We start from the raw sequence: 261879 nt of genomic DNA, 5'->3' as shown, positions 1-261879 counted from the left end.
ATTACACACTGCACCTTTAATAACATAAAAATATATGTTGATATGATATCATTTTTACATATTTGTCATGTTCAGCTTGACTTCCTCTCAAATCTTAATATAGTCTGTTTCTATCTTCAAATGCTTGCACCTTTTGTAAGCGTGAAAAACTGAATCTCACATCACGCAGCCACTGTTTGGAAAAGCTCAAATGTGCAGAAGATGCCGGAAAACCGGAGAATGTGGAGCACCTAGAGGATTTTCCTTAAGCTTCACTGCTCTGGGTACAGCAGGGACTGGTATGGTATCACAAAACATACAGTCACTGAACAATGAGAAAGCAAACATAATAGGAAGCAAGGGGATGGAAACTTAAATGCAGTTATTGTTATTTTGTGAATTATATCCGTTATGTGAAATACAACTCTGACCTCAACTGTGAACTCTTTACTGAGCTCTTATTTGTATCATCATTATTTTGTTGCATACAATATTCTGTTACTGTTTACAGGTCAGAGACATAATAACATTGTTATAAACATTTGTACCCTTAATATTTTTATTATCTAACAGCAGAAAACGCAAGGCACTTGAGGCTGTGCCATATTGTGAATATAATTTAGCCTTCGACAATGGGCTTCAGCCATGTCTATATTTACAATATAGCAAAGCCTCGAATAATGCATCTAATGCTAGTTCCTAGCACCTAACTTCTGTTCATTTACTTTAAATTATGTTTAAAATGTATAATACAAAGGGTCGCCATTACATTGACGACCTGAAAATTGACTCCTCTTAAAACTCTCCAATAAATATTTGCACTTTAGGTCCTGCCTGGTTTACAAGTGTCCTTTTATACACAACAATCTGAGCGCATGCAGCTGGTGGCCATAGTAGTAAATGAACAATGTTTACTGAATCATAGCACTGCCAAGCAAACAGATTGCCAGTTTTAAGACTCTAATGCAATTCGCCAATGTCATAAAATCTGTAATAAAATGACAAACTCTTTTAAATTGTGGTCTCACTTCTGCTTGCTATTCTATTAACATCCTAAAAAATCACATTCTTTATATAATCGTAACACTGTCTTGTTTTCCATTGAAAATACATTTTTTTTTTTTTTGTATTTTAAATATACAGCGAGTTTGTTGTGTCTCGTGAAACAGGCAGATGTTTCACTTATTACTTGTTTATGCATAAAAGAAATGAAACAATCTGTCAACAGCACAGACTAGACTAGAACACTATTCAAGATAGATTCAGTTCAACAGTTCATTAAGAAGATATTTAATATTCCATATGACATGCACAGTTTGCATGTCATAAGATATTTGCATAACATTACTCAAATGAAAATATTACTGCTTATTATCACTGAGAAAACACCGTGAACAAGCCGAATTGGGAGACTGTACTGTTATAGCTTGAGAATATATTGGTAAACAGACAAATGCATTAATTTAAAACATGACCTTAGTGTAATATATCATACGCAGAATAATACAATTAAGAAAAATAAGAACACAAAGCATAATAAAGTAGGTTATAAACATGTGTGATTCTGTCATTGTTCACTATCTTATGCATCCTCGCTCATCTGTAAGGAGTAAAAAGGTGATGTTTTCCCATGGTGTTAACCGGTGGTGCATATGCAAATAGGCAGGAAGTGAAAAGCTTGATTTAAAGGTGTTGTTAGCTAATTGCGGAAATGCAAATACAGTGACTAATCATGTACGCTTATATCTCTACAAAAAAAAAATGAAATCAATCTTTACAAGATTTACCTTTTCAGATGTACTATTGCCTTTTACAATTAATGGAATACTTCAGCCAAATATCAAAATTACCCTATGATTTACTCACCCTCAATAATCTGTGGGGGCAATTTTAGTACTGTGAGTGTGAACTCATTGTCATGTTCAAGAAACCAATTTGAAATGATTCGAGCTTTGTGACATGGTGCATTATCCTGCTGGAAATAGCCATCAGAGGATGGGTATTTGGTGGTCATAAAGGGATGGAGATGCGAAACAATGCTCAGGTAGACCATGGCATTTAAATGATGCCTAATTGGCACTAAGGGGCCAAAAGTGTGCCAAGAAAACATCCCCCACACCATTACACCACCACCACCAGCCTGCACAGCGGTAACAAGGCATGATGGATCCATGTTCTCATTCAGTTAAGACAAATTCTGACTCTACCATCTGAATGTCTCAACAGAAATCAAGACCCAGGCAACATTTTTCCAGTCTTCAACTGTCCATTTTTGGTGAGCTCGTGCAAATTGTAGCCTCTTTTTCCAATTTGTAGTGGAGAAGAGTTGTACCCAGTGGGGTCTTATGCTGTTGTAGCCCATCTGCCTCAAGGTTGTGCGGTTGTGGCTTCACAAATGCTTTGCTGCATACCTCGGTTGTAACGGGTGGTTATTTCAGTCAAAGTTGCTCTTCTATCAGCTTGAATCAGTCGGCCCGTTCTCCTCTGACCTCTAGCATCAACAAAGCATTGTCGCCCACAGGACTGGATGTTTTTCCCCCTTTCTCACCATTCTTTGTAAATCCTAGAAATGGTTGTGCGTGAAAATCCCAGTTACTGAGCAGATTTTGAAATACTCAGACCGGCCTGTCTGGCACCAACAACCATGCCACGGTGAAAATTGCTAGCTTTCTTTCCCATTCTGACATTCAGTTTGGAGTTCAGGAGATTGTCTTGACCAGGACCACACCCCTAAATCCATTGAAGCAACTGCCATGTGATTGGTTGATTAGATAATTTTATTAATGAGAAATTGAACAGGTGTTTCTAATAATCCTTTAGGTAAATGTATACATTTGGTACCAATACCTTTGAGATGAGAATGTATGGAATGGTCATTTCAATAAGTCAAAACTTTATACATACTTGTGTAAGTTGGATATCAGACTTTTCTGTTCTTCTTAGTTCCATTAGACTGGGTCTTCAGACGTTGCCATGTAATCCTGTTTAAAGTACATTTAATAATATTATAGTAAAGATTATGTCTATGAATAATAAAATATCATAATATTTCGGTCTTACCAGAGAAGGCTCAGACATCAAAAACCTGATTTGCATACAGTGACCCAGACTCATTTTAGAATCGAGAATTTTTTTTAATTGCATGGCCAAAATCTGACAACTGGACATCGTACGTACTGTATATCCTCTCCATTACATTTTCTCACTTATAATTTTACAGTTGGCACCATTATGCAGGCTGTGAAAAGTAGATATTAGCATGCGTCGTCTCGAAGGCTGTAATCATGTGTAACTGACTTTAAATATATTTGAAACCTGAGTAATGAATACTTGATTGCATTTCCGAGAATTGTGTTGCACTTAAAAGGCTTTTCGTTTTGTTTTATTTTTGCTCCAGTGGCTCAGAAAATCAAAAAACTTGCAGACAACAACTATACATAAACCTTTATTTCAAAGCAAAGTGTTACACATACAGTGCTTGTGGCTTTAGAAAGCAATTGCTTTTCTAGTTAGTCCTTGTCTTGGATGGGGAGCTCAGATGAGTTATAAGCAACGGTTGAGGTGACGTCACTTCCAAAGCCTTTTAAATGAGAAAAGGTCAACCGTTCAAGCCCTAACATGGGATTCCTGATTTACAGCACCTTCAGAGCAGCTATTTCAAAACAGCAAGCGGCGGAGCGCAACTCCAGACAGCATGTAAATCTGGGGTTATTTTTAGTGAAGACCTCATTAAATGACTGGCTGTGGAGAGGTTACTGGAAGGTGGGAAAGTCTGCCACATACAGTACATGTTGCCTCAAAGTAATCTGAATATATTGACACCCACATGCGCTGTCGGTGTAGTCCAATTTTTAGCGTTGCATTCCTACTATGAAAGTCAGTGGTTACAATCAGCTGTGTGCTTACCATTATCATTTATAAAAATATCTTATTTTGTGTTCATCAGAAAAAAAGAAATTTAGAACAACAGATTTAGAAAAAACTGATTTAGAACAACATAAGGATGATAAAATTATGACATAAATTTAATTTTTGGGCAAACTATCCCTTTAAAACTGCTACTTTTAAATGGTGTAATTAACTTTTTCACCTATGTTAATAGCATATCGCTAAGAAAATGCTGCTATTCTCAGTGTAAATTGAATATATCATATTTTGTCCTCCAAAAATAACGACCTCGTTTGTGCAACTACCTTATTATGACGTAAAGTTACGTATTAAGCGATTAGTGTCCTCTAGCGGCAGTACCTGTTGTTACGTTTTAAGGTTTTTGCCTTATACATCAGATTAGACACATTTAATCTTATGAATTTGTAAATGTAGAAACGGTTTCTTAAACATTTATGGTTTTAAGGATATTTTAGAGCATCTAACCCTATCCTTACCCTAAACCCAACCACTTCTCAACCATATAAAACACAACACACAAGCTAAAGTACAGTCAGATATTTATTGCATAAAACAGTATAAAAGTATTACAAACCATTCGTGTTGCAAACCTTGCGAACTGAAGCCATACGATTACTTTATATGAAAAAACTCTGTGATCAAAACGCACAGTCAGATCTCATTCAAACATAAACCAACATGACGTAGTCGGTCACAAGAGCCAATAGCGCTTCACATTCTTAGCTAACGTAATGATGCAATCGGTCACGAGACACGCGAAAGCCAATGCCTTTTCACAATCATAGATGACATATCATTGCTTCTTCTGGCGGCAATTTTTGAATCGGTGTACACCGGATCTGATATTTACAGCAGATTGTCATCACTTTTGCATATTTTCTTCAAATAAATCGATTGTTTCACCTTGGTACACTTGGAATATTTTAATTACATTTTTCAAAAGTTGTGACTGTTTTGTATGCTGTGTTAAGTAAGGGATAATGTAGAGGCAGCCGGTAGTTCAGCTATATAGTTCAGGAAATAAGCCCCGACAGTGTGATCAGGACCCGACGCGAAATTACATGGCTACTTGCCACATAAGAAGAAAAACTGGACATGAATATGAATTTGAAACATTTTATTGGCATATTTGTTTTAAATTAAAATTTTTATCCTTCCGCGAAACTTTGCACAGATGCATAAAATGATCGTAATAGCTTATTAAGATCCTCTGCTTCATACTTGTTTGTCTCCATTTTTTCTCTTTTAGCCAGTCTTTGAGAAGTTTTAATGCCCATTCTGTATTTTTTGTGTGTTGGCTTCGTAGCTGTCATGCTCTATTTTGTCAAGTTCAGTCTCAGTAAGCTGTCTGTGTCTTGTCGTTGTTCGTTCTTCTATCCACTGTTTAAATGTTTTGTTTTTTCCGTACATGTCAAATTAATGTCAAAATTTTCCATTCTTCATTGTGGTTGTCCAGTGTTTGTCACAAGATGGCGCCAAACAGTAATCTTTATTGGCGTGGAGCGATTTTAATCGTACAAGTAGTACCGGCTATGCGTTATTACTTTGGAGCGGTTATTATTTGAAAAGAACGAACCTGCAAATGTCTCAACTGACCAATCAGAATCAAGCATTCCAGAGAGCTGTGTAATAATATCAAATAATAAATAAATTGGTATGTTATTTGCCCTAAATGCCTAAATAGTGTAATGTGTATTAAAACACAATTAATTCTGGCAGTTTAAATTAAAATTTTTATCTCAGTACATGTCATCATAGCAAAATTATACCCCAAAATATATTTTAATACCCTAATATATTCAGTTTCCCCTGCTGCCGTTAGAGGCGCTTATTTAGTAAATGCATCTATTGGTCGTATTTGGTGAAATGGACAAACGACCAAAGCAATCGTATGGGTCGAAGAATAGGTTTCTCTAACTTTTTGTCACCTTTCTGTTCTGTTTTATTTTCTTCTATATGGCACATCTGTGATAAAAATTATTATACTTAAAGAAACATCATCCTGGTACTCTATTAGGTGTCTTGAGCTACAAAAAGCTATCCGAGTAATACAAATATTTCTCTAGGGGTCCCTCCAAATTGTTTCTTTTTTGTTGTTGTTTATGCCTCACTAACTAAGAACTTTTTGGTATAAATTGCCCATTTAACATGGAACAGGATTAGTATCTATTACCTCAACCATCTCAGATATGGCCATGAAAAGGACTGGGAATATTTTCTAATAAACCTTCTTGTAGTCATTTTAAAAGACACAGCTGTGTTGTAAATGCATACAGCGTGGCATTTTTGGGGAGAAAATAGCATATGTGCGTGATGAAATGTCAACAGCTTATCTGTGATTTTCAGCGAGCGAGGATATGCTAGAGCCGTGCCAAAAGTAAATCAGTTGGAACTGCTGTATCGTGCAGTAATAAATATATCACATCACACATGCAAATATTTCCAAATAAGACATGATGTATTATGATCACTTTTAAACACCAGTGCTATCTATTAATAATGGTTTATCTGATTAGCTTACTACAGTAGCATAATAAACCGGCAATGACTCTGATCATAAACTATACAGAATGCATGCTCTTAAAAATAATGGGTGCTTAAAGGGGCATGCCACAGTTTTCTTTCTTACATTTTTAAATAAAATGTACCTTTTGTGCTACAGAAATATGTTTGTTGGAACCATACAGCCTGACAAAGACCTTGAAATACTAATTTTCTTTAGCAATACATTTTAATACCTGAAATCTTCATACTGGATTAATTGCTTACTCATTTGATCAAAGTACTGCGTGCTAAATTTATTGCAAGCTGCAATTCTACGCTATATTACAGAAGACATTTTGTTTTTGGTTTTGCTTTCAGAACTGTCTTAGCTTCTCAGTGGTATGTTTATGTTGGAAATCAAGTTCAAGAGTCTATTAACCAGGTCTCCCATGGCTAAATGATAACCAGTGCGAAAGTATTAGAAGGCCTCCAGCAGGCCACAGCCTGATTCATTTGAAGCTACAACGTGTGTGGAAATGAACGGTGCAAGTGTTCCAAAAATCTATCATTTGGTTACAAACTGTTTCACATTCTTCCACATTCACACATTTTGCAAATGGAAGGTGCTTTACTGCTGTTTAATAATGTCGGGTACACACCAAAAGATTTTTTATATCTTATTAGATTTTCAAAATATTTTGCTCCTATAGTGTGTGGTGTGCCATGATGTGTGAAAGACAGGACACCACACACACAGATTTTCAAACAGAGTCTCGACTGTGAACACAGGAAATCGGGCAAAATCTCGTGAGTCTTCAGAATAAGCATAGCAGACGATATGCACAAAGAAATTTTAAGAGAGGGAATTCTGGAGCTACAAAAATGTACGGTATGTGGAAAATAATGTGTTTTTTAACCACGCGGACACATTGTATTATACCAAATACACAAAACCACGTTGTTTTAGCAATGAAATAGGTGCTCTTTTATCCGTAATGCCGTGCTGATATAACATCGACCAAATCAGTATAAGACAGCAGGGTTATACATTTCATCTGATAATTATGCTCACATACACAGGTGAACTCTCTCTGATATCCTAAAATAGTCCGACCACCAACCCAACGCCTGTCAATATAATGAACGAGTGGAAGACATCACGCCGTGCTATACACAGACTTACAACTAATGTAAACAAGAAATAAATTAACGGAGAATCACATTTTGCCTAACATCCACTCACCTGTGTTACAGTAAACTCCACTTGTTGCTCCATCCCAAAGAGTGTGTCGTAAGCCTTTCTTTTGTGTCAGGACTCTTCAAGACTTCAGATCCATTTTAAATTCTCTTTTCAGCTGTAGATGAAAGCAATCAGCCACACTGCATTGAAGGCCAGTGACTTATTTTTCGTGGGTGCACGATGCGAAGCTCGTCATAATTTGTATTTAGCCTGTCATATGTGTGGCTTGTCATGTCAAAATATGTGTTCGCCACGTCATGTGAATCTATGTGCATCATGTGTCATGTCAAAATACGTGCTTGCTGCAGACGCTTCAAAGGGGTTTATGATAAAAAAGACGCTCACGTTTGCTTTATCTCATGTGTAATCAGAGTTTACTGTTTAGGGAGTGTCTTGCAAGTATTTTGTGAATGTGAGCAATGATCTTTTATCATAAACCCTTTTGATGCATGTGCAGCAGGCACGTATTTTGACATGATCCATGATGCACATATGTTCTTCTTCTTCCTTTATTTCTTCACGCCATGCAGCATCTATGGCTATTTTCATGGCGAGAACCAATTAATCTATACACAAGTTTTATTTAGACAAGTTGATCCACACATAGGTTGGGGGAGGGATAATTTGGCATACGTTTCCAGAAACTTTCCATGGGAATTTAATCTGGGAAATTTTGGAAATATCCCAAATTGGATACTTAACTGGAATTTATGGGAATTTACAAGAATTTATGGCAATTTAAGGGAACTATGGAACTTTGGAAATAGAGAGAAATTTATATAAACTCTTAAAAGTTTTCCAGCCTTGAAAATTTCTGGAATTTTGCAACCCTACGAGCCACACACAGAAGTCACCGTCTACCACTGCTACAGTACACTGTAAACAAATTGGCACTTAAATTTTTAAGTACAATTGACTTAGATTTAGTGAGGAGTTGCTGTAACTTATACAATAAAGTTGAATTATCTTATTTAAATTTTATTTAATAAGTAACCGCAACTCATCACTTGTTATGGCAACTCATAACTTAAAAAGTAGAAATTACTTACATACTTAAAATACTTGTGTCAGAATAAATAATTAAATTAAGTAAAGAAAAAAGTTTATATTTTTAGTTTAATAAGAGCATTTAAATATTATTAACATTTTTCAGTGCTTGGCAAAGGTTAATCGCCATTAATTGATACAAATTTTTTTTTTTAAATAAATTTGATTTTTAGCATAATATACAAGTTTGTGCTGTGTAATAATATGTAGGCTATATATATATATATATATATATATATATATATATATATATATATATATATATATTAATACACACACATTCATGTATGTATTTAAGAAATATTTACATATGTATATATGTTTATTTATATTTTTATATATTCCATATGATATATACATAATATATATATATATATATAGAGAGAGATTCTGAAATGAATATGTGCATGTGGTTAAATATGCATAATAATTACACACAGTACACATAAATATATTATACAAAAAAATCCCTTTTATTTTATATACAATTAACTGCGATTAATCTTTGCCCTAAATATTTTATATTACAACTAAAAATTAATATGGTATTGTGGCAAACTGAAATTGCCCTTAAGACAAGGTGTTTAAGGTATTTAAGCCAAGGTGATATTGTATGATATATTTATTTCTTAATGGTTAATGGCCTGGTTTCACAGACAAGGCTTACAGTATGTAAAGCCAGGACTCGGCCTTAGTTAAATTAAGATGTTTAAGCATGTTTTATAAACATGACTTAGAAAAAAATGTTACTGGTGTGCATCTTAAGACAAATCAAAGTCACTGGCTTATTTTAAGATCTGTAGTGTGAGTTATTTTTTTTTTTTAGTTGAGAGTCTAGGACTAGCCTTAAACCTTGTTCTGTGAATCTGGGGGTATGAGTCAATGAAGAGTTATTTAAATGTTAATGAACAAAATGCAAACTATTTTTTTTATAATTATTTTTGTTTAGACTTCCAGTTAAGTTCATTTTGAATACATTTTGTTACTCTGCCTCTCCTCACTGATGGATTAACATTAACTTATGCATTGATTCAGGTAACACTAAGATGATGTTAAGTGTCATATTACGAGTGCTGTCGAAACACTGGGAACATCGCACTTACTGTAATGTTATCTGTTAAAATTACCATTAAATGAGACCTGTCTCTGTAATTGTATGCTCTCCTTAAATAAAAACAGCTGATAAAATGAGACACTTAATTACAGCACGTATGAATAACATCCATACATGCTGTCATGAAAATATGTCGGGAGGGGTTTAGTGATAGGACAGTTGTATAATCGTGATATTGTGTGACAAGCTTACACCAGAACAATTCCCGCCATGAATACAGCCAAACAAACCTTGTCACATTCCTAATAGGGCTGACATATCACGTGTATTATATAAACCACCGTGCACATGCATTAAGTATCTAAATATATTAAGCTCCGAGTACTTCAGTCATTAATCACTCCAAATTTTACCCACCTGAAAGTATGATCAACAGAGTCACATGTGGGAGGAGTATGTGAATCCGTGGGCAGGGGATGATGGCCTGCATGCTATGTTCTGTACATCACGTGGTCTGTAAGGGCATGTGGAGAAACATAGGGGGGAGGGTGCTGATAAGTGAGATGTGTCTATTTCAGGCTGCAGTCGATAAGTTTCATTTTTCATCCCTGGATATTGCAACTGAAGTTAATTGATATGCTTCTTGCCTCACCACAACGTGATTTTCCAACATCTGTATGCTACCCTTACTATTAGACATTCAATCTCATTTGTGTCATCTCTTTTGGGAGTTTCGGGGATTAAGTCTTTTTCTGGACCTTTCTTTGACCCCACAATTGGCCCGGCTGGTGGCTGCAAAATCTCCAGGTCCGTAGACCGAATCCCGCAAACATGGTAACTATGTTGAATTGGAGCCAAACTGGTGCATGGGTGACGTGTTCGAGTAATGCCACTGGATCCCGTGTTAAGACTTGAATGCATGTCTTTTAAAGGGTGAAAGATCATCAGGACATGAGTCTGTGTGAGAGGGGAATCAACACAGACTTGTGGCGATAAAGTAAACAGCCGGATATTATTACACAACAGGTATGCATGTGATAGAAACCCACTGGACAACCCCAAGGGCTTTTATACAGGACTATACTTTGATGTGTGTGTGTGTGTGTGTGTGTGTGTGTGTGTGTGTGTGTGTGTGTACCTGGTAATTATCACGTTGTGGGGACCAATTGTCCCCACAAAGATAGGAATACCAGTGTTTTTGTGACCTTGTGGGGACATTTTGATGTCCCCATGAGGAAACAAGCTTATAAATCAAACAAGATGATGTTTATTAAAAATGTAAGGTACAAGAAAGGTTTTTGTGATGGTTGGGGTTAGGGAATGGGGCAGGTAAGGGGAATAGAATATACAGTTTTTATGGTATAAAATGCATTACGCCTATGGAATGTCCCCACAAAACATGGAAACCAGAATGTGTGTGTGTGTGTGTGTGTGTGTGTGTGTGTGTGTGTGTGTGTGTGTGTGTGTGTGTGTGTGTGTGTGTGTTCACTGTTCAGCATAACAAGGTGACAAACAGGCATCTAATGATATAGAAACTGTGATGAATTAACTGTTCATAGTGGCAACCAGATGGTTATTTGATGCATTAGCTGTATGAAATACATATACGTATATTACTTTTTCAGCAACACTTAAAGATTAAGTTTAATAGTAGTAATAACAACTAATTTTTCAGCAACAATCTATATAACATTATATAAAATGTATTTAAATTTATTATTTTTTGTGATACGACTTCAATAACCAATGTTGTACTAACGTCAGACTGACATCAAGTTGATATGTCAAGTTCACTTTAATAACCAACGTTGTACTGACATCAAGTTGTAATGTCGGGTTGGCGTCAAAAAACAACGTTGGACTGACGTCAGGCTGTAACGTCGGGTTGACATCAAAAAACGAAAATCGGACTGACATCAGGCTGTAATGTTAGGTTGAAGTCAAAACCAAATGTCAGACTGACGTCAAGATGTTATGTCGGGTTGACGTCAAAACCAATGCCGGACTGTTGTCAAGCTCTAACGTCAGGTTGACATCAAAAACGAATGTCGGACTGACATCAGGCTGTAATGTTAGGTTGATATCAAAAACGAATGTCGGACTGACATCAGGCTGTAATGTTAGGTTGACATCAAAACCAAACGTCAGACTGACATCAAGTTGATACGTCAAGTTCACTTTAATAACCAACGTTGTACTGACATCATCAAGTTGTAATGTCGGGTTGGCGTCAAAAAAAAAACGTTAGACTGACGTCAGGCTGTAACGTCGGGTTGACATCAAAAAACGAAAGTCGGACTGACATCAGGCTGTAATGTTAGGTTGAAGTCAAAACCAAATGTCAGACTGACGTCAAGATGTTATGTCGGGTTGACGTCAAAACCAACGCCGGACTGTTGTCAAGCTCTAACGTCAGGTTGACATCAAAAACGAATGTCGGACTGACATCAGGCTGTAATGTTAGGTTGACGTCAAAACCAAATGTCAGACTGACATTAAGTTGATACGTCAAGTTCACTTTAATAACCAACGTTGTACTGACATCAAGTTGTAACGTCGGGTTGGCATCAAAAACCAACATTGGACTGACTTCAAGCTGTAACATCGGGTTGACATCAAAAAACGAAGGTCGGACTGACATAAGGCTGTAATGTTAGGTTGAAGTCAAAATCAAATGTCGGCTGACATCAAGCTGATACGTCGGGTTGACTTCAATAACCAATGTTGTACTAAAGTCAAGTTGTAACGTCGGGTTGATGTCAAAAACCAACGTCGGACTGAACTCAAGATGTTATGTCGGGGTTGAAGTCAAAACCAACATCGGACTGTTGTCAAGCTCTAACGTCAGGTTGACATAAAAAACGAACATCGGACTGACATCAGGCTGTAATGTTAGGTTGACGTCAAAACCAAACGTCAGACTGACATCAAGTTGATACGTCAAGTTCACTTTAATAACCAAGGTTGTACTGACATCAAGTTGTAACGTCGGGTTGGCGTCAAAAAACAACGTTGGACTGACGTCAGGCTGTAACGTCGGGTTGACATAAAAAATAGGGATGTGCATTGATGCATCGCGTTCCCATTAAACAGACCTGTCTAAAATCGATTCTGAATCGTAAGGTTCCGATTCAGTGCTTCATGCACAGCTTGTGCATGTACTACGACTCTGTGATCAGTAGGAAGTCCTTATCAATCTAAAATCACTATGAGTTTGACTCGTTTATAACGTTCATTTAAAAAAGCAACACTCGTCAAACACAATCATTCAAAATATTCTCTATTATCATGAAAATACCTGAAACAATCTGAAGAACAGCGATATAAATATTCCTGTAGACATTTCCTGGAATACTGTTTGTAATGCTACTTCTTCTGTGGCTCCAATGGAGTTTCTACATGAAAGCGCCCCCTGGCTTTTGAATGTGGCGACATTTCACCGTAATTCATTCAAATTCATTCATTGAGAAAACGCGCATTTGCCCAATTAATTGTCACAACCCTAATAAAAAAGAACGTCGGACTGACATAAGGCTGTAATGTTAGGTTGAAGTCAAAACCAAACGTCGGCTGACGTCAAGCTGTAACGTCGGTTTGACGTCAAAAAGTAACGTCGGACTGACATCAGGCTGTAATGCTAGGTTGACGTCAAAACCAAACGTCAGACTGACATCAAGTTGATACGTCAATTTCACTTTAATAACCAACGTTGTACTGACATCAAGTTGTAACATGGGGTTGGCGTCAAAAAACAACGTTGGACTGACTTCAGGCTGTAACGTCGGGTTGACATCAAAAAACGAACATAGGACTGACATCAGGCTGTAATGTTACTGTAGGTTGAAGTCAAAACCAAATGTCGGCATCATGTCAAGCTGTAACATTGGATTGATGTCAAAACCCACCGTTGGACTGACGTCAAGCTGTAAAGACAGTTTAATGTCAAAAACCAATGTCAGACTGTCGTCAGGCTGTAATGTCGGATTGACATCAAAAACTACAGTAACGTCGGACTGACATCAGGCTGTAATGTTAGGTTGACGTCAAAACCAAATGTCAGACTGACGTCAAGTTGATACGTCGAGTTGACTTCAATAACCAACGTTGTACTGATGTCAAGCTGTAACTTCAGTTTGACATCAAAAACCAATGTCGGACTGACGTCAAGCTGTAACGTTGGGTTGACATCAAAACTAACATCGGACTGACATCAGGCTGAACCTTAGGTTGACGTTAAAACCAATGTCAGACTGATGTTAAGCTGATACGTCGGGTTGACTTCAATACCAACGTTGTACTAACGTCAAGTTGACTTCAATAACCAACGTTGTACTGACGTCAAGCTGTAACTTCGGTTTGACATCAAAAACCAATGTCGGACTGATGTCAAGCTGTAACGTTGGGTTGACATCAAAAACTAACATCGGACTGACATCAGGCTGTAACCTCAGGTTGACTTCAAAACCAATGTCAGACTGATGTTAAGCTGATACGTCGGGTTGACTTCAATACCAACGTTGTACTGACATCAAGTTGTAACATTGGGTTGGTGTCAAAAACCGACGTCAGACTGATGTCAAGATGTTATATATGGTTGGTGTCAAAACCAACGTCGGACTGACTTCAGACTGTAATGTCGGGTTGGCATCAAAAATGATCATCGGACTGACATCAGGCTCTAACATTGGGTTGACGTCAAAACCAACGTCAGACTGATGTCAAGCTGATACATCGGGTTGACTTCAATACCAACGTTGTACTGATGTCAAGTTGTAACATTGGGTTGGTGTCAAAAACCAATGTCGGACTGATGTCAAGACGTTATGTCGGGTTGACGTCAAAAACAATGTCGGACTGACTTGAGACTGTAACGTCGGGTTGACATCAAAAACAAACATTGAACTGACATCAGGCCAGAGACGGATTGGCAATCTGTGCATTCTGGAAAAGTCCAGAACGGCCGTTCAACTGAAGGCCGTCGCCCGGCCGATGGCAAAAAAAGTCTAATAACGCAATATGAACAGCCAACAGCAGAGGCACTAATACGATCACTTATATGCTGCTACGTGTAAAAAAACAAGGAAGAAGAGTCGGCCTACTAGCCGTGATTGGTCCACGGATTCCCGGAATTCGCGAGCGTCTATGTTTGCGAGCCTGAGCATCCACAGCCTGGTCATGATGAGGGACAGACCGAGTTAACTTCACATCAGCAAGAGCTAAGTGCCAGTAGTAGCAGGACACGTGACATTATAATATAATATACACGATATAAAAATAAATAAAACTCGCGTGAAAATTAACGTAATGCGCAACTAGTGTTAGAGAAAGACGTGATGTGAGTGTGTGCGCACGCACGTGTGTGTGTGAGAGAGAGAGGCGCGGGCGCGATTGAACAGTGGAAACATAAAAACAATACATACTCTGTCATTTTGTTCATATGGGACATAATTCAAACGGCAAAGTGTTTGCTTATATTTGTTTACAGTCGCAATAAAACGAAAACATTTTGCTTTTGTTAAACTGTAAACTCTTGTCAAACTGTAACCTACAACTGTCATCTAACCAAAATCACACACATCAAAGCAAAAAATATTTATCCAACCCCGTTTAAAAACAGTCTGTGGGTGGACATTCATCGTATTGCATTGGTTTTCATTTCTTTCATTGACTTTATTGTATATGAGAGGTTGTAGTGAGCTCACATTTTCTGCTACAATGAAGACTAAGGTATTGAATTAAACGGGTAAATATCAGGCATGCATTGCAACCACTCTAAACGTGCTAATAAGAAAGGGGGCTAAATAATTGACCAAATATTAGTTTAACCAAAAAATCCTAGCTTGCACTTTCTGTCTGTCTTCCATCAGAGTGCAGTTTTTCCTTGTCTTTCATATTTGTGTTTAGTATTGTGGAATTGGCAAAGACCTGGTGGTTGTTTGTGAAAGCTGTACAGACAAAATTAATAGGCCTAGCTATTTTCATTATTTCACAGCCTTATTATACATCAAAGTTTAATATGACATGGACAAAATATTAAATATCCTTGTCTAATAGTCTGACAGTATTGTGGCATAGTATCAGGACATCCTTGTGTCTGTTGCGCACGGCTAGGGGCGAATGGCCGGATGATGGGCCTATTTGGGAAAAAGTCCAGGGCTGTTTTTTAGCCCCAGTCCGTCCCTGCATCAGGCTGTAAGGTTGAGTTGACGTCAAAACCAACGTCAGACTGACATCAACTTGTAACACCAGATTAACTTAAAAAAAAACAGCGTCGGACTGATGTCATGCTGTGATGTCAGGTTAACTTCAAAAACCAATGTCAGCCTGACGTCAACCCAAAACCAACGTCGGCCTTACATTTCTTCATGACAAAAACTTCTTGAGTTTTTTCCCTCTCTGGCCAACCAAATCTCAGCCAAATATTTTTTCTGGCGAACCAACATCAGGGAAGGAATTCTTCGAGTGATTTTTCTTCATAAAAGTTGCGTTCATACATATTGCTTTAATATTTTTTAATATTTTGGGGTAAGCAGTAAGGTACTCGAGGCTAGTGCTGTATTGTGAATAAATCACAGCTAAAGGTTGAATTGAATTCGCTTCGTGTCGTGCCTTACACAACCCCCTTCAGCCGTGACTTATACCACGCAATAAAAGAGCAAGATTGCTTTCATACCTTATTACTTACATATTTTTGGTTCATTTCTTAATTTATTGATATTAATTAATTGGCAGCTACTAAATGCATTAGCAATGCTTGAGTAATTTCCTGATGACTTCTATTGATGACTTACAAAACCAATTCATTAAGGTGCTATTAAAATTTATACGACCTTTCGGAATACAATTTAAAAGCCTTTTAAATTTTTGACATTTTTCAAAAACTGCACGACACCACTGGTCTATGAATACAAATATGCTTTAATTACACTACTAATTTAGGAGATTGCTGGCCTGTATCCTCTATCTGGCACATTATGGGAACATCTTCTTATTTCCATCTTTCAACATGTGTAAATTAACACTGTCACAACACCAACATGAAGTAATTTGCAGCGTGCAGCCCCCTAATCGAGATGTGATTACGGCTTATATCCCCCGGGCGACTGGTGACAAGTGCACTGGTCAAAATTACCCACTCCCCAATCTGCTGACAAGAAAAAAAGCAAGAAATTACACCAGATACTTCAGTGACAAGCTGGGTGCTGGCTGTTAATCAAAACAACCGTGGTTTGCTGGTAATCGATCAAACAGCTGTGTTGCACGTTTACCCAGGAGCACTGAGTTGAGAACACGTCGGCCTCCCATAGCTTTGACGCAGCGGTCTGCACTACATTCTCTATGGGGCAAAACGAGTAGGCTGCCTCTTATATTCCAACTCAACTCTTTTGTTGTGTGATGCCAAATATAATAATGTTAAATACTTTACTAAAATTCAATCATTAATACTCAGTTTGGGGTTTTGACCCAATGCTATGTTGAAAACCCAACGCAAGGTATCAAAGCTTACTATATCAATCCCTCAAGTCTGTACAGTATGTTGCTTGCCAACCGTACACTTCAAAAAACTACATTACTGGGAAAACTCTTCATTTCGGCATTCATGAAAGCAATAACACCACTTCACTTTATGTTGTGCTTTCTGGAAAATATCACTGCTGTTCATGGCTTATTGCTTTAATGTACCATCACTATAGTACTTCTTGGAAAAGTACAATCTTGAAAACAATTGAACTATTGTTAGTCTGCTGGGAAATCTGTGTAGAGGCATAATGTAGTTAGTAACTAACATTAAGTTAGTTACTCCTCAACACTTTTAATAAGTACATACTTCTGCCCAAAATGATGTGCCGAGTGACTTTAGGGAAATTACAATAGCTTGTTACCGTAAGAGACTTCCTTTGGCGTACAGGGATGCTAATGCAGAAGTATGAGATGACACTCATAGTCATAGCACTGGGATTCAGATCAGCGGTATTCCAAGTGATGGTCAAATAGTCTTCAACTATAAGACCACGCTTTAATATGCATAACTAGGGGAAGATTATAAGTAAATTTATGCTTTTGGAGAAAGGAAGAGTCCCCCAAACTACACTTGACCTAATTTAGTTTTTAATATCCTATTAAATCTTATTCATTGTCCAGTATGTTTTTATATTGGATTTATTCAGAGACATAAATAAAAAAATTCTAATCGTCTACATTTTACTGAAATTTTGCAACAGATTATCATTTTATTAAGGAGAATATTATTATTATTATTTTGAAATTGTTGGTGAAAGCAAGGCAAAGTTCAATTCCCAAGTGCAAAGCTGCTGCTGATGTGATTTTATTTTTGACATTTTAATCATAGGACGTGTTAAACTAAATAAAGAGCAAAAAATGAAGTATACTTCAAGGAAGAGTCTCTGAGGACCTCCTGCACAAGCTGCCATTTTGATAGATGGAGACCTGGTGCGAATTGCTTGGCCCGACTATATCTTGACACCTCTGAAACAGTAAACAACGGCGCTTTTCATCACATCAGGTTCCAAATGCTGAACACAGTCAAATTTTCTATACACAACCTAATCCATTATCCTAAAGTGTATGTGAATCCCTCTTAAAGCAAAGTTAGGTATGCAACATTAGTCAGGGAATCACGGGAATTTAAAAAGGTTTACTGTCTGTTTTGTGAGATGATAAGCTACAGGGACGTTCTTACAGTTCAGTTTATGCAGCACTTCTGGATGTGATTCATGAGACCAAAACACCAACATGATAAACAAATCACTTACCACCACGAGGTGCTGTTTCACTGAAATCAACTTCAGTAGAGCTGAATGCAGTTTATTTTAAATAAAATCTGACAGAAAGTTGCTTTAAATAAAGCTGAGTGTACATATATTACATATTGCTAATGATAATCCCAAAAAAATGTGGTAACACTTCACAATAAGGTGGGATCTGTTAACATTAATTGATCCATTAGCTAACATGAACTAAAAATAAACACTACTTTTACATCATTTATTAATTTTAGTTTATGTTTATTTCAATTTTTAATTGGTAATCAAAAGTTGCACTGTTTTGGCATTAACTAACATCTCAAGCATTTCATGGTATAGTCCAACATTATCTTAAAAGCAAATTTGTATGTATTTTATGTGGTGGCTTATTCATATTAATTCGTACCACCACATTTATATATTTTTTAACGATTTGCATTTACCCCTGTGATGTTTGGCTTGGGGGTGGGGTTTCGTTGTTGTATTTTAATCAGAAGACTAACTTTGAACAAAATCATTCAAATTAGCTTACTAGTAAAATATGTAGGTAATATCGTGAGATCAGGCTATAAAGTCACTAGGCAAAATATTACATTTATTTATTCGTGTTCATGAACATGATTTTCTTTTTTTTGTGTGTCAAGAAGAACAAATTTCTATATATAGGTTTTTGTGTCCCCGAGCACGCCTTTTCTCGTGTCATTTAAGGTGATGGTTTATTTTTTATTTATTTTTTATTAGATTATGAGACTGGATTTCATAGATATTGGGCCCTATCTTGCACACAGCGCAATTGACTTTGTCAGTGACGCATGTATCAATCGTATTTTGCACTGGCGCACAGCGGGTTTTTCCCTCCACAGATGCATGTCGGCAAACTAGGGAAAGAACTTGTGCTCCCTGGGCGGTTCAGCGCAAAAAAAGAGGCGTGTTCCATCCCTGATGCTATTTTGCAGTTTCAAAAAACATTTGCGCCACTGACCAAAAAAAAAACTAGTCTAAAGTCAGTGGCGCGTTTCGCGTGGTTCATTATGCTATTTTAAGGGCGCATGCTTGACCATAATTTATAGCGTGCACAACGCGCACACACTTTGCTTATCTAATCTACACAGATGCAACAGTTATTTTTGCAAATCATAAATTGTTACAATAAAAAATATTAACACATGAGATAAGGGAAATCATAGTGGTGAGCATTGTGGTGATAGTTTTTATTTATTGTGTGGCGGCGTTAAAAAATTATCATGCAAATAACGATTGAAATATTTTGTTTCAAATAAAAAGTTTGTTGTGTGATTATGTTTATTTTATGTAAATAATAATTAAAATGTTTTCATAAGAAACCTTAATGTATATGAACTTGATTTGTAAGAGTACTTTGGGGTTGGACCTTGCTTGCGTTTGGGTCAGATTTCAAAGCCCCCAAACCGCCTTCAACACTTTCAGCGGTGAGGGTGGACGCAGCGATGTCCTCTGCTGGCGTCAGGTCATGTGTAGAGGCAGATTCACCTCCCGTTACACAGCGTGGCCGATTTATGCTGGCAAGCTTGGGATTCCCCCGTCTCCTGACATCATTGTAGCACTTGGCGCAACCTCTCATGCCTGTTTAACCGACGGTGATTTGGACGGGTTTCTCCTATCCCCATACAAAACAACTTCTCTGTCTTTGACTGCTCTTACAAGAACGTCGGTCTCCTCGGCTGTGAACTGCTCCTGGCGTGCGCCTGGTAAATCCGTCATAATAATAGCAACCCGCCATGGAACTTGCGCCCTTGCGTTTAAAGGGAATGTTGGATAGCGTTCTGATTGGTTTATTTGACGTTACGCCCAAACCACACCTATGAATAATGAACCTACTTCAGGAAGGAAAATAGCAAAAGCGCCCAAGATCCGCCCACGAAGTCACTTGCGCTTTGCGCTTCGCACTTGCATTTCAGATCGTTAAAATAGGGCCCATGGTCACATTTCATAAAGCTAATTGTATTTTACAATTCAATTTACAATTTTCAGTGCTATAAATATTCTAAAACTTTTAGTTTGAGTCTTTGATTCTGATTGGTCAATGGGTGTTTTATCTATGATAAAACAAAGCTAAGATGCACATAACCATTAGCGTCAGCCTGACTTTAAGCTCTAACGCCAGGTTGACATCAAAACCAAATGTCGGCATGACGTCAAGCTGTAATGTTGGGTTGACGTCAAAACCCAACGTTGGGCTGACGTCAAACCCCAATCTCGGACGGACGTCAAACCCCAATCTCGGTCAGACGTCAAACCCCAACGTTGGACTGACGTCAAGATGTTACGTCGGTTTGACGTCAAAAACCAATGTCGGACTGACGTCAAAAACCAATGTCGGACTGACGTCAGGCTGTAACGTCGGGATGACATCAAAAACGAACGTCGGACTGACATCAGGCTGTAACATTGGGTTCACGTCAAAACCAACATCAGACTGACATCAAGCTGATACGTCGGGTTGACTTCAATAACCAACGTTGTACTGAGGCAAGTTGGCATCAAAAACCAACATCATACGAATTAAAACCTGTAAAATTTGTAGGTATTCTCGTGAGATCTCGTGTTTTTCGTGTCCCCGAGCACGGCTTTTTTTGTGTCATTTTATGTATTCGTTTCTCTGTTTTTCTTTTTAAACTTTTGTCGCTTAGGGTTTGGGTTAGAATTACTTTCTAATATTTCAGACATCCTAAACCAAAACCAAAACCCCAAATCTAACCCCAACCCCAAGCGGCAATGATTTAAAAATAGAAAAACTTGAGAAACCAACACATAAAATGACATGCTAACTCAAACCCCAAATCTAGCCATAACCCCAAAGTGACAACAGTTAAAAAAATAATAATAAAAATGAGAAACGGAAACATAAAATGACATCTAAACCATAAATCTAACCCAAAGTGACAATGATTTAAAAATAGAAAAAGAATTCCAACAAACCAACAAATAAAATGACATCCTAACCCAAACCCCAAGACAATGATTTAAAAATAAAAAAATTGAAAACCAATACATAAAATGACATAAAAAAAGACAGAAAGAAGAAAATCATGTTCATGAACACTAAAAAATAATTAAATAATGACTATAAATGCCTTGAGATAGGATAGAACATTAACAATAATAAAATACTATTTTACTTATAGTTAGCTAATGCCTTTACCAATGTTAACAAACACAACCTTATTGTATAGTATTACAGAAACATTCATAGTTATTAGTTAACCCATATGTACTGGGTTAAAACAGCTTATCTTACATAAATATAAATATCACAATTTTCTTCTCTGATGTATATGCAATATTTAGATAACATGTATATACATATTTATTAAGAATGTTTATGAATATTTTATATTTATAAAATGAAGAATTGTTTAACCACCCTCTATGAAATCCCATTATACTATAACACCTCCATGAGCAAACAAGCCACAATGTTGTACACAGACACAAAATCTATTGATCTCAGACTACACAACCTCCTTTTCACAGCATCCTGAGATCCACCCTTCACCATATCGGTTCTTTTTCATCAGTTTCTAAGTACTGTCAGCTTTTGACAGAGAGATGGAGTAGCATTCCAATCAAGAGCCTGTTTCATGTCCTGTATTCTAGACAGACCTAAACAAGCCTAACATGGGCTATAATTTATGTCTGGAAGCTATGCTGTTATACATCAGAGTCAAAGCATCTGCGCTTTTCTTTATAGCACCTGTCTTTCCCAGCGCCGCTTCCGCTGATGGCAGATACATCTCACACTTAATAATGGGCCTTCTGTAAAGCACATTATAACAGACGACTGGCTCTTTTTAAAAATATACCTGCTATATCACTGCTATTGTGTTGGGTTGTCTCCTAATCTAATGAACTAGATTAAGAAAAAGCATTACCAGGAGGAAATATAAGCATGAGAATACTTTATAAGGATATAAGCACATTGTTAAAAGAGCTGTTGCGCAATAATTGACCTATCAAATCTTATTAATGCTTTTGAATGTTGTTACAACAATAAATGCATTTTTATAATAATAAAAAAACTGTATGTTTCAGATCAGCTTGCATTTTTGATATGAAAAGAAGCTTTATTATGTCAAATAAACATTACACTTACTGTAGATTTACTAATTTGAAGGTTGGGACACTTATAGTGGTTACAGTGATGCTAACATCAATATTATCCCTTGTCATGTTATTATTTTCTGTAACACGTCTCGCACCGTTTCTGCCACAAACGTTAATAATACCTCCAATTGTGTTTATAGAAGAGGTGTGGCATTACGTTCCCAACCGGCAGACAGAAAATTGATCGGATCTATGGATGAGAATATCACAGAAATTTGGGGGTGGGTTCTTTTGACGGAGACCAACAAGCAACAACACCCTAGCAATCATATCATAAAATCCCACCAATATCTCAGGTCCAGAGTATCATAAAGACATGTTGGGTGCATCCCAATTCAGGGTCTGGGTCCTTTTAAGGCCGCGGCTCGATATTTGAAGGCGGCACCCTCTAAACACCACGAAGCGAACTGAAATGAGACGGTCTAGCCTATGGGGGGAGTTGTATCATTTGCTGTTCCTTCCCAATACGCTTGTCAGCGGGACACAACAGCTAAGACCTATCAGACTTTTAAAAATAAATATGAAGCCAGATAATTTTTTTTTTGGAAAATATAACACATTAATGCAGATTAAACTATGAAACAGTTTGTACAATTCACACATTTTAAAAATATACAAAAGCAAAACGCAACACGCACAATATTGCAGAAATATTATTAATTCACATTATTTATAACAATAAAACTTTAATTTGCAAAATATACACTTTTATTTTACTACAGTTTTGAATGTTTGTTTCAAAATACCAAGACGTCACAGGCTCGCATTGAATCGTGGAAAAGCCAAGACTATGGAGTATACATCTATAGATTCTTGGTTTCAGGGGAAAAAAGGCTACATTTGGAGGCTTCGAATTGGGACAGCTTTGGTAGCGGACCGGTGTTGTCGATGTTTTGCCTTCAAATACGGCCTTGGAATTGGGATGCACCCGTAGTTTAATCTGTCTGAAAAATAGCAAAAAAAAAAGGTCCCTAGCTGTACATAAATAGTTAGGACATTTTTAAAGAGTACTGCCGAATTATAGCACAGGACCATTTTTCGGACAGTGTAGCTCTTTCAGTGTGGACGGGTATACTGGGTCCGACCTTATCTTAGCATAAGAACATCACAAATATCACAAATTTCAACATTTTGGCTACAAGTTTTACATTCATATCGAAAATGCACTGCAAAAAATTATTTTCAAGAAAAAAAATTCTTAGTTGTCTTGTTTTCAGTAAAAATATTTAAATATTCTTAAATTAAGTTGCTTTTTCTTGACAGGCAAAACGACCCAAGAAAATAAGTCTAGTTTTTAGACCACAAATATCAAATTCAAGTGATTTTGTGCATAAAACAAGCAAAAAAATCTGCCAATGGGGTAAGCAGAAAAATCTTGAAAATGTTTCTTAAACACTAAATTCAAGAAAAATTCAAGAAAAATTTGCTTACCCCATTGGCAGATTTGTTTTGCTTGTTTTATGCAAAAATCACTTAAATTTGATATTTGTGGTCTAAAAACTAGACTTATTTTCTTGGGTCATTTTGCTCATCAAGAAAAAGCATCTTGATTTAAGAATTTTTAGATATTTTTACTGAAAACAAGACAAAAATACTAAGATTTTGTTTTCTTTAAAATAATTTTTTGCAGTGTACTTACTTAGTATTTTTGTCTTGTTTTTAGTACAAACATCTTAAAATTCTTGATGAGCAAAATTACCTAAGAAAATAATAGTTTTTAGGCAAACATATCAAATTTAAGTGAATTTGTGCTTAAAACAAGCAAAAAAAACCTGTCAATTGGGTAGGAAAAAAATTCTTGAATATTTCTTGAATTGAGTGTTTAAGAAAAAAGTTCAAGATTTTTTTTCTTACCCCATGGGCAGATTGTTTTGCTTGTTTTATGCACAAATTTACTAAAATGTATTTTCTTAGGTTATTTTGCTCATCAAGAAAATACATCTTTATTTAAGAATTTTGAGATATTTGTACTTAATACAAGACAAAAAAAAAATGAAGTAAGAAAGTCCTCTTTTGCAATGTAAACATTTTGTGCACCCAGAGATGATTTTCAGAAAACACGATGAGTTTCGAAAAATTTCTTTATTAGAAATTATTTATGTATAAAAATCAACATGCTTCACATACCTCATATGTCTTCTTTTACAAATACTTTAATTCAGGCACTGTTTCTGACTTTTTTTTAGGATGAAAAGCAAACATTAGCAATCAGGAACGCACATTAAGTTGCCATTTATCACGGTCAACATAGACATTTTATTCCGCAGCACAAACAGTGCAAAAAACAAAGAATATAGGAGAAATCATAAGAACTGAATCTTAAATTCACAAACATCTAAAGAGACAAATAGCACGTCTCTCTCTACCGCCTGACACACGTCTGGATACGAAAACTCCCTTCGAGCTTCCTGGAACAATCTGGATCTTGATTGGTGATGCTTCGAATTTCTTCAAAGCAAATTTGCTTTAACAGAATTGTTATGTATGTGACTTACTCGATCTTTCCCGGTTCAGTGGACGTAGATTCCAGTCGAGCGTTCCCAGGAAGTCGGTCACGCGTTTTTAAATTGTGATTTTGCCGATGCGCAGGCGACTGTGACAGCTACAGAACATTTGGACGACAGGGCAGTTTTGAGTTCCTCAAAAGGTGTGTACTTATGCACAAGCAAACATTACTCCAGAGAGCACTTCATACATCTTCAACGGTTTCACAAGGCCCATGGTGAGGTAACAATACAGCGACATAGTTCAACAGCATTCCAGAAGGTTCTTTTTTAAAAAAAGAAAACAAAAAAGAAAAGAAAAAACAACACAGCACAGGATGTCAAAACCAGCATGCTCAATATCGGTAAACAATGATCACTGTCTTCGCTGTTGTCATCACCGAGGCGAAAACAAGAGGGGGAAAAGCTCCATGTGATTATTTTTTTATGCTTTTTCATATTTTTTAGTCACCACATAGTGTTAGCATCAATGAAACAGCGGACACTGACACGTGGTCCTCAATTAGTGAGCATCACTTCAACAATGACATTTGGAATAGATATAGCAAGCTGTAATGGAATTGTCTTGGTGACAAACCGTCTTTCCGAAACATCACTGTCTCAACAGTCACGGCCTCCCGAGATGCTCCCTATGTGACTTCACATAAGCTTCATTAATGGAAACGTGTCTGTGGGGTCTTCAAACCATCCGCCATCTCACTCCTGTCTGGTTAGCGTGAGAGTGATTTATCTTGAAATGCTGTCTTCCAGGGGGCACTTCTGGGATTTAGTAGTGGCCTTTTATCACTTACCTAGATTGCATGGTTGCTGTAGCTGATGTATGTTTGTTTAGTGGCGAGTCCTGGGAAGGAAAAAGAGAGTATGACGTCAATATATCATTTACGGTGAAAATGATGCATAAGTAGAAATTTGTCATTGTAATTTGCCATTGTCATAATCGGAAGACTAGAATGTTAACGATTATAAAACCAAGCTTGGTTTGACAGATGCACCAGCTTGATTTTAATATTTGTGGCATTTTTTCCTTTTATTCAGTATACAAAACTTTTAAAATATTATTATTTGCCAAAAGAATGCTTGCAATTTATACTGTATTATAAACAGTATGAGTTATTTAAAAAAAAAAAAAACATATTTTGGGAGTAGAGGGGTATAAAATCGATGCTATAAGGAATATGTGCCGACGATAAGACTGTGACTTTAACACAGCTACTCAAAGACAAGTGCATCTAAAATAAACGACATAAAAATAAATAGGTTATTACAAAATAACAACCAAATTTTTGGGAGTGGGGGTGTAAAATGGTTGCTATAAAGAATATGTGCCAAAGATAAGACTGTAACTTTAACACAGACAAGTAGACAAGTGCATCTAAAATATACTATAAAAAATTGGTTATTAAAAAAGTCTTGGGAGTGTAAAAAGGTTGCTTTACAGGATTTGTTTCAGTGGTAAGACTGTAACTTTAACACAGCTTCCCATAGACAAGGTCATCTAAAATAATACTGTATTACAAATTAGTTATTTAAAAATCGAGGTGTCGGGGTGTAAAATTGTTGCTATAAAGAATACACTGCAAGAAATTATTTTCAAGAAAAAATCTTAGTCTTGTCTTGTTTTCAGTAAAAATATCAAAAAATTCTTAAATTAATATGCTTTTTCTTAATGAGCAAAACGAAAAGTCTAGTTTTTAGACCAAAAATATCAAATTTAAGTGATTTTGTGCATAAAACAAGCAAAAAATCTGCCAATGGGGTAAGCAAATTTTTCTTGATTTTTTCTTAAATTTAGTGTTTAAGTAAAATGTTCAAAATTGTTTTGCTTACCCCATTGGCAGATTTTTTTTTGCTTCTTTTATGCACAAAATCACTTAAATTTGATATTTTTGGTCTAACAAGTTTACTTATTTTCTTGGGTCGTTTTGCTCATCAAGATAAAGCATCTTAATTTAAGAATTTTTTGATATTTTTTACTGAAAACAAAACAAAAATACTAAGAATTTTTTTCTTGAAAATAATTTTTTGCAGTGTATGTGCCGACGTTAAGACTGTAACTTTAACACAGCTTCCCATAGACAAGTGCATGTAAAATAATGCTTTATTATAAAAATATGTATATAAAAGTTTTGGGAGCGGGGTGTAAAATGGTTGCTATACAGGATTTGTTTCAGTGATAAGACTGTGAATTTAACACAGCTACCCATAGACAAGTGCATCTAAAATAACATAAAAAATTAAATGATTTTTAAAAAATAACAACCAACATTTTGGGAGTGGGGGTGTAAAATGATTGCTATAAAGAATATGTGCCGACCATAAGACTGTAACTTTAACACAGCTTATCACAGACAAGTGTATTTAAAATAACACAACATTAAAAATAAATTGTGTATTAACATTTTTGAAAGAAGGGGTGTAAAATGGTTGCTACACAGGATTTGTTCCAGTAATAAGACTGCAACTTTAACAGCTCATTGTATGAAAGGCGAAGCAGTTTCGACTTATTTATTGTCACATCAAATGCAGGCTGTAAGTGACATCATCGTCTTTGATATCCGTGTAAATTTGCCAGAAGTCAAGTGAGCTGCTTGCAGTGCTTGAGCTTGTCTGATAGTGCAGCGGGTCTATCTTGAAATCAAAGTATGGATTATTTGACTGAGACTGTTGTCAACTTAGCACAGCAGGACACTTAAATGCCTTAAATACATGCAAACCTTGTGTCTGTGCAAGGAATCTAATTGGTTGGCTGGTTTTATACTCAGTTTAATATGACTTCAATGCATCAAATAAAAATAGTTATTTTTTATATATAACAACTTATGAAAAGTATCTATTGTCACATACAACTGGTTATTACTGTACATACAACATATGGTTTTATCATGTCATTTGTTATGCATCATTCAAAACACCCAATAGCTGTGATTAAACAGGATCACAAGTATCATTGACATTGCCTTTAACCATCCACAACCTTGCCAAAAAGAGAGTAAATAGAAAAAAATTGAGCTCATTGCATTGTCATATGGAGATCAAAAGGTGCTTCATGCAATCATGCAGGGCTGTAGGAGTAAATGGGGGGTTGCATTTGATCCATCAGTTTTCAAACTGCTGGTGCAAATCTGCAGCTCTTCTTTTCATTTATTTTCCATTTTGGATTCTCTCGAAGCACGTGAAACATAGAAACATATGCATGGTCAAAGACCAATCAAAAGCTCAGTTTTAGCCAGGGGAGGGATTAAGAAACCTTTAATTGGAGGTCTTGTAACCTATGTGATATCATACATCACACAGTAGTTAAATCAATCAAGTAGTTTAAATGTATTAAGTTTTGGTTTATTGTGTTACTTATTTTTATTGTAGAATTGTTACATTGAATCAAATACTTTTGGTTTTAATTATTGAAAAATGAATGCTGTTATATTAGAAAGGCTATGGACTAACAATGCATTGAGAGCAAGTAATTAGTAAATAAAAACTAGGACAGTACCCTTTCAAAACGTACACCTTTGAACCTAAAGAGGTCATACTAGTATTTCTGATGTACTTATTGGTCCCAAATAGTGCATAGTAGGTACATATTAGTACCAAATGTATAGCCTGCAAATCTATACCTAAATAGCACATACTGCAGACCTGTTTAAAGGGCACTGGCGCAGTGACAGCTTGGGGCAATTTTTGGACCATTGTTTTGACAGTGTAGCCCAATTAGTAGAGCGTTACCACAGCAAAGGTCATGGGTTCAAACACACTCACTGGTAAAATGTATAGATTAGATGCACTTTGCTTAGAATAAAAGCATAAATCTAAATATAATGTTTCTTATTTGCTAAATATGCCGGTCATACAAGGTGCATTATTATGAGGGAATGTCTGTGTTCGCAGGTTTGGGTTTTGTAGGTGCGAGATTTATTCAGGAGAGACCTAAAGATAGCAGCAGATTTGTTTTCATGCATATTTAAAATCAGGTAGAAAAACTTTCAGACCGCCTCATGACCCAGATCAAACCAGCACAAACTGCAGTGCAAATTATTGTAGGATTGCAAATATTATTTATATTATATTTATTAACCAATATTGGTTGGTCTTCACCATGTAGTTATTAATGAAATTTGTACATTTTTGTTTTACAGACATAGAAAGAACAGAGAAAATGATATATGAGAGATATCTAAACATGATATATGTATGAACAAAAGTTTAAGATAATAATGTTTATATGATTTAAAAGAAGTCCATCAAGATTACCATTATCAATATTACTATTAATTAATTTACTTATTTATTTAATTAATATTATTATTGCTATTACTACTACTATTACTTATTATTTATATGATTTTTTTATCTTCTTCCTGATCCTTCACTCTCCCCCTAAGTCCGGATGAAATTTGAATTTTTGTTTATTTGTCTATCATTACTATTATTGCTATCTGTCACTTCATGTTAATATAATTTTTCATTATTATTATTGTTAATAACATTCCTATTATTATTATGATTATTATTGTTATTATCACCCTCCTTATCCATTTTGTTGATTTATTTACATCTAATTATGTCTGTTGTACTTATTCTCCTTTATTCAAAATTTTTCCACTCTTAAATACAATTACATTTACAGTTATATACACATACACACACACACCACACACTCACATTTCTTGCTGGTTGTTATGTTTGTTTTGTGGATCTATGTATTTGTATTTTGCATTTAATTTCTAATCTGTAAATATTGTAATTGTCTGTTTGCAAAATAATAAAAAAAAAAATATCCATATCCTAAAAAAAAAAAAAGAAGTCCATCAAATGTTTTGTGTCAGTACTTAAATGATCAAAATACTTATATCCAGTTAGAAAAAGGAAGAAAAATTAAAATGCTCTTTTCAGTCCGTTAGTCTGTAAGCATTTTGTGTGTAAAAATATGACATCATATTACTGTAGGCAGCAAACATAAATTATCTAAATCCCCATGTGATATCTATAATCTAAAGAAAGGTATTTCTGCAGCATGAAGTTTTGATGTATTGCACAATGCATAGCTAGCAAAATGTTGCCATGTTACCAAATCCCAAGGGTTTAAGACACCTTATATTTTCAAATATGCTCTCTAAAAGAAATGCAAGAAGCTGTTTTGGACCTACAGTACGGTATTGTTAATATCAAGATTTTGGTTTTCTGTTGTGTATGGGTAGTTGACAGACTTTTGAGAAGTTGACATCCTGTGGTGTGGCGTGCAATACTTTTACAACAACTTTAAACAGCAGTTCTCTAATTAATTTATAATTATTACACTTGCAGTAATCATAACCATATTAATTGAGAAACTACATGGCATATTTGTACTTTCAAAAATGCATTTGTCGCACCACAGGACCATTCAAAATGAAATAAACATTCGAGATGACTATAAACTGTTAAAAACTTGCAAACTTTCAAGAAAAACGCAGACGAGTTACATTATAACACTTTACAATCCAGTGTGCGTAATACACAAAAAAAAAATTTGCTTTACACAACAGTTTGTCTGTTTAGGGCTACTGTAGCAACATGACAGCGGTGTATGTAGATATAAACGGCCCATTCCAAGGTAATAAAAATAATACATTTTATATTGTTATAATATAGGCCTATATTATATTGCATTTCTGTCAAGAGATCCTTCTAAAAGTAACACAATGCGCCTTTAAATCCTAAAAAAAACGTTCACAGACATGTTATGCATCAACGACCTGTATTTCATCTGTTAAAGCATTTTATTCCTCAAATACAACCTGTTCTTTATGGGTTTGATCATAATCAAGCACATTGTAGATGTACTTTATATTCACAAACTGAATAATGATGCTTAACTGTATGATTCACCAATAGAGTGAGGTAATTGTGTCCTCATCACAGCAATCGCTTTCATTTGTGTAAATTTAGATATTCTGCATTGTGCGGACTGAATAATTGTGTAAAAAGCATTTCAGCATTTTATATCTTCCTATCATTACAGATGCTCCGTCATATTAAAACGAAAGCAAGTTTTAGTGTTTTAAAATATTATTGAGAATGAAGGGGTATTACAGTCAAATAAATATAGGAGCATAATAGATGTAAAAAGTATTTAGATCTAATGATAGAAGTTTAGATTAGATGGTCACGTAAGACTGGATTTCATTTAAATCGCAACTGCATTATAATAAAGTTAAGTCAGTTAAGTTATATAACTAGGCAATTCAATATTAATTAACCAGAATTCAATAGCATTTGGATTTATGATGCTATTAAAAATATATGTGTAAACTTCATAACAAGGGGAGTGTATCAAATTATGCAAAAATGTGAATAATTTACAATAGGTCAAGCCAAGCCAACATACTGTGCAAAATCTGTGTGTGCGTGTATGTATTGATCATCTCTATAGTTTTAGCAACCACTGTGAATGGCGTAGGTTTATATAATTACTTTTCTGCCATATGAACCAATGAGAATGTATTTGGTCATTAGAGCCACTGAACTTCAATGCACGAATGAGATATTTCTCAACTGACCTTTAATCAGACACAGACATTGCCAGCAGGCTAATGTATTTTTCATTAAATGGTAGCCTATAAGGAAACAGTTGCATACATTACCTAAATCTACACAAACACTTAAAAACAAAGTTTTCTTGGACCAGTGCAAAATTATGAATATGTTGGGAAGGAGAACAACCTACTGGAAAGCAAATATCAAAAAGAAACACTAACGGCAAAGTCTGTGAGGCTGAAAAGGAGGGAAATATTCACAAAAATAAGAATTTGAAAGAGTGGTATAATCCAATTATAAAAATAAATATAGCTGCAAGCAGCGATTAGCGGGGTTCAAGCGATCTGGGACCTTAAAGGGGTCATAGCGTGAAAATCTGACTTTTTCCAAGTGTAAGTGCTATAATTGGGTCCCCAGTGCTTATATCAACCTAGAAAACATGAAAAAGATAAAAAATAAAATAATCGAGAGCACAATTGAATTTCAATTACAACAAACCACCATCATTGTGATCAGTGTTTGCATTTCATCCACTCATTTGCATTTTAAAGGAAACACCCAAAAACTGCACAATTTTGCTCAGGCCTACAAAGTGTCAATTTTAACATGCTATAATAAATGATCTGTGGAGTATTTTGAGATAACACTTCACATACACACTCTGGGTACACAAACAATTTATTTTACATCTTTAAAAAATCTCATTATATGAACCTTTAAGACCTTTAAGGGCATGCCTGTTTAGATTTGCTGCATTGTTATCAAATATACTTAGAATATGAAATACTAACATGTTACCAATTAGGTAAATTTTCTGAAGAGAAAATTATGTGGTGCATGCTGTTGCAAGATTTGTCACACAAAATGTTTCAAAAATTGTTAACATGAGACAAAACAGCCCACCACAATTTCTCTACGATGTTCTGATATAGAGATATAGGTCTCATATGGCTAATCTATAACACAGCAATGATGAAGAATAAGCTAAAACACATACATGCATTTACACACAGAAGCAGAAATGGCAGGGTTAGGAAATAAGACTTTGAAATAAATGACCAATCTCCATATGCTTGGTGTCCTTTAAGAGTTCATCAACCTATTTAAATGTTTATCCTATGTTCGAATGTCACATGACTGTTAAAACGGATACCGTCAGAATGATTGACGAAATGTTATTTTAACATAATAATACTGACTTCATAAAGTTAAATCATGCATCCATTGATGAAACCTGTGAACACAATTTCATTGAGTATACATTTTAAATAATAAATAATAATTTTAGCCAGCAGATGGCAGAAGATGACATTCTGCCATCTGTTGGCTAAAATTATTGTTTTCCTTTTACAATTAATTTAACATAAAATTAGTATTGAATATTTAAAAGTAAATAAAGGTAGACACATTTTTAACTCAAATCCTGATAAGCATGCTCTTAAGTATATTAATGAGGGTCTGTGTTTCACACAGAGAGTATATATTTTTCATATAATCCTTTTATTGTGTTATTGTAAGAGAATACTAATTTATGGATTTGGAAACAATAAAGCAAAGTTACATATTTTAATATAAACATTTTTAGGCTCTGTCATGTTAAATTGTCAAATAGTGGTATAGCTCTGCAATTATTTTCATGTGATTTTAGGCTGAGCCAATAAATAACTGATCCAGATATGTTTTCAATATCAAATTATGTCAATAACAAATGTCATGTTATTTAGTAGATTTGCAGCAGATTTGCTGGTGAGCATTTGTCTGTGTTACTTTCATAAAGTGCTGCTTTTTAGTCGGGTTCTAGCAGGTCATTTATGTGAATAATAACCAATTGCATTATCACATGAAGTTTTTGGTGCAATATTTGAAAAATAACATATAAAAATGTAACAACTTTGTATTATACATCATGTCAGGACACGTTTATGTCATGGAAGGTAGAATAGAATCCTAATGCTACTGATGTAAATAAATGGAGATAATGAAAAACTTTAATCCATATCTTTATGAGTTCCTTTAAACACACATGCTGCAATTCAGTCGTACAAATGGCACCTACACCAATGTGTGACATCACATGAAATCTATGCTTACAAAAGCAGGTATTCAAATTCATTACATTTTGTATTTGATATACCTTTACACACAGAGGACAGAAAAATGTACTGCGCTGATTTTATTGTTGTTGACTGAAAAAATTCTAGTAGTTTTGAAAAGTTGTTTTTGTAATTCAAAGCTAAACAACTATAGGAATAAGACGTACAATTGGTGATAACAATTTGGCATTCATATTTGCTCACAGACTACAGGAAATTGTATTGCATTGGCTTTAGTGGTGTTGAGTGAAAAACCAAGTATTAGTTCACAAAATAGTTTTTTCATATAATCATAAACATATAGAGCAGTGGTTCTCTACTCCGTTTCTGGAGAACCACTGCTCTGCACATTTTGTATGTTTCTCTCATCTGACACAATCAGTTTAGTTAATAGAGATCTCTACTATTGTGCTGATTATGTGAAGCAGGTGTGTTGAGAACCACTGATCTAGAGAACTGTTTACTTTGCACACATTGTGTTAGATGCAAAGATTTTCAGAAAGATGAACTAAAAATCCTCACAGACACTTGGAAACATAAGACCAACAGTCCCATGAGTTTAGTTGTAATCACACACCATTAGGCTTGACTCGTACATGGTTAATACTGGTTGGCTGTTGAGTGGCATGTTTTCAAAGATAAATAATTATCCTCATAGACCATTATAAGAACCTGAAAGTAGATGTAATGTGCAAAATAACAAGTAGGTCAGACAAATATTTATGTGTCATATACATATGCTATAGTTATGGTTATTTGTTCTTAAGTTATAGCGCCACCTAATGGACAATCTCTGCAATTTTTTGCATGTGACCTCAGCTTGGGTCTATACATATGTGTACCAAGTTTCATGTTGATATCTCATTCCTATCATAAATGATAGCAATTTAAGTATTTGTGGCCCCGCCTCTTCGTACTTTTGACCGTAGTGTTGCGACGACGAGTGCAAAGTTCAACTTTTTTTTTATAATTATTGATATTCAGTGTCTAAGGAATATTCCAGCACTGGATTGGTTCAGATCGGTCAAAAAACCTAGGACTAGTTCGCAAAAGTAGGTTTAAGAGAAAATTATGAATATCTAACAAACGATTCGACTGAGACAAGTGCTTCTTGAGGAAAAGTTGTTCATTAAATGTAGCTCTATTAAATGATATAAAGATCTTGTTGATATCTGAAACACTGCATAATACACAATCACTTAAACATTGAAAAAACGTGATAGCGCCTCCCGGAGGCCGAATTTTTTCTTACTCTGCACAGACCTTCATGGCCAAGAGACAAACAGGTCCACCACGTTTCGTTTCGATCGGCCTCCGTTAACCCTGCCCAATAGCTGCTTTTTCTTGATTGGCCGATGGCGGCCATGTTTTTTGAGCTACGCGAAATTCCTTTCCCACACAGATAGTACCCTAGACCAAGAGCACCCGTGCCAAATCTCAAGTTGATCGGTCCCATATTTCTCTAGTTACAGCTCTTCAAAGTTGAAGTAGTGTTATAGCGCCAACTAGTGGTCAAGCGATGCAATTTTTTGCACGTGACCCCAGAATAGTCCGCTGTATATGTGTACCAAATTTGGTTTCGATACCTCTTTCCAATCCCAAGTTACAGCCATTGAAGTCCAAGAGGCTCCGCCCATTGGGGGCGTTTGGGCGTGGCTTGACGACGACGAGTATAAAGTTCAACTTTTTTTTGATAACTTTTCATATTCACACTCCAAGGAATATTACAGCACTGGAACGGTTCCGATCGGACAAAAAACCTAGGACTAGTTCGTTTTTATTTTTTTCGACAAAATCGAAAATAGCGAAAAAATTTTCATGACGGAAATGAAATCGGAGATATACGTTTTGTTCGTCTTGACGCAAGGAATCCAGGGATATAAGACACTTGACATTTGGACAAGAATTCTGGGAGTTATGAGCACCAACGCGTTTGTTATCGCTATAGCGCCACCTATAGGCCAATCGGGTTGATACTCTATCAACCTCTCCCCAAATTGGGTCCTACCATTTGGCCAAGTCTCAAGTCTCTAGGCCTTACGGTTTGGTCTGCACGATCCGTTCTACGGCAGAAGAAAAATAATAACTAGAATAATAAAAATCCATACAAATACAATAGGGTTTCAGCCCTACGGGCTTGAACCCCTAACTATTTGTTAAGAAACGTATGTTTCCAATTGGCCAAAAGACTGCTAAGGTCCTACCATGCATATCAAACATATGTGATCTACACTCACCTAAAGGATCATTAGGAACACCTGTTCAATTTCTCATTAATGCAATTATCTAATCAATCAATCACATGGCAGTTGTTTCAATGCATTTAGTGGTGTGGTCCTGGTCAAGACAATATCCTGATCTCCAAACTGAATGTCAGACTGGGAAAGAAAGATGATTTAAGCAATTTTGAGTGTGGCATGGTTGTTGGTGCCAGAGTATTTCCCAATCTGCTCCGTTACTGGGATTTTCACGCACAACCATTTCTAGGGTTTACAAATAATGGTGTGAAAAGGGAAAAACATCCAGTATGCGGCAATCCTGTGGGCAAAAATGCCTTGTTGATACTAGAGATCAGATGAGAATGGGCCGACTGATTCAAGCTGATAGAAGAGCAACTTTGACTGAAATAACCACTCGTTACAACCAAGGTATGCAGCAAAGCATTTGTGAAGCCACAACACGCACAACCTTGAGGCGGATGGGCTACAACAGCAGAAGCCCCACGGGTACCACTCACCTCCACTACAAATAGGAAAAAGAGGCTACAATTTGCACAAGCTCACCAAAATTGGACAGTTGATGACTGGAAAAATGTTGCCTGGTCTGATGAGTCTCGATTTCGGTTGAGACATTCAGATGGTAGAGTCAGAATTTGGCGTAAACAGAATGAGAACATTGATCCATCATGCCTTGTTACCACTGTGCAGGCTGGTGGTGTAATGGTGTGGGCAGTGTTGTATAAAGTACTAGAAAGCAATACTTGAGTAAAAGTACAAGTATTGTACTAGAAAAAGACTTTGGTAGAAGTGAAAGTTATCTTTTAAAATATTACTTAAGTACAAGTCTTAAAGTATCTGATATATACTGTACTTAAGTATCAAAAGTAATTTTCTGATATTTAATGTACTTAAGTATTTGAAGTAAAAGTAAAAAGTTTTTTTTAAAGCAAGCGGTTAGAACTTTAATTGTGAACTTTATTGTGGCTTTCTTATAGTAAAGCATATTCAGGGTTCCCATTATCTTCTTAATCTCAATCATCAAATAAAAATCAGTTTTTTCGAAGACTTTTCAGGCACAATTGTCTTAAATTCAAAGAGCAAACAGCATATTTTTAGAGCTGACATCAAATAAAAAAGCAGAAATTTCACTTTTGTATGAACTTCAGGTAAAAATGAAAAAAATAAATAACTTACACTGTAAAAAAAATTCCGTAGAAATTGCAGCTGGGTTGCCGGTAATTTACCGTAGATTTAAATTTATGTTTTTTACTGGCAATATTTTGTTCAAAGTTAAATGAACATTAAACATTTACAAGTCTTTGTCTTTACAGAGTAAAACTAAAATAACAGCATCAAGCAAAACATTCTGGGAAACAAAATCTGAAGCAAAAAACTGAAAAAGGTTGATGATGATTTCTGGTTCCCAGAATGCTTTGCATGAGGCTGTTATTGTATAGTTTTATTCTGTAAAGATAAAGACTTGTTAATATTTAAAATTTATTTAACTTTGAACAAACTCTTGCCAGTAAATAACATAAATGTAAATCTACGGTAAATTACCGGCAACCCAGCTGCAATAACATTGTAATTTCTACGGATTTTTTTACAGTGTATTTCTTTCAAAACATGAGCATATTTTTGAAAAAAGTGGAGTGTCCCTTTAAGTTAGCTGCTCTGCTAAGAAAAAATGCCAACTTGTTGTGTGGCAATGAAAGCACTGTGACTTTGATCAACTATGCAAGCGTACATTCACAATGTATAACATTAGCACAACATTATCCTATAACCACTGAGTTTTGAGTTAATTAACATAAAAGGAAATCTCAAGTTTGACAAAACGTATGATGCTTTTGAATACGTAAATACAGTCCATAATACTTTCTTTCTAACCTGCCACTGATTAACTTAGCAGTTTTTAATAAATATTTCTCAATCTAACATTAGCCTACCGGAGGGAATATTCGGCCGGCAGTTATGCTATAAATGAATTAAATAAAATCAGCGGTGTAACGTTAACGTTGACGTTTATTAAACCATCACATTAGACAGATAATTATCTGATACGGCTTATGATAACTAATGTTGAATCACATTGACATTGTGGCTTTACTTAATAACTATTATTTTAACGTACCTTGATGTGATTCTTCAGGTTGGACGGGGAGTTTTTAAATGACAAAATGTAAGTGATTTTCGGTAGGCATAAGACGCGCTTTATTCGGTAATCGGGAATCTTTAATTCCAATGTACACAAACATTTCTTACAAATACGGCCATGGGTGTATAACGTTAGCTTTCTCACCCTGTTCATCGTCGGGGTGGTCGATTACGATAACGGGAGGTCCTCCAGTAGGTGCTTTCATTGCAGTTACAGTTGTGCTTTCTCATCCTTTGGCAACACTACGCTAAAATAGAGTGCGAAATGCAATCTAGAAGCACTGATTCGCCAAAACCTCCCTTATTGAGGTCGCACACATTTCTTCTGAGTTATTTTGTAGTAACGAGTAACGAATATGCTTAGTGGAAATATATATCGGAGTAAAAGTACACATTTTATCTAGAAAATGTAGTGGAGTAAAAGTGAAAGTTGACATAAATTTAAATAGCGAAGTAAAGTACAGATACGTGAAATTTCTACTTAAGTACAGTAACGAAGTATTTTTACTTCATTACATTACAACACTGGGTGTGGGGGATGTTTTCTTGGCACACTTTAGGCACCTTAGTGCCAATGGGGCATCGTTTAAATGCCACGGCCTACTTGAGCATTGTTTCTGACCATGTCCATCCCTTTATGGCCACCATGTAGCCATCCTCTGATGGCTACTTCCAGCAGGATAATGCACACTGTCACAAAGCTCGAATTATTTCAAATTTGTTTCTTGAACATGACAATGAGTTCACTGTACTAAAATGGCCCCCACAGTCACCAAGGTATAGTGAACAAACATTATCTTTTTGAGATCCTGTTTACCTGCATCCCAAAAACATCCACAATGCATATTTCACAATGGCATGCAAATGGTACCTTACAGCTATTAATATTCAAATGTCTGCTCAACAACTGTTGTATTATTTCCTGAAGTGTTGGTGGTTCTTTTAAAAAACACAAGACAAGACAAATTGAACAGGAAACAAAATAGTCGGAAAAAAACAGAACGCCAGACTGTGACAAAGCGGCTTGCCCGGCTGTTATCTGGTGTTCTCATTTATACACATGACTGTTTGCAGAATTGCCAGCTGTCTTGTAATAACCACATGTGCAATGGCTTACAACACTAAAAACCCGTCTCGGCTTCTAGCAAATGAATAACAGTATCAGAGGAGGTGTCAATGCATCGCAACCAGAGATGAGAATCGTACGGCATTTAATGATTTTGGTCCCAACTCCAATTTTGCTTAATGATTCCTGCTACTTAATGATCCCATTAACGACTTTTGTAGTACTTTTGAGAAGGAACCCTAATTGCCATTAGTAACATCGATCTACAGATGTTTGTCCTCAATATCATGAGATATATGAATGTTTGCCATACGTTTTGTCTTTTACAGACACACTAATGGACTTTATTAACCTATGGAGTGGTAACTGTGAATAATACCCAGGGTATACGTGCCAACGCTATAAATGTGTTTCAAACTCATCATAATTATTCCCCATTAATACCTCCAGAATGTAAGATAGGGGTGTTACTTTACGCACAAGGACATGTGCTAGTTGACAACGTCACAAATGTGGCAAATTTACTAAATTTATAAAGAGAGAAAAAAGCGTCATGCTGCTGTTGTCTAGGACTGAAAATAAAACTTTATTGCTAGTTGCACAGTGTTTCCTTATGCATTTGTGTTTCACGGTAATTCGCTATGATAGCAAATAATGGGAATTCCTTCACATATCGCTTACATAGAGATGGTCCTTGCTTAGAAACACAATAGCATTATAATTTAATGCGCACATTTCACTTACAACCAGTTTTAACACATTAAAGCGATGTTGCTATCGTGCAAACAGTACATTAAGACACTTAACAGACACTTTCGCTTAATGCAATTTACAACTTCGTCTAAAAACAAGATCATGTATCAATTAGAATCGAGATCCGATTTTCCAACTTAGTGCATTTATGGAATTGCTAAGCATCCGTGAGAAGAGGATGGATTTTTGTGAGTTTACATTTGGTTTCAGCATGCAAAGAAACGGCCTGTGTTCGAAAGGACCCAAGCTAGTGTACATAACATTAATACCTCAATTACAAAAGCTCATATTTCCATTGCAGTGAAGTACAGCGTGCAAACAAAAACAGGCAAACTAAGCACATCCGATTCAAGCTGATGATGTCGACAGTCTGGCATGGCAATGCAACAAGCTTTACTGTACTGTGAACTATTTATGAAATTTAAACTATTTTAGCTGGGATGCTTTTATTTCTAAAACCCTCAATATGATTGACAAGGTATGGCTTATGTCATGAAATAAATGAAAAATACAACGTAATGATACAGAATTAATGCATGTGAATTAGAAATTTAACGTAATGGAAATGGCTAATTTGTGTCTAGTCTTACAGTACAGGACAGTGTGAATAATCTGCTGATGTCACTTTATTGTATAACTGCTCATTAATAACTTCAGAGTGCAATTACTGTATTAAATATCTTTGAGCAAGTCAAATTAAACTCACATCATTATGCTTTAAAAACATCCTTTGGGCATAAATGCCACCTTGGCTGCACTTGAATTTGCACACTATCCATTTTAAAGGGATAGTTCATCCAGAAATGAAAATTCTGTCATGTTGTTACAAACCTGTATACATTTCTTTGTTTTGATTAACACAAAGGAAGATATTTTGAGGAATGTTAGTAACAAACAAATCATGAACCCCATTCACTTCCATTGTAGGACAAAATAATACTATGGAAGTGAATGGGGCTTGTGAATGGTTTGGTTACAGACATTCCTCAAAATATCTTCCTTTGTGTTCATCAGAACCAAGAAATGTATAAAGGTTTGTAACAACATGAGAATGAGTAAATAATGACAGAATTTGTATTTTTAAGTGAACTATCCCTTTAAATACTATGCAAGATTCCAAAGCAGCAAGATGAAAAGGTGCAATTTATTTTATACATCATAGGTCTATATTCATTATAGAACAAGATACATTTAAAACAACTCAATTTTTTATTCATGTAGCAGACTTTTGATCGACCTACGAATGAGAAAGCGTTCAACAGTTTTGCCTTAAAGGGATACTCCAGGCAAATATCAAAATTACTCCATGATTTACTCACCCTCAAGCAATCCCAGAAACATATGTCCATTATCTTTCAGACGAACACATTTGGAGTTATTTTAGTAAATGTCCTTGCTCTTCCAAGCTTTGTAGTGGTAAAAACAGGGATCACAGAACAACTTTTGACTTTAAACCCCCCAAAAAGTGCATCCATCCTCCAAAGAAGTAATCCACATAGCTCCAATGGGTTACAAAATGTATTTTAAGGGTAATCGATGCAATATTGTTAGACAAACATCTATATATCAAATTTTATAAACTTTAAAAACTAGCTTAACTCTTTCCCTGCCATTGACGAGCTATCTCGTCAGTTAAGAGAAAACACTTACCTGCCAATGACAAGTTTTTACGGCAACCCATATTTCTGCTATTATCCTTTAGGTGGCGGTCTTCCTCACCTCAACTTATAAAACCCAGAAGGATTGCCCTAGGGCAGTGTTGCTCAAACTTTTTCTGCGTGCGGCCCCCCTTGTGTACGGTGCATTCCATCGTGCCCCCCCCAAAGAAAATTTATGACAAACAACTGTTGTAAAATGTAAATTAAACAAAAAATATTAAATTATACAAAGTAGTGCTGTTGGTTAGTAGCCTTATTTTTTTAGGTTTAATTACACAGAATTCATGATAAATAAATGTTTTTTATAAAATGTCATAAAACTGGGGCCCCCCTGGCACTATCTCGCGGCCCCCCTGGTGGCCCCGGCCCCCAGTTTGAGAACCACTGCCCTAGGGCAATTGCCCCAGTCCGTGTAAGTTTTGATGATCACTCTGCATCCGATCTCTATCAAAAGTCCTTCACAAAAATGGAAATTTCTCAGCTTTTTCCTCAAAATTTTGTGTTTTTGAAGAAACTTAACCATATTTGAGAGGTGATCAAAAGAGAAATAATGCAGGTAGGATGAAACTTTTTTGTAATGCAGAGGGTCTATTCTTTCATTTGATATATTGTATGTTTATATATTTTAAAAATAAAATTTTCCGGAAGGCATTAAACTTTTGTTAAAATCATGAAAAATGCTGGCGCTGGCTGGCAACTTAAAAAAAAAAACTCTGGTGGCAAAAGAGTTAAGGGAGCAATCCCAGACTCAATTATGGGACGTGTTTGGGTTCACACAAAAGGCACACTGACAGTTTTATGAGACTTTTCCGGGATCAACGTGCTGTGTAAATGAGGTTTTTAAAAGTTAAGGCACCAAAAAATTTAGTGCAGTACACACTTCAACGTAAGGGCCTGGGACTGTTCGCATACAGTACTTTTGGTGCCTACAGTACTTTTCAGCATCATTTCCCTGAGGCTCCAGAGAAATCAACTTCCCTTTGTGTCCCAGGTATTATAGATCTGTTTGGTCTCACCTATTCAGGTGTCTATTTTTGCGATCATTCTTAGTAAATCACCCGCAATATGCTTAAAAAAGACGTGCGCCCACAAATTTGCTCAATTGCTCAAGCCAATTAGTTTCCTTTATTCTGCATCTTAGTAAATCACAGTCTTAGTACATAGTATAATTATGAGAACTGAGACGCAGCCTTTCTCTTTATGTCTCAGGGGTGCATTTGTGCTTTACAATGCAAGTTATTTCTGCTGAGGCAGCTGGATTTCTTTTCTGTTGTTCTTTTCTAAAGCATGTTTGTCAGCTCCTGTGTTTTATAGATATTTAAATTACCTGGAGAGGAGCGCTCTACCTATTCATCCATTTAAAGCATCTGAACCTTTCTTAAGGTAAAGTGTAGAGATTATCTTGTTATGACGGTCACATATGAGTCTATTAAACATTTTCACTGTATTCAACATTAAAACAAACAGCCATCTCAAGTTTCTGCATTTAGACTTTGTTCTTATAAATGGATCTGACTTGATTTTATTCCTTAAATATGCCATCATAAATTAGCACCCCTCCTATTGTTACAGACAAGTATAAACTGTGTGAATGTTTTTAACATAAAAAAGGATCTACAGATGGGTTTGTATCTAGACTGCAGTGAAGCCCAAACATTCCTTCCAGGATAACAATAACAAGTTTTAACATCTGTGTCAATGGCAATCAAGCATTTACCCACAACCCATCTTACCCTGAGATTCCAGGCTCTCGCACAGCTCAGATTTGGCTTCTCCGTTGGGTCGCAGGCTTGCTTTGGGGTTGAACTTGTTGGACATGGTGGCAGCAGTGACCACAGCCTTCAGGCTGCGAGTGCTGCGCTTGGCCACGTTCTGCTCCGGGTGGAAAAGCACCACGTAGACCTTCGGCATATAGAGCATCCCCAGAGACACAGATGCGCTCAGACTCACCGAGATGGTCAGTGTGGTTGTTTGTATGTACATCTGCAGAAGAGAACAAAATAGAGTATTAAAAAGAGTATGAAATTCTGTTATTATGGCTTTTTAACAATGATAAAATAACAGTATCACATATAACCTAAAACAGCATACAGTAACGTAACATGCTCAACAAACCTGATATTAAACCTAAACCTAATTTTAGGGGTGGTCCGAATACCAGGTTATGAGCTTCGAATCAACACTGAATCAACATTGAATATTCAAAGCTTTGTTTGGAGAGGGCTAAACATATTTTTCTCTAATAAATGCAGGAATCTCTGTTTCTGTCTGTTTGCATTTTTATTGTGTTAAGAACCGTTCATCCTATCAATTTCAGGCATTGCGTGTGTTGCTGCTGAGCAAAGAGAGTGCAATTTCGCATTTTGGTGCAATATGGACACACGACACGTTCAAAATAAACAAATAACATATAACACCAAACAAAATAAATAACGTAACACGAAACAAATTACATATAACACCAAACAAAATAAAAATAACGTAACACGAAAAGATTAAAATAACCCCAAACAAAATAAAAACAACGTAACACGAAACAAATTACAGATAACACAAAACAAAACAAAAATAACGGAACAAATAACATAACACCAAACAAAATAAAAATTGCACAAAACGAAAACACCAAACAAAATAAAAATAACGTAACACGAAAAGATTAACATAACACCAAACAAAACAAAAATAACGTAACACAAAACAACATATAACACAAAACAAAATAAAAATAACGAAACGAAAAACATATAACACCAAACAAAATAAAAATAACGTAACACGAAACAAATTACATATAACACCAAACAAAATAAAAATAACGTAACACGAAAAGAAAAACATATAACACCAAACAAAATAAAAATAACGTTTACATGAAACAAATTACATATAACACCAAGCAAAATAAAAATAACGTAACACGAAACAAAAAACATATAACACCAAACCAAATAAAAATAACGTAACACGAAAAGATTAACATAACACCAAACAAAACAAAAATAACGTAACACGAAACAACATATAACACCAAACAAAATAAAAATAACCTAACACAAAACAACATAAAGTGTAACACAAAACAACATAAAAATAGTATAAAACAAAACACCGTTATACAACATATAAATAACGTAACAAAAAACAAATAACGTATCACAAAATAACCTAAAAGAACATAACACAAAACGACATAAAGTGTAAAAACATAAAAATAGTATAAAACAAAACACTGTTACTAGGGATGTCCCGATCTCCACTAATAATACGTGGCCGATCACATTTCTGAATCAGACAGCCGATCTTATTAGCTATTTCATGTACAACGGCTTTTGATCAGTAAGTCCTTATCGATCTAAAATCACTGTTAGTTTGAGTCGTTTATAACATGCATTTGAAAAAGCAACACTCGTCAAACATAATTATTAAACATATTCTTTATTATCATGAAAATACCTGAAAAGATATGAAGAACAGCAATATAAATATATCCTTCAGCCATTTCATGGAGCTGCGTGTCATCACAGCTGCGTGTGTATTGTTCTTCGTCTACAGCGCATTTTGAGTTTTTGCACAAGAGCGCCCCCTGGCTTTTGGATGCAGTGGCATTTCACCGTAATTCATTGAGAAACATAGCAAGCATTATCGGCCGATCGATCGGAGCATCTCTAACTGTTACATAACTAGAAAACAAAACAACATATAAAAAATGTTACACAAAACAAATAACGTAACACAAAATAACCTAAAATAACATAACACAAAACAACATAAAGTGTAACACAAAAAACATAAAAATAGTATAAAACAAAACACTGTTGCATAACTAGAGCACAAAACAACATAACATCTAACACCAAAAAATATATTAACATAACACAAAACAAATAACGTAACACAAAATAACCTAAAAGAACATAACACAAAACGACATAAAGTGTAAAAACATAAAAATAGTATAAAACAAAACACTGTAACATAAACAAAACAACATAACACAAAACAACATATAAATAATGTAACACAAAACAAATAACGTAACACAAAATAACCTAAAATAACATAACACAAAACAACATGAAGTGTAACACAAAAAAGCATAAAAATAGTATAAAACAAAACACTGTTACATAACTAGAGCACAAAACAACATAACATCTAACACCAAAAAATATATCAATAACGTAACACAAAACAAATAACGTAACACTAAATAATTTAAAATAACATAACATAACACGAAACGACATAAAGTGTAACACAAAACAACATAAAAATAGTATAAAACAAAACACTGTTACATAACTAGAACACAAAACAAATAACATGTAACACAAAACAACCTAAAATAACATAACACGAAATGACAAGAAGTGTAACATACAGTATAACAACATAAAAATAGGATAACTCAAAACCTACATACAAATAATATGACACAAAACAACATAAAATAACATACTATATAACACAAAACTACATAAAAATAATAAAACCCAAAACAACATAAAAACATAATACATAACAACATAACATGTAACACAAAATAATATAAAATAACATGGGAAGAGCAAAATAATGATACAACTCATTTTTTTGAGGACTTCTTTAACTGATAACAGGGTCATAACTGTCTTCATCATTTTACAAGACTTGTTTACTGACCTGGGACCTTCATTTAATGAGTGCTTGATGACTTAATATAGTCCTGATCCTACTGACACAGTCAATATGTCAAATCTCCACACAGAACTGAACCATAACCCTGTGACTCATCGCGCCCAAAGTGTCTGAGGCATTGCTGCTTAATAATGTGAAGGTTTTCACATCTATTTTTAACCAACTACTTTGGGCGACACTGTTTATGTTGTGTTTTTGCAGACACACATACTCCAGCACTAATGGCTCCGGCCACTTGGTAGCAGTGAGTGAACCCCCCGCTGTGGCTTGAGAATGCTGCTGTGTGTTTTGGCTCGGGCAGACGTGACCTCTGCCATGGTTCCACTGTGTGCTGTGATTAAATGTGACTCACTGCTGTGATCTCCATCCAGAGGGATCCGCTAGGAAGCGGCCTCAGCGCAGGCACAGGGGAAGGGTTTGCACCACATCCTCTGTGCTGGGGACCTTCTTGGAAGAAGACGCAGATGGCCAACACCCAGCACTGGCCATCCAGATGACTGTGTTATTGGGATATGATAGCTAATTTTTACAAAGGTCAATAACGAATTATTTTCCAAATGGTCAAAAATGGGCCCAAGCTGTCACTGGGGCAGTTCCCTTTAAAAAGTTCCTAATATGTACCATTTAGGTAAAGATCTGTATACATTTGGTACCAATATGCAAATTTTCTCTACTACTATGCACTCTTTGGTACCAATATGTACTCCTAAGGTACAAACATGGCCTCTTTAGGTGCAAAGGTGTATTGTTCATAGGGTTCTGCCCTAGTGACAGCAATTTTTTTACTCTAGCTGCATTTCCATTACTCTTCAAATTGCGCAAATTGATATTGCGAAATGCGTCAATTTTGCATATCTCGCAAAAAAAGTTTTTAGGCTCACATGAGATGTTTTTTTTAGGAAATTCGGAAGAGGTCTATTTAGCAAAATTGCAATGGAAACAGCTTATTCGCATTTCCAGGTCACCTGATGTAAGTAAGTCATTATTTAATGATGACGCAGTAATCTTTTTGGGTACATTACTGTAGCTTTTCTACCCCGGTACAAAACTGTTCCTCAAGGTACACAATAGGTCCTTGGGGTATAATATTGTACACCAAAAGGTACAGCATTTCAAAGTACAGTATTGTATAGTATTGTATACCCATAAAGGCACAAAAATGAACTTTTAAGGGTACATCCCTCAAAATGTTGTACCGTTTTTATACTTTTTTATTGCTGTAAATGATTTTGAATACTGAAATGATGATCATATATGGGTCAATGACGTGACGTTAATTATTTTGTGTCCATATGGTTCAATTAAATGTGAAAGGTTTAAAATTTCAAAATAAATTTTCTGATTACTTGCATACATTCTCTTTTTTGAGGACCAAGTCTAACATTTCTGGTTTAATTTCATTTTGAAAGAATATTTGGGGGATAATTGCAAAAATGTCAATGTGGTGTCAACACAACTAGTATTTTTTTAATGAAAATATAAATATATTCATAAAAAATGTGAAATAAAATATAATCATCTAGTTTAGTGTAAAGTTATTTTCTACATATATTTTTACATCATTTGTCAAAGATTATTAGAGAACAGAGATGTTTAAGCATATGTCAGGAGAAATATTACAAAAACGCATACAAATTTGCATTTAGAAATAACTAATAAAATTATTAGGGATGCACCGATAGGATTTTTTGGGCCGATACCGATACCGATTTAAACAGACAACTTCTGGCCGATACCGATGCCGATATTAAACACTTGTATACAATACTATACAGTTGGTCTATTTGCTAGTTTATTTCTGCATCAAATTATTTTTACTGAACATGGATTGGATCTAAGTAACATTCAACTGACCAACATAATAAGAGAGACACAAATTAAGCTAAAACAAATATAATAAGACAGCATGACAACCTTCAAAGGTGGTTTTTGCTGTTCAGCATTTATTTTATTAACAACATTAACTCGTTTTTTTTTTTTTTACATATAATGGATTTCTTTATGCAGTTAATTAATAGGCCGATACCGATTGTTTTTCTCGTGCTATTGCCGATATGCCGATGGTTTCAAATTCATCAAAAATCGGCCGATAAATATCGACGGCCGATACATCGGTGCATCACTAAAAATTATATTTTAAAATGTTTTGTTTTTTTGATGATTACGTTTACATGCCATCAAGGTGGATACAATATTTAATATTTCTCATTCTTTTGCGCAATTGGCGGTTATACCATTTGACATGTTCAGGTCTATTCAGTCTTAACTTTGAAAAAAATGGTGCAAATGTAATTTTACTGCAAAAAAAAAAAAAAAAAAAACAAGATATAAAAAAAGACTTTTTGCCAAACCGTTTTTGTCACTGACCCACATATATGTACATTTTAAATGCACTACAAGTCAATTTTAGAAAGCAAGTCTGCCAAAGTAAAATATTAATATACGTAAATATTAACACAAATTAAATTAATGGCATGTACATTTTTTTATCTTTCTCCATTAAGTAAATATTAAAACAACTTTTAAAGTGAACAGTCAGTAACAAAGGTCAAATAAATAATTTAACAGCGTAAGTAGTCCTGTTAATGTTGTTTGATTAATATTAATTGCACAATATAACCAGCAGGAAAAATATTTGGCTGCATTTACACTGCACAGCCAATGTGCACATCTAATATTTTAACACAAGACATATTCTTGTCCTGCACCTTCACACACCAACTGTTTACTTTAAATCCTCCCAAAAAAAGGGCATCTTGACATATGCTGACCGCTCATGCGTTTTAGCTGCAAGGCACAAATGCTGATCACACAGCATGCAAGCACACAAGCATGCAAGCATCGCAGTAGCCCCATCAGTCAAGAACACCTCCTATTACTACTGCTCATACTAAGCAAAATTTCAACAAACCCCTCGGGCCAGAAGTTGCCATCTAGTAGAGCACCACAGCAACCAATTACAACACCTTAGCAACACCCTGGCAACCAGCCACACTACCATTCTCACATCAAGTTTTGCATGGGGAAGCACAAACCACCGGAGAAGGAGAGAAGACAGATTTGAACTTATGTCGAACTTATGTATCATATATGCAATAAACCCCTAGGCTATGGCTTAGAAAAACCTAAAAGTTAAATATGGCCCCTGGTCGACAGAGCGATGACTACGCTTACAAATATAACCAGAAAATCCATAGCAGCGGTCTAAACCAATCTCCACAAAAAAAGGGATGGTCACGCACTGATTAAACCGGACACAAATTATCAGCTTTAGTATATACGTCGCAAAGTCGTACTAATCTTGTCGAACCTGAAGTTGCAATTACAGTCACAAATGAGGATTTAATGGTGCACAGGACACACAATTCATGTGTATCTCATCAGTGCATCTGCCTCGGGCTCTGTATGTATCAACACCACACCTGCAATCTAATGAGGCTTGGGAAAACCACTGAGACAGGAACTAGACAGTGCATCAAGATCCTCGGAGAGTTTCTCTGTTGTCTCAACACGTATAGTATGGAGCGTTCTACTTTCTGCCCTGGAATTGGAACTACAAGTTAAAAAAAGGACGGTGTTATTGCACTCCTACATAGAAATGCATGGTTTGATGAAACACAAAAACACTGCATCATCTTTAATAATACAACAGTTCCCGCAGGAATATTTTGTTTTTCCCTTTTTCAGCTTAGGTTTTTTCACTTGTTGTGCTTAGGTTGTTCTTTCATAGCTTCAAGTTCTTGTTTCATTGACAGAAAACATGAGATGTTCCTCATTCAAGCTGAGAAATTTGCTAAGAAAAGCTTAGTACGAGACCTGGTTGAGATTTCTTTTAAAATCATATTTGGAAACATGAGATTACTAGGGATGGGGAAAAATGTTGATTCTCAGATTTTAATCGATTACTATCTGTACTTCGCCACTCTCATCCCGAAGACGTCAACGTCTTTCGAGTTCCCCCAAAACGGCAGAAGGTCAATTGAAGCCACTGCTGGCAAAATTAAGGTTTGATGTCTGATATTTTATGTTAAAATGCAATGACAATAATGATGAGGTCAAGATTTTATGCCTAGGTGAAGGCTTCATGGGCCTATTTTTAACATGTTATGTTAATGGACTTCACTTTTGCATATTTACAATGTTTTTTTTTTTCTTTCAGTATTGTGCATTGTTCAGTTTGCGTCATAAGGATCAATTTTTTGAAATTGGAATTAATACATCATCTGAAAGCTGAATAAATAAGTGTCACGGTAGGAAATCCACTGTTTCCTCCGTGTCATGTTTGTGTGTGTGTTTGTTACTCACTGCTCTGCCATGTGCTCGTTAGGCTGATGCCGCTCACCTGTGTGTTGAGTGCCTCGCTCCAGCTGCTCATCATTACATCTCCTCCATAAATACTCACATGACTCTCTGTTCCCTGCCAGATGATCACTTTCTGTTTGGTCCTCGTGTTGTGTGGTTCTTCGTCTCTGTCTTGGATTACGAGTCGCATTGTGGATTGTTTATTGTCGTCGTCGTCTCCGTGTGGATGTTCCGTGCACAGTCTGGATTTACCACTGCTCACCACTCCACCAACGCCGCACTCAATAATCATCTACCACCGTAGTCCTCGTCACCATTGCCAACAACACCGGACATTTCCTGCTTGTGTCTTTTCTCTCTCTGTGTTTATAAATAAACATTGTGCTTTCACCTGCAATTGCTTCCGCTCAGTTCGTGTCATTACAGAATCATCTGGCCATACATGGAAGCAGCAGGAGACCAACCCACGGCCACGCTGGAGGAATTTCTCCAGCGAACTCTGGCTCGTATGGATCTTCAGGACCAGTCGATCAACGAAATGCGAAAGGCCGTCCATGCAATGGTGACGAAGGTGTCCGAGCTCTCTCAGCGTTCATCTCATCCTTCGCCTCCCACTGCGCCACCCACACCGCCCGCACCATCTTCTCCTCCAGGGGGTGGTTTTCATCCGGAGCCCCGATTACCGATCCCTGAGAAATACTCCGGTGAGCCAAATTTTTGCCGTACATTTCTGTCTCACTGTTCTCTGCACTTCGCTCAACAGCCCCGATCGTTTTTCCTTGAGGAAACCAAGGTGGCGTTTACTCTCTCCCTACTGAAGGGCAAGGCTGCCCTCTGGGGGACGGCGGTGTGGGAGAACAACGACGCCTGCTGTTCTTCGTTCACCCTCTTATCTGAGGAAATGAAGAGGGTGTTCGATCGCTCCGTCGCCGGGAGAGAAGCTGCTCGCCTCCTTACCGAGCTCAGACAGGAGAACCGAACGGTATCCGACTACGCTATCGAGTTCCGGACCCTGGCGGCGGAGTGTAAGTGGAACGAGGAGGCGCAGTGGGATCATTTCCTGCATGGGCTTGCGGATCGCATCCAGCGGGAGATCGTCACTTCTGAACTACCCACATCTCTCAACGGGCTGGTGGATCTGGCTATCCGGGTCGATGCTAGACTGACCGTAGCGGACCGTGGTAAGAGATCTACCAGCATACAGCGCCGACCTGAGCCGTCCAGCCCCCCCAGCGAGACACCCAGCAACGTTCTCCCCGATCCTGAGCCCATGCAGGTGGGTAGAGCTCGGCTTTCCCGGGAGGAGAGGAACCGGCGGAGATCCCTTGGTCTTTGCATGTACTGTGGCGTGACGGGTCATAACTGCCAGAGATGTCCGGTAAAAGACCAAGCCCGATAGTAAGACGGAGGCTACTATCGGGCGGGATCTCTGCACGCAAGACCTCGACGACATCTACTCTCCTTCCGGTGAAACTACGGTGGTCCACCAAGTCACACACCGACCACGCACTACTGGACTCCGGGGCAGAGGGGAATTTCATTGACTCTTCACTTGCACGTAAACTACAAATCCCCGTCATCCCACTCACTCACCAGATCGCACCCTTCGCTCTCAATGGACATGAATTACCCACCATCAGTCACACCACTGCCCCCATCACTCTTATCACCTCAGGCAACCATACCGAGAAGATCTCCTTTTTTGTTACAGACATCTCACTCTCTCCCATCGTCCTTGGTCATCCCTGGCTCCATACCCATAACCCTAAGGTCGACTGGAGACTGGGCTCAGTCACCAGCTGGAGCGAGGAGTGTCATAAGTCTTGTCTTGTCTCTGCGTGTCTTACTGTTTCTGAGTCTGTGTTTCAGGGGGAAGCAGTGGATTTGGCTAACGTGCCCGCGGAGTACCACGACCTGAAGGAGGTGTTCAGTAAGTCTCGGGCTGATTCTCTCCCTCCTCATCGTCCCTATGACTGTGCCATAGATTTATTGCCAGGTACGTTTCCGCCTAAAGGCAAGTTATACTCTCTATCCGTTCCTGAGATGGAGGCCATGGAGAAATACATTTCTGATTCTCTGGCAACGGGGTTCATTCGTCCTTCCTCTTCTCCAGCGGGGGCGGGGTTCTTTTTTGTGGGGAAGAAGGACGGATCCTTGCGACCTTGTATTGATTACCGAGGGCTGAATAACATAACGGTAAAGAATACTTATCCTTTGCCGTTGATGTCTTCAGCCTTCGAGAGGTTGCAGGGAGCGTCTCTCTTCACTAAATTGGACTTACGTAATGCATATCATTTGGTTCGCATCAGGAAGGGGGATGAATGGAAGACTGCTTTTAACACCCCTCGTGGCCATTTTGAGTACTGCGTGATGCCTTTCGGTCTCACGAACTCGCCAGCAGTCTTCCAAGCACTCGTTAATGACGTGTTGCGAGACATGGTAGATCAGTTTATATATGTTTACCTGGATGACATACTGATTTTTTCTTCGTCTCTCCAGGAACATTTGCAACACGTACGACGAGTGCTTCTGCGGTTGCTAGAGAATGGGCTTTTTGTCAAGGCGGAAAAATGCGTTTTTCATGCACAGTCTGTTTCTTTTCTAGGACACATCATTTCGACTGAGGGTGTTCGCATGGATCCTGAGAAGGTTAAGGCTGTGGTTGATTGGCCATCCCCAGAGTCTCGCAAGGCCCTGCAGAGATTTCTGGGGTTCGCCAATTTTTACCGGCGTTTCATTCGCAATTTCAGCCAACTAGCCGCACCTCTGACCGCCTTGACCTCCCCTAGTTTGACGTTCAGGTGGTCAGACGCAGCCGAGGCTGCGTTTGCCAAACTGAAAAGCTGCTTTGTTTCAGCTCCCATTCTCGTCTCACCTGATCGCACACGTCAATTCATAGTGGAGGTCGATGCGTCAGAGGTGGGGGTAGGAGCAGTGCTTTCCCAGCGCGCATCCTCAGACGGAAAGGTTCATCCTTGCGCGTATTTTTCTCATCGCTTATCTCCTGCGGAAGTTAATTATGACATTGGCAATCGAGAGTTGTTGGCAGTCAAGTTAGCACTGGAAGAATGGCGTCACTGGCTTGAAGGGTCAGGGGTACCCTTTATTGTATGGACGGACCATAAGAATCTCGAATACATTAGAACCGCCAAAAGACTTAACTCCAGGCAGGCTCGGTGGGCTTTGTTTTTCGGTCGTTTCGATTTTACTCTTTCTTACCGACCGGGTTCCAAGAACATCAAACCCGATGCTTTATCCCGCCTTTTTGAGCGTTCCGATCGTACTGCCACTCCCGAGCGGATTTTACCGGAGACCATCATTATCTCCGCGCTCAGATGGGAGGTCGAATCGAAGGTGTTGACAGCCTTAGAAGGGGTAACGCCCCCGGCCCGTTGCCCACCGAACCGCTTATTTGTGCCGGAGGAGTTACGGTCAGACGTCCTTCAGTGGGGTCATGGTTCCAGTGTTGCCTGTCATCCAGGGGTTAGTAGGACTAGATTCCTAGTTAAGCAACGATTCTGGTGGCCAGGTATGGCTCGTGACACTCACGATTTCGTCTTGGCTTGCTCGGTTTGCGCCACTGGTAAGACTTCCAATCGTCCTCCAGATGGGTTACTTTTACCGCTGTCAGTCCCTTCGAGACCCTGGTCCCACATCTCGCTAGACTTTATTACCGCCCTCCCGCCCTCCCAGGGTAATACGGTGATTTTAACCGTAGTGGACCGGTTCTCGAAGGCGACTCACTTTATTCCCTTGCCCAAATTACCTTCAGCCAAGGAAACAGCGGTAACTGTCATTGACCACGTCTTCCGTATACATGGCCTCCCGACAGACGTGGTCTCTGACAGAGGTCCCCAATTCGTATCCAAATTTTGGCGTGAGTTTTGCAAATTGCTAGGAGCGACTGTTAGTCTTTCGTCAGGGTTCCATCCCCAGAGCAATGGCCAAACCGAGCGAGCCAATCAGGATGTCGAGAGGGTGTTACGATGTTTGGTTTCCAAGAATCCTTCGTCCTGGAGTCAACAACTCTCAGTTGTGGAGTACGCACACAACTCTCTGCCAGTGTCATCCACGGGCATGTCTCCTTTTAAGTGTAGTCTAGGTTACCAACCACCAAATTTTTCTAGTCTGGAATCCGAGGTTTCGGTCCCCTCCGCACACGCATTAGTCCAGAGGTGTCACCGCACCTGGACCAGAGCTCGTAGAGCGCTGCTCCAGGTGAGGTCGCGCACCAAGGCTAAGGCCGATCGCCACCGGTCGAAGCCTCCCCGTTACGTCGTCGGTCAAAGAGTGTGGCTTTCTACCCAGAACATTCCGATGCGTTCCGTCTCGAATAAACTTGCTCCCAAATTTATTGGCCCGTTTTCTGTTACCAAAATCATTAATCCGGTAACAGTGCGTCTGAGCCTTCCTCCGGCGTACAGGAGGGTTCACCCAGTGTTCCACGTCTCCAAAATTAAACCGGTGATTTTTTCCCGTCTTAATCCGCCTGCCCCGGTTCCCCCCCCGCCTCGTCTCGTTAATGGGGAACCGACTTATTCGGTTAATCGTATTCTGGACTCCAGACGGAGGGGACGCGGATTTCAGTACTTGGTGGATTGGGAAGGTTACGGTCCGGAGGAGAGAAGGTGGGTTCCTGCTCGGGACATACTGGATCACCGCCTTATTGATGTTTACAATCAACAGGTAAAGCAGGCTGGGAACGTCAAGGGGCGTTCCTAGGGGAGGGGGTACTGTCACGGTAGGAAATCCACTGTTTCCTCCGTGTCATGTTTGTGTGTGTGTTTGTTACTCACTGCTCTGCCATGTGCTCGTTAGGCTGATGCCGCTCACCTGTGTGTTGAGTGCCTCGCTCCAGCTGCTCATCATTACATCTCCTCCATAAATACTCACATGACTCTCTGTTCCCTGCCAGATGATCACTTTCTGTTTGGTCCTCGTGTTGTGTGGTTCTTCGTCTCTGTCTTGGATTACGAGTCGCATTGTGGATTGTTTATTGTCGTCGTCGTCTCCGTGTGGATGTTCCGTGCACAGTCTGGATTTACCACTGCTCACCACTCCACCAACGCCGCACTCAATAATCATCTACCACCGTAGTCCTCGTCACCATTGCCAACAACACCGGACATTTCCTGCTTGTGTCTTTTCTCTCTCTGTGTTTATAAATAAACATTGTGCTTTCACCTGCAATTGCTTCCGCTCAGTTCGTGTCATTACAATAAGCTTTCCATTGAAGTATGTTAGTATTGGACAATATTTGGTTGAGATACAACTATTTGAAAATCTGGAAACTGAGGGTGCAAAAAAAAGTAAATATTGAGAAAACTGCCTTTAAAGTTGTCAAAATTAACAACACATATTACTAATGATAAATACATTTTTATATTTACGGAGTTATCTCGTCAATTAAGGGAAAACGCTTCCCTGCCAATGAAGAGTTTTTACGGCAATCCCAACTTATAAAACACTAAAGCATCCACTGATCCAAAAACAGTAAAACGCTGTGTATTTTTTCATCACAATTCTGATCTCTAACAAAGTCCTTTACAAAAATGCATAAAAAATCTTAGCTTTTTGCCCAGAATTTTGTATTTTTGAAGAAACCTACTACCCATTTTTAAAAAGTGATAACAAGATAACAAATTAGGATAGGATGAAATAGCTATTTATTTATTTTTTTTCTGAAAGCAAAGGGTTTCATTTGATATATTGTATGTGTATATATTTGAATTAAACTTTTGTAAAAATCAATACAAAAAAATGCTGCACTGCCTGGCAACTTTAAAAAAAGCTGTCAGGGAAAGAGTTAATATCCTTACGATTTTTTGCCATTAAAAAATCTATAGCTTTGACCCATACATGTATGTTGACTATTGCTACAAATGTATCCGTGCGTCTTATAACTGATATAACTGTGATCCAGTGTAACATTTATGAATTCGTATTACTTTGTTTTTTTACTCAAAGTTTTATTTAAACAATTGTGGACCTACTGTTAATGTAAATGTGTATTTCAGTGATGTAGCATGACGTGTGTAATTTAAATATAGATTCCATAACCTAAACTATTTTTTTTATAAATTAATGATAACTAATCGATATTGAATTGAATCAAAACCATTTTAATAAGAGTCAAATCGAATTTCTAAATTGATTACGATACCCAGCCCTATTACTAGAAACTTACAGAAAAGTCTCAAATTGCTATCGATTTATTTTCTTTAAAGGGACAATAAGTAGGATTTACCCCCATCTAGTGGTGAAATTTTATTCTGCATTCAAACGAACAGTGCTCTCCAGCGCCTCGCTTTTTCCAAATGCGTGTTGCAACTACTGTAGCCGTTATGTACTCACTGATCTACTTGTCCGTTTCAGCTGGTTCACGTGTTCTGAATGAAAACGCGTTGTGGAAAGAATTCCCCTTTTAAAGCAACACTAAAGAGTTATTGCTCTTTGCTCCCCCTACAGGTTAGAAGCGTAATTGTTCATTAGCACTGTCGTAAATACTGCAGCATAGCTGGCTCTGATTGGATTGTAGGTCTGCCGTAAAGCAAGTTTTTGTAGTTTTCACTCGAACTACAGGACTACTACCCGACGGTTGGAAACTTCTTTAGTGCGGTTTTGGCCAATAGAGGGCTGCAAAGCGAATGTGAAAGTGCCATTCACCCTGTTTTGAGTGGATGAACCACTGAAACTTTTTTGGAAACGTTATTTTAAGGTAAAAAAAACTCTTTGGTGTTGCTTTAAAGCCTACAGCGTAGTTCCTGTTTGGACTACAGCCCTCTACTTCCCGACTGAATTACGTCAATAAACAGTTTTTGACTAAACTCCGCCCACAGGAATACGTCAGTCGACAGCTAAGCTTAAACGGCTCTGGCTAAGCTAAGCTGCTGTCGAATCACAACACACAAAACAAACGACACAATCAGAACTTCTTACGTATTTCTGAAGGAGGGACTTCATAGAACAAGGAAAACATCAGCCCGTTTTGAGGACAGTGAAAACAGCAGTATAGAGATAAGTAAATTGTGTGAAAAATACTGTTTTTACACATAGCTTCAAAAACACGGGACCTTCAAAGCTCATCCTTTTTCTTTCCTAAGGGGAAAAGTAGGTCTTATGTTAACATCAGACGTTGTTTTAAAAAGTAGGTCTTATGTTATTAGCAGTTCTCCAGAAAATAGCACTCAGAAAGAATGTTTGCCATTCAAATGAGCTACTGGTTATGCACATTTCAAATCATTTAATATAATTTGCACACCATGAAAGGTCCCTGTTAAATACTGTACACCGTGTATAAAAATGATGGCCATGTGTTTCATTTTTACAGTATCTTATCTAAAGCATGGTTTGATGGAATACAAATTGTTATCCACCACATAAAACCGGGACTTAATTGACGGTGAAAGATTTTATGCATCCAGGTCATCCCACTATATTGTACATTATGTGACTACAGTCTTGGTTACTTTATTATCCCAATGGTAAAAATCTTTTCCCCATCCAACTTTAATGGGCAGAAACAACTACAGTATAGGATCATCCATGTAATCAGACTTTGATATTGCCAAAAATGTAAATGACAAAATTTAAACAAAAACCATGCTTTCCATTGACAGGAAAAGCGATGTTTATTGCACCAAGCAAATATACAGAATGCAAGTGCAGAGTTTTGTGAATAAGATTCAATTTTACACAATGATACAGTGCTTTTTTTCAACGTCTTTGTGAAGTGAATGAGATGCAATGGTATGAAAATCCACACTAAAGTGACAAAACTGTTTAGTAAAATGTTTAACTTACAGTGTACTGGAGACAATGTCCTATGCATCTGAGAGAAATATCAATATTGCTATTGATGCTATTTGTGTTGTCACAAATGAATAAAAGAGAAACTCCAACTCCTTACTTTTTATCAGTATCCAGGTGACATTTAGTTTTAGCATCTTAAAAGTCGTCCATTCCAAAAAGCTTTCCAGTCCAACAGCCTACAGTTTATATTTCTTGGCATATTTTTTGCTTGTAATCTACCATCAAGCTAGAAACATGTAGTTAAGTCAGTAGCATCGCTACTTGTTACTACTCCCCAACACTGTTAAATAGAGTACTTGGTGCAGCTCCTGGTTTGCAAGAAAGCATACCAACATTAAACTGCTTTCAAATAACAAAAAAATCGTATACGCGTCTGCTACCAAGGTACTCATTTAAGCAACAAAAGTTCAAGTTCAACAACGTGATTTTCAAAGATGACGACGACATATAAGAGGTTGGAACCTCCCACCAGCGCACCTGTCACATCACTGGCACACACCTGTATGTATATAAGAGATGTTGAACTCTTTTAGAGAGGGGCAGCGATTACTCTGTCAACAACACAAAGAAGGGAAAGCTTGCATGTGAACCCGAACGACATGATGGCGCCGTAATGATAGCTTCCAGTTTTGGAGGGCGGTAAAGCATACAAATAGCCGTCGGTGTAAGCTGCGAGCCAGGGGGCAGAGATATTATCAGGCTTCCTTCAAAGCAGCATATTCTGAAAGGGTTTTTCCATAATGTCCAGCATTACATGGAAGCGTTTAGATTTGTTTGCAAAGATCTCCTTCCTTACATTACACAAATCATAGACCAAACGTCAAAAATTGTGCAAACAAAAACTGCAGGGGTGACGGTTTGAAATTGCTTCGTTCTGTACCCACATGTCAAAATAACAGTATGATATATGTATTTTATGTTTATGCAAATTGACTTCAAAGTTTAACCAGTTTGCATGTGTCCAGGGAATCAAACGCGGGTCAATGATGTGACATTAATTATTTTGTATCCGTATGGTTCAATTAAATGTAAAAGGGTTAAAATTTCAAAATAAATTTGCAGATTACTTGCATACATTTTGTTTTTTGAGGACCAAGTCTAAAATTTCTGGTTTTATTTCATTTTGAAAGAATATTTTGGGGATAACTGCAAAAATGTCAGTGTGGTGTAACCGGTCTGTGTCAGTTGGTGTAACTAGTATTTTTTTAATAAAAATATAAATATATTCATAAAAAATTTGGAATAAATTAAAGTCATTTAGTCTAGTGTAACATGATTTTTTTACATACATGTACATTTTTACTTACATTTGTCAAAGATTATTTAGAACTTTTTTCAGCATATGTCAGGACAAATATAAAAAAATAAAAAAATAAAATAAAAATGCATTACAATTTACATTTAGAAATAACTAATAAAATTATATTTTAATATATATTTATATGATTATTATGCTTACCATCAAGGTGGATCAAATAGTTTTTTGAGGACCAAGTCTTAAATTTCTGGTTTTATTTCATTTTGAAAGAATATTTTGGGGATAACTGCAAAAATGTCAGTGTGGTGTAACCAGTCTGTGTCAGTTGGTGTAACTAGTATTTTTTAATAAAAATATAAATATATTCATAAAAAATTTGGAATAAATTAAAGTCATTTAGTCTAGTGTAAAATGATTTTTTTTTACATACATGTACATTTTTACACCATTTGTCAAAGATTATTTAGAGCTTTTTTCAGCATATGTCAGGACAAATATAAAAAAAAAATGCATTCAAATTTACATTTAGAAATAACTAATAAATTATATTTTAATATATATTTAGATGATTATTATGCTTACCATCAAGGTGGATAAAATATTAAATATTTGATGTTCTTTTGCGCAATTAGCGGTTACACCATTTGACATTTTCTATTCAGTCTTATATGACTGGTGCAAATATTATTTTTTATAGCATAAAATCAACATTAATACACAATGTGCATTAAAATAAACCTGATGCATGCTTTAAAGCAAGCTTTTTAAAAATATATTTGATTTTTTTAATTCAAAAATGATGACATTGATCCTGCGCTGTTGTTTCTGTAGGTTGTGAAAAAAGCCATGGGATCAATCCCAGGGAACCCACATACTGATGAAATGTATACCTTGTAAGTCACTTTGCATTAATGCATCTGGCTATTGCATAAAGATAATTTAAATGCATTGAAAAACAACATAGTGAAAATAAATGACATACAGTACACTCCCAAAATAAAAGGTACAAGAAGGTGCAAAAGTTGTCATTGGGCCGATACCTTTTCAAAAATACACTTTGTATCTAAAAGGTGCATACTGCTACATCGAAGGTACACAATGGTACCTTAGAGGTATACAAAGGTACTTCAAAAGTACATATCTGTACCATAATGACACATATTAGGACCAATAGTTATGCTTTTGATGTGCATGTATTAAAATACACAGTCCCAAAAAAATCAATTTGACACTGTTAGCTACATATAGAAAGACGAATTTGGTCGATGTGGTCAATTCTGCTGTTTTATTCAGCAATCAAAACCTCATTCAGATCTTTGTAAGATGCTGTAGGGATGCGCAATGATTTCTTTAGACCACATTGAGACCAACCTGACAGAAAAGCACATTTAAAACCCCGTTGGTTAAACCACAATAAGATGACCTCCCGTTTAATCATCTGACAGGCCGATCATACTCTGCGGGGACAGGACCAGCTGCCCACATTCAAATCATCCAAAAAGCCTCCGAAGACGTCCATTATTCACTTTGACATAAGATGACAAACAACTGATGGAAGCCGCATGCTGATGAGGTGTCTGTGACGGGCGCGAGGTAGAAAGATAAGGTAAATCACAGGCCGGGAGGAAGTGATGCATTTAATTGCTCTAAAAAGACATGTCGGCTCAGATTCGTCAGGTTCGTTGTGCTCACCGGACCGGATGATCGTGAGATGCCCTTGTTTTGATATGTTAATTTCTTTCTAAAAGCGCCGATTGTCGTGCACGCACTGGTGGGAATTTATCATATGATTCACGCTTTATTTTCAGCACAAAACTAAACAACCAGGTCTGTCAATTGTTTCAAAATGTTACTGTAATGATACTGTTAATTCATTAAACAAATTGCATAGTTTTTTGTTGATAAAAGCCTCCAAATAAAGGTCAACGCACATTATTGACAATAGATGAAAATAAGCCCTAGTAGTCAAAACATTGTTAGCGCTGATTAGCGCGGATAGTTTCATAATTAATTGCGCTAAACAAACAGGTTTAATTGACAGCCGAACTGTGCTAAAAAGCACTTCAGATCCACAGAGAACAATAAACAGATGCGTCTGTTAGGTTATAAGTGTGGAGCAAATAAAAAACAGGTGTCTGCAGTAAAGAAAAGAAAACCGTTTGATATGATTCCTCCGACCAGAATATAGTTATTTGTTTCTTTGTGATTGGTGTGGGCAGAACGTAGTTTAGCGCAACATGCAATTACCCAAGTCGTCTGAATGAGTCTTTCAAACGCCGGTTAAAAAAGCACAGCGGGAAACTGACTTTAAAGCAATAATGACTTCCCACCAACAAGTATAACAATGCTCAAATTGCTGAAATTGCGCTTTCAAGGCCTTGCTAATTAAATAAAGCTCAAATTGAGAAAGGAGAAAGCCCTTATCTCAATCCTTAGAAACAGAGGGTCCCAGGTCTTCTCATTGAAATGAGCAGTACAGTCAACAAAAAGGTAGGTGCATACATAATTTAGCCGCGGTACCTAAAAGCGAAGCTTTTTTATGAGTTTGGTATTCGGAGTCTGAGCTTGTCAATTGATTACATCATCTACAAAAAGCTAACGCTCAATCTCTTTTCTATTTTCAAAGTCTCTTTTATCTTTCCGAGCACACTGCTGGATGGGCAAAAGAGAGAGCCTTTGTTTTCCCCAATCGTACACGTCCTTTTCAATATTCTAGGGAAACCACGTGAATTCTTCCCAGCGCCGCACCAGACATCATGATTCTCAATTTCTCTTTGAAATAAACTGTTTTACCGCTCTGTTTGATCTGAAATCCAAATGAACATTGTCGATTTGTTTCCTGCTGCTCGGTTGCTGGCTGAAAATGGGCCGCCATGAACGGCACGTTTTGCGGAAAGCTGTAAACGGCGCCATTACTTTACAACATTTGATACGTCAGACATCCGTCTCTTACCTTTTCTGTCGACTGCGACGTTCCGAAGAAAATAGGGATGAAAGCGAGCCAAATGATGCATGTGGTGTACATGGTGAAGCCGATGGGCTTGGCCTCGTTGAAGGTCTCGGGCACCCCTCGCGTCTTTATGGCGTACACCGTGCACGTGACCATCAGTAGCATGCTGTATCCGAGAAGGCAGATGAGCGATAAGTCCGATATGTCACATTTTAGTACCCCGCGTGCCATCTCGGGATCCGCCGTGCGCTGGTCCTCGTAGTCGATTATAGCTTGGGATGGGTCCACTGCGAACCAGATGCACACACCCAAGAGCTGAACTGAGATCAGACTAAAGGTGATAACCAACTGTGAGGCCGGACTGATGAATCGCGGAGCGCTGATGGTCATTTTCCCCTGCTCGAAAATGCGATAAATCCGGTTGGTTTTGGTAAGCAACGCCGCGTAGCTGATGCTCATTCCGAGCCCTAGGAAAATTCGCCGCATTGAACAAATCCCCACATCCGGGGTTGAGATCATCAGGAACGTGGTGGCGTAACAAAGAAAGATGCCTGTGAGCAAGACGTAGCTGAGTTCCCGTCCCGACGCCTTGACGATCGGTGTGTCGTTGTAGCGGATAAAAGTGACCACCACGAACAGAGTGGCTATGATGCCCAGAATGGCAATCAGGACGGGTATGATGGCCCACGGAGAGCTCCACTCCAGCTTTACGATGGGAATGGGCTGACAGCTTGTGTGATTCATGTTAGGCCTCAAATTGTAGCGGCACATCTTGCAAGTGTAGAGGTCGGCTTGATACTGGTAACCATCGCAACGTTCGCAGTGCCAGCAACAAAAAATGCCCTTGACTATTTTTTTGCGCCACCCTGGTAGGCAAGGCTGACTGCATATGGACAGCGGCACCTGTTTTTCTCCACCAGGCCATTGCATTGTTTGCGTCTGAAACCCAAAATAAACACGACTTAGTCCACTATACATTGCCTACTATCTCTAAGCAGCCATACTTTTTAAGGAATATTGATGTTTGTTTTGTGTAAAAAAAAACATACTTACATTTAGGTAAAGTTGGTCAGTCCATTGGCCAATGATTTTGTATTCAGCTGTTTTGTTCTTTATCTGGTACTGGTAGATGTCGTAGCGGCCCGGGGCATCTCCATTCTCATTGAAATGCACTGGATTGCCGGCTATGCCTGTGGATGCAAGCAGAAATCAGATTAAAGGGATATAAAATAAAATTATTCATTATAGGATATTATAACCAGTGAATGCTTTGTTTCTAGGACCCTTCCTTGTGTTTAAAGTGTTATCAGTCACATGACATTTACAGCTCAGGTGATTTGCTCAAAAAAATAGTGTCTTTTGAACTGTTTGCCCATAAATCAATAAGGCAGCATCCAGGTCATGCAGTTCGAGTGGCGCTCACCAGCCAAGCATCGGCCAATAGGGTGTATGGGAATACTAATGGAAAGCGCTCTCCAGGTATTTCAGACCTTTTTGCTACCGACACTGCAAACCTTCACGTAATAAATAATTTCCAATGTGTGGGCACATTCAGGTCAGTATGCAAAATCTGTAAACAAACCTCGAAAAACAATATATTGCTGCACTAAGTGTGGAAACTGAATTTAATACACAGTGGATGCTCATAAATTTGGTTTGATTAAATATATTTCTTTGGGGTTATTTAATCCTGTATCTATACCATACTGAATAGCAATAAGCTTTTTAATACCACTTATTTGTAGTATAGCAATAAGCGTTGTATCCGGAGGAGATAAAAACACTCTGATTTATATCCGAAATTGAAAATATCACTGCTTAGAATAGAAGGCATGGCCATATTTATTTAGCTCCATGCTGAAATTCCCTTCTGCTGATATCTAACCTCAAGTACATTGAGTGCAATTTCTATTTTGTGAGAGCAATAGCTTATGGAGGGATGCAGAGGCACCGGACAGGATAACAATGTTGTGGCACCCCATGATGCATTTCAGATTAGTTGCCTTATTCTGTGGAAACCCTGCTGTCTCAAGCTTTAAAGGTTTTGCTAAGCTATCTGAATTCTAAGCACCTGACCATGTCCAACTAAATTCCCCAGACCCGACATAGCCAAGTCTACTGAACAATAGCACAAGAAATCGTTTTTCTTTTACTCCTGTTCCAAGATGCAATCCGCCCAAAAATTCCAAAGCTTATTTTATTGGCAATGGTGGGTTGATGAATATCCGTGTTTCTTTGTGCTGTTTTGGAAGCTGAAAGAGGATTATTTCAAACTATGATGAGTCAACCGCTCTGGATTAAGGAATTATGTTTTTACAGCCACTCTAAAGCGACACACCATGTATTGTGCAGAGAGATGTAAAGGATTATGTACATAAAGTATATATATATTTATATATAAACAAGAGGTTGTGCATAAAAATATATATTTCAACAGTTTTAAAATCACTCACAACCATGTTAGAGTGTACTGGAACCATTAGAAAAGAAAATTCAGTATTACAGGTTGTCATTTGTCATTTATCAATTTATATTAGTCCCCAAATAAAGATAATTCAATTAATTATGAATAAATAATAATAATAATAAATGGCAATATTAATAATAAATAATTAAATAATACATTATTATTATTATTATTATTATTACTACTACTATTATTATTGTTATTGTAATGATTATTATTATTATTATATTATTATTGTTATTATTATTATGATTATTAGACATACACAGCAAAATGATGTCAACAAATATAATTGTTATGCATTGTGTTTATCATTCATCATAAAGCCAGGCCATGCAGGACCGATGCCACAGTGAACTGTCCCCAGACATATATCCTTATTAGAGCCGTGAGTGTACTTCACTGCATCAAAGGCTTTGGAGTTTTCTTCTGAAGTTTATTTGATGAGACATTCTGCTGCATTTCAAACAATGGGATCAAGAGGGGAACACAGGTAGACCTCCACCTCCAGAGAGGAGCTTACCGCTCAGTGCAGCGATCCTTCTCCAGCCATCAAATTCAGTGAAAAGACACGCGCTCACTTTTAACATTACAATGTTGGGTTTAGATACGTTCAATATGTACTGGTTCTGTATGTTCTAATTGAATAAAACTATAAATGAAGGTGTGACTGTTTTTTCCGCTGAAGATGTAAAACTGCAATACTGCTATGCTTAAAGGGACACACCACTTTTTTAAATATGCTAATTTTCATTTGATTCGATTTCTACCATTTTGGAATCCATTCAGTTGATCTCCGGGTCTGGCGGTTCCACTTTTAGCATAGCTTAGCATAATCCATTGAATCTGATTAGACCATTAGCATCGCACTCAAAACAATCAAAGAGTTTTGATATTTTTTTTATTTAAAACTTGACACTTCTATTGTTACATCATGTAAGACAGACGGAAAATTTGGTAATTTTTTAGCGGGATGCTAATGGTCTAATCAGATTCAATGGATTGTGCTAAGCTATGCTAACAGTGGTACCGCCAGACCTGGAGATCAGCTGAATGTATTCCAAAACGATAAAAATCAAATGTTTAACTCTAGCGGAGCTGGAAAATGAGAATATTTAAAAAAATTGGAGTGTCCCTTTAACACTACATTAAAATGCCTGACTTCACATTGTTGTATATAGGCGGTTTCATCCGACACAAGCCCATTGCCACAGTTACGCTCCTGGCCCGAAGTTACGTTCGGATTTTTGTTTGTTTACCGTTGTGGCAAGTTGCTAAACTTAGCAAATACCTTGCCGAAAATAAAAATTTTCTAGTTTCAGGGAGATGGCTAACATGGATACCCGCTGTGCGAAGAGTGGTTTGGCGGCCAATTAACTCTTTCGCCGCCATTGACGAGATATCTCGTCAATCAAGAGAAAACGCTTCCCTGCCAATGAAGAGATTTTCCGTCTTTCCGCAATACCGCTATTATCCACCAGGTGGCTATTATCCACCCTTCCGCAACTTTTTAAACCCGGAAGTATTGCCCTATGGCAAGCGGCTGCAAGTCCGTGTCTGTTTTAAAGATCGCTCTGAATGGGATCTCTATGAAAAGTCCGTCACAAAAATGGAATTATCTCTGCTTTTTGCTCAAAATGTGGTGTTTTTGCAGAAACCTACCCATATTCAAAAGCTGATTACAAAAGAACCACTGAAGGATGAAACTGTTTTTTTTTTTTTGAAAGCAGAGGGTCTGTTCTTTCATTTGGTATATTGTTTGTATGTTTATATATTTAAAGAATAACATTTTCTGGAAGGTATTAAACTTTGGTGAAAATCATGAAAAACGCTGGCGCTGGCTGTCAACTTTTTTAAAATACGCTGGCGTTGAAAGAGTTAATTCAAGGATCTGTAGCTAACATTGTGTACATTTTATTTGAACTAAGGTAATGTATTTGTTATTTATTTTGCTTGTTATCTGTAATTATCTACCTAGAAGTTGTTTTTGTTAATTTTTTGTGCAAGTCCTGCGAAAGTTGGGCCACAAAAGGCGTTTGTTTATGTTGTTGCCGCTGAAACGTCTATATTTAACGTGGGTCTGTTATATAATGTATCCTGATTATGTTTAATTTAATTTTAACTAAATATGCAATGGACAGAAATGTATGCAACTTTAAAACTGATGTTCCCTTTCAGTCGGTCACTACGACGTCACGTCGTGACCGACGAATTGGGAACCGCTTCGCGGGTGACCTATCTGCTTCGAGAAACCTTTAAAACGCCAATGAACTTGGCATGCAGATAACTGCATCTGCCGGCGCCGCCCCGCCGCACAGGTATTTAATGAGCGGCAGGTGCAGTTATCAAATCAGCTTTTTAGCTTCGAAAGCTGGCAGACTGACTGCTCACGAGAAGCTACTCTCTGCTCTTTGGAGAACTCTGCGTGTTTGATTTGGTTGGGCAAAGGCATTTCAGCGGAGGCTCGCGGGTGTTCCACCTTTCTTTTTAAATTTTTTTCTCACTCTTAGTTGAGTGTGTGCGTAGCCGTTCCCCTGTGTGCTTCATCAACATCAGCACATTAAAAGAGTGTTTCCTCTAAAAGAGTATTGCGGTGTTCTGCGTCTTTTTAAAGACAGCATTTCACTTGCACTGAGGCAGGAGCGTCTTTTTAAAGATGTCTTTCTGTCCGTGTTTCTGGATGCGGCAAATGTATGGGTCCCCGGGTGGCCACGATCGTCCTCTCTCGTGCGCAAGAGTGCATGCTGAGGCGGCGTTCGTGGAGGGTTCATACTCCTAAGAGAGCGTGAACCTCTTGGATGGCGGAGACGGGTTTCGTACCTCCGGGAACGTCACCCCCTTTTTTCCGTTGCGGAGCCCCGTTAAAGGTGCGGTGGCAAAACTCCGGAAATCTTATCTCCGTATAAACGGTGCTGAATCAGTTAGCTGGTTCGTCCAGTGACTCTCAGCACCCCCATCCACAGCCAGAGGTGCCGTAAGAGACGGGTGGCGCGTGTTCTACGTGCTCTCGTCCTCTTTCAGTCCTCACGAGGATTCTATGTCTGTCACAGCATCGGAGAGGGGGTCGTCTATTCGGTCGCCGACTCGGACCCACTCCCGCCTTCGGGTTGGGTAGGGGCTCCCGTGCTCGACCCCGAGTGGCGGCCATGTACGCTCGGGAGCGCGGAGACGGTCTGTGTGGAGCGGAGAGCTCCTCCCCCACCCGCACCGTCCCGCCTAGATGATTGGCACTTCAGGACTGCAAGAACAGCCCCAACCTTCTGTGCCTTTCTTCCCGGGGTGCATGTTGGTTGACACGGTCGTGGAAAACTCGTTTTCCTCCCGGAACCGACCGTTCAGCCATCACCTCTCACCTCTCCTGACGGCGGGGCCGCTAAGGGTTATGCTGCTCCAAGAGACCAGCCTCCCTCCCCTCACAGACCCACGGGCTTGTGAGAGGCGGCCTCTGCCGTGCGCGCCATGGCGCGATGCAGGTCCGCCAGGCTACGGCACTGAAGGATCTGCACAGGTGAGGTCACGGTCCGGCAACTAAAGAATCCTGTGTGGCTCTGACCTGGCGCTACGAGCGACTGGGTTCACCCCACAGGCCGCCGGACGTGCTATGCCCACCCCCCGGTGGTCCAGGGACGCCATCTCTGGTTGTGTCTTGCGGGCATTAAGTAGGTCATTAATAATCGCCCTAATGTTCCTTTTTAGACCAGCCATTTCGGCGACACGGCTGAGAGTGTCCAACAATGATCGGCCGCTTCAGAGCAGACTGAGGCTTCATGCCACGTCGGAGCCTAGCTGCCCCCTCCGTTACGTCAGTATATTGGTCTGCTTTTCGCCGAGGGTGTCCTGCTACGGCTTTTTCGTTCCTTCATCCCGGCAGCTCTGAGGAACCTGTCGTAAGCTGTTCACCCGCCCACTCAGCCCGCTACAAAGGTGGAAAATGAAACTTAGCGGCTCTGAGTCGGGCGACCTGAAGATGGAGAGGATCGCTCGTCAGGAGATGGTGAAAATATCACTCTCCCCCCCCCCCCACCCCGTAGGAGGGCCGGGTGGGGAATCCTTGGTTTCGTTTTGTGTTCCGCCGACTTCAATCGGCACCCACTAACCTCAAAGAGCGAATTCCTCTTCTTTCTCCAGGTCCCCGGAGGCACATAGGAGCTTCGGACGGGCTCAAAACCCTACGTTCTCCTCTTCCTCATTCGCCAGCGGATGTATCGAGCGGGACATCTACAAGGGAGCCCCTTTGCTCAGCATCCATCAGCGGTTTCGGGTGAGTGTTTCATTACACACAACATCTCACAATGCGGCCAAAGAGCACGCGTCGTTGAGTTCCCCGTCTCTGCTCGCCACGGGTACACATCGTGCCGTTAATTTCCTCTCGCTCGGTATCTGGGGGCCTGGAAAGAGCTTCCCAGCCCGTCGCGTTGGCTTTTACGCACGATCCGTCTCGGTTATACATTCAATGTGCCCGGCTACCTCTCAAATATTCAGGCTTCACCACGGTGAAGGCTGCCGATGCGCACGTACTGCGTGCGGAAGATTGCTGTCCTATTGGCGAAGGACGCGATCGAGCCGGTCCCTCCAGCCGAGATAAAGTCGGGGCTTTACAGCCCTTACTTCATTGTACCCAAGAAGAGTGGCGGGTTGCGTCCGATCCTAGATCTGCGTACTGAGTCGAGAATTCACAGAATTCACATTCACAGAATGCTGTTCAAAATGTTTACGCAGAGGAGCATATTTTAATGCATCCGCCCACAGGATTGGTTTGCAGCCTTCAACCTGAAGGACGCGTACTTTCATATCTCCATACTTCCCCGACACAGGCCATTTCTCCGCTTTGTGTTCGAGGGGTGGCCATATCAGTACAAAGTCTCACCGTTCGGGCTTTCTCTCTCTCTCCCTGTGTCTTCACGAAAGTTGCGGAGGGCGCACTGCAGCCCCTGAGAGAGAGAGAGCGGTGTTGGCGTTTTGGCGTATTGGCTCATAATAGCTCAGTTTCGTCAGATGCTGTGCACACACATAAATCGTGTACTTAAACACCTCGCTCGTCTCGGTCTTCAGGTCAACTGGGAAAAGAGTAAACTTTGCCCCGTGCAGAGGATCTCTTTTCTCGGAATATAACGGGATTTGGTCGATTTAACAACACGTCTCATAGAAGCGCGTGTTCAGTCAATTCTGACTTGCCTAAACATTTAAAGGCAGGGTTGCGGTTCCACTAAAATAATTTAAAAAACTTCTGGGGCATATGGCAGTAGCTGCGGCTGTGACACCGCTCGGGCTGCTCCATATGAGACCGCTTCAGTGTTGGCTTTATGACCGAGTCCCGAGGAGAGCGTGGCTCACCGGCTTTCACAGTATTATAATTACATCGAGATGCCGTCACACTTTCCCCCGTGGTCAGACCCAGCGTTTCTCAGGGTGTGGATGCCACTGAGATAGGTCTCCAGGCATGCTATTGTTGGCAAAAATGTCTCTACAACGGGGTGGGGAGCTACGTACGGCGGGCTCGTCGCTTCGGGGGTCTGGTCGACATTCCAGCGACATTGGCATAAATTGCCTCGAGCTGTGCACTGTATATCTTGCGCTCGTCCGTTTCATCAACGTGATTCGATGCTTAAGATGTATTAGTGCGCACCGACAAAACTGCGGCTGTAGCGTATATCTATCGCCAAGGCGGTCTGCGCTCTCGTCACCTGTCGCATCTCGCCCGTCTCTCCTCTTCTGGAGTCAGAAGTATCTGAGGTCTCTTCGTGCCATTCACATATCGGGGTCGCTGAACACAGCGGCAGACGCGCTCTCATGAGCAGCGCGCCCCGGCGAGTGGCGGCTCCACCCCCGGTCGGTTCAGCTGATTTGGAAATGTTTCGGCAGAGCAGTTAGATCTGTTTGCTTCTTCAGAGACAACCCATTGTCGCCTGTTTTATTCATTATCCGAGGGAACACTCGGCGTGAATGCACTGGCACACAGCTGGCCGCGGGGTTTTCCCCCAGTAAGCTTTATTAGCGCAGACACTGTGCAAGTCAGGGAGGACGAGGAGCGCATTCTATTAGTTGCGCCGTACCGGACAACTAGGAATTGGTTTTACAGAATTCACTCTCCTCGCGACAGTCCCTCCCTGGCTGATTCCCTGGCACATTATGGCACCCTCGCCCCGATCTGTGGAACCTCCATGTGTGGTCTCTGGACAGGGCGCGGAGGTTTTAGGTGATTTACCCCAGGCGGTATCTAACACCATCACTGTAGCGCGAGCGCCGTCTACGAGGCAGGCGTATACGCTGAAATGGAACCTGTTTGTTGTATGGTGTACTTCTCAACGAGAGGACCCCCGGGAATGCTCGATCAGTATTGTGCTTTTATATCTCCAGCACCGCTTGGAGAAGACACTTATCATTAAAGTAGATATCGCGGCAATATCCGCGCATCACGTACCCATAGACGGTAGATCTGTGGGTCAGCACGATCTGGTCATTAGGTTTTTAAGAGGTGCACGGAGGCTGAATCCTTCGCGCCCTCCCTCTATTCCTCCTTGGGACTTGTCCATGGTGCTGAAAGCCCTTCAGCACTGCCCTTTCGAGCCTCTGCGGACTGTGAGCGTCAGGTTTCTCACTATGAAAACTTTGACGCTCCTCGCATTGGCTTCTATTAAAAGGATAGGGGATCTTCATGCATTTTCGGTCAACGATTCGTGCCTTCAGTTCGGGCCGGTTGAATCCAGCGTTACACTGAGACCCCGGCCGGGCTACGTGCCTAAAGTTCCCACCACTCCCTTTAGAGATCACGTGGTGAATTTACAAGCGCTGCCTTTGGAGGAGGCAGACCCAGCCATGGCTTTGTTATGTCCTGTGCGTGCATTACGTGTGTATGTGGATCGCATTCAAAGCTTTCGGACCTCAGAGCAGCTCTCTGTCTGTTACGGTGGTCAGCAGAAAGGGAAAGCTGTCACTAAACAGAGGATGTCTCATTAAATTGTAGACACAATCGCCCTGGCTTATGAAAAACAGGGCATTCCTTGCCCTTTTGGGTTGAGAGCCCATTCAACCAGAAGCGTGGCTTCATCTTGGGCTTTGGCTCGTGGTTCCTCACTTTCAGATATTTGTAGAGCTGTTGGCTGGGCGACACCTAATACGTTCACTAGATTTTACAGTGTTCGTGTTGAGCCGGTATCCTCTCGAGTTCTCTCGTCAGATCAGTGAGAACATCGAGGAACGGCTCCTGTGTCGGCTTGGTGCCTTTCTTTTCGGTGCTGCACGACCGCACCATTATGGAAGGCAGTTAAGGCAAAAACGTTACAAAAAGCTGTTTTTTGTCTCCTCCACCGCTTGGTGGCCGATGTTGCGGAGCATCGGCTGCCAGCCTCTCACTAGATGTATCCTTGACTATCTGGGTGAGGCTAGCGCCCACATTGCGCCCCCTAGTGGTTTCTTTGTGAGTATTTCCGTGGAAAGTTTCTGATTTACCATGTTTCCCTTAGCGGAGTTCGTTCCGCGCCTCTCTAGTGTTGCTAAGAGAGTGTATTTTTTATAGACCTCGTGTCTTTTTATCCATCACCTTAGTGGTAGACCCCTAGAGGGTTTTCTTTCCGCAGCGATCTTAGTCCCGCCTGACGAGTTCGCTTCCCAGTTCGCCTAGTCACTATCGTGGGTTAAGGAACAAGTAGTGACCGGCCTCTGCTTCAACCCCATTTCCGTTCCCTTAAAGAGGAGAGTCGGAGGGTTTATGCAGGCACTGGAAGGGTCAGCTTCAGTGGCGCTTTGGTAGGGATTCCCAATTCGTCGGTCACGACGTGACGTCGTAGTGACCGACTGAAAGGGAACGTCTCGGTTACATATGTAACCCTCGTTCCCTGAAGGAAGGGAACGGAGACGTCACGTCCCGTCGCCACAGTTTGCTGTTCCACTGCTGATATCGGCCGGACCCTTTCCTTCTGTCCAGCTTTCTCAGCAAAAAATAGCTGATTTGATAACTGCACCTGCCGCTCATTAAATACCTGTGCGGCGGGGCGGCGCCGGCAGATGCAGTTATCTGCATGCCAAGTTCATTGGCGTTTTAAAGGTTTCTCGAAGCAGATAGGTCACCCGCGAAGCGGTTCCCAATTCGTCGGTCACGACGTGACGTCTCCGTTCCCTTCCTTCAGGGAACGAGGGTTACATATGTAACCGAGACGTTTTCTATTATAAATACATTAAATTCAACTAGACAAATTAATATACAATATATAAAAAAATCTTTAGGCAGACGTTTCAGTACTTCAAGGAAAAGCTTGCAAATTGGTCTTAATTACACTGTTAATGTAATCAAGTAAAACATTAAAGCGTTCAGTAGGTATATATAGCACAGTACAGTACCGCATCACAGCAAAACCCTTCAGGTCAAATGTAAATGTAAGATGTGGTTAAAGCCTGCAGTTTAAGCTTTGGGAAGCAAACCTAGTAGTTTAAAGGCCATCACCTGCTGTAGGCTTACAAAAAAGAAACCACTCTGGACAAGTGTGATAGTTTCAGACAGAGAAGCGATGGGTCGCTTCCTTCATTCCTTCAAGGCTATTGAAGTCTCTAACTAACCTTACATTAGAAAGGGTGAACAGGGTTACGTGCGAAAAGCTCTGCTGGAAACAGGCGATTTGAGACCAAAGCTGTTTTCGAACCCGTCCCTCTCATCGCAGCCTGTGGTTATGTAGCGGAGCAGAACGCTGGTAGTAAATCACTGCCAGACTGTAGATCACAGCTCATCTGCTACTAACGTCTGCCATGGCCACTTCTAAACTGGCAGCGCATGTTGCAAACTGATTGCGTTTTGAATACCATAATGATTATCAAAATATCCGTTCATTAAACGGAGTAATGGTGGCGTTTCGTACTGTGAAATCAGTGGATTTGCTGTAAACAGGACTGTGGATGCAATGATACTTACAAGAATGATTTCTAATGATGCAAGAGTGTAAGACTTGAATGTAAGATGTGCTTGTAAATTTGTACTTTTCGGTATAATCAATGTTAGACATAAAAAAAATAATAATAGTGGAGTCCAAATTCTGAGACCACTAGTGAATATGGTCTGTTTTGAAATTTGCTAATTTTGCTAATTTATTTGTACTTTTCTCACAACAAGTTACGCCATCAGCATAAAAACTGAGCAGTAATTAAACATAATTGTTTTTAAATTATCTTTGTTTGAGTTACTTTTTCTTTAAATGAGGAACTACATGCATTCAGATTAAATATGCTCCGTTTTGAACTGTAAAAAAAGCCTTTATATAAAGCACATTAAAATATGAAAAAGAAATGTTAGTTGACATTTTAACAAAAACCTTTCTGCAAAAAAATTGCTCTTAAGGGATCAAACAAAATACTGCTACCACTTTTTAGTTTAAGCCTCAAAAACAAAATTTGTGAAATCTTTAAAACTGTGAAAGCTGCACTTTTTTCTTTAAAAATGAAATCAATTATTGAGCAAATGCATAAAGTATCAGCATTCAAAACTGTGTCCTTATCTTTCACGGATTAACAACAGTAAGCCTTTAATAATGATTTATAAAGTAAGCTGTCAGGTCAGATTTTGCAGGAAATGTCAGTTGCTTTTCTCATAAACATAAAAATAAGTACATACCTGTAATTTTATGTTTTAAACAGAGTTGGCGATATAGAGACAAACTTACATATTGCAGCTTTAAACAAGATATAGCCTCTATACAGTATTATACCGCAATGAAATTAAAATGAAAAACTGTCATTTGTTTTGGAATATTGTGGATTTAAAAAAAAAAAACACTTATCTGTGAGCTTCAATATTTTTTAGAAAATAAATGTGCCCTCATAATCTTTAATCAAAAATGCAAATCTCCTCCCCTCCTCAAAACGATTTCTCTTTACTTCCAGTCATATGGTATGGCAGGTGGGTGGGGTCCGGAAAAAGATTGCAGCGATTAGCAATTAGCAACACAACCCAACTTCAAGTCTTTATTTTATTTGCCGGGCGACCCACATCGCCTGGAATTCATTTTGGTGAATTGGCTCATACAAGAAAATACGACATAACATATACAATAAAAACATAAAATCTATAAAGAAAACTGATTCAAATGATCCAATCAGTATTCAATAGACGAATTCAAGTCCCGCCCTGGCTTATTTCATTTCTGAAGCTTGTTTCACTCGGATATACGTCACCACGGGAAACGTAAGACAATCGCTACTTCCGTTTCATGGCGACTTTAAATTTATACTGTGGCTTGTTAAATGCTTTATTCTGATTGGTTGAGATCAAATGTTCCACTGGTTTGGTTTATTTTGCTTTAAAACGCACATCTAACTTGTCAAATGTCTTAAATTAATCACCAGAGCAATGTCTGTGGTAACCATGGTATAAGCAGAATAATTGACTCCGGTCCTTTGAATAAAAAAAAAACGCAAACCCGCTGTGTAATTTAAAAAAACTTGTTTTAAATTACAAAACAACAAAGATAGAGACACAAGTAACAGGTTGTGCCCCATTACCACCTTGTATGTGCATTATTTTTAAATAACTCAACAGCCTGCTGTCTATTATTCCTTACATAAATACTAGAGATGCACCGATATGAAATTTTCCACCGATAGCCGATTATTCAGACTGATACCGATACTGATATGGTGGTTAAATTAAGTAAATTAACAAAATTCTGAAGATTAATATGAATGGTAAACGTTGTATAAGCGGAAAAATTGATGACCGGCCATCGGAGTGCATTATTTTTGAATAATTCAACAGCCCGGAGTCAATTATTCCGCTTTTACCATGGTTACCACAAACATTGCTCCGGTGGTTATTTTAAGACATTTGACAGGTAAGGTGTGCGTTTTACCAAAAAATAATCAACAGGAAAATTTCTCAACCAATCAGAATAAAGCATTCAACAGGCCATAAGGTTTAAAATAGTGATGTTTCTTTATATTTTCTATACACAGAGCTCAAATTCATTGCATTGTCATGTTCTCTATTGATTGACAGGATATGCCATGACAATCGGCTGTTTTTAAACTATCAGTCGATAGCTGAAATATTGCTTTTATCGGCCAAATCCCAATCATTGGCTACACTGTAAAAAATACTTTGCTGCCTTAAAATTTTTGGTTAAATCAACTCAGATTTACAAGTCATGTCAACAGAAATGAGCTGTCACAACTTATAAAATATAGTTGAGAAAAGTCAACTTATTTTTTACAGTGTAATATATCGGTGAATCTCTAATAAATACTCTACAATATGCACCATACCTAATGGTCTAAACCAGTGCTTCCCAATCCTGGTCCTTGATGCCCCCCTCCAAAACAGTTTAAGATGTCTCCTTTTTTAACTCTTTCCCCGCCATTGACGAGATCTCTATGAAAAGTCCGTCACAAAAATGAAATTATCTCTGCTTTTTGCTCAAAATGTGGTGTTTTTGCAGAAACCTACCCATATTCAAAAGCTGATCACAAAAGAACTACTGAAGGTAGGATGAAACAGTTTTTTTTTGTTTGAAAGCAGAGGGTCTGTTCTTTCATTTGGTATTTTGTATGTTTATATATTTGAAGAAGAACATTTTCTGGAAGACATTAAACTTTTGTGAAAATCATGAAAAACGCTGGCGCTGGCTGGCAACTTTTTTTAAAAACGCTGGCGGTGAAAGAGTTAACACACCTGATTTAACTCATAAGCTTGTTACGGAGACATGTTTACCATATTTAAAAGTAAGCTGATAAGTTGAATCAGGTGTTTTAAATAAGGAGACATCTAAAACTTTCTGTCAGGGGGGCCTCGAGGACCAGGATTGGGAAGCACTGGTCTAAACCATGCTCAAATTTCCAGATCAGTGCCGAGTTCTGGTACTGTGTTCAGCACTTAATATAATTCATTAAAACATAAGTCCCCGAAGACTCCCATCAAACACTTTACATTAAAAACCAACATTCAGCTGCTACTAATCACCAGGTCCTTCATTAATTCAATTAGTCCTGTATGCTGGCCGCTAGAAAACCTACATAAACTGAGATTCATGGTCAGTTGAATTGGTACAGAAGAGAAGCATTTGATCAAATAAATGACAGAACAATGTGACTGATCAATTTTCCATATTTCCTAAAGTCACATAAGCCTCTTCCACTAGAGGACAGAGGGCCACATCATCCACATCCTCTGAGTAAATGTGAATTAATTAGTCATGAAGCCATTGATAGTTCACAAAGAACATCTCCGAAGGGTGTTATGAGCCCAATGCAAACTACTTTAATTAAGCATACGTGGCTCAGGAGGAAACCTAAGCACACATCTACATACTTTTCTTGGAACTAGGCTTTAGCTCCTCAGAGGCTTTTAGTTGTTTCTCTAATCCATTTCTGCGGTTAATCTTTGTAAAACCCTCTGTCGACAATTTATGGCCGGGGCGGGGCTATAAAATAGGATTTTGGACAACTTTCCAAAGTGCCTCCGGTGAGTCTTGTTTGTTAAATTGTTATGCCGTAATGACGAAACCTAAATTCATCGTCAGAAGGCTAATTATGCAAAAATCCCTTTTCTTAAGCACCCATAAAAAGCTGTTTGCTGGTAGCTCTTGTAAAGGACAAACCACAAAGCTTTAAATCAGAAGGTAAATGGTTTACCTGCTATCTTGACGTTGCGGATGTACTTCAGCAGTAGGGTTCCGTCCACAGGGTCCATTTTTGAACAGAGTCCCACCTTGCCAGGGCAGAGGTCTTTGTGCATGTTATGGAGGGCGTGGGCCATCGCGTACACGGCATCAATCACAAACATCACTTTGCCCTCCTGTTCGTAAGCAGAGTCTTTTCCGATCCTCTCTTGATCTAATGGACAATGGGAAAGATGGCATGACCATCAATTAAAAAACGTATTCAATTTTATTTATGTACTGTAGCACTTTTGTACAATATTGCATTGCTTGAAAGCCACTTTATATAAAAAGGTAAAACACCAGCCTGAGCTCACGAGAATTTGTACATGACGTGACATGATTTTGTGTCTCTATGGATAAATTAATTGTAAAAGGGTTAAAATTTCAAAAATAAATTTTCAGATGATTGCATACATTCTCTTTTAAGTCTAAAATTTCTGGTTTTATTTCATTTTAAAAGAATATTTGGGGGATAATTGCAAAAATGTCAATGTGGCGTAACCGGTCTGTGTCAATTGGTGTAGGTAGTTTTTTTAATTAAAATATAAGTATATTCATAAAAAATGTGGAATAAAAAATAATCATCTAGTTTAGTGTCGTCATGATTTTTTTTACATACAGTACATTTTTACATCATTTGTCAAATATTATATAGAAAACAGAGCTGTTTTCAGCATATGTCATGACAAATATTACAAAAACGTTTTAAAATGTACATTTAGAAATAACTAATTATTTTATTTTATTTTTTATGATTATGCTTACATGCCATCAAGGTGGATATAATATTTAATATTTCTTATTTTTTGGCGCAATTGGGGGTTACACCATTTTACATTTTCAGATCTATTCAGTCTTAACTTTCATAAAAATGGTGCAAATATAATATTTTATTGCATAAAATTAACATAAATACACTGTGCATTGAAATAAACCTGATGCATGCTTTTGAAACAATATATTTTACGAGTTGGCAAAATCGTATGAATTCATATCAAGTTAATCATGCAAAAACGTATGATTATCATAAAAACAATAATGTAACCCTACCCCTAACCCCAACGTCACAACGGGTAAAAGTAAATTGTACAAAAATTTACCAATCTGGTCATACAAATAAAAAAAAATCAATTAGCCACCTTGTAAAATATGTACAAGTAGCCAAAAGATAGGGTTGACAACACAGACAAATATAAGATACAAGATATAATTGAAATCTAAAATAGTAAGAAAAGATTATTTAAATTAGTAGGTCAAAGTCTTTATAGTACTTACAGTAAATATTTAATTATTACAATGTATTACAAAATCAAGTCTCCTGACATATTATTTTACACCCTTATAACAAATATTTATATTTTACACAGACATGTAAATAAATATTTCCAAAAATCATTGGTGTATACAGGAGTTTCCTAGTACATATTAAGGGGGTGATGCAGATTTGGCAGTCAACATAGGCACAGTTTTCAATCACGTTACATCATTGACCCCCAAAATGGTATCAAGACTACCCAGAAAGTGAAACGTGTACCAACACAGCAAACAGCAATACTTGTTGATGATGAAACCAGTGAGTTTGTAGTAGGTGTAAATACAGTTCAATATTTGATGTAAACAAACAGCTTTAACCATTTTTGCCCCCAAGCTGCAATTAACCTCTACGTCAAACACAAATGTGGTTTTCTGAGATAAAATATGCTCGGTTTAAGTGTCTTATTTGTACATCTTTAGAATTTAATTGGAGCGAAATTGAGCAAAACAGCTGTTTCTGTAATTTACCACGAAGGTTGTTCAGAATAGAGTACGGCACGAGTGCTTCTCAACTGTCGGCTCGTGACCCAAAAAGTCACTGCAGGTGTACTCTGATAGTGAAGAAGCATTACTAAATGAAATAAATTATGAGCTACTTACCATATAAACATGCATACTTAGAAGAGAAAATAAACAGGTGTCTCAACCTTTAAAATCGAAGACATTGTCTAAATCTTTTGCTGTTTACATTTTGTTTGATCATAAACCAATCAGGAATTTGGGGTAAATTCATGAACCCAAACTATTAACAAAACCGTCCAAAGCAGTAATAAAAATTACCCAACTAAACTAAATTACAGGTTTACTTGCAATGAAAATACATGGTTTGTCCTCACCACATGTTTGCGAACTGACTGCAAAAAAATATATTTTTTTAAATTGTGCAGTGTTGGGGAAAGTTACTTTTTAAAAAGTAATGCATTACAATATTAAGTTACTCCCCAAAAAAGTAACTAATTGCTTACTTTGCTGAGGCTTGATCTCTTTCAGGCCTTGCAGGTGTTTTTTATGATTGCAAAAATATCAAGCTGTCTACTGTTCCCGCTCAGGCGTAATTCTACGATAACATGTTCAGTTTAATTCAGTACCTTATTTTATTTTTTAATTGAATTAATTAAACTGAAAAGTAACTCACATTACTTTTTTAAAAAGTAACTCAAATGTTAATGTGTACATTTATAAAGTAATGTGTTACTTTACTCGTTACTTCATAAAAGTAATATTATTACGTAATGCGCGTTACTTGTAATCCGTTACCCCCAACACTGAAATTGTGTAAATTATTGGGTATGTGCAGTTAATGTTAAATATTAATACAATTTAGTGTTTGATATAATGTTTGTAGTGTATAATATAAATTAATCTGATATAATATAAACTGTACTGTAAAAAGTTTGCCATGTGATGCCCAAAGTGAAATATGGTTTTGTAGGCAAAAATGCATTTTCAACAACGCAGTGTTGTTGTAATTTCACAAGAAGAGAAGAATGCATTACAGTCAAGCTTGGTTTAAGCTGCTAGAAAGCTAAAAAGAAAAGGTACATTTTAAGCCTAAAGAAAAAATATCTGAATTAAAAGTAGATATAGAAACAGATTAGGCTAATGCAGATGACAAACAAAAGCAAAAAGTATTATTTCACACAAAAGCAATTTCCTGAACACTGATTAAACTTTCAAATTAGCTTAAAAGTGGCAAAGAATATAAATAAGGGAAACGCTACTTGTTGATGTTTTACTTCACTTTCAGTTAAAGGATTGGTCCATTTTCTTAAAAGAAAAATCCAGATAATTTACTCACCACCATGTAATCCAAAATGTTGATGTTTTTCTTTGTTCAGTCAAGAAGAAATTATGTTTTTTGAGGAAAACATTGCAGGATTTTTCTCATTTTAATGGACTTTAATAGAGCCCAACATTTAATACTTAACTCAACACTTAACAGTTTTTTTTAACGGAGTTTCAAAGGACTCTAAACGATCCCAAACGAGGCATAAGGGTCTTATCTAGCGAAACGATTGTCATTTTTGACAAGAAAAATAACAAATATGCTCTTTTAAACCACAAATTCTCGTCTAGATCCGGTCGTGATGCGCCAGCGTGACCCCACGCAATACGTCATGACGTCAAGAGGTCACAGAGGACCAACGCGAAACTCCGCCCCAGTGTTAACAAGTGTGTTGAAAGAGGATCGTTCCTACGTTGTTGTATGTCAACCGATACTAATTAATGTCTTTGTGTCAGTTTATTGTTTACAATGGTCCGCAAATGTGCGTTTTATATATGTAACACGTGACCTCCCTACGTCACTCCGCATTTACGTTAGGACACGCTGGACAGGACCTAGACGAAAAGTTGTGCTTTAAAAGAGCATATTTTTTATTTTTCTAGTCAAAACTGACAATCGTTTCGCTAGATAAGACCCTTATGCCTCGTTTGGGATCGTTTAGAGTCCTTTGAAGCTCCGTTGAAAAAAACTGTTAAGTGTTGAAGTAAGTATTAAATGTTGGGCTCTATTAAAGTCCATTAAAATGAGAAAAATCCTGCAATGTTTTCCTCAAAAAACACAATTTCTTCTCGACTGAACAAAGAAAGACATCAACATTTTGGATGACATGGTGGTGAGTAAATTATCTGGATTTTTCTTTTAAGAAAATGGACTAATTACTTTAAGTATTACTTCTATTGTCTGTCAACATTTAAGATATTGGCAGTGAAAAATAAAATTCTCTGAAAGGCATTTAATCTCAGTTTCAAAAAACTGTTACTTGTAGGTATGTGAGAATGATCTAAACAGTGTGTGTGTGCATGCGTGTGTGCGTGCGTGTGTATGTGCACGCGTGTGTGTAGCACATTATGAACCTCATCATCCTTAACTCACAAGTTTGTGATACGCTTTTGTGGGTTACCACTTGAGACCTAAAATCCTAACATTCCTAGCATTCTAGCATTTTTCTCATAAATATGAATTGCACACAAAATATTGTGAAAACTATGAACATAAAAAGCATATTTTGATCCAGTGTGCCAGATGCTGCCTGGTTCATGAATATTAATCATGAACACTGTACAGCTAATTAGAATACTTCACCATCATTGGTCAACCTCACCATCAAGCAGAGTAATAATAGTAAACGGAGGCACAAATGACTTACAGTACAAATTTTAGTATGTAAATAAATTGCAAACACCCCGAGTTATTTTCAACCAGTTGTAGCCTAGAGGTTAGAGTTGCCGGTTCAAGGCTCACGACTGTTGGGTTGCAACTGTGGTGCCCCTGACCCCCAGTTGCTTCCCTGGCGCTGCAGTGATAGATGCCCACTACTCCGTGTGTGTGTTCATTATTCACGGGATGGGTTAAATGCAGAGGTCACATTCCAAGTATGGTTTAATATACATTGGCATCACTTCAACCAATTTTGGTATAAACCAAAACCGTTGTGTTGTAATCTCAAATGCTGAGTTGCTTAACCCATAGTTGGGTCAAATATAAACATTTTCTGGGTTAATTTAATCCAACGTCTGTGCTCGCCCCTAAAAATAACCTAGCATTTTCAGACCGCTTGCACACTCTATATTTATCCAGAAAGTTTAGTGGAAAAAAAATCATCAAATCTCTGCAATATGCCACGAGTTGTCATCTCACATGTTCAGCCGTATCTTGCTCTTCATGTCATGGATAAATGAAAGGGGTCTGGTAACATGCGAAGATAGAATAATAGACAGCGAGACAGCAAGCAAGATTAATTATCTCTCAGCGCTCATATAATCATGCCAGACAGCTGTATATTCATTAGAGCTGGAGTTGCTCAGCTTGGGTTATTTTGTAAGGTCTTAATTGCAAAGGAGCTGTTTCAATTATGACCCTGCCAGAACAAACTGGGGAGATGCTGTCAGATGTCAGGTTGGCAGATTGCAGGGTACACTTTTCAGAATAATGCCTGTGCCATTGTCATCTTGCGTTATTGCCAGCATTTACAGTACAGTTCTACAGTAATTCAAATAATGACAAAAGCTCTACTTTCCCTGAATTGGGTACAAAATAGAGATGAAACTTTTCAAAAAGTATTTTTTGAGTAAAGTCTACTTTCAGAGAAGACTGCTCAAAATACGTTTTAAAATTAAAAGAAATAAACGCACAAAAGCTGTCACTTGGGCGGTACTCTTTAAAAAAGTACACCGTTGTACCTAAAGAGTGCATATTAGTACCTCAAAGGTTCATACTGGTATATTAAATGGTACATATTAGGAGCTTTTTAAAGAGTACCGTCCCAGTGAGAGCTATTTTTCTAAGAGTGTACTGTAGATACAGTGTTCCTGTAATGTGTAGCTCAACACGTAAAGCATTAGTCATGTGTTTGATCCCCAAGGAACACATATCGATAAAAAGTCATATAGCTTAAAATGCACTAAAAATGACAATTTAAAAGGGATACTCCGGCCAAATATCAAAATTACCCCATGATTTACTCACCCTCAAGCAAGGACATTTACTAAAATAACTCCAAATGTGTTCATCTGAAAGATGATGGACATGTCTATCTCGGATTGCTTGAGGGTGAGTACATCATTAGGTCATTTTAATATTTGGCAGGAGTATCGATTTTAACCAAGTGCAAAATCAAAATCATTAAAAAATTTGTTTTTATAATGAATTTAATATTTTAACAGACTATGGGCCAGATTTACTAAACGGGGCAAATAATCGTGAGATTGCAATTTCAAAAACGCACAGATGGGAGTGGTAATATCCGCGGGTTATTTACTAAAAAGGCCAAATGAAATAACACAGGCGCAACAACTAATCTCAATAATGACCAAAGCAATGACTAAGAACTTACTTACGCATTCCTGTTAAACATTGTAGATTGCTTCCGGTTATAAATGCTCTACGCTGACATGGTGCTGTTTTCATATGTGACGCCTTTAACGTGGAGCTATCAAAGAAGACAATAACCGATGTCCAGTGGATATGCTCTTTAACATCTTAACCTAAGTAAATGAAAATGTACTAACTTTTTTTACTTTATAGCTTTTGGCAAAGGCATTTTCTTCTCACAGTTATTTAGATGTTAAAAATAAAAAAGAACATAACACAAATAATAATAATTCTACGAATAACAATAACACGCTACGATGGCACTAGGGCTGGGTACCGAACGTCGATACTTTTATGGAATCGAATGAAAAACTTTGATACTTTGAGTATCGAAAAATGATTTATCTTTCGATGCCAAATTTCGATTCCAAAAGCGGCTGTGTCTGTGAGCCTGTACTTGCGTGTAAGGACCTAAATCGCCACGATTGGCTGTCCACCACCACGTGACGGGGAGGATTTCTGAAAATACTCGCAGTCCACCTAAATTCCATTTAACTGGTTTGCTAATTTGAATGAAATGCCATTGAAGGCATTTTCTACTCATTTTAAAAATCCCAAATGTATTTAATATTTTGATAATTATGAAGTTGAGTATTGTTTATAAAAAACAAACATGCATACAAATCTTCCCAGTAAAACTCAGTCACCCATTTAAATATTATAACTTTTTGTCAAAGTTGCAGCTATAATGAACCCACAAATACTGTTAGTCCAAGCTAAATACCATTTTACATTTCATAAAAATAAAGCAGTGTTAATTATATTCTTAATTTCTTTATTTTTGTTTCTTTATTTTCATAAAAAAAAACTGATAAGTGTGTCTGCTGGCACACCCCTATCCAAAAAGCACAACCATTTTTAATATTGTTACCCTGAGTGAGAAGTGTTACCAGAATTTGTTTTAATTAAGGTGAAAAATAAAAGTTGTGTGTTTAGTGTATTTTTGTTAATGTTTCAATGGATTTTAAAACATGGTATCGAAAAAAGTATCGTTAGGAACCGGCATCGAAACGGAGGTATCGAAATTGGCACCGGATCGAAAGATTTTAAACAATACCCAGCCCTAGATAGCACATAACGGCAACTGGAATCGATCAAACCCGGTTTGTCACGTGACGTTCGACATATACCGTATTAGTCCAGGGTCATAAATAAACAGAGCGAATGATCCTCAGGTGAGGGTGATCTACCAACACCTGATGAGCTTGAGTTCAGCACCACTGACATTCGCAGATAAAAATGCAGGGTGTGAAATCCCATTTAACGAAGCCATAGTATTGGTATTCTTTTAGTGACATCTCTTTAATTTCCTCCAGCAAATACAAAACATGGCTTGGCATATTTTTGAATAATATGTTCTTCTGGCAATCCAAATAAACTGTTATTTGTTTAAAAATCCTCTGCTTTGTACCACACGCTCTCTGATCTCTGTGATGCCTCCTCTTATCGGCAACAATTGCAGCCATGTCAAGCGCAAAATGATGTTAAACACACTTTTTTCGGCATTACATAATGGCGCAAATACCAGTATTAACACATGCACAGACATGTTAAATGAATCATTTAAATACTATAAAGTTGTGTCTGAAAGGGAAACTTCTAGAAATGCATATGCAATAAGGTCAGTCACAAAAATAACTAGACCACACATTTTCAGTGCTAATTATCCACTGCGTGTCTGTAGTAAATACTGACAGTAATTAGTTAACGCCAAAATAATGGTTTGTGTTGGTGCAAGCTGTTAGTAAATCTTGCCCCATATATCACAAAAATTGCATTGTTGTTTTCTTGAAACTCAATTGGTTAGTGCGTTAACTTAGCACATAAAAGGTCATGTGTTCAACTCCCAGGGAGCACACTGTAAGTCACTGTACATCTCTGTATTATTATTGCGTTTATTTAATTTGATAAATGTAATGTTTTGATATGGATCAAAAGTTATTTGACAATATAAAAGATCGACTGATCTCTTTTTCCAAAAAATATTATGGCACACCAAAGTACACCCTATTCACGAGTGCCCAAACCCAAAATAGCAATCGTTGCTAAGTTAATGTTGCTTAGTGCAGTATTTTTCTTTTTGCTATTATGTTGCTTCACATTATGTTGCCCATTCATTCAATACTCTTGGCTGGTTGTCCAAGATGAACCCATCCATATTCCTTTGCATTCCTAAATTTACAAATCCTTTCTTATCGAAACAAAGCCACTGCAATTTGTCCTAAATGCTGCTGTTACCAAAGAAATGTCTGTTGTATTCTCCAAAGGTTTCTAATCACCAGTTCTACAGGCCTGCTTTAAACAGCAAACCAAAGGCAATTTAACATCCTCGACAGACCCGTGCATCTTGAAAACCCTAAATTAAAGAGGAAGGTTATGCTTGTGTAATCGTTCGCCACAAGCACAACTGTTGGGGGAAAACAGTTGTTGAAAAAGAGCCATTGTGATGCTTTCAGAATGAGGGAGGCTGGTCGGCCCACGCGCTTTCGATGCTCTGCATACAGAAACCCACTTAAACGCATCACCGCACTTATTGGTGGATGAACACTTGCATCCCTTTTGTCTTATTCATGCACACACAATCCTACAGTACAGAGGTACGCACAAACTCCTCAGCGACGAATCTTGGCACATTTTCACATGCATTACACCGCCAGGCTTGGCACCCCTTTGAAGGATCTTTTCCAATTAGGTAAGGCGTCTTTGAGATGGCAGAGATGAGGGCCGTGACAAAGTACCATACTCCAAACCTGCAACACCTTCAGCCGCTGTGGGCTGCAAAGACACTAACCGCCTCACACTGCGGGCGCAGCTCACCCTGGGAGTAATGGCTCCGACTCCCCCTATTTGCCAGAAAAACCTCCAGAGCCTTTTGTCTCACTTAAGTCTCTTGTTTGTGGTTTCGGACGAGTGATTTTCCCCTCGGAAGGTTTTGTGGAAGTGTGCCGCACCCTTAACCTCGAGAACAGTAAAAAATCTTTGATACAAAGCGCCTTTGATTCGCACACAATGCCAGCTGTTAGCAGAAACGGTCAGCGCATGCAAGCTACTAATGGAGTGGCAGTCGCCGAATGCACTTTTGCACTTACTGTATAAAAGCAATCCATTAACTTCCGGCGAAGGAATTAAAATATTCAGCTGTTATAATTGATTCAAAGGAGCGAAAAACTGCTTTGGATGTTGCATACATTAGTTTTGGATCTCGGACTTCAAAATCCCCCGAGCAATCATAGAAGAGCAATTATTTCCGATCTTTCAGAAATAATTCAGGTAATAATGTTTGGAAAGCTTTAGGCTTTCTGTCTGAGGTCCAGGTAATTTTGATGTAGCTGTCATAGATGAGCAGATCAAGAATAATATGCAAGAATATCCAGACCCATCTACTGTATAAAAACCTTAATTGTACACGTTTATAAAATAATTGTACATACAATATATCATTTTTTCAGATCCTCAGGATCGAACTCATGACTTTTGAATTGCTAATTCAATGCAGTTGAGCTACAGGAACAGATATAACTAACTAAAAACAGTGGTAACCAACCCACCAGTGGGTAACAAGTGATTTATTATGTTTATCTGCAGTGACTTGCAGTGCACTTATCGTCCAATAGCACAATGTTAATGATTTATAGTTCAGTCCTTGTGTAGATCGAACTGGCAATCTTTCAGTTACAAGCCCATAAGTCTTCAACATCGACGCTGCATCACCCCAAAAAGTTTTGCTTCGGAGAACTGGTGATAATAGATGAAATCTGCATCACCTTTGCATTTATCAGACATCTCTTCTAGATAAAAGATGAGTCCTGCTTTTTGATCAAAGCTCACACGCAAAACATTTAAGACATATGATGTCTCCTCTGCGTATCCTCTATGAACAATACAAGCCTGAGGGTTTCAGAGGGAACCAAAGTTTCTCTTTCAATTTTAGCAGTCTGGCTTGGCACTAGAAATCCTAAGAATTGCCCTCGAGGACATCATTACATACTGAATCTTTTTAAATACAAACCAGAGACACTTATGTGTGTTTCTGCAATATATATTGTATATTTAGTAGTAATAATATAATTGTGTGAATTGGAAAATTCTAGGAGAATTTGTTTTAATTGACAGACAAACTTGCCCTGGCACTGCCTTTTTGGTCTGTAAATTTGGCTAAAATGATGATCTCTGATGACAGGAAACTGGTTTGGAAGAACTAATGGAGAACATTTGTATCTTTTGAAATTGAAAGGGTTTCCTGTTGCTATAGACTGTAAAAAAAGGTGGACGACGCCTGTTCGCTCTCTTCCATTGGTGAAAAGTGAAGCCGCCAGTGTCCCGATATGGCGCTGACATATTGTGTCTTGAGTCTGCGCAATATCGATTTCGGGACCAGTCATGCGCAGTAGTGAGCAGGAAGGGAAGCCGCGAAGTCAAAACCCCGCCCTCGCTCTCGTAGAATGCGTATATCACACGATATCACAGCTGTCAATCATGACGTGACACCACCGTTTTTATATCATTAAATAACTAACTAAACACAAACCTATTTTAAAAACAAACATTTGAATTTACATCAGCGTGATAAAAAATACAGTAAATGACAGAAACCAGCTTCGGAAAAAAGATAATTGAAGTGTAATTAATTTTTTTAGTTGGTCTCAAGTCCCATTGAATAACATGGGGAGGCAGGGTTTATGACCTATACTGGGACCAGTCACTGGGGGGCGATCGAGACGTTTTGGCTTCACTTTTCAGGGCTTGTGCGGCACGCTTGGTTGCTACAGTAAATTGGTAGAGCATAGTGCCTAGCAACAAGGCTGTAGGTTCGATTCCCAGGGAATGCCAGCCTGATCTCACGTGAATTTGTACGCATTTTCTGAGTTGGCTAATTGGTTTGCATTCTTACGAAGTGAATCGTATAAAAACATTCAATTATCATAAAAAGCTATAAACAACCCCAGCCCTAACTAAATTGTCAAAGGGGCCAAAGCAAACCATACAAAACTGTACGAATGTGGTCATACAAATTAATATGAATTAGCCACCTGGTAAAATGCGTAAGTATTTTCTAAGTTGGCTAAATTGATTAATACGTAGGAAGTGAATCATACAAAAACATACGATAATCATTAAAAACTATAAACAACCCCAACCCAGCCCACAATGTCGCGGGGCAAAAGATAGAAAATTGTACGAAATGTGGTTGTACAAATTAATTATAATTAATAAGAATTAGCCACCTGGTAAAATCTGTACGTATTTTTTGTGTTGGCTAATTTGTATGAATTTGTACAAAGTGAAGCATACAAAAACATACAAAGTTATAAAAAACTATAAACAACCCCACCCTTAACCAAAATGTCACGGGAAAAAGCAAATCATACAAAATTGTATGAATGTTGTTTCACAAATTAATACAAATTAGCTAACTGGTAAAATTCAAATGTATTTTCTGATATGGTTAATTTGTATGAATTTGTACAAAGTGAATCGTACAAAAACGATTACGATTATGATTATCATTAAAAAAACTATAAATAACCCTACCCCTTACCACAATGCCACAGGGGAAAAAGCAAACCATACAAAATTGTACGAATGTGGTCATACAAATAAATAAGGATTAGCCAACTGGTAAAATTCATACGTATTTTCTGTGTTGGCTAATTTGTAAGAATGCATACGAAGTGAACAAAAGCATACGATTATCATTAAAAAAACTATAAATAACCCCATTCCTTACCACAATGTCACAAGGGCAATAGCAAATCATCCAAAATTGTACAAATGTGTTTGTACGAATTAATACGAATTTGCCACCTGGTAAAATCTGTACATATTTTTTGAGTTGGCTAGTTTGCATGGATTCATACAAAGTGAATCGTACAAAAACATACGATTATCATAAAAAAACTATAAACAATCCCACCCCAAGCACAATGTTACGGGACAAAAGCAAATCATACAAAATTGTATGAATGTTGTCGTACAAATTAATACAAATAAGCCACCTTGTAAAATTCGTACGTATTTTCTGAGTTGGCTAATTTGTAAGAATTTGTACGAAGTCAATCGTATAAAAACATATGATTATCATAAAAAAATATAAATAACCCTCACCCTTTACCACATAGTCATAGAGGCAAAAGCAAATCATACAAAATTATACAAATGTTTGTACGAATTAATACGAAATAGCCACCTGGTAGAATTCGTACATATTTTCTGAGTTGGCTAATTTGTATGAATTGGTACAAAGTGAATTGTACAAAAACAAACGATAATCATAAAAAACTATAAGCCACCACACCCCTAATCACACTGTCACAGGCACAAAAACAAATCATACAAAAATGTCCTGATGTGGTTGTACGAATTAATACGAATTAGACACCTGGTAAAATTCCAACTTATTTTCTGAGTTGGCTAATTTTTATGAATTCATTTGTATGAACAGTTAAAACATACGATTATCATTAAAAACTAGTTTATACTTTGAATTGACAAAGGTTTCCCTGTATAGTCAGACATGGGCCAACACTGCTGCGATACTAAGAAACTCACAGGTGGAATAAACTGCAACTGGACCAGACTTCATACTGATAGTCAAAAGCCTAGCTACTTGAAACCACTGTCACCCCATACGGTACACAAGAGCAGTGAAACCATGTAGCTACCGCAAACAGTTGTCAACAAGCTAAACTTTGTCCTCCCATCCTCCGATATCACAAGGATCCATCTCGACATGTGCAATCCATAATCACAAGCCGCTCACCGGGTGGAGAATTTCCTGCATGCTCGACCCTGATAAAAGCAAAACAGAGCGGCGAAAACCGAGAAAGACAGAGAGCGAGAGGACAGGAAAGAGGCAGAGATGAGGAGAGCCGAATGTGGAGATATCCAACCTTTTAATCCGACAGTAACCACAGGGCTTTTGTGAGGGCTGGAAAATCACAGCATTGATGTAGCTCTCTCTGAGATCTGTGGCTGCTGGATCTTCGATAAGCGCAGGGGTCGACTCGGTCTTCTCATTTAAACAGTTCATTCATGATCAACGTGCAAAACTGAACCCCTCTCTACTCTTTATAACAAATTGTACAACTTCAAATATACCGGATATGTAATGCTATTCTCTTGTATTTTTAATTACAGGTAAATTTTAGCATCATTAAGCATTATTTAGTTATTTAGTGTCCATTGAGTATGCTTAAAGTACATTTTCATGTAGTTCAGTTGGAACAGCATTGAATTAGCATCTCAAATGTCATGGGTTCGATCTATAAGTTGATGAACTGTATAAAAGTGTCTGCCAAATGCATTGTAAATGTACATGTAAAACAAAATAATAAGGCTCTAAAATGTAATAAAAGTTTACACATTTTACATGTTAGATACAAATTAATAGACGGTTTCATCGGAAGCATGCGTGTGGTCATGGTTACGTGCCTGGCCCGTGGTTAACATCCGGTCTGTGTTTGTTTAACGGTTCCCTTGTTATCAGAAATAATCTGCTCTGTTTTCATTGATTATTTGCTGAAGTTGATCGGAAGTTAAGTTTGTGCCACAAAAGCCGTTTTTTGTTGTTGCCACTGAAACCCTATACAAAAGTGCAACAGTGACGCCTTATAATTATAATTATTTTTAACACCATGTAGCAAACAAACTAACGTATTTGAATATCAGAGAAAGCCCAAATAGACATGACTTTACAAAAAAAGTATTTTAATAAAACAAACTATGCTGCTTAAGTGTTGATGCGGACATGATTGGATTATGAATAGCGATATAATATAAAATTACCTATAAATAAACTAAATTGTTTAACTTTACATTATTTTAACCTCCTAAGGGGCCAGTCACACCGAAAGCGTATATGGCAGTTGCAGGCGCCTATTTTTGAATGATATTCTATGGGCGGGGAGCGTTTGCGCGCTGTTTATGCACACTTCAATATTTGATTGACAAGACAGCTGACTCGGTGGTTGCTAAGCAATATAAAAAGCTGCGTCGCAATGCTCTTTTTTAGAAAAGGCAGTGCGTCGCGCCTTGCGTTTCGAAGCGTTTAAAGCGCGGTTGGTGTGATTAGCCCCTAACTGTGCATTCACACAAACCGCGGTAGAGGTGGCAAAAACACACTATTCGCGGATAGTTGGATGCTTGAATATTTTGAGTTTACTCACTTTATTTGAGCCTGAAGCCTGTGCGTGAATTTCTAGTCATTAGAGACATTCACGTGGAAAATCGCGTCATGGGAGGGGCTTCTGCGACTCCGATTGCTCCCTGTAATCACGTCACTGCTAGAGTAAGCTCCTGATTGGTTAACGTGGCGCGAATATCCACCAAAGTTCAGATTTTTTAACTGCCGCGTTTCCCGCAGCAACATTCAATTCGCACAGAACGTGCCATCGGAAAAATATTTGGTTATTATATTTATTGGTTCTTTCTAACCCCAAATAGCTGAAAGAAATCTGAAAAAAAGACAAACCAAAGCTCGGGTCTTAGAAGGTTAAATTAAAATACTAGGTTGTTTCAACATATGATTCAGAAAATATACAAGGTCAACGGCTGGATTAAATTAACCTAGAAAATGTCCATGTTTGAGGTTTAAACAACCTAGCAAAGGTTATTTTAAAGGGCACCAATGATCCGATTCATGATTTAACTTTTCCTTTGGTGGGTAAGTGTGTATTAGTAAGGGTGCGCGGGCAAACACTAACGCAGGGTTAGATGTAACACGGACTGTTTACATTGTTGCACAAGGTTGAGCATTTTGTTTTTCCGGTATTTTTTTCACGCTGCCAAAAGATCTCCCGCAAATTATTGGACATTAGCGCAATTCTTGCCGTTGTTTTAAATAAGCTACACACAAATGATTGCTGGCTGCCAACAAAATAAATCTGTGCGTCATATCAAAAATTGTGTGTGCAATTTATTTTTGTTCATAACTTTAATATTGATTGAATAAGGTCACGTCAACAATTGAAATCATAATGAAATGAATGGCTAAAATCAGACTTTAATGCTCATCATCTCAGAATTTGATTTTGAAACTGTAGTATGGTTTTACAGACTGGGTCACATATAAAAAAAATTGTCATAATTTAATTGTGCTGCTTTTTCTCACATATTAAGATATTTGTATTCATTTATAATTGAACTATTGTTAGAAAAGGGCTGGATTAATAAATACAGTGTGGATACCTGTCTATTATAGACAGATTGATATATAAACAATATCCACTTCAAGTATATAGACAAAATAGTATTAAAATATTTGCCTGCAAACTTAATTTAAGTGTTACAACTAGCCCCCTGCCTGTTACAGTTAACCCCACCTATGGGGTAAGTTGTAACGTTTGCACATCTGTCACTTTTGGTGTAATTGTCCAAGAATGGTAAGTACTAGAAACAAACTTCAAATGTTCATTTGTAGCAGAGATGTGTGTGTTGCTTGTGTAAAAATATAATTAATCAAACTCAAATATTTTTTTGAATGATTGAGCCAAAACCAAAAAGCGTTTGGTTGTTCCCCCACTCTCCCTTACATGTAAACGATATGAAAAAGGTACAAATCATAAAGTAAACGATGATGCGAGTTATCGTCTCCAATCTAAATCTCTTTTCTTGGACTACAACAAACACACTGGAGCAACAAAAATTTACGATATGTGGAAAATGTGTTTTTAACCATAAACCACGCTTACAATTATACCAAATACACAAAATAACATTGTTTTTAGCAACAAAATAGGTGCTCTTTAAACCCAATAATTGGGTTTGTTCATATTTTACCCAACCATGGGTTCAAACAACCAAGCATGTTTTTTTAAAAACATAAGTAGAACACAATGTTACTTAAAGGTGGGCAGTCACTGCAGAGCTTTTCTGACATGATTCCCGTTTCCACGGTAACAGTAACTTCTCTTATCAAAATAAATAAATAAATAAGAATAAAGCATATGTCCCAGTATGTCTGCTTATATACTTATATATATATATATATATATATACGGAAATCTCAACCTGAATCACAATCAACCTAAGAACACCTGCAATGCATTATGACTGTGTGGCCCAGTTTGTCATAAAACCCATCCATTTTTGTGATTTGCCGTTTCCAACATAAAATCCTCCCAACATTACATAAAGAAGAGTCTGTGAAAACCTAACCTCAATATCTTTATTACTGACTGAGTAAGGCCAATTGAATCAAGTCTAATCTTGTATGTAGTCCATATTTTTACGTTCCCCCCACCCCGTGTAATTTCTTTCAGAATGCATGCAAAAATCACACATCATCTTACTAAAAGGATGAAAGGCAGTGATGTTACATGCAGAATCAGCTTTGATTCACACCTCGAATACGTCTCACGGATCCTCCATCATATTCGTCATTACTGAAAATGTCAGCGGGAATTTGGGACAATCTGTGGGTGCCTGTTGACTCACGCATTAGCGCTGTCCCTCCAAGGCTATATTTACACCGTAGTCTGTCTGAATGACTGTGAAAACAAACCCTCACTGTGCCAATGACAATGCTCAGATTTTTCTCAGAAAGAGGTCTCGAACCAACAACGGTTTTCCGCCACGAGCTCAGGTACGCTGGAGATTCGCAACATGATATCATCAGACACAAATAATTACACTGCGCTTGTTTGAAAACACCTTGTCTAATCCTTACAATCGAAGTATACAAGCTAAATCTTAATGGAAAATACATGCAGGCCTCGATTGTTAATCTCTGTTTGCAGTTATTACACAAACGCAAACACTCAGACTCGGGAGAGCGATGCCACGCTTTAAATTCCACAGTGAACCGAAAAGGTTTAGCAGACTGCCGTGAGAGTGGCCTTTGGTTCTGAATCACTGCTTTCAGACAAACATTACATCTTCCCTTGGAGACGAAACTGTTCAAGGATGCTATCCAGTTAAGGTTGCATTGTATTTCAACGTGCAGTCGTTTCCTTGAACTAATATAGCCGTGCAAACAGTCTAACGCCATTCTCATTTCCCATGTGGCGTTATGAATCAGCCTGAATGTGCGTGGCAAATGTCAAATTCTTCTTTTTTAAATGAATAATCAAGCCTAACGTCAGCATTTGTGCGATTTTTCTCTTTTATTCAGATCTGAACTCATAAGTATGTAAAGCAAGCTGTGCCATCTTTAATCTACTGTATAAAGAAAGGCTTTGTTAAGTGGCGTCTTCCACAATAAAATCTACCCTACCATATTTTTTAATCAAGTGAATAGAGCCACCGCATTTAATCACTATTGGCTATTGAAGAAAGTTCTGTGAAGTAACAATGATAAATTTTCTCCTGGCATAGCAATTAGCATAAAGAAAAAAAATGATTTATTATGCTGCAACTGAGCGATAGATTTTGCTTCGGGCGGCATGCTTTTGGCAGTCCGCTAAAGGCCAGCAGTTACAAGTGAGCTCGTTGACAAAGACTTTGCGTGAGATGTTATAAAGTTATGCCGCGGTGACATTTAGTGAAGTCGGTGAGCCGCAGTCATACATAATCGGACTTCCGCCGTGTATGTGAGGTCAGTGCGCCGATTCTGAACCGGGAGGTTAATATCCAGCCGTTTACTGATGCAGTAAGCACTGAAATGCTTGGTGGGCTGCATGCTAAGAATTCGACTCCCTACCCCAGTCCCCCTCGAGAAGGTCTGCGGGCATAAACCCCTCCTTAAAAGATCACACCCTGCACTGATTGGATCTGAAATCTGTGTTGCTAGGAGTCAAGCCACACTTTTTTTTTCTTTCATGCCTTATGGGCAGGGATTTAACCGGGCATATTTGTTAACCTTGAATCAATTAAACATCATCAACTTTTCTTCAATACTCTGGATTGGTTTTCTGTGGTTAGTGCAAATATAATATTGGTCTGCAGTGGAAAAGCTTTGCTGTAAGACTCGGGTGTGAATAAAGGAGATGAAAGAACATCAGGCCAGGTCTTTTTTACGACCGACCTGGCATCTCCCATCGCTCGCGTTCTCGTTTTATGAAGCGCTAGATGGAGTCTAGCTGGAGGGAGGATCTCTTACTTGTGCATTTCTTAATGCCGGATCCCTTCTTCAAGGCATGGCGACTGAGCTTGCAGGCGAAATTGTTCTCCCAGAATTCGGCGAACCAGATATTCCTCCGGTTGTTTTCCAGCGTCCGGCTGATGAAGTAGCGATCAAAGCCTGCGGGCAGATCGATGAGATCAGTGTCGATTTAATGCGCTCTGTCAGGATGTCTGTGAACTTCATAAGGCAGGATGATTTGATTGAACATGATTGAATGTGAATCATTTTTTCTTCTATATTTGGCTTAAAAAATGCATTTGTAGTCATTATTTACCCTAATGTTGGTTCAAACCTCTGTGTTGTTGTTTTGTGTGAGGAACATACACTTTTTTCCTTTCAAACAATCTTCTGCTTTTTATACACAGACTGTGGGCATTTCTTTGTAAAAACATCATCATAACATCACAGTCAGTCCAGATGACTTTTGAAGCCAAATAAATTATTGATGTTTGATGATGTCATCGACATCCAACCTCACATGATTCGTCTAAAGGCACCAAATGAGCAGAGGGTGATGTCTTTCAAATCTTTTGTGTTGATTCATACGGATTTCTTTTGTAAACTGTTTAGGAACTTTTTTGGAACAAAATCAGTTTTAATTTTTTGTACAGTCAAATTGGCTCTTCAAGTCATTCCAACTTACTATTTTCAATGCTTTAAAGGGGACATTTTTTAAGATTTAAAACAAATATTTGGTGTCCCCAAAGTACGTATGTGAAGTTCTAGCTCAAAATACCATATAGGTTATTAATTATAACATCTTAAAGTCGCAATGAAATTGAAATGAAAAACTATATATGTATTTTTAATAGTGTGGTATTATTAACAAATGACTTATCTGTGAGCTTCATTATTTTTTAAAAATTCGTGTGTGCTCATAATCTTTAATCAAAAATGCAAATCTCCTCCCCTCCTCAAAACGATCTCTCTTCACTTCCGGTCAAAAGTATGGCAGGTGGGTGGGGTCCGGGAGAAGATCGCAGTGATTAGCAATTAGCAACACGACCCAACTTCAAACGATCCAATCAGATCTCGATGGACAAATTCAAATCCAGCCCTGCCTTATTTCATCTCAAAAGCCGTTTCATTCGGATATACGTCACCACGGGGAAAATAAGGCAATCGCTACTTCCGTTTCATGGCGACTTTAAAATTGCCACTTTGTAGGTGTAAGCAAAAATGTGGCGTTTTGGGTGTGTCCTTTAAAATGCAAATGAGCTGATCTCTGCACTAAATGGCAGTGGAGTGGTTGGACAGTGCAGGTTAAGGGGCGGTACTATCCCCTTCTGACATCACAAGGGGAGCCAAATTTCAATGACCTACTTTTTCACATGCTTGCAGAGAATGGTTTACCAAAACTAAGTTACTGGGTTGATCTTTTTTACATTTTCTAGGTTGATAGAAGCACTGGGGACCAAATTATAGCACTTAAACATGAAAAAAGTTTAACATTATTTCAACAAGTGTTGTTGTCGATTCCAACTTGCCTGAGTCAACCCTACTGAAAATCCAGCTAAAATATGCATAAGCTGGTGAGCTGGTTTTAGCTGGTCTCCCAGCTTCATTTTAGCTAGTATTGCTGGTGTAGCAAGCTGGTCTAGCAGTGTTTTGGTCACTTTTTAAGCTGGTCTAGCTGGACTTAGCTGGTCAGGCTAGGAGACCAGCTGACCCATCAGCTTGACCAGCTTTGCCAGGCTGGGAGGACCAGCTACTGCCACCTTAAACCAGCTAAAACCAGCTACCAGCTTATGCTGGTCTTTGCTGGATTTTTCAGTAGGGAAGACTGAGTCCGGATAAAGCTGTCTTTACCCAGACTCAACACTCGATCTCTGGTCTTGGTCTTGACTGGGACTCTGGTTGAACTCGACCACAACACTGATTTCAACTCATTAAAACAAGTTTTTTAAAGCAAGTTACAGCAACTCACCACTGGTCAATTGATTTGCCAAGCCAGTAGAGACCTGCAGGAACTTTTGGTGGGAAAACCCAAGAAGCTATTTAGCATGTTAGCACTTCCGGTTTTCTCGTCCTAAATTCAATTGCTTTTTGAATGGGGTTTTGGTTAAACGCCTTAAATAAGCTCTTGGGTTAACACAAGCTTAATATATTTTCACATTTATTATAAAACACACTAGCAATTCCACTGTTAATGATTTTTACAGCTTCTATATTTTATAAAACAGCTAACAAGGTGTTGCATAGGACTACCCTGCTGAAAAAACAGCATTAAACCAGCACGGACCAGCATGGAAATTATGCTGGTCTATGCTGGTTTGGCTGGTGCTGATTCTGGTTTAGCTGGTGTTCATTAGCAAACCAGCACCAAAACACAACAAATGGTGGTCTTTCTGGTATGCTGGTTTTTTCAGCAGGGTACATACGTTGTCGTAGGCTGATCTCAGGAGAGTTTGTGCGTATTTTATGATTTGGCTAATTTGTACATAGTGAATAGTAGAAAAACATATGATTACCATAAAAACATGGGCAAATCGTACAAAATGTAAAATTGTGGCCGTACGAACTAATACTAGAATAAGTCACCTCGTAAAATACGTACAAATTGCCATGAGATAGCATATCTTGCCAGGGACTTAAAACGTCATTACATGAAAATCTCAAAAACTATGCCACATGGGCACAATCCCCCCCAAAAAACGTGAAAGATCAACCCAGTAACTATGTTTTGGTAAACCATTTTCTGCAAAAATGTAAAAAAAAAACATAGGTCATTCAGATTTTGCCTGTTTTGTGACATAGATCTCATAATAATAATACCGCCCCTTAATCTTCACTTTACACCACTGCCATTTGGTGCAGAGAGTAAAAATAATTGACAGCACAGCTGACTTTTAATTTTAATAAACAACAATCGTTGCGATCAATGTTTGCATTTTATCAGCTCATTTGCATTTTAGAGGACACAGCAAAAAAGAGCAAATCTTTTTGCTCGGACTTAAAAAGTGGCAATTTTAACATGTTATAATAAATTATATGTGGGGTATTTTGAGCTAAAACTTCACATATGCACTCTGGGGACACCAAAGATTTATTTTTATTTTATCTTAAAAAAAAAAACTTGATGATATCGTAACCTTTTGTTGATCAGGGAGGTTTTTGTGATAATCCAAACGCCTATGGAAAAATGTGAAGCTAACTCCTGGGTTGCTTACAAAAATATGTCATCCGTGCAGGTCTCTATTTGACTGTACTGTACTTAAATTGTTTTGCATTTTTTATTGTAGTTTCTGATTTTGTAAAAAAAACAACAGCAAATGAAACAATATGAGATTAAATAAAGTAAATAATGACCATTTCTCTAATACTGTGCATGCTTTGATATTTATCTCTTTTTGTTGTGCTTTTTAATGCATTTCCACTAATGTTTATTTAACTCATGTTCTCTAAACACTCTGGTTTATAATCGGTCTTTAATGGATAACAGCAATCACTGACAAGTGGAGGATTTAATTTGTCACTTACCTTTGATGGACTGACGTTTGGGTAGGATGGTGACAGCTCCTTCTGCCATTTCCTCTTGGTTAAGGACGGGTGATATCTTGGATCCCCAGCTATCGGACCCCACCCACAGGAAGTGACCCGTCTGATTGGCTCTCTTTGCCGCCTGCAGCAGCCGCCTGTAGAGAAAGTGAAGCTGGAGATGAGTGACACGTTACGCAAAGCCTTGAATACACGCTCGACTCCCGGGCTCTGAGTCGCATCAACGCTAATGTCTTGTTTGCAATTATTGTCTGCTTTCTGTTCGCTTTGGTGATTCTCTGTCTACAGTAACTGCAAATCAATGCGTTATTGAAAGGTCAGTATTGACATTGTTTAGCTCTGAAATTTCAAAGGATTCTCCGTCAGGCACGGCAGCAATTGATGTCAAAATTAGTCATGCACAACTGACAGCGAAAACACTTCCCCAAGATAACAATGGCTCAATAAAGCATGTTTGAGACTGGGCGCACAAAATCATTTTCCTCTGAAAAGACACAGACTCCAGGGTGAATTCACAAACTGCAGTGTTTATCGGAGCAAAAACTAAACCACTGAAAGTAAAGCGTTTTTGTTTGCTAAATCCGCCGTCTTTTTATCTACAGTAAACTGTTGTAATTATTAATATTGTGCCTTCATCATAAAATTAAATGCTAGACACTGCATTTGGCACACATGACACTACGGTATTATGGTAGCAAGCAATTAAACCAATTTTAAGTAAACATGATGTTGGTGTACATTTTCTATCGCTCATCGAGTGTCGATTAAGCACGTTACAGATGAACACACTAACAGCATTTTAAACAGCCAATTGAATTGCAAGGTGGGGTATGGCGTAATGCAAATTTTGTTTAGCACACATTTTGTGAGCACGTTTGGACCGTCATCCGATTTGCATAATTCCTTTAGTGAAATGGGTGCTTAAACAATGCAGGCAGCAAATTCAGAAAAACGCTGCAATCATCAGGCGCGATTTGTTCCCAGTGAGTTCCTCCCAAAGTGGTTTTATATGCATTTAATTTCTATAAGCTCTTTAATCCATTTAACAGGCTCACCTGACGGTAACATTTCAATATTTTTAACGAGACGCTGCGCCTCCCTTGCCATATCACCTGCGTTACGCCCATTTTTGCATATTTCAGCTAGCGAGGGCATTTCAGGTCTTTTTATACTTCCTGGCTCCGGTGTCACCCTGCTGGTGATGTTACGCCACACCATTGGTTAAATTCGACATACACATTCAGACGCATGGAGGTGTTCCCATATTCCACCGCCAATTCCTATGGTGGGGAACTACATTTACAATTTTACTTCCATTATATGACAGTTTTCAGAATGCTTTTATCACATGCAAACTTGCATTAGATGAATGCAGTTACTCTAAGAAAGGCTATTTGGATAGTCTACACTATCTGGGGCACCATTGACTTCCATAGTAGAAGAAAATAATAATACTATAGAAGTAAATGGTGCCCCTGAAAATATCTTAATTTGTGTTCAGCAGAAAAAGGACATTTATACATGTTTGGAAAAACTTTTTCCGGTGAACTATTCCTTTAAGAATTCTGCAGAATAGCACTGGTGGTACATATAAATAAAGGAAACAGGGTGCATTATCACATCAGGTTGACTTAATGAAACAAAGTTAGAATAGCGGTGCTATTAGCAGGGCTTTCACACACTTTCTAAATTAGAAATGCATGGATGTAAACACACATAAACAAATCATTATGAACTCAAGGACAATGTCTGACAAACAATAATTAGAAAAGCATGATTAAACAGCCATCACGGACACTCCGCGAGCAACAAATTGAAAAAGTTTGACCATAATTATTCCTTCAAATGAAAATGATTATTATTCAATGAAAGTCTAATAGCAGATTTAAGTGACGGCTTTTTGTCAATTTCCACAAGAACAGCTGGGCTCTAATGGTTACGATTAGATACTCCAGGTGCTACACTCAATGCAGGAGCGTTCAGACATTCCCATGTGATACATTTATAGTCCTACAATAGAGGTCAGGAAAACCTCTAATACAAATAGTTCATCTGCTTATTTCTTCATAACAAAGATCTTTAAGATTAATTAGATTAGATAAAAAAAAATAGTACTCACTTAATATCGTCTTCATTTGCGAAAATAATAACAACTCTTGCATTCGGATTTTCCCCTAGTCTGTGAATAATCTTGTCGTACTCTCCCGGTTTGGGCTCACGAGGGATCTTCACAGACTGTGAGATACAGACACTCCCTGTAGAAAAAAAGCCTTTATTACTTAGCTGTTAAAGATCAATGTTGAACATTTTTACACCAATTGTAAAACCAAACACAAGTTGTTTGTTTCCAAACAGGTATGCCAATAAACACTTATTGATAGGATAAGGTTAACATATTGTAGTTTAGCTTTAAGTTGACTCACAATTTAACATGATGGGTTGAAAATAACACAAAAGTGTTCGCACTCCACAAAAAGTCAACCTAAAAATGGGTTTAGTAATTGTATCTTGTATGCGATCAATAAGTCATAATATGTTTTTACACTACTTTTATTGATCAAATTAAGCAATTTCAACTAATTCAAGTCGTAGTAACTCATCACAAGTCAAAATTTAAAATGCAAATGTTAACCCTTATAAGTCCCTTGGGGTCAATATTACCCCAAGCCACTTTTCTTTAGTTTAAAAACATGGTTCCCTTCATCTCAGTGGAATAAGATTTTGTAACTTTTAGACTATCTGTCACTACTCATATTAAAAATCTGTGCTTGATTCGATCGTTCTAAAGATGTGTAAAAAAAAACGAGGCCCTTTGGGGGTAAAAATGACACCAATTGAAAATGAATGGGAAATGTAAAAAAATATTTTTTTCTTTTTTTGTCAAAATAAAATCAATGCATCTAGAATAAATCTGAAAATTTCAACACAGAAAAGTAGGCCTGGTACTAGAGCACAAATGCAATATAGAAAAAACATGCTCAATCACACACACACAAAGCTATGACTGCCACAGAGAGCATTTTTTACAGAATTTGGCAAAAAAACAGCCACAGATGCAAAACAAAGATGTAAATTGGTGGGTTCTAATGCTCACACAGGTGCGTGCACACACACACACACACACACACACACACACACACACACACACACACACACACACACACACACACACACACACACACACACACATGTGCACACATAAACCCCATTCACACAGACCTTTGGTCCCAGAAAATACCCGTAAAATTGCCAGACAAGCTTCTGTGTGAACGCAAACATGTCGCGTAAATCTTCTGGGATCATTGCCGGAAAGAGGACCTAGTAAGATGGAAACCCCTCTGTGTGAACAAGAAGCCAAAACAATGCCGTAATGGGCGTTTCGTAGTGAGGACGCACGTGTCATCACAATAAAAGTTATGGTTCAGCTATTTAAAACAAGAGATTTACATGCATATCAACATTCACTACGAGAAATGTCGCAAACTAGATTAAAGCAGTTATCAGGAAATTATGAATGAGACGAAACAATGATGCGCGTGTCGTAGTGAGGACGCGCGTGTCATGGCAACATGAAGTTGGTTCAACTCTTTAAAATTAGGGATTTACAACATTCACGACGAGAAATGTCACAAACACATACTCAGGCTCACACACAAAGTCACAGTAAAACGTACACATACATAAAGACACAAACACACATGCACACGCACACACCTACACATAAACACATGCACACACACCACACACACAAACACTTACATTCAGTCAAATTTCTGTGACATTTTGTAAAAACAGATATTTCAAAATGCATCAAAAACTACAAAAAATTCTACTATTTGAAATAATAATTATTTTTTATGTCCTTTCTAATGTTTATTTAAACATAAATTCACAAAATGTATCACTAAAGTACTGATTTTGAGCAGTTGTCCACATCCAGTAAAATGAATGGGTCTCCATGGGCATCTGTTGGTCGAAATTATTTATTTCTTAAACTGTGATTTTTTTATGTTTTTTTTTTTCTAAACACCCGATGGCTAAATTTAACACACACCATCTAGATCAATATCTAAAAACAATCGAAATCAAATTTAGATCATAATTTATGTGAATTATTTTACAAAAGTACTTCATGTCTCCCAAAACACAGCATTAATGTATAGATAGGAAGTAAACAACAAAAACATATTTTATATATAGATATTATTTGTATCATTAAAAATTTATATATTTTTTTGTAATCACTCTTTTAATTTCTGGGGTCATTTTTACCCCCACAGAACTCTAACGTATACAAGAAAATAGCTAATTATAAGGGTTAAAATGACTTGCATAGCCAATTTGATTTAACTACAAACTACTGTACAGTAGTGACATTTTTAAATCAGTCAAATACATACTTCATTAGTGTTACAGTTAAGACACAGACCAATAGTAGACTGCCTAGATCCAGAATGGGCCCAGATGGCCCAGATTCCAGAAATACATCCCTAGACCTATATCCAGACTTGATGGTCAAGGAAGCAGGTGGTCAACTTTAATCAGCTGATAAATGGAAAATGCTGAATTTAATACACCACTATACAGCAGCTATAGGCAGCCACAGGCCATAGAGACCATAAGCTGAGAGCACAGTCCAGACTTAAAGTTATAAATCAAACATAAATTAACTTTTTTTCATTATTTACTCACCCACATGTTGTCTCATACTACATATAGTATGGCTTTCTTAAATTAGATGTATTGAGAAATCGTCACACAGGTCTCAAGCTATACTGCACTGTAAAAAATTCCTAGCTGCTTTTATTTTTTGTTTTGTTGTATCAACTCAGATTTACAAGTCATTTCAAATAACTATTATTTATCTTGACTTGCGAGAGGACTTGCTATGAGAGATGACTTGCTACAACTTATAAAATGAAGTTGACATATTTCAACTAGATTTTATACGTTATAGCAACTCATCTTTATTTAAGATAAATAATAGTAAGTTAAAATGACTTGTAAATCTTAGTTGATTAAAAAAAAATTTAAGGCAGCAAAGAAATGCTATTTCACCAGACTATCACAGCAAGCAATTTTGTGTGTGAAAGACGTCTTATAGCCAACGAAAAACAGGACCAGACATCTACACTGTAAAAAAGTTTAAACAACTTAATTATGCAAGTCAATTCAACCTACTTTTTAAAGTGATAAGTTGACATAACTTAAAAAAACAAGTTGAAATTGTTTAACTTGATTTTTTGCGTTAAAGTAACATAAAATTGTATGTTGATATGATTTTTTTACAGAAACAAGGCAACATTTGTTTCAGTGAAACTTAAATAGACGTCTAACCATAGATCAAAAATAAATTAAATAAATAAATGAAACCAAAGACCCACTATTGGCTGTTGAATTTGTAAGGAATAATTGACAACGGGCCATTGAATTATAAGAAAATAATGCATACCCAAGGTGCAATGCGGCACGACGCGAAGCGGAGTTATTTTCAAATCATTCAAAGGATCGGAGTCAATTATTCCTCTTATACCACGCTTACCACAAACATTGCTGTGGTGCCTATTTTTAAGACATTTGACAAGTTAGGTGTGCGGTTATCAGAAATTAATGCATACCCACGGAACATTTCTCAGCCAATCAGAATACAGCATTCAACAGACCCGTGGTATAAGCTTGCATAACAGACTCTCTTACAGTACATCTAGCAAGTTATTTTTGACAAAAACAACATGTACTGTAACCAAATTCAACTTTATTTTGGTTATTAATAGGTTACTCATTGCTCATATATATCGTGCCTAGTTGACCTAGACGGTGAAATGACGGCTATTGCTTGATGGGTACCAAGACTGAAATAAACTAGTTCACACTCAATAAAAGATTCACAAAATGTATTTTTGTTCTCATTTTTTGGATCTTAACCAGCATGGTCACTATGATTTTTCGCTATTTTTTTATATTAATGTGCTACACATGCCACAGAAGAACCAATTTTGGATGTAATTGGATCCATAAAGTACCTTTAACATCTTAAGAACTAAAAAAAACCTAAATAGGCAAGAAAGAAATGATCCTTTCAAGAATTGACTGAATGGTTCTTCAGGGAACCAAAACTGGTTCTTCTATTGTAACCGTTTGTACCACCTTTATTTTATTTGAAAAGAGATCAAACGAGTTTTGCATCGATTTTACCAAACCACTCAATGGTTAAAGGAATTATTCAACTTCGGGAGGCCGGAGGGAACAATCTGGCTTGTGTATAGAGAATTCATGCTCTGTTGAAAACTTAATTGTTTAGTCTGAACCCCAATCTGTAAATGATCTGCTCGATTGGGTCCCTAAGTTGCATCAGTTTCTCATTGTGTTCTGTTATCATGTACGTTACTGTAACGTTTAACGAACACGCAAACTCATTTGAGTATTTTGCTGCAATCTCAACGTCTCATCTTTCCAATCTTCTCACCCTGTATCTGTTTCTCTTTGTAACAAATACATCTTATCTTGTCAGCAAGCAGACATATGCAGATTAATTGCAAAAAAAACCTGCAAAATAATAAGCTCATCAGACTTTCTCATCAGAGAAACACCCTTCGCACGTACTGATTGTTACCTTCCCAAGGAGAGGGCGCTTGAAAGTGTTTGACCCGTCCTCGCCTAGAGTGGACCAGTGATTTGCATCAAAGGTGTTAATTAGACAGAATAGAGAAGCCTTCGAGATGCCATATGGGGAGGTTTCCTGACGTCTGGCAGTCTTGCAGTCACTTACAGCCCTCTGCTGTGTGCATATGCTACTTTAAATCGAGATTTTCTGAATGAGTAGATGCCTCAAGGTAAAACTGAATGAGACAAGGATTTGAGGAGAGTTGTAGCCTAGTGGTTGGAGTCGGGATATAACCCAAGAGTTGCCGGTTCAAGTCTCACGGCTGGTGGGTTGCGACTATGGTAAGACTTAAGCAAGGCACCTTACCCTAATTACTCCCTGGGTGCTGGGATAGCTGCCCACTGTTCAACTCATGTGTGTGTGTGTGTGTTCATGAATTGCAGTGTGTGTGTTCACTACTCACTGGGATGGGTTAAATGCCAACCTGATCTCACGAATTTCCGTGGCATAGTCACGGAATTTTTTGCTCATTTTTCCGTGGCATTCTCACGGATCTCCTCATATTTCCGTGGCCCTGCCACGGACTTTCTTTTCCGTGGCATTCTCACGGATTGGTTACTCAACTGTTTTGTCCTATTTTCTTACCATTGTCGCTTCGGTTTAGGGTTCAACATAATATTGACCTTCTAGTTGAAAAAGGAGCCTCATATAAGATTCATTAATATGCATTCGGAAATCGATTCTTTATGTCTGGCAAAGATGACGAGCGGACACTATAACAACCAAAGTCAGTTGTTCAAAACCTTTCTTTTTAGTAAACTCTGTGTACACAAACAATGTTCTCAATGCTCGCGTTCATGTGTAGAGATCCAGGTGATACTTCGAGCAAAGTTTCACGTTGTGTCGTGCCTTCTAAAAATAGTGGTAGTTCGGTAGCAGCGGACAGCGGCTGGAAGAACGCATCAGAGATCGAGTAGGCATCACATCATAACCAAGATATATTTTTTTAAGTAGCGTTTCTTTTCATGAAAATCGAGGTGCAAAATGTTGCCTTTCGTAGCCATTTTCCGTATCCGAAAGAATCATAGACAGTAAAAGATAAGAAATCCGTAAATCGTAGCAAGCTAGCCAATGCTTTTCAGTAGCCAACTGGTACTCGGTAGGTACTCAAGTTGGCAGCAGGCAACTGGAATGACGTAAAGGTCACATGACTGATATTCATGAATAGTACGTTTAGTCATTCAAAAAGCCGAAATCCGACAAAAGCTATACTATTGTATCTCTTCTCATGTCTGCAAAAACTGTAAATGTAACATGAACTTTTCTTTTGTCACACTGTAAAAATACTTTGCTGCCTTAATTTTTTTGTTAAATCAACTCAGATTTACAAGTCATGTCAACAGAGATGAGTTGTCACAACTTATAAAATATAGTTGAGAAAAGTCAACTTAATTTTATAAGTTATAACAACCCAGCTGTAGTTATAACAACTCATCTCTAGTCAAGATAAATAATAGTAAGTTGAAATGACTTGTAAATCCGAGTTGATTCAACAAAGAATTTTAAGGCAGCAAAGTATTTTCTGTTTCTCTGTCAACTGCATGAGTCGAGTGCAGATGCATTACTTTACGCTTACTTCCATTTGGGACGTTTATCTTTTGCAAAGCAGAGACATGAACAAAACTGTGAAAAAGCCAGTTTAGGTGTTTTCATGCAATGCAAAATCCAGGGCAATGAGTAAAAAATGTCTCGGGTTACGTATGTAACCCTTGTTCCCTGTGAAGGGAACGAGACGTTGCGTCTCCCTTGCCATACTTCCGCCGTGCCTGTAGACCCGCTTCGGCATATGCCAGATAAAGTGGGCATTCCTTTCCACCGTATATATGCTCTCTGGCTTACACCTTTGACATCACGCCCAACAATTGGTTGAATTTGATATAGATACTCAGAAGCCATCACGCTATAGGCGTTCCCCATAGCGTTGGCTCTCTGACGCAGCGTGAAGTTCTCTCATGCTGATCAGTCTTTGCTTAAGCCGTTTACGGTGAAAACTGTGCATGTAAATACACGTATTGTTGAGATTTATTCTGAAACTCTAACAGAGACATTTATGAGATTTCTGGTGCTTTTTAGAGAAACATCTGAGAAGCAGGAAACTTAAAAGTCGCATTGATGTCTAAAAAAGATCTCATCTTTGACCTTTGCTCACAAAATGTTCTAAAAACACGTTTTCACGTGATCAAGTGTTTTTGCACATCTGAAATGCATGTGGTTTTTTGTAAGGTTGTCCGTGGTGTAATTCAATCTTTTCTGAAAATGTCATAAATTGTTTGCATTTTCAGCAAAAGTAAATTATGCATTTATAACCATTCACCTTGTACTGTATTTGCTAGAATGCATTATGCATTGCTACAAATTATTCAAACACTTCCCCTACAGAATAGTCATTTTGGCAGCAGGAAAAGTGATTTTTTTTTTTGTCAAAATAGACTGACATTTTATTTCCTTTGACGATGCATCTCATTTGAGACAAGATTTATAAAAGCTACACAGCCCACCAATAACATAAGGGCAATAGCGGTAGGACCGCCCACTAGCGACAAACAGTATGAGCTCCAGAGATGAATCACTTAAACCACCCATCCAGACATTTCTATCTTGCTCTTTTCAGCACATTTGTAAAATAATTTTTACCATTATAATATCTAATATACCCAATATAATATTACACAATATTCTCAAACTACTCGATATCATTAACCGTTGGTCCATTTAAGAAGCAAACAGTGAAACATAGTTTCTACTCTAGTTTAAACAAACCACTTACTTTAACCAGTATCGGTTTGTGTGTCTCTCTCTTTGTCTAAAGCCACACACTTCAGCTGTACTCTGGTGGCGTGTTGAAAAGCTGGTCATATTTGATTCTTAATCAAAAGCAGTGAACAGCAGGAGGGTTTATATGAGGACAGATGGGAAGGGAAAAACAAGATGGATGAGTTGACACAGTTGCTGTTTGCAGCTTTTTGTGTGAGTACTCCTGCTTTCTAGTTCTTTACCTTTCTTAAAACCAACAAACAGCCTGAAAAGAGCTCTCTCTGTCTGCTGTGTACTAATAAAAAACAAACAAAAATGTACAGACAAATAAAGAAACTGATGTAAAATGCATAACCGCCATTAAAGGGACACGCCACTTTTTAAAAATAGGCTCATTTTCCAGCTCTCCTAGAGTGAAACATTAGATTTTTACTGATTTGGAATCCATTCAGCCGATCTCTGGATCTGGTGGTACCACTTTTAGCATAGCTTAGCATAATCCATTGAATCTGATTAGACCATTAGCATCATGCTCAAAAATGACCAAAGAGTTTCGATATTTCTTCGCAATGATATTATGCAGTGCCCAAAAATAGTTGCCTTGGTTACTTTCAATAGCAGGGGACTGTTTTGAATGAGAGTATAGAGTATAGTTCCTAGCCATATTGGAAAATCGCAACTTTTAATTTTCAGTTGGTCTTAGTACACAATAGGAAATATATCCAAACTCTGGTTATTTTTGAGCGCGATGCTAATGGTCTAATCAGATTCAATGGATTATGCTAAGCTATGCTAAAAGTGCTAGCGCCAGACCCGGAGATCAGCTGAATGGATTCCAAAACGGTAAAAATCAAATGTTTAACTCTAGGGGAGCTGAGCTTTTTCATTTTCAAAAAAAAGTAGAGTGTCCCTTTAAATCATAGTAAGAAATATTCTGATCATAAAAAAAAAGAGTTTTAGTTTCGGTTTAGAGACACAGTTCACCCAACACAGAATTTCATACGGAATACCCTCATTTCCTCGGTTAACACAAACAAATAATTTTATATTAAATGACAATTTTATCTACTTAGATGGATTCATAATTCTAAGCTTTAAAGAGCATATATCCATTATTAAAGTTACCCAAATGGTTAAAAAAATGTATACCATGGTCTGTTCAAATACTCGATTTTAATTGGCTGGAAGGTGTGCATTAAAACGTTTAATGCACAGGTAGTTCCAGTCAGTTTGATTACAGTTAGAAATTAATCCGCTACTATAAACATTGGTAACCATAGTAACACAGTTATACTTGCAGAGAGACCGAGCGAGAGAGACGTGCGTGCATCTCTCTTTAAAGTCTGTCTCTTTAAAGTATCTCTCTCTCGCTCTCTCTCTCTCTCTCTCTCTCTCTCTCTCTCTCTCTCTCTCTGTTCTTTGTCTCCCTATGCGTCGGGTGGTTCTTCGCCTCTACGTCGTGCATTAAAACCCTTTAATGCATGGCTAGTCATGGATTATCCCTTAAGAGGCGTTCATGTGCGTGTGCATCTTCTTGTTAAGGATGATTTTATTAGGCTCTTATGTTTAGGTTCAGTAATTTTACTTTAAAAGCAATGATAAGGTTATTAATCATTAATTTGAAATGCCTTATTTTCACCAATTTTCACCTTATTTTTACCAATTTGACTTTCTTTCACGACAAAACCCTCTAAGTGCATTTTTGTGGCACGTTTTTTTGACATAGTGATCCATGTGACTGCCACATCTGGGTTTATATTCAAGTCCAAGAAGTCACAAGGGACACAATGATCCATGGTTGTTTCGTACTCTGTCGTTTATCCAAATCTTTTGTGAACTTTAATGTGGCGTTTAGTGGATTCTGCTAACAAATCTGTATTTCTGAATGGGCTGAAGCCGGGATTTGTAGCAAAGGTATTCGATGAACATATAATACATATAATAGCAATATCTCAGTTGGCATTAAGCAGCTTTTGCATCTGAGCTCCGCATATGTCTGCTGAAGTGAATCCTCAGGTTTGTGAGAGAAAACAATTCATATTTTAAAGTGCCCATCTTATGACTGCTTTTCCACAAGTTATATAGGTGTATGAGTTCCATAAAGCATGTTTCAAAAGTTGTTTGCTCGAAATAGCTTGTAGGAAAAGATTGTTACCCATCTCTAGTAGCCTCTGTTTCAGGGCAGTTCAGATTGTGCCGTTTTAAGCTAGTCATTACATATTTATGAGCTGCTGCTCCTTTGATCACGCCCCACTACTAACGTCATGTGATCGTGCGCATGCTCAGTGTTATCGTGAGCAGCACAGACCATACTGTGTTATTATTTTATATATTATTATTATTAACGGTTTATGTTGCCAACAGACAAATCATGCAGAAAAGTATCACTAATAAGTACACTACAGGAGAAGAAACTCATGACACACAATGATTCCAGAGTAAATTGTGATGTTACGTTAGCAGTCACAACAATAAACTCGTTTTCCCTGGACAATGCTAACATATTCCAGTTATAAAACATTTTAGAACGCATTATTTTCGCAAATTACAGAAATTAAGACCCGGCGGGGGATGTATACTGCTTGTGGACCGCGTGCTAATTGCTAGAAGCTAGCGGAAGGTCCGGACCATAAAGTTATAAGAGGCTCGGGGGTTAGCCTCGTCAGAAAAGCCGGGGCGGTAAGGCCCGGTCTCGGTGTGTCAAACACATCATGACACACAAAGATTCCAGCGTAAATTGTGATGTAGCAGTCTGAACAATACACTCGTTTTCCCAGGACAATGCTAACATATTCCCGTTATAAACATTTTCAAACGCATTCTTTTCGCAAATTACAGAAATTAAGACCCGGCGGGGGATGTATACTGCTTGTGGACCGCGTGCTAATTTCTAGAAGCTAGCGGGAGGTCCGGACCGTGTATATATCTATGCGGACCGTAAAGTTATTAGAGGCTCGCCTCGTCAGAAAAGCCGGGGCGTACGGTCTCGGTTAGTTTGGTTCTTACCTTTTGTGATGAAACAACGCGATCGCGAATCGAATCCAGTCTGTTTCAGATGTGTGAATGATCCATGAAAGTCCAATAAAATACATCCAATGACCATTTTTGTCCACAAATGCTTGTAATCCGTGAAATATAGATAAATAGTCTGTTGTTTACATCAGATTTTGCATGAAGGTCTTATCGCCTACAATCTGAGGACTGTTTGCATCATAACACACTGTATATAAGATTACTCCGGGTTCCAATAACCACGCGTTAAAACTTTGTTTTTAAAAGTAGGTGGGAGTATAATCCATAATATCCAAATAGCGCTGTTATTTCCGTGAGAGATGATAACAGCACAGAGGGTCTCATTCAAGTGACTGCTCTATGCTCTCTAGCTACCTGGTGGGTCGAGACCTGCGAGTGGGGTGGTGGGCGGGAAAATTCAAACTGAATGTGACGAAACGGTTTGTTACGTCACAACGGAGCTGAGTTTTAACTGGTGCAATCTGAGACTCAAGGCAGAGGACATTCAGAAACCTGTATCTCACTCAAAACAGCATGGATGGATTTTTTCCAAGTTTGTATGCGTGTGGGAGCATCAGAGACACAAAATAACACCCCAAAACCCAGAAAAAGTGAGTTTTTCATAATATGGGCACTTTAAGCTTTTTGTGAAAAAAAAATGCATATCAGTGCTAAATGCAAATATGGACACATATCGGTAACTTCTACCCTGCATCCCAATCTGCATACTATCCATACTACCCACTGTGTGCATACTGTTTCGTTTTTTACTTAAAAGTGGGTACTTTTCCAACACAAATGCAGTACTATTAGGGCATCATATAAGTAGGCGAATTGAAACAGAGCTCTATAGTGTCACTCAATTTTGGATTGTTCATTTCTGTTCATTTGAAAATGAGCTGTCACTCAACATCAATCAGCTTTACCACTGACTAGACGCTTCTAAATTAATCCTTAATTCAAAAAAGTTTGTTTTAGATCCAATATTAAAAGGAACAAGCCATTTGATATGTGCAGTATATCCAAACAGGAAGGAATATCGCATCAGTCAAACAATTTCATTAGGATTCTTTTTAAAGTAGACAGATTAACATTTGAAAAAAGGCAGCGACTTGATTGCTCAGCCTAATGTTGTGAGAAAGCTCCAATAATAGGCATGACACATTCAGAGTCGAGACCTGAGTCAAAGTGACAGAGTGTCAGAACCTGATCCTCTGATCTGTGGCAGAGTCAATTACCCTTTCAGAGAAGACACTAACAAAGCATCCATAGATTTTTGTTGACTTCATTCCCACTAGTTAGTGTCTCATAAGAATTCTTATGAGAAAGTTTCTTCCTGATTTTCACTTTAAACAGATGCATTATTCCAAAGCAGCACACAATAAAAACATTTTGTGTGTTCTTTCTCAGTGGCAGCTTACAGCTTGAGACTTCATGGCTCTTTCTGGGTTTCTGTGTTCCATTTAAAGAGAAACAGCGTCGCATTTTCACGAGTGACTGGATATCTGTCATGTTTCCTCAAGAACTCCCACACACTTTGGCACAATAAAGAAATCCAGCAATCCAAAGGGTCGACTGAGACCCATCGAACTAGATATATGCTTTAGATCTTCCTTTTAGCATGGCACTTTCATCGACAGAACACACGCAGCTTTTTCAGAGAAGAAAACGGATGCACCTTCTTAAAAACTTTGGATGGAAAAATAATCGCTTGAGAAGTAAAAGCGAAAAACACACTTTTAACTTTCTGTGCTTGTTCACCATGTGTATTTGAGCAATAATGAGAGAGCATTTTCAATTAATTCCTATAGAAAGTCCCACATTCAGCTTGAAAGAGTTTCATAACATTGGCGTTATTATGCTGCCAATGCGATAATGCTCGTCTAACTAAAAAAATAATAATTTTAAAAAATTTTCCTATGCATATTCTATAACAGCTTTGTGCAGAGATGTATTCCTGAGATGGCAGGTTGTTTCTAATTTTAGGGATGTCACTTGATTAAAACAATAAATTATGTTTCTAGCATCACTATAATGGATCTCCAGTTAAATTAAACTTGCCCTTTATGTGTGTGTGTGTGTGTGTGCGTGCGTGTGTGTGTGTGTGTGTGCGTGTTTGTGCGTGTGTGCGTGTGTGGGTGTGTGCCATACTGTAGGTAGCACAGTTATATTTGTAGCAAAAGCCAAAAATACATTGTATGGATCATTAATTATTTTTTCTTTTCTGCCAAAAATCATTAAGATCGTAAAGATCCATGAAGATATTTTGCAAATGTTCCAAAAATATATCAAAACTTTTATCTTTGTGAGTGAATGCAGTTGCTAAGGACTTCATTTGGACAACTTTGAAGGCCATTTTCCCAGTATTTGGATTTTTGCACAATCACATTCCAGAATTTTCAACAGTTGTATTTTGACCAAATATTGTCCTATCCTAACAAACAATACATCAATGGAGAGCTTGTTTATATAGTTTTCTGATCATGTATACATCCCAATAAAAAAAATATTAATACATGTATATGTATATTTGTGGTCTAGGGTATACAGTACTGTGCAGAAGTCTTATGGGCCATTCACATTATAACGATAACTATAAAAATAGTTTTAAAAATCGTTTTATATTAAATTAATATTAATATCATTAACTATAACGATAAAGATGCAATGAACGATAGCGATGGGATCACTTTCTAAATGTTCTTTTCCCTAACAGATAAACGATAAAACATTGACAGCCAATCACATCTATTTGAACTTGAAATGTGGAGAAGTTGAGGTCCATAACATAAAACAACCTCAGGTATCCAGCACTGATGCGGCTGCTGTGAAATTGACTACTTAATGCTTTTATTCTACTACATTGACTAACGTTATGCCAAAAGGATTACATATTAAATTACACAAACTATTCACTGTTTAGAGTTAAGCAAACACAGCATGTTAAGGACATCTGCTGGTTATACCCATTGTGTTAAATGCAACAAGAAAAGCATATTTATACGTTTAATGACATGTGAACACTTACAAGCGTTTTTATTAAAGGAAATATGCAATATTTGTTAATGCCATTGAAGGTAAATAATTTGCGCGATCGAATTAGCATAAAGTTATCGTTATCATTATGTGGTGTGGACACTAAAAGGCTGTTTACACTTGGCATTAACATGCGTTTTCGTCGATCGGATCACAAGTGGACGACGTTAATGCCAGGTGTAAACGGTGTTCAAAACGTTTTGAGCTCGTCCACTTTCGACCACTTTCAACCACATCCAGAGGTAGTCGAAACCACTTTCGATCGGATCGCTTTGGAGTTGCGATACGGATATGTGGTTGAATGTGTTCGAACAGCCACACGCGACCGCCTTCTCTCCGCCCATTTATCTAATCTGAGGTATTAAACACAAGTTTTACGTCTTTTTTTTTACTTCTGGCTTGAACATACGGTGAACAGTGCCATTTTTAGCCTTTCATTGATAAAACTAAAGCGGAGGATCTCCGTAGTTTCGTTTTGAAGGCATGTGAAAGTTGCGCGACCCTATTTCATCAATTGCGCTGAAAATTCAGAGAAAGCTCTTACATACACACGTACAAAACTCTGTGCAGCATGTTTACTTGCTAAACAAGCAGTGGACTCCGACATAATATTAGTTTGCGTCCATATAAACTCATAATTACTCCCGCTCGCGTTTGAATGACAGCAGAAAGACTCGCCCACTGTCTCACAGACCACCCCCTCACAGTATTCAGGACAGATGCGGTCGAAAGTGGACAAAAGAGACGGATTTAAATACCAGGTATAAACGTAACGTGTCTCTCTCGTCCACTTGTGATCCGATCGATGAAAACACATCTTAATACCAAGTGTAAACAGCCCCTAATATAGTTATCGTTAACGTTAAAGCTGGGATATTTTTCTCCTAGGAGTTTTTTTTCAACCCATGGGGGGTCAGCTGACATTGGCTTAACTTAGCACTCTCGTCTACACGTTACATTATTACTACGCTCGCTAGTATGGTTTAATCTTAAGCCACTGTACCCTGCTTCTTATGTTGTACACTGATTTTTCTGTTTTCTCCTGCATTTAATGTAAAGCTTCTTTGAAACAATTAAACAATTGGGAAAAGCGCTATATAAATCAAATTAAATTGAATAGTTACAGCTATAATGTGAACGGCCCTTTAGGCCACCAATCCACCATTAGATTTGTTGTTTTTGCAATGGTTTAGTGATCATATATAATCATTTCTCAGTATCTTTATTAGAATGCAACTAGAAAATACAGGACATTTGTATGTAGTATGTATGTAGTATTATAAAAGTACAAAATAAGCTGAAGTGTCAAGTATTTAGGGTAAACTCCCCTTCCACTTGAGCAATAGCAGGCAACTGCAGGATCTCTTAAACCTAAATTAAATTAAATCCTAATTTCTAATTCTATTCGAATGACTTCAGGACTTCAGTCTCCTCAAAAAAGCTCAAGATGTGTTAAGTGCCAAGAGAGGTCACACTAAATACTGACTGATGCCTGAAGAAGAAGTTCTTGTTTTTAATTTTGCAACATATTTCCTGTAATAAAAAATAAAAAAATCTAAATGGAAACTTTGCCAAGACAACAATGCTGGTGGTGGTGTCAAAAAATGACTTATATATTTGTTTAAACAACTTATATATTTGTCTAAATGCACCAAGGGTTTTCTTGTTATTTTGACTTAAAAAGTTGAATTTTCCTATAAAGTATGATGCAAAAACGGTACAATGCATTTTTAAAATAAACCCATCATGTCAATTTTTCAGTGCAGATATCCACCACAGTAAACCGCACTCCTCGTCTCATCTGGAATATGACATGGCTCTCAGAAAAGACGCAGAATTGTGAGCTACAGAGTATGTGTTATATTCCCCAGTAATTATGATGGTTATAATTGCTGATCCATTATTACAAAGCCTTAGGTAACCCACCACATGACTAACCTCCTTCCTGATTCGATTTACCAGACCCTCCGAGGTTTTTATTTGGATCTCCACATGGAATCAATTATGGCAGGCAAATCTTATTTATCAAATATTTGAGATTTATGTATGCTGAGAGCAGCGTAGGCTGTTTACTTTGTTATTGTGGCGTGCTGGGGCTGAAAATTGCTCATCACTCAGCGGTGGCCCAAGTCAACTCCACGGTGCACTGGGCGACCATTTTCCACAGTGATGTATGCTGGTGGCAGTCACCTTTCAAAACTCACCAAATCTATTCAAAATTCGACCCTTTAAGGTCCCCGGTGGTAGTCGCATTATAAATTCGGCCCATTATTGGATCCCAGAAGATATTGAAAACCGTTTAGCAAAGTCAACAGTATGTTTGCCTCTACAGCTTCAATGATCTTTTCCAGTAGACTACTTATCGTATGTATACTTCTGCAGTCGATTACCGTAAAGCTAGATAACACACTCCGTTACGCACATTTTGAGCGAGTAAGTGATGCCGGTACAGGGTTGAGGGGCCATAAAGCCATCCTTTGAAAGCAGCAAGAAAAACAGTGAGGCGTTTCACAAACATAGTGTTTTCAGCTCAGTCCCTGTAGGCAAGACTGAATTGAATCATGTGTCGGTCAGGGAAGGAACAAAAAATTATTCTGTCAGGGGTGCCCCGTGGTCTGGAATTGAAGAGATGTGTCTTACACTCCGTATAGGTTTGCTCGAGTCTTAAGGGAATGTTGAACAAATCATAAGACTATCCAACACTACACACATACAGATATTCAAGTCTGTGGTTTAAAATCTACATGCAATTAACAGATTTATGATATTTTTAGGATACTGCAGAAGATCTTTTTTTAAAAATGCTGGGTTTGGTAATTAGTGTGCATAATATTTGTAGCTGGACATGTGTTTGTACTGTATGTTAATACTCCTAAAAGAGGTTAGTTGTATATACACACATTAGGTAAACAACATTTATCAGCCTACCATGCATAAGCAGATATTGTATTAGTAGAGAGTCGCTTTCTGTGGTACACCACTGCTTTGTCTCATCTGCGTTATTTATTCATTTGTTGCCATGAATTATGAAGGAATTACTCCAAGCAACCAATTCTAGACAAATAGACTTTCACTCATAAGCATCTAATGGCATCCAAAAATCTGAGACTACATTAATATTCACGATTGATGTTTTTATGATGCAAACCTAACAAAGTTTATCCATTTTGAAACAAAGAATATGATGAATGAGAAATAACGGTATAAAGTTACAAATCAAATGTACAAATAGCAAATTTATGACAATGACCATGTTAACTTTACTGTACAGTGCTGTATTTGGTACAATATTGAGTCTGTGCCTTAATGCATGCTGTCATGAAAAGAAATTGGTGAAATAACAAATACTATGCCATTGCAAAATCAATTTAAAAACTACAATCTGTTATTTTTTTAGAAATGAATAGAAATAAGTTATTGGACAAGTACATAAAATATCAAAATTAAAGCTCACATACTGTAACTCATGCTGTTTCCTCTTATCTGATGTTAATCTTGAGTACCTAGAGTAGTTTTATATCCTTCATCCTTCAAGAGTCTTTAGTTTTATCAGATTTCTAAAAAACAGATCAGCTCTTGCGATTCATTCTGAATAAACCCAACCCATTTGAGGCGTACCGCGAGTTTCGAGCAAGCAACACACACAAAGCATTATCCCACTATCTCTCGGTACAACACAGTCTCACGGCAAGTCGTGTTATAGTAACGGAAATTTTGATTAATTTACTTCTGTTTGATGACACGAATTTCCGCTGTTTTTCGTGTCTCTGGAGACGAATGTATTTTTCGTCCTTCCCAGCACGAATTTCTATCAATGGATGTTCGTGTCTGTGACACGACTTTCTTTATCGTGTCATTTTATATTTTGTTTTCTCATCGTTCTTTTCTATTTTTTTACCATTGTCGCTTGGGGTTAGGGTTAGAATCACTTTTTGCGACTTCCTAACCCAAATCCCAACTCTAACCCCAACTCCAGGCGAGAATAGTTTTAAAAGCGGACGAAAAACATGAAGAAATCAATGCAAAAAATTACATCCTAATGCAAACCCCGTATCTAACCCTAACCCCAAGCGACAATGATTTAAAAATTGAAAAGAACGATGAGAAAACAAAATATAAAATGACACGATAAAGAAAGTCGTGTCACAGACACGAACAGCCATTGATAGAAATTAGTGCTGGGAAGGACGAAAAAGACATTCGTCTCCAGAGACACGAAAAACAGCGGAAATTCGTGTCATCAAACACGAATAAATTAATCAAAAATTTTCGTTACTATAACACGACTTGCCGTGAGACTGTGTTGCTCGGTAACTTAAGGTACATTCACATTATAACCGAAAGTCGCTCATAATTTGCATAAAGTTAAACATTTCTCAACTTTGTTGCACGACTGGACACGCCCCATCCATTCGCCAACGGTCACAGTCGCTTGTGTCGCCAGAAGTTGCCAAGTTTCCTTTGATCGCATCGTTCTGCAGCTGAATGTATTTTTATGATTCACTACATTTTCATGCTATTTTCATCATATGCACTTACGTGCTGATTGCCAACAAAACACAGACATTTGATGAGTTTTACTTACTGCCTGCAGCCATTGACCTGGTTAGGACTGCCCCATTTTAACAAAATCTAGTGTTTAACAAACACACATGCACAACTCCACTGCAACCCCGGATAAACAAACTTTCCATTGTTTCCATAAGGCTAGGTTCTTTGGAAAGCTGATCAAACATAATTTCCCTCACAAGCAACAACACACTTCTTTGGTGACCAGTCGCAGTCTGTGATTTCTCTTCCGAGGGGCTCAAATTAAAAATATGTCTTCGGAGTGTCATGTGTGTTGTTCGTCATTCCAAAATGTGTGTTCAATGCGTCATGTGAACCATATGGGCCTTGTCAAAGTGCCTGCTGCACACGCGTTGGAGCGGTTTATGATAAAAGAGATGCTCACGTTCACAAAATACTTGCAAGACATTAACTTAAGACTAAACACGTGCGATTATGTGAGTATCTAGCAAATGTGAGCGTCTCTTTTATCATAAACCCTTTAGACGCGTCTGCAGCAGGCACTTATTTTGACAAGATGCATGATGCACATAGTTCACATGACGTGCCAAACACATCTTTTGAAATGACGAACCACACACATGAGGGGCTAAATACATGACAATGACGAGCTTCGCATCATGTGCCCTCGAAAAAGAAGTCACCAGCCGCCACTGTTGGTGACGTTCATTTCGTGTCAGCTGTTGGTTGGTGTTTGCGCTATTCCGGTTAAAGTGCCCATATAAGGACTTCCACTGTACTTCCTGTACTGAAATTGCCCATAAAAGAAATAAAGCAAGATTAGTATGTATGATTGTCTCATGTTAAAAAAAACTGTCTGAAACGTGTACAAAACTTGGCCAGGTGCATTTGGCACATAAATACTCTGTCACACGTTCAACTGGTTTTTTCATAAGGAATCCAACTCTTAAACAGTGTTAAAGGACAAGATCGGTATTTTACACTTGAAGCCCTGTTTTCAGATTGTTTATGATGAAATAGAATGGTTTTGACTGAAATTTGGACATATGATGCTGGCCCGGGAATTTTCGGGTGTTTCTTGTATCACCTCCCACCTCTAGAATGGGTTTATAGGCGCACTGGAACAATCCTTCGTAAAATGCATTAAACTTTCATTTACAAAGACGTGAAACTCACCGAGTGGTCAGGGGTGTTCACCGATATGCTCACACAAAAATCGCAGCAAAAAACGCATTCCAACAGGTTTTATCGTAGTTTTGTCCAACTGTTGAGTTGTATTACTGTAGATGTGCTGAGAGGTACGGTATTACTCCGCGCCGGGAACTTTGTTTCTACTCTTGCAATTGGCAAAGGTGGATTATCGCCACCAACTGGGCTGGAGTGTCTATTATTCAAGCTCTCAACGGAAGAATATACGGGTGTGAGGCGTTTGGAAAAATAGGTCCACAAGTTTACAACGAATGGTAAAACACCTGTTGGAAAGCATCTTTTGCAGCGATTTTTGTGTGAGCATATCATTGAACACCCCTGATCACTCGGTGAGTTTCACGTCTTTGTAAACGAAAGTTTAATGCATCTTAGGAAGGATTGTTCCAGTGCACCATTAAACCCATTGTAGAGGTGGGAGGTGAAACAACAAACACTCGAAAATTCTCGGGGCAGAATGTCGAAATTTCAATCAAAACCGTTCTATTTCATCATAAACAATCTGAAAACAGGGCTTTAAGTGTAAAATACCGAACTTGTCCTTTAAAGGAACTTTTAGGGACCGTATCCCCCAGAGTTAGATAAGTGCATACATACCCTTTTCATCTCTGTGCGTGCAATAACTCTGTCTGAAGCACCCACCGCTAGCCTAGCTTAGCACAAAGACTTGAGGTAAATGGCTCCAGCTAGCATACTCCAGTATAGGGACAACACATTAAATGTGTTGTCCCTAAACTAACACACCTTCTGTGTTATTATTCATTATGCAGTCTTTCGACGTTAGATCAGAAATGTCTTGACTGCAAGTGTTAATTTTTCACAAAATAGAGTAACGCGAGTAACGAACTCATTTAAATTTCAGTAATTGTAACTGCGTTAATTGATAAAAAAAATACTTCATTACATGCTCGTTACTGCTAAAAGTAGTGAAATTAAAGTAACGGAATTACTTTGTAACGTGTTACTCCCATCAATGTTTTTAACACAACTTGTGTTATCCCTTTCATTTATTTTAACATGAAATAACGCGTTAAATGGCATGACACACACAATGTGTAAAAAATTAACGCATCATTTTTACAGTGTGGCAATAGAGAGGCACACGTTACAGATTGCAGCTTTACCTTCTTAAAAAGTTATGCTCTTGATGTAATTTGTAAAGTAAAATTCCGTATTCAGTAACAAAAATGCAGGAAATCATTTCAGTAGTGATCTTAGACTTGAATATCACTCAAGACCACTTACAGAATGCATCAATCGTTGGAACAATAGCAACTAATATGATTAAAAATGCTTTAAAAAACAAGACAATTAAGTTAGACATCCCCCTCATCTATTTCTAAGGTCCAAAGCCAGAATGGAGATGTATGTGAGGAAAGCTCTACGGGAGACGTCCTATCGACCGCCACGGCCCAGACTCCAGCTATTAATTATTTTTCGTTTGTTTCTGCTTTTCTTTTCTTCTCTTCTCTCTCATTCTCTGATTCCTTTGTTTTGGCTCTCGCTCTTTCTCTACATTCCTGACAGATGTGCAAACACTCCATAAGGACACAACATGGGTCTGCAGCCAGGCCCATGATTATTCATATCACGGCTCCCATGTCTCACACCAGCCGTCTAACATCCTCCAAGTACAGCTGTGAGAGAGATCTGGACAACCGCTGTTACATAAGCGAACATTTTATATGTATAGGAATAAAAATATAAAGTATGAATAAATGCATGTAGCTGTCACCCTTCATTCTGTCCTTAGAATAAATTTTGTAGGGATCCTCTGTTGAATTATTCTTTTTTACACTACAAAACTACTTCCCAGAGTAAAATGTTATACTCAGGGTTGTCACAATGCTGAAATTTCAGTAGCTGTATGGATACCAGTAAAAATACATGAATCTCAATGTCAACTAGTATACAGTACCAAAGTAAAAAAGGGTTTTGGTATTGAGCACTGGTTAAATGTAAATTTATGTTAAATTAATTGTTAATATAACAATGGCATGGAGTTTTGAAGTGTTTATTTATTTATTTTACTGCCACTAGTACTACTGAATTCACATAAGCATTCAGAAATTGTCAAAATGGAATGACATTAGAGATTGTCTTATTTTCATGGTGATATATATACGAGTGAAATGGCTTAGAAAAAGTAGGGCTGGACTTGAATTCGTCCATCGAGAATTGATTGGATCGTTGGGTCATGTTGCTATTCGCTAATCGCTGGAATCTTTATTCAGGCCCCGCCCACCCGCCATACCCCGTGACGGGAAGTAAAGAAAGATCATTTCAAGTACAATTCATTGAATTTAATAAATTTTTTAAGGTAAGTGGTTGCAATCAATTTATTTAAGCTACATTTCAACAAAAAAAGATTAGTAAAGTAAAATAAAATATAAAACTTTTTTTTAAATGTAGCTTAAATAAATTGATTGCAACCACTTACCTTAAAAAAATTGATTAAATTCAATTAATCCTTTTTTTTCAGTGTAGGGGAAGAAATTAGCGTTTTTGATAAAATATTATGAGGGCACATGATTTTTTTTTTTTTAAATAATAAAACTCACAGATAAGCCATTTGTAAAATAATTCAAATTTAATTGTGACTTAAAAAAGACATATCATGAAAATCTGACTTGTTTAAGTGCTATAATTAAGTCCCCAACACTTCTATCAACCTATAAAATGTGAAAAAGATCAACCCAGTAACTTAGTTTTGGTAAACCATTCTTTGGTCACTGAAATTTGTCTCCCCCTGTGATGTCAGAAGGGGATAATACCTCCCCTTAATCTGCACTATCCAACCACGACACTGCCATTTAGTGCAGAGATCAGCTCATTTGCATTTTAAGGTACACACCTACAAAGAGGCAATTTTAACATAATAAAAATAAATTTTCTACATGGTATTTTGAGCTAGAACTTCACATATGTACTCTGGAGACACCAAAGATTTATTTGACATCTTAAAAAGTCTTGTGAAATGTCCCCTTTAAAAAAAAACATTATGAAATGCCAGGTTAAATCTACTGGGGTCATTGGCACAGTTTTCAATGCATGACTATTAGATATAATCCATAAAATTGGTAATATGAAAACTAAAAGTTTATACAGCAAGTAGCGGTTAATGATTTTCTTTTCTCGCTAAAGTTGTGTGATTAATATTAACCACATAACAGACAGTGTCAGTCGTGTGTTTACACAGCAAGGCCTAATGCACAAATATTTGAAACACATTTGATTTTATTGTCCCGTCTGTTTGCCCTCACTCAAGACATAGCCGACTGTTTACATTAATATCTTGCCAAGACAGACACTTTGACCAATAAGTGCTTTTGACAAGTATTCACTCAAACAGCCGCATTACCGCGAGGCGAGAGCTCGAAGCCTGCATGCGTTCCAAAGCAGTCGTCTGTCAGTCCCACAACACTTGTTTACACATTAACACCACAGTTAGGCATTTTTGTGTTTTATAGCATTACTACTTATTACATCTCTAGCTGGATTGTAGTGTAATTTTTGTCTATAGCCAGACATTTTATAGGCACAGTAAAGCAGGGGAGAGAGAGCGCAGTATGAGATTGAAATGAGACGGGCCAGGCTCCAACTTGTATCTTCAATATGAGGATGAGTGTACTAGAGCCTGCAATATGAAATAAATGCCATGCAACAGCTCTGATTCATTGTCCATTTATAGTTTAATCAAGCGTGCGAGCAACGTGGGGTTCAGTTACACAGTTTAATACGGTTTTCCTTTAGCTCCTGTAGTTGGTACAGCATTGCACTGGCAACACACAGTAATGGTTGTGGGTTCAATACCCAGTAAAAAGATTGTAATGGCGAAATAAAGAAATATGATGCATGAATGTGTAGATACCAAGTAGCAGAGGTAGAGAGGTAAAACTGCTAAGCTCCCCTATGCAATATCCAGGTCCCTTATCACCCCCCACCAAAAATTAGCTAAATATCTTTACTGATTATATGCTGATTACCAGTTTAATCAGACTTATTATTAATAATAATAATAATAACAATAATAAGTCCTTCTTTTTTATATAATATTATTTCATGATTAAAAAGCATGTCACTTAAAGGGACACTCCACTTTTTTGAAAATGTGCTCATTTTCCAGCTCTCTTGGAGTTAAACATTTGACTTTTACACTTTTGGAATCCATTCAGCGATTTGAAAATGAGACTTCTTCATATCATTTCTCGAGATGCTTTCGCTGTATATTGACATCATCCACCGGTCGGTTCATGCGGTGCCGCGGAAAGTCAAACACACCTATTTCTTCATACACTTACTTGTACCACCCCAGGGGGCGTTCAGAGGGCATTGGCGGGCACTGGAAGCAAGATTTTGGAAACAGGTGTTCTTGGTGGGCATTTGGAAATTTACAACAAAAATCAAGTCAATTTTAAATGTTTAAAGGGGGGGTTCAATGGTATTTTAAGCATTCTGACTTATTAACACAGTTATAGAGTTGTTTCCTCATGCTTAACGTAGGCAAAGTGTCAAAAAAGCAGTTGGACATGTTACAGAGTATTTCTGTGCCGAATGCACTTCGCCATTGTTCGTACAAGTTTCGGAAAGTTTTTTTCGATTACAGGTCCAACTGACGTTTCAGGGGTTTTCTATGCGTATCACTTCTTTATATGGGCACTTCCCCCGTAAAACCCCGCCCACGCGTCAATCAGCTGGAGATGCTAGAGCTTGCAAACTTCTTATAACGCCACTCACCTTTGTTTAATTTCAAAAGTCAACAATGGCACGAAAGATGAAGTGTGTTTTTGGATGTAAGGAGAAGACATCCAGCCTTATGAAAACGATGGATAGCAGCGGAGTTTTGCGTGTGTGTTTGATGCGGTGGATTTTCCCAACCGGGTCACAAGTTGCACGCGGTAAGTAAGACTTCTGTCTTATGTTGAAAATAGTCGCGTGCATATTATATAAATGACACGAACATGTAGTGAATCATAAGTTATAAGTGTTGTATAGTGTTGCATGACTCGTACTCGCTCCTCCTGCGGTAGTAACTCGTCCTTCTTCATTTTTTCATACGTTGTCTCAAAGATTCGGTAAAGATTCTTTCTTTTATAAATCTGATTAAACTAAAGTCTCTTCGGAGATATAAAGGATGTCATACTACTCTATAGGTACTCCAGATTAACATCAGAAATGCAGAAACAGCATGTGTTACGTGAGCTTAAAAAACCAAGGCAACTTTTGGCTGAATGTTATTTCACTCAAATCTAAGTAACAAATCAGAGAATATAGATGAAAATGTTGACAGCGTGTTGAAAAAGTGGACTGGGACATATAATGCGGTTGCTACACAGATGGTTGCAGACAGTATTGTTCAAAGTTAAATATAGTCCTGCCTTGATTTTTGTTGTAAACTTGCAAAAACTTCCCTTAAGAACACTTGAACACGCCCCCCTTTAAAAAAATCTGGCTTGCAGTGCCCCCCATTGCCCTCCCAAAGGGGTACCGCCCTCGTTGAGAAACACTGCTTTAGACAAACAATAAACTGGTGGAGCCAATGTTGCAATATTTAGAACCAAAGGAGCAATTTTGGAGTTGTGTTTACTCTTTGGGGCAATCATCTAATGAATGGCTTACTTGTATTTCTGTCTGCTTTATAAACTAGGATGGTAGAAAATATCTGCATGCATCAGCTCGAAACAATATGCAGTTTTTGAAAGCCACGATATGAATTATATTTGACTTTTCTACAAGCAAAAGTAAATATGACCTTTGGAAAATGAACTTTTGACTATTTTTCTGCTCTTTTGACGAATGCGGCTTTCACAATTACATTCCAAACAGAGCAATTTCTTATTAATTCGACTTTCTAAAACTGCAAGTCCATTTTTCATTTCATGGTTTTCAAATGTTTCCTCTCTTCTAAATTGATTGTCTTTCATGTTGGTGAATTTAATTTGATACATCCGAATCCAAGTTTGCCCAATCCTCTCTTGAGCTGCACACAGCAGTATTAAAAATAAAGATGTTTTGGATCAATACATACAATGCAATATATTATAGTTGAATAATAATGCAATAGTTAAAGCTCATAAAACAAACGCTTTCTCTGCTTACCTCATGTTTATCTTGAGTACCTGTAGACTAGCATTACATCCTTCATATATCTAAGAGTCTTTAGTTTTATCAGATTTATAAAAGACAGATCACATTTCCCGATTCTTTCAGAGTAAGTCTGAGCTCCTTGAGGCGTACCGAGGGTGGAGCGAGTCACGAGCAAGCAACACACAAAAACATTATCCCACCATCTCTGGATAACTTATCAGCAGGGCCAGACACAATCTGCAAATGTTTTTCTTTTTTTGTGGAATTTTTTTTTTTTTTTTTTGAAATCTGTGGAATTCTGTGTAATTATATTAAATGTTTTAAAAATGAATTTAAGCTATAAATATTACAAAAGTGCATTCATCCAAAATAATTACTATTTAAAGGCTTACCATGAAAATAAATACACCAAACCAATGAGTCCTCTGAATTAAACTGGACCAACATGAACCAGATAATGTGCATGTCAAGATAGAATTATAGTTTGTATATAAAATTACATATAATTATTGTTTATAGTGTTATATATTATAGCAGAATAAAAAACTTATGTTAATATGTTTTCATTATGAATTTAGCACGTATGAAGATAATGTCATAATTTTTACAACGTAATGTAAACTTTATATTAAACATAACAGCATTCGTCTTGTACACAGATTTGAAATGATCATGTGCTGACTGTCTCGCGCGTTATATAGATGACAGAGTCATCTCAGCGGTAAATTTAATCTCAAATATCAAATGATTAATGCTCTCTATTATTAAAAACGATTAAAAGCAAACAGCACACGCAGGGTTAATGTACTTAATGTACGGCTGACAAACGCGCAGGATAGGCTATGTATGTGTGTTTGTTGTCAATGATGGTTACTGGTCACAAATATGTGAGATATGTGTGCTTGTCAATGAAGGGCATTAAATCTGCATAATTTCTCTGAGTTTTCCGCGTAAATCTGCGAGCGCAGATTCCATTTGGGCCTGCTAATCATTCACAACATGTTTGTGTCGTTTACATTATGCACTTACGCGCCAATTGCCAACAAAACATAGACATCTGAAGCAGTTTTACGTTCTGCCTGCGACTCATGACTCCGGTTGGGACCGCCCCATTTTAACGAAATCCAGCATTAGACACAAACACAAAAAAACACGAAAAAATCCACTTCTACCCCGGATAACAAACTACATCAACTGTTTCCATAATGCTGGTTTCTTGGGGAAGTTGAACAAGCTTAAATTTCCATCATGAACAACAAAACAATACTTTGGCGACGTTGATTTTGTGTCTGCTCTTGGTGGGTGTTAGCTTTTCTGTTTAAAATGTCCATATAAGGACTTCCACTGTACTTACTGCACTGAAATTGCCCAAAAAAATATAAAGCAAGATTCTTATGTATACATCTTTCAACTTTCACAAACTGGGTCACATACCTGTATAAGAAACATACTTAAAGCCAGTATGACTAACCAAAGACACAGCAACCATTGTAATGTTAGGGTTAGTTCGCCTCACTTTTTGAAAAATAATCAGTTAATTAAGAGTAATGGTCTTTTTCTACATCTTTGTCTTTTATCAGCACTTATCGTCCAAACAAGCAAAGATGAAGTCCTCACTGACTTCACAGCCTGGTTTTGTCTGATAGATTTGAAAGATTATATTCTCCATTTAGGTGTAAGGGTAGAAGATGGAGAAGGAGCAGATGTTAAGAGAAACAGCAGAAAGTATGAACACATGAGTGGTACCCTAGTCCTCCGGAGACAAAAAGAAAAGGAATGGGACTCCATTTCCCCCAGAACTTCCTCAGGGCAGTTTTGAGTGTTCTGGCAAAGATGATTCATGCAACTTGACTTGGACAAATTTAGCTTCCATATGTTTGCATGCATCATGGCATGAGAGTGACGAAAACTTTTAAATACTGTATAAGATTCAGAGTATCATACAGTATATGATGGCTGAGAAACTGTATATAAATGTATATGAACAAGGTAACAAAAGGATGATTGTAACTAAAATATACTTTGCTGGAATAAGTACTGCACAATTTTTTTTCAGTCACAAAAACTGGGTCTCTCTGCCCAGGGGCAACGACTTGGTTCCAACTTGTCTGCTAAACTTAACCTGAAGCATTGGTGACAGTAATATATGGACATTAATAAATACATAAGAAAATCTAGCACAAAGCTCTGCCTTTCTCGCATAATCACAGGACTTCTTTACCTTTGAAGGGCACTTTAAGTTTTCTGACAGGAAGAAATGCAGGAGGGAATGAAGTTATTGTTTTTATGAAAGCTTTTAGTATAACCACAAAACAGCTAGAATTGCACTTCTACAAGGTAATGCTATTGCAAGGCACGTAAAAAGCAAAGTTAAAGTTTAAAGTAAAATGATTAAGTATGCAAGTTTATAAAGTTTATAAAGCAAACATGTCAAAACTAGAAAGCAGACCTACAGCTAAATTAATCTCATAAGTTATATTGTTTTATACGTTGAGCTGAATTAACTGTATACGTTTAGATGAAAAATAAAAAATAAATAAGCATTTTTTTAGATTTGCAATAACAATGTTTGCATGGCACCACAAAATGTTTTGGATAAGCTTAAGGCTTTAATAAAGTTCTGCATAATCAAAATGCCACATTCAAGCTTTTAAAGAGACTTTAACGTGTCAACAAATAGACTGAATTAAAAATAAAAGTTGAAATTCCAAACAGAACGCTAACACTCTCTTACCGTCTTCCCGGGATTTTTGAATAAAGGCATCAACGCCACTCTCTCCGTAATTGCCCTCCGACGCCACCGTGGAGACGAAATTCCAGCGCATGGCCCTAACAATATCCACCATAGCCTGCGCCTGGTAGGTGTCCGGGGGTACCACGCGAGAGAAGAAGTCATAGCGCGTGTTGTCGCTCAGCTCGGGAGCTGTGGATGCATAACTGACCTGCGGGATCTGTAGGCAGAAACATAAATCCTGGTTAGGCACCGAAGCACAAAATTCCCAAACCCCCCGCTGTTTCAGAGCTACAGTACCATGCTCCAACATCGCACACTACTGTGAATCCCCTACCAAGCCCTCTCTTACACAGCCACAGGTGGTGCACTCAGGACTACACAGTGTCCGTTTGGAAATAAGGTGTGTCAACAAAAAACAATCGTGTCACAGTAAGTACAGGAACCCCAACGAGACAAGAGTCTCTTAAGGGTCTCCGACTGAATCATTTGAGAATTCATATACTGTCTACACCGAACAACAGACACACAAATCAGGCGTGCTGTGAAAGTTGAGCAATCACATACAATGGATCGGCCGAATACATTAAGCTAATGTCTCGCATAACATAATGGATGACTTGCACCAACAGAAATGTAATTTATACAAGTTTATTAACTTGGCTTTTGTGAGCGCACTGTGGCTTTTAGGCGCTGACAAAATACCAACAGTAGTGCTCCATTAAAATGGATTATAAATTAATCTGAAGAGAGGCCAACGAATATCAGGCAAAACAATTGGGTGAATATGAGACTTTTATTCTAAACAGACAAAAGACGCCGGTCGTTGTACTTCTTAATATTGGCTATTAATATTTATTAGGAGGATTTAATCCTGTAACTTAAATAGAATTACAGCACCATGATATTTGAAAAATGAAAATTAAATGAAGATGAAAATTACTCTCCCTCAATTCATCCTCTATGTATACGATTATCTTTTATCAGAAGAACACAATCGGAGTTATATTACAAAATGTCCTGGCTGATCCAAGTTTTATAATGGTGGTAAATGGTGCTTCTGATTTGAAACCCAAAAAAGTCCACCCATCCTTCACAGAAGTAATCCACACGGCTCCAGGGGGTTAATAAAGGTGATTTAGTAAGAAAAATATCAATATTTTAAACTTTACAAACTAACTAATAAATAGTTTCAAATAACTAACGTCCGGTAACGTATGCACGCCCATTCACAAGAAAAGTGCGTTTTCGCTGTATGACGTAGCACGTAGCATACAAGACAATTGTCCCTACGCCACCCCTACTGAAAAATCCAGCTAAGACCAGCATAAGCTGGTGAGCTGGTTTTAGCTGGTCTCCCACCTTGGTTTTAGCTGGTATTGCTGGTGTAGCAAGCTGGTTTAGCTGTGTTTTGATCACGTTTTAAGCTGGTCTAGCTGGACTTTGCTGCTTAAGCTTTGTTTATGCTCGCGCTTTGGTCCGCAACGCAAGCCTCCGCTGATCGCGCGCGCGTCTCACCAAATGGACGAGGCGTTTATAGTTGACGCGCTCGCTGTTGCACTATTTTTTGAACCACCAGGGGGCAACGCGAGCGATAAAGTCAAAAACAAACATAAAGAAGAGGATAGAAGAAGTCGTCCGCTGGAACAACCCTGGTGCTTTTAACATCAGAGTTTGATATATAAATATGAGAACATTAATAAAACAACAATCATTTCAACATTATCATTTCATTAACGTTTTTTACTAAACAAACAGTACAGATATCTTAAGGTTTGTATTTTATTCCTCGTCTAGTGGTTCATTCAATACAAATATAAGCCAAACATTCTGAATCATGTAAAAGAATTTGTGTTTTAAACTGCAAAGTTTCCATACTTTACTTACAGAGTGTCAGATAAATATATACATTGTTTTGCTTGGATTGATCAAAGAGATACGTAACAGGCTTGCCTGCTCGGACAGAATCGCCTCGAGTTCGGTCATTTTTGGATGCGGAGCCGCGCGGAAAGTTACAAAAAATGCCGTGCACACGCCACGCGAAATGGGGTCTCGCACACCCAACGCGCACGACCGCCCACTCCGCGTTGACGTCATTTTTGCCGCGCGCACCAACGTGCCGGTGCGGACGCGGCGAGCATAAACATAGCTTTAGGCTGGAAGACCAGCTGACCCACCAGCTTGACCAGCTTTGGCAGGCTGGGAGGACCAGCTTAGACTAGCTACATGCTGGTCTTTGCTGGATTTTTCAGTAGGGATAGCTCTTAGAAAGTTTTTTTTTACCCCCTGGAGCTGTGTGGATTACTTCTGTGAAGAATGAATAGACTTTTTTTGGGTTTCAAATCAGAAGCACTATTTACTACCATTATAAAACTTGGATCAGCCAGGACATTTTCTAATATGGCTCCGATTGTGTTTGTCTTAAAGATAATCATATACATCGAGAATGGCTTGAGGGTGAGTAAACCATGGGATTTTTTTATTTTGGGTGAACTATCCCTTTAAGTAGTAGAAATTATTACATTTCCAAATTAATTAGGACAGAAAACCTCCAAAGTTTAATTCACCGTGCCAAAACCCGACACGTTGACATGAGATGGACTCTGAATTTATGGATTACTGTAATTATTACAGTAGATCTGCCTAAAGTGCAAATAACTGTGCAATTATTGTATAAAAACATCTAATAGCCATCTAAACACAGCCCAGACGTCTAGGCTACAATAAGGGTTGTCAATAAAAAATTCGATAAGACTTCTAACCATAGCCAAAATAAATAAATAAAACCAAACACTTTGTAATCAATGTTGACTTTGCTTAAATGATGAAATATCATACATATACCAAATTCGAGTTTATTTTGGCTAGCAGTGGGTTACTCAGACTGAGACTATACTGAGTCTATATTTAACCTAGACAGTGAAATGACGGCTATTGCTTCCTATAATAAATCAGGCATTACGGAGGACACAAGAAAGTAGTACACATTATGACATGGTGTGATGTAAAACTGTTAGCGAGTGGGATTTCTGTAAGCACAAGAAGTCCCTCCTCTCCAAAATTTCATTTGTTAATGAACACATGAGGGAGCGTTGAAAACTCTTCGGTGGATTCGATAGAGCGTTAATGATTCAAAGAGCGCTACAGGGCGAAAACAATCATGACAGCTTATAAGTTCATTCCAGAAAGCTGTTGTTTTTGTTTAAAAATATGCTTTATTCTCACTTTGCATGATAAAGCCTTTGAAGTGAGCGACGGAGCAATGCGCTTTCCCACGCACGTGTCATCCGGTTTGATATCAATGGATTTACTGACACGGCGCAAACTCTATAATGAGTTGGTGCCCTGAATCCATATCTAAATGTCAATGTGCATTAAATATTAAAATCATATTTTACAGAAATGGCAAAAAACTAGATTTTAAATGTAAATGTTGAGCTAAATAAAAGTTAATGTGCTTACTAGTATTGCCTACGGGCAGCTTGTGGGTTTTCTCTTCTTACAAAAAATATGCAGGTCAAGATAGAGACCGTGACAGTAAATCCTTGTTAGGCAGCTGCTTGCTGTCTGGTGGGTCACACAATGACGTTATGTCACGTCTGGCTGTCATTTAGTGAGTGTATATGATGGTCGCTGTCTGTGGATTGAACGAATCATCGGTTCAACTTTTTAAACCACTGGTGGGCATCAACAATAGAGCATTCAGAACACAGTGTTACAAAACGGCAAATATACAGTATTGCTTTGACTACTCTTAATAGTTGTTTGAAACACTTTGGTGACAAATCTTGAAGTAAAAAAGGAAGAGCACTTTGTTTGCAGCACTTCGACCTCGGCCGCAGTAATATTGAGAGAAGTTTGAACGTGAGGGGGAGTAGTTATGTTACTGTGCGCCGAGGTCTACAAAATAAGTGCTCTTCCGCCATACAATATAGTTCTCGTTTTTTATCCGCTTAAAAACTTGACACGTTTTATTTTGTGCCACCATACTTACTCGTGTAACAGTCTTTAAATAGGGAAAACATGGAAGTGTTTGGTGGCTTCTAAATACATCCTGTTTGGATCCTAAGGAATGAATGAGGCTAGGCTAAATGCTAACACATTCACAATGCACTGTACAAAGATAAAGTACACGCGTGAAAAAAGATAGGTATGTATTAATTCATCTAAGTTGAGGTAAGAACATAGTAAAATATTGCAAAAAGGTGGTGTTTTCCTTTAATATCCTAATGATTTTTGGCATAAAAAAAATCTATCATTCATATTGTTGGCCACTTCTACAAATATACCCGTGCAACTTAAGACTTAAGGTTTTGTGTTCCAGGGTCACATATAAATGTTCTTTCTTTCTCACAGGCTTTTGATTTTGGTCTTCGGTGAAAAAATGCATTGGATGAAAATATCAACACCTGCATCAATAAACAGGTGCATGACTTTTGGACCACACAAATGGGTGTAGCGAAAAAACAGGTGGCTATGAACATAATAATGTACAATCCAAGCACAGGCCAACTCTCAACAGTTACAACAAATGCTAATATTTCCAAGCTTTGATTCTCACCATCCAAGCCAAGAAAATCTGCCAACTTGATATGTTGTCAGCAGCATGTTTATTTTTTTCATCCAGGGAATATGCTAAAATATACGGCTACAGATTCTGTCAGGGCCAATAACTTAACACATTACTCATGAGATAAAAAGCCAACTCACAAACATCGAGTGCGACAACCACAGATGGACGTCTGTGTACAGAACAATGAAGACTCAAAATTTTGCGTGGCATCCTGACTGACATCATTCTGGTTGATACAAATAAACCGTCTGGAATACTGTATTTTTTCACACCGAAAGCAAATTTGTATGACAACTGTCAAAAACACATCCAGGTCAAATGTCACGCTAATATAAAAGGAAGCAAACATTTTATTATAGAAAACTTCTCATTTATGGTTATTTAAAGGAAAACACCACCATTTTTCAATATTTTACTATGTTCTTACCTCAACTTAGATGAATGAATACATATCTATATTTTTTTAATGCGTGCACTTTTAATCTTTGTACAGCGCCTCGTGAATGTGTTAGCATTTGACCTAGCCCCATTTATTCCTTAGGATCCAAACAAGGATGAATTTAGAAGCCACCAAACACTTCCATGTTTTCCCTATTTAAAGACTTTTACATTAGTAGTTACACGATTAAGTATGATGGCACAAAATTAAACTTTTGTTTGGATCCTAAGGAATGAATGGGGCTAGGCTAAATGCTAACACATTCAAGAAGTGCTGTACAAAGATTAAAAGTGCACGCATTGAAAAAGATAGAGGTTGAGGTAAGAACATTTTGGTGTTTTCCTTTAAATACAGTTTTATTTATGCAAATCGCCATATTAAATACAATACAGTGTAAAACGTCCAGAAGCAATTCAAAACTGAAAATTTATGGAAGTAAATCTTTATGTTACTACGAACAGACCGAGACGAACAGAATACATTTGTCAACATGTTATATTTTACGCTACCTATCCGCCGAATGCTGGCATCCCTGAATAATTTGTAAATGTCACAGGATTGGTTCGGATGACACTGCTGAGTTCTCTAACAATGATTTATTTAATATTCTGTGCTGAAACAGGGGACAGGAAGCGGATTGTGACGAATCTCTTCTCTTTGTGTCCAAACCTCTGGGGTGTTCCTGAGGTGAGAAACAGTGGTTACAGCTGTTGCTTTTCCTAACATGTGAACGTCAGAAGTGATTTAAAATAAGATTTATTAAACAGACGGTCTAGGTGAAGGGCACCTAATCAAAGACGGCAGCTTTGTTTGAAATTAATGTGTGCGTCCGTATGCATCGCTTTCAGCAATGCGCATATGCATGCAGGTTTGCATGATTATGTTTGACTGGTGCGCTCACGACTCTTTGTCTAATAAATAGACATATACAATGGTTTATTAGTAAAAAAAAATACTTTAATTTAAACATTCATATGGGTATTAGATTGCTCAGTGCCATGAAATACAGCTAAAGATAGCTCTGCCCACTGTGACAATACCTAAACTGGGTGATGGATTTTAGCTGGTCTCCCAGCCTGGTATTAGCTGGTTTAGCCACTGTTTTAGCTGGACAAATTAAGACTGGCTGACCCTCCAGCTTGACCACTGTAAAAGAGCGGCTTGATCACATTTGCCAGGTTGGGAGGACCATGCAGGTTAAAGGGACACTCCACTTTTTTGAAAATATGCTCATTTTCCAGCTTCCCTAGAGTTAAAAATTTGATTTTTACCATTTTGGAATCCATTCAGCTGATCTACGGGTCTGGCAGTACCCCTTTTAGCATAGCTTAGCATATTTAATTGAATCTGATTGGACAAATAATACGCAGTGCCCGAAAATAGTCCCCTGATATTGCGCCTTCTGCAGCCATGTTACGGCGGCAAAGTCCTTGATTATTACGCCAGAATGAGAGTATAGTTCCTAGCCATATCTGCCTAGAAAATCACAACTTTAAATTTTCCGTCGGTCTTAGTGCACGATGTAACTAAAGAAGAGTCAAGTTTTAAATGGGAGAAATATCGAAACTCTTTGGTTATTTTTTTGCGCGATGCTAATGGTCTAATCAGATTCAATAGATTATGCTAAGCTATGCTAAAAGTGCTAGCGCCAGACCCAAAGATCGGCTGAATGGATTAAAAAAAGGTAAAAATCAAATGTTTAACTCTAGGGTAGCTGGAAAATGAGCATATTTTCAAAAAAGTGGAGAGTACCTTTAAACCAGCTGAGACTAGCCAACCAGTGGCTGGTTGCATAGACTGGTCTTACAATTTAGTGATAAATTTTTTTTTCTTCAAAACTGATAATAACAGTACATAAAAATGTACACTGATCTCATTTCAATCCAAAAAGTAAGACTGCTAGTTGGTCAGACACACACAGTCTTAACCAACCAGCCTCAGCTTATCCAAGCTGGTCAAGCTTCCAGCCTGGTTAAGCTGTTTTTAGCTGATAGGACAGCAGGGCCGCCTGATTAGCTAAGACCAACTTGACCAGTCAAAAACTGTCCAAAACCTCACTAAAACCAGCTTGGTTCAAAGCTAAACCAGTCTGGGAGACCAGTTATAACCAACCAACCAGCTTAGGCTGGTTTAGCTGGTTTTTTCATTAGGGAATTGCATAAATCATTACACCTATGGTAATTACCGCGTACCGAATATGCTGTTGGTATTTGGTGCTGGTGGCACCCGTCAAACCAGAAGAGGTACAAATACCCTTCTTTTATATCTAACAGCTTCTCAACTGTTATCAGCTGTTGTTTACACTGCTAGTCGATGAAAATTGTAACATCTGTTACCGTCAAGTCGAGCGGGGCGGCAAATGGCTGAGCAATGAAAACAGAGAGACAGAAAACCCCTGCGTAATTATTAAACAAAACAGATCGGTCTTGCGCAATGAACATATCCTGGCCGGGGCAAATGGTGTCTAAGCCGGTGAAGCAATGTCATAGGCCTGGTTTATATGAATATTTGCCTGAACAATTAGAGAGCATGTGCGTCATTCTAAATATAGAGAGCGTATGTCGCCACTGTGTATTAAATTCGGCACAAGCGTTTCATTGTGATCTGCACACCCCTTATTTCCTCATCAGTGGATCCCAAATGTTGTAATTGCTTTTAGATAATGCACAATCAATGAATGTTTAGCCCTACTAAATCAGACATGAATACCTCGATGTCGTGTTAGCAACTCTTCCTAATTGCCGGGATACGTCTGGGCGTCTGCGATATGGAAAGGTCAAGATGAACACTTGAATTGGTAGATTGGTGGATGCGGGCGGCAACAGGCACTTGTGTGTTTGCTGGATACTGTAAATGCATGAATCTCGAGATTCATAAACGTCCGTAATTGATTTGTTTATTCACATTACATTGATACAATAATTCGTAACGCATTCAAGCACTAATTCTGGCTTAGCATTATATTATAATATTATTATGTTTTTTTGCTTAACTGACAGATTTGTGATGGAGACACAGTCCACAGTCAGATTAAAGATTTATTCTTCAAACCAGCGAGCATGCATCAGGTTTAATTTTCTTCCTTGCACGCCCATTTCCAGGAACAACCTTTTTTAATTCGATATTTTGAGTGTATCAAATTTTCAACAAGACAACCGAGAAGACTGCATATCTATAGGGGTATTGATTTTGATACAATATCTGTGTTACTGTATATGATTACCATGTATGTATTTTATACAGTGTGTTATTTGTATCCAGGGCATACTATTTACGTACTGCATTTATATGATAATATCGCTAATGTTGAATAAAACAAACTATATACAATGCACTATATGCTATACAGTGTATTAAATGGCCTATATTAGCTGCACAAACTATATTTCATAAACCATTGACCTGAAAATTTGGCAGCTCCAATAAGGCAGTTCTGTGGACATATCTGGAGCGACAAAATATTGCAGCTACTCCTTTTTATCTGCTGTATGTACTGCATGACCAGACAAGTCCATTTACAAGCCTCCAAATCTCCATGGTGCTCACTGGGGTATTTAGAGACTCATCTGCCCTTCTTTAAGCAGGAGGATGATTGAGAAATCTGTTGATGCATTGGCTGGGCATCCCTCACGCCTGACAGCGAGCTAATCTACTCCGCTATCGGCAGCATGTCTCTATTGTGACTTGCATTCGTGCTAGTGGGAACGGAACAAACTGACTGTTTTATCAGTAAACTTGTGCTTTTTAACCGTGTGTAATTCAAAAATCGCTGGAGGCAGAATCAGATGGCAACGTGACACGATAGCAAACCTGGAATTTAAAGGGACACTCCACTTTTTTTGAAAATAGGCTTATTTTCCAGCTCCCCTAGAGTTAAACAGTTGATTTTTGTGCTGTTTTGGAATCCATTCAGCCGATCTCCGGGGCTGGCGCTAACACTTTTAGCATAGCTTAGCATAATCCATTGAATCTGATTAGACCATTAGCATCGTGCTCAAAAATGACCAAAGAGTTCAATATTTGTCCTATTTAAAACTTGACTCTTCTGTAGTTTTATTGTGTACTAAGACCGACGGAAAATTAACAGTTGTGTAATAATCAAGGACTTGGTTGCAGCAGGCCCAATGATATCATGAAGATAGTCCGCTTGGTTACTTTCAATAGCAGGGGACTATTTTCATGCACTGCGAAATATCATTGTGCCTGCTGAAGCCTTGTTACATCAGGGAAGTCCAGAATGAGAGTATAGTTCCTAGCCATATCGGCCTAGAAAATCGCAACTTTTAATTTTCCATTGGTCTTAGTACACAATGTAACTACAGAAGAGTTAAAGTTTTAAATAGGAAAAATATCTAAACTCTTTCGGGTTTTTTAGCGCAATGCTAATGGTCTAATCAGATTCAATGGATTATGCTAAGCTATGCTAAAGTGCTAGCGCCAGACCTGGAGATCAGCTGAATGGATTCCAAAACGGTAAAAATCAAATGTTTAACTCTAGGGGAGCTGAAAAATCTACCTATTTTCAAGAAAAGTGGAGTGTCCCTTTAACAGTTTAAGTCTTTTCTTTGGACACACATATTGATAATAAATGCATTCTGTAGCTTTGGATAAGAGTGTCTACAAAATGCGTAAATGCACATTTTAATCTCTGACGTCCATCAGAACTGATTCAAAATTAGAGCCCTTTACAGGCACCCTTATGAACAGTAAAACTGTATAAAAAACATTATTCAGATCATGTCGGAGCTGAAATGTTAATTAATTATACCCAGTCACACCTTAGATATGCAGCGTTCATCACACGGACGTCAAAGCGAAAAGCTGCTCATTAATAGGCAGATCTTCCTCTGCAGTTCGAGACGCCGTCTCACTCTGAATAATATTACCCAGCATGCCTTAGATCTCCATTTAATATCTCCATCACTCAGTCTTGACCTTTGTAGATTTACTGCTCCTTTGCACAAGGGAAAATGGCATCTAGTCAAGCTTATCTTCTTTAGCATCTCCGGTCCCTCGGAAAGACCGTCACCATGGCGCTTCCTTATGGCATTTTCCTGGTCAATCAAATTATTGCCAGATTCATTTTCGAACCGAGCTCAAGATGGTTGACTGAGCGGGTCCTTCTACATATTTCTACAGTAATGAGACACTCAGGTAGCATAGCACCGGGTAATTTCGACTTTTTCAGTAGACCAAATGAGGACTGAGAAATTGGGAATATAATTTGGAAAGGTCAAACTACTGATCAGAGGTGAAACGTACGAGTTGGAAAGGACCCGTACTCGGAGAAGGTTCATTATCTGCTTGGAGCAGATCAACATGTCACTTGTTAAAGTTGACGGTACGAGAGGAGCTTATGGAGGTGAACACTCAAAGGAAGGGTTTCGGATATTGCCTCCGAAGGGGAGACAAAAGCCAAGCAATGTTTGTTGCGCTGCGATGGAAAACGCTTAATGCTTATGGTCTACAGAATTGTAAGGGGAGGCATTTGCACATTTCAGAAATACTTGTTTATTTGGGAACATAGATATTGTGCAGTAATCCTTTGAGGTAATATTTATGTCACTCCCACATTTGGAAAGCATGCATTAGTCTTTAATATCATGTGAAAGTTGCCTCGATGTTTAATCGCCTTAAAAACATTATGCACCTTTAGCCTCTTTTATATTTGTGCATTTGGCAGGTGTTTTCATACCAGGTACAGACTGTTTCAGCAGTAACAACATAAACAAATGGCTTTCGTGGAACAAACATAACCTACGGTAAAGTTCGGCACAGAATCAGTAACTACAAGTCCTTTTAGGGTAGTTTATTTCTGATAACAAGCAAAGTAGATTACCTTAGTTTAAATATGACCTTAGTTGATAATAGGGTGGCCATTCGTGCCAGTTTTGCCAGACAATTCCCGGCCAGGATTTTGGGGGCATTCTCCGTAAGTCGCGTTGGTCGACCGCATACGTCAACAAGGTTTAATATTTTAGGTTCTATTTCAGAAAAGCAACGGTTACATTTCAAGGTAAGAATGAAACTACGATTGCAGGTCTTAAAATAAATAAATCTTAATTTTCTAATGTATTTTAACTGAAATGTGAGAACCTCGATGACGTACTGTATGCGGACTTCTGAAAGACGCACACGAAATCCTGGCAAAACTGGCACGAATGGCCACCCTAGTTCATAGCTAAAGCGTATCAAAAACTACACTGAGCTAATGTTACTGTGTAAAATGTGTACTAGTATGCAATGTTAACTAAAGATCAGCTGCCAAACGTCGCTTCACATAGCGGTGATCCTTGTCTTTTGGAAACCAAAACATTTGTTATTTTCGACGACGTATTTGTTCCAGAGTTCAGTTTGGCCACTAGTCAGACCATTAAACAAACAGAGACCGGAGGTTAAGATCCACATCGATGTGTAACCGCGACAACGCACATGCGTCCGATGAAACCGTCTGTACATTTTATACGAGTCTATGTGCTCCCAGGGAAGCAAACCCACAATGTTGCCATGGTTCAGGCGATGTTTAAAGAACATTAATCAAAAACTCAAGATACTTGTTTAACGATGAGTTTGTGTTCATCATAACTGTCACTGAAAAATGTCAAATCATCTACAAAGAGTTTAGGGACCGTTGATGAGTGATGCTGTTACAGATGAATGCACTGAATACATTAACAAAATCCCTGAGTGATTTTACTACAGACTACATGATTTCAACATACTGCAGTGTTTCCCAGGACACAATCCCATCAAAAGAACTCAAGAATTTCATATTGTGTTACTATTGCACAGCTGGTATTGATCAGGGTTCAATTACCAGCCCAGTCTCATGAAATTTCGTTATATAGTCATGTACATTTTTTATTCTTTTTTCATGATTGTATAACGAATTCCTGTTTTCGTGTGATTATCACGTATTGGTTACTCAACTGTGTTGTCCTATTTTCTTACCATTGTGGCTTCGGTTTAGGGTTAGACATACATAAAATGACATCCCTACCCAAACCCAACTCTAACCCTAACGCCAGGCGACATATAAAAAAATCTGAAAAAATAGTATAAACCAATACACAAAGGGACATTCTAATGCAAGCACCAAATCTAACCCTAAACCTAAGCGACAATGGTTTGAAAATAGAAAAAAGCAAATGAGTAACCAATAGGGGTGTGGCGAGACACTTAATCCACGAGACGAGACACGAGATTGGGTTCTCCAGAACGAGACGAGACGATATTTTTACACTTTTTAAGAAATCCTCAATGATAAAATAAATGAATAAGAAACTGAAATCACGTCATTTTTAAAAGTTTTAACTAATCAAGGACTGGCCCTAACAATTATTTTGCTAACTGATAATTAAGTAATTGGTTATTTTTTGGTAATTAAAATAGACCCAAGTGAGCAGTAGCCTTTAAAATTACATAATAATGAAGATGCAGCAATAATTGGTTCAAATAAAGTATTAAAACCAAGTTACATTAAACAACATTGCATTAACAAACACATTGTGTCCTATGAATAAAAAGCATAATGTATGTATTATAACAAATGCCTGCAGGGGGCGATAGTGGACTCGTCTCGCGGACGCTATCTTCACTTTCACTTTAGAGGGAGAGAACCGCTTATTTTTAGCCAAACAATGTTTAAACCCATTTGAATATTTAATATATGTCAATTTCTTTACAATAGAAACAGCCACCGTCATTTTTTAGCAAGAACATGCAAACATTAAATCATGTAGACTCTGTGTGAGGGTTTAATCTGCTGAGACACATCTGGCACTGATCAACAGACAAACACAACGCGTCGCAGACTTCAGACGAGTTCACAAACGAACATTATTGGAAACCCAAACAAAAAAGAAAACGCTGTAAAAGACAAATATAATGCAGGCACTGTAAAAGGTTCAAACAGAAAGCTGCATCCTCTGGAAGTCGCTTATGCAGGCTGCATACAGTACATTATCAAGGTTCATTTCAGTTATTTACGAGAAATTACACCCCTAGTAACCAATACATGATAATCACACGAAAACAGGAATTTGTTATACGATCATGAAAAAACGCGGAAATTCGTGATAATATCACAAAAAAAAGAATAAAAAATTTATGTGACTATATCACAAAACTTTGTGAGACTGGGTAGTCAATCACAACCTGAAATGAACAAATATGTGCGGTGCACTGCAAATCTAAATTTAACCAAAAGCGCTCACTGTCTGTTAGTAAGGGAGTAAGGGGCTGTAGCTCATTTGCATTTAAAGGAAAACACCACAGTTTTTCAATATTTTACTATGTTCTTACCTCAACTTAGACAAATTAATAGATCCATATCTTTTTTCAATGCATGCACGTCATCTTTGCACAGCACTTAGAGAATGTGTTAGCATTTAGCCTAGCCCCATTCATTCCTTAGGATCCAAACAGTGATAAATTTAGAAGCCAGAAAACACTTCAATGTTTCCCTTATTTAAAGATTGTTACATGAGTAGTTACACAAGTAAATATGGTGGCACAAAATAAAATCTGGCGATTTTTTAAGTGGATAAAAAAGTTATACTGTACTGTGCCGCGGTCGAAGTAATGCAAACCTAGTGCCCTTCCGCCATACAATATAGTTCTAATTTTTTTCTGCTTAAAAAATCTCCACTTTTTATTTTGTTCCACCATACTTACTCGTGTAACTACTCATGTAATAGTCTTTAAATAGGGAAAACATGGAAGTGTTTGGTGGCTTCTTAACTTATCCCTGTTTGGATCCTAAGGAATGAATGGGGCTAGGCTAAATGCTAACACATTCCCAAAGCGTTGTGCAAAGATGAAGTGCAGGCATTGTAAAGATAGGTACATTAAGAACATATTAAAATATTTAAAAATGGTGGTGTTTTCCTTTAAAGGTACAAATAAAACAGCATTTTTTTTGCCTCCATCCAAATAGGGACATTTTGGACATGCTATTATAAATGATCTGTGGGGTATTTTGAGCTGAAACTTCGCAGACACATTCTAGGCACATCTGAGACTTTTATTACATCTTGTAAAAATGGGCATAATATGTGCCCTTTAAAACTACATATGTAAATATATACATTATATCAAACCAACAACCTTTTGCACTGCTAATTCAATACTCTATCCCTAAACTACCGAAACACAAGGTATTAAAAAAGGTACCTTTCCATCTATCCTTCAGCCTCCTTATAGCACAGTAAATACCTTTTGGTTCCAGTGCCATATGTCTATAGACACCTTCACAGTGTCTAGCAGAAACATCTCCTCTTATTTGCTTACGCTGCAAGACATTTTTATTCATGATTAATCTTATCAGGTTTTATAAAAAAATGACAAATGAGAGAAAACAGCGAGTCAACACCAAACTAGGCAAAAACAGAGCAACAGACCCAAAGGAATATGATTTCACATCCTTAATCTGAATTGACATTTTGTTGAATGTCGCGTCGGGCCTCGCTAAAGCCTAATGCGGTGCGAGATGTTGCTGCGGCATAAACCCTTCGATAAATAAGATGACCGTGGAGGCTATAACAGATGCCATTAACAAGATGTTGGAGATGAACCCAATGCTAAAGAATTCCTCAACAGCACATGCCTCTCTGCCTCCGTCGATGGATAAAGGCGTAAATTATAAATGCTCACAACTAGCATCAATTATTCAGAGTCGCCTGGATGCACTGCAGCACTCGGTGGCTGATGTCGGTGAAATATTGGCAGGAGAAAATACCACCTGCTTAATTATGGTGATTAGCTTTTGGGGTCCATCTCAGTCTGTCTAAACCATACATTCTTACTTATCTGTTTGACTGCAAATTAAACCACTTCAGATGAGCCATTAATAGCATGATTGTTGGTGATCTATTTGTTGATGGGTCAAATCAGCCCTCTGAAATTACTTAATGTCGGTAATAGCATGTCACTGCGGGTATTTAAAAACCTACAAATGATCAAATCTAATCAAGTAAACATTCACTATTAGGAAAAATAAACTCTAACCTGTGTTTAGATTAATTATTATTATTAACTTTAAAGCAAAATGCAAATGCAATATTTTATGCCTCTGAACACGGCGGCTGCGTTCTGAATAGCATACTACTCGCTCCAAACTAGGTAATTTCTGTTTTGGTAAACTAAAGTTAGAGAACCCAGGGTCCCGGGAGCATCTTGTGGTCAGATCACAGTGTGTCTGCCGAGGGCCTCGGAGTTAAGCTATTGCTTTTGGGGTGTGTGCCCAGAGGCTTTGAAGGGCCCCTGGCTGTTTGAAGCCCTGGGGCCACTGGATCCATTAGCCCAACCTATGATCCTGCCCTCAGCATCTGAGCACTTCTGTTTAATGTGTTTATTTGAGCAAAAATGCAAACTATTTTAGATATTCTCAAAAATATTATAAATATACTTTGCAGAAAGTTAGTTTCATATTTCAAAACTTAGCTATATTCATTATAGATGACAATATATATGGCAATACAAACATCAAAGGGGCAGTTTCCCAGACTAAAATGCATGTTTGAGCTGCATTAATTTAAAAACAACATGCATTGACACATCTTAACATATATCAGTGTCATTGTTTAGTATTATTGTAAGATTTGAAAAATTGAAAAAGTGTGATAATTTTTTTTTATAAAAATCAAATTATCAAAGAAAAATTTTTTGCAGTTTTTTAAGTTGTTGTATTGAAATGACTCCGTTTGGAAGTTCTAAATAAAATTCTTCAGTTATCTAAACTCTGACTAATTTTTTTTAGTTTGTGGAAGAGTTTTTTGTGATTGTGAAAATCCTTGATCTTGTGGCACGTTTTCTTAAAAAATGCGATGGAATATGCGGGATATTTATGCAATTTTAATTAAATGAAATTGGGGGAACTTGCAAAAATTGCGGGAACTTGCAAAAATTGCGGGAATTTGCAAAAATTGCGGGAACTTGCAAAAACTGCGGGAAATTGCAAAAACTGCGGGAAATTGCAAAAACTGTTTGCAGCTTTTGCAGCGTTTAATGATTTAATGATGTTCACGTCACAAAATCACGTCTCTTCACAATGTTCCCATGGCAACAGGGGACATGGCTGCGCTTGTGTGAGGTAAATGCAAAATTTTTTACTTTCTGCTAAGATATATGAAGAGTTTCGTTGCTAAACGAGATAACTCCTTTTTTTATTTTTCAGAAATCTCGTTTTTTGGTTGTGCATTCCAATTAATATCAATTCAACTGCAGTTGGTTTGTTTGATTTAAACCTTCATAACTTAAAAAATACAGCTAAGTAGCACCATAAAACCAAATAATAACATGATAACATAATACTAAACATGTTTTGACAAAATTTTAAAAATGGATTTATGTTTTGGATTATGGATTATGAAATAATGCAATGAAAATATTTTTATGCTCCAAAAGTGCAGCGTATTTGAAAAAATGCATCCACCACATACGCGGACTTCGGCTGATAATGCTTTTTTCTGGAGGGACTACGGTGAAATCATTAAACACAAATAAAACTTTTAAGTTGAAGAAACTTTTTTCACTGGTTTAAGTACAGTTCACTCATTTTAAATGATTACATTAAACTGTTTAGGCTTACAGTGAATGGGTATGCATTATTTTTCAATATACGTCCAAATTTTAGTCAAAACCGTCATAAACAATCTGAAAACAGAGCTTTAAGTGTAAAATACCGAACTTGTCCTTTTAAATAACCCCAGAGCAATTATTTAGCGGTTTCTGTGGTAAACATGGTATAAGTGATTCTTGTCATGCCACATTACCACTTTTTGAATAATTTAACGGCCGTCATCAATTATTCCTTACATAATGATTTATAACTTGAGCTGTCAGGTACGATTTCAGGAGAAATATAATTTTTATGTATTTATGCAAAGTAACCTGCAATTGTATTTTTGGTAGTAATAAAGTAGATGGTAGTAATGGTAGTAATTTTGGTAGCAATAAAGTAGATGGTAATAAAGAATGAAAGTTACAGAATGCAGCTTTAAAAATTAGCTTGAAACTGAAAGGTTTCAATATGTTCAAATCGTCAGTGCTGATACATGATAGTATTGGGGAACAGGGCAATAGTTTATATATATATGCATACATACATACATACATACACACACACATATAAAGTATTTGTATAAATGGGTATGTATGGATGTGTGTGGACATTTTTGTCAAGGCACTCATCCCCATCACCACAAATCATTTGAGAGGAGTAAAAGCCTTCACCAAAGCACTGTAGTCATTCTGTTGACCTCCATAGTCCTGTAGTCATATTTCTTTACATTTGCTTTATGTCACCTCCACCTTCCCAACCTCTGGATAGGTAATTAAGTCAATGACTCCACAGCTCCCCATTTCCTCTGCTTTCTACACTTGGGCGCAAAACAGTTATTATCATTCATGGAAGGTCAAGCCACCCTGGACATTTCCCAGCACGAATGGAACGAATGACCGGTGTGCCGAATTCATCACTGTTTTTATTGTGAACTTTTTGAACTGTAATAAGCCATTGCTGAGCGGCCATGATTACTCAATGGATCCTCCACCGGTTCGACCTGCTGTGATTTACCCCAATCCCTACAAACAGACGGCCTGTGATTTCCAGTGTAACATTAGAGGAAGACTGCATTTGCATTAGTGAAAAACAAATTGTTTCGAGGCATTGTGGGATTGCTTTTTCTGCAAAAGGCATGTAGGACGTTTGCTTTGAATTGGACAAAAACAAGGTATCTTTGGAGGCAGCATAATTAAATCGCCTACCTTTTTGTTACAGCCTTCATGTCGAAAGTGCCTATGATGCCTTATAAAAACGCTGCATACTACAATAGGTTTTGGAACAGAGCAAATGTGTTGAGCACAGATGGAGTGGATTCTATAAATGAAAAGCGTAAACGTTCTTTTGCTCTGGCAAACTGAGCCACGTTTAGATCTCAGCATGGCACAGAGCGCTAAAATGTCCCTCGAAATGTCAACAGCTGCATAAATACATGCACATTTGCAAACACAAGTGCATTGTTTTCCATACACTTTGTGCACTTTGGTGTCGCATGATTAGAGGTACAAATCCTATGTTTTAGTTTAAAAACATTTATATATGTTAGATATATGTATAACTGGTCAAATGTCTTAAAATATACACCAAAGTAATGTCTGTGGTAACTGTGGTATAAGAGGTCCGGTCTACCAAAATTACTTTGGTCAACAAATTAAGACTTTAGGGGCAAAATCCTCTAAGTGCATCTGACATGTTTTCTAGTAAATAAGCATTTTTAGGTTCCTATATTTAGGTTCAGAAATTTCTCTTAAATGGCAATGAAAGGGTTATTAGTCAGTAACTAAAATGCTTTGGTATTTTTTTTACTGCAAAACCCTCTAGGTGCATACAAGTTTTTTTGGCGAAAACCTCCACTTCTAAAAAAGAGAAACTGAACCACACATTAGGGAACGCTGTGATGCATGTGGCTGCCGTTGCTCAAACAAGGTATCCACAATGAGAACGGTTCTGTCTCAAATGGCTCACTTCCTCAGAGTCCACACTGTGGCCCTGTCCCAAATGGCACACTCCGGACTTGCAGAATTCCTCTGCGTCCACACTTTGATGACATCAATTACTGCAGACCTTAGGGACTCTTGAAGCGAGTCCACGAGAGCGTCACGCCTGTCCCAAAGAGATGTTGCCCATCAGTGTGAACTCCTCTTATCTGCTCTTTCGTAAAAACTTCTGGGTTGGCAAAGTGTGTGAAGTCTGCAGCAGTGCGGGCTTTGCCAAAGACCACATCAAGGGTGCAAAGGGGGCGCTGATGAGCACACTTCAGAGCGTAAAAATTACAGATAGGACACCCTATGGACTTGTAGACTAAGCAAGCATGCACATTTTAAGGCCACAAGACCAAAAGTCCACATTAAGTGCATCATTTGGGACAGGGCTTTTGATGACATCATGTAGTGCAAACCTTAGGGACCCTTGACACCAATCCACGAGGGCGCACCAGAGTCATATTTTCGGACAGACTCGAGTGTCACGCTGGAAATTGGAAGAGAAGTGGTGTGACTCCTCCCATCCGTCGTCTGATTGCTCATTTGCAAGGACTTCTGGGTTGGTAAAGTGTGTGGAGCCTGCAGCAGTGCAGGCTTTGCTGAGGGCAAAGGGGGCGCTAATGAGCACACATCGGAGCGTAAAAATGACAGATGGGACACCCTACAGACTTGTGGACTAAGCGAGCATGCGCAATTTAAGGCCACGACGACTAAAAGTCCACTTGAAGTGCATGCGCCATTTGGGACAAGATCGAGTGTGTAACCTTCCAATCTCTCTGATGAAGCAAATACGGAAGTTACTTAAACTGCAATCCGTCGACTGGCCACTAGAAGCTGGCTCCAAAAAGGAGTCAATTCCCATAGACCTCCATGTTAAAATGCCCAACTTTACCATAGAAAATAATGTGTATACAGCCTGGTATAAAACATGTTTTTGGTCTATATAGTTAATTTCCTCATGACAACTGTGAGGGGGGTGGATTTTTTTGTAACTCATCCGTTTAAATGATATTAAGCCTTAAATTTCTGCATAATTAAGGGCTTGGCCACTTCATTGACAAGTGAAATGCCAATGCTGTCAGTTGAGTCGAGCTAGGCGGGCATGGTTTCAGCTCACGTCCTGCCTCTTTAGCCATTTTCGATTATCCACGAGCCAAGATGAGTGCAATGGCACGTGGCCAAGATGGCGACGGTAGGCACCGCATACTTTCGGCTTCAAAAATGCTCTTCACAAACCAATGGGTGATGTCACAGACATTATGTCCATATTTTTTTTACAGTATATGGACAAGACCAATGGTGTGTCGGCTGGTGCTGTAAAGGTGGGGCAGGTCTCAACAGCATGATTCTCCAATGACCTCCTAAAATGGACGAGGTGTGTTTAAACTCAGCGCTTGCTGCTATGACAGAAGTAAGCGAGTTTAAAACCAGAATAGCGCTGAGATATAGTAGTTTGCTTAAAAAACAGTTATCCCTTATAAAAAATTCATTCAACACATATTACATTCACTCAGGTAACATATTTTAACCAAGATATATCCAGTAACGTTAAATCTATAAAGTAATGAAAATTCACCAAAAACAAGATAACTATCCTTCTACTACAATAAAACTATTTAAAATTTTCATGAGGGATACTTGTGACAATAAAAGAAAACATAAACTTTTTTAATTTAAGAGCAAAACTTAATTACACAACGGTCGTTTAATCATTGCATTAAACATTTTATTTAATTTATATTCAATACCCTTAAGCTTTTGTTTTATTACTGATTATAATGCATGTACAAAACAAGTTGCCTGAAGTTTTTAAATGAAATGATTTAAAGAAGTCCTTTTTTAAACATATTAATACATTTGGTATTTGATGATTTTTTATTTTGTGAACCTGTACCGAACCGTAGCATTAAACCCATAATATATATTAAAGTCACATAAAATGTTGATTTTCATGCAAATATATATATATATATATATATATATATATATATATATATATATATATATATATATATATATATATATATATATATATATATATATATATATATATATTTATATATATATATTTGCATGAAAATTACAATGACACTGTCAACATTTATATGACTTTAATATACGGGCCCTAATTTGTAATGTATTAATGGAAGTACCTGCTCCATAACCGCTTCCTGGAAGTTCATGTAGTTACAAACTGCAAATCAACACGGAGCGGAAAAGCTGTCGAGCTCGGAGTCAGCAAATCAGCATCGACTTTATCACCCGCGAGAGGGCAGCTGGCCCATCAAGTGGAATGACAGTTCACAAGTCGCCGAGGGGCAAAGCGCCTGCTCTTAACATCAGCCTGGAAGGTTTCGAGACTGTCACAGATCACACTAAGATTCCCTGCCTCGCAAAACTGCCTCTGATTCACAGGCACTCAAACTACCACGCGCAAAATAATGATAGATGGCAGCTCGTTGAAAGAGAGCTTAATGGTTGGCTTATTTGCTCTTGTGACAGCGGAAATAAATACAGGTGCTTAGAAAAGTCACAGCTCTTAAGTAATTCATAACAATCAAGAGTACGACGATACAGAATCTGTAATTTGTCGTGCATTAACGGTGCTCTTTTGTCACTGGTAAAGCTTCGTGTTTTCACAACCTTATCGGCAAAAAAACTACTCGGGACACGCAGGAGAGCGAACGGGTAAATAGCTAGGTTGGCTGTTATGGAGACTTTTTCAACTGCGGACGGATACGTGGCATAATATTTTTTGTACCAAATTATAATTCAGCTCTGGGTTTGTTCATTAAGAACTGAAAGCAAATTTTACCAAGATCTTTGTATTTCCATAAGCTCATTAGTGATCATGTTTCTGCTATGGATCAGCGGGGTTGGGGCGAGTGGTTATTATGCAACGGCGAGGCTACGCTCTTTAAATAGGAATATTTTAATTAATAACTCCTTTGTGCCCAAATTCATTGAAATTCTAGCAGTGAATGAGGCTCTAAATCTTGTTATATGTAAAATGAAAGTAGAAAAAACGTTGTAGCCAAACTTTGCCTTTCCCTGAAATAATGTGAATATTTAAACCGGCTGACGCATCATAAGTTGCCTATGGTCTGCTTTCTACCTGATGAATATTTTAGGTGAAAATGCATTTAAACTCAAAAGACCTGGCTGTGCACGTCTGAGGTTGAATTAATAAATAAAATCATAGGCTACTGCATTATATAAAATGATCAAAAATGTAAGTGATTACATGTATGTGGCAAAGCATTAATGGACTTCATCGCTCTAGTAACATTTCCAGAAATAGCTTTTAAAGTACAGCTTTTTATTCTTTAAATAGTTAGACAATAAACATCATGCCCCTGCATTATTTATGTATTTCCTGCTGGAGTATGAATACACATCCCCAAAGTTATGCATATTAGCATTTTTTTTTATGTTAAAAGGCATTTTGTTATCTAGGCACACAGACAATCATTGAATTCATCCATTTTTTATGAAATGTGCTTCTTCAAACCATCATCATCTTCTTTATGCCATCAATCTTCGGACTATTAGATAACTTGAAGCAATTTTGAGACTGGCTCCAATTTCAGATATGATTTAGGGGTTAATTACAGATCAAATCTGTCCAATGATGAAACTGATCATAAATGACAAACCCCAAGGTTCTTAATCACTAAAATTGATATCAAACAGAGATGTCAATGTTTGGAATTGTAGCTCTCCACTGGCATGTCTCAGCCTCCCATAAACACACAGACACACAAAAACACGTTGGGCTTGGAGCCATTATGCTGCAATTTTTCTCAATGGTGCTATGACAATAGACTGAACAGAACCCCAGGTAGAAATATAGCTGCTTGCCGAATGCATTCACACCAGTAAATAACATAATTGGAACAGACTCCGGTGGTTTTTATTTTTGCAAAACAGTGCAGGATTTAATGTAAATTGAATCTCAATTGCTGATGAGTCTAATTGAATTGGCAATACATTTGGGCAGAGAGTAAATTAGATTTGACATAAACTGACCGCAATTTTGGATCAGCGAGCAAACATAAACAGCTGATTTACAAAAGTCCAAGATGAGCCGATATGACACCGGTCCACGTTGGAGGATTTCTCTGGAAATAGCCAATGCAGTGAGTTCAATCTCAATGTGCGGTAATGCATTATCCTGTAAATTCACTTTTTTGCTCGAAGGGCAACTAAGATGGTCCAAACATAAAACGGCACCCACGGGGTTCACAATAAAGCTTTCAAATAAATAAAAGCACAAGTATACCCCCCCCCAAAAAAAAACATTTTCTAAAAGGGTTCTTTGCAATTCCATAGGAATGCATTTTTGAGTCAAAGGTTTTTACTTACTTTTTTATAATCTAAAAAAAAAACTTTTTTTCACTACAAAGAAACTTTTGTGAAACAAAAAGGTTTTTTGGTGTTCAAAGGTTAAGAATGTCCTAATAATAAAGGTCCTAATGTGTACCAATTATAGGTACAGATATGTATGTATGTGTATATTTGGTACCAATATGTAGTTTTGAGGTTCTAATATGCACTTTTTGGTACCAGTATGCACCCCTAAGGTACAATTATGCACTCTTTGGTACCAGTATTTACCTCTGAGGTACTAATTCTTTAGTACCAGTATGTGCCTCTGAGGTACAATTATGCTCTCTTTGGTACCAGTATGCGCCTCTTAGGTACTAATATGCATTCTTTAGTACCAGTGTGTGCCTCTGAGGTACTAATACTGTATGCACTCTTTGGTACCAGTATGCACCTCTGAGGTAAAACTATGCTCTCTTTGGTACCAGTATGTGCCTCCTAGGCACAATATGCTTTCTTTAGTACCAGTATGCGCCTCTGAGGTATTAATATGCATTCTTTGGTACAAGTATGCACCTCTGAGGTGCAAATACTATATATGCACTCTTTGGTACCAGTATGTGCCTCTGAGGTACAATTATGCTCTCTTTGGTACCAGTATGCGCCTCTTAGGTATTAATGTGCATTCTTTGGTACCAGTATGCACCTCTGAGGTAGAATTATGCTCTCCTTGGACCAGTATGCACCTCTGAGGTATTAATGTGCATTTTTTGGTATAAGTATGCACCTCTGAGGTACAAATACTGTATATGCACTCTTTGGTACCAGTATGTGCCTCTGAGGTACAATTATGCTCTCTTTGGTACCAGTATGCGCCTCTTAGGTATTAATGTGCATTCTTTGGTACCAGTATGCACCTCTGAGGTAGAATTCTGCTCTCCTTGGACCAGTATGCACCTCTGAGGTATTAATGTGCATTCTTTGGTATAAGTATGCACCTCTGAGGTACAAATACTGTATATGCACTCTTTGGTACCAGTATGTGCCTCTGAGGTACAATTATGCTCTCTTTGGTGCCAGTATGCGTCTCTGAGGTATAATTAAGCTCTCTTTGGTACCAGTATGCGCCTCTGAGGTACAATTATGCTCTCTTTGGTACCAGTATGCGCCTCTTAGGTATTAATGTGCATTCCTTGGTACAAGTATGCACCTCTGAGGTACAAATACTGTATATGCACTCTTTGGTACCAGTATGCACCTCTGAGGTAGAATTATGCTCTCCTTGGTACCAGTATGCACCTCCCTCTGAGGTACAATTAAGCTGTCTTTGGTACCAGTATGTGCCTCTTAGGTACTAATATGCATTCTTTAGTACCAGTGTGCGCCTCTGAGGTAAATACTGGTACCAAAGAGCGATATATTAGTACCTCAGGGGTGCATACTGGTACCAAAGAGTGCATATTATTACCTCAGGGGCGCATACTGGCACCAAAGAGTGCATATGTATATACATTTTGTATGTGTATATTTGGTACCAATATGTAGTTTTGAGGTTCTAATATGCACTTTTTGGTACCAGTATGCACCCCTAAGGTACAATTATGCACTCTTTGGTACCAGTATTTACCTCTGAGGTACTAATTCTTTAGTACCAGTATGTGCCTCTGAGGTACAATTATGCTCTCTTTGGTACCAGTATGCGCCTCTTAGGTACTAATATGCATTCTTTAGTACCAGTGTGTGCCTCTGAGGTACTAATACTGTATGCACTCTTTGGTACCAGTATGCACCTCTGAGGTAAAACTATGCTCTCTTTGGTACCAGTATGTGCCTCCTAGGCACAATATGCTTTCTTTTGTACCAGTATGCGCCTCTGAGGTATTAATATGCATTCTTTGGTACAAGTATGCACCTCTGAGGTACAAATACTATATATGCACTCTTTGGTACCAGTATGTGCCTCTGAGGTACAATTATGCTCTCTTTGGTACCAGTATGCACCTCTGAGGTAGAATTATGCTCTCCTTGGACCAGTATGCACCTCTGAGGTATTAATGTGCATTATTTGGTATAAGTATGCACCTCTGAGGTACAAATACTGTATATGCACTCTTTGGTACCAGTATGTGCCTCTGAGGTACAATTGTGCTCTCTTTGGTGCCAGTATGCGCCTCTTAGGTATTAATGTGCATTCTTTGGTACAAGTATGCACCTCTGAGGTACAAATACTGTATATGCACTCTTTGGTACCAGTATGCACCTCCCTCTGAGGTACAGTTAAGCTGTCTTTGGTACCAGTATGCACCTCTGAGGTAGAATTATGCTCTCCTTGGACCAGTATGCACCTCTGAGGTATTAATGTGCATTCTTTGGTATAAGTATGCACCTCTGAGGTACAAATACTGTATATGCACTCTTTGGTACCAGTATGTGCCTCTGAGGTACAATTATGCTCTCTTTGGTGCCAGTATGCGTCTCTGAGTTATAATTAAGCTCTCTTTGGTACCAGTATGCGCCTCTGAGGTATAATTAAGCTCTCTTTGGTACCAGTATGCGCCTCTTAGGTATTAATGTGCATTCTTTGGTACAAGTATGCACCTCTGAGGTACAAATACTGTATATGCACTCTTTGGTACCAGTATGCACCTCCCTCTGAGGTACAATTAAGCTGTCTTTGGTACCAGTATGTGCCTCTTAGGTACTAATATGCATTCTTTAGTACCAGTGTGCGCCTCTGAGGTACTAATACTGTATGCACTCTTTGGTACCAGTATGCACCTCTGAGATACAATTATGCCCCCTTTGGTACCAGTATGTGCCTCACCTCTGAGGTACTAATAATGTATATGCACTCTTTGGTACCAATATGCACCTCTGAGGTACTAATACTGTATATGCACTCTTTGGTACCAGTATGCGCCTTTTGAGGTACTTATATGCATTCTTTGGTACCACTATGCATCCCTGAGGTAATATGCACTCTTTGGTACCAGTATGCACCCCTGAGGTACTAATATATCGCTCTTTGGTACCTTAACGTGCCTCTGAGGTACTTATTTATGCACTCTTTGGTACCAGTATGCGCCTCTGAGGTACTAATATGCATTCTTTGGTACCACTATGTGTCCCTGAGGTAATATGCACTCTTTGGTACCAGTATGTGCCTTTGACGTACTAATATACACTCTTTGGTACCAGTATGCACGTTTGAGGTACTAATAGGCACTCTTTGGTACCATTATGCACCCCTGAGGTACTAATATATCGCTCTTTGGTACCTTTACGTGCCTCTGAGGTACTAATTTATGCACTCTTTGGTACCAGTATGCGCCTCTGAGGTACTAATATATCGCTCTTTGGTACCTTTACGTGCCTCTGATGTACTAATTTATGCACTCTTTGGTACCAGTATGCGCCTCTGAGGTACTAATATGCACGTTTGAGGTACTAATAGGCACTCTTTGGTGCCAGTATGCACCTCTGAGGTACTAATATTCACTCTTTGGTACCAGTATGCCTAGAAAACAAATTATTAAAATTGTTGTTTTAGTTTGTTTGAAGCATTTTCAAGTCTGTTGTGTTATTGATGTCTAAAGCTCAATTAGGGAATCATGTTTTCTTCAACACACGGGTGTGATATCCCTATACACTAGCAACTCAACGCTTCGAAACATCGCCTCCAGGGCGCAGCGGCTATAAAGGCAAATAGAACAGTCAAAAAGCAAGAGGTTATCAGATTGTGAAGCAACCTAATAATAAACCCGACACCCAATGGCCGGTGTTTCCTGTTACAATGCCTGCAACCATTGATTTGTCTCTCAGGTTGCCATTTCAATTAGATACAGTATAGACTCCGCACTCCCAGGGCACTGGATTCAGTATTGCTCTCATTGTGTCTTAGTCACTCAGCTGAAATATGCTGGTCGTTGCAGAAAATTGCTCTTGTTTAAATGTAAAAGCCCGGAAACCAAAGCTGATAGCTAAATAAATGCAATAAACCTGATTAAAGTGTGGCCTAACACATGGACACATGGTTTGGTAACACCTGAGTAATTACACAAACGTAAATTTATGCCGATATCGATCTGGATTCTACAGTCTGGCATGAAAACAATCGGTCGCGGTAGCAAAACACCTGCCAGATGTTTTCTCGTCACAGCTTTCGATGTCATGGCGGTGAGTCGATATCACGTTTGAGCTTCTTAAAGCTATCCAAGATGATTCTGAATTGACGTATGTATGATAATCCATATTCAATCTGGCTCCAAATGGATTTGCAATCAGCAGATCAGTCACAACTTGGTGGTTCTGATATCATTTTCTCTAATGTAGCGATCTTCACATGTATAGGCTATCTTTACTGACACGCCGCATACAAGAGTGATGGATAATGATTTTTATTGCTCTTGTTGATGCTGTTGTTACATTTGACCTCGTTCCTCACTGAGTTATGGTCTGTGTGATTTGTTAAAGTAAATACTGTGATTCACAACACAAGGAATATGCCAATACTCTCTCAGGTTTTTGAAATGGATTGGATCTTGAATGCAATTTCGAATAAATAAATATATGAATACATGCATTAAAAAGCTGCTTTGAATAAAACAGCGTTTGTATGATATGCTGTGGCAGAGATCATCTATTCACACATCTAAATGTGGCAGTCACAGTCGCACCTTCTGCAGATCATGTGCTTACAACAAAAAATTCTCATCATACCAATAATAACTCAGTTTGCAAAGTGAAATATAGAGAGATCCATGTAACTTAAATGCAAGGTGATTACTACAATAATATTAAAACTAGCTAATTTGCATAATTTATCTATGTCAGTGGCGGCTCGTGACTGCTCATCCGAGGGATGCAAATTCAAAATATGTGTTCAGAGTGTCATGTGTGTTGCTCGTGTTTATAAAATATGTGTTTGTTGCGTCATATGAACCATGTGCATCACTTCTTAAGTGCCTGCTGCACATGCGTCAAAACAGTTTATGATAAAAGAGACGCTCACATTCCCAAAATACACGCAAGACACTCCCTTTACAGTAAACAGTGATTACGTATGAGATTATGCGAGTATCTGGCAAACGTGACCTTTTATCATAAACCCTTTAGACGCGTCTACAGCAGGCACTTATTTGCAAATACACGTGATACAAATAGGATCACTCAACGCGCAGAACACATATTTTGAAATTACGAATTACGAACTTTGCATCGCAACTGATCTATCTATCTATCGATTGAGTAGAGGCGGGTACTAATTCATATATTCATACCTATTGTCTGAGATGGTGCGAAAGACGGGAGGTGGGGACTAATTTGCATATTAATATCTAGGGCCTGAGCTGTGTGATTAGGCAGAGTTAAGTAAATTTGCATATTCATAGATCCGTGTATACTAAATGAGGCAAGGGTGTAGAGTTACATTCAAGCTGTTTTAATGCATAAAGAAACTACTGTCACAGGAAAACCTTTTACATATGCTGTTATGATGCTCAAAGATAAAATTTAAGTAATAAAATTATCCACAACATGTGGACTTTAATAAAACCAGAATGAACCGGAGTTGAGCAATGTGAAACTTGCATGGCCCTGTTATATCCTGTAAATGTTTTTTTTGAAAAAGATGGATAGAAGGTTAAAATCAACAATGGTTAGATTAAATTAGAAAATTGCAAAAATAAGGCCTTGAGAACACAAGATAACAAAAAGATAGGAGCTGCTTTGACAACCCCATGGAAAAAAATATCAATTTGTGTAGTTTTCCCTTAAGCATTCCTTATAAAAATAAGTTAAAACTTTGTTACGCAAATTTACGACAAAAATTTTGGTGCACATAAAACCGATGAGATGCTATTTCAAAGAAATGCTGTACAGTAACTCCCAATTTTGCCATATTGGAAATGCCATACAAATCTGACTTTTATTAACTGAGACAAAAATGGAAACTTAAAAATCAGTGTGAAAGTTGTCATATAAAGTCAAGATTAATTCTCCGAGGGTAACATTAAGCAGTCGTAGCCCATCACAGTGGGAATACCCGAAACACTGCATCTGGTGTTAATACCGGTCTATCTGACAAGGCGCATTAGCACAAGGGTGTGTGTGTGTCCCCGTGTGTGTATTTGATTTCTGTAAAATGAATTCTTCGTTTGACTGCCCTGCTGAGTCCCTGAGTAGGTTCCTACAACGATTAAGGGACCCAGATCACATTAAAGTGAACATAGATCTTTTAATCCTTTGTTAAGCTTCCTTCCAAGCTCAATTAGCAATGTATGTTAAAAACTTATCAAGTAAGACGGCCTTGCACACCGGACGCATCTGGTGGATGACAAATAGTGTCCCAAAATGTAAACCATACACTGTACGTGCAATGGCTATTGCAATATTTTGTCATGACTCAACGTGGTTTAAAATGCACCTTTATGTAACCTTTACATTACACTGTCCGAAATAAAAAGGTCCCCACCTATCCCTGGGACAGTACCTTTTCAAAAAGTACACCTTTGTACCTAATAAGCTCAAGGCACATATTGATACCAAAGAGTGCATTTTAGTACCTCAAAGGTGCATATTGGTACCATATGTATCCATTAAACTTGGTCTAGCATGTATTGCATGCTGCAGCATTTAAAAATGGGACAAACTGAGTAAAGTACCACTGTAATAAACTCAAAAACACATTTGTTTTTGACAGATTTGCAGGTTTGAAATGACGTCACACCCATTCATTCTTCTATTTCGCCTGAAGGACCTTGAGCTTATAAAAAAAGACTTGAGTACAACACAGACAGGAAAAACAGAACGGTAATGAATGAGGATTTTGCCGAAGCAGTCTGAGAAGAACATCAGCCCATCTGCCCTAATGAGACCATCACAGTCCATGTTGTTCTGAATAAGTACATCATCTGCTTCCTCCTGCCATTTCAGGCACCGCCATTGTCATTTCCGCAATAGCCTTTGTCATCTTCTCCCATCTGCCTGTCACTGTTTCAATAGTCACACATAATCAAATCTATTTCATCTCCCTTGCCATTTTTCTTCAGGGGACAGACCAGCACCACCTCTAGTCTCCGATTAAATGTCTGACCTGCAATGTCAAAGCAAACTAAAATCTAACCAGGAGCATTTTTTTTTAGCAAAAAAGACGTACAGTAATAGTGATGGCGTTAAAATAATCGGTGAATAAATTATTGGTAAAAAAGTTATTAAGAGATCTATGAGACAACTACAGTGGGTGTAAATCACAGTTTCCAAAGGAGTCGTAAGTGGCTTTTATGTCTCCCTTGAGCTCAATGTGTTCTCACTGACCGTGTGTTGTAAATATACGGTGGCTTAAATGGGTCATACCGGTGGAGGAAACCACTCAACCACTCAGACTTTCATCATGGCAGAATTAGAGAGATCTTAAAATGACTTTTGCAAGTAATGACCTGTACGATGGTTTTTAGAGAGCACTCAGCTGGTTAAATTAAAAATGCACCTCCGTGTCTACAACTTTCAGTGAAAATCTGTGTATTAGCAGAGGATTTGTAAACTAATGGTCTGAAAAAGGCAAGTGTTATTACTATACACCTTTAAAAATAATTAATACACAACAGTTCAAAATACAAAAGATACACAAAAATGCATATCTTACTGTGAAAAAAATATTTTTAAGCAAATAAAAAATATTTAAAATGATGAAAAAATGTGATGTGCCTTGTTTATAACAAATAAAATCATTGATTTTAATGTACTGTACTATATCACATACAGTACTGTGCAAATATATATACTGATTCATACAAAGAAATCAGAACATTTAAGTATACAAGTTGAGTCATAATAAATAGAGTGAAATGACACAGGGAATAAGTATTGAACACATAGAAAAGCCAAGAGACCACCTGAAATCTGTCAGTATTGAGAGAGAAACCCTGCCCCCTATCGTGGACACCATTTACTTCCATATTTTTCCAACTATGGAAGTGGATGGGGTCCACGAACAGTTTGGTTACAAACATTTCTCAAAATATCTTCCTTTGTGTTCATCAAAAAAAAGAAATATATGCGGGTTTGTAACAACATGAGGGTGAGTAAATGATGACAGAATTTTCATGTTTGGGTGAACTATCCCTTTGACACATTTGACTGTTTTCGCTGCAAAACCCTCTAAGTGCATACAAGCCTTTTGGCAAAAACCTCCACTTCTAAAAAAAATCCACTTCTTTGGACAAGACATAGTAAACATCAAAGAGTTGAATTTACATTAGACTACAAAAACCCAAGCACACAAGTGTACTTTGTGTGTTTACATGCTACTGAAAATAACGTATGATAAGTGCTTCGTTCCATCACCTATGGTTGTATCTGACATCCAAGCCAATATGCACTTGAGAAACATATGAAAACAAGCCTGTGGACATTAGGGAGTGTTGTGCAAACGTAATGTAAACCGAGTTCAATTTCCCTCTAATCTGGGGATCGGATGTATAGTAATGCAGAGAGGCGCCTTGTTAGGTGACGGCCTTTTTATCCTGAAACATAATCTTCCTTGATATGGGTAGAAGGGCTCCAGTCGAACATATCCCTTGATATAATATAAAAGCAAACAGACCTTCACTCCAAAAGCACTGTATAGAGCGCAGGGTTACATTGAAATTGAAGTAGAGGTGAGCAAAGGGACATTTGTTTACATTAGTTATTGCATTGGCTAACATGAACTTAGAACAAGCAATATATTATTTTCTGCATTTATTAATATTGTTAAATGTGTGGTTGGTTACAAACATTCCTCAAAATGCCCATTTCATTGTGCATTAAGTAATGTTAACAGTTACAACTTTTGCTTTTAAATGTATCAGTAAATCCTAAAATAAATATAAATAATTAATAAATGCATTAGAAGTATTGTTTATTATTTGTATATGTCAGCTAATGCATTAACTAATGTTAACAAATACAACCTTATTGTAGTGTTGCCAAGATGTTTACAGCTGAATGTCCAAGCTTAAATTCCTAACACAAAGCTATTAGATTGCTTTAGACCATGAATACAGTGCCAGAATTCTGCATGAACTATTATCATTACCTTTACATTATGCATTTGGCAGTCGCTTTTATCCAAAGCGACTCACAGTGCATTAGAAGCTATACATTTTTATCAGTATTTGTGTTCCCTGGGTTCAGACCTTTTGCGCTGCAAACGCAAAGCTGTACCACTGAGCTAGGCAACCCCAAGTCCCCATATAATCCGTGTATAAAAAAGCAGGTAATTTGTATTTTTGATGGTCCACAGAGGAAAAAATGTCATACCGGACTAAAATCCCTGTAAGGGGGAGTAAATGACAAAAGTACAATATATTTTTGGGTGAACTGCTCTTTTAAAGGGCACATATTATGCCCATTTTTACAAGATGTAATAAAAGTCTTAGACGTGACTAGAATGTGTCTGTGAAATTTCAGCACAAAACAGGTCACAGGTTTGTTATAGCATGTCTAAAATGTCCCTATTGGTCAGTGATTGGCCGTGGGTGGGTCTTTATCAGTGTGACATCACATTAACCAGAGAATCAAAACAGCATGTCTAATGAGACTGCTTTGGTTTAATGGGGATTAATCACACACTGCCAACACACATTTATGTCCAAACACCTTGTAAAAGTTGCGTTTGCATAATAAGTGCCCTTTAAGTTAGCAGGATCACTATCATTAGTTAGTTACAACACTAGAACTCCTTTGATAGTGAATCCAACACAGTTTGTGTTGCAGATAGATCGAAATCCATTCAAAGGCGCTGCTTGTTTCTCAGAGTGCCCTGAAGGATACAGGAAGCAGATAGAGGTCTTCCTCTCTTCATGAACGGGACCTGAACAGAAAGCATCTTTAATCTTGCTCTCAATCGCATTATCTGACAGACTCTTCCATCTTCAAGCATAGGGCAACTATATGCAACCGAGTTCCATTTCATCGGCTCAAGATGGGGGTGCGTCACGAGTTCAGCTTCCCTATGGATGCCTCATGCATTTTTCATGCAGACGCATGGCTTTGAAAAACCCAACACAATAATTTCCATCACCGCTCTGTTCTTCTGTCTCAATGTATATGTTCTCTGGCTTGGAGCGAGATTGCATTGCTTCTCTCGATGGAGCTATGAGTGAAGCCAGATGACTGAGTAAGAGAATGAAATGAGGTTCCTATATTAAAACACTTCATTCATTCAAGAGCTACTCAGTGTGCATGAATGACGATTAAATCCTTAATAAACCTAAGTATTCGGAGTGATTGACAGAGTTTGCAGCTTGCCGCTGGTTGGTTGAAAGGAGCATTAGTCCTGCACAATAAGTGTTTGTGTATACGTGTGGTGAAAACATTGTTTACAATTAAACTGTTTTATAAGCATCACAGCCTGCCCAACAAAACAAATAAAGGCTTTTTCAAGTCATACATTTCAGTTTCAGTTCCAAACAAAGCATTAGGGAACATCTAGCCTGATCTCATGAGAATTCGTAAGTATTTTACGAGTTGGCTCATTTGTATGAAATCATACAAAAACATGACTATCCAGCCTGGTCTCACTGTTAAGACGTAACTTTCAAAAACACAAAACATTTTTTTTTTGTATGTTTAAATAGATGCTGAAGCATATCAACAAAACATTTACCAATCTTTCATACCATAAAGATTGCTGTATAATTTCCCTTTACAAATGTATTAATAATGTTACCTAACACTATACCCCAAACCTTTTTATACATAAAAATGTCAAATATAATGCATTCTTTTTAAAATATGCAACGTAATGGACAGAAATGTTTATTTGGTGACAATATAGATTTAAAATATATTTTCAGATACAGTCCTACCCAAAACTTAAAATCATATACTGTTAGAAATTAAAAGCATAACAGACAGACAAGTGCAATCACGATCATTATTATTTTATTTTTTTTGCAAATTTTCAACAGCAGTACCAAAAGCAGTTCAAATGATGATGTGCTGCAGTCGTTGTCTTCTCTGGAGTATATGAAGTACAGAAAAGTATTCGTTATTAGTCCACGATAACATTCATCCTTAAAACGTTATTTTTCTCTGTGAAGGTGTGCAAGAGCCAATCAGCGTTTGATATCATTGCCATAATGCTGGGTTATTTTTGACCCATAATGGGTAGTCCTGTTAACACATCAATGTTATAAGTTTCAGTGTGTATGAAAACGTAAGTAAATGTACATGTGGTACAACCACACTTTACAGTATGCAGGGTTTCCCGCAGCACTTTTCAATTCGGGCGGCCCACCTAAGCTGGGATACCCTACCACCTTAACTAGGTCGTCCAAAAAAAAAAATTCCACCAAACGCCACATGGCCGAAATGAGAGAAAGACATGGTTCGTCACTGTCTGAAGGATAACTAGCCTGTTGATAAAACATTTAATTCATTAGTAATCTAGTATGTGTTCATTTTCTGTCATAGTTTCTTCAAAATTGAGTTTTATTTGAGTGTTTTAAATAAAAATATTTTTATCATGACGCATACGCCCCGCCCCTTTGATTGCCATGCCCCCGGCCCGCCCACCTGCACAACCCTACCACCTTAACTAACACATTTTCTGCGGGAAACCCTGGTATGTAAAACACACACATATTCTCATTAGATCACGTTGGATTACCATATAAAAATAAAAACTCCACCCCTAACCCCAATGTTACAGGGGCAAAGGCAAATGGTACAAAAAGTACAAATTTGGTCATACAGATTAAAGGGGACATACCATGAACATTTCTTTTTCCATGTTTAAGCGCTATAATTGGGTCCCCAGTGCTTTAATCAACCTAGAAAATGTGGATAAGATCAACCAAGTAACTTAGTGTTGGTAAACCATTTTCCACAAGCATGTGAAAAATAGGTCATTGAAATATGTCTCCCCTTGTGATGTCAGAAGGGGATAATACCGCCACTTTCTTAATCTGCACTATCCAACAGCTGCGCTGCCATTTAGTGCAGAGGTCAGCTCATTTGCATGTTAAAGGACACACCCAAAACGTCACATTTTTGCACACACCTACAAAAAAAGTATTGTATGTTCCCTTTAATACGAAATAGTCACCTTGTAAAATACGTACGAACTGCCATGAGATAGCGTTGGAACATCACAATTTTTGTCATTTAAAGTACACACTTCACCTTTGATGGAGTTCTTGGTTATGTTGAAACACATAAGATAATAAGGGTACAGAAAGCCCATTAAGAAAATCAAAATATTTCAGTCTCCAGTTGTTTTTAATTTAACCTCATTGCTGTAACAACCGAGAAACAACTGCGATGTTTAAAACATTTCTTTCCCATCAAGCAAAATGAAACAGTGGCTTATTTCAGCTTCTAAAGGCAGATACGGAAAACCGCATGAGAGAGGAAGATAAATTGGTTTTAAAGGAAACTACAGAGGATATTAGATAATGTGCAAAAATTAGCAGACTTAAGGGATTTAATTGATCTGTGAAATGAGGTCTTAATTTGCTGTGTTGAAAATAAAAAAACTACCCATGCTGTCAACATCGAGACGGGAGCAAGAGGAGGTGTGAGAAAATCAAACAGCTTTAGCGAAAACCAAAATATTTAGGCCCTTCAGCATGACAACCCTGAAGTGGCTTACACACAGGCATATGGATTTCCCTTTAAAAGATCAAAAACATACACCATCAAAATAACCCGCAACATCAAAAACCCAATTACATGCCCTTACACTGACATTTAATAATCGTATAGTCATACAGTAACTGCCCAAGAAACCCATTACCTTTTGGATCCGTGGTCTTGTAGACAACGTGCCGACCTATAGTGTAGTATTATGTGTATATACAGTACTGTATATATATACACTGTGATATGTTGGTACATTAGCAGGCTTCTGAGGGATATAACACATGCAGATAGCTTTGACAGTCTGAGAATAGATAAGACTGGAATATCACTCTGCAGTAATGTTGGCCGGCCTGAGCGCTGTGATCACACAGCAAGTGAAAATGAGCGATTGATGTTTACAGCACATCAATAGGCATCGGCCGTTTTCACAGCTATCTGCAAGTATCGAGAAGCATCGCAGTCTTGCACGCAATCCCATATGCTACCGGGTTTCTTAATGAATATTTACATCACCTCCGGAAACAGGGGGCGTAATATCCCATCGCCGAGCGTCTTCATCCAGCCACTCGCCTCTATTAGCCGAATGTGGGGGGCTGGAGAAGCTCTGTGGATCGTTGAGAGCGAGAGCTGGTGCAGAGAATGAGACACCAGAGAATCGTTTACAAGCTCCTCATCGCTCACACAGAGCACCAGAAACGCGTGAAATGGTTCGGGTCCACCCGCCCGGCCTTTAGTGCTGGATATCTCCACGTGAAATTAGGCAGGGCTCTGAAGGAAAGCGGACTGCACTGTGGCCGTGAGTCCCCACAGGCCCGACGAACTCCTAATGTGTACATTGTGCATTTGCCCATATTTCCCAGAAGGCACTGGGCTTTACTTTACAATGCAGTTTTTGTTTATCAGGGCTGACTGCGTTAACCCTCCGTGGACACCAGGCATCCGTGGAACAGCTGTTATGGCCGTAAAACACGACGTAAATCACTTTTACACTAAATAGGTATGTTATATATCTATTTTATTATTCTGCAGTCGAAACAGACTATTTCATGACGACCAATCTTTTACAGTCACTTTCATGTTTCAGGTATTATTCACACATGCTTACTTTTCGAATTCTCACGAAATAAAAAATCAACTCAAATTAATATTTTATGTCCATTTATTTATTTATTTGGAAAGTAGCTGTGTTTGAAGTGAGATAATGCATTCTGTGCTGACAGATGACTTTACATTATCTCTTACGTACATACATTATATATTACATTTTAAATATGCATACAGCTCTGTATATAAAAGAGTACTAGCAGAGACACTTAAAGCTTAACTGTGTATTTTCAATGTCACTAGCATCACTAAAATAAAGTGGAAAAAATAGCAAATATAATAAATACATTTCCCCCAATGTTTTTTTTTTTTGCATAATAACATGACAGTTCACCTACTTAGCTAAACAAGTAGAGCATGTCAACATCTAGGTTATCGGTTTAATTCCCATGGATCATGTGAACATGCGACTAAAAGTAATGAATGGCCCAAGTGCATTGTAAGATGTCGAAAATGTCCACGAAATGCATAAATATTAATCTTATTTAAACCTCTGAAAAAATTACACAGCTTTCAACTTTAATTACAACTTGATTTAAAATTAATACTTCTGATATTAAATAATTCACTTGCACAAAGGCAAAAAAAAATCAACCAACCTGGTTTCAAGCGAATTTGTAACGTCCGTAAAATAATATGTCCGTATAGCTCAGTGGTTGAGCATTGCATAAGCAGCACAAAAGGTTATAGGTTTGAACAAACATATAGACTGTCCTAAATCAGAAACACTGACATAAGTTTAAATATATTTTTAAATAAATGTGAATTAAATTATTCCCAAAAACTTGACAGAAGAGTCAAGTTTTAAATAGGAAACTATCAAAGCTATTTGGTCATTTTTGAGCGTGATGCTAATGGTCTAATCAGATTCAATGGATTATGCTAAAAGTGGTAGCGCCAGACGTGGAGATCGGCTGAATGGATTCCAAAATGGTAAAAATCAAACGTTTCACTCTAGGGGATCTGGAAAATTTGAATATTTAAAAAAGTAGAATGTTCCTTTAAGGTACAAGAAGGTACAAAAGTTAACAACAGTTACCTTTCCATGATCGTGGGTGTCTCTGAAAACCGTGAACAGGTCTGAAGACGCAATCGTCTTTGGTTTAAGACCCGCAGTCCGCCCGTGCCTACCGATTCCCAACCTGGATTTGCACAGCATATGACACGTTAATGTTATAATGCCGACTACATCAAATATAAGCGGTGTACCCGCCCGCGTGCAGGACTCTGGTATGAATGAAAAAGGTATTTGACACGAGAATTTGCAGACGTGAACCTAAAGATGCATGAGATACCTGTCTAAAAAGCAATGACCTGTTATACTGCATTTCTGTATAATATTTATGGTATTTATACTGTAGCTGTGGCATCATAATGATGGAATGAAGAGGTGGATTAAATCAGGTAGGACATCACTAAAGCCCTAGGTGTAAAATGCACAGCATACAGATATATAAGGTACACCCTGTAATGCCTTTTAAATAAATGCATCTGCCAATAGCATAAATGCAAATCATGTAGCTCAATTGGTAGATCTTTCCATTTGCAACCCAAAAAGTCATGGGTTCAATCCTAGGAAACATACATACTGATAAAAATGTATAGGTTGAATACACTGTAAAGGTGTTTTGTATAAAATCAATATTTTTTACAATTAATTGTATTTTGTTTAAACTAAAGTGAACTATTAGAAATAAGGTTAAATTAATAATTAATTATTATAATAATTCCAAAAGTGAGTTTAATCTAATACATATATGAGACATATATATTATATAATATGTACCAATTTTAAACAAATCATCAAGGTGAGTCAAAGTATGATTGAGGCAATCACGCAACAATCTGACACCTGTATGAGATTGTAGTATGATTATGACACAAGTGGCTCTATGAAAGCACAGGGCTAGAAATGTTGTATGTAGGCTCACTGAAGGCTCAGTCGCACCTTAAAGCACCTTAGCAGGTTTTATAAGAGATGAAGGTGATAAAAAGAGCATTTGTAGTGGGAAAAATATTGATTGGGTGTTAAAACGCTGCTTTTTTCCAGCAGGAGGATAAAAAAGAATATGATACAAAAAGCAATTTTTTGAAAACAATGTTATCTCTGCTTCAACATCTGTTTCTAGGTTATGCAGGTTTATCCCCTAGTCGCTTGAATCTAAATTCAGTTCTCCACGCGTCTTGAGAGCCATTAAGGCTCTGTCTTTTCACGGCAACATCATCCTTCTCAGCCATCGGACTGAAGAGCGAGCGGCTCGGAAACCGTCTCCAAGTGCAATCGATCCGTGCATTTCAGTGTCTCATTTACCCTAAATGCATTTCTAACGTCCAGAATGAAGGTGCCCTCGGTTCAATGGTGCATATGGAAAATGCTGAACATCAGCAAAGAGAAACCAAACCAAAGTAATCACATAACCTCCTAGTATCCATCCACCAGACCTTTCAGAGATGCAAACAATAGCGTGGTAAACAAAAAAGTGGATTAAATTGCGACCCCGCCCGCTCTGTCATTGATTAGGCAAACCGATAGTCCCGCCCCGAACTCACAACCAGGGCCGTTTTTAGGCATAGGCGAACTAGGTGGATGCCTAGGGCGCCACCAGCTGCAGGGGGAAAGAAAGGCTAAAATAGCAATGCACTTGAGATGATTTACCCTTAAAGGGACACTCCACTTTTTTAACTATATGCTAATTTTCCAGCTCCCCTAGAGTTAAACATTTGAATTTTACCATTTTGGAATCCATTCAGCTGATCTCCGGGTCTTGCGCTACCACTTTTAGCATAGCTTAGCACAATCCATTGAATCTGATTAGACCATTAGCATTAGCATATTTTTTCTATTTAAAAACTTGACTCTTCTGTAGTTACATCGTGTACTAAGACCGACAGAAATTAAAAGTTGCGATTTTCTAGGCAGATATGGCTAGGACAATACTCTCATTCTGGCGTAATAATCAAGAATTTTGCTGCTGTAACATGGCTACAGCAGGTGTAGTGATATTACGCACGGCCCGAAAATAGTCCCCTGCCATTGAAAGTTACTAAAGGGACTATTTTCGGCTGCTGCATAATATCATTGCATTTTATAAGGTTTTATAAGATAATAGCGGTTTGCGGATTTACGAGATAACTTGTTAATGGCAGGGAAAGAGTTAAGCATGATTTAACTATAGACGGTTTCAGGAGTAACAACATAAACAACCGGCTGTCGTGGTCTGCACGTAACTTCCGGTAAACTCTGCTAAGAATAAATAACAACAAAGTTCTTTAAACGTAGTTTATTTATATAACAAGCAAAAAAAAAACGGAAGTTAAGTTCGGATCCAGACGTGTATCGCGTCAGCGCACGTGCGTCCAATGAAACCGTCTATAGTAAGCTTTGTTTTATGGTACATCCATATGGAACATAACCGGTACATCCTTTTAACGCATTTAAGATTTGTATATTTATTGTATGGTGTTGTTTTTAGGAGGCACTAAGGATTTCGCATAGGGCGTCAAAATGTCTAGAAACGGCCCTGCTCACAACATTGGTTTATTTGCTGTTGCTATATTCAGACAAAACAGAGCAACTATACTGTAGGCACTCGAGAGCCATAGTGTTTACTTTTCAGATAAAATTAACCTTTAAATGCCTCACCTTTACACACTAAGCTTCAATAGCACAAGTAATTTAGCAAGAAAAAATATCACCCGTCACCTTGGAAATCATTTATTTCCAAACGGTGTCGAGGAGTGTATTCAACGTCGGTGTAAACATGACTCTTGACTACGACCCGTTTTAAAAGCATCTTATTTTCACCTAGCGCATCTGTAAATGATGTTTAAACATACTCGTTTCCTAAAAGCTTCGGGATTTATCAATTTGCTTTACTTCCATAATGTAACCAACCTTTTTATGCAAACATATATCAGAGGCAATATGAATAATTAAAGGCAACACAAAACAGCAAAGGCCTGGAGGAAATGCATTCCATTGTGACTTTCACTGGATGCCATTACCCAGCACCCATAAATCCACAGAAACACATTGTGCAGGCTTAGATTGAGGTATCTATTGCATTAGAGCAGCGAAATGCAATAACCTAACAACTGTCCATTTAAGCCCACTTTATAGCTGATGGAAGCTGATACACTAACAAAGAAACCAAGCTTACTTAACACACACGGGACTCAACAATCCTATTTTCGTATTTACCTGCTAAATGTATTCATCTCATTTAGAGCGTGCATAAAACACGTCTCCAAAAAATTCTATAGCCGTCTTCATCATTCCAAGTTTGGAAGCTACGCCCATAATTTACCCTTTCTGCTCACCTATTATTTAGTTCAATGGTCCATATGCCTAACAGCAAAGTATTAAATCAGACATGACTGAGGCCAGCTGGAATCAATATCCCTCGGTTTGCATCCTCAGACTGTGGTACCAAAAGTGCACCAATATAACGTGTAATTATGGCCAAAGGCATTATGACGACATTTCATTCTCATGGTTCACCGCCACGTGACTTCGATGTGATTTATGGCCATCGTATAGCTACACATTGCTTGTGATAGTCCTGTGCTCCCTTTCGCAGCACGGTTTGTGACTGAACAAGCGCGCGTCTGGAACAACGTGTAATGGGAACGAGATCCTTAATGATTGTAAAAACGCTTGAGGGATTTGGCTTGCTGTGACGAACAGACTATTTTCGAAGTTCCTCCTGAGTTGAGGTACTGCAGAAAAACTGTTGGAGGGAATAAAGCTGTTTTTAGACATGCAGTGCGGTGCAGTTGTGATTGGCAGGCTGAAGTTTCATTAGGTCCATAAAACTCCATAAAAGCAGAGTCAATAAACATCAAGCTCCAATAACCTTTAGCCTCAAGAGCTGCAGGTATGAGGTGCATCGTGGAGTGCTCGAGTCTATGATCAGAAGCACGTTGCAGATATTGGCACCCATGCAAAACTGCATTATATTGCCTGGCGGTTGACCTATAGATTGGACTGAGCCCAACATTAATGGGAACTCCTGTTTAAAAATCCTCCCAGGTATAAACTGGTTGTTAAAAAGGGCAAAGTAGTCTGTTTTTGAGTATGGAGACTCTCAAGTAGTAACCTTCAGGTCTCCCTTTAAGGCTCAACCATAACATTTACATTTTTGCATCTGGCAGACGCTCTTCCAGTGCATTACAAGCTATGCATTTTCTCAGTATGTGTGTTCCTTGGGATCAAACCCATGACCTTTGGCACTGCTAATGCGATGTTGTAGAAATTGAGCCACAGGAACCAGCTTCAGTGCTGCATGGGAATAGCAGTTTCCAGTTGATGGCTAATGCAGTTTCCAGTCAACGTCTAATGTTGATATTCCCCGTGCAAGCTGCACAGGTTGGTGATGCGGTAATAGTGATCAGTTTTAAGTAGGGCTGCAGCTTCTAAAACTGAAATTACACCGTGAATACTGCTCAGTTTCACATTTAATAGGGTTTTAGCGTGAGTCATTATGCTTATCGACACAGCTACAGTATCTTTCTTTCAAAAATACACACGTGCGGAGAACAACATGACATAGGGTTTATATGGATAAAAGGGGTTAAAATAGAATCTACTATCTGTTTCTAACTCCTTTAAATATTGTGCTTTACATGTGACATACAACACATTTGGGACACGGGGCTTTTTCACAGTAACTCAATATATCAAGTGGGAGATATACAAAGGGATGGTGCGTAAAAGTTGAAAGGTGACAGAGAATTTAAAAAAAGGTTTTTACCTTGTCTTAATTGAATAACGGTAGTCTACCCGCATTCACGAATCTCCGTTTTAATTCCTCCTTTAGAAATGTCCCAATCTGAACAACGGATACATATTACGTAAAATGCATCTCACTCCCCCCCAATGTCATTCAATTCCCTCCCCTTCAAAATAATTTGCATACATCCGACCTCTCACCTCCAATGGGAAGTAAATTGCAGCAGTGTTTGTGAAGTTCAAGGCGAAATGGCAAACAGCATTCGGAGGTGTGCTCTTCTATCTGTAAAATTTTGGTCTGTCCGTTTTCTAAAGACGGCGAAGTTTACATTCTTTTGAGTGCCAGGAAAGGCAGCCAATCAGTGTCAAGTGCTTGCATTTCATAATGAGGTTGCCAGTTAAGCCCGAAGGGATTCCAAATAGGTGCAAAACCACGCGTTTAATATCCCCCACCTTAATATAGCTTTCTGAGAGAGGTTTTTAGGAAGTTTCTACAGACCCATTACAAACCCAACCTATGTCATCTTTTATCGATTTTATGACTTCAACATCTGAAGCATAGATATTTTGATGTCAAAATAATAAATAAAATGAAATAAAATATTTTTATTGAATAAGCAAATATGTGACCAGAATAATCTAACGATGAGATCATGAGCAGCAAATGTGGATTTCAATGATTGATTTCACATTGATTTCAATCTTTGACATGTCCTTACTCACAAAATATTTAAGACATCAAGATGTAATTTCAGAAAACAAATGTATACATTATGTATAACCAGTTTTGGAGAAAGTTACTATTAAAAGTAATGCATTACAATTAGGGATGCACCGATACCACTTTTTTGGAATACGAGTACGAGTACTTGCATTTCAGTACTTGCCGATACCGAGTACTTAATAAAAAACATGATTTAAATTTACAGGGAACAGCTTTAGTCATATAATTTAACAAAAAAACAAGGGACTAGTTTTCCAGTTTGTTGTAAACTCTGCCTCTTTGGACAACACAAGAGGCATTAACCCCTTACACGCCGCTCAAACATAGACATTTCTCAGACCGTGGTATCGATCCCTGGTATCGGGGGACTTTTAACGAGTACTTTAGAAAATGTGGTATCGAGGCCGATACCCAATACCAGTATCGGTACATCCCTAATTACAATATTAAGTTAGTCCCAAATAAAGTAATTAATTGCGTTAGATACTTTTCTTGGAAATTTGCTTACATTACTTTTTAGTTACTTTTACATTACTTTTTCTTTGCTGAGGCTTGATTTCTTTGAGGCCTTGCAGGTTTTACTTATAACTTGCATTTTGAAAAAGTAACTCAAATATTAATGTGTACATTTAAAAAGTAATGCTTTACTTTACTCGTTACTTCAGAAAAGTAATATTATTACGTAATGCACGTGACTTGTAATGCGTTACCCTCAACACTGCGTATAAAGATATAATATTTTTATAGAAAATGGTAAATCATGCTTAAAATGACTTTAAATAGGATTTCACAAACTGGGTCACATGTGACATTATGTTCACTCCAAAATACAAAAGTAAAATATTTATGCACATAAGATGGTCTTAAACTCAAACAATGCTATGTTGTTTCAACCTATGGTTATGTAAAATATGGACAAAATTACATTAAAATTTTATGTCAAAATTTGACCCAAGCATTTTTTTTAAGTGTATGCTAGTCTAACATGGATCAACAAAGTCTAACATGGATCATCATATTTTCCTTGCCCACCTTTAGTGTAAAAAGTGAAAGTTGGATCAATTTCAATTCAGTAACTTCAATTGGTAAAACCTAAAAATTATTATTATTATTATTTTGCTTAAATTTACTTTTAAGTAAATATTTGAAGTTGAAAAAGCTTAAAGGGATACTTCCTCAAAAAATCTAAAAAGTGTCATAATTTTCTCATTCTCATGTTGTTACAAACCTGTATAAATGTCTTTGTTCTGATGAACACGAAGGAAGATATTTTGAGGAAGGAAAAAATATACTATGGAAGTGAATGGGGCTTTTATACAGATAATGTACATGAGAGTGAGTAAATGATGAAAGAATTTTTATTTTTGGGTGAACTAGCCTTTCAAATGTTTTGCCAATTGAAGTAATTTTTTAAAAGTTTTTTTCACATAAAAAGTTTCACTTAAAGGCGGGGTGCATGATTTTTGAATAACATTTACCAAAACACACTAGTAGCCAATCAGCAGTAAGGGGTGTATCTACTAAGCGACCTCGTTGTCTGGGTTGTGTATGTGTGGGGTGGGTCTATCAAAAGAAAGTCCAGATTCTATTGGGGTAGGGGCGTATTTGTTTAGGTGATTTCAAATGTCAACATTGGCTTTCAGAGATCGTGCACACCACCTTTTATGTAAGAAAATGTAAGGTGATTAAACATAATTGTTTAAGTGTTACCAATTAAAGTAATGGTTTAAGTAGATCCAACATTTTAAAGTGGAGTGCATACCAAATAAAAATGTTATGCTATATGATGATTTGCACATGTATGCGTGTGTGTGTTTGTGTGTGCAAGTGGTATTTCACAGCACAAGATCAATGTTCGTGCGGATGAATGACATTACTAGGTCACCCATCTACTCAGGAAGCAAGAAAAAAGCTCACAATGGTACATTTCTCATTACCGTCCCCTTCAAGTCCTTCGGTCAGTCTGTCTAGTTTGATAGCTTAGGTGATCTGGCTCTCAGTTGGATAAGTGGCTGCCACTGAGATGGCCAGGCAGGTAATGCTCACAGCAAGTCAGCGCTTGGGTCACTTTTTGGCTGTTATTATGGTTTTACTGCTTTGTAGTGGGCCACACTAATGCTCAAAAACAAAAGAGCCCATTGTCAAGATCTATCCAGTAAATGAACTCTTCCGGCTGAGGGGGCACCTTTAAAAGGCACTCTACATAAAAGCAATAACTCACTCATCTGACTGCGTGGTTTGATGGTTTGTGAGTTTAGATTTTCTCCCGAGTGCGCAAATATCAGGTTTTTTTTATGCTCCGCTTCTTTATTTTGCTGCACTTTAATGGCCACCGTGCTCTTTTTCACCAGAAATGAGCATTTTTATTGGGTACTAGGGAGAAAAGTTTTTTTTAAGCCAGAACAACATGTTCAGAATGATACAGAAGGTTTTCTGGTACCAACACCGTCTTAATTTAGAGCACGGCACGAATGGATGGCCCAACACTGTGTAGAAAGAATACAGAGATAAACCCTCACCTTTGCCCTTAGTCATTTGTCTCCAAAGAGATTGGAGAGAGTGGCTGTGCGAGCTGAGTGCAGTCTCTGAAGGCCCTTACTCACAGAAACAAAGGCCAGGAAGAAAGTCTCTATAATAATTCCAATAGCACCTTTTTTTCTGCTGACCTCCAGCAGCCTTCCTGAAGCAAAGCCTTTGATGAAGGTTTGAAGTTCAGGCAAGGGCAGATACAAAGAAAAGAAAGAATGATAACATCAAGATGATGCCTCAAGGTGGACATGAAATCTGAAAAGCACAACTGAATCAAAATCTGATACATTAAGGAGATACAAATCATATGAGTTTGACTTGCTCCTATCACCGAAACTAAAAATCAGTAGTCTACACTGTCAGAAAAAAATGGTCTGTAGCTGTCACCGGGGCGGTACTCTTTTTTTAAAAGTACACCTTTGCACCCAAATAGTTCATATTAGTACCTCAGAGGTACAAAATGGTACTAAAGAGTGCATATAGTATCAGTACCTCAAAAGTACAAATTGGTACCAAATGTATAACTGTGAAAAAAATGCAGAATGAAGTTAACCCTTTAACTGCCACACCAAGAAAAAGGCATTTGAAAATGTTTGGTTTGCATTTCTTATCTCCTCATGTCACTAGTTAATACACTCAATGCATTTTTTTTCAACACATCCCATAATTTTTTAAATATCAGCCTCTACCAAATGGTTGATATGTCACTTCATACACATACTTTGGAAATCAGAAAATATGAACTATATTACAAATTTTTTAGGTTTTTATTAGGGCCGGGACTTTAACGCGTTAATTAGGATTAATTAATTACACAAAAAATAACATTTTTGACGCATTTTAATTGCACTTATTTTTGCACCGCGGAACATTTCTCATTGGATGAGTTTCGGCGGACCGATTATACTGGAGCACCAACTAGCGTTCATGACTTCAGACAACAACTAACCACAGTGAACGTGGACGAAGAAGCTGGTGAGATCACTTTGGTTGGCCCCGTGGATGGGAATTTTTTTTATAAAAAACGAACAGATGGAAGCGTCGATAAGAGCATGGTTGTGTTTAAGCTATGCAACAAGGAATTCACATATCACCCGCAGCACATCGAGCCTCAAGTATCATCTCAATGCAAAACATATAGCAGCTAGCGTGGACGTTAGCCCGACTCCGAGTACAATGACTTGGTTGAACAAAAATAAACAATATTTTGTTGCTTAAGCTTATGTATTCAGTCATTATTCATGGTATACTAAAAATCCATGTGAAAAAATAACTTCTCAATGTTCTCAGGTCAAATATTTATATGTGATTAATTTCGATTAATTAATTACAAAGCCTCTAATTAATTAGATTAATTTTTTTAATCGAGTACCGGCCCTAGTTTTTATATTTTATTTATTGAAGTTATAATATTAAAATATTTCAGGTTTTCATTTTAACACAGGAAATTGAAATGTTTTCTTGTTTTTTTAAGAATAAAATATAACTAAAAGTAACAAAAATAAACACATTACATTTTTTTCTGCATTCAAAACCTAAAATAAAAGAAGGCAAATGATAGTAATACAATGGCATATTAGTTTAATTTATGATTCAAGAAAAACACTGCCAAGTGTGGTAGTGCAACAGGATTTTTTTCCTTTTTTTTTTTTGATAAATTAACATTTCTTTGTAAACCAGCAATGTTGTGTAGAGTAATCCAACATTAGAAACAGTCCTTCAAACAATATAAAACATAATTTAAGAAGTAATTTTTGATTAATTAATCAGTAATTATGATTTCCATACATTAGTTATATTAATTCATTATATTTACTAAAAAAAATCCAGAAGTAGCAAAAAATGCATACTTAAGGAATTATCTCAATATATTCAATAAGAAATAACAATAGCTGTGTCATATTCATAGCTGTGAATTATCAGAAATTACCATAAAGTGACTAATCAACCGTTTGGTTGAACAAGTTTTTGAAAAATTATTAAAAACATACAAAAGTTTTTTTATGGTACCAAGTAACATAATTTAAAGTTAGGGCTCTTACAGTGTAATATGCCCAAAAAAATGCTTTCCATGCAAAATTTCAACAAGAACAGTTCATATGGCAGGAGTGATTTCTTTCTCTCTGACATCTGTCTAAGATGATGTGTTGTGACAAGTGCTGTTGATTGACATATTGACATATAGTGGATTTTTTTGGCATAACATAGCTCAACCAAATAGTAGATAAAGGTCTCGATGCACACACGCAAGATCGTTTGGGTCGTCTCGGGTCCGTCCGGCAAAAACATATTCATTTTATTAACACTATTATTAGCTATTATTACCCGACCCATGTACAAGGCTAACCTGAAACTGCTTAAGTCAGACCTCGGGTTTCGGATCTACGTGGGCACGTGAAGTCCTCTAATATGAACAGAAAATACAGAGGAAACGGTAATTCATACAAATTTTGATATTTAATTAAAACAAATTGAACTTGACCCAAACAGAATATCATTATAAATATAAACTAATTAAATTAAGACCATTAGCCTTAAATTACTTTGCTTTTTGAAGAAAATAGAGATGTTTTCTCTTTTTATATCAATACTGCTATATATCTATTACTGAGTAATATTACAACATAATACAGAGCCTGCATTTATGTCTAATGCCTAAACCAGACATTTCGACATTAATACGTTTCTTTTTCTGCCTGTTTATAGTAACTTATGACAAACCGACGTTGTTGACATAAATAACTTGGCAAGATGGGCAATTATACCCATTATATAGGTGTCTTCTCACATGCACATCTGCATTAATGTGACAATAACAGGGTTAAACTTGTCATCTATTTATTTACTTTAAGTGTATTTGAAAGAGCAAAATGCGAGTCTTTATTAGTGCGACCGACAGATAAATGTAAAGTTATGATGATAATTCCATCCAAAAATGACTGTAAGTCCACAAAATCGGCCATGTATGTAATTTCTATATTTTCTAAAGAGCTTTCAGCCTCGCGTCTGTGTGTTTTCTATTCGTGAAAATGCTTACATGTCAGGGACTCTCTTCTAATGGGAAGAGGAATTTATTGATTTACTTGAAAAAAATAAAAATAACTCAATAAACATTTGAGTCCTTGATTTTTTATACATATCGATGTAACCGTGGTAACCACACAGCAATAAAGCACTTGGCCATATATAAGGCAATATTGTGAATATACAGATTGCAAGCACTAATATACTTATCTATACAAATTCCAAATAGCAGAAGCATGGAAATGCATTTTGTTTTGTGATTTCACAGACGGGACTGTCTGCCGCAGGTATTTTCAATTGTGATTTCATTGGAGCGGACTGTCTGTCTGCCCTGAACAGAACATCCCTACTCATCCCTATTGTCTCTTACCATCAGACGACAGCCGAAATGACAACTAGAGACGTTTCTTCTGCATTACATACAGTACATTCCTACCCTGAGCTTTTTTATTGATTTCTAGGATGGATTTGGCCATGGCAAAAAGCGACATAACAGTACCATCATTTTCAGAGCACAGCTCCATCCAACCAACAACTTCATCTCTTAAGCAAACCATCAACCAGAGTGCAGTAAAACGACAACCCAATGACCGTACACGCACGGTGACGAAGAAACACCCAGCACGGCGCTTATCCGTCAACGTCGCGCCGCTGAGAAAATGAAAAGCTTTCATAAGGCGGCCCGTTGCTGCGGGTGCATTTGCCTTTGAGTGTTTGACAGTGTAAACAGATTTGTTGGCTGGCTTGGCTATCACCCCTCAACTAATGGGGTTGAAGAGGAATGGGCACGGCGCGCAGATATTGAGCAGGAACGTTAATCTTGATTCAGCTGTCATTCCTTCAATGAGGTGTTAAATCAATACAGATATGGCTCCCCTGCACTAAGCTTTACGTCTCAGGTTGGCGCTCAAGAAGAAAGCAAAGACTTTAATGAGGAGCGTGTAAACCCCTCGCCAAGACTCTTTGAGCAAAGACGGATTCATCGGGCGCCATAGTCTATCAGTTCGATTACGAGGGGCTGTCGGGGAAAAAAACTGATCTGCACGCCGTGGAAATAATGTAAGTCGGTGTCTGTTCTCCGCAGTGCCCACCGTCTAGTGAACCAAGACTGTGAGCAATCAACATGAGTCAGCTCAGAGAAATGGCCGTGCTGATAAAGGTTGAGTTTGTTTGGAAAATGTGTGCACGAAAACGAACTAATAAATAAACGAACAAACAAAACAAGTCATTCTCAGAATCAATTCACTGAGTTAGGGAGTCTGTACGTATACTGTCTATATATCAAACTACTGTACTGTGTGTCCTGCTGTGAAACCACCTGTCTGTGCCGTGATCTATGGCTTTGGCATTTCTAGGGTTGCTTATTGTCCTCTTGTACTATCAGCATGAAAAGAATTACATGTGCACACTTTCAACAATAAAAAGACAGGAAGAGCCACTACAGAATTAATAAATTGTTTTATCTTTCCTTCTGTCTTGTGTTATCACTTTTATTTATTTTTTTACTGAAGGGCAGATATTTATTGCAACAGACATTGAAAATGTCTAGCAAGCTTTACAATTTACAGGTTGGTTACCTCTAATTTAAATAAATCGCTGAGAGCCAAGTTTTATCTTGGTAGTCATTGTGCCTGTTTTTTGCCTTTGTCTTTATATTTTTGGACAAAAAGTTTTTTTTTCTTGATTCTCAAACTTGCCATGCACAATGGATGATTTGCAACTTTATCAAGACTTAAATCCAGATCAAGTCTGAGGTGAAAGTTAAAGGGGACATTTGACTTTTTCCATGTTTAAGTGCTATAATTGGGTCCTTGGTGCTTCTACCAACCTAGAATATGGGAAAAAGATCAACCCAGTAATTTAGTTTTGATAAAATATTCTCTGAAAAAATAGGTCATTGAAATTTGGCTCCCCTTGTGATGTCAGAAGGGGATAATACCGCCCCTTAATCTGCACTATCCAACCACAGCACTGTCATTTAGTGCAGAGATCAGCTCATTTGCATTTAAAAGGACACACCCAAAAAGGTCACATTTTTCCTCACACCTACAAAGTGGCAATTTTGAGCTAGAACTTCACATATGTACTGTGCACTGCAAAAAAATGATTTTCAAGAAAAAAAATTCTTAGTATTAAAATTAAATTAAGTATTAAAATCTTAAATTAAGAATGAGCAAAACGACCCAAGAAAATAACTCAAAAAAATCTTGAACATTTTTCTAAAAAAACACTAAATTCAAGAAAAATTCAAGAAAAATTAGCTTACCCCATATTTTTTTGCTTGTTTTATGCACAAAATCACTTAAATTTCATATTTTTGGTCTAAAAACCAGACTTATTTTCTTGGGTCATTTTGCTTATCAAGAAAAAGCATTTCAATGTAAGAATTTTTAGATATTTTTACTGAAAACAAGACAAAAATACTACGAAAATGTTTTCTTGAAAATATTTTTTTGCAGTGTGGAGACACCAAATATTTATTTGACAAATTAAAAAAAGTATTTAAAATGTCCCCTTTAAAGGCAACATGAATTAAAATGATTTTTATTTTATTTTTTGTGAATCATTTGTGTTTTAAAATCATGCTACATAATGTAATGAAGGTTGCGTGAAAATATATATATATCTAATATTGTAAAAGAGTGAAATCAAAATCCTAATAGATTATGAGACTTTAGCCTGGACTTTACAGAGAGTGTCAGATATTTTGAATATTAATCAAATTCATTTCAATATTATAAATAGTAAATAGTATAACAAATAATATCATATGCAGGGCTCAACATAAAGGACTGCTCGATGGCCTGGGATCAGCGTGAGAGACACACTGCAAAAAAAATGACTTTCTTACTTAGTTTTGTCTTGTTTTCATTAGAAATATCTAAAAATATACAATTCAAGTGAATTTGTGCTTTAAATGAGCAAAATTATCTGCCAATGGAGTGAGAAAATTTTGCTTAAATTAAGTGTTTAAGACAAAAGAAAACTTAATTTTAGATTTTTTTTCTCACCCCATTGGCAGATAAAAAAGCATCTTAATTTAAGATTTTTTTTACTGAAAACTAGACAAAAATACTAAGTAAGAGAGTATTTTTTTTTTGCAGTGTAAGCAGTATTGTCTCTGGCCCTTAGTCACTAAAATTTATTTTCTGCCTGTGGCCGTTTGTCTGTATGCAAAGTTACCATCGAGACACATTTTAAGCATCGCGAACTTTAACTTCTAAGCAGTGTCATAAGGTTTCTCCTACCTTATTGGTTGTTGTAGACACTGGCTCTGCCCCAAATGGCGCGCTTCATGTGAACTTTCAGTCTCGTGGCCTTAAATTGCGCTCGCTCGCTTAGTCTACGAGTCCGTAGGGTGTCCCATCTGTCATTTTTATGCTTCAAAGTGTGCTCAACAGCGCCCCCTTTGCCCCCTTGATGCGGTCTTCAGCGAAACCCGCACTGCAGCAGGCTTTACGTACTTCACCAACCCAGAAGTCCTTGCGAAAGAGCAATCAGACCAATCAGACAAAGGAAGCAACTTGTCTTCCTATTTCCGACGTAACGCTCGAGTATGTCCCAAAATATGCTTCCGGTGCACCCACGTGGACTCGCATCAAGGGTCCCTAAAGTCTGCACTACATGATGTCATCAAAGTGTGGACTCTTAGGAGGACCACAAGTCTGGAGTGTGGCATTTGGGACAGGGCCAATGTTGCGTGTAACCTCAGCAGGTAGAGCAACTGGTAAAAAAAGTTAAAATGGCGCCAAAGCCAGCAGACATTTACTTGGGTAAAACACGCCGAAAGAAACTTTGTGATGTTTTGCACAGTTTGCCATCAATTTCCAGGTAAAGCAGACAAGTCGTGAGTCTTTTCCGCCAGAACCAGCAACTACCGTAAACAAAACCTCGAAGCTCAAGGCGACAGCACATAGCCTGCATCGTGTCTAAAAGAGTTGCCTTTAAGACACTTTTGATCTGGTCCACTGAATTTAATAGTGATACGTATAAATGAAGAGAATTTTGCACATTAATTACACCGTTTTATTAATCCTGATACTTGAAACGAATGAGAGTATTGTGAAGTTTACATTTAAAATTGCAAATTGTCTAAACAAATGATGAATAACATGTATATGCTTTTATATACTTTTTAATTATTATTTTTAATGTGACATAAAAAATTTTTTTGGGTGAGGCCAGTGAACATTTTGCCAGGACAAGTGAAATAATTCTTTGCATTGAGCCCTGATATGGTATGTATAGATGTTTATTCAAATGAATAAGACTTTTTTGTTTATTTTAAAGCTTGACATCTACGATCCTCATTCATATTCATTATATAAAACAAAGCAGTCACAACATTCTTTAAAATTCACCTTTGGTTTTGCTCAGAAGATAGAAAGTCATACCGGTTTAAAACGGCATGCGGGCAGGTAAACAATGACAACATTTTCATTTCTGGATAAACTAAGCCTTTGAAATGGGTCGTATTGTTTTATGATTGGATGTAGATACCCCCAAGATGAAGAAAGTGATTTCATATCGGGTGTAGACAGAAGCGAAAGCTCTCAGTCTTTGTAATATTGTTTGTTTGAGCCCCGGCGTGTCTTCAGAAGAAAAAGAAAGGATAAAGTAATAGCACGAGGGGAGGGGCTGTTTGCTTTGAGCGAATTGACCACCTTGACAAGTGAGGTGGAATGGAAGTCGAAGTCAATCTGCGAGCAGCTTCGGCGTCGTGACAAGTATACTAGAAAAATCCCTGGCGGGAAGGGCACTCCAATGAGTTTTCCCAAATTTAATGCCAGCCACTAACAAATAGGCTGCCTCAAACCCACACATTAAAGCATCATTTCAATTTTGATTTTGTCGCGTATTGTTACGTCCAATAAAAGAAAGGTCATTCATTTAATGAGATGCTATGTTATCCTTTCATGCTCTTTTTCTTGTGTAGCTTGCTTGTTTGTTTGTGTGCCTGTATTTTGTGGCTGTTTTACAGATGGCTGTTTTCAACAATATACACCTGTCCATCTGTTATGGGTTTTCTTTCCCCAGTTTAGTTATTGGAGGGATAAGATTGGGTTTTGTTTATTATTTTGGCCTTGTCCGCTCTTAAAAAAAGTTATCATCTTTTCTATAACAAAGTAAATTCAAAATAAGTGTTTGGAGTGTGTGTTGCTTGTGCTTTTAAAATATGTGTTTGTTGCATCATGTGCATCACGTGTTTTGTCAAAATAAGTGCCTGCTGCATATGCTTCAAAACCATTTATGATAAAAGAGACGCTCATGTTCACAAAATACACACAAGATACTCCCTTAACAGTAAACTCTGATTACTAATGAGATTAAATGAGTATCTGGCAAACACAAGCGTCTCTTTTATCATAAACCAGTTAGACATGGATCAAAATTATCATTAGGATATTAAGGTCATGGTCCCTAAAGATACTTTATGTAATTTCCTACCGTAAATATATCCAAAATGAATTTATCATTATTAATATCTGTTGCTAAGGACTTCATTTGAACAACTTTAAAGGCATCTTTCTTAATATTTAGATTTTTTTGCACCCTCAGATTTGAGATTTTCAAATAGTTGTACCTCGGCCAAATATTGTCCTTTCCTAACAAACCATACATTAAAATATGCCCTTATTACTGTTTTTGTGGTCCAGGGTCACATATAATATGGCAAATATATGTGGTGTTTTTGTAGCTCAGTTGGTGGAGCACTGAGTTAACTGCGCTATAGGTCATGGGCTTACTGTAATTCCCAGGGAACACACATACTGATAAAAAATGTATACCTTGAATGCACTATAAGTCGCTTTGGATAAAAGCATCTGCCAAATGCATAAATGTAAGCATACATGATGCAAGCTGAAACTTTGAATGTGGAAAAAATGTGCATTTCATACAAGTTTTATACATTATATTATCAGCAAAACAATTGGAATGAAAAACAAACATTAATCTTACGATTTCTTAGTATTTGTTATTCAACCCATACAGTACGATTGCTTTGGCCGTTTGTCCATTTCACCAAATACGACCAATGGATGCATTTACTAAATTAGCGCCTTTACCGGCAGCAGGTGAAACTTAATATATGAGGGTATAAGTTGATATTTTGGGGTATCATTTTGCTATGATGACATGTACTGGGATAAGATTTTCAATTTAAACGGCCAGGATTAATTGCATTTTACTACACATTACACTATTCAGGCATTTAGGTAAAATAACGTATCCATTTATTTATTATATGATATAAACACAGCATACAAAACATTCACAACTTTTTAAAAATGTACTTAAAATATTCCAAGTGTACAGATGTCAAACGATCGATTTATTTGAAGAAAAGATGCAAAAGTGATGACAATCTGCTGTAAATATCAGATCCGGACGTACACTGATTCAAAAACTGCTGCCAGAAGAAGCGATGATATGTCATCTATGATTGTGAAAAGGCATTGGCTTTCGTGTGTCTCGTGACCGATTGCATCTTTACGTTAGCTAAGAATGTGAAGTGCTATTGGCTCTTGTGGGTTTATGTTTGAATGAGATCTGACTGTGCGTTTTGATCACAGTGTTCTTCATATAGAGTAATCATATGGCGGCTTCAGTTCGCAAGGTTTGCAACGCGAATGGTTTGTAATACTTTTATACTGTTTTATGCAATAAATACCTGTGATTGTACTTTTACTTGCGTGCTGTGTTTTATATGGTTGAGAAGTGGTAGGGTTTAGGGTAAGGGTGAGGGTGGGGTTAGATGCTCCAAAATATATTTGAAACCATAAATGTTTATGAAACCGTTTCTACATTTACAAATTCATAACATTAAATGTGTCTAATTTGATGTATAAGGCAAAAAACCTAAAACGTAACAACAGGTTGTATAAGCTACTGCAGCTAGAGGACACTAGTGCCTTAATACGTAACTCTACGTCATAATAAGGTGCTTGCACAAACGACCTATGAGGTCTTTATTTGTGGAGGACAGTCTCTTGTACCCTTACAAGATTTTTCCTACAGATAAAACCATTGTTACTGTAGTTAAACCATGGTAACCACAAATTCGCCATGGTTTGCTTGCAGTAACCACAGTTTAATCATGGATTCTGTAGTAAAGCTATGGTTACTTAAAGCAATGCTTACCACACTTTTACTATAATAAAACCATGGTTTATTTTTAAGGCCATTCTGCTTTTAATGGCAGCTTTTGCTTGAGCTGGCACAGCCTCTACAATTTGTGCAAAACCTGATGATCCATATTATTTCAGCATGAACTGAGAATGATCTAAAGAGCATCTTGTCTGTCTCAGTGGAAATAAGAAACGCTGACCTTTTGTGCTAACATGGTCAATGTCACAGATATGTGACCCAAAATAAGTGCAGAATATCAAGACTTTATGTAACAACTTTCTTTTACGTTTTCAAATTCCTTTCCCTTTTGTTTACTTCCAGGAGAAATTTTAATGTGATTCCAGACTTTTCAACACGGCTGTATTATAAACAAGCAAACAAAAATTGCACTATGCAGCAGGTAAACAAATCATGTAAGAATAAAGCAAAAGGAACAAATGTGGACCATGCAGCACTGGGAAGAAAAGAGGTAAGGTAGCCTACTGCGATTATATGCAATCACGCTCTCAGATGTGCTCCCGACCAAACAAAATGAGCGCTCCCTGCGTTCATTCAACATGACAGGGACTACAGGCAGATCAGTCTGGTTTGTTTTAAGAGGACATGATTCAGTCCTTGAATTAGCTATATAACCTCAGGCAGATTTACACTAATTCACTTTTACAGGGATGCACGGGAAGGAGATTGGACCGTGTGTAACCGTCGGCCAATGCAACCAACTACGATATCACAGCAACGGTGTAAAACGCAGTCTATTCGTTCTAATGTGTTTCCATCTCATGAATTCTACAGGCTGGTTGTTATTCTGGGCTCGCCTCTACATCACAGAATCTCCAAACCATCAAAGAGATCGACCCAGAGGAAAGGTTTATTGCCCAGCAGTTGCTCTTTTGTAGCTCAAAGACCTTCAGTCTTTGCTTCACGTCTCTGATTTTTCTTCTTAAATTCTTTAATAGATATTAAAATTCAGTACATTGTAAAAAAAACGCAGCAGGCAATTCAACAAACAATTTTTGAGTTTTGACCTGTGAATAGTTGGCATAACTTAAAAAAACAAGTTGAAATTGTTTAACTTAATTTTATATTAAAGTTAAATTAGCATACAAATCGCCTAAAGGATTATTAGGAACACCATACTTATACTGTGTTTGACCCCCTTTCGCCTTCAGAACTGCCTTAATTCTAGTTTTAATCCTTAATTTAATAAATAACTGTATATAACTACAACAAGTTAATTACATAATTATTTTATTTCATTTTATTAATTTCTTGGCCTTGATTTTAACTGATAGCCCAAATTTTGTCTTGTTTTAGCCTAGATGTCTGGGCTGTGATTGGACGTCTATTAGAACTCTTTTAAAAGCTAAATTGCTTGCTGGGATGCCTCTTAATTATCAGGAGATTAATTCTGCATTGGTTGCCATTTACTCTCATGGCTGAGAGACAACAGAGATCATAAAGAGATCTAATATGTGCTGGATAACAGAGACCTACTAAAATATCCGCATTGCATTTTGACAAATGCTACTAAAAGTGTGTGGGAATTAACTGGTGCTGCTAATAGTGCAGTTTTTGCACAAAATCTCTGTTTAGTGTTTATTCCACCTGCTTTATAACTAAAGCAATTATCCGGCAAATTCTGACATCCTCCATCACTCCAGATACCTGAATCGGCTCTTTAAAATGTACAAACTGTGCTCGTCTACGCTGTGTTTGGATAAGTGCCCGGATAAAACGCAGTTCTCTATTATTTGATCTGCATTTTACATTAACCACTGCCACAATCAATAAGACAGCAAATACTGTAGTAGTTTTGTAAATAAGACATGAGTCTGGTTAAACTGGAAAAAAAAGGTTTCCGCTTTAAAATACCAGTGATTCAACAGTTCAATGAATTGGAAAGAGTTCATGCAAACATTTCTAACATCATATACAATGATTCATAAAAAGCTTTGATGAGAAACCAGCAGGACCCTCTAAATAGGAAATTATGTTAAATTTGTCACTCCAATCTGTCACAATAGTGTATTAGTCGGTATGCTGGTAGAAACATGATCACACGCTGGGTAGGTGTAATTGAGAAATGAAGGGTCTCTTAGGTGGCAAGCTATTACGATGCAACTTTCTTTAAGATGGAAGGAAATGTCAAATTGAACCACTAAGCGAGTTTCCCAAATGATGGCAAGAAATCAAAGAAAACTGGTATTTTTTGATGATGGCTAAAAGCCCTCTTTATCACACAGGAGGCGAGACAATTTATTTGCCATACTTTATGCTGAAAACACAGCAAGTGAAAGGAAGACTTGATGAATTTCAATTTTCATTCCGCCAATGTTCATATTATGCATTGATATTTATGGTACTCAAACAAATAATTAAAAAAGAAGCAAGGAACAATGAAAGCCATTTTTAACTTCAGTCTGTGAGATCCAAAATGTCAAAAGCTCTCACTAGAAACCACAAATTATATGTAAGGGTCCAATGCCTCAGATAACAATGTGGATCAATTGCAATTTTCCTGGTGTAAGGACCTAAACAATTGCCATTGTATGGTGTAAATTCAATGATTCTTTTTAAATGTCAACAATGCGCGTGCTTGCAGATGGCTCTCATGAAAAGTATTAAAAATGCGTAACGCCACTCAGAGATCGACAAGCTATATACTGTATGGGAAATTTCACATAGCAGATTGAACACATACTGTATTTAAAGATGAAGGATGTCACATTAAAATCCGTTCTCCTAGCTCAGCCTGATATGCATGTTCGGTATAATCATTTTGAAGTCTTGTGCAATTTTTTCCCAATTCTCTTTGGTGCTGCTAGCTGTGCATAAATGACACACTTCAGGCCCGGTCATGCACCCGGTGCAATGTGACTTCAGGCTTAACGCAAGTTGTTTAAAAAGCAAATCACTTGAGCTCATCTGTTTGCCCATGGTCTGGAAACGAGGTGTGTCCAGGTGCATTGTTGCGTTGCTGTTTTGAGGCTATTGAAAATGACTACTTGTTGTGGTAGTCATTTGTGTAGTGTGGAGAGCGGGGTAAGTTGTCACACTAATACTAGGAGGCTCTATCTCAAAAATAAGGGGTGCACCGATAAATGCCGATATACACTACTAATATGTGGCCGATAACTATTCTGAAGCGCACAGCCTATATTATTCATGTAATACGGCTTTTGATCAGTAAGTCCTTATCGATCTGAAATGTGTGTAGGGTTCTTCGTCTTTGGCGCATATTGAGCTTCTGCATGAGAGCGCCCTCTTGCTTTTTGATGTAGTAATTCTTCAAGAAGCATAGCAAAGCATCATCGGCTGATATTTATCGGTGCACCCCTATCAAAAATCTTTTTGTTCACATGTGGTCAAGAGCACTTAAAGTGCCATATTATGAAAAACTCACTTTTTCTGGGTTTTGGGGTGTTCATTTGTATCTTTGATGCTTCCACACTCATACAAACTTGGAAAAAAATCCATCCATGCTGTTTTTAGTGAGATACAGGTTTCTGAATGTCCCCTGCCTTGAGTCTCAGATTGCACAGTTTCAAACTCAGCTCCTTTGTGACGTAACTAGCCTTGTCGTCACATTCCGTTTGAATTTTCCCGCCCACCACCCCACTCGCTGGTCTCCACCCACCAGGTATCTAGAGAGCAGTCACTTCGCTGATATCCTCTAACTCTTATCATGTCTCACGGAAATAACAGCGCTATTTGGATATTATGGATTATACTCCCGCCTACTTTTAAAAACAAAGTTTATTGGAACCTAAAGTGTAATCTCATATACAGTTTGTTACGACATAAATAGTCCTCAGATTGTAGGTGATATTATTTTCTATTACAAGACGTTCGTGCGAAATCTGATGTAAACAACAGACTATATATCTATATTTCATGGATTATACGCATTTGTGGACAAAAATGGTCATTGGATGTATTTTATTGGACTTTCATGGATTATTCACACATCTGAAACAGACTGGATTCGATTTGCGATCGTTATATCAACACAAAAGGTAAGAAGTCACGTTTATATTTTGCATGACGTCATCTGGACTTCTGTCACAAAATACTACATTTATGATGCTAGAGCATCTGTATCTCAAAACAGAGACCATACATTGATGCTAATCCCGTAAATTATACCTTTTAAATGTATAGCAATGTTAATATTATAGTTTGTAGACAGTAGGCTATATAGATACTAGAAATGGGTAAGAATCTTTTCCTACAAGCTATTTCGAGCTAACAACTTTTGAAACATGTTTTATGGAACTCATACACCTACTTAACTTGTGGAAAAGCAGTCATAAGATGGGCACTTTAAATCTGACGTTAGCACAAATTTCTTGTTTAATAAGTAAAAGAATTGCACTTTAAATTGTGTACAATACAACTTTGTTAGGTATGAATGTTAAAAAGTATTATTTTGTACAAAATAGAAGAGACAACAACGTATCTTTTGATACTTTAGCTGATGTGCTATGTTGAGCAAACCCTGAGATTTAGCCAACATTAGCACACATGTCAATTTGGGGCAAATTGTCTCAATGACTTTGGGGCAAGTCGTCACATGCTTTTCACAATGGAAAATTTTAACGAAATCCTGGGTTATCTGTTTCACACTTTTCGTACTTACCCAGGGGTTGAGAGATAACCTAAGACTTTAATTGGTTTATTGCATGTTACGCCCAAAACACACCCATGACTCATTTAGAGAATAAGTACAACCCCTTAAGATCATGCAAATCATTTTTCTATCGTTAACGCCCTAAATGCACCTGTGCCATACGCTTCAGACCATACGCTTAGATCATTAAATGTGTGATTCTTCATTTTTAAGGTGTGATTATTGACACAATTGTGAATATTGTGAATTTCTTCACTGACAAATATGTGAACCGGATTTCCTAATTGCTTTTCTCGCCATCTCCTAGTTTTCTCTTCCAACGTCACGTCAAATAAAGCCGTCAGAAGTGATTTCTTAAAGTTGAGAGTGGTTGGGTCAGAAATCTCAGAAGCGAGAAACAAAAAGTCAGTCGAATAGAAAGTATTTTGTCAAGCGTTTGAGAGGAAACAGAAACTGTGAAACAAGCCAATTTGAGACTGAGTGGTAACAATTGCTATTTTAACCCTTTAACTGGCATTCAAACATAAAAATACAGCAAAAGCAATACAATAAAGACACACAAAACAACCTTTCGGTGTTTATATCATGAACAGACTGTCCTTTTTAAAGTGTCAGGGTGGGAAACAGGAACAGACGTGTGTTAAAACAGCAGACAATTACATCATCCTCCAATTCTCCAAGTGCATGTGGCATAAACGTTGAGTTAATGAATCTACTGTAAAACTCAATTCAAAGCTACTACATTGAAAATTGATCATTCATTGACTTAACATCTGCAGGTTGCAACCCATTTTACTTTGTAACATGGTGCACTTTTGAGTAAAACAGAATAAAAATGTAGGTATTTGATTTTTCCATCAAGAATTGATTTCAATTAAACATGACTGACTGGAGAGGAAGAGCTGAACCACATTATTACATTTTTTTAAGTACATTTTTTTCTTTTAAATTAAGCTCAGAAGAATCGTTCACAACACGAGCAGAATGTGCATAAAGTAAATGAATACAGTAGCATTAATTCTGGTTTTATGTTGTCTTTAAAACACACAATATCACAGCACAAATACATTAGTATTCCACGTGCCGAGTTAACAGCAAATTCATTAAACGTGCACGCAAAGAAAAACATACAAACAATATTTCTAGTCAACATTAACCGTGAAATAAAAGCGTGAAGGAATAGTAATGAAGCTTCGAACCCAGGGAAATTCACCGATCCGTAAAAGCAATTCGGATGTCCTGCCAGAACATAAAATTTTAACAGACTGTTTGTGTTGTTTCTAAGTTAAAGTGGTAGTTTTGCTTTATAGTCATGAAAGTGGGAGATATTGTAATAGCCAGAACATTACCAAATGATGGTAAACATTTCCCAAAACGAGTCATTTTAGCACTGAATAATTCCAAATGAGCTTCCGTATTATGTGAACAATAGGACATTGTGAGAGGACATGGCTGTAAAGTTTATCACTGTAAACAGCTCTTTTGTTAAATTAATAATACTGCCAAATTTCAGAAAGCTCAAAGCCTGAGTTAGGCCATCGTGTTACTCACGAGGGGCTGTCGAGATATTTTAATGCATAGATGTTTGAGGGAGGCTAATTTGCAGCTTCTGGCTGCTGTTATGTTACGTTGATGTGAAATATTAATCATCAAAAGCTCGGGACTGCTGAATTTATACTGGGAAAAGTGCTTTTTGTTAAAGTGCCCGTATTATGAAAAACTCACTTTTTCTGGGTTTTGGGGTGTTATTTTGTGTCTCTGATGCTCCCACACGCATACAAACTTGGAAAAAAATCCATCCATGCTGTTTTGAGTGAGATACAGGTTTCTGAATGTCCTCTGCCTTGAGTCTCAGATTGCGCGAGTTAAAACTCAGCTCCGTTGTGACGTAACAAAAAGTTTCGTCACATTCAGTTTGAATTTTCCCGCCCACCACCCCACTCGCAGGTCTCCACCCACCAGCCAGGTAGCTAGAGAGCATAGAGCAGTCACTTGAATGAGACCCTCTGTGCTGTTATCATGTCTCACGGAAATAACAGCGCTATTTGGATATTATGGATTATACTTCCACCTACTTTTAAAAACAAAGTTTTAACGCGTGGTTATTGGAACCCGGAGTATCTTATATACAGTGTGTTACGACGCAAACAGTCCTCAGATTGTAGGCGATAAGACCTTCATGCGAAATCTGATGTAAACAACAGACTATGTATCTATATTTCACGGATTATAAGCATTTGTGGACAAAAATGGTAAATGGATGTATTTTATTGGACTTTCATGGATCATTCACACATCTGAAACAGACTGGATTCGATTCGCGATCGCGTTGTTTCATCGTTAAAGGTAAGAAGTCACGTTATATTTTGCATGTTGTCATCTTCTGTCACAAAATACTACATTTATGATGCTAGAGCTAAAAGCTTTTTGCCAAACTAACCGAGACCGTAACTGTTACGCCCCGGCTTTTCTGACGAGGTGAGCCTCTAATAACTTTACGGTCCGCATAGATATATACACGGTCCGGACCTCCCGCTAGCTTCTAGCAATTAGCATGCGGTCCACAAGCAGTATACATCCCCCGCCAGGTCTTAATTTCTGTAATTTGCGAAAATAATGCGTTTGAAAATGTTTATAACGGGAATATGTTAGTATTGTCCAGGGAAAACGAGTGTATTGTTCAGACTGCTACATCACAATTTACGCTGGAATCTTTGTGTGTCATGATGAGTTTGACACACCGAGACCGGGCCTTACAGCCCCGGCTTTTCTGACGATGCTAACCCCCGAGCCTTATAACTTAACGGTCCGGACCTCCCGCTAGCTTCTAGCAATTAGCACGCGGTCCACAAGCAGTATACATCCCCCGCCGGGTCTTAATTTATGTAATTTGCGAAAATAATGTGTTTGAAAATGTTTTATAATGGGAATATGTTCGCATTGTTCAGGGAAAACGAGTTTATTGTTGTGACTGCTAACGTAACATCACAATTTACTCAGGAATCATTGTGTGTCATGAGTTTCTTCTCCTGTAGTGTACTTATTAGTTATACTTTTCTGCATGAATTGTCTGTTGGCAACATAAACCGTTAATAATAATAATAATATATAAAATAATAACACAGTATGGTCTGTACTGCTCACGAGACCACTGAGCATGCGCACGATCACATGACGTTAGTAGTGGGGCGTGATCAAAGGAGCAGTAGCTCATAAATATGTAAGACTAGCTCAAAACGGCACAATCTGAACTGCCCTGAAACAGAGGCTACTAGAGATGGGTAACAATCTTTTCCTACAAGCTATTTCGAGCAAACAACTTTTGAAACATGCTTGATGGAACTCATACTCCTATATAACTTGTGGAAAAGCAGTCATAAGATGGGCACTTTAACCTCCTAAACTGCACATAGGTGGCAAAACGTCCATCTTGAGATTCGTGTTCTTGCAAGAGTATGCAGTTTTCTTTCTTTCTTCTGTCTGGTGTCTGTGTGTGTGCGTTTCTGGTTTGTGTGTGTAAATATGTGCTGTGCTATATGCAAGTGTGCATTTTCCTCAGTGCTTTAAATTGAATAATTGAAAACTAGTAAAACTCGCTAGAAGAGGCCAAAAGCTGCAACTGGTTAGAGAGCATGTTAAATTCAGTGTGCCTGTCTCCTGCAAAAAAATTTTTTCTGCTGATCCACAGATTCTGAAACTGCGTTGAGTAAGCACATGAATGCGATTTTTCTAACAGTTTTTACCCATAATGCTTACATAGATCTCCTTACACATATATGCAATAAAAAATTGCATATATTTACAGTTTTTAACTTATAATGAATCCATGCCTTTTCCCACTTGCAAATGTGGCAGACATTTACAGTTTGAACTTGTATTTTTTACGCAAACCTCCTTACATTAACAAAAGTGGCAGATATTTACCGTTTTTACTCTGTAATGCATTCATAAAACTTCTCACACTACAAATATGGCAAATATTTACAATACAATACTTACATTAAAGGACCTGTATGTAGGTTTTTGACTGTACTAAATAAAACATTAAGCATATTAAGTAAACATGCTAAGTTCATGTTTCAACCAATGCTGTAGCCAGTTATTCTCATGTCGGAATGTCTGTTTTTGTCACTGATCTATATAAATGACTGGATTGCGCATAGAATGCTTAACGTAACAGCGTGAGGTGAAGCGTGGTGGCTTCACAGTTGTGACGTCATGAGCAATCCAGTCATTTATATAGATCAGTGGTTTATGTCTGTTTTTGTTAACTCTTAAAGCCACATTTATAGTCATGCGTAAGCTCTACGCCGTAGCCCCTTTAACTCTTTCCCCACCAGCGTGTTTTAAAAAAAGTTGCTAATGCCTTCAAAAGTTTAATGCCTTCCAGAAAACGTTATTCTTTAAAAATATAAACAATATATCAAATGAAAGAACAAACCTTCTGTTTGTTTTAAAAAAAAAATTCTCATCCTACCTTCATTTGGTCTCTTTTGATAACCTCTAAAATATTAGTAGGTTTCTTCAAAAATACCAAATTTTGAGCAATAAGTTGAGATAATTCCATTTTCGTGAAGAACTTTTGATAGAGATCAGATTCAGAGCGATCCTCAAAACACACACAGAGTTTGTACTGTTTGCCCTAAGGGAATACTTCCGGTTTTTATAATTGTGTAAGAGCACCACCTGGTGGATAATAGCGAAAATACGGATTGCTGGAAAAACATGTCATTGTCAGAGAAGCGTTTTCTCTTAATTGACGAGTTAACTGTCAATGGCAGGGAAAGAGTTAAGTGAGACCGCAATGGCCCATAAATGCGACATATGGTGGACGCAACCTCCGAAATGAGTCGCAGATTGTGTTACAAAAACATTACAAACTTAAAAATACTTACATTTTATGCTTTCCATCATCAGTTGCGCAACCCAAGAGGGGGGCAGGGAAAAAACGTATCTAATATTTTGAATTTAAACTGCGGTACTAAGTTTAACCCCTACAAGTCAATGTTACATACAGCTCCTTTAACTAAGCATATATATAATATTTGTAACCCTTTAATGATTACATAGACCTCTTAGTCTTCATACGTACAAACTGGGAGATAATTACAGTTTTGACCTTAAAAAAACAGTAATGTGGCAATATAATGTTACAATAATGGTAATAAGGACACTGTGCATAGAGACGGTAAAGAGGTAATGATACATATGGAAATACAGTTTGAGCAAATTAGAAGAAAGCAATTTGTTTATGTAAATGTTGATTTTATTGATTTTTATTAATTTGATATGTGTTATTAATCTTCACAAACAATTTCTGAGATTTTGGTCTTTTTCCATTTCCTAGTATCTAACTTTAGATAGGCGTTATGTATATTTGTTATGGTTGTAGCGTAAAGATGGCCGCCAAATGGACTCACTTGCTGTTAATGGGATAGTAAACCCAAAAAGGAAAATTCTGTCATAATTTTCACATTTTCGTGTGACGCGATACACGTCTGGATCCGAACTTTACTTCCGGCTTCGTTTTTTTAATTGTCTGACTAGTTTCTAATCTGATCTCATGAACAAATGCCTCGTCGAAAATAACAAATGTTTGGGTTTCCTAGGTAATCTATGTGTTGTTTTTTGCTTATTATATAAATAAACTACGTTTAAAGAACTTTGTTGGTATTTATTCTTAGCGGAGTTTAGCGGAAGTTACGTGTGGACAATGACAGCCGCTTGTTTATGTTGTTACTGCTGAAACCGTCTATACAAACCTGTAAAAATTTATTTTTCTGATGAACACGAAGGAAGATATTTTAAGGAATGTTTGTAACCAAACAAATCATGAGCCCCATTGACTTCCATTGTAAGAAAAAGAATACTATGGAAGTGAATGGGGCTTGTGAACGGTTTGGTTACAAACAATCCTCAAAATATCTTCCTCCATGTTCATTGAAACCGAAATTTTACAGGTTTGTAACAAAATGAGAGTGAGTAAATGATAACATAATTTTTATTTGTGGGTGAACTATTCATTTAATGTAAACAACATTGTTGAATTACTTACAGTATATATTTATGTGTTATAGATCTTGGATGTTATTCTTTAAATTACCCTGCAGCACCATAATAAATATGCCAAAAAACATGGTATTTACTTTACTTAAGTGCAGTTCGCCAGAAACACTTCCTATCCATTTTCTATTCAAATGAAAACATGCCTCTATCCAGTCCCATTTTTATACATTGTACCATCAGGGGCAGAGCTGAAGCTATTATCTAAGTGGATAATAAAAAGATTACATCAGCGCCGACAACATTTTTTTCAGGCTTCTGGTAAAATACTCTTATACATTCTGAAAGAAAAGATTCAGTGTTGTAGACGAGCAGAGGAAATCGCAAATGACCAGGAGGCATTTATGTCTCGAGTGCCGGACAGAAAGGTTTACGGTCGAGATGCATTCATTAACCGCAACCGAGCCGGGGACGTCCAAAGCAAACCAGACCGTAACAGCTGCGGCGTGGACGTCTGAAAGAGAAAGTGTTGTAAAACCGATGATCTGAAGATTCTAATAAGAGGGTTTTCACAAAGCGCTAAGCAAATTTACGATCGCGCACCCGCCCGCAGCGAGAACTCCCCGGTCGCCCGGCCGTCGCACCTGCTGCCTCTTTTTCTCAATAACTGCAGTGTTTTATCTGCGAGCTTTAAATGCGCTTATATCAGCAAACGTGCAGAAGTCTTGTCATCTCCACGCACTGCTGCCGAGATCCTCTGCCTGCAATCTGTCTTTGATCGCAAGTCAGTGGGTGATGAATGACACCGTGTAGACGGCATTTCAGAGGGTAAATATCCATTAAATGCTGGGCATCTGTCTCTAGGCGGCCTGGCCGAGGGATGAATGAGAATCAGCCTCGCTGACGCCAGGTCAGTGCTGTTTGGGATCCTGCATTATTCATACCAGGTGCTGTGAACAGATGCAAATCTGATCTCCAAACTCAAACAAATTTTTCTTACATAACCACGGTCCACTGGAAAAGGGACAGGTATTTCATCTTTTTGGTTGGAGAATACAATACCAGCATACATACGCTGTCTGCATATATTCAGTGAGAGATTATATAGATAATTTAACCAGCATGATCACCAAAAACCAATATAAACAACCCAACATATTCACATTGGTCTAGGATTGCTAACATGTTTTTCAGCCTACTACAGTAGCATCTTATTGTCGGATTGATATTTTTAATTCCCAGATTCAATAAACAGTTCACACGTTATATGTAAGGCACGCTACTATGCATCACGTTAAACCCGAGCCACATGTATTATCCGCACCCATTATTGCACGTTAACTGAATCTGTTCTCGGATGCAAAACTATTTTATTTGCATATTCAGATTCCTCCCCTGAGGTGATCGTCAAACTGCGCAGTTAAACATTCATCAAGATGAAACATTACCCACCATAACAATGTGAAAACCATAGGATCTCGGAGACTGGAAGAGCTGTAGCCTAATTCAAAAATCTCTTTAGCTTAGCATCATTCTTTCAACGCAAGATATATATTTTGTTTACATTTCGTCTGTAATATATTCCGTGTTTACATCATCAGAAAAGATTTGCAGCAGAGAGCGACTCGGGGAAATGCTACAGACTCTGGTCAGTGTTAAGTGATAGAGAGAAATCCCAGGCTGCACCGTTATCAATTATACATTAACTGATACACTGCCAACCACTACGCTTACCGGAGGAGAATTCCAAACACCAAGGAAAGATACAAATGCAGCAGAGATAAAATCCAATCTCAGATGCTTATATTGACTGCAACCCTGCTAAGCATAGTTAATGACCAGCATACCGGTCTACTTTTCACGCTGGTCTACAGGTGCGCAGGCTTTATAATTGATTTAACCATCAAAACACGGTTTTCTATGTTTCTGTAGCTCGACTGGTATAGCATAGTGTTAGCAATGCAAAGTTCATGGGTTCAAACCTCACATGATGATAAATCATGCATAGGCTGAATTCGTTTTTCCTTTGGATAAAAGCATCTGCCAATTGCTTTCGACACTACATAATCAAAAGGGGTCCAAACGATAGACTGTAAAAAAAGATGGACGTAGTGTCCGTGACGTCACCCATAGGTTTCTGAAGATCGTTTTTGAAGCCAATAGTAGGCGGTGCCTGCCGCCGGCATCTTGGTCACGTCTCCATGCATTTCCGAAAATGGGTATGCAAGACGTGGATGAAGCTGAGGTGGCTGATTGCTAAAACCACGCCCGCCTAGCTCGGCTCTAGTGACAGCAGTGGCCACGCCCTTAATTATGCAGAACTTCAAGGCTTAATAGAATTTAAACGGATGAGTTACAAAAAAATTCAGCAGCCTCACAGTTGTCATGAAGAGCAAAATTAGCTATACACACTAAAAACTATTTTTGTACTGGGCTGTAATCATATTTTTTTCTGCTCTAAAGTTGGGCATTTTTACATGGGGGTCTATGGGAATTGACTCTAGCGGCCTCTAGTGGCCAGTCGATGAATTGCGGTTTAAATTACTTTCGTATTGGCTTCATCCGAGAAATCATAAGGTTGCATCTCGTTCCAAACACCCAAGTGGCAAAATATTTTTGGAGATTGGACACTGGTGACGATTGTAAGTAAAGCTTTTTAAAATTTGAAGTAAAATCACTTGCTGTAGATCACAATATAATTGTTCATAATAGTGTTGGGCGATAAGCCCCATTTTGAGATCGTCCTATTGTCAGCCTGTGAGATCGCCGATACACGGTATTATCGGAGGCGGGGCAATTGTTTACTCATTTATTTATTTATTCATTCATTTTTTCACATTAAGTCACTGGATTGGTGGACAAAAAGATGCTAATTTACGCTAAGGGTATCACTGTCATGGCCGCAACCTTCTTAAAACTGATGCCATTATGTTATTCCAAGCGCGTTTTTAAGCCCAGACGCTCTGAAATTTCCTGCGTGCCGACAAACTTGCTGGTTTTAAACCCCTGCACGCCTAACAACCTCTCTAGTGAAAGGAAATGTCAGAGTCTTACAAGCTCATGTGCAAGCGGAGGAAGAGTCCTAGTTAGTGATGCACCGATGTATCGGCCGCAGATATTTATCGGACGATTTTTTTATGAATTTGATACCATCGGCATATCGGCAATAGCACGAGAAAGGCCGATACCGATTGTTTATTAATTAACTGCATAAAGAAATAAAAAATGTTGGTCAGTTGAATGTTAATTAGATCCAATCCATGTTCAGTAAAAATAATTTGATGCAGAAATAAACTAGCTAATAGACCAACTGTATAGTATTGTATACAAGTGTTTAATATCGGCATCGGTATCGGCCAGAAGTTGTCTGTTTAAATCGGAATCGGCCTAAAAAAATCCTATCGGTGCATCCCTAGTCCTAGTCATGCCATTACATGTTCAGGTGCTCGAAGGAGTCCATGCCGCGCACGTTTTGGTCTGAGTAGGAGTCCAAGACGCACGCATAAATTCCAGATGTATGCAAGAAGAAATCCGCGGACGTTACAAGCTCTCTCGCGCAAAGCCCTATAAACCCTCTCATGCGAGGAAAAGCACACAATGCGCATGTTAATGTGAAACTATTATGACTGTAATAAAACTATTGTCATAAAAGCTCGCTATCGGCCATATGTCTGATGATCGTCAATACACGATGGTATCGTCTTTCGGCACAACCCTAACTTTTGACAAATGCGTACCAGTAACACCGAACTGATATGGTACATAATTATGTTTTAAACCAAGGCATTGTGAAGATCAAGGCAGACATCTATTTCAGCATTCTGTCTTCATTCATTCAAATGTATTAGTCAAAAATTTTGATAACATCTTGTCAAGAGCGTTTACAGATGAAAGACAAAATGTGCTAATCGGACAAATGGCCTGGGAGCATTTTGTAAAAGATTTCTTGGAAACTTGAAATGGTGAAAACAATTACAGACATCTTGAGGATTCAGATCAAAACAGATTTTTTAATTCTACCCTTAAAGCTCCCGAGTTGTAAACCATACTGCAAATGACCTCATAGACACACTCGCAATAAAAAACACAATAGGGGTCCAGACATACAATGATTATGCTTCTTACCTTAAACAAGCGTAGGATATTTGCCACCATTATGGATACAGAACTGGACGATGCTCCGATGACACCCACCACTCGCTCAGGCTTGGTAATGATGGGCGACCCTCCTCCCTGGCACTTCACATCCGTTCCATCTTTCTCAATCAGCGCCTGGACAAAAGTGAGAGACTGCTCCAGAGCGTGGGTGTCTCGCGAGCACGTGTCCAAAATACGAGCTCCCAGGGTAATGTTTGGAAGCAATTCGTGATCATTGTTTATTCGGTCCAGTGCAAAAAGCATTGCCTCTAGACGATGAATGCCCTTTTCCTTTTTAATCTCTCCGCAGGGTTTGCCCTCATGGCCACGGGCGTGAACCGGAAACAGACCGCCCAAAGAAATGTCCCCATCGATTCGGATGGAATTCAAATGTGTGTGGCCTGGACCTTTGGGCCTTGCAGCCAACGCAGTCAGAAAGAGGTAGAAAACAACCAATGCTGAGGTTTGACCGTGATGGCTGGTCCGTCCGGCCATTTTAGCCACAACTGAAGACATGCCAGCAACCTGGTTTAATCCAAAGCGTGTCTATTTTTGGACGCAAGATGTGTCGCCACTGAATTGACGGGTCAATGGAGCCACCCTTTTGCAGGGCACAATCTTTTAAAGTTCATCGTTATATCACTTTGAAATACGCTTGTAATTGAATGGACCGCTCATCTGGTTCCGTAGGCAGCAGTTCTGAGTCAATCCGATTTATCTCCCGTCACAGAACGCTCTCCTCCAGAGCCTTTTGATGAGATTAAAGGTTAACGGTACGTCTTTGGTCGCTCGCTCCCTCCGGGTTCCCAATCTCTCCGTCTCTAGGTGGAGGAGGCTGGGGGTCTTTTGCTGCCAACACAAAGCTTCACCCACCTGTGAGTGCTTTCCTGGAACAAAGAGAAGAAAAAAGCGTATGAGGTGAGGACCACAAGAAAGCAACACAGTCGGATGTTTTGGCATCGTTGAGGGCCTCTGAGCATTTCTGGTCTTTTTCGTCAAGTTTCTCACTCAAACCGGCTGAAACATGCACCCCCCCACCTTCTGCTTGAATTTGAAATGTTGCTATGGGCTCCCAAGGTCAGGAGAAATATGCATCGGCCCTCGAATGTGTCTTTTCAACATTGTGAATGAACGTGCTGAATTCCAATGAAGAGCTCCCTTCCAGCGAGAGACAGAGAGAGTGAATTATCTATGTACAGTAATGTGCTGTTTCAATTTTTACCCCATCTGGAACGACAAGCTCTGATAAAGAATACGGGTTTGTTTGATGAAACTTGCGTGCTTTATCTTCCACCACACTGGTGACTGCAGGATATTTTACGTTTTTGGAGGGAACTGTTACTTTGGTAACCTCAAGAGTCATTAATTACTTTGAAAATGAGATTTAATTTGTACGATACCGATCTCAACGCGAAGAACAGCCGTCTACAACTTTGTCGCATACTGTTAGAGTTTGACTTTGATCATTGACTAACTAAGTTGAAATGAATCTCAGGTTTCTGTATTTTTAAAATGTGCGCATATTTAGATTTCTAATCCGGTTGGGTTCTGGAACAAAAGGATAATTTGTTTTAATGGTGGGTGCCAAATGTGAAAAATCGATTTTGCTTTATTTTAAATGCCTACACAATGTTTTTATCCTGATTCAACGCCTGACCAGTTTTCACCTCCTACTGCGCACAAGAAATATTCTTCACAGAGCTTCAAAATCTCATTTGCTATTACTGCTATGTGTTTTAAAATAATCAATATGAAACCCATAGCACCAAATTTGAAGCTGTTTGGTAAATACTTCCAGCTGTGGCGAAATACATGTTGAAGAAACATTTACGGCACGTCACTTACAGCATTCCTCTTGCTATTGTGCATAAAACAGCACCCGAAAAAACAATACCTTTAGAGACTATATCTATATTTAAGCAAATGGATATATTGTTATTTACAAAATAATGTGTATCCTTAAAGGTACAGTACAGTGTGTACAGGGAATATTCAAAATAATCAGTTTTTAAAAATGTTTATGAACACACCCCCAATCTGCAATAGGCTGGGCTAAGACACAGTATCGCCCCAAACTAAAACATATTTATGTATTATTATTATTTTTATTTTATTTTAGGACTGCTGTTTAACGTTTATTAAATATAGTACTATATAGTTTGACTATGAGTAACACACTTCTAGCCAAAATAACCTTAAATAAGGTTACATGTCGTTTTCCCAAAATAATATTTTATTTTATTTTATTTTATTTTATTTTGTTAAACACCTATAAAATATAATATAGTCCGATATACTGTAGGCCGGCTATGAATAACCGACTTCTAGCCAAATAACCTTAAATTTGGTTACATGCCGTTTTACCAAAATAATAATATTTTAATTTAATTTAATTTAATTTAATTTAATTTTAATTAATTTCATTTTATTTTATTTTATTACTGTTAAACGCCTATTAAATATAATATAGTCCGATATACTGTAGTTCGGCTATGAGTAACCCACTTCCAGCCAAAATAACCTTAAATTAGGTTACATGTCGTTTTTCTGAAATAATATTTTATTTTATTTATTTTTATTTTTATTACTACTGTTAAACGCCTATGAAATATAATATTGTCCGATATACTGTAGTCTGGCTATGAATAACAAACTTCTAGCCAAAATAACCTTAAATTTGGTTACATGCCGTTTTACCTAAATAATAATAATTTATTTTTTTATTTCATTTCAATTCAATTTATTTCAATTTATGTTTTATTTTATTGTTTTTTTTTTATATTTTATGCCTACACTTAAACATCTATTAAATTTTCACTGACAGAGGAAATTTTGCCTTGCTTTAGAAGTCTGGGATGTGTTTGGACGGCTATTAAACGTCTTTTAAACGCAAAACTGCTTGCTGGGAACTCACGCCATGCCTAACAACGCTATTTGGCCGAGACTACATTAACAATACACTCTCTTTTTTGCCATTGCGTAATTATAACCCCTGAAAACAAAATGCTTTGCATTTCAACATCAAACTGACATGGTTTCAATTCTTTTAAACACCTGAAAATGTAACCACATGCACTTCTACCATTTTGCTCACCTCCTTTATTTACGATGCGACAGAAAAAGCTTGAAAATTCCCTTTAATGTTGTTATAAGTCTGACTGACCTGCTCTCATATCATCTACCTTTTCTTATCTCCACCTTTGCTTCCCACCTCTTCCCCTATTAGTAAACTATGCACTTGCTCCATACTTCTCTAGTGCGTAGCACTTCAAAGAATTACAACAGGCCCTCTGAAGTGACTGTGAAATGCTTTTTCAATGTTGGCAAATGTGCTTTGATATTAAAGAGCGAAGTGGGGAATCCTTCCTCTGGGAGGAAAGTTCATATGAGAGAGCGCTGTAAAGCTCGAAGCACATGTTCAGCTCTCCCACGCTCAAGGCGAATGGAAACATCGACCAACACGTGAGAAATAGAGCTCAGCTTGGATTTTAAGGTGTTCGAGTGACTAAGAGTTAGGTTATGCACTAACAGTCAGAATTTGCATAATACAGTTTTTTTTTTTTTTGGACTAAATTATATAATAGATATAAATAATTTAAGTTTCTAGATGATGTATTTTGTAAATGTATCGGTTCTCTTTTATTGATGTGGTCCCCATGAAATCAAAATGATGAATGAATGTTGTGTGAATGTTTAATCCCTAAGAATAGCCTATCTGTAAAATAGTGTGCTCTAAAACACTGACAAAATTTACATTTAGAAGATATAAGCATTCAAAATTTACCATCTCTCACTTTTGCACTCTCAGAAAAACAGGTCCAAGAAGGTCCAAAAGCTGTCACCTTTTAAAAAGTACACTTTTGTCCCTAAAAAGTGCATATTGGTACCTCAAAGGTACACATTGGTACCTTAAGAGATCTCAAATGGTACATCTTAGGGCCTTTTTAAAAGGTACCGCACCAGTGACAGCTTTTGTACTTTTTTCTGAGAGTGTGCCAATACAGATCTATGATTTTTTATTTGGGCTGCACGATAAATTGCATGTGATTGTGGGCAATTTCGCATTCATTATCGCTGACATATCACCTGCAATATGAACTACGGCTTTGTGTAGTAAATGCTGCTCCATCTGAAAGCAGGTGATGGTGATTTACTACTAATCAAGGAACCGGCTTTACGGCGAGATGCCGCATGACTATCACATGCGATTTATAATTTTTATGACACCATTCTGCACAGTTTCTTATCAGAATCCAGGTTTTGAGGTAAACTAAATGCTATTGGCTATTTTAAAAGGGGGTGGAGCGACTCAACATATCCTGCCCTAACTTCCTGTTTCAGTGTAAATTGCATCAAGGCATTTCATTGGGTTTTTAAAAATGCAACTTCATCACTGGTTCCTAATAAACTTCTTGCAATTTTTACAAAGAACGCAAGCTTGTTAGGCGGCTGTTGACCCATATGAAGCTGTCACTGTAATCTGCAATCATTGCTGTGATTTGCGGGAAATGTCAGTCCTACCACAGAAGTTAATTTAATTCATTAGTTAAAGTTAATTGACACTGCATGGCTGCCTGGTGATGTAATGGAGATATAATAAGCACCGAGCATTTCTATCAGCATTGGCTTTCGAACCGACGGCAGATAACAGCAATTACATATTTTGCTCTATTTGGGTTAATATTCACTAATTTCAGGTCTGCCGTGCCAGCACGGTCTTTTAATTGGTATATTCATAGTTATTCAAATGTTGAGGCTTGAGGTTAATATGACGTTCGGCTCCAACACACAAGGGTAAAATGAAAGCATGTAAAATCAACACGACTTTTATTTATTTCTTACATGATTAGCCTATGCAAAATAGATTTAGCATTTGAAATGAAGCCGTTGAAAGGAGATCTCATTAGGTCAATTGTTAAGCCAGCATCAATATTACTCTTGCTCAAAATAGGGTTAAGGATCAAACAAAACCATAATCTTACATATTAAACCAAATTCATTGTTGTCTTTGTGATGCAAACATAAATTATACCTCAAATAGTTGACATACGTAATTTTGTAAGCAATCAGACTTACAATTTTAGCCTGTGAGACTGTTAAATAAAGAGCAAATATACTTTTTTTACTTGAACCAGTAAACAACCACCCAGGACACCCATGCCACAATGCTAACACCTTAGCGATCACATAGCAACAGGCTACTATCATTGCAATACACAAACAAACAACCAATCTTTATCTCTTGAGAAAATTATGAAATCCTTACTATTTGTGGCTCTTATGTTTGGTTTATTAATTTCGCTTGCAATAATTGCAATAAAAATATTTTTAGACAGTGCCTTATTATCACAAATTTGATGTCTTTCGCTGCAAAACCCTCTAATTGCATGGATGCTTTTATGGCAAAAACTTTTACTTCTAAAACAGGGCTCTACAATAACTTTTTGCACTGGTTGCACTGGTGTGCCTAACTTTTTTTAGGTGCACCAGCACAAAAGTTAGGTGCATCCAAATTTTTGACACGCTTCACATTTGCTCATAGTTAAGGCCGTTTTCACATGGTACGTTGCCGCACGGCATTGGTTGCACTTTCGCGCCCTGTAAAAACAAATTCACTTCTTTGGACAAGACATACATTAATAAACGATTGCGAAATCACTCAAGAATCAACTAAAAACATTGCAAATGATGAAAGAAAATGTAAAAATTGGACCCACACATTAAGAGGCGCTGTAATGCATGTTGCTTCCACATTCATATACAAGTACTCACAAGTGACCCAAGTTTAAATGTGATCCACGGTTGTTTCCCATTTACCTAAAACATGTTAACGAATACAACCTTATTGTAAACCGTTATCATTTCATTTCAATATGGTTCTGGAGTTCCAGATGCTTAATCATCCTTAAATTATGTTTATAGTATTCTGAAAGACTGGCATGGGTCAAGTTTTCCCAAAATGTCTCCTGCAGTCGGTCGTAGCCGAAAGCTTGGTTGCTAACCGAGGACACATTATAGTTGGTGAGTAAACAGGCGTTCAGTTCCTTAAGGAGGGAGGGAAGGCTTAGGGCAGACATTTTGTCAGCCTATAAAGACAAAATCACTTCAGTGTAGATACTTTCTTCCTTCTTTCTTCCTGACATTTATAGGTTGGGAAGGCTGTCAAGACAACATCTACATAACTGGCACAAGTTAGTATGCAGACACAAATCAAAATGTACAAATGAGACGAATAAACAGCAGCCAGGCGTATACTTTGTGTTACACGACTAGATCATTTTGCCGTCTGTTACTTTCGCTCAAAACACAGAGCGGTCACAATAGCAATGTGGTCGATAAACAACAGAATCACAAATACAGGGGTGCAGACTGCACATTGTCTCCGGGTAGTAGTTTGTTTAAATTTTACAGCTTTTGTAAATCCATTGTGTTACGTATAATATTATACTCTTTAAAAGTACACTAGTTATATTCATTTTCTGTAAGCCTCCGGCAAACAATTGCGTGTGCTCCAATATGCATACCGGAGACTATCAACCCTTACTCTGTAGTGCCCAAGGGAACGTTCGCTTAGCAACAGGCTAATAAATCTTTGCCGAAGATGTGCAGAAGAGAAATGGTATCGTTTCTCATATCATATCTGATATCATACTCTAGTGTGTGCTCAAGGAAATATTAGATATGGCTATTATAAATAGTGCTAATGAGATCATAATCTGTTTTGCATAATGCATTACATATTGGAGGCTTGTATTGGACTCCACCTCCTAATTCTGAACGCTCACCCATTACTGTTGCGAAAGAACAATTGGCAATCGTGCACGGCGAAATTAGAAGCACAAATTGTTGTCTCGCAGGGAATGTTTCTCTAGCGTAAATATGCCTGATGAAATTAAGCCGGAAAATCACGTGCACCAGCTGCAGAATTTGGATCACGGCGCGCCCACGCCTGCCATTCACCGGTTTCTTTTTTAAAACACCTCCTTGCCTTGCTTTCTGTAAGCGCGTTAGGCTGACACCATTCAGTCAGCGAGCGCTGTAATTGATCTTAAAGGAATAATCTCTGCCCATCTCTTCCCGAAACAGGAAAGATGTGGGCCACAGTGGGCTGCGGATTCGCCGGCATCGCTCTTATTCGGAGAGAAAATCTTTTGTAGGGAGACTGAAGGTGACACGGTAGGTTTAATGCGCGCCGTTTCGAGTGGAGAAGTAATTTGGACCTGATCATTCGGAGCAAATTCAGTTTAATCAATGTTGAGTGAATCAGGCATGGTAAGGTCAGACCTATTTTCCAATTCACAGCCAAACTGTAGCTTCACTGTGGTTCTTGGGACAGATAAGAGGCTTACCCGAATAAAGTATGTGTGATTAGGAAAGACATTGAAACGCACCGACTCGTGACTAAAGACGAAAACTTTTGGGTTTTGTGCTTTCTGTATCGTTCAGGTCAATAATGTCAACAGGGTACTTAAATTTCAAAGCAAGTCGTAAAAAAAGTTGTATTGTTAAAACAGTGGTAACAAGATCCTGTTACTGTACATTCACACCACCACCTGTGAGAGCATCAAAAAACACACGACACTATAAAAATGACTTTTAATTCAATTATTATTATTATTATTATTTTTTAAGAAACCTACCCACATTTAAAGGTGCAGTGTGTAACTTTTAGAAGGATCTCTTGACAGAAATGTAATATAATATACTATAATAAACTATATTATCAGTGGTGAAAAGACCTTTCATAATGAACCATTATGTTTTAATTTCCTTAGAATGAGTTGTTTTTATCTACATACACCGCGGGTCCCTTTACATGGAAAACGCCATTTTGTGTCAAACTTTTTTACTAAGTTGTCTCCGACGATGACATGTTTGTCCTGTGGCGGCTACCGTAGCTTCTCTATGCGTTTCGGTAAATGGTGGACTGAGCCATTGGTTGCAATTTCGCAACCTCACCACTAGATGCCGCTAAAATTTACACACTGCACCTTAAAGAGGTTATAAAAAAACAAATGAAGATAGAATGAAATGTTTTCCCCATTTTGTTTTCTCATGATCTCGACCTAATTTTCTCATGATCTCGAGGTAACAAAAGTTGTATTATTGTGATTAAACCTTATGTGTACTCGATAGAACAGTATCTCCATTCTATACACATTTCTACTTTTAACAGCATTTAAATGGAATGACTTAAAGTCAACAAACAGTCACAAAACCAACGTTTTCATGTGGTTGTCAGCTATAATGCACACTTTTTAGATTTTTGATATTTATTCAAATAAACTGTTAAAGCTGCAGTCCGACGTTTTTCCTCTTTGTCGCCATCTCTGTTCGAAATCTGCAATTGCAGCTATTTGCAAAATTATCAACTTTACGTGGGTTGCACATCGGCAGGAAACAGCGCGGATAAACACAATGTATTGAGGAGAATCTGTCAATCACCACGTCGCTGTGGATACTGTCATCCTCGCTGACTTCATTATCTGATTTTTTTATCCGATTTAAAGATTAAATACTGCGTATTGGGATGATAAACTTTATATACACACAAGATCTTCAGTTATGTCTGAACAATGAGGAAAAAAAGGAGCGTTCATCTTAGTTAGATACTTTTTTATATCAGTGGAAAAATTTACAGATCAATGGAAGATCGGCTTTTACAAACAAGGACGTGTTACTTGCGTGGAGTGTATTTCTCTACATGTCGCTGTATTATATTAACACTGTTAATATATCATATACATTCAATTTACTCGACAATCGGCTTGTGACACATTTCATGGTAAGCTTACGGTTTAACATGTATCTACTTGTCAAACCTAAGCCCATTTCCAATACTTTTAAACCTAGAATCATTTGTTAAAGACTACTTTTTTTTACTAAAATTTACTTAAACCTGACTAAAACCTTTTTGCGTTTTCATAGACTAAAACTTCACTAAAACCTTTTTGTGTTTTTGTCAACTAAAACTTGACTATAACTATCAAGTTTATAAGTGACTAAAATGTGACTAAAACTAAAAAGCATTTTCGCCCAAAAGACTAAGACTAAAACTAAAAGGGCTGCTAAAAACAACACTGTTGTAGATAGAAACATGTACATTTTTACTTTAGAGATGGTCCCTAAATTCACGAACATCCAACCGTTCAACTTTATTTATTTATTAATTCTGTCGGCAATTAGCTACATGGGTGGTAACGGCGAAGTGCCCAACTCATATCATTGACAGAAAATTACATTATGACATTTGGATTATCATGTCAGGATAACGAGAAAACAACTTTATTTATCTCAAGATCACAAGAAAATTAAGTCGTTATCACGATAAAACAAGCAAGCAAAAATAAGGCTTTCCTGGAAGGCATTGTGTGAAACTTTTGTGAAAATCTCAAAAAAATTCTGGCGGGAATGAGCTAAAGATTCGTTTCCGAAACAAAAAGGTGCTTTAGATGTTAAAGATGCCATTTAGACAACAAAAAAAGGGTTTTCTATGGCATCATGAAGAACCTTTATTTTTAAGATTGCACCTGGTTGACTCATTTGTCTTAACAGACTAATTAAAACACCATTGACATAAAAAACAATGTGATGATTCGCAAAGCTTTGTCAACCTTTCCATCAGATTAATGAAATAACAAAGCACGTTATCACATCCAAATTACAATACAGTCTACAACAGAAATTAGCTTAGGGATCAAGAGAGCACGTCAGGAAATAATGTTAGTTTGAGAGTTCCCGAAGGCTCTCTTGCTGATTTAGGCAAATATCACGCAAGTTTTTGGCTCCACGTGTTAAAATGTCGCAGCGATAAGCATTTTGTTTGACTCACTGACCTTAAGCGGAGTTATTGTTGTCCAATGATTGGTTGACGTCCCTTTTGACAATGCACATCCTTTTGTTCTCTCCTTTAAAAGTAAAACGAACTCCCAGCCTCTCACTGTACAAAGATAAGAAGCCAAGGCACTTAATATTTTACTAGCCTGGCAGCTAGTTAGCATCAGGGGGCTTGCGCCCTGCCAAACGACAAAGATAGAACTGAAATGCGGGATGTCACGGTCTGCAAAAAACCTTCAAGACTGCATAGCAAGCAACACATCAAACAAAACCAAAACTCCTACAGTATCTGAGGCCATAAATATACTCTGTTTTGACACATATGCACAGTGTTTTTTTATGCATTGTTGTATCTATAACATAAGTACTCAAGGGGGCGATAGATTTACCTGCAAACCAGATGTGTTATCTTGCATTATTGCATACTCGTGCTGCATTATGAGACACATTTATGCATGCAATCATTCAGAACGGATGCAATCGAGCAGGATGTTTCAGTACCATTAGATTCATTGAATGTTTAAAGTATGAGGTCATAAATATGATGTAATCCAATGTGAGTTTGTATAGGATGCGGGGAAGAGGGCTACCATGGTCTAATTGAATATTCTGATCTTTTTGTTTCACAAAAAATATGGAAACACATTCTTGGTCAGCCCACAAAATTAAAGCTGTAAATATCTTCCAGAGCACATTTGGACTGGAGCGAATGAGCAGATATCTTGCAGAGTCGAAATGTCACACGCAGCTATGGGACCCGCGCACGGCACAAACACACACAGCAATATTTCGACGTGTTTGCCGAGGCCAGTCATGGCAGAGAATAAACAGATATTTAAAGGTTGGGTGTGAGATCCTATAGGGAACTGGATAAATGTCATTTCACATTTCCTTAACCTTTGGACTGATAACAACACCTGGCGGGGCTGGAATTGTCGTGTAAATGCTGACTTTGCACGCCCCGGCGAAATATTCATAGACGGCATGTGTTTTTCTTGTATGTTAGTACTTTGAAGGCATTACCTAGCTACAAAACTCTTTTTTTGCCACTGAGAAACGAATATTGTTGCTGACAGTGAACTGAAAAAGTGCACATGCTGGGGTTAGATCACGTAGAACTACTCAGGTCTGTTTTCCTGTTTTAATTAAAGTTCTTGCGGGCAAGCTCTGTATTAATATGCCTCTTTGTGTTGTTTGGCTTCTTTATCTTCTCCACAAATTTCTGTTGTTATTAAAACCCGAACTGCTTAACGTGCAAACTCCATTCAAAATTTCTTTTGTAAATAATTATTAAGATGCAACGTAACCGATTTCAGACGACAAGCTATTCATCTGCAAACTGAATCGGAAACCGCTGTGTGACCCTTCTAGTCATATATCTTCTGATGTTTAATGTACTGTTATGTAAGGGATAATGGCAGGTTGTTATTGCAGAAATAATTCCCGACAGTGTGATCAGGACTAGAGGTCTACAAAGAAATGTATGTGGTCGGATCCGATGGTGTAGTGGACATATGGTGCAGATGCACTTCCGGCGACCCAAATTCGAATCCTGGCTCAAGGTCCTTTGCCGATCCCACACCCCTCTCTCCACCCTGTACTTTTCTGTCATCTCTCAATTACTTACTCTATCAATAAAGGCAATGTCCCAAAAAATAACGATAAGAAAAAAAAATGCATGTGACCCAAAATGAACCGAATCACTTTATAACCGAACCCGACGTGCATAATTGTTTTTTTTAAAGAAAGACCCAACCCCGAGACAAACCCGAGAAAATTACATCCAAGTCCGACCCAACCCTGTGGCATTTTACCCGACTACCCAAATGTACCCGACGTGTGTGCAATCAGCAGCCCTGCACACACCAGTCAGACAGAAAGAAACCAATTTGGGGTGTTGCTCTAATAGTTTTGGATTTGTTATCTGACTACAACACCAATGTAAAATGTGCATTTAAAATTGATTGACAGGACTGGCTCAACAAAAATTACAAGCTCTTGGCAAACAGTGGAGGCATTGGAAAAGGACTCGATGCACACCCACAAGATAGATTGAGTCTCATAGGGTCAATTCGGCAAAAATACATTCGTTTTAAATTACGCAAGACATGATGCAGCTAATATTATACCCAACCTATGTCCGAGGCACACATAAAACTTTTAGACTCGAACTCTCGGGTCTGATATTAAGCATTGCCTGAAAATAGTCCCCTTGGTTACTTTCAAAAGCAGGGAACTATTTTCGGGCAATGCGTGATATCAGTACGCCTGCTACCGCCATGTTACATCAGCAAAGTCTTTGATTATTATGCCAGAATGAGAGTATAGTTCCTATCCATATCTGCCAAAAAAAAATCGCAACTTTTAATTTTCCGTTGGTCTTAGTACACGATATAACTACTGAAGAGTCAAGTTTTAAATCTGAAAAATATCAAAACTCTTTGCTTATTTTTTAGCGCTATGCTAATGGTCTAATCAGATTCAATGGATTGTGCTAAGCTATGCTAAAAGTGCTAGCGCCAGACCCGGAGATCAGCTGAATGGATTCCAAAACGGTAAGAATCAAATGTTTAACTCTAGGGAAGTTGGAAAATTAGCCTATTTTCAAAAAAAGTGGAATGTCCCTTTAAGATGACTATACCTTATACCAATTCCTTTAACATATTTTTAGGTTTTTCCCATAAAATGAAAATTTATAGGAACACTATTACCAAACAGGTGGAAAGGAATTACATTCAAAGCTCATTAAATACACACAGTACAGACGAACCCCCACATTAATATTTTCAATCAGCCATGCTGCTTATTTCTTTCCTGGCTGTTCATGATGAAAACGGCACAAATTAAGATGCACATTGGCGACAGAGAGGTAAACCACCAGACATCTATTTAAACTTCAAAAGGAATCCGTGTCGCCTCTCTGATCCCAACACATTGGCACAACATTCGGATAAACTAGCAAATGAGGACAAGAAGCAACATCAAGCGGCTGACATCCCCATCTTTCTCTCTATCTCTCTCTCTCTCTCTCTCTCTGTTCTGCAGGAGGAGGAGGCGGAGCTCTGTAATTCACATTGCAGTGAAACTGTGCGCAGCGGGATGATGCTGTTGGGAGGGTGAAAGGAAGAGACCTCCACACACACAGTCTGATTTACTCCACAGCTGCCTCTTCTGTCCGCAGGTATGCTGCAGTGATACCACTGCCAAACCCTAAAGCTGTGGTTCTCAAACGGTTTCGCTTCAGAGCCCAGATTTTAAGGATGTCAGGTGGCGACCCAATAGATTGCTAAAAATTGTTCACACAAATCAAAGCAAAAATATTCAAAAGTAATATTATTACTGAATACTACCTGATCTCAGTGGAAAACGCAGGTATTTTACAATGAGGCAATTGCACATGAATTCATACATTGTAAATTGTACAATGATTATTATGATCATTAGAAAAAAGCAAAGCATGAAGCTCCACGCCAAACCCACTAAACAACTACTGCTTGGCCAAAAGCAGATCGCAATGAAATCAAATAAATTCATTCGAATTAGCCACTATTTCTTTTTTTGTTCAGTCGGTAGAAATTAGGAAAACATTCCAGGATTTTTCTCATTTTAATGGACTTTAATGGACCCCAACACTTAACAGTTTTAATGCAGTTTAAAATTGCAGTTTCAAAGGACTCTAAACGATCCCAAACGAGGCATAAGGGTCTTATCTAGCGAAACGATTGTCATTTTTGGCAAGAAAAAGAAAAAATATGCACTTTTAAACCACAACTTCTCATCTTCCTCTGGTTATGTGACGCGCCAGCGCTACCTCACGTAATACGTCATCACTTCAAGAGGTCACGTATGACGTATCTAAATTACTCCCCAGTGTTTACAAGTGTGGAGAAAGTGGACCGCTCGGACATTGTTGTATGTCGAATGATACTAATTAATATCTTTGCGCCAGTTTTTTTTTTTATTAAAATGGTCCACAAATGTGCATTTTATATATGTAACACGTGACCTTTTGACATCATTACGCAATTACTCGAGGTTTCGCTGACTCGTCTCACAGCCAGAGGAAGAGGAGAAGTTGTGGTATAAAAGTGCATATTTTAAATTTTTTGGCCAAAAATGACAATCGTTTCGCTAGATAAGACTCTTATGCCTCGTTTGAGATCATTTAGAGTCCTTTGAAACTGCAATTTTAAACTGCATTAAAACTGTTAAGTGTTGGGGTCCATTAAAGTCCATTAAAATGAGAAAAATCTGGAATGTTCTCCTCAAAAAACATACTTTCTTCTCGACTGAACAAAGAAAGACATCAACATTTTGGATGACATGGTGGTGAGTAAATTATTTTGATTTTTTTTTTAAGAAAATTGACTAATCCTTCCCTGCCAATGACGAGTATTTCCGGCAATCCGCAACTTATATAACCTGGAAGTAACGCCTCACGTAAGAGAAATCAGATTCAGAGCGATCCTTAAAACATACTCTGAGTTCTTGCTTTATAAAAAGTTATTCACAAAAATTTAATTATCTTAGCTTTTTGCTCAAAATTAGGTGTTTTTCTTTTAAGAAACCTACCCATATTTGAGAGGTGATGAGAAGAGAACTAATCAAGGTAGGATGAAAAGCAAAAGGTCTGATCTTTCATTTGATATATTGCAACTTCTTTAAAAAATGCTGGCAGGGAAAGCGTTCATGTTTAAACAAGCCATGAAAGGAGAATTTATTTCAACATCATTCACAGTAGGAGACAGTATTTTTAACATGATTTTTTTTTATAAATTAATCTTGTGTGTTTAGTTTGAGGTTTTCAAGGATGAGCGCATGTAATTCATTTGGCTAAGTGACAGATACCTTTATGCCAAAATACTTAAGAAGTTAATTGGACATGGGGCCTTTAACATCAATAACAAAAGATATGAGAAGCTTCTCTGCTTTCTCTTTAAAAATGAAATGTATTATACCATCCTAGTTCTGCATGATTATATGGCTAAAGTTAGCGGCTTTGTTTTCTTCTGTACCGCTCATGACCCTATGAAAGAGGTCTAAGAGGTACACACTGACACACATTAATACCTGCATCATAGCTTTGACTTTATTTTGGCTTTAACATTTTTCTCAACTTTAGAACTGATTATATTTGTTCTTCTGAGAGCCCCTTACATAATCCAGTCTTGAATTCAGTTTGGTTAGAGATCATTTTATTTTGTTTATCCACATAACTAATAAGCTATGAAATTTAAATCATCTAAATGACTTAATTTATAGTAAATGAGGCCTATAAAATAAACATCCCCGGCTAACAAAATTGAGATTTAGTAGATAATCTAGCAAATAATTGTATTGGTTTTCATTTATTTATTTTTCTTTTTTCTTCCAACGGAATCTATAAAATTACATTCATAATGTTTTGAAAATTCACAGCTTAATTATATTTATAGGCTAATGCCCCTGAAAAATGTAAATACCATGGTGCTATACAAACATTATTACTGGATAATTGACTGTTATAGCAACATTAATTTAATCAAATGACTTGAGTTTTGGAAACTCGCCTAAAAACAATCCTCCATTTGCACTCTTAAAAATAAAGATGCTACATCATGCCATAGACGAAACAAAAAGGTACAAAAGTTGTCACTTGTACAGTACCTTTTTAAAAGGTCCTAATATGTACCTTTCTATGTACCCCTATGGTACCAATATGTATCTTTAAGGTACCATTGTGCACCTTTTAGGTACTTTTTAAAAAGGAACCACCCCACTAACAAGTGTGCATGGTTCCATAAATTAACTAATAGGTTCTTGGGGAACCATAAATGGTTCTTTTTGAGGTTATTGAAAATATTGCTCTTCAAATTTAATACATAGTTAAACAAATGGTTAAACCAAACTGCAATACTTTCTCCATGGTAACCAAAGTGCCAAATATTGACTCATCTGTTAGAAGTCTCAGAGGTCTGCCATGCAGAACAATGCGCCCGCATCAATAATTCAACATTCAAGCTTCATGTACGTTGATAAATGTGATAAAATCGATTCATAATTCACTGGCCTGACCCGCATCACTTTGCTTTTTGGTAAGCGTCGGTATCCAAAAAATGCAGCGGGTACAAAATGTTTTGATTAAATTGTCAGCTTCATGTCACACCACGAGATGACAAGAAAGCTTCAGATACTCAGTGTTCACTTTAAGATTGACAGCGGTCGATACAATGCCATTTCTGCACCCACCTACAGCAGCTGTGGCACTCGGAGGGCTGAAGGAAATTTTTTTGAAAGCGAACGTTTCCAATAATCGCACCTTCAAATGTAGAGTCTGCACCTGATAAAACAGCTCTGTCCCCCAGGAATCAACTCTCAGACTGAAAATAAAGTTTTGTGCTTTAAAATTGCAGGTACGGATCAAGTGTTGAAGGATAAGGCGGCGTTGTTTATTCTTCTGAAGGCATTTGTTGCTTCCCTGAAAGTTTCACAAGAGTGTGAATTCTGCCTTTAAGAAGTGCAAATTACTGCGAGTCTGTGCATCGGAATAAAGAGAGGGGACGCCCTCATTAAAGCGAAAGGCAGCTAATGAAGAAATGATGCAAAGCAGGAATCATCAAAGGTAATAGTACGGGTCTAATGAGTGCAAAAGAGCACGGCAAGGTGAATATTTTACCATAACAGTCTAATTAAATGCCCATGTGATCGAAATTTAATAAAGCTTATTATGTAACACTAGCTCAGGGTTGTTTTGTTTTGGTGTGGCTTTTTTCATTTTGAAAGAAAGAAATCCCCAGTGCCCATTCACAGATGCTGTCAACGAGCAGATGTAGTGCACGTGTTGGTTGGCTTACTCGGGTACGTTCTCATTAAAAGGCAATCGGTGGAGCACACATAATTTATACGTGGTGTCTTTCAAATCTGTTATATAATAAAACCAGACATGCAAATTGTAGTTGGTAGGATTAAGCTCCACCCACTGTAAAATCTAATGGGTTGAAAAGCCGCATACAGAAGCAACAAAATGCATCGTGTTTGGTTCGGAAAATGACGTCATCTTTGTGACATCACAGCCAGCACATTTACACTACTGAAATAATATACTTAAAATTAAAGAATGCATTAATACAATATGTTGCATTGTTTTCTTATATATACATAAAAGTTATGTGGCTTTATTAAATGCAAATATTATCCAGAAATGGATTTACATGTCCATTTACAACCCTAGGATTTCTCCCCAGAATGACACGGTCTATTATTATCTTATTTGAAAGGGTCATGAATAATAATTTTACGCTCTGCTCTGATTGGCTGTATCTCAGAGGAGATCAGTTAAGTGTCTCTGTGTGTGTGCAAACCGACCTTATGTTCAAGACTGTAATAGACGAAGATACAGATTTTAAGGAATAATCAATTATTCTTAGACTGGAAATGGACGTTTCTTGGTGGTTTTTGTTTTTTCATTATGGACTTGGAAAATGTAACTGTAACGTCAATAGTTGAACTTCAGCCTAAATGATATAGCTGTGTCCCAATTCAAGGGCTGCGACCTACTAAGGATGCAACCTCAGAAGGCGAGCACTCGATCTTTGAAGGCCGCAGGCTCAAAAGGTAATAAAGAGAAGTGAAAACTAGCCTTCGGAGGATCCATAATTTGCATAAAAAATATGAATTTATTTGAGAAAATATGAAACGTTGATGTAGATTAAACTAACCAACAGTATATCAAATTAATCAACCTTGGAAATATACGCAACGTACACAGAATAATATGAATACAAAACATAACTTATAATACTAAAACAGTGGCAATTTTTTTTTAAGCTAAATACTAGTGATGCACCGATGTATCGGCCGCCGATATTTATCGGCCGATTTTTGATGAATTTTAAACCATCGGCATATCGGCAATAGCACGAGAAAGGCCGATACCGATTGTTTATTAATTAACTGCAGAAAGAAATCCATTATATGTAAAAAAACGAGCTAATGTTGTTAATAAAATAAATGCTGAATAGCAAAAACTACCTTTGAAGGTTGTCATGCTGTCTTATTATATTCTCTTATTATGTTGGTCAGTTAAATGTTAATTAGATCCAATCCATGTTCAGTAAAAATAATTTGATGCAGAAATAAACTAGCAAATAGACCAACTGTATAGTATTGTATACAAGTGTTTAATATCGGTATCGGCCAGAAGTTGTCTGTTTAAATCGGTATCGTATCGCCCCCCCCCCCGAAAAAACTATCGGTGCATCCCTACTAAATACACACTTTTTTTAAAAAAAGTTATAAAAGTTATCCATTATATTCAGCCGTTACAGGCGCGCAATAAATCTGGGAATAGCCTAGGCTGTAAAGGATCAGTAAGTTCTTTTCTTAGCAAGCGCGGAAAAATAAGGACACATTTTGAGGATTCATTTTAAGCCTCTTACGAAATGGGACAGCGTTACTAACCTTCAGTCTCACTGCCGTGACGCAATCGGTTTTAGAAAACACCGTCCGAAGGTCGCAGCCTTTGAACTGGTACACAGATAGCATTTAGCATATAGAGCTAACTCAACAAACTTTTGTTTTTAGCATTGTAACAACATTTTAATTAATTTAATGTGTAATTTAATGTTGCGGCGTACATCCCGACTGTAACGTCACAGTTGGTGTTATGTTTAGATTGGCAGAGATGTATACTACTTAAGTATTTTTACTTTCTACATAAAATTACATTTTCTAGTATTTGTATTTTATCAGTGTTTTTCTTTGGAAAACATTCATTCCAAAGCATATTATCATAATTTTTACTCCACTACATTTCATAATTTCACGTTTTTGGTTTATATTTAATATTTAAGTACATTAAACATCCAGTAATATTTTTACTTTTACTTAAGCAAAAATTTCTTTCGTACTTTTACTCAAGAAAGTAAAAATACACAATTTTTATAGATACATACAGTTTTACATTCTACTGCACCTTTAGGTTTTATATTCTATGGCACCTTTAAGTTTTACATTCTACTGCACCTTTAAGTTTTACATTCTATGGCACCTTTAAGTTTTACATTCTATGGCACTTTTAAGTTTTACATTCTACGGCACCTTTAAGTTTTACATTCTATGGCACCTTTAAGTAATGAGAATGGGTAATGCACTAAAAACAAAAAACTGAAGTCAGGGAATGTCTCAGTGAATAAAGAGGACACGGCATTATGCGTGATCTGTCTCTCTGCAGATGTTTGATTTCGCCTGGCTCTGAACTCCGAGAAACACTGGTGTAATTTGTCAACTGAAAATACTGCCTGAAAGACATCTACACCATTGAGAGAGTCACTCTGCTGCCGTGCCGAGATGCCGTTCTCCCGTGGAGCTCGGTGAAATGAATGCAACACTTATGAAAATAGAACTCTCAACTGGGCATCGTGTCAGACAGTGAGCCAGGTTATTTTTGGGAGACAAAGCCTTTCACTTTATCCCAGAAAGCTCCCAAGACATAAAGGCCAGGCCGACGACAAACTACCTCAGGCTCCGTATGCTAATTAGACCCTCTCCAAAAAGAAAAAAGCGCGAAGCCCTCTTTTTACACGGCTAACTTTTATTTTAGTAGCACACTTCAAAACCCTAGATACTATAAGAATCAATTAAGGCTGTGTGCAGTACAGAGGGTCTGAGATTAGATAGGAGGAGAGCCCTGACCCAGTTTCAGGTACCGGAGAGCGGATGATCTTAGGCCCTGAGGAAAAATAAAATGGTGTATATGTAAGAGGTGTTAGAAGCAAGCGGGTCCATGAGATCAGGTGCTTTTCTCTGTTTGCACCTTTTATTATTTTCCCCAGTCGCAATCCTTTCTGACTTTTCGACCTGTCTATTGAGTGCCAATTTACTCATTTCAGGAAAGGAAGTCCAGCATGCTATAAAGGTTTGATCTGTTGCATTAGTCAGGCAGGTCCTTCAAAGGTTGATAAAGTGGCTAGGTACAAAAACGGTGACTTTCGATTGAATGTTTATTCAAAGGCAGGCTTTACTACTGTGATGTTAAAAAGCCCAGATTGTGAGTCATCCAAACAGGTCACGAGTCATAACTCTCTCATATTTGAGTTTGTTAGATGATAGCATGAACAGCTAATGCATAATGGCAAATTAAAGGATGGTTCACCCAAAAATAAAAAAGGAATCAATCTCAAGGAAGATATTTTGGAGAATGTTTGTAACAAAGTAGATCTGGGGCACCATTCACTTCCATAGTAGGAAAAATAATACAATGAAAGTGAATGGTGCCCCAGATCTTTCTTTGTATATTTAGCAGAAAAAAAAGAAGATTGAGACTAATTTTCATTTTGGGTTGAACTATTCCTTTAATTAGGGTGGCCATTCGTGCCAGACTTCCGGAGAACGAACCCGAAAACATGTTCGGGACGTGTCCGGCGGAACTGGCACGAATGGCCACCCTACCTTTAATAATGATGCTTTGCAAACACAATACCAATTGCTTTGTTGCATCCAAGTGGGGGATTCTCGCGAAATTAGACTTATGAGGTGTCATGAAACATTTTGATAAAAAAAGTAAAAAGTAAGAGTATCAAAATAAGAAGCATACAGTTACAAACATCTCTTCATGTACTATTTTGCACATGATTTCAATGACATCATACAAACCAATTTTGTTGTTTATTCCACATTTAAGGGAAGAAATTTTCATTACCGCAATGTGTCCATGACTGGATTTGGGTTCTTTGACATGGAAATATTTATAATTAAAAAATAAAAAAAATAAAAAGCTTCACTGCATGTTATACTATAAACATTTACAGGAAAGAAACATGTGGTATTTGGTGATCATTGGTAAATGTAGAGACAATGATAAGGAATATAAACGTGTCCTAGACCAATTTTCTCATCCTCCGCAATAATTTTCAAAATGTAAAAAAAAAAATTGGTGGTTAGGGACATAATTGACCAGGTAAGCAGTTCTTATTTTTTCTCTCCAGATTAAAGTTGAAATTTTGTTTGTCATAGTACCTAGACAACTTTTCAGTTCTCATTACCGAAACATGAGTTTGTAAATGCATATATATAATCAGATATATAATATCATGTTGCGGTAATGATATTTTTTATCATGATAATCTAAAAAAAAATTAATAATAGGAACTATTTTTAAATCCTCTAAAAATAATGGTTATAGTAAAATCATACCTTAATCTTGAAAAAAAATGGTTTCAAGGGCTTTTAAAAAAATCTGATGCTGGACACCTTCTAAATCTGGATTTCGTGAGAATCACCCAAGTAATTAAAAAATGCTGGGTTATTTGGGTCAACCCAGCATTACTGGATGAACTTAACATGATGGGTTGTTTAACCCATTGTTGGGTCAAATATAAACTTTTTCTAGGTTAATTAAACCCAACGGCTGGGTTCGTCCCTTTTTGACCCAATGCTGGGATTAAAATAACCCAGCATTTTTTTAAAAGCGGTCACCTGTTTATTTGGAAAGTATGAATAGGTTGTATTTGACATCCAAACGATCTACGGCATTCAGAAGTTGATTCAAAACATTAATCCCCGGTTTTCTCTGAAACATCGGCCGTATTTTCCAGCAGCCTAACTCGCCGCATATTGCTCAGAAGTCCTTTCTTAGTGTATTAAGATGAAGTGGCTTTATGTGATTGAAAGCTGCTGGTTAATGAGCCCGTAAGGGGATGGAGAGAAGATCACAACAGCGCGTCTATGCTGCTGGGTTCTCAATAACGGTATCGACGCGGAGGCTTTGGTAATGATCCAGAACAAGGTGAATGAAAATGCCTCGCTTATTCACTCAAGGTCTGACTGAATCTCACGGTGACTCAGATGTTTGTCCTCAAATATGTATAGATGATTTATTTTCATCATGTTTTCATCATTCGATTCAATACGCAACCCACACATGAAACACACGCAGGAAAAACGCAGCGAATGGTGCGAAAAAAAAAAACAACATTTGGAGCTTCGAAATACTAGCAAGAGGAAAAGAGTTTTAGTGTTGGGCAAAGCTTTGCCGTTTAGAAACGTACGGATGTCTGGTGCCTAATATAATTTAATAGCAGTATCATTAGGACGCTGCTGTTGAAGACCAAGTAAATGACTAAGTGCAGACAGCTATTTCTTTAGGGAGCGTCTGGTCATAGTATTAAAACGTGTGAATGTTTTCATGCACAAGTCACGATTCATCAATGCATTTAGATTTTTACTCAATTGGGGATAACTAAAACCGACTTGAGTGAAAATCACAGACACCAGGTTGCCTTAGAAACATAATGAGTTAGATAACTACAGTGCATATTTCTATTATTATCATCATTATTGGAAAAAAAGTATGACTCTACAACAAATCATTATTATTATTATAAAGAAAATCATGTGTTACAACTTGAATAGGTTATGCATAGAAATACAATTATTTGCATGCACTCTAGGGCTATACTGTATAAAGTGTTTATTGTATTTCAAGTGATTTTGAGTATGGCACATTTGGCTTTTGTTGAAAATGTGCACTTTTCATCACACTAGTGTTAATCGGCCACACTTTTGAATTGGTAAAACGTAGTTACAATATCTACCAGCTGGACCAAGCCAACCAGCCGAATCTCTGCTTGCATGCAATATTTAGTGAATGAGTCCCACTGTTCATCGCCTCCTCTATTATAATACACGGCGAGCGCTAGAGGTCTTGAATGGTTTTAATAAAGCCCTCAATTTTCATTTCTGGTTATTTTTCTCACTAATATAACTAATATAATTCAGACGTTTCATTCAGCACATAACTTCTGATCTTTGGGCATGCCTGAGGCTTAAAGAGTTACTTAAGCAATTAAAGATTTCATTTATATAAAGGACACTTTACAAATCATCTATTATATTTCATAAAGAAAGCCTCCCACGCATTCACACAGGATAAAGCTGAGGCCGAACATCCACTGACCTTAAAAACGCTGCGGTTAAATTGTTAGCGGAAAGTAATTATTCCACATTATTAGTGACAGACACTGTGCTTCCGAACATAGATGCAGCTGTCAATTGTCACGTCTGTGTAGACTAAATATAGATAAGCTAACACTTCCATTCAGGTTACAGACTTTATCACACATTCTGTATCAAAGAGACGCCGCATGTCTTTGTTTAAAAGCAGAGTGGCACGTCAAACACAACCAATATATTTGACAGTGTTGTCAGCGCGCTTATCTTTAAAGTAAAATGAGGGCCCGATATGTCATGTACGTTTCATCAGGTTGTTTGGAAAATGCGGTCCAATATATTGAGTAGCTAGAAGCGGTTGCCATACCAAGTCTGATTGGCCCAATCAACGTGCTTCCACAACCAAATCAGCGATCCTCTCGAAACCTTCTGAAATCTTTATCTTCTTACTGAAAAGTTGCAACTGCCAAGTCAGATCTTTGATTTTGTCCTTACACAACTCATTGTGTAATTCCAATGTACAAGGTTTGATGTGGAACCACTAGTATCTGGAAGATTAGAAATGTATGTTATTTACTGGCAACACTTTGCCAATTAAATGAACATTAAAGGGGACATATCATAAAAATCCGACTTTTTCCATGTTAAAGTGCTATGATTGGGTCCACAGTGCTTGTATCAACCTAGAAAATGTTAAAAAGATCAACCCAGTAACTTAGATTTGGTAAACCATTCTCTGCAAGCATGTGAAAAAGTAGGTCATTGGAATTTGGCTCCCCTTGTGATGTCAGAAGGGGATAATACTGCTCCTTAGCCTGCACTATTCAACCACAGCACTCCCATTGAGAGCAGAGATCAGCTTATTTGCATTTTAAAGGAACACTCCACTCCTTTTAAAGGAGCACCCCCAGAGTTGAACAATTTATTTTTACCGTTTTGGAATCCATTCAGCTGATCTCCGGGTCTGTCGGTACTACTTGTAGCATAGATTAGCATAATTGTTTGAATCTGATTAGACCATTAGCATCGCACTTAAAAATAACCAAAGAGTTTCGATATTTTTTTATAAAAGTCCATATTTATAGAAACAGTCTTTGACGTAGAAAAGTGCTTAGCGCCACGTCAGGGTCTGAGACATACACACTTTTGCTTTTCTTATTGCTGCAGGTTTTTGAAAATATAAGACATTCTTGCTGCTCGAAATTGTGTTTAAACATTGACAAGCGCCGTTTTATATGTCTATGATATTAATTAGGCGTTGTTTAAAGGCGGAGATCTGAAACTGCTCAGCTGCGCACAAGTTCAAGATCATTTTCGATTTCTAAATTTCACATCTGAAAGAAAGGGGTGCGCGCGTTTTCTGCGCATACGTTCAGTTTATGAATCGCACGCAGATCTGAAACTGCTCAGCTGTGCACAAGTTCAAGATCATTTTGATTTAATCAATTTCACATCTGAAAGAAAGGGGTGCGGACGTTTTCTGCGCATACGTTCGGTTTATGAATCTCATGTACGCATTTTTGATAAATGATCGTAAGATCAAATGTAGGATGGTTTCTACGAAGCATTTTATAAATGAGGCCCCTGAATTCAATGATTTGGAGGGGTGTCCCAAAACATTTGGCAAAATAGTGTATGTACTCTGGGTACATCAAAGATTTATTTTACATTTTAAAAATGTCTTGTGAAATGTCCCTTTTAACTCTTTCACCGCCAGCGTTTTTAAAAAAAGTTGCCAGCCAGCGCCAGCGTTTTTCATGATTTTCACCAAAGTTTAATGCCTTCCAGAAAATGTTCTTCTTTTAATAAATAAACATACAATATACCAAATGAAAGAACAGACCCTCTGCTTTAAAAAAAAAAAAAAAAAAACGTTTCATCCTACCTTTAGTGGTTCTTTTGCAATCAGCTTTTGAATATGGGTAGGTTTTTGCAAAAACACCATATTTTGAGCAAAAAGCAAAAATAATTCCATTTTTGTGACGGACTTTTCATAGAGATCCCATCCAGAGCGATCTTTAAAACAGACACGGACATGCAGCCGCTTGCCATAGGGCAATACTTCCGGTTTTAAAAAGTTGCGGAAGGGCGCCACCTGGTGGATAATAGCGCTATTGCGGAAAGACGGAAAATCTCGTCATTGGCGGGGAAGCGTTTTCTCTTAATTGACGAGATATCTCGTCAATGGCGGGGAAAGAGTTAAACATGAACAGAACAAAACTAAAATAACAGCTTCATGCAAAGCATTCTGGGAACCAAAAATCCTCATCAACCTTTTTCAGTTTTTTGAATTCCAGAATGTTTTGCACGAGGCTGTTAGTTTTATTCTGTAAAGATAAATAATTGTTATAATTAATGCTACAGTAAGTTACTGCAAACAGCTGTAATTTCTACAGAATTTTTTTACAGTGTAAGTTTTTAAAGGCCATTGCCTTTTCCCACGACCTCTTACTTTGCGTGTCTTTCATTATTTCCCCTTTAAGATGTCACAATTTTCTACTTAATCAGTTGCTAATTAAAATATGACTCCAGAAGCCCTTATGGGGATTGTTCCTCTGGCGAAACCCCTCGTGGAATTGTATAACATGTCTAATGAATGACTAATCAACTGACTAAATTGTCAGATAAACCCGTTCAGTCTAGTTCAATGTCTGGAGCTTCGCCTCTGTGGACAGGGTCGCGTATAAAGATGAATTGACAGCGCGCTCAATTTTATGAGCAACTAAATCCACTTACATGCCAAGAATTATACGTCTGTCAATTAAAAAGAGATAATTTAGTAGAATATTACAGTAAACATTGTTTGTTTACAAGTACTTTGTATTTTTATTTTTTATTTCGCATGGCTCACTTTTCCTTTTATTATTTTTCTTTCTTGTACACAGGTATTGCATTCATCTCGCAATCCGTTGTATACATCCAGGCTATATGATATATTGGATGCTTAATTCATTTATCTGCCTTGCAGCATTATATGGGTTTTGTATTTTATAGAAATGAAGGGATAAATCAGGGTGATGGATCACAACGCTAGGCTCAGGTCTCCAGTTGTCATGGAGATGGGCAGGCATGTCAGCACTTCACAGCGGACTGTCAGAAATGGTGCACGAACCGGGATTATGCTTTCTCATCCACAAAACATGTACAACAGGGATGATGTATGCGCTCCAGTCATCTGATCTGAGCGATTGTCTTTTCAAATGTCATTCGAGCCGCTGTGTTGCTGAGAAGGGTCAGTGCGGTAGGTACTTTAGTGCATTTTTAGAAAGAAAGAAAATTCCTGATAAATAGGCTATATGCAATTTTCATCAATTCAATCTTATTCGGCAGTTCCCAATATGTAAAAAGCGTGGGGGTAAAGTGTGGCAAAAGCGAGCATGCTGCCTGTGTTCATGTTACTAATTTTTCAACATTTGGTGGCTTGGCTGTCAACTAGAATATATAGATTTTCTTTCAGACATGATGGATATTCGATGTCTTCATGCTTTATAAATTTATAGCACTGAGGATTAGTGAAAGAGAGGGAAGGCCATATTCTCAGAAATCTTATTTGCACAAGATGCCCTAAGAGAGTAAACATAGCGTATCTATCACTAGAGATGTTGATATAAATCATAGTAACAGATGATCCGAATAACTTTCCTTTGAGAAGCAAATTCCAGAATCTGAAGGAAATACGACTCAATATTTTTCAGATGGATGCTAATTTAATTTAAAAATATTATACATTATGACATTTATTTTGCATTACTCAGAAGGTTTGTGAAGGTCAGAAACATGATGTCATTTACAGTAATTGTTTCTTTGTTTGTTTGTTTTGTTTATTCTTCAAAAAATAAAACTTACTTAAAAAGTGGATGCAAAAATGATGCACTATATTTTTAAGTAAGTTGCTTGCATGTTTTTGGCCTGTGGGAGGAAACTGCCAACTTCACACAGGACTCCACATTCCCACTCAGCCTCTGTGACATCCTATTTACAGTAATTAAATCCAAAATTAGAAAATAATATGTACCCAAAAATGTTATGAAGGTCTTTCTTTACCATGCCGCTATCGTTTTGCTAAATCTAAATGTCATTTATGTTGATAAAAACTTTTTGTTTTGCTAATCTATAAAAGGTTTAGTAATCATAAACCAATGTGTCACTTTTAGAAGGACTGAAATGCAATATAATATACATAACTATTTTATCAGTGGTGTATAAAGACCTTACATAATGAACTGTATTGTTTTTATTACCTTAGTATGAGCCGTTTTATCTACATGCTACACCGCGGGTCCCCTTACATGGAAGTTGACTTCATGTTTCTAAAGTAGCCCTAAACGTAAAAACTGTTAAGGGGGTCGCACCACGGACGCCCAGCTTAGCGCTGCACGGCGCCGCGTCTAGGAAAACTCAGAGGTATCGTAAACTGGAAGTACACATTAAGGCCCAATCCCAATTCTACCCCTTACCCCTTTCCCCTTCCCCTTTGTTTTGCACGTTCACGTGAAGTAGTAGGGTTGTCTCAATTCCCTTTTGGCTGGAGGGGAAGGGGTAGGGGAAAGGGCCAGGTAGCCCTTCAAACAAAGATTTTTTGGGGGCCACACTTCAGACAAAGGGGTATGATAAATTTCCAATATGGCCCATAAATGTAAGTATTTTTTGACATTAAAAAGAATTTTAATAACAAATAATCACTTGTTTTATGTTGCCTTTAACTCTTTCACCGCCAGCGTTTTTAAAAAAAGTTGCCAGCCAGCGTTTCTCATGATTTTCACAAAAGTTTTATGTCTTCCAGAAAATGTTCTTCTTCAAATATATAAACATACAATATACCAAATGAAAGAACAGACCCCCTGCTTTCAAACAAAAAAACCCGTTTCATCCTACCTTCAGTAGTTCTTTTGTAATCAGCTTTTGAATATGGGTAGGTTTCTGCAAAAACACCACATTTTGAGCAAAAAACAAGATAATTCCATTTTTGTGACGGACTTTTCATAGAGATCCCATTCAGAGCGATCTTTAAAACAGACACGGACATGCAGCAGCTTGACATAGGGCAATACTTCCGGGTTTAAAAAGTTGCGGACCTAATGGATAATAGCGGTATTGCGGAAAGACTGAAAATCTCATCATTGGCAGGGAAGCGTTTTCTCTTGATTGACGAGATATCTCGTCAATGGCAGGGAAATAGTTAATCTTGTTTTCATGTATACGGTAGTGTTCTCCAAAAAAAGATTTGTAAAAATCGCTATGAAAAAAGTTTGCTTATGTTATTGACTTTGTGATAGTTCCACAACATATCAGTTTTTTTCATATTTTATTATTATTACATCGACGCATCTATGACGTAGGATCTAGCAACTACTTATGATGACGTGTAACAGTCTAGTAGTGGTGTCCCATTTCTTAGGGGAATATTTTCAGCCCTACCCCTTGACACTCTGTTTCAAGGGGCAAGGGGAAGGGGTAGGGGTAAGGGTAAGGGGGAGATCACCACTACTGTAGTTGCCGCTATAACCCCATACGGTAGTGATATTAATCTAGTTACTACTGTCCTTCAGTTGTTCCATCATGACTGTTTTGCTACTAATGAAGATTTTTCTTGAAGGTAGTGCACTTTGTTACCAAGGAGACGACACTGTCAGTAAAGAGCATGCTTGATATAAAAACTATGGTATGTGAAGAAAACAAAAAACATCTAACCACAGCAAATATCACCAGTAAACAGAATATAATATGTGACCCTGTCTGTGAAATGCAGGTACTGTATAGCAATCTAATGATGGGATTTGGAGCAATGGGGTTTGATTTCGATCTTTGACATGACCTTACTAGTCAAAGTATTGAAGATATCAAGCTTATATTTTTACAGAATGTACTTTATATTGTGTAGGATGAGTTTATGTTAAAAAAAAACAGTGACTATAGCTAGGTTTTCACAGTCAGGGTCACATTTGATCTGTAACTATTAAAATTTTATCCTAAATATATAACATGCCCTCTGTGAGATAAAAATGAAAAGTGCCAATTTATTCCATAATTTTTAACACATATTTCCATATTTTTAAACTATGATAAAAAGAGTACCATAATTAGTTCATGGCCTTTAAATGAATATATAGTGAATTGAATGTTTAAGGATAAAAAGGAAGAAAGTTGAACTACTTGGAAATATAATAGAAATATATAAATGAACTCTTTGGCTGTGTAGAACAATAAGTGTAAAAATCCTTTCTAGTGCAATTTGAATTGAATTAAAAGCAAGATAAGAGTTTGGAAAGAAAAGTGAAAGTAGAACAAGGAAATAAATAATAAAATGACGAGTTTTGTTTCCTAACGAAGTCTTTTGCTGTGCAGTCAGTGTGATCTATATATGTCACTTTACTGCAGCAGAGCAAAGATGAAATGTGCTGTGACTCTTTCGCACCACTTCATTATTCATTTGCAGGGGTGTCGTTTCTAATGAGTTTAAGTTGGACAAATATGCATAGACTTGAGGGAAACACAAACTATTTATTTGCTTTCTCCTTGTAAGTCTTGCATATTACTGCATTTTTGTCAAACTTAAATCTCACAGTGTATACGTTATCTGTCAAAAATTAGAGTACTATACATTCATCAAAAACGTTCATGCCAAATCCGCTTAATCCCCCAATCAGGCCATTCAGAAATTCAGTTTTTTAGTACAAACCTTTTCTTGCATATTTGTAAATTACTCTTTGAGATTACACTGATCATGTAGGCAATCCATACATTTACAGCAATTTTAAAAGTCTGCTAATTTTACTTCCATGACTAAAAGAAAACAACTTTTAAAGAGAACCAAATTTTAATAAACAAAATAACAATATCAATACAAAATAAAAACAATGCAATTTTTTTACATTAATCTTAAACTGGTGGTCTTCTTCCTCCTCTGCTTAGATTTTCAGTTTATAAATTCCTCCATCCAAATATGATATTGGCATGGTGCGAGCACAACTGGCTTTAAAAGGGGATGGCAGATGAGACTCTCATTGGTTTATTTCCAGTTACGCCCAAAACACACCCATTACACATTACAAGAATAGTAACAACCCTTTTAGACTGTGTGCTAGGCGCACAAACCATTTTCCTGTTGTTAAATTAGCAAAAGTGGATTCGGACACGACCTTTTAGACTCTTTAGCTCTTAAGACCATGTGCTTAGATCAGTAAAATAGGGCCCTATATATATCTATATATATATATATATATATATAGATAGATATATAGATATATATATATATATATATATATATATAGATATATATATATAAACTAATGTTAACAGTTATAACAGTTTTGATTTTGAAGATGATTAGTATTAATATCTTTTGATAGACCGGCCCCACACATACGAAACACAGACAACAATGTCGGTTGGTAGACACGCCCCTTACTTCTGATTGGCTTCAACTGTGATTTGGTAGTTGGCCCAACAAAAATCATGCACCCCGCCTTTAATAAATGCTGTACTAGTATTGTTCATTAATAGTTCATGTTAGCTAATGCATTATGTAAACAAATAGAACCTTATTAAAGTGTTACTATACATACAGGCTTACAGGTATATAGACATGTAAGGGGGTGTGCACACCAAGGCGTTTAACCGGCGTATGTTTTTAAATGTTTCCAATAGAAGCACCATGCTTTTCAATAATGCCAGCAGCTGGCAGGTTTTGTCCGTGCTGAGCGCCGGCATTCTGTGGACAGCCGAGAGTTGAAAAATAGTAAACTTGTCAATGTCACTTCTCACTCGGCTATCCAATCACAGTGGAGGAGGGTGGGACAAATATCACAACAACCAACCGATGCATCGTTCAATGCAAAACAGAGCAGATAAAAAAACAAAAGTATCATAGCAATCAAAGCGCTCAGCTGAAATACTACAGTTGCATCACGTTTAAACACTTTGGTGTACACGCCGCTTAAGAAAGAACTTTTTTTAATAAACTTACAAGTTATTATGATTAAGCTAAACCATTGAATGATATGTGTTGTTCCAGTAATTCATTTCCAAGTCACAATCTATAATACAAGTATCAAACCTTTAAAGGTTACACGCCTTGAGAGATTTTTCTAATCAAAATAATCCTTTTGGCAATAATGGAAAAAGCCAACGGTTTCTACAATTAAGCCATTGGCAGCAAGACACAGCTGAGGTTTTACACCTCATGCCTTTCCAAACATCCTCCAGAACTGAACAGGGCTTATTCGATATAAATAAAGAAACAGCACAAAGAGAAAAAGCTCTTGTGTCAAAGCCATGCAGTTCTGATCCTCAATCCATCAAGCTTTTTCAGTGCCTGTATCTAAATGCCTCAGATACCCCATCACAGGACCGCCCCCGAGGAACCAGCAGTCAGGATGAACACTGAGAGGTGTAGCTTTGAACCTCATCACCTTGTCAAGAAAATGGGACTGAGATGAGAAAGGCTTTGTCTGGAGGGTGGTCGGGAGCACGTCGCCACGGCCTCAGCTGTTCAAATTAAAGTTTGTCTGTCGCATTTTAATCACAGGTCAAACTCCGACAAGTGTTATGAATAAAAGTCAAAAGACTCGGCTCTGAAAATTTTTCATTATTACGAAATGTATTTTCTTAAAATTTATGAGCTAATATTTCATAAGCCAATAAAAGTGCTTAAGAATGAAACCCACTGCCAAGGTGAAGCGACAGTATTATGCCTTCTTGGAAAGGAATCCGAAATCTAATTAATTTTAGATGACAAGTTCGTTCAAATCCAGTTCTGCTCCATTAGTACTCACAATCTTCCGTCCCCGCGCTGTGCGGTCCACGTGAGTCCAACCATCACCTTCCATCAACCTTTGTACCTCACATAATTTATGACAGAGATTTTCCTGCGTGCTCTCCCACGCAGGGCCTGTTCTTCCAGCCCTCCGAGACCGCCATCAAAGGTCGAGTCTCTGGAGACGACTGTTCCCAGTCTACCTCCACCAGTGACTGCCTCCGTTTCGCTTGAGTTCCCCAGCTGTCTGGCTCCTACGGCCCCGTTCGAGGGGGTTACCGTAATGCCTGCTGACAATCTGACAAGCGTGTGATTGTTGGGAGCATATAAGGAAGGGACTGGAGCGTGCGCGCTCACGTTGGGAGTTTTACGCGTCTTTTAAAAGCCTGCAGAAATGTTGGTGATGAATGCAAGCTTTAAAAATAGCAGAAAATGCTGATGCTGCATGCTTGGGACGAAGGGAGCATAGCTGGATTCCTGGAAGGCGACTGCTTCTACAATTAAACCTAACATCGTAACCTTCTTGTGCTTCGAGCAGTTACTGTCATCATCTATGTTAATGACAACACTAATCAATTTCTATTTAATTATCTTTAATGATCATTCTGCTCTTTAGGTTTGTATTCTGTGCAGCTTAATGGCTAACATAATCTTTACAGTTTCTAAAGCTTAAAAAAACGTCCACCGAAAGCCCTAATGTTGTTTTAACTTAAAAAATCAAGTAATCATGACTAAACATTACTTAAAGGGATAGTTCACCCAAAAATGTAAATTCTGTCATCATTTACTCACCCTCATGTTGTTATAAATCTGTATAAATTAATTTGTTCTGATGAACACAAAGGAAGATATTTTGAGGAATGTTTGTAACCAAACCGTTCATGAGCCCCATTTACTTCCATAATACTCTTTTTCCTACTATGGAAGTCAATGGGGCTCATGATCGATCAAAATATCTTTTATACAGGTTTGTATTAAATGATTACAGAATTTTCATTTTTGGGTAAACTATCCCTTTAAAATGTAACAATCTTAGTTCATTTAACTTATTAACACTCCATGGCGCCGCATGTTTGGTAATGACTGGGCGAACAGTTCAAACAGTGACAAAGCAAGCATAAAGTTTTATCAGATTTAAAGACTTTACTGCGTGTTTGAATGATAAACATTATACACACACTTGAGGAAGATCTTAAAGGATTAGTCCATTTTCTTAAAAAAGATAATTTACTCACCACCATGTCATCCAAAATGTTGATGTCTTTCTTTGTTCAGTAGAGAAGAAATTATGTTTTTTGAGGAAAACATTCCAGGATTTTTCTTTTTTTAATGGACTTCAATGGACCACAACACTTAACAGCTTTAATGCAGTTTAAAATTGCAGTTTCAAAGGACTCTAAACGATCTCAAACGAGCCAAAAGGGTCTTATGTAGCAAAACAATTGTTATTTTTGGCAAGAAAAAGAATAAAATCTGAACTTTTAAACCACAACTTCTCATCTTCCTCCAGTCCTGTGATGTGCGAGCACGACCTCACGCAATACGTCATCACGTCAAGAGATAACGGATGACGTATCGAAACTACGCCCCAGTGTTTACAAGTGTGGAGAAAGAGGACCGTTCCGACGTTGTTGTATGTCGAATGATACTTATTAATGTCTTTGTGTCAGTTTATTGTTTAAAATGATCCGCAAATGTGCGTTTCATATATGTAACATGTGATCTTTGGACGTCATTACGCAATTATGTGAGGTCGCGCTGGCTCGTCACACACGGAGGAAGAAAATAAGTTGTGGTTTAAAAGTGCATTTGTTTTTGTTTTGTTGTTGCCAAAAATGACAATCGTTTCGCTAGATAAGATCATTATGCCTCTTTTGAGATCGTTTAGAGTCCTTTGAAACTGCAATTTTAAATTGCATTAAAACTGTTAAGTGTTGGGGTCCATTAAAGTCCATTAAAATGAGAAAAATCCTGGAATGTTTTCCTCAAAAACATAATTTCTTCTCAACTGAACAAAGAAAGACATTTTCGATGACATGGTGGTGAGTAAAATATCTGGATTTTTATTATTTTTTTTTTAAGAAAAGTTAAATCAATATATTGTTTCATGTGAATGAGAAATGCTTTTTGTTGCAAATTCCCAACTGGTAAAAATTTTTTTAGTATTTGTTCCTTGGAGTTATTTAAGCAAGTTGTACTTTGTATTTTTACTAACCACGCAATTCTATTTGATCCTGATTGAGACACAGAAGTTTACTGGAGGTGCTAAACTGAAAAAAAAAAACGAAAAGTGTCTTTAAAAAGTATTTGGACACTTAAGCTGGTGTTAAAAATGTATGAATGTCATTTCACCAAATACAAAAGATCAAAACAAGTGACATTTTCTCTAATTTAATACAGCAAAGAAAAACGTTTAACCAGAAGTTCTGTTTTGAATAAAACATTACATATCATGTTGAAAATTAAGAATAAATGAATTTGGATGCTTCCTGGTTGTTAAACCTAATGGCACATTTATGGTTGAATGGTTAATGCATGAACTCGAGTGGAACTGACTTCATACATCCACTAAAAAACTATCGTGGGACCAGTTGGTTGAAATGAATTGTAAAACGATTTCTAGGAAAAGTAAATGCCTAGCGTTCATTTGCGGTTGCCACTCGGTTCGATAATTTCTTATTTTTAAGCACTGCTTACGTGTCCAAATGCGTTTTGGTATCCCTGTAGGTTCCCTCGGATAGACAGTAATATTTGCAATCTTTCAAAACTCCGGTCTGTCAGTTAACCATGATACTGTATCCGAATACCGTTGACATCTCCTGACCTTCTGACACTGTTTATTTCAGTGACTTGCAGTCTATCCTGCCTGCGGGCTCTTAACTACTTACTGCTGCCTTCTGGGATTGCTCGGTCCGCTGTGACTTAGATTTCGGAAGTTTAAAATAAATCTGTCGAGTTTAGAAAAGCTCCTGCTGTACTAGACCTCGGAGTATATGCCAACGTCAGCCCTAGTTATGCAACGATGTATTCAAATATTGTGATAAGCAACTGGACACAATAAGATGCTTCATCCAAGAAGCTTAAGTCGTGAGGATGTGCTAAAAGATATCTCACAACTCAACCAGTAAGCATAAGCTTCTAAAAATATCAACGTTTATAAGATGCAGATGTGTTTGAAAGGGATGACTGCATGATAACGCTTTAGCTTCTCTCCAACCCCAAACGTCTAAAATGAGCAAACTGTACAGTTCTTATGAGCTGGAAAGGTATGGTAAAGAAAACGCTCTCCACAGCAGTTTTGGGTGTCCACTTTATCCGAACAGAGAAAAACACAAGAATCCAGAATAAAGCACCAGACCTGTAATTGCTAAACATTGGCAAATATGCCTCTTTTTAAAAAAACAGAATGACATCCATGAGACGTTTTCCAATGACCTGAATAGAAAGATTAATTCTCTTTGCATGTTTTATTGTGCTCGCGGTTAGCTGATGCAGAATTTTCACCGGCAGCTTCTTTGTATTTGTGCAGTATATGCACAATGTTATCCAAGAGGGGTGCATCTTGGATATGAGAATTTCTGTGTTGTTGTTTCTGAGCTCCGAGATAATCGGCTGGCAAACCCGAACAAAAAAACTGTTTGACTGAATCCTTTGCCATCTTTGATGGCAACATATGAGCATAAGAAAAACTGCCATGTCTCCAAAACTCATTTACAGTAATACTATTTAAAGCCATGGCGTAAATTTCATCTGACAGTGGAGGGGGACAATAAATGTAAAATTTAATTTTTTGAGGGGGACACAAATGATACAGCCAGAATTGTAGGCTTGTAAAGATATGTGTACACAGAAGAAAGCCTACATTCTTCTTCTTCAAAAAAAATATTTATTGCAATGTTTTTGAAGCTGTTTACAATCTTTCCACCAATTTACCTTGAACTTAACTTTAAACCTAATGTTTGTTAGCTGGCATTATACTCACTAACATTGCGGATTCGTGGAAAAATATGCTACATCATTTATTAACCACTCTGCATCATCTCTTTTATAGAGAACTACATCCATAAAGTGAATAAAATGCCTTGGAGGTCTACTTACTGGAGTTTCACTGTAACTAATGAAGAACTTTGTCTCTCACCAAACTTGTGTCTGGGTGAATTCCAATCGGAAGTGATCATCCCTATGCCCTATTCCCTTGGAAGATCAAAACTCTTGATGAATAAAATCTAAAGGGAGTTGCGCAATTGTTTCTTTATAGTCATACTGTGGACGATTAAAATACACTTGGCGAACAGAGTAATGAAAAAACAACATTATTTTTTTTTTATCCAGAGCGACTGTTTATATGGTGTCCCCTTAATCCCATTTTGAATGCACTAAAATGTTTAAAAGTATTTTTGCTCGGTTTGCATATGTATTGTTTTTCTGCAATTATTTAAACTACATATCTTTATATTTTTTATAATATGCATAGTTTTATGGTATTTTTGGGGGACAAGCCTCAGATGGGGGGACCTGCCCCCTGTCCCCCCATGATTTATGCTCCTGTTTAAAGCTACAGTGTGTAAATTCTGTGCCAGTGGCACCAAATGTAGTTGCAATCTGTTTGCTTCAGCAGCTTGACTTGGCCAGACACAACAACATTGGCTACACAAACGTCGAGAATTTGGGCAGAAATACTTTCTGTTTGGTGCTGATTGTGGTACAGAAATTTCACACGTCACCCTAAAATCCAGACTACAGTTTTAAAAGAAAAACTTTGAGTGACATGCTAAAGTCAATGTTAAAGATATTAAGGTTATATTTTCACAGAATGTATTTTATGAAGAAAATAGTGAATCCCAAAATGACTTTAGCTGTGTTTTCACAGGCAGGGTCACATTGCATTGTTTTTTAAACCAGTTATTCCCAACCTATATACTTAAGTAACTTTCAAAGATTTATTAAATGAACCTACAGTACAGTATAAAACAAAAGGTTATGAAGATTTTTTTATATTTGTGATTTTTCACATTCAAACCTAAAACACAATTTGTTGTCGCAATGATATAGTGACAATATATAATTATTTCTCAAAGCCAAAATGCAATAAAACCCTAATGAAATTCTAATTCTAATCAAATAATAATAAAATAATAATTCAACTACTGGCCTTTGTCAGAAGACGCATGGATGGATGCATGGATGGATAGATGGATGGATGGATGGATGGATGGATGGATGGATGGATGGATGGATGGATGCATGGATGGATGGATGGATGGATGGATGGATGGATGGATGGATGGATGGATGGATGGATGCATGGATGGATGGATGGATGCGTGGATGGATGCATGGATGAATGGATGGATGGATGGATGCATGGATGGATGGACGCATGGATGGATGGACGCATGGATGGATGGACGCATGGATGGATGAATGGATGGACGTATGCGTGGACGGATGCATGGATAAATGGATGGATGCATGGATAGATGAATGGATGGACGGATGCGTGGACGGATGCATGGATGAATGGATGGATGCATGGATAGATGAATGGATGGACGGATGCATGGATGAATGGATGGATGCATGGATTGATGGATGCACGGATGGATGCACGGATGAATGGATGGATGCATGGATGGATGGATGGATGGATGCATGGATGGATGGATGCATGGATGGATGGATGCATGGATGGATGGATGCATGGATGGATGCATGGATGCATGGATGCATGGATGAATGGATGGATGCATGGATAAATGAATGGATGCATTGGAAGGATGCATGGATGGAAGGACAGGCGGACAGATGGATGTGTTCACTGGTGGTGCTATTTTGGTACACAAAACGAAAAATAAGTTTGTAAATGTTGATTTTCAATGTTGAATTTCTTACACTGGTTCAAAGTTTAAAGATGTTTTAAATGATTTTAAATTGCACTGTGGCCCAATTATTTCATTCACATGGTTACCCAACACTGAAAGTTAGATCCTTTCCCCGAATTACCCAAGTAACAGCTATAAATTACACATGCAAGAAGCGTTAGACGGCTGTCGCCTCGATGTTCCACAGTACATAGTTAACACAGCCAGTGGTCAATCTTATTTGGAGTCCTGCAGAGTGTTTATATCCAGATATCTCTGGCATGCCATCTATTATGCCGTTTTTTTACTTAGCGCAACAAGTGCCACTGAATTTGTTTGTCAGTGACAAACGTGAAAGGGCTCCTCAGAACAGGAGGACGCAAAAGTCCCCGCAGCAATTTTAAGCTCCTCCGAAAGGGAATCAAGACGGTGGCTTTGTACAAACGAGAGCTCCGGTGCCAGTAACACTGGCAAGCCGCTGGTATGCATATCCTGATGGGAGAGTAAATGAAAGGGAGCATTTTTTATGGTCTTAGATGATGCTTTTCAATCATCTGAGAGCCGAAGCAACCCCCGCAACACAACAAGAGCATCACCCGTGGGAAAGACAAAGAGAAAACACCCACGTCGCACAGCCATGGGCTTTCAAACATCACTCATTTTGCTGCATCTTTCCCAATGTGTGTGCCTGTGTGTGTATGCGTGTCTATCTAATATCCTTGGGGAATTTGCCATTTTACCATTATCGCTGTCAGATAGCGTGCAGCATTAGGAGCGGAATACCAAACGAGTAAGCCATGCTCCTAACACAACCAAAACGCATTAACGTGGCAAATTACGCCGAGATTTTTCCATTTGTTGGCTCAGATTTACATTTTATCAAATGTGCATCTTAAATGAAGAGCAAATTATCTTGAAAGAAAAACACTTGCTATGAAAAAAAGAGGAGAATAAAGAACGCCTTTAATATAAGAGCGCTTTACTGCCATTCAAAATGTGATGTCACCCCCCAGTTGGAATTCGTTTATGCTGATTTGTGTTTTGTTTTTATACGGCTCTTTCACTTTTATTTCACCGCGGTTGATTTTCATTGAAACAGACAGACTGCACTTTTGTCAGTTTATGCGAAAAGCAACAAACGTATTATTTTATTGTATTTACATACGTGAAATGCGAGCAATGAATATTAGCAAGACTGTACGTCCTCTACAGTGCAAGTCTGACATTTTACTCCAGAACTGTTTAAAATTCATTTACACCACAGAATGCTACAAAAATAACACATAATTAAAGATGACATTAAAATGATATTGTTTGTGCCTTTTCAGAAGAACAGACTAAATGAATTCCACTGTTGATTTATTTTCTAAAAGTCCACAGGGCCAAACATGCCTCATTCAGACCAAACCCGATTGGTTGGAAGTTAATTGGATATAACAAATCCCCTTTAAGGAAGATTTCCACAATCGGCGGCCATATTTGCAATGCCTCCAGGAGCTTTTTCACTCCTATCTACTTACGTAAATGGGGGAAGACTGATATCTTTAAAATTGGTTGCTAAAGTCATAATTCAACATATGTCTGACCAAATATTAAACCAGACAGCAATTCTACCATAAAATGACTGTTTCTTAAGCTTAAAAGCACTTTTTCTAGGCTGCTCCATCTTAATGCAACTTTTTGCTGCTGTTTTTATTACAATTGCATTGCACTTTTTTACGTGTACGTATTTTACGAAGTGGCTAAATCGTATTAATTTGTATAATCACATTCATCAATTTTAGTAAGATATGCTGTTGCTAATGCTTTATTCTGATTGGTTGAGAAATGTCCCATTGATGTTGGTTATTTTTCTGTAAACCGCACACCTAAGTTGCGAGATGTCTTAAAAATAGGCACCAGGGACGGCTTTGCATTGTGCCGCATTCCCACCTTGGGTGTGCATTATTGTCTTATAATTCAACAACCCTTCATCAATTATTCCTTACTTATCGTACGTTTTTGTACGATTTGCTACATACAAAGTCATACAAATTAGCCAAGTTGAAAAATATGTACTGTAAGAAATCCTGTGAGATCGTGCTGCATTTGGTTTGTTGATGCTGTTTCCATACGGCAAAAAATATATATTTTTAAATATATTTCAAAATATAAAAAAAATGGCCAAAAATATATATATTTGCTGAAATATATTTTGGAATATGTTTACAAAAATATATTTTTCACCGATATATTTTTGGCAATTTTTTGTATATTTTGAAATATATTTTAAAAGTAAATACATTTTAAGGCATATAAATATATAATTAGCCTTTCACATATTTCAATCTATTCACGTCATATTTAAAGAAAAACGCTTATGTTATGAACCTGTAAACATAACAGTTTTAAAAAGGTTAAAATTAAATATATTTTCAACTTCAAAATATAGACTGGTCCGAACTTTACTTCCGGTTTCAGTTTTTTTAATAGTCTGACTAGTTGCTAAACTGAACTCTTGCACAAATACCTCGTCGAAAATAACAAATGTTTTGGTTTCCTATGTAAATCTATGTTTTGTTTATTTTGCTCGTTATTTAAATAAAGTACGTTTAAATTACTTTGTTGTTATTTATTCTTAGCCAAGTTTACTGAAAGTTACGTGTTGACCACGAAAGCCGCTTGTTTATGTTGTTACTGCTGATACCGTCTATACTTTTAACTTGTATTGAACATATATTTAAAATGTATTTTTGTCCAGATAAATACTTTTTTTTTGCCATATGGGATTGCTATCGTTACTGCACGTCTGCACTGTTTCGGATTTTTGATTTGTTTTAGATTTTCTGAAGTTTGTTTTGCCTCTTATTTGTGAATCACAACTACGACCTTGACACCTAGCTACGTTAAATTCTGTGCACATCACTAAACATTTTTAGAAAGTCCAACACTATTTCTTTTCCTTTAATTTTGTATGTTTTCTCCTGAGGTTTGAGTAGGAGTTGAGGAAAGAGAAGTATATTTTTGCTTACTTGTTTATAGGGAATTTAGATTTTCTCTCCGATTGATCTCTGTTTGTTATTCTGTTGTAGTTCTTAGGCTCCTGAGGTAATTTGTATTCCTGAGATATTTTCTGTTCCTAAACAGGGTTTAAAGTGTGTAACTAAATTGTAAATATATGGAAGATCTTCCTTTTTTACATGACCAAACCAGATGTGGCGTGATACAGGTAAATATTTAAATAATCACAGCATCATTTGTTTGTAAATACAAACGGTTTGATATTTTGTTTCTAATATACCTTTACATATTTCATACTGATTTCATCTTTTTTTTTCGTGACTTGAGCATGAATGTCTTTTTCATGTCACTCACGCAAATTTCTATAAATAGTTTTCGTGTCCATGGCACAACTTTCTTTTTTGTGTCATTTTATGTATTGCATTATCATAGTTTTTTCCTATTTTCTTACCATTGTCGCTTAGGGTTGTGGTTAGAATCACTTTCTGTTACATTTTTAGACATCCTAACCCAAACACCATCTCTAACCCCAACTCCAGGCGAGAATGACTTATAAATAGGAAAAAAATGAGAAAACAATATATAAAATGACACAAAAAAGAAAGTCGTGCCACGGACACGAAAAACTATTTATAGAAATTCTGCCTTTCCATGCGTAAAAACATTAGTGCTCAAGGCACAAAAAAGCTGAATTTCGTGCCATGGACACAAAAAAATTAATAAAATTTTTTGTGACTATAACACGACTTTTCGTGAGATCATGTTTTCAGCTGAAAACACTGGATTTTAAAAAATCTATGAAGTTACACAAGGAAAACTTTATGATATATATTTATGTTTAAAAAAATATATAAAACACTACGAGTATGTCATATAACTATTATATAATCTTATAAAATTATAAAAAAAAAGGAAATTGATTATAGTTTTAACTTTTCCAGCTGTGCAGCAAATGCGAAAACATGCAGACAAACTGTCCATGCAAAGTTCTGATTGGCTTTGATTGTGCAGCATTTTAACCTTTCAGTGTGGTGCATTGATGCAAGAAACAAATAGTTTTGTGTCTGAACAACGCTATCTCATGGCAATTTGTACATATTACACAAGGTGTCTAATTCGTATTAATTTGCACGACTACATTTGTAAATTTTTGTACGATTTGCCTTTGCCCGTGACATTGGGGTTAGGGGTGGGGTTTCTTTATTGTTTTTTATGATAATCGTACATTTTTGCACGGTTAACTTTTCGCCAACTTGAAAATATGTACAAATTCTTCTGAGATCAGGCTGGTCCAGTGAAATATTGGCATAGTGCTTGCTTTAGTTAAATGTCGGTCATTCTGATTGGCTGCAATTCTGTTGCGCCACACAGCCTTTCCAATTTTCAATATGAACGGAAAAACATGATGCTAAAAACGTATTGCTTTGTGCCTGAGCCTAGACCCAGTGAAATATCCAGTTTGCTGTAGTAGAGGTGTGATCACACATTCCCTAAACCCAAATCCAAAAACACTATAACACTTAAAAACCAGCTCTGGTTTGCCGCCTTTAGAATCGATTCAGAAGTGTAAGCACTGCGCTCATCTCAGTCTCACCTAAAGCACCATGACTTTCTTGGCAAAGGTCTGACATACTTATACAGGGCAGAAAATAAACCGAGACCATGCCCCTGAAGCTACATTTTCGCAGAAGCACTGATAAACAAAACAAGAAGTGAGTAATATATGCAGTGATGGTTTGACACCCCATGGATGCAGAAGTCTTCGTCACAGGCTTCTAAAATGAGAATGTGCTAATCGCTAACAAACCACGTCACGTAAGGTCTCCAGGGGGTCAGACAAAGCATTGATGTCATCGGATAATTGTCATTTTTTTTAGCACATCCTCATTCAGTGTTTTCTATGTCCCTGAAAACTGCAGGCGATGGGCCTGAGTCAGCTTAAAAGTCTGAGAAAAATGTAAAGGCGACGATGTGAAAAGATGTTACCTCTTTTGTGATACTGACTCTTTGGCTACATAAGCAGAAATGGTACATTAATTATTTTATAATTGATTATTATAATTTACTTTTTTTTAAGGATTTAATGTTTTTGTTACATTATATAAAAATAACTTGAAACTTCTTTTGTCTATTTCAAAAAACAGGAGAAAAACATTATAATGTGTATCCTCTGTGTGATTTCATCAAGCTGCTACAAAATCTCCTCACGGTCTGCGGATGCAATCCGGCAAATAAGCTGCGTATTTCCAAACAAGATTTCACACGGCTTCAGTTCCATACAAAGAACGAAATCAATGGACAATCGGGATGGACTCCAGTTGTAATGCTGCCCATGCATTTGGCTCTTATTGGAGAAATCTCTTTTTCCCAGATATTTTTCAACAATGATTTTACTCCTGCAATGATTTTTCTCTCTATCTACGCGGGAGCGGCATCAGGTACATGTGGGTGCACATACGTGGTGTTTGGAGAGGATAATGATGGCCGCTGGGTTCACTGGGTTGTGAGAGTAGGTGTACGTGTAACATGGTTGAAAAAAAAAACGTAGTTTTGCTCATTAGACGTGACATAGGACTCATACACATGCACATGCATATACCTGGAATGCACTGAAAGTTATTTCAAATGAAATCATCTGTCAAATGCAAAATGGCAATGTAAATAAATCAGTAAAACACACTTAAGCAAGCTAATCAATTGCTGCTTGTCAATTTGTCTACTTATACTATGCACTTAACATATTAACTATTTTGTTACGTGAAAATACATTTGAGTGCATAGAAGAGTATGGAAGTATTGGGATATACAAATGGATACCAAAGTGCTTAGATAAACATTGTGATAGACAATACACTGAAATGCAACTCTTTAGTGTAACTCACTAAACTCCTCCCTCTCGCAAAGAGTTGCTAAGTGTGCATGGACCTGTACTTCATTTTTTTACTGGAAATACAGTAGCAGACCATCTGGATACTTTAGGGATACTCATTTCAACATAGTGGAACATACTAATTCTAATTTAATAACCGATTTAGTTATGCAAATTAGGACACAGCGAGTGCCTTTAGGATTACTTTGCAATCCCAGGCAGGTGTGTTTGATCAGAACTAAACACTGCAGAGGAAGACCTATCAGAACTGTCTGGGATTTGTTAACATTGCAGTAGCATTGAATTGTGACTATTTCCATTGCTAAAAAGGTAGCGTTGCCTGAGAAATATCATCTCTCAAGGTTGCAGAACATGCATTATTAATCGGGGCAGCTCAGAGTAAATAATTACAAGTCATTATCAAAGCCTAGGTTTCGAAAAAAAAAATATAGAGGCTCGTCCTCTCTGTTTCTATAATGAGCCTGAGCTGGCCCATTTTGCATTGTTAGCGATATTAGGTTTGAAAGAGGCAACTCCTCCCCAACTGTGGTTCTCTATTGTAAAATCAGAGGCTGGAAGGGAACAAACTAGCACCATCGTCACCTGGTACCTGTTTCACATCAGGGTTGGGCTTTCATTCAGCGGCTGCATCCATAATAATGTAGCCGGCTTTTTCTATTCCATTCTTCAAAGTGGAAAGTAATTGTGCTAGTACTCCCTTTATATATATATATATATATATATATATATATATATATATATATATATATATATATATTTCTGATGGATATACAGACAGACAGATACTGTAAATAGATAGATATATGGATGGATAAAAGGATGTACGGACAGAAAGACAGATGCGCAGAAAGACACACAGTCATATATAGATAGAAAGACATATAGATAGACAGAAAGACAGACAGACAGATATATAGATAGACATATAGATAGACAGAAAGACAGATATATAGATAGACAGACAGTTAGATAGACAGAAAGACACACAGTCATATAGATAAACAGAAAGACAAACAGACATATAGATATACAGACATACAGACAAACAAATAGATAGACAGAAAGACATATAGATAGACATATAGATAGACAGAAAGACATACAGATAGATAGAAAGACAGACAGACAGATATATAGATAGACAGAAAGACAGACAGATAGATAGAAAGACAGACAGACAGATATATAGATAGACAGAAAGACAGACAGACAGACATATAGATAGACAGACATACAGACAAACATATAGATAGACAGACAGACATATAGATAGACAGAAAGACATATAGATAGACAGACATACAGACAGACACACATATAGATAGACAGACATACAGAAAAAAATATAGATAGACAGAAAGAAAGACAGAAAGACATATAGATAGATAGACAGAAAGACATATAGATCACATATGACATATAGACACACAGTCATATAGATATACAGAAAGACGGACCGACATATAGATAGACAGACATAAAAACAAACATATAGATAGACAGACAGACATATAGATAGACAGAAAGACATATAGATAGACAGACATACAGACAGACAGACATATAGATAGACACAGTCATATAGATATACAGAAAGACAGACCGACATATAGATAGACAAACATACAGGCAAACATATAGATTGACAGAAAGACATATACTGATATGACAGAAAGACAGACAGACATATAGATAGACAGACATACAGACAAACATATAGATAGACAGAAAGACAGAAAGACAGATATACATATAGATAGACAGACAGACATATACTGTAGATAGGTAGGATGGATGGATGGATTAAAAGACAGACAAACAGACATATAAATACTTTAGATGGATGGGTAGACAGACTGATAGATAGATAGATAGATAGATAGATAGATAGATAGATAGATAGACAGACAGACAGACAGACAGACAGACAGACAGACAGACAGACAGACAGACAGACAGACAGACAGACAGACGGGCGGACGGACGGATGGGTGGATGGTGGATGGATGGATGGATGGATGGTGAATGGATGAAAAGACAAATTAACAGAGATAGTCTAGACAGACAGATGGATGGATGCATGGATGGATGGGCGGGCAGGTGGACAGACAGACAGACAGGTGGGTAGACGGACAGATGGGTAGACAGATATTATAGATTTATGACAGACAGACAGACAGACAGACAGACAGATAGATAGATAGATAGATAGATAGATAGATAGATAGATAGATACTGTAAATGAATGAATTTATGGATGGATGGATGGATGGATGGATGAACGAAAAGACAAACTAACAGTGATAGTCTAGACAGATGAATGGATGAATGGATGGATGGATGGATGGATGAATTAATGGATGGATGGATGGATGGATGGATGGATGGATGGATGGATGGATCGATGGATGGATCGATGGATGGATGGACAGACAGGCCAATGGTTAGATAGATACTGTAAATGAATGAATTTATGGATGGATGGATGGATGATGGATGGATGAACGAAAAGACAAACTAACAGTGATAGTCTAGACAGATGAATGGATGGATGGATGGATGGATGAATTAATGGATGGATGGATGGATGGATGGACAGACAGGCCAATGGTTAGATAGATACTGCAGATGAATGGATGGATGGAATGGGCAAGCAGAGGGACAGACAAATAGACAGACAGATGGGTAGAAAGACAGACTGAGACTTTATAAATACTATAGATAGATAAATGGATTGATAGACAGATGGACAGAAAGAAATAAAGTAAGAAAGACTAACAGAGAGAGAGAGAGAGAGAGAGGAGAGAGCAATATTAAGTCTGAATATATTGTATTTTGTTTATAAATATTGTTGAATTGTATTTGTACAGTTTATAGAGTATATATTTGCCCTATTTGCTTGCTGAGAGAAACAGTGTTCTGTTCATTAGTGGAACTTTTTAATGGGGCAGCCAGATGGGGCCAATAAAGAAATCTTATCTGGGCTGAATCCCAGGGTTTGCAACTATGTTACTGCAGATTGGTCGATGGGAGATTTACCATTTCACTGAGCTAACAGTAAGAGGAGTTTGAAGAGGATTTCTTAAAGCCCCCAACCAACAAAACACACTTTTAAATGTGTTTCTAGCAGAAAATGAGTCGCCAGTGTGTGTGTGTGTGTGTGTGTGTGTGTGTGTGTGTGTGTGTGTGTGTGTGTGTGCGTGCGTGCGTGCGTGCGTGCGTGTGTGTGTGTGTGTGTGCAGAAACATCCTGTTATTATACAAATCCATCTATTCTGCTTTGTGTAATGTTTTTAAACTGCAACACTCACACAAAACAGGCTGTTGGGGATTTCCTATCAATGTGATGTCACATTGATTACGCCCCACCCACAACCACTCACAGACTCCACCTTATGAGCACATTGTTCAACCTAAAGGTTTCATAATGGTCACTCCTGTCTCCTCTAAGATAAATGACTTTTCCTTCCATTTAGGAAAGACATGTCCAAGTGGTTTCGAAAGAAAAAAAATCACTTTTCAGTTGCAGCACTTATAGTGTAATGGTGAACAGAGCTTGCTTCCGCTCTAAAAGCATACAGCGATATCAGTGGTCTTAGCCACCGTAGATTCACTTCAAATGGCAGGCAAGGAGCTGATCGTTTTCATTTAACCTCTACATGTGGCCTCGGCCCCCGGTGTCAGAGACAAAAAGGAAATACATAATCTGGCGGGGTGCGATAGAGGTGCGGATATGAACCAAATGGCAGTGTCAGGGCAGCGAGTCTTTAGCTGTAAGTCTGCCAGAGTCCAGGTCTGACCATGATGCTGGTGGGCTAGTAAAATGTGCTTATTTCACACATCATTTCACATGAGCCGCTTGTAGTGGGGTCCATGTGACAGAAGGAAGATTTCAGGCAAACGCAATGTCTATCTCTCTGTAGCCGTCGGACCTTTTGCGATATCTTAAAGGAATATGCAAAATAGTGTTGCAAATCACGGTGTTGGATTTGTGTGGGTTTGGCTAATGGGGATCTTTGCTCAGAGTAATTCATGTTATGTGGGTAGCGAAGGGCAAAGATCAATATAACAGCACAACTGCTCTGCAGGTGGGTTAATGGTGAGTTTTACTCCAGAGGCGAAATTACAGTATGTGGTCAATCGGATGATGATAAACTCGCATACCAAAATTGTCTTGGGCAAGCTATGGATTCATGCGAAGGCTGTTGAAGAAAAATATTTGCAGTTTCTTGTCAAAAATGTATTTACATTTAATCATTTATTCCTTTTATTTATTATTTAAATCAATCAACTGGTCATCTGTTTATGCATTCAAATGTACATTCATTAATTACATTTAATTTTATTTTTTATTAATTAATTCACATATTTGTTTATTTTTCACGTTCGTTCATTTAACCAATTATCCAGTCATTTGTTCGTTCATTCGTTTGTTCATTCATTCATTAAATCAATGAACTCAATTATCTGGTCATCTATGTATTCATTTAAATTCATTCATTTAATTATATAGTCATTTAATCATTCATTCCCATATTTGTTTCATTCATTCATTCAATCATTTGTCCAGTCATTTGTTTATTTGTTCGTTCGTTCGTTCGTTCATTTAACCAATTATCTAGTCATTAATTCAGTCTGGTTGTTCATTCATTTATTAATTTTGCCACTTGTCTGGTTGTTTAATTGATTCATTCATTCATTAAATTAATTATCTGGTCATCTATGTCATCATTACATTTTTATTAATTAATTCATTCATTCATTCATTCATTCATTGAATTATTTGGTTATCTATTCATTTATTCACGTATTTGTTTTGATCATTCATTCATTCATTCATTTATTCAACAATTTGTCCGGTCATTCTTTCGCTAATTCATTCGTTCATTCATTCGTTAAACTATTTGTCTAGTCATTCATTTATCCTGATAACAAATTGGCTGGTTGTCATTCATTCATTCATTCATTCAATTATCTCAGTCAATTCCTTCATTCAGTTATGTGGTAATTTATTAATTCATTCATTCACATCAATTTGTTTGTTGTTTCGTTTGTCCGTCCGTCCGTTCGCTCTTTCATTCATTTAACCTAGTGTCTGCTTCATTCAACCAATTGTCTGCTCATTCACTCATCCAATTGTCTGCTCATTCATTCATTCATTCAAACTAATGTCTGCTCATGTATTAATTAATTCATTCAAACTATTATTCAACAATTTGTCCGGTCATTCATTTGGTCATTCATTCATTTATTCATTTAGTCAACTAATTGTCTAGTCATTCATATATTCATTTAACAAATTGTCTGGTCGTTCATTCATTCATTCATTCAATTATCTCAGTCCATTCCTTCATTCAACCATGTGGTAATTTATTAATTCATTCATTCACATCCATTTGTTTGTTCTTTTGTTTGTCCTTCCGTCCGTTCGCTCTTTCATTCATTCAACTAATTGTCTGATCATTCATTCATTCATTCATTCAAACTATTATCTGCTTATTCATTTATTCATTCATTCAACCAATTGGCTGCACGTTCGTTCATTCATTCATTCATTCATTCATTCATTCAACCAATTTTCTGCTCATTCATTCATTCATTCATTCAATCATTCAACAAATTGTCTGCTCCTTTGTTCATTCATTCATTCATTCATTCAAAATATTGTCTGCTTATTCATTCATTCATTCATTCATTTATTCAACCAATTGTCTGCTCATTCATTCATTCATTCATTTGTCTCTCTGTTCATTTAGTGTGTGGTATGAATTTGACATTTATTAAAAATACAGCAGGGATTTGACGTTTATACAGAAATAACAGATACCACTTATATGCAGAGTTTTCGAATATTTGAGGTGTAGCATATGATTTATTGCCCCTTTTTAATTTGCCTGTCATTTTTTAATAACTCACTGTTCTGCTACTTGACTAATGACCATTTACACTTCATTTATCACTGTGGGTAACCAAAATACCTTTTTTTTTTGCTTTTCAAGCAAGTCCTAAATCAACCTCCAAGCCCATTCGAGCGAAAACGATGATTTTAAAAAAAATTTGGAGAGATCAGAGCTTCTAAGCAACACACGTGTCTCAAATTTTGACACCAAATTCAAAAAGCTTTAATAAGAACCAGAGAGGTGGACAACAACCCCTTTAACCATTGCTCTGATATGAACCGATGCACAGCGCCAGTCAGACTTCAGAGTCCTGCGTTTCTTATAGTCCATTGAGTTTCTCTGGGGGAGCACGATCATGTGCCACAGATCCTCTTACCCAAAACACTACACGGACCATTTGAGGTAATCGAACACAAAGGAATATTTTGGTGCGTATGCCGTGGACTGAGAGAAACACTAGTGGGAAACGCTAGTTGGGCTTTTTCCCTATAGTGTTTAAGCAGTTGGCCAGGGTCTCTATGAAGCAGATGGTTTGGAATGAAGCGATTCAATATGACCTAGCATGTTTCATTACACACACACTGAAACACGATTATATATCACAGCGTTTATTTTAAACTGAGATCGACTGCGAATCCTCTTTTTAATGAGCATCACGGTCGTGTTTTGAGTAAAAAATATCCAATTAGATGAAATCAAGATGCATTTGCTGTAAAGAAAATTTGCTTGCTTCCTGTTTAACATGAAACGGCATTCGCAGCCAAGCCATTTCAGAGTAAAACGAGATTTTCAATAGGAAAAAAAATCTAGGGCATGACTTGATTTAATTCGTCAAAAATAGATTGTATTGTAAAAGGTGTCAGCGTCATACAAAATCATAGCTCGACCTGTGTGCCAGCTTGCATTCGTTTTTGAAGAACTATTCCTCCCCTTAAACACATCCACCACCCTCTTTAGAAAACGCTTTCAAAAAAGGTCAAGTTCATTTCACAGGAAATGCTTTTTCAAATCTGTTTCCAACCATAACCTTTATTGTTAACACTAACCTGCCATGAATTACTGCCCTTGGGACATCTTTAAAAATGCTCCATTATATATAACAGCAGGTTAAAATAATACACAAATATTATAGCAATGCACAATATTTGACATTAACCGATGTGACCAATCTATTATAAGGGATGCAACTGATGATTACATTGTATTTAAAGATTATTTATAGTGCAGATGATGAACTGTGTGCTATGACTTTCTATTGCATAGGAAAGTGCATTTAGATTGCAAGTTGACTTAATGCATAAACCTCATTTATTTTTCTGACAGCTTTTTTTCACTGCATCGTCACACCTAAAATAATTCTGGCTTAAAGGGATAGTTCGGCCAAAAATGATATTAAACCCATGATTTACTCACCCCCAAGCTGTCCGAGTTGCATATGTCCATCGTTTTTCAGACAAACACATTTTTGGATATTTTAGAAAATGTTTTTCAGTTGATTAAATGTAATGTTACGGGGTCCACCCATAGTCCACGACCTTCAAGTCCAAAAAAGTGTGTCCATCCTTCACAAATTAAATCCAAACGGCTCCAGGATGATAAACAAAGGTCTTCTGAGGGTAATCCGCGCGGTGTTGTTGTAGAAATATCCATATTTAAAACTTTATTAACGAAAATAAATACCTTCCGGTAGCGCCGCCATCTTAGACTCCTCTGTATTCAGGAGAGAGTATTAGCGTAGTGTACGCACTTTTCTTAGTGACGGATGACAAATTCGGAGGGCGGGGGCACAGAGCAGCAGCAGAGTAGCCTTCGTAGGCTGCGTAAGCACTCATCCTGAATGCAGATGTGACTAAGATGGCGGAGCTACCGGAAGGTATTTATTTTCGTGGACTATGGGTGGACCCCGTAACATTACATTTAATCAGCTAAAAGATCTAAAACATTTTCTAAAATATCCGAAAATGTGTTTGTCTGAAAAACGATGGACATATGCAACTCGGACAGCTTGGGGGTGAGTAAATCATGGGTTTAATATCATTTTTGGCCGAACTATCCCTTTAAAGGAATATTCCACTTTCATGAAAATTCCAAATAATTTACTCACCCCCATGTCATCCAAGATGTTTATGTCTTTCTTTGTTCAGTCGAAAGGAATTTAAGTTTTTTGAGGATTTTTCTCTATATAGTGGACTTTCAATGCAGTTTAAAATGGCAGTTTAAATGCAGCTTCAAAGGACTCTAAATGATCCCAACCGAGGCATAAGGGTCTTATCAAGCAAAACAATAATAATTTCGCCCAAAAATATAAAAAATGTACTTTTTAACCACAACTTCTCGTCAGACACTAGCCTTGTGATGCGTCAGCATGACCTTACGTATTACGTAATCACATCGAAAGGTCACACATGTATGCAAAAAGTGCCGCTCCAATCTTTCAAGTGTGGAGAAAGAAAAAGTGTTTTGGGCATTCGACGCGACTAACACGCGAGTTGAAAAATCTGAACTTTGGCGGATATTCACGCTGCGTTATCCAATCAGGAGTTTGTTCTAGTAGTGATGTGATTATGACATAGCGAGCTGATGCAGAAATATGAAACAACAAAGGAAAAAAAAATCATTGTCGCTGTATGTGGACACCCAGAAATGTACGACACATCTTCGTATTTTTACAGAAACAGGAATAAAAAGGATCTTGCTTGGAAGAAAGTGAGTGACAATCTGGTAAGTTAAAACGCTATTTACTCAATTTAAGCTATATATATTAAAACCTAAAAACATGTTTTCTATACCAAGAAAGTGACAAGATGAAAACCACTACTTTCTGTTACAAACGTTCACATAGCATATTTAGGTTCTAAAAACATAATAATGCAATAAATCCATGACAAGTTTTTTTTTTCAAAATGCTATAAATCTATTGAATAAATATATAAATGTGCATTCATCAATTTTTGTTGGCTTTGAGTGAAATAATGGAAAGTTTTTCATAAAATCTCCTAGGGTCAATGTGTTAGCATGACAGAAGCGTGATGCTGTCGGGAGAACAAGCAACAGCCAGCATTTTTTCGTCTCCAGAGTGCCTCTCGCGTAAATTATTCAATTTTGATGGCTTGCGTTTCTTCCCCGTCATAGACCAACAAAAGTATTATTTAATTGTTGTTTGTTTGTTGATCACAAAAGTACAAAGTAGATGAGGAAAACTAGGATTCAGTGTGTATTCAACGCGCCACCATTGTTGTTTACCGTGCGTGGAATGGTGCGCTGTGATTTGTTGAGCGGATTTATTGCATTCTGCAGAGAAGGAGGACTGGTGTATATCGCATTTTGGGAGACAAGATGACAGAATAACATGGCGAAAATTGGATTTTTGATATTTATATATATATGTACAGTATGTATGTACGTACATACTGAGACTACAAGCTTGCTAAAGCCGGCAAATTGACCATATCCGCGTCTGAATTTCATGTGCGATGGATGCAAATTTCACACGCAAAGGGTGCGAGTTAAATCAAAATGTTCAAGCGTCCAACTACCTGCGAATTGCGCAGTTTTTTTCTATTCATTTGCGTCTGGTTTGCACGCACAGTTATGCCTAGGCTGGGAGCGTTTAGAGCAAACTGTTGAGGTCCACTATATGGAGAAAAATCCTTAATTGTTTTCCTCAAAAACTGAATTTTTTTATTTTCGAAAGAACAAAGAAAGACATAAACATCTTGGATGACATGGGGGTGAGTAAATCATCAGAATTTTTTTATGAAAGTGAAGTAATCCTTTAAGCTGTTGCGTTATAGCTTACATGGGTTTAAATATGTAAAACCTGTTAATATTAAGTGTAATGATCTTAATATAAATGCTGCCATGTCACAAGTCTACAGCAAGGGAGAGAGGGAGAAAGAGGGAGAGAGAGAGAGAGAGAGAGAGAGAGAGAGAGAGAGAGAGAGAGAGAGAAACTGCATCTGATAAAGGCATGCCACTCCGGACCTGCGATGCAAAGAACAGATGTGGGCGATGACCTGGTGGAAGCTATCACACTACACTCAATATACTGTCTCCTCTCCAAGGCCTCTGTGCCAGAAGGTGTCATCAGATAATGTGGGCAGAAAATCCATAACCTGGAGCCTCTGACACAGGAGTAAATTGAGTCAGAATGTGTTTTTTTATGCTTACTCAGTTGGTTTAAGTAATTAGTTTGTGATATCAGTCACTCTACTCTATAGCTATGGGTTGTTTTTTTTATCTTAAAAGGCGACTGCTCGCACGTCGAGGATGATAGCAACTCTGAAATATGCACGCAGCTGAGAAAGAAATTACAATAATCTTATCCACACCCAGAGCAAATTTTCTCCAATTTAGACCGGGCTGTCTCTGTGATACTTGGTACGGGCTCATACTTAAATACTGCAAAGACTTAAATTTCTATTTCAATAATATCATATTTTTATATCATATCCTGTGGCTCAACAGATACAGCATGGCACCAGCAATGCTAAGGTCACGGTTAAGTATATACTTTGGATGCACTGTCAGTTGCTTCAGGGGAATGTAACTGCAAATCACAGTATGATATCATAACTGCTGCACTGGAATAAGTAGGCCGGCCATTATAAAATATAGGGGTGCAAGGCAAAAACTAATGCGGGGTTAGTTGTAACACAGACTGTTTACATTGTTGCACAAGGTTGAGTGTTTTGTTTTTCCGGTATTTTTTTCACGCTGCCAAAAGACGATCTCATGCAAATTATTGGAAATGTATCATGTTTTTCCAGAGAGTTATTGAAGAACGAGTGGCATGTAAGTAAATTTTTTCATCATATGTTTTTTTCGGTTTCTAAGTTGGGTGTGTAAGATACCAAATCCAATGCTGTGTCTTATTAATCAGTGTCTTGTTGACTAAAACATAGCATCGTTTTGAAATCTGTCTGCAGCTCTTAGCACTTTTTTGGTGGGCTTGAAAATATTTTGACCCCAAGGGGTTAACTGTAACGCTTTGTTACAACTAACCCCTTAGCACTTACGATATGAAAACCGCTAGCGTTAGCATAATTCTTGCCGTTGTTTTAAACAGGCTACACACGAATGATTGCTGGCTGCCAACAAAATAAATGCACCTGTCTTATCAAAAATCGTGTGTCAAATTTATTTTTGTTCATATCTTTAATATTGATTGAATAAGGTCACGTCAAAGATCGAAATCAAAATGAAATGAATGGCTAAAGTCAGACTTTAATGCCATCATCTCAGAATTTGATTTTGAAACTGTAGTTTGGTTATTACAGACTGGGTCACATATAAAAAATGTTTTGTCATAATTGTGCTGCTTTTTCTCACATATTTAGACATTTGTATCCATTTATAATTGAACTATTGTTAGAAAAGGGCTGGATGAATGAATACAGTGTGGATACCGGTCTATTATAGACAGATATATAAACAATATCCACTTCAAGTATATAGACACAATAATATTGAAATATTTGCCTGCAAACTTAATTTTAGCAAGTGTTACAACTAACCCCCTGCCTGTTACATTTAACCCCACCTATGGGGTAAGTTGTAACGTTTGCACTTCTGTCACGTTTGGTGTAATTGTCCAAGAATGGTAGTTACTAGAAACAAACTTCAAATGTTCATTTGTAGCAGAGATGTGTGTGTTGCTTGTGTAAAAATATAATTAATCAAAGTCAATAAAATTTTGAAAGATTGAGCCAAAACCAAAAAGCGCTGTGCCGCTCTCCCCTACGCATTTTTACTTCACAAGCAATGCAAAAAATTGTATTGCTTTACCAAGCTATCAAAGAAATTAGGCTATATTAATTTTCACAACCTTATTATCAACCTCCAACATCTCTATCTAAATTTGATTTATTTTGAATCTAATTGTCTCATTATCAGTTTCCATCTTATTAGCACTACTCATGGGTAAAGCCGAATAAGACCAAAGCATTGCTGATTCAAGACTTGTGCAATTTATACATACATTATATCATAAATATGTTACCAACCACAGTTAATAAAGTATTGTGAGCATCTGTCACCATCCAAGTACTATATATACACATATATGCAACTCACACTTATAAAAATAATGGTTCCTAAAAGGTTATTTTTGGGATATATGGTTCCATAAAGAAGTGGTTCTCAAACTTTTTCGGCGTGTGGCCCAATTTGTATACGGTGCATCCATACGTGCCCCATCAAAGAAAATTTCTAAAAAAAACCATTGCAAAACTTAATATTTGAATTAAACAAAACCTATTAAATTATTATAGCTTTATTTTTTATATTCACAGAGTTTATAATAAATACATTTATTTTATAAAATGTCATTTGAACGGGGCCCCCCTGGCACCATATCAGGGCCCCCAGTTTGAGAACCGGTGCGATAAAGAACCTTTAACATCCAAACAACCTTTCTTTGGAAAATTTTCTTTGTAATGAAAAAGGTCCTTCAGACTAAAAAGTTAAAATAGAAGGAATTATTTTAGTAACCATTTTCTGAAGTTCTTGTGGACCAAAAATGCTTCTTCTATGGTATGCACATACACATAACTTATGTCCCATTTATAAAGTCACAGTGACCATTTCAAAGCTTTTTCCATACAGAAAATATGCACAGTCTATAAAGCGGGTGATAAAAGGTGAAGCGGGCGAACTATTAATTTAGTTCATTAAATCCATCTGTGTTTTCTTGCTGCTCTCAATGGAGGTAAACTATGTTAACCAATACTGACTCTCAACAAGAGAAAACTCGGGGGTCAAATGGGATTTACAGAGCAAGAGTCCTAAGAACACTTCTGAATAATGTATTAAACCCAATGTTGTTGCTCTTTCTCCAGAGCAGCACTTACAATAGTGCGTGATCGGACTATCAAAGAGAGAGACTTCATCAATCCAGGTCATCAAGTTATGGGAGGAGAGAAGTGCAAAATTTGTCGCAAGCCAAAAGTTTACAAGTTGGCACCGTACCAGTCGCCTGTGATGGAAAAGTTCATTAACTCATTCAATTATGTCGCAGAGCCATCTTGGCCGAGTCTGAAATGGTCTTTAGCATTCCAAACAAACACACTTTCCATTCGTGTAAAAGCTTCTCTGGACTAATGAAGTCTAAGCGGTGACTTCATACTGCAATAGCTTATACAGTGCATATGCAAGCTGACATCTTTCTCCATCACACGGCTCTAGACTTCCCTGCTGTGAATGTTATCCAACCAAAGTCCCCGGAAAGCTCTTTTTCCGGTGGAGAAACCCTGAAATGCTGTACTCCGTGCTTTATGATCAATGGTTTGGTAGAGCTCCTACTACGACCCAGGGAGTGAGTCATTCTTGCGACAGGCTCTCTACACTACAGAAGTCACTGCACTCCATCAAAAATTGTAGGTGTATATCCTTTTGTGTGAGATAGAAGACTCATTAGATCTGACAATGGAACAGTGCAAGGCATTGTGGTGCAAAGATAAAGGTTGTGGCACGCCGATACATCCACCTGACAACTTGTTGCCTTAACAGGTGCTTCTTGTTTCGCTGACTGGAAATTTTCAAATTCTGCATGCAACAGTATTATTCGATTGTATCATTCATAGCAAAACATCCATTAATGCCATTTGGAAAAGTTTGCACAGACCCATCTTTTAAACATGTCCATCTGGTCCATAGTGCTGTAGGGTACGACATCTGCAAGGCTGATTAACATCTCTGCTTGCTCCAGACCTCCACAGGCTATATCTACTTATATCTTTGCTGCGAGTAACCAAGAGGTCCCTTACAGTGTATGTCATAAAGAATTTGTTAAGCAATTAAAATACTGTCAATGTGAGAAAGCACATCTTTGCAACTTAGATACGTTTTTCACAGCAAAATGCTAACAGGCGATTACCATATGAATCAATGCGTACTGCGTTCACCATTACGCAGAGGCGTTAATGCAAAACAACCAAACCTGTTGTTAAAAACAAAGTGATGGGATAGACTTAACATCACTCTATTTATTGTTTTTAACGTTAAAATGTCGCCATATGATAAATAACAAAAAGTCAGTACAAATCAGATCTCTTCACAATAACTGAACACCCTGCCGTACCGCGCCACTGCTCACTGTTTGTAGCCATTCTCTTTAAAATTTCTCACAAGCATCACGCTAACCCCTTTTTTTAATTGCGTGGAAATGAACAAATAGCAGGGCAAAAGCAACAATACCAACATTACCAAAACGAATCCGAGCTTTTTGTGCGCACGCAATGCGTGAGTGATGTTCAAAGTTGACCCATTTCCATGCACTCACCGTTGCTCTATCTGCCGCCGCTGTAGTCAAACACCTCCGGCATGATCACCTAAACAGAGCAGGCTGCAGATTTTGGAGTATTTCGCTTTCGATCACTTGAGGTACAATGGCCACCGGTTCGACAAACTCCATTCCCCGCGTATGGAAATCAAAAGATCCCCGAGAGCGCGAAACCAAGTGCGAAAAGCTGTTGCGCTGTCCAGCCAAAGTGGTGCTGAAACGATCTCGGAACCGAAGTACTTTCCATTTCTTCGAGCGTACGCGTCCGATCATTCAATATTACAAAATGCTGTTCGTCTCGTGTTAGGGTCTCATACCTGAAATGATGGTACCGCACCGAGGATAATTGGAGACGCCAGGCACAGAGCAAAGGCGTGCTGAGATGTAGGCAGTGCTCTTCAGTCGAAGCAGTGCGTTCAACGCCCACATTGCTCACTCTATTTGATCACACGCGCGCGCGCGCGCACACACACACAAGGCAGTGCATACACTGAATGATGAAAAAGCTTTCTGGAACGTCAATAAGGAAGCCCTTATGAAAATTACTTATTGCTTTAATAAATTTATCCGGGAAAATGACAAACATGTCTGCTCTCAAAAGCATACTTGGAAAGATTTTAATGAAGCCCACATCCCCTTGCCAAAAAATCCTTAAGGAATTGCCATCATCATTTGGAACCAATCCTAATGGGATTCAACATGAATTCCAATAAGATCTTCAAATGAGAGGGATATGAATAAAGAAAATGTCAAGTTATCCAGTAAAATGTTGAACATGTGATTATTTTTGAGTTCTTACTTCCATTAGGAATGCTTTCAAATATCAAGTTTTCATTATTAAAGTTTGTAATACTGCATTAGTCATTTTTCTAAAACACTCATTGGCGTTATGTAATACTAAACATAATGAAGAAGGATGTCATTTTGGGCTATTTAAAGTGAAAATAACACATACAATGCAGAATATGTTGTTACAACCAATGTCCTGGAGACAACTGTATGTCTTTTTGTACGTGCAAAATGCAAAATGTAAAGCATAATGATTCAGTCGACACGATGAATGAGCAAAGTAAGCTTTGACAGTACAGAATGCCCCAATGACCTTTTTTTAAAATCCATATTTATTTATGCATTGCATTATGCATTATGTTTTTAAGGACACATTTGCACGTCATCTAGGTTTGAATGCAAGCTATGCAACTTTTCCATTTGGATGGAGGTCTTGTATTCAATCTCTCCCGTGATATTTTATACTGACATCTTTATTCTAATTTATTCACATCAATGCCTTTGACTTCAGTCTCATCTATACCATTTTTTCAAGGGATTATGGTTATTATTGTAGTATGCAATATGTATTAACAGCTTTCATGTGTTCACCTATACAGCTTATTAGCTTATATATCGTTTTTAAAGAGACAGATTGACAGTTTTAGGTTAAACTCTTAACAGTGCAGTCTGATGAATAATTTAAAGCGGATTTAACTGTCATTCATTCTTGCATTTTATTACCCTTGCATCTGCATTTTGTGCAAATTAATTTTGTTGATTTTTGTAACTGTGTACTGTCAGGACATTTGGCAATATCTGTTATCCCATTAAGCTATAATTGAATATTCTATGAGTTAGCTTCAATAGTTTACTACCAGACACAGTCGATTGCAAATCCTACAATTACATTTTATTCTGTCCAAATTCTGAATTTTGTTAGTGTTGTGGGAAATCTCAGGAATAAGGATGCCCACATTCTTGGCATTTCGAATGGAACGACATCGCCCCCTTCTGGAAAGAAAATAAATTATTGCCCCAAATATTTTTTTTCTGCTGCTTCAGCATGGATAAACAAAATTATTATCCCCCTCCCATTTGTTTTATGACACCTAATTAAAAACCTACAGAAATCAGTTAACTTTAACGAAGCACTGTTTGTATCTGCATACAAAAAAAATGAAATCATTTCCAAATCCAAATATTCGACCGCACTGCGTCACAAACAATTTAGTTGTCGTATTTACAGTTCACACTCTGTCTCCTCGAGGCTTAAAATAAAATTTTTATCTACGACCACCTACAGAAGTAGATTTAGTACAGTCCAGCAGCGGTGTTTTGTCCCTGTCGAACAGAGCTCATGCCTCTCTGGTGTCTAGCCAACCAGTTTTACTGCCTACAAGCCAAGCTGCCAAATCACTGCAGGAACATTGGCCGGCCTGCTACTGATAAACTCCTTAAGGTGGTAAATTGTAGTGCTGCCAGTCGGTGCCCATCCTGGCACTATGTCCAGCCATGTATCATGCAACTTTTGGTACAGATCTAGTGGTTTATACAGCATTGATTTCTCCATATACTCTCTCTCTCTTTCTCTCTTTTTATGTGAGGGAGGACAGAAACTAATGGAAAGATGGGGAACAGGATTTGATGTGGGCCAGACTTGAACTCCTATCATTCGCATGAGCAGCCTGGCTGAATGTGTTGAAGTGTGTGGGTCTATATTGAGCCAGGGCCCAGCATTCACATACACTCACCTAAAGGATTATTAGGAACACCTGTTCAATTTCTCATTAATGCAATTATCTAATCAACCAATCACATGGCAGTTGCTACAATGCATTTAGGGCTGTGGTCCTGGTCAAGACAATCGGCTGAACTCCAAACTGAATGTCAGAATGGGAAAGAAAGATAATTTAAGCAACTTTGAGCATGGCGTGGTTGTTGATGCCAGATGGGCCGGTCTGTGTTTGTTACTGCTCAGTTACTGGGATTTTCACGCACAACCAGTTCTAGGGTTTACAAAGAATGGTGTGAAAAGGGAAAAATATCCAGTATGCGACAGTCCTGTGGGCGAAAATGCCTTGTTGATGCTAGAGGTCAGAGGAGAATGGGCCGACTGATTTAAGCTGATTGAAGAGCAACTTTGACTGAAATAACCACTCATTACAAACGAGGTATGCAGCAAAGCATTTGTGAAGCCACAACACGCACAACCTTAAGGCAAGATGGGCTACAACAACAGAAGACCCCACCGGGTACCACTCGGATAGTTGAAGACTGTAAAATTGTTGCCTGGTCTGATGAGTCTCGATTTCTGTTGAGACATTTAGATGGTAGAGTCAGAATTTGGTGTAAACAGAATGAGAACATGGATCCATCATGCCTTGTTACCACTGTGCAGGCTGGTGGTGGTGGTGTAATGGTGTGGGGGATGTTTTCTTGGCACACTTTAGGCCCCTTAGTGCCAATTGGGCATTGTTTAAATGCCATGACCTACCTGAGCATTGTTTCTGACCATGTCCATCCCTTTATGACCACCATGCATGTACCCATCCTCTGATGGCTACTTCCAGCAGGATAATGCACCATGTCACAAAGCTTGAATCATTTCAAATTGGTTTCTTGAACATGACAATGAGTTCACTTTACTAAAATGGCCCCCACAGGCACCAGATCTCAACCCAATAGGGCATCTTTGGGATGTGGTGGAACAGGAGCTTCGTGCCCTGGATATGCATCCCACAAATCTCCATCACCTGCAACATGTTATCCTATCAAAATGGGCCAACATTTTTAAAGAATGCTTTCAGCACCTTGTTGAATCAATGCCATGAATTAGGGCAGTTCTGAAGGGGAAAGGGGGTCAAACACAGTATTAGTATAGTGTTCCTTATAATCCTTTAGGTGAGTGTATAAAATTAAGGAGTTTCACTGTTCACACTTTAAAAGTTTTGGGGAAAAGTTTCTAAACCACAAAGCCATCCAGTATCTATTTTAAGCCATACTCTTTGTACCAACTGCAAAAACAAAAGCGAAAAGATATAAAGGCGGAGGCAGGGGAGTAGACTAAAGGAGAGAATAAATATAGTCGTATTTTGCTTTTCAACATGCAGCAAATAATAAACTCGATATAAAAAAGAAATATCACCATTCGGTGGACTTAAATATGTGTGACATTTTCATAAGCCTTGGATTTAGGGAGCAGATATCTGACAGAGGCTGAAATGAAGGCATGCAGTAGGAGATGGATCATAGTGAAGACCTCTTTAAAGTGAATAATACACACTTAACAAAGCCCATTGTGGACTACAATTATTAAATGACATTTAAATGTCCCTCAGTGAAGTTATATGTTAACTTATATATCAGGCCTGCTAGGGGGAATAAATAAAACGGAAGGCATACAATAGAGATAGGAAGGATGAGGCCAGATTGGTTCATTTAAATCCATTTCAGTTCATTTTCTCTCCTACACCCGGCATTACTGACGCACAAATGACTTTGAATAGCAAATCTTATTTTGATGGCTCAATAATCACCATGCAATTTAGTGACAACAGTATAATGTAAAAAAAATTACAGATTTCTTTGTGTGAGCAGACTCAAAATATGTATGCTTAACATAAGCTTATCTCTGTGGTTAAAACACATCATAATCCTCAAACCATTGATCCAGGC

General features: G+C 37.6%; 1 protein-coding gene across 2 annotated transcripts; it reads right to left on the bottom strand.

The window, feature by feature from the left end:
* Positions 1-24684: 24684 nt before the first annotated feature.
* On the bottom strand, positions 24685-257921 carry grm4 (glutamate receptor, metabotropic 4). 2 transcript variants are annotated; one of them, XM_065279718.2, is made up of 11 exons: positions 257434-257921; positions 199972-200870; positions 129464-129680; positions 101560-101695; positions 99423-99577; positions 95919-96059; positions 77663-77863; positions 63640-63776; positions 62590-63525; positions 43318-43567; positions 24685-25966 (listed from the first exon to the last, which is right to left on the bottom strand). In XM_065279718.2, the coding sequence occupies exons 2-11, from the start codon at positions 200497-200499 to the stop codon at positions 25917-25919; spliced, it is 2751 nt and encodes a 916-aa protein (XP_065135790.2). In that variant the 5' UTR covers positions 200500-200870; positions 257434-257921; the 3' UTR covers positions 24685-25916. The 2 variants fall into 2 exon arrangements, with proteins under 2 accessions (XP_065135790.2, XP_065135791.2); XM_065279719.2 differs by having other exon boundaries at positions 257751-257921.
* Positions 257922-261879: the final 3958 nt, after the last annotated feature.

This window comes from Paramisgurnus dabryanus, chromosome 7 (assembly GCF_030506205.2).
Source record: "Paramisgurnus dabryanus chromosome 7, PD_genome_1.1, whole genome shotgun sequence".
Taxonomy (NCBI): domain Eukaryota; kingdom Metazoa; phylum Chordata; class Actinopteri; order Cypriniformes; family Cobitidae; genus Paramisgurnus; species Paramisgurnus dabryanus.
The sequence above is the reverse complement of the archived record's forward strand: the minus strand, read 5'-3'. Positions and strand labels throughout refer to the sequence as shown.

Coding starts and splice junctions, on each gene's coding strand:
- grm4 (XM_065279718.2), bottom strand. CDS start 200,499: ATGTCTTCAGTTGTGGCTAAAATGGCCGGACGGACCAGCCATCACGGT. Junction 96,060..99,422: donor CAAACGTCAGTCCATCAAAG/GTAAGTGACAAA, acceptor ATCTGCCCGCAG/GCTTTGATCGCTACTTCATC. Junction 63,777..77,662: donor CCGCAACGTCAAGATAGCAG/GTAAACCATTTA, acceptor TTGCATCCACAG/GCATAGCCGGCAATCCAGTG.